Source organism: Phyllobates terribilis, unplaced genomic scaffold (genome assembly GCF_046119375.1).
Source record: "Phyllobates terribilis strain yellow unplaced genomic scaffold, ASM4611937v1 Scaffold_4__5_contigs__length_816908805, whole genome shotgun sequence".
Taxonomy (NCBI): domain Eukaryota; kingdom Metazoa; phylum Chordata; class Amphibia; order Anura; family Dendrobatidae; genus Phyllobates; species Phyllobates terribilis.
The window spans coordinates 627,594,143-627,882,500 of NW_027362764.1; positions in this window are offsets into that span (position 1 = coordinate 627,594,143).

Here is a 288,358-nt window from a genome sequence, read left to right on the forward strand (position 1 = left end):
AATATTGTAAAAAAAAAAAAACACGACATATTAAGAGTAACCAGTCTATAAAGATTGTCTTCCTTTAAAGTCCTACAAATGCATATTATACCTGATGAAGGCCGTTGCTGGCAGAAACGCGCTGTTTGTTCTTAATATAGTGTCCGAATAAATCTGATTTTGAGAAAAGAATTCATCTGTAACGATCCTTATCCGCTGGAAGCGCCGAAAAAGGGAAATCTTCTCTCTACTACAATATCCAACATGCAAGCCTTATACCAGGGCTGACATAGTTCCCGCATTTGTGCTGCAGACCAGAGGATTGCAAAGAGCTGATCCACTATACGGATTATTTGAGTGAAAATACAAGACATCTAAAGGGTGAGTGCAAAAAACAAATATTGTTGTGGCAAATGCACATATTCATCTACACTTAGACTCTGCGCCCCTAGTCTCCCCTTTTATTCTTTTTTTATATCACCGACTATGGTTGTGTGAGAAGATGAGCCAAGTGGTGATAGACCTGTTGAAGACGTTGCCCCTTGAAGAACGTAGCCTGTGGCCAGAGAAGTTACCTGATTTGGTGGACCTATATAACCACATCCCGGTGAACTCCACCAACTGTACACCCGCTTACCTGATGAGAGCAAGACCTGGTAAGGTACCCATCGACTTAGACATGGGAGTCTTAACACCAGAGACGACATCACCAGATGCAGATTGGGATACAGAGCGGCAGCAACGATACTGCAAGGTGCAAGAATGTGTGGAGAGAAGTTTGTCCCAGGCCAGACAGAAGCAGGAGAAAACTTACAATCAGCACGCACCTGCAGTTCCCTTGTCACCTGGAGAACAAGTACTCAAAAGGAAGAGACGAGTCCACAAATTAGATGACCAGTGGGAGGTTGAGCCATACACTGTCTTAACTTCAAATTTCGATAACACCAAGGTGTGCCTCATCAGTAAAGATGGAGGAGAAACTTCAGCGGCGGTCTCAAGAGACCACCTGAAGAAATGCCCTGAACAGTTGAAACACAAAGAAGAAGACCAAGACAGCCCTCAGCCCACAGAAAAAGTGGATGAAACGGTCCAGACAGTCCTTGGAGCATTTCCCCGGTCTTGGACGCAGGTGAACAGAGCAATTGTGGTACTTGTCCTAACCTTTCTCCAAGCAGCCTCACCGGAAGCTGCAGAGGCTCCAGAACATCTGGAAGACCAGTCGGCCCCAGAGACAGATGCTTCATCAGCAGCAGATCAGGAGAATCTACCCTCTGCTAGCAGTGAACCTGTCGTACCCAGGGTGAGTCAAAGAATTCGTAGGAGATTGCCCAGCCTACCGGTGTTACCTCAGACTACCCGTAGTGTAGTTCACACTGTACCCACCACACCAGGGGTAGACAATAGGGACCAGGGTAGGTCAGTGACAACAAATGTACTACGTAGATCAACCCGGAGTACTAAAGGTCAGCTCCCTGCCCGCTGGAGGAACTAAAGTGTAAGAGAACTAAAGAGTATATTATAAATAGTTGTAATCATTAAATAATGCTAGAAATATATATATTCGTTAAATTTATGGACAATTGGACCACAGGACTATGTGTGGTCAGGACAATGTTGGATAAAGTTACTAACTGGCCTAGAAAATAAACCGCAAGCGTGGCTGAAGACCAGTCCCACCGAAAGAGTGCCCTGAAGCCACGCCCAGTGACGATACACAAAGTGGGTTGATGCGGTTCCCACCAGCTAAATTTCAGTTACCCGGATTGTAGTGTAAAGACTAAGCGCTGCAATGACTGCTGTACGTTTTTGATTGGGTTTTTGTAGTTATTGCTTTTTGAGATATTGTAAACTGTTTGTAATGTGAATTGTTATTGTTAATTGTTAATTTTAAAAGGTATCCTCAGTCCGGGATTACAGAAGTTAACTAGGGGGGGGATGTGGCACCCCAGGAGTCCGGTTGCCACAGTGGCATTGCCTCCCTCACAAGGGGGTGATGCCATGCCTGGAAGCAAGGAGGGGTCCCCTAATCAGGTTTTGCTAGCATGCAACACTTTTCTGGCTCCAGACCAGCAAGGGGAGCTCCTCCCCTTAGCAACTGGATCTGGAGGAGGGGTTAGTTAGTGTGAGGAGAACAGACAGGAGTTGAAGTCAGGACGTCGACGAGGAAAGACCTAGGGAGTGGAGCTGCATGGCAGTTCACCCCAGAGGGAAGCGCAGAAGAACCGGACACCGGAGTCCGAGGTTGTGGGGCACCGAAAGCCCAGCAGCAGAAACCGGAGGGCAGAAGACTGCAGGTCTCCTGGCCCAATCAGACGTCCGGAGGCTCAGCAGCACGATAGGGCCCGCACCGCCACGTGGGAGCGATACTCCAGGAAGGCCCGAGCTGCCTGCCATATGGGTGAGCACAAAGATGTTTTACTCAGTGACGAGGGCCGCAGCATAGCTATACGCAGCAGGGCCAAAGAGTTAGCGCAAAAGGAAGGCCTACAACTCCACCTGGCTAGGTGGATCCCCCAACTTGCTTCCAGGCTGCTCGAGCCTCTACTACCAGCTAGTACCCATGCCCCGGTCTGCCTAACCATCGCAAGTAAAGATAAGAGGAAACCGTCATTAAGTTGTGGACTGATTATTAACTGCGCCACCCTCTGCACTACACCATAACAGCAATGTCAACACTGCCCTGGAGCTAAGCTCTACCTGTGGAGAGCTAAACCAACTCTGCTGCATTAACAACAGCTCCAGAGGACCTGCTCCGCAGCGGCGGCTCCTTTTAGCCGCATACCACAGGTGGCTTCACGAACTGTATATAAGAACTTTAATTCCCCTGTAAATATCCCTTTTTTACTGACCGCCCTGGGTCACGGACCAGGTCACCGCCACTGTGACATCTCCCCTAGCAACTACCGGCCCGGCACCGAGTACCCCACGGCCCTGGGGGCGCGTCATGCCCACCAGAGGATTTGATTCTGAGGGATAACCTTTCTCACCTGCTCAAGAGCCCCATATCAGCAGCAAAGTTAGCGCTATCATGAACTCTCCTAAGATAGAACCCAAGGCACACCAGAGGATTCTCTGGTGGGACCGTCCAACCCTGCCAAGAAGAAGTCCTTGCTAAGAAAAGTGTGTGGGAAGGTTCCCGGACACTCTATTTTTACTGAGGAGGAAGCACACGCAAACACGGGGAGAACATACAAAGTCCTTGCAGATGTTGTCCTTGCTGGGATTTGAACCCAGGATCCCAGTGCTGCAAGTCTTCACTGCTAATCACTGATCCAATGTGCTGCAGTTCACCCTATAATATCTAACAGGCTGGAGAAGCTTGCACCAACTGCCACTCTGTCTTCAGTTCCTTTGTGAGAAAATGTATTTGGGCAGCCACTCAGTCTACCAAATAAAATTCCTGAGAAGGAAATTAGGGATGGCTTCACTACTGGTACTGGGGGCAGTGCTAATACCATGGCGTTTTACCATAGTTTGCTGGAAATATTCCAGGCTGGTAGGAGGCAAGCAAATTCCCACAGAAAAGTACCAGCAGTAATGTTCAGGCCACATTTCAAGTGCAAGCAGCTTTAGAGGACTTCCTGGGAGAAATGACAAGCAGGATAGATACGGTTTCCCTCTATGCCAGTCCTTTCACCGAGCTAAATACAACTCTCAGCAAAAAAAGTTTTGGACTGGCTCCGTACCGTCCCTGGCCACATTCACCTGGCCACATTCACCTGTCCACGTGTTTGTGATTAGGCGGTCCTTCCCAGTAAGTGCACTGGGGTGGGCGCGGGTAATGTTGTGGGACCCGTGCCTGTGGAAGGCGGAGGCGATACCGGGAAATATAGTGGCGGCTGGGGACCGAGTATGGACACCCGGCCGACGCCGACATGAGGTTGTGAAAAGCTTCCGCCTCCACGAGTTTAAAAGGCCATATTTCAAGTGCAAAGAGCTGCCCAGAAATCTGGTAGTTTAGTGTTGCGGCCTGTGGGTGGGTGGGTGGCTGCATACTTGCACTTGCATTCCAAGTAACAGAAAACTAAGCAGATGGTGATCTCTTTCATCATCATGGCTTCTCCTCGACACTATGAACTCTCCTGAAGGAGAAGCCAGGGCCCGCCGGAGGAGTCTCCGATTCTCTGGTGGGCCCGTCCAAACCCTGCCGAATAGCAGCTCGGGCTAAGAAAAGTGTGGGGGAAGGTTCCCGGACACTCTATGGCTTCTTTTTTAATGTGGATCGGCCATGCTTATGCATGTTATTTCTCAAAACGCATTACATATCAGGCCATTGTCCAACTCTGTATTCAAGACATTGAATGCGCAAAGAAAGATGTGCGTGTGTCAAAGCACCACCGACAAGTACGAGTTGATGTTGGACGGGCTGCCATTGCTTCTGCAACAAGTTCAATTACAGGACTTCCTGGGAGAAATGACACGCAGGGTAGATACGGTTTCCCTCTATGCCAGTCCTTTCACAAAGCTAAATACAACTCTCAGCAAAAAAAGTTGTGGACTGGCTCCGTATCGTCCCTGGCCACATTCACCTGTCCACGTGTTTGTGGTTAGGCGGTTCTTCCCAGTAAGTGCACTGGGGGGGGGGCACGGGTAATGTTGTGGGACCCGTGCTTGTGGAAGGTGGAGGCGATACCAGGAAATATAGTGGTGGCTGGGGACCGAGTATGGACACCCGGCCGTCGCCGGCATGAGGTTGTGAAAAGTTTCCACCTCCACGAGCCTAAAAGGCCACATTTCAAGTGCAAGCAGCTGTCAAAAATTTGGCAGTATAGTATTGCAGCCTGTGGGTGGGTGGGTGGCTGCCTACATAGGAATGGGGTAGGGACAACTGAACGCTGCACTGGGACAAGGACGTGGACGGTGGTGATTGTTGCAAGTCTGCAATGACAGGTGCATGGCGGGAGGCATCTTCGCATGTGCCAAGGATCACTTTTGATGGGCACACTTTTAAGCAGTGACCTGGGAGTCAGAGATGGTTCCAGAGGTCTTCCCCATGCTGTTTTTCAGCACTGTATGCATGTGTCTGATGATGTGTCACACACCACATGGCCAGATAAGGTTGTAAAATGTTAAAATGACATTTCCTGGTGAATGCATTTGTCTTGGTTGAAAGCAATGCAAAAGTGCAAAAACGCATCAAAAACGCTATGTGTGAACATAGCCCAAGTTGTGGAGGAGTATTTTTGTTTTTGGTTATTTATTTTGCCTTATATACAAGTCATTACCCTGGAAAGGATGTTCCTTAACATATTTCCCAGGAAAATCCATTTAGGTTTCGTTTTTGTATGTTTAATTGTGAGTTCGTAAAAGTGGCGTAATACTCTGACCACAGTGCTGACAGCAGTGATCTGGGAGTCAGAGATGCTTCCAGGGGTCTTCCCCATGCTATTTCCATGTCATTTGAGCACTGTTCCCATCGATTTGGGCAATTTTTAGGCCCTCTGCAGACCGCCAGGAGGAGCCGCCTGAAAAATGCTTGAGTTTCCCATAGACTTACAATGGGCTCGTTGCTCCGGTCGAGCACCCGAGTATTCCAATTTGCTCGACCCGAGCAATGAGTACCTGAGCATTTTAGTGCTCGCTCATCACTATTATTTATGTTTTTAAATATTTCCCCACATTTTTTGCTGCAAAAGTTATTTTCCCCTATTTTCCACCTCTAAAACCAAGGTGCGTCTTATGGTCCGGTGCGTCTTATAATCTGAAAAATACGGTATTATATTCAAAGGTGAATATGGTTAATTTTTTCTTTAAAATAAGTGGTCAGATCATCATTCCTGAGGTTGGTGACGGGGTCCTGTACTTTAGGGCTTAGAAGAGAGTGTAAAACTTTGAGGAGCCTTTTGGATTGTTGGATAGTGATATGATGAGGATGAAGAAGTATACTTCTTTGGCCACATAGAGAGCAGAGTTATAAGTTTTTAGCAAAAACTTATAGTGGATGAAATCTTCTTCTGAAAGTAATTATCTTCACTGACAGTAAGCACACCTAGAGCGCCGCTGGAGAAAATGTGCTTGCAGGGTCTGCTAGGGTTGTCATCATCTGTGTCAGGTTGTTCTTTGTGTAGGTGGTGCTGTTTCATCCAGGATACTTTCCAATGTCTTATTATAATGTGACAATTAGTGATGAGTGAGCATGCTCGCTACTGCTCGATGCTCACCCGAGCATCTCACTGCTCGAGATGCTCAGCGCTCGCCGAGTATTTCCGGGGTTGCTTGGCGGGAGCTCGGGTCTCTTCCTGCATATTTGGCTCTTTTTACAGAGCCAATGAACATGCAGGGATTGCCTGCCACTCACTGTAATGCCGTAGCTATGTTGGTTGTGGTATTAAAGTGATTGACTGGCCCCATAGCATCATCAGGTTTATGTCAGACCTGGCGCCGCCATGCTCGTCACAGTCACTCTGGAATCAGACAGTGTAGGGAGAGGTGCTGCTTAGCTAGGGAGAGATTTGCTTGTTTCTAGTTAGTGTAGGTGTACCAAACTCTATTAGAGACACATATCCATCTCAACAAGCAGTCCTTCTGAGGACTAATCCATCTGCAGATATATCAGACAGACAGTGTATATAGCAGACTGCAGTGCACATAGCACAAGAGGCGCCATTCCAGTTTTGTCTGCTGCTGCTGCTGTTAGATATTTCTAGAAATAGGCCCAGGTCTCAGGGGCCAGGAATAATTTTTTTTTTGGATCTTAATCCTCATTATTTGCTTATAAAGCATTCCAGAGAACACCGTTGTTCTGCGCCATTTGCTTGTTGGCACTGCAGAATACAGCCAGGTCCTTTCCGTATTATAGCACTAAAAATCCAGTTATTTAAAACTGTGGTTTGTCTGTCACACGAATCACATATAATTGCGCTGAAAATACTGCGATCTCTGGCATCCATTAAAAATTTTTTCAGTGTGTCAGTGAAGCAATTGACACCAGTTTGCTGTTCAAAATAGTTACCTACAGGCCAGGTATTTAAAACTGTAGTTTCTCCGTCACACGGATTACATATAACTTAGCTCCAAATTCAGCCATTTGTAGTGAGCGTGGAAGATATTGTCCTCCATTTAAAATGGGCAAGGCGCGTGGCAAGAGACGGGGAACTGGACGTGATGGTGATGGTGCATGCAGAGGCCGAGGCCGTGGGCAAGCTGAAATTGTGCCACAACAAACACCCACATCTTCTCGTCTGACTTTCCTGTCCCAATTCCGAGGGGACAGCAGCACATCACTACTGAACCCAGAGCCGTGTCAAAAGGTTGTTGGTTGGATAGCGGAAAATGCTTCCAGTCACTTTGCCACCACCACCACCACTATCCTGTCTTCCACACGATCAAGTCTCAGTAGCCGTGAGTCTGGACTGCATAATCCTCACCCTGATCCTCCTTCCTCCCACCATGCCGAGTGCCCAGAGACAACTGATTCCACACTTGGACACTCTGAAGAGCTGTTCACTTTTCAATTTATAGATTCGGGCCTCTCGCCCAGTCCACTTGAAACGGTGCAAGAAGAGATGCCAAAATATTTGAGCAGCCACGGTCACACGAAGGCGACAGTGGGAAAGTGTCACAAGAGGTGGACAATGATGGGACACAATTGCCAGAAAGTCAGGAGGAAGACCAGGGTGCGGAAGTGGAAGACGAGGTGGTGGATGATATAGCAACTGACCCAACCTGGCAGGAGGACATGCAGAGCGAGGACAGCAGCACACAGGGGGAGTGAGGCAGAGCACCCCAACAGGCAAGAAGAAGCCATGTGGTGGCCGCAGACAGAAGGCAGGCAACCGTTTCCCATAACACCAAAACGAAGGAAGTTGCCAGTACAACTGTTAGGTCTTTCCGAGTCTGGTTGTTTTTTAAAGACTCTGCCGATAAACCCAAACCCCCTGTCTTGACGCTGGGACACGTGACTGCCGGTCTACAGCCCTCAGGCAGAGTGCGAGCTGTGTCAGCATCTCCCTCTTGTCTTGTCCGAGGTTGTGCAGGGGTGCACAACCTAGTAAGGTGAGCCCCACCAGTTTCTTTTAACCCCTTCACATGCAGGTTTCACCCATTTGCGCCCCTTTGTCCTTTCTTCTTTTCTATATGTTACGACGACGGCGTGGGATCATGTCCACCTAGGAGGCTGCAATTGGACACCTGAACCTCATCCATTCACTGTGACATTTCATAACCTGCCTTCCCCTCTGTTTACAATTTCGCATCAATAGGCCGCAGGTATTTCAGCAAAACAGCTTCTTTACTGCAATCAATGCATCGTCCTCAGGAGTAGGACTTCATTGCAATCAATGCATCGTTCTCGGGACCTATTTTTTTTTTTTTTTTGCTATTGTAATTTTATTTTTCATTAGAATACTAGTAGGACTAATTTCAGAATCCTTGGATTTTTTTATTTTTTATTTATTTATTTATTTATTTTTTGTCTTCATTTTTGCCATTGTTATTTTCACTCCTTCAATTAACATTTTTTCATTACTTATTATTAGGTTACCCTTTGCTAAATAACATGATTTAAATGGAATTTTACACTTTTAATAGAGAACCCCTCAGGTTACATCTGATCCAGTCTGCCTTTGGGAAGGATGACCTTAATAACCAGACGGGATCCCATGCCCATTGTCTCAATGACTAAGACAAAAAACATACCGTATGTCCAAATTATTATTGGATTTTGAATCCAGATGTAAAATTGAAATAACCAATCATTTGGACACTATGTTTTTGAATCAATACTAGTGTTGAGCCAGCATGCTCGACACTGCTCGGTACTCGCCCTAGCATCTCACCTCGAGTATTTAAAACCGGGCGCCGCCATCTTGGACACAGACGCTCCAGATCAGCCAGTGTAGGGTCAGTGCTGCTGTGCTAGGGAGAGATTTATACTCCGAAATAGTTAGTGTAGGATCTCTAAAGCCTGCCAAATCAAACAAACAGTCTTTTTCAGGACTAATATCCATCCCAGATATCAGGCAGGCAGGCAGGCTGCATAGGAGATGCAGTGGTTATACCAGTAAACGCTGCATTACAGTCCTGTGTGCTCCTGTTGATCAAATTGCTAAACTTATCACCCTGGTCTCAGGGGCCAGGAAAACTTATTTATTTTTTCATCTAAATCCTGTATTTTTTTTTCCTCAGTCAGACTGTCCAAATACGCATCCTATTAAGCTTTTGGTATCCCCCCCCCCCCCAAAAAAAATATTGAGTGCGTCTGTGACTGATCAGACACCAATATATCTGTTTAAAAGAGTCTGGTGTACGTCACATAACTATAACTGTGATTTTGCAGTTCCACGGGTCAAATTTCTGTTTTATCCTGTTTTTGGCATTTTTTGCCATAAAAAAAAACTGTAATAGTGTCTCCCTGACTGGTCAGACACCAATATATCTGTTTAAAAGATTCTGTTGTATGCCACATAACTATAACTGTGGTTTTGCAGTTCCACGGTTCAAATCTCTGTATTATCCACTTTTGGGCCTTTTTTTACTTAAAAAGAACAGTTTGAGTGTGTCGCTGACTATTAGGCCCCAAACATATCTATTAAAAAAGTCTGTTATACGCCAGTAAATTAGAAATGTGGTTTTGCAGTTCCACGGTTCAAATCTCTGTATTATCTAGCTTTTGGCCTGTTTTACGTAAAAAAAAAAAATAGTGTCTCCCTGTCTGTTCAGTCACAGATATATCTGTTTAAAAGATTCTGGTGTAGGCCAGACAAATAGAACTGTGGTTTTCCTCTTCCACGGTTCTAATCTCCTTTATATTACCCTTTTTCCATTGATAGTGCGAGTGTAAGCTATTTTACTTCATTTACAATGGGCAAGGCGCGTGGCAAGGGACGTCGAACTGGACATTCTGGTGATGGTGCGTGTAGAGGACGCGGCCGCGGCCAAGGTGAAAATGTGCCACAACCAACAGCCACATCTTCTCGCTCCCACTTCTTGACCAAATTACTAGGGAAGCACACTACAACACCAGTATTGCGAACTGATCAGTGTGAACAGGTTATTAATTGGATAGCAGATAATACTTCCAGTTACCTGGGCACCACCACCTCCGGTCTGTCTTCCACACGGTCAGCTCTTAGTTGCCGTGAGTCTCGACCGCATACTCCTCCTCACCCTGATGCTTCTTCCTCCCACCATGCCGAGTGTCGTCAGACAGCAACTGATCCCACACTTGGACACTCTGAAGAGCTGTTCACTGGTCCATTTCCATATTTGTGCCCCTTGCCTGCTCCGCTTGAAGTGGTGGAAGAGGAGATCCCATGTAGCGATGCCCAAATATTTGAACAGCCACGGCCACAGGAAGTCGACGCTGGCAATTTGTCACAAGAGGTGGACGATGACGAGACACAATTGCCACGAAGTGAGGAAGAGGATCGTGGTGCGCAAGTGGAAGAGGAGGAGGTGGTGGATGATCTAATAACTGACCCAACGTGGCAGGAGGACACGCAGAGCGAGGCCAGCAGCACACAGGGGGAGGGAGGCAGAGTACCCCAACAGGCAGGAAGAAGCAGTGTGGTGGCCGCACACAGAAGGCGGGCAACAGTTCCCCGTAACACCAACACGAGGGACGTTGCCAGTACAACCGGTAGGTCTTCCAGAGTCTGGAATTTTTTTAAAGACTCTGCTGATAACCCCAAAAAGGCCATTTGTACCACCTGCCATGCCAGCATCAGCAGGGATGACAAAACTACCAGCCTGACCACCACCAGCATGATCAGGCACATGGCAGCAGAGCACCCGATTTTGTGGGGCGAAACCCAGGGTCCACGACCAGTGTCAGCGGGTGTCACCACTGCTTCTTCCACTGTTGTGTGTGTAATAGAACCCCCTGTTGTGCGTGCAAGGCAATCCCCTGTCCATACTGCATGCAAAGATACCCCCTCCTCTCAGTCTTTACTTGTTATGGCAGTTTCTCAAGAAACAGCATCAACGTCCACGTCCCACCGCAGCGTTCAATTGTCCATATCCCAGAGCTCTGAAAGAAAGTGCAAATTCGCAGCCAACGCCCCACAGGCCACAGACCTAAATTCGCACATTTCATGACTGCTTGCAGTCGATTTGTTGCCATTGAGGCTCGTGGAGATGGAAGCATTCCGCAACCTGATGGTGGCGGCCATCCCTCGGTACTCGGTCCCCAGCCACCACTATTTCTCCTGGTGTGCCATCCCCGCACTACACAAGCACGTGACCCAAAACATCTGCCGTGCCCTCAACAACGCAGTTACTGGGAGAGTCCACCTGACAATGGACACGTGGACAAGTGCTTGTGGCCTTGGATGGTACATCTCCCTGATGGCACACTGGGTAAACATAGTGGAAGCCGGGACCCAGTCGGACCTTGGGACGGAACACATCCTCCCCACACCGAGGATTGCGGGCCCTTTGTCAGTCAGAGTTGCCCCCACAGTGTTCAGCTCCTGCGCATCATCCTCCTCCTCTTCATGTTCAGCCTCCATCTCAGATATCACCACATCAGTTACAAGCTGGAAGCACTGCAGTACTGCCTCCGCCAAGCGGCAACAGGCTGTGCTGAAACTCATAAGCTTAGGTGATAAACCTCACACTGCTTGCGAGTTGTGGACAGCTGTGAAAGAGCAGGCAGATCTGTGGCTGAGACCGCTGAACCTACATCCAGGCATGGTTGTGTGTGACAATGGCCGTAACCTGGTGGCGGCTCTGAGGCGAGGCGAGATCACACACGTACCATGCCTGGCTCATGTGCTTAACCTCGTGGTTCAGCGGTTTCTTAAATCGTACCCCGAGTTGCCAGATCTGCTCGTCAAAGTACGCCGCCTGTCTGCTCATTTTCGCAAGTCGGCTACAGCTTCCGCCGCCCTTGCTGTGTTGCAGCAGCGTTTGCAGCTTCCGGTACACCGACTGGTGTGTGATGTCCCCACACGTTGGAACTCTACCCTCCACATGTTGCAATGGATTTGTGAGCAGAAGAGAGCAGTTGTGGAGTACCAGCTGCAACAAGGCCGTCGATATTCAGGTCAGACTCCACACATAAGACCTCAGGAGTGGACCTGGATGTCTGACATATGTACCATCCTGACAAACTTTGAGGAGTCCACCAAGATGGTGAGTGGCGATGACGCCATCATTAGCGTCAGCATTCCACTTGTCTGTCTTTTGAAACATTCTCTGCAGAGAATTAAAGAGGAGGCATTGCAGCCAGAATATGATGAGATGGATCAAGAAGCCGTAGCGTGCGATTACACACAGCCCAGCCTCATCTCATCCCAATGTACATTGGGGGACAATGAGGGAGAGGAGGAGGAGGAGGAGGAGGAAGAACAGGAGCTGGAATCATGCGCTGTAGACTGTAGTACCTGTACAAATGTCATACCGTCGGTTCAGCGTGGGTGGCCTGAGGACAAGGGGGAGGAGGAGGAGAAGGAGGAGAGCATGGTCAGTCGTCATCTTGGTGAGGACACGGAAGTTTTGCCCGTTACCAGTCTGGCACGCATGGCTGACTTTATGTTACGCTGCCTTAACCGTGACCCTCGCGTTGTAAAAATGTTGGGTGACAGTCATTACTGGTTGGTGACACTTTTAGACCTCCACTACAAGGAGAACTCTCACTCTCTTATTCCTGAGGTGGAGAGGTCTACAAAAATGGGTCAGTACCAGAAGGCCCTTGCTGCAGAACTGTTAAAAAAATTCCCATCTGAACACGCTGGCGGCAGAGGTCACAGTTCGTTGCCCAACCAAGTTGTACAGGCGAGAGAGACGCAACTCCAATCCAGCAGAGTCAGGGGAACACTGTCAACATTCTGGGACAGTTTTCTGAGACCCGCCCAGCTTACAGGCCCTGAGGCGCAAGGTACTCTCACAAGGAGTGGAAAGTTTAAAAAGATGGTGAGGGAGTACCTTGCCGACCGTACCAGCAACCTCCATGATTCCTCTGTGCGTTTTAATTATTGGGTATCCAAGCTGAACACTTGGAATGAACTCGCTCTGTACACCTTGGAGGTCCTGGCCTGCCCTGCCGCTAGCGTGTTATCGGAGCGTGTTTTTAGTGCCGCTGGGGGAATTATAACAGATAAGCACACTCGCCTGTCAACTGACAATGCTGACAAGCTGACCCTTATCAAAGTGAACGAGGGCTGGATTGGGCCAGACTTCTCATCACCACAAAATGACAGCACAGTATCATAAAGTCAAATCCACTGTGTTATTTCGGGAGGTGTATTCCCATGCACCACTTCACACCCACACTTCCTCATTTCGGCTGTATTTTGCTCTTCTCCTTATCCTCAGCCTCCACCACCACTATACCACCAGGGTGACCTTGGTCCGTGTTGCCAGCATTGCAAGTTCCTCCGTCCTAATTTTTGGCAGCTTTTGCATGGAAGGCATAGGCAAAGACATAGGGAGACCCACTCCCCAATAATGGGAATAATGTTTTTAAGATGCTGTACTGCATGGCTCTTCCAAGGGGCATTAAAACCATCTTGTTAAGCTACTGCGACCTCCACCACATTTTCAAGGGGCATTGATATTGTCTTTTTATCCCACTGCGACCTCCACGTCTCTTCCAAGGGGCATTAAAACCGTCTTGTTAAGCTACTGCGACCTCCACCACTTTTCCAAGGGGCATTGATATTGTCTTTTTTTTTCCACTGCAACCTCCATGTCTCTTCCAAGGGGCATTAAAACTGTCTTGTTAAGCTACTGCGACCTCCACCATATTTTCAAGGGGCATTGATATCGTCTTTTTATTCCACTGCGACCTCCACGTCTCTTCCAAGGGGCATTAAAACCATTTTGTTAAGCTACTGCGACCTCCACCACATTTCCAAGGGGCATTAAAACCATCTGGTTAAGCTACAGCGACCTCCACGTCTCTTCCAAGGGGCATTAAAACTGTCTTGTTAAGCTACTGCGACCTCCACCACTTTTCCAAGGGACATTAAAACCGTCTTTTTAACCAACAGCAACCTCCAAGTCTCTTCCAAGGGGCATTAAAACTGTCTTGTTAAGCTACTGTGACCTCCATGTCTCTTCCAAGGGGCATTAAAACCATCATGTTAAGCTACTGCAACCTCCACCACTTGACCAAGGGGCATTAAAACCATCTTGTTAAGCTACAGCGACCTCCACGTCTCTTCCAAGGGGCATTAAAACCATCTTGTTAAGCTACTGCGACCTCCACCTCTCTTCCAAGGGGCATTAAAACAGTCTTGTTAAGCTACAGCAACCTCCACGTCTCTTCCAAGGGGCATTAAAACTGTCTTGTTAAGCTACTGCAACCTCCACGTCTCTTCCAAGGGGAATTAAAACCATTATGTTAAGCTACTGCAACCTCCACCACTTTTCCAAGGGGCAATAAAACCGTCTTGCTAAGCTACTGCGACCTCCACCACTTTTCCAAGGGGCATTAAAACCATCTTGTTAAGCTACAGCGACCTCCACGTCTCTTCCAAGGGGCATTAAAACCATCTTGCTAAGCTACTGCGACCTCCACCTCTCTTTTAAGGGGCATTAAAACCATCATGTTAAGCTACTGCAACCTCCACCACTTTTCCAAGGGGCATTAAACCTCCTTTGCCACCTCCTCATCCATCATTCATCACTTAAAGCTTTGTTTTAACGGGAGTCATAGAACTGGGATCGTAGCAGTAAAACATCCAGCAATCCTCGGAGGAGTTAGGATATGCGCCAAAACGCTGACCACTTCAGGCCCAGCCGCTACTACATACATACGCTTGCATTCCAAGAAAACAAAGCAGATGCTAACCTCTTTCATCATCATCATCATGCTCCTCATGATGGGAGAATTCTCCTGCGCATGCGGTGAGCGTGAGAGAATTCTCCTGCGCTCACGGCAAGCGCAGGAGAATTTTCCCACGCTGTCAGTGACGTGCATGTGGTGAGCTGAGTTCATTGGACATTATCTCGGCTCATCTGGATGCCGTCACAGCCAGACACTGAGGAGGGCAAGCATGCCTACGCTTCTCAGTGTCTGCGGCATGGCAAGCTGGATGGCAGCTTTCTGCTGTGATCCAGCCTGTCATGTGATTGTAGCAGAGCTGGAGCCATGCTGGGAACCATGGAAAGGTAAGGATGAGGTTGCTTTATTATTTTACTTTTATTGCAGAAGACATTGGCTTCAGTTGGAATGGGCGTGATGGTAAGTATGGTTTAATTTAGAACATTAAAAAATTGTGTGTTTATTTCAATTAAAGGACTTTATTCTGGGTGTTGTGTTTTTTTAAATACTTTACTTGAAATTCATGGCGGTCATGTCTAAAATTGGCATGACCCCATGAATTTCAGGCTTAGGGCCAGCTGATAATGCCAAGCTGGCCCTAACCCCTTTATTACCCAGTGAGCCACCGCACCAGGGCCCTGGCTGAGTTGGGTACAGCGCCACAAGATGGCGCTTCTTTGAACGCGCTATTTTCTGGGGTGGCTGCGGACTGAAATTTGCAGCGGGGGGGGGACCCGGAAAGCTGGGGGACCCGGAAAGCTTGGGCCTCCCTGCGCTTCGGATTCCAGCCCCCAGCTGCCTAGATGTACCTGGCTGGACACAAAAATAGGGCGAAGCCCCACGTGTTTTTTTTTTAAATTATTTCATGAAATAATTAAAAAAAAAAAGGGCTTCTCTATATTGTTGTGTCCGGCCAGGTACAAATAGGCAGCTGGTGGTTGGGGGCAGCCCGTTCCTGCCTGCTGTACCTGGGCAAAATAGGGCAAAGCCCCACCTATTTTTTTTTTAATTATTTCATGAAATTCATGAAATAATTTAAAAAAAATTGACTTGGGGCTTCGCCCTATTTTTGTGTACAGCCAGGTACAGCAGGCAGGAACGGGCTGCCCCCAACCACCAGCTGCCTATTTGTACCTGGCCGGACACAACAATATAGGGAAGCCCTTTTTTTTAAATTATTTCATGAAGTTCATGAAATAATTAAAAAAAAAAAACACGTGGGGCTTCGCCCTATTTTTGTGTCCAGCCAGGTACAACTAGGCAGCTGGGGGCTGGAATCCGCAGCACAGGGAGGCCCAAGCTTTCTGGGCCCCCCCCCCCCGCTGCAAATTGCTGTCCGCAGCCACCCCAGAAAATGGCGCGTTCATAGAAGCGCCATCTTCTGGTGCTGTACCCAACTCATCCAGGGCCCTGGTGCGGTGGCTCACTGGGTAATAAAGGGGTTAGGGCCAGCTTGGTATTATCAGCTGGCCCCAAGCCCGAAATTCATGGGGTCACGCCAATATTAGATATGACCGCCTTGCATTTTTAGTAAAGTATTTAAAAAAACACAACACGCAGAATAAAGTCCTTTAATTGAAATAAACACACAATTTTTTAATGTTCTAAATTAAACCATACTTACCATCACGCCCATTCCAGTTGAAGACAATGTCTTCTGCAATAAAAGTAAAATAATAAAGCAACCTCCTCCTTACCTTTCCATGGTTCCCAGAACGGCTCCAGCTCTGCTACATTCGCAGGAGAATTCTCCCACTCTGTCAGTGACGTGCATGAGGTGAGCTGAGTTCATTGAACATGATCTCGGCTCATCTGGATGCCGTCACAGCCTGACACTGAGGAGCGCAAGCATGCCTACGCTTCTCAGTGTCTGCAGCATGGCAAGCTGGATGGCAGCTTTCGGCTGCTATCCAGACTGTCATGTCCATGTAGAAGAGCTAGAGCCGTCCTGGGAACCATGGAAAGGTAAGGATGATGTTGGTTTATTATTTTATTTTTATTGCAGGAGATCGTTGGCTTCAGCTGGAATGGGCGTGATGGTAAGTATGGTTTAATTTAGAACAATAAAGAATTGTTTGTTTATTTCAATTAAAGGACTTTTTTGCCTGCCATTGGTTTTAAAGGTGTTCGACGTTGTTCGACAGTGTTCTAAGGTGTTCGCCGAACAGTTCCACGAACATCCCGGTGTTCGACGAACCGAACCGAATCCGAACACTACGGGGGTGGCTCAACACTACTTGGCTCTCTCAACTCCCCTGATGGAGAAGCCGGGGCCAACCGGAGGAGTTTGGTTCTCTGGTGGGCTCGTCCAAAGCTGCCCTAAAGCAGGCCAGGCTAAGAAAAGTGCGTGGGAAGTTGACAGGAGAAATAGGGGTGGCTGGGGACCGTCTATTGACACCCGGCTGCCGCCAGGCAGCTGGGGACCGTGTGTGGACACCCGGTCGCGGGGAGGCTGGGCACCGAGTATGGACACCCGGCCGCCCCCTGGCGGCTGGGGACCGAGCGTGGACACCCGGCCGCCGGGCGGCTGGGGACTGAGTATGGATACCAGGCCGCCGACGCAGCCATGACATGGTGGCCGGCATCTGCCTCCACATGCCTAAAAGGCCCAATTTCAAGTGCAAGCAAGCTAGCAGTATGGTATTGCAGCCTGGGGGTGGGTGGGTGGCAGGTTGCACACTTACGCTTGCATTCCAAGAAAACAAAGCAAATGCTAACTTCTATCATCATCATCATGCTCCTCACCTTGGCACAATCAACTCCCCTGATGGAGAAGCCAGGGCCCACCGGAGGAGTCTGGTTCTCTGGTGGGCTCGTCCAATGCTGCCCTAAAGCAGGCCAGGCTAAGAAAAGTGTGGGGGAAGTTGACAGGAGAAATTGAGGTGGCTGGGGACCGTTTGTGGACACCCGGCTGCCCCCAGGCGGCTGAGGACCGTGTGTGGACACCCGGCAGCGGGGCGGCTGTGGACCGTGTGTGGACACCCAGCCGCTGGGCGACTGGGGACTGAGTATGGATACCTTGCTGCCGAAGCAGCCATGGGGTAGTGGCCAGCTTCGGTCTCCTCCAAACTAAAAGGCCCCATTTCAAGTGCAAGCTAGCAGTATGGTATTGCAGCCTGGGGGTGGGTGGCAGGCTGCATACTTGTGCTTGCATTGCAAGGAATAGGGGAGGTACAATTGAACACTGCCCTGGGACAAGGACTTGCACGGGGATAGTTGCAAGTCTACATCTTCTGATGCAGGAAGGATCACTTCTGATGGGCACACTTTTAGGCAGTGACCTGGGTGTCAGAGATGCTTCCAGGGGTCTTCCCCATGCTGTTCCCATGTCTTTTCAGCACTGTATGCATGTGTCACACAGCACATGGCCAGATAAGATTCTAAAATGTTAAAATGACATTTCCCGGTGAATGCATTTGTCACGGTTGAAAGCAATACAAAAGTGCAAAAACGTATAAAAAATGCTACTTGTGAACATAGCCCAAGGTGTGGAGGAGTATTTTTGCTTTTGGTTATTTATTTTACCTTATGCCCAAGTCTTTACCCTGGAAAGGAAGTTCCTTAACATATTTCACAGGAAAACCGTTTCAGTTTCGTTTTTGAACTTTTTATTGTGAGCCCGTAAAAGTGGTTTAGTACCTCTGACCACGTTGTTGACAGCAGTGACCTGGGGATCAGAAATGCTTCCTGGTGTGATCCCCATGTCATTTGAACACTGTCACTATCGTTTTGGGCACTTTTTAGGCTTTCTACAGACTGCCGGGGGTGCCGCTGCAAAAATGCTCGGTTCTCCCATAGACTAACATTGGGCTCGTTGCTTGGGTCAAGCACCCAAGTATCACGGTGATCTCGGCCCGAACTTCGAGCACCCGAGCATTTTAGTGCTCGCTCAACACTAGTAAAAGTCCATAATCAAAACAAGTCTGCAACAAGGGTTTATTTCAAAGATATAGTTGAAAAAAAGCCAGATCAGAACAATAAGGCTATGTGCCCACAATGCATAAATGCTGCGGGATTTTCCTGAGCGTTTCTGCATCTCCCTGGCAGAAAAAACGCATGCGGATTTTACATACGTTTTTTTCTGCCAGGTAGAAGCATAAGTGAAGCGTTTTTAACATGCGATTTTGCATGCGGGTTGTCAAGCGCTTTTCCAAGCGATTTTACAGCAGCATCACTTGGAAAAGTGCTTGACAACTTGGCCACATTAAATAAATCCATGCAACCGGCATGGATTTATATAGTGTGACCAAGTTACAATTCTGCAAATGCAGCATCAATAGTAAAAAAAAGAATAAAAATGGTGAAAAATAAAAAAGAAACATTATACTCACCTTCCGATGGTCGACGGCTTCCTTCTCCGGTGAGTCCGGTGTCTTCGGCGGCTCGAGGTGATGTTAAAGGACCTTCCATGACATCATTTAGGCATGTGACAGGTCACGCAACCGCCGACATCAGTGGTCGCGTGACCTGTGACATGACTAAATGACGTAATGGAAGGTCCTTTTACCACCGCGAGCATCCGAAGACACCGGAGAAGGAGACAGGGGGCCATCAGAAGGTGAGTATATGTTTATTTTTGATTTTAATTCTTTTTTAACTATAGGTACTATGGTACCCGGGTCTGGAGGAGAGTCTCCTCTTCTCCAGACTCGGGTATCGTCCGTGCATCGAACCGCATAATATCCGCATGTGCACGTGTAGTCATGCGGATGTTATGCGGTCCAATACAAGTCAATGGCGGCTAAAGCGCCGTGATTCTGCAAAATTAATGGTAGTGCTGCGGATTTTTCCGCAATGATAATCCGCAGCGGAAATTTCCGCAGCATGTGCACAGTATTGTTGAGCCACCCCCGTAGTGTTCGAGTTCGGTTCGGTTCGTCGAACACCCGTATGTTCGCCGAACTGTTCGTCGAACACCTTCGAACACCGTTAAAACCAATGGCAGGCAAACTAAAACACATAGAAACACATAGAAAACACCTTCAAAGGTGTCCAAAAGCTGACAAACTGCTCAGAAGACACAACTAACACATGGAAAAGTGACAAGTACATATAGTCATGCGAAAAGAAAAGAGGTGGAGGAGTAAAAGGAGGGGGAGACACAGATATAGGCATGTCATGCCCTTCTAAAACCAAAAAAGTGCGAAGCCTGTGCGACCTCCATGTCGCCGGGTTTGTGCCAGAGCTGCGGTGGACCCTGACTGCCAGCCCCCCTCTCCCAATACTGGTGCCTGTCCGCTGGTGGGTCGAGCGAGCCCCCTGTGGTGGAGGCAGGTCTAAGCTTTTTAATTTAAATTGTCTCTTTAATTTGAATGAATATACTTTAAATCCTTTTATAAAGATCTATTGGAGGGCAAGTCTCATGCCAGCAGCCGCGTAATTCAAGCTCCAGTAGCGTCCACTAAAGCTGCTGCAGTTAAAAAGCTTTTATAAGGATCGAGCTCGGCGGTCCACCGCAAGGCGTCCTACCGCAAGTCCCAGCCCCTATGCCTTGGGGTGCCTCCCGATGCTCTTCACCGAGTATCCCGGGGGCCCGAAGCATTTCCTTTGAAAAAATTAAGTGTCCAAACTACAGGTGGTGTAGCTTGCTTAACAACTGGGATAATCCGCTGACTAGCAGACACTGCTACTAGGCACAAAGTATTTCCTGGGCTAGATGCAGTTAAAAATGTGTAATTAGATACTCTCGTTGGATGCTGAGAAAGCATTCCATAGAGTCTCCTGGCACGCCATATATTATTCTCTTAAAAAGCTTGGGGTAGGGGTCTAGGGGACCATTTATAGCCAAAATCACAGCCCTGTATCGCAATACATCACCTAGGCTGAAGATAAATGGAACTGTAGCACCCCGAGGGCTCGGTTGCTACAGAGGTATTGCACCTCACCCAGAGGTGTGATATCTCACTCTCAGGAAAGGATGGAGTGTGGATCAGGACCCCGACACCTGCATGCATTACACCACATTGCCATTGGGCAGGGCGACCAATATGCCCCTGAGATGGGCACGACAGTCCCTGTCCCTGGCTGGAGTGGGGGGGGGGAACACCGAGGAAGGGGAACCCTGTAGTGCAGGAGCAGGGAGGAAGCAGTTCCTGGGTGCATTGAGAAGGGAGTATAAAAGGTGGGCACCATCTTAGTTCAGTGCAGAGAAGTCTGAGCAGAAGTGGCAGGGAGCAGGGGCTCTGCATGAGCTCTGCTCCGGAGGCGGGCCTAGTAACAGAGGCCCAGGCCTGGAAGAGGGAGAAGGAAGGAAGAGGAGCGGAGAAGGCTCCAGGAACAAGGAATGAAGGGATCCCAGGGGTGCGGACGGGCGAGTCGCCACCGCACGCCCGAATCCACCTGCGTGGAGGGGTCAGGCCAAAGGGGGAGACCGGTCCCCGAACTAGTGGAGGCAGGAAACGAACCTCAGCTAGAAACCGGAGGCTCTGACATTTTATGTGGCGCAGCCCCTCGCTACACCCGCTAGGAAGGCACCACATAGGGTCAGGGAAACTGGCGCCAAGTTTACCAAGAGGAGGCCCGAGGCAGCCGGACAGAAGTGTTGGTAAGAAAGGCCAGACAAAGGACACACAAAGGGGGTCCTGTGAAGTGCTCCAAAGTTATCTGGGAGTTGTCTGAGCCCCTCACCTGGTGAGCACAGTACGACGTGGGCAGCCGTTACCTGCAGACGTGGTCTGGATAATAAGAACTGTGAGTAAAGGCCCTGGACTGCATCACTGACTCCGTGTCGTTACTGCTGCTGCCCTGCACCATCACCCCCATCCTCCGCATACACTGCCCTGAGGCTATACTCCTCCCGTGGGGAGTTATGCTACGCTCTGCTGCACCCACAACACCAGCCTCAGCGGTCTGCCCTGTAGCGGCGGTTCACTCTGACCGCAATCCACGGGTGGCGTAGTCGGACATTTAAACATCAAAACCACATAAATAGTTCCGCCACTGGTTTGACCGCCCTGAGCCACGGAACCGGGTCGCCGCCACGAAGACTACAACCACCAGCATCCACCAAAAAGGGTCCGGCTCCGGGTGTCCCAAGGCCCAGGGGGTGCGTCAGAACATTTTCATCACCTTTCACAATCACCAATGGGACAAGGCAGGGATGTCCTCTGTCCCCTCTCTTATACATCCTAGTGACGGAGCACCTGCTCTCATCAATTCGCCATAACCCCAATATTAGGTGGATTGAGGTGGGAGGCACCGAGTACAAGTGCTCTCTATTTGCTGATGATGTCCTAGTATATATCACTCAATCACATATATCCATCCCTGCTGTTATGGCTGAAATAGATCACTTTGTTATATGGTAAAATTTTAAAATCAATGCAGCGAAGTCTGAGGCCCTCGATGTCTCCCTCCCCAAATCCATATAGGATTCCATCCAGTCCAACTTTCCCTTTGCCTGGCCCTCACAGGGTATCAAATACTTAGGAATTCCTATTCATAGAGACCTCTCCCATCTATGTTATCTTAATTTTGGGCCCTTTATTGAACAATTCCATACAGACCACGGTTGGCAAGTTAGAACTGTAAGATTCACTACGTGAACCACTGGTGTTTTGTGGAAAAGCACATGTACACCGCGTTCCAAATTATTATGCAAAAAGTGTTTAGGAGTGATAAGGGAAGAATTTGTTTGTTTGTCAGTTAAACTCATTGATGGTGATGTGTGTCAGGGCTCTTTATATCACTGTAAGCAATTGCAGACACCTGTGCTAATTAGTTTGGCAGGTGTGTCCAATGAAAGGCAAGACTACTTAAGAAGGCTCTCTCACATTATTAAGCAGCCTACATTTTCTGCCAAAATGGGAAAGAAAAAGGATGTGTCGGCTGCTGAGAAGCAACAAATTGTGGAGTGTTTAGGTCAAGGCATGACTACAATCAACATTGTGCGATGATCAGGATGAAGTGTCTTGGCAATCAAGAAGTATGTAGCTGATTCACAGTACACACGTGTGCGTGCTGATAAGGGCAAATTGAGGACTCTTTCCTACAGGCAATTACGTCAGGTTGAAAGAGCAGCGGCAAAAAAGCCTTGTCATAGCAGCAGACAAGTTTTTGAAGCTGCTTGTGCCTCCAACGTCCCCCGAACAACAAGATGCAGGGTCCTTCAGAGGTTTGCAGCTGTGCATACGCCATCCTGCCGACCTCCTCTATCCACTTCACACAAGCAGAAACGGCTCCAGTGGGCCAAACATTACATGAAGACTGATTTCAAAACTGTTTTGTTCACGGATGAGTGCCGTGCAGCGCTCGATGGTCCAGATGGATGGAGTGGAGGATGGCTGGTTGATGGACACCCCACGCAAACACGGCTACAGCGCCAACAAGGAGGAGGTGGAGTAATGTTTTGGGCTGGAATCATGGGGAGAGAGATTGTCGGCCCCTTTAGGATCCCTGAAGGCGCTAAAGATGAACTCCATAATGTATGTGGATTTTCTCAAATAGCACTTCCTGCCATGGTTCAAGAAGAAGAACCGTGTATTTCACAGCAAGATCATTTTTCTGCATGATAATGCACCATCTCATGCTGCACATAAAACATCTGCATCTCTGGCTGATATGGGCATAAAAGGGGACAAACTTATGGTGTGACCCCCATGCTCCCCTGACCTCTACCCCATTCAGAACCTTTGGAGCATCATTAAAAGGAGTGTCTATGATGGCGGGAGGCAGTTCACATCTAAGCAACAGCTCTGGGAGGGTATTCTGTCCTCATGCAAAACAATTGAAGCAGAAACCATCCAAAACCTGACAAATTCAATGGACGAGAGAGTTCAGAATCTCCTTTCGAACAAGGGGTCCTATGTGAAAATGTAACATCACCTAGAATAAAGTTTTGAGTTGAAAACTGTTTGATTTCAGTTTCTAACAACCTGCTAATGCTTATAATTTCAAAAATGACCATTTTTTTTGGTCTTTATTAAAATGAAAAGGTTGATCGAAAAGTTTGGGGGATCTAAGAGTGTGGCAACCCAGTAGTCATGATTACTTCGAATTCTGACAATATGAGGGTCATGCTGCAGGTAGTGCAGCAAGAAGGCACTTATGTGTCTTGCGCATCTCGGAGCCCCAAAATTATTTTCCGGGCTAGATGCAGCTAAAAATTATTTTTAATTTTAAATCTGGTGGAGCTTATTATAGATGGCCTAATAGGATCAGTGCTGCACACTGCTACAAAGCCCAAATTATTTTCCAGTCAAGATACAGATAAACATGATTAGTAATTTGAAAGCTTAAAACGGTTGGTAGGGTGATTTTAACCAATCATCAAGCTTTTACTCTCCCCAGGATGACACAGGGGTAGAAAAGTCGTTTCGGATCCATGATTTGTTCATCTTTATGAACGTGAGTCTGTCTACATTATCAGTGGAGAGCCGCGTGCGCTTATCTGTCAGCACACCACCAGCAGCGCTGAACACACGTTCAGACAGAACGCTGGCTGCGGGGCATGACAAGATCTCCAAGGCGTAAGTGGCTAGCTCCGGCCATTTATCCAGATTGGAAGCCCAAAAAGAGCAAGGGTCCAGTGACACAGTCGTGGCTTCAATGTTTACTTGGAGATACTCCTGTACCATCGTCTCTAGGCGTTGACTATGTGTCAGACTTCTTGTCTCCTGTGGCCTTGCAAAGGATGGGCTAAAAAAGTGGTGAAATGATTCCGCAAAATTGATGTTACCAGCAGATACTGTGGTTCTGTTACGGTTTGAGTGCTGAACACTTGACGGTCCCACGATTGGCAAGTTTCAACTGTGAGATTCACTTCGTGCACCACTGGTGTTTTGTGGAAAAGCACATGTAAGATTCTGCAACAGTCTCTGCTGATACTCCTGCATGCGTGCATCCCTTTCTATGGCAGGAATAATTTCGGCAAATTTACTTTTGTACCGGGGATCTAACAGTGTGGCAACCCAGTAGTCAGGATTATTTCTAATTCTCACAATTCGAGGGTCATGTTGCAGGTAGTGCAGCAAGAAGGCACTCATGTGTGTTGCGCATCCAGGAGCACCAAGTCCCTGTTGTGTTGGTGGCGAGGTAACAATCATGCTTCCTTCCTCTGTCCTCTCCCCCCAACCTCGCACAACAGAAATGTGATCAAGGTCTCCCTCATCTGATGAGTCTTCCATCAGTTCATCCTCCACTTCTTCCTGGGCTCCTGCACCTTCCTCACTAGTTTGGCTGCTACCATGCGCCCTGGTAAAACCATCTCCCCCACCCTCACATGCCTGCCGCCTTGGTGCTGCCGACCGTCTGGACCTTGCAGATGTTAGCCCTTCCGCATACAACTCCTCCTCTACTTCCTCCACCTCCTCTTGTGCCACCACCTGACTCCGAATTCTGTTTAACATGTGCTCCAGCATGTAAATCACCGGAATAGTCATGCTGATAATGGCATCGTCAGCACTAAACATCTTCGTCGCCATTTCAAAACTGTGCAGAAGGGTGCATAGGTCCCTGATCTGAGACCACTCCTCCAGCGTGATTTGCACCACCTCTGGATCTCGTTGGCCCAGGCTATACGTCAGAACGTATTGCACCAGGGCTTGTCGGTGCTGCCACAGTCGCTGCAACATGTGCAGAGTTGAATTCCACCGGGTAGGCACATCGCATTTTAGCCGGTGAAGTGGCAGGCCCAACGACTTCTGTAGAGATGTAAGTCGCTGAGCTGCGGGATGCGAACGGCGGAAGTGAGCACACAGCGACCGTGCCCTCTGCAGAAGGCCATCTAGTCTGGGATAGTGGGCTAAAAATTGCTGGACAGGTTCAACCCGTGAGCCATACAAGGCACGTGTGTGACATTGCCCCGGCAAAGGGCCGCACACAGGTTTGCAGCATTGTCGCACACGGCCTTCCCTGGTTTCAGGTCCAGTGGAGACAGCCATTCATGAAATTGGTTCTCCAGAGCTGACCACAACTCCTCAGCTGTGTGACTCACATTTCCCAGACATTTCAAAGTAAAAACCGCCTGATGACGTTGAGCCCTACTGCCAGCATAGTAAGGAGGTGTGCAGGATCCCTTCTGCGCAGTTAGAAAGCTTGTGGCATGACCAGACAGGCTTTGGGTGCAGGTGGAAGACCGAGAGGAGGTTGAGGAGGCAGAAGCAGTGGAGGAACTTTGACATAAAGAGGATTGACGAACAACTCGTGGGGACGGCAAGACTTGGACAGCAGCCCCTTGTCCTGCTGTCACCATAGTTACCCAGTGCCCAGTCAGCGACATGTAACGCCCCTGTCCATGCCTACTCGTCCAAGTGTCTGTGGTGAAATGCACCCTGTCACACACAGAGTTTCTCAAAGAAGCGGTGATGTTGTGTGCGACATGCTGGTGGAGCGCAGGCACACCTTTCTTTGAGAAGTAGTGCCGACTGGGCATCTGGTACTGGGGCACTGCGACGGACATAAGGTCTCGAAAATCCTCTGTGTCCACCAGGCGGAAAGGCAGCATTTCTGTAGCCAAGAGCTTGCAGATGGTGAAATTCAACCTCTTAGCTTTCTCATGGCTAGGAGGAAATGGTCTTTTACTTGTCCACATCTGAGGGACCGAGGGCTGGCTATTGTGCTTAGACGGGGTTGATAAGGGTGTCCCCGGCAAACTGCCGGTCTGTGAGGAAGATGCAGGCGGACATGTTAGGTTGCCTTGATCCAAAGGTGGTGCTATCGATGTCGGACAGCGCTCAACACCAGCTGGTGTTACCACCTCCAAAGAAAATGATGACCTGCCAATCACGCTGGCTGTTGCGGGTAAAGAGGTGGCAGGTCTGCGCCCCAAAACAGGTGTGACTGCTGTCCCCCCAGTCACAGAGGATGAAGAGGCCGCGGATGCACAAGATATGGCAGACGGTGGTTGGCCCGGCCGGCTAGGCCGCATTGTAGCACACTGAGCTTCCCACTGCAACTTATGCTTCATGTCCATGTGCCGGTTCATGCATGAAGTACTCAAACTATGTATTTTTTGGCCTCTACTTAGCTTTTGCTGACAAATGTTACAGATAACACGAGTTGGGTCATCTTTATCGATCTGAAAAAATGCCCAGGCTATGCAAGGCTTAGCACCCATGCGACCTGAAGAGCCACCACGACTTGTGGTGAGAGGCAGAGTTGTGTTTGAGGATGCAGTTGTTGACGTGCTTCCAGTACTACGTCTCTGTCCAGGAAGGCGCAACCTGACCTCGTCGTCACTAGCATCTTCCTCCACCTCCTCTGCTGACCTCATCTCTTGGCTGACTGTGGGTTGACAGTAAGTGGGATCTCCAACCTCATCATCATCACCCTGTGTGTTATCACACCCGACGTCCTCAGAGCCAACCTGTTCCTGCCCTGACAAAAAACTAAAGTTGTCGCTCCAATCAGGTATTTGAGTCTTATCATCGTCTTCCTCATTGTCTCCACCAACAGGAGATACAGTTTGGGAATGAGGGTCTACATTATGGTCAGAAACTTCTGCGTCTGGTCCTGGATCCGACTCATAAAGATTCTGGGCATCAGTGCAGATCATTTCCTCGTCTGGATTCACAGAAGCGCTGAAGTCGACCTCTGATTCCCAGGCTATAGTATGAGTAAACAGCTCTGCAGACTCAACCATCTGTTCTACCTCATACTCAGACGGGCAGCTGGAGATTTGGGAGCTGTGAGGAAGCAAGTGCGATTTGGGTGACACCTTTGAGGACTGGAGTATTTGTGATGTTGAAGTTGATGTGGAGGAGAGCCCACTTAAAGGAGCACTTGATATCCGTTGAAGCACCTGCTGTTTTTGTGCCTCATCTGGAATTTGTAGCGATTGGCGTGGCCGTAAAAAAGGGATCTTATCACATTGTCCGCTAAAAGAAGTAGACATTTCAGTTTGGCTGGAAGATGGTCTTTCTTCTGCAGATGTTACTGTTGCTTTAACACCTACCCCATGGACACAACCTTTTTTACCTTCCCAACACGCCTATTCCCCTTTCCACCAGCAACAGGTCTTTTTCCACTCATTTTGGTGGTTAACTAATTCACAACTCTGGAGTTGTTTGCACAAAAAAACAATGGATGGTAACCGAGCAGAGCTGAGTGGCCAAACTGTGGTATTGGGCCAAAACTATTGGCTGGGTTAGATGCAGAAAAAAATTATATTCAATTTGCAACCTGATGGAGGTCAGTATAGATGGACTAATACAACAAGTCCCACACACAGCTAGAAGCCCAATATTTTTTCAGAGGTAGATGCAGAAAAAAATATATTCAGTTTGCAACCTGATGGAGGTCAGTATAGATGGACTAATACAACAAGTCCCACATACAGCTAGAAGCCCAATATTTTTTCAGAGGTAGATGCAGAAAAAAATATATTCAGTTTGCAACCTGATGGAGGTCTGTATAGATGGATTAATAGAACAAGTCCCACACACAGCTAGATGCCCAATATTTTTTCAGAGGTAGATGCAGAAAAAAATATATTCAGTTTGCAACCTGATGGAGGTCAGTATAGATGGACTAATACAACAAGTCCCACACACAGCTAGAAGCCCAAATATTTTTTCAGAGGTACTGTAGATGCAGATAAAAATTATTTTTAATTTGCAACCTGATGGAGGTCAGTATAGATGGACTAATAGAGAAAGTCCGACACACTGCTAGAAGGCCAAATATTTTTTCAGAGCTAGATGCAGAAAAAAATTAGATTCAGTTTGCAACCTGATGGAGGTCTGTATAGATGGACTAACAGAGAAAGTCCCAAACACTGCTAGAAGGCCAAATATTTTTTCAGAGCTAGATGCATACAAAAAATTATTTTGAATTTGCAACTTGATGGAGGTCAGTATAGGTGGACTAATAGAACAAGTCCCACACACTGCTAGAAGGCCAAATATTTTTTCAGAGCTAGATGCAGAAAAAAATTATATTCAGTTTGCAACCTGATGGAGGTCTGTATAGATGGATTAATAGAACAAGACCCACACACAGCTAGAAGCCCAATATTTTTTCAGAGGTAGATGCACAAAAAAATATATTCAGTTTGCAACCTGATGGAGGTCAGTATAGATGGACTAATACAACAAGTCCCACACACAGCTAGAAGCCCAATATTTTTTCAGAGGTAGATGCAGAAAAAAATATATTCAGTTTGCAACCTGATGGAGGTCAGTATAGATGGACTAATACAACAAGTCCCACACACAGCTAGAAGCCCAATATTTTTTCAGAGGTAGATGCAGAAAAAAATATATTCAGTTTGCAACCTGATGGAGGTCAGTATAGGTGGACTAATAGAACAAGTCCCACACACTGCTAGAAGGCCAAATATTTTTTCAGAGCTAGATGCAGAAAAAAATTAGATTCAGTTTGCAACCTAATGGAGGTCAGTATAGATGGACTAATAGAATGATGCTATGCCCAAAAGATTTTACTTCACTAGGTGCAGTAAAAAAATTGGTATTCTATACACAGGTGGTATATCTTGCAACACAGATAGGCTACTCCACTGACTAACACACTCTGCAATAGGCCAAAAAGGATTAGCTTTGCTAGATTCAGCCAAATGCTGTGAAAAAAACTTGCACAGACCTGCCTGGCAAAAACTGATAGGAACTGATGTAACCTAGTCCTGAAAAGGACTCCAATTACAATTAGTCTTTACTCCCACAACCTATCTATTTAAGAGCACAGACCTGCCTGATAAAAGTCGTAGGAAATGCTGTAACCTAGTCCTTAAAAGGACTGCAATCACAACTATTCCCTACTCCCAAGCTATCTGTATATTTGTGCGAAAATTGACTTGAAATTAACAAGGTATAGCGCACACAGCAACAGCGGTGCCGTCTAACACGCAGCTGCAGCAGTGAGAAAATGGTGGCGACGGGGAAAATGGCTTGGTCTTATAGGGCAAGGACATGTGACATACACTGCCAATGACACATGCCCTTGCTTGTGTGAAAAAAAGCACTTCGCTCCGTGTGTGCGCTGCTGATAGGCTGACAGATTGCACCTCCCCACTGTAAATGCGGGAAAGAGAAAAAAAAATGGAGATCTTCATTGTTCCTGCAGAGATCCATCCCCTGCCCCTCCCCCCACCCCGCTGTACACTCAAACTGCGTATTAACATTAATTTTCATCATTGCTGAGAAAAAATCCAGTTATGATTTTGGTGCACGAACAGTTATCGAACATAACCTCGAACAGCCGAATTTTTCTCAAATTGTTCGTGTTCGCCGAACGGCTCGAACACCTCCCAAAACAGCTCGAATTTGAGATTGGCGAACAGTTCGAGTAGAACAACGCTCATCTCTAATAAAAATACAAAGACACATTGTTTGAGCAGAGCATAACTCAGTATTTAGTGTTATGAGAACAAATGGCTGTGTGAAGTTTGTTTAAAATCTTAACCGTTGTTACATTATTAATGTGGAAGACATGAAGCAATATATCCTTCCTTTAAGCAAAATGTGCAGCTAAGTAACCACTGGGAACTACAAAAGTCATATCATATTTTATACACCCACTGCATACAGTAAATAGATATACCACAGATCACTTTCTATCAGCACAAATACAGATGGACTAGTTTATATTAAATGTGATAAGGGAGAGGAAAATTGCCAAAAATAGGCTAAGAAAAGTTTCAAGTAAGTATGGTCACAGTCTATACAGTGTTATTTCTTAATGCAGACTATAGTACAATATAGTATACTACTTTGTAGCATAAAAATAAAAGTGCAATACAATGTTTCTTTAGCAGTATAATAAAATAAATAATTAAGATTTATGGTGACTTCAAGCATGGACTATCAGTATATCTAAACCGCTTTCCCTTCAACGATTAAGGTTGATGTGTTACTTTTATATATTTTTTTAATCAAATGAGCTACTCAAGGACTTATTATTTGCATAAACTGTAGTGACTAGTATAATTTTGTTGTTACTGTTACTTTTGATCACTTTTTTATTAGATATGAGCAGGTCAATAAACAGATGATCAAGTTCGAGTCAAGTTTCCTGAAATTTGCAGTTTCACGCATATTCAAACCTTGCATTTCCAGAGTCACTGGGTAAGTCTCTATATTGTTGTTGATAATTTCTTATGGTCTACAGGAATCTTTTTCTCCTGTAAAGTGCAAGCTCTTATGATCACCAGAGTTCTTTTTCTCACATGTATTTTCCAAGCAATTACAGGCTTTCCAGAATTGAGAATTCTGGATATTTATTTTCCACATATCTAATTTTTGGGGAAACAATCGGTGAATTTGAATTTCCAAAGATCCGCTCAACTCTACTTTTTATTCAATTTTTTTTCAGGGGTGAAAAAAAAAAATCTGTATTTCTTCATTTTATTATTTATTTATTTATTTATTTATTTATTTTTATGGCATTCACCTGGTGGGTTAAGTAAATTAAGTGATATGGTAGTTTTAAAGTTTGGGTCACTACAAATAGAGCAATACCAGTTTTGTATAGTGTTTTTTCTTTTCATTCTGTTTCCAATAATAGTGCACTTAAAATGTGAGAAAATGTGATTTACGTTTTTTTTCAAGGATGTTAATTTTCAAAACATTAATTTATTTCTTTTACTTAGTCTCATTACAGGACTTGAACCTTTGACAGTTTGATCATTGGTATGATATATTGCATTATAGCTGTCAAAAAACCTATTAGACCTTTCTGCTAACCGTAGAAACCTACAGTATCCCACAATTGAATTGCAGGGTTTGCAATGCAGCCTCAGAGAAAGCCCCACCTTCTGTCAGCCATCTACATGTTATGGTCTCTATTAAGTACAGCATCTAGAGCAGGGATGTCAAACACCCAGAGGGCAAAAATGAAAAACTTGGACAAAGTCGCAGCCAATCAGTTTACAATATAATGGGCCCCACACAGTCCTCCTTATACAGTAATCTGCCCCACATAGTCCTCCTTATAGAATAATGGCCCCACATAGGTTTCCATACAGTATAATGGTCCCCACATAGTGCTCCATACAGTACAATGGCCCCACATAGGGGTGGTGGTTCTGGTGTCACGGGCCAAATATAATCACCTTACGAGCCAGATTTGGCCCACAGGCCAGCGTTTGACATGTATGATCTAGAGGGTTGAACTCTCAGAATCACTACTAGCACTTGCACCAGCAATTGCTGTAGGTTGTCAGCTGCATGAAACAGCTGACATCCATTCCTGATGGTGCTGGCTCAGCTCCTGTGCCTGCACAATGTAGCTGCTATAATATCATGCAGTTCATAATAGTACAGCAGTTAATAATAGTACAGCACATCACAAGCATATTTTGAGGGTAATAACATTTTAAGAATTATATAAAGTTATTGTAATATTGCACTGAGGATCTTCCACATTGTACTGTTAGCTTAAAGGAGATGTCTAGTTATCAAGCTCATTTTCTTATTCCCTACCAGAGAATTCTAAGTAAATGGAACGATTGACCTGTTCAGGATTCTCAATTACTAGCTAGAGTAGAGAATCTATAAGAAGCACTTTGCACACCCTAGGAGATCTGACCTGGCTTTACTCTGCACGAGCACTGTCTAATTTTTCCTCTGGTTGTGTTGCACTTATGATTAGGATTTCTCACAGATTGCAGCTGATTACTGAGAGTCAAGGCAGGGGAGAACTCTATAACAATATTATTGTAAAGGGACTCTTCTAATAAGTGGGATCTTAAAAAAATTTGAGAGCCCCTTTAAAAGTCCTGACTCCTTACAACTGTGTAGTCAATCAATATTGTTGAAAAATATATTAAGCTATCTCGTTGAGTAAAGCAGCAGTGCATTTATAAAAAATATACTCATTAAATAGAGGATGTTTGCAGGAGTAAGAATAACAGCTTTCCAAATATCATTAATATTGAAGGAGCACAAGACACAGAAAACAATAAGTCATTTTGACAGTTATGTGAAAAATGTTACTAAATAATATGTCTACTTGAACACATCCTTAGAATAACAAAAGTAATAAGAAACATTTAAAGACTAATCAATAGAGATACTCGATTACCCAACAGCTAATGGAGCACTACTTTATTGCTTTGTTAATGATAGTACTGTGACTATACATTTTAAAAAATTAAGCTAATTAGCAATATGTGCAATTTATGTATATTATAAGACCATCCAGTAAGAAATAAACTGAAGTGCTAGGTTTTAATGAGATTGTAAATGTGCTTTCAAAGCTAAATTGAGCCAAAGATGCAGCTCAATCTAAGTATGTGATTACCTTTTTAGTGAAAATTCACAAAGGTATTTGTTTATTATGCTAATAAGAGCTACAATTTTATACTCTCAAGACATAATCACTAATTAAGTTACGCTCTTCTATAAAGTGAAGATTGAATTGTTGTTAAGCACATGTTTTCTTCTCTTCAAGGAGCTTTAAAATATATATTTACTGGCTTCATCATTTTGTTCTAGTGGAGCTGTATCACAGAAGGAGGTTTCTATAGGTATATTAATATTCATATAATGTTAACATGATTCTGATGTTTTAATGAACTACAGCTACATTTTATTGTTCTTTTTACCTTGGGGTTGAAATACTAGGAATTTATGTTTTAAACGTATAAGTTACTCTTTTTGTCTCTCCTACACTTGTTATACCATATATTAAAGTATGAGGGGCTCTTAGCCAAGAGTGTCTGAATGTTTTCAGCTCACTATTTGTGGTGCCTGAGTTGGAAATTTAACCCCTTATTGACCGCCAACACGCATTAAAACAGCAGCCATTAAGGTGCCTTATTTCTCATTGCCGTTTTAAAACGGTGGCGAGAAATAAGTGTACAGCACCCCCCAGGGTTGGTAAATCTCCAGGTTTTCAACTACCGGTTGTAGATAAGACCTTGGAGAACATGATTTGGGACGTTTTTTCTAGTCCCTGATCACGTGCTCGCCACCCGGGACAACCTAAAACTGGTTAGTGTAACATATTATAATAATTTTATGGGTGGCTTTGACCTGTCAGACCAGTTGCTTTAACCATATCCGGTGAAGTGAAAGACCAGGGCCTGGTATGAAAAGATAGCGATCTACCTCAGCCAGATTGCTTTCTCCAACAGCTTCATCATTTACGAGAAGTCTCAAGGAGCACTCTCCTATTTGACTCGAGGGCACAGGAGGCAGTCTTCGAGGATGTCTGGAGACTTTCGGATCACCATTTTATTCACCTCATCCCTGCCACTCCCACCAAAAACCATCCCCAAAAAAGATGCCAGGTTTGTAGTAAGCATGGTAGAAGGAGTGATTCCCAATGTTATTGTTCCATGTGCCCATCTCAGCCAGGCCTTTGTCACTCTCTATTTTGAGAAATACCATACAACTTCTCATTATTAATCAAACTACCATGAATTACACCAAATTGTGTGGTAGGGTCTTTTTTTTCAAATAATTTAAATTTTCTGCTTAGTGGACCCAAGTAGAAATTCTATTTATTACATGTCCCACAAAAATTACTATTTTCATCAGTAAAACACATTTTACCCCATTTCACAATTAAATTCAGGCCACGATCATGTAGAATGTGGACCCCACAAATGTTTTTCAAAAGTCAGATCATCAGACAAGCAATTCCAGGACTTGGTGATCACATACCAAATTATTATTCAGACAAATTCTCTTCCACATACCCACGTCTGTATACTCCAGAATGGTGACCCCACAAATGTCCTTGAAAAGTCAGGTCATCTGACAATTAATTCCAGGACTTGATCACTCACATAAACATGTTTGACCATTTATTTTAGTTTGGCTGTTTATACGACTATGTTTTACTACACAAAACTTTTCGTTGCATTTATACTACTTATATATTTATATTGGTGATACAGGAATGATCATTTTATTGGAGGATCTCTAACAATGAGGCTATGGGCTTTGGGCTTCACTGCATGGTTCTTGCCAAACTTCCTAGAATTCTGTAGGGGATTGGTTGTTTTGTGCAAAAAAACCTTGTAAGCCCTCAGAATCCTCCTGGATGGAGAAAGAAGAATGTTGTGAAGAAAAAACGGAGAGTGGTGGTCATGGGGGATTCCCTGTTAAGAGGAACAGAGGCCGCTATCTGCAGACCAGACATAACCTCAAGAGAAATGTGCTGTCTTCCAGGAGCAAAAATTAAAGATGTGTCTGACAGGGTATCAAGACTCTTCAGACCTACAGATCACTACCCATTCCTGCTAATACATGTGGGGACAAATGACACCGCAAGAAAGGACCTGGAAACCATCTGCAGTGACTTTGAAGACTTAGGCAAGAAAGTGAAAGAATTGGGAGCGCAGGTGGTCTTCTCATCCATCATCCCAGTGGATGGCCATGGAACAATGAGGTGGAATAAGATTCTACAGGTGAACAACTGGCTACGTCGATGGTGCCGTCAACAAGGATTTGGATTTCTGGATCACGGAATGAATTACCTATACGATGGACTACTTGCTAGAGATGGGGTGCACCTTACGAAGACTGGAAAACATGTATTTGGAAGTCGCCTTGCTACACTCAAGCTCAAGCTCAAGTGGATGATATGCAGAAATGGCCAACAAGTGCTAAGCATCTCTGGGAACTCCTTCAAGATTGTTGGAAAACCATTTCCGGTGACTACCTCTTGAAGTTCATCAAGAGAATGCCAAGAGTATGCAAAGCAGTGATCAAAGCAAAAGGTGGCTACTTTGAAGAACCTAGAATATAAGACATATTTTCAATTGTTTCACACTTTTTTTTTAAAGTATATAATTCCACATGTGTTAATTCATAGTTTTGATGTCTTCAGTGTGAATGTACAATTTTCATAGTCAAGAAAATACAGAAAAATCTTTAAATGAGAAGGTGTGTCCAAACTTTTGGTCTGTACTGTATGTCAAATAAATATATATAATAATAATAATCTTTTATTTATATAGCGCCAACATATTCCGCAGCACTTTACAATTCAGACACATTATTGGCACTGTCCCCATTGAGGTTCACAATCTAATTTCCCTATCAGTATGTCTTTGGAGTGTGGGAGGAAACCCACGCAAACACAGAGAGAACAGAACATACAAACTCCTTGCTGATGTTGTCCTTGGTGGGATTTGAACCCAGGACACCAGTGCTGCAAGGCTCCAGAGCTAACCACTGAGCCACCATAAGAGGTGTAGATTGTGATGAAGAATCAGGTGGATGATATGCAGGGATGTAAAATAAAATTAACTAGACTACTTCTTTAACTAGAAAAGTGGTGAGAGACTGAAAAACAAACTTATAAGGATGCAGTTTTTCCACCTATGCTGTACATTTTTTACACAGGTCACATGTTGGACCTGCTCCATACCAATCAGTTGCTGGCTGTGTTACACAGCTGACATCTGCCTGTAACAGCAACAATCAAAGCTAGCTCCCTCCAGTCACTGCAGTTTAATCATTTAAATGCTTTAGTTAATCCATGACTGCCACATTTAAATGACCTGCTTGATGGTGCAATTGTGCACTGACTTCTATTGTTCCCCCACATGACTGCCATCCTTGTCCTATGAACTAAAGCACCTGGCTAGTATTCATAGGAGAATATTAATTACACTATATGTTTATATATATTACTATAATATTGCAGTATACAGCATAAGCTAACAATCACAGATTCAAGTCCACGAGTTGACTAAAATAAATTGAACATGCAAAAAAATAAAAAAAAATATGTAACAGTCCAATTCTCTTTTACACATTCAAAAGTAAAGAAATAAAAATGCTGAAATTAAATCATTTAAACCATACATTAAAGCAGAAAAGAATAAAATTGGAACGCCAGATTTGCAGTTTGCAATCAAAATCTCATATGTACTCCAAAATTGTATGAATAAAAACTACAGGCTAGTACATAAAAAACAGGCCTTTATACATGTCTATTGGCAGAAAAATAAAAAGTTACTGGTCTCAAAAGCTGGTCACACTTTTTTAAACAAAGTTGTGATTTTTTTTATTTACCATTAAAATAAAAAATACCTTTTAAGTTTGGTATCACTGTTAAGTGATGGCAGAATTGCATCTAATCCACAATTTCACCCCACTTGGATTTTTTTCCATTTTTTTTTACTATATTATATGCTAAAATTAATTGTATCATTCAAAACTACAACTCGTTCTGCATAAAACAAGCTCTCATAATGCTATGTCAACAGAAAAATAAAAATGTCTGGCTTGCTAAAGAAGGGGAGGATAAGATGAAGGAGCAAATATAAAAATTCATAAGGTCTTAAAAGATTTAAAGGGATTTTCTGGGCTAGACATTAATTTTTGTAATGCCTCTATCTGACTGCAGATTGCCGAATAGTAACAATGGGTAATATAGAAACTGTCAGCATTTCACTCTGTTGATGCTCGTATGTCATTTACATACTGGCTGGCACAAGCCAACTAGCAACTTTTACTGCTTCTTATTAGAACATTAGAGGCGCAGGAAAAGTTGCCGATCCTCACATAATCACCAGTATGTAAATCACATTTGACCTGTCTCACTATGACGGCTCAAGTTGACAACACGTGAAATCCAAATAGCATGTGTACACTTTTAGTATTTGGAAACCTGCAGAAATGTATGTTTAGCTCTCTCCTTTTATGTAATAGTGAAGAAGGGTGTAACCTTCCTTTGGTGCTAAAGTAGGTAGAATAACATGTTCCCATAGTTAGGTCTCTCTGATCTGCTCTTAGGTCAAGTTAAGGGGTTAGCTTCAGTAGTACAGTCAGTAGAGTAGAGGGGGGAATGCAGGTGTGGCGCCCCTGCGGGTTCAGTCGCCACAGAGGTACTGCATCTCACCCAGAGGTGTGGTATCCCACTCTCAGGTAAGGAGGGAGTACTGCCCGGGACCCACCCACCTGCATCCCACACTACACCATTCCAGACCAGCAGGCAGGGCAAGATGCAATGGCTTATGCTGAGCCCTGTCCCTGGTTGGAAGTGGGGGGAACCGAGAGAAGTGGAACCATGTAGTGGGTGTGGGTGGAGGAAGTAGACCAGGGGAGCACTTCAGTAGGAGTATAACAAGGGGATCCATCTTGGAAGGGAGAGGACAGTCTGAGGAGAAGTAGTGGGAGCAGGAGCTCTGCTCAGAGGAGAGGAGAGGGCCTAGTCTGAGAGGCCCAGGAGGACAGACTGAGAGAGGACGGGAGCATAAGGAAGGCTCTAAGAGGAACAGAGGGGATCACAGGGGCACGGCGAGTGTGGAAGCCACCCGTGCGCCCGAATCAGCAGGAACGTGGAGGGATCAGGCCGCAAAGGGGACCGGCCCCTAACTAGTGAAGAACTACAAGGCTCAGTTAGAAACCGGAGGCTACTGCACTTTCAGGGTGCAGCTGCTCACAACCGCAACTAAATCGCTAAAAAGGTAGCCACATAGGATTCAGGGGACTGCAGGATGCCTGCCAAAATCCGAGGTTACCGGCTTGGGACACTGGTTGCGAGGCGCAGGACAGGAGGGTGAGAGCTAGCGCAGGAAGACGACCGAGGAAGGCACACAGAATGGGGTCCCGTTATGTATTCCTGAAACACCTGGGAGATTGATGAACCCCTGCCTTGGTAAACACAGGACAGCGTGGGAGGTTACCCTGGCGCTGGGAACCAGGAGTCTGACAACTGTGAGTAAACCTGAAGACTGCACCCCACTGTGTTCTAGAATTATTGCTGCGCCATCACCAGCCCTGCACTACAGAGCACAGCAGCATCTACCTCATAACATCACAACATCCTGCCATGGAGCTAAACTCTACCTGTGGAGAGCTGAATCAACTCTGCTGCATCACCACCAGCTCCAGAGGATCTGCACCGCAGTGGCGGCTCCATATAGCCGCATACCACAGGTGGCATCACGAACATTATCTCTAAAAACATAATTCCCCTTTTAATACTTATCCCCTTTAATTGACCGCCCTGGGTTACAGACCGGGTCACTGCCACTGTGACATCCCCCAGCACCGACCGGCCCAGCTACCAAGTACCCCACGGCCCAGGGAGCACATCACAGTGTCTTGGTCAGGCGTGGAGTATATCTGGGGTTTAGCTTGACATATTTCCTTGTGAAGCTGTAGTACTTTTAATCGGCCACAAAATGCCACTGTCGGGCGTAGCTGTTAGTGAGAGCCTGCTACCAGAATGACAGTGATGAATTAACTGCCGCAGGGAGTGGGGCATCCTAGGTAACATCTGGAGAATTTTCTAGAAAGTGTCAGTTGGAGTCCTGTCAAAGTTGTGACAGGAAGCCTTACGGGCAGACATCCAGGGAAATTGGCTGCTAGGGTAGACGGGGGCTCCCTACCCTCAGACAGTGGATAAGAAGTGTAAATATCTCCTCAAGCAGAAGTCCCATTAGCCAGCCGGAAAAACTCAACAGAGGTATTGAGGACCCCGGGGCACTTCTAGTCTGCAGGTAGCAGAGGAAGATAGAACTCCAGGTTAAGCCATGAAGGAGCTATAGGATCCAGACACTCTGTTGCTGGTGAAGAAACATCTCTTGGGATAGAGAATAGAATTAGAGAGATGCTTCACCTAAAGAGGGCACCATGGCTGAAGATGTTTCTAGCACCTGTATGGGAGATGAAAACCTGTTGGGCCTTATCCAGTGTACCTGACTGTAAATACTGAATATACTCCTCTCCCCCAAGTAAAATCCCAGTTATGGTTAAGAACTTTGTGTCCTCTGAATTTATTGCTGCCCTGGTCTCAGAAGAGAAATGCCTGGAGACAGCCGCGATCGGATGGTTTGAAATAAGTGAAGAATGTCACATACCCAGCCACACATCAGAGGGAGGACACAAATTGTCTGTAGGGTGTCAAAGCAAGCAGGGGCTACAGCTCGCCCACGACTACCTTGCTGGGGCACCTTACATTTGGCGTAGTTGGCAGGATGCGAGCTCCTCGCATGAAGAAAACGGAGAAGAGCCGACACAGAACACTGAGGAGAAAGTGTTGGAAGACTTGCGGCACAAGATGGCAGTCAGAAGCATGGATTCTAAGATGGCGACAATGGAGGTAAAGTAAAGGAGAAGAACCGCTTATTGTGGGAGTGGATGGTGCCAGAGAGCACGGAAAGGTGTCCAGTCCCTGCGAGTTCCAGCTCAGAAAAGAATGGGCCCAACAGTAAAGATGCGTCCCAGGATGGGACGTCCAATAAAGAAGAGGGCGGGGCACAGAGCGAAGCCCTGTCCAGTGAGTATCAGTGCGTCAAGAGAAGGGGCGCGGCTGAAGGCGGAGCTGCCGGGAGTGATTTGTGATGCGGCGGTCACTTTGGGAGCCCAGCCTATAAAGAGGAGGAGTCGGACGCGCAGGAAGCGCATCACCGATAAGCGACCAGTGCCATTCCTGTGTAAGCCTGCGACAGAGAAGGAGCAAAGAGAGGAGGCCAGGAAGAATATGGCATGTTGCGAGTCGATTCAGGAGCAGCACACTGTGCTCCGCACCTATCTGAGGGGGAGAGAAGATTCCACAGGCAGCGCGGATGAGGACCAGACAGCCGCGCCATGGACACAGGGTCCATTAAGGAGGAAGTCCTCCAACGGAGGGCCAAAAGAGAGGCTCTGCAGCGGTGGGCTAGGGAGGCCCCTAAAGGATTTCTACCCCCACCAAGGCTGATGTCCCTCAAGAGGAGGAACCCAAGAAATGCCAATGGGCAGAGGTTGATAGCAAAGAGGAGGAAGGCTTTGCAAGCTGCGGGGAAGCTGACTCTTCTGGTAAGGCGCACGCTGTCAGCTCCCCGCCAAAACAACCAGGAGGGGTTGAAGGAGCTGGTCAGGGGACTGCCGGGGATTCTCAAGCTGACGCCAGCAACGTGGTCCACAACTTTAGGGTTACCAGCTGCGGCCGTACCCAAATCGGCTGCGGCAGCGCTATGTCCTTGGATGAGGACCCCGGGACCAGCAGGTACCTTGACCAGCCTTGGAGGTGGAAGAAACCACTGATATAGTGACAGTTAGTTGCTAGTGGTCGTAACCATGAATACCTAAGGTCTTGCAATGCCTGAGCATGAGGAAAGAGAAATAGCAAATCAAAAGAACTATGCTACATTTCTAAGTGTAGGTATTTGCTAATATTATTATTATTACACCGACTACATATTGGGATAGGATCTTGGAGATGGGAATACCCCTTTAACTTTGATTTTTAGCTACAGTCATGGACAAGACTTTTGAAACTGACATAAGCATTTCATAATTGTTTAAACTTTTATTAACATCAAGTTTATGTAAAGACTCAATATTTACAGTGTTGACAAAAGTTTAGAGTTGAGCCACCCCCGTAGTGTTCGGGTTCGGTTCGGTTCGTGGAACACCGGGATGTTCGCGGAACTGTTCGTCGAACACCTTAGAACTCCGTCGAACACCGTTAAAACCAATGGCAGGCAAAGAAAAACACATAGAAACACATAGAAAACACCTTCAAAGGTGTCCAAAAGCTGACAAACTGCTCAGAAGACACTCTCTTTAAAAAAGCAGGCCGGCCGGCAATTCAGCAGCGGCATACACCGGTACCCGACAATTTAGACAAGAAGGAATAGAGCATCACACATAGATTAGATAGATAGAAACATGTCAGTCACATATATAAGATGTACAGTGAAAGTGTTGATTACTGTACTTGTCATTTAGTGTTAAAGGATTTATTAAAAAAAAAAATTAGTGTTTTCATGCACCGTCTCTTTAAAAAAGCCGGCCGGCAATTCAGCATCGGTACCCGACAATTTATAACAGAAAGGATAGAGCATCACACATAGATTAGATATATAGAAACATGTCAGTCACATATATAAGAAGTACAGTGATAGTGTTGATTACTGTACTTGTCATTTAGTGTTAAAATAAAGGATTTATTTAAAAAAGATTGGCGTGGGGTTACCCGTAATTTTAGTCTCTAGCGGAGGTTAAGCAGACAGCTGGGGCAGATGTTTGAAGCCTGGGAAGGGGGTAATACCCACGGAGCTTTCCAGGCTACTAATATCAGCCCCCAGCTGAATACCTAGCCTTTACTTGCTATTAAAATAGGGGACCCCCAAAAAAATGACGTGGGGTCCCCCCTATTTTAATAGCTAGCAAAGGCTAGGCAGACAGCTGGGGCTGATATTAATAGCCCAGGAAGGGTGTCATGAATATTGGCCCCCTCCCAGGCTAGAAACACCAGCCGTCAGCCGCCCAAGAAATGGCGCATCCAAAGGATGTGCCAATTCTGGCACTTAGCCTCGCTCTTCCCACTGCCCTGTAGCGGTGGCAGTGGGGTAATAGGGCTGGGGTTGATGTCAACTTATAATGCCAGCTGACATCAAGCCCAGGTTAGTAATGGAGAGGCATCTATAAGACACCCCCATTACTAACCCCATAGTCAAAGTTACAAAAAAACACAAACACCCAGAATAAAGACCTTTAATTGAAATAAACACACAATTCTTTATTGTTCTAAATTAAGCCATACTTACCTTCACGCCCATTCCAGCTGAAGCCAACGATCTCCTGCAATAAAAGTAAAATAATAAAGCAACATCATCCTTACCTTTCCATGGTTCCCACGACAGCTTCAGCTCTGCTACATTCACATGACAGGCTGGACGGCAGCAGAACGCTGCCATCCAGCATGCCATGCGGCAGACACTGAGAAGCGCAGGCATGCTTGCGCTCCTCAGTGTCTGGCTGTGACGGCATCCAGATGAGCCGAATTCATGTTCAATGAGCTCAGCTCACCTGATGCACGTCACTGACCGCGTGGGAAAATTCTCCTGCGCATGCGGTGAGTGCAGGAGAATTTTTCCATGCTGTCAGTGACGTGCATGAGGTGAGCTCATGTCCAATGAACTCGGCTCACCTCATGCACGTCACTGACAGCGTGGGAAAATGCTCCCACGCTGGGATGGCATTGAGATGACAGGCTGGATCACAGCTGAGCGCTGCCATCCAGCTTGTCATCCTTCAGAGACACTGCAGAGCGCAAGCATGCCTGCGCTCTGCAGTGTCTATGAAGGATGGCATGCTGGATGGCAGCGCTCAGCTGTGATCCAGCCTGTCATCTCAATGTCATCCCAGCATGGGAGAATTCTCCTGCTCAAGCGTTGAGCGCTGAGAATTTTCCCACACTGTCAGTGACGTGCATGAGGTGAGCTGAGTTCATTGGACATGAACTCGGCTCATCTGGATGCCGTCACAGCCAGACACTGAGGAGCGCAAGCATGCCTGCGCTTCTCAGTGTCTGCCGCATGGCAAGCTGGATGGCAGTGTTCTGCTGCGGTCCAGCCTGTCATGTGAATGTAGCAGAGCTGAAGCTGTCGTGGGAACCATGGAAAGGTAAGGATGATGTTGCTTTATTATTTTACTTTTATTGCAGGAGATCATTGGCTTCAGCTGGAATGGGCGTGATGGTAAGTATGATTTAATTTAGAACAATAAAGAATTGTGTGTTTATTTCAATTAAAGGATTTTATTCTGGGTGTTTGTGTATTTTTGGAACTTTGACTATGGGGTTAGTAATGGGGGTGTCTTATAGACGCCTCTCCATTACTAATCTGGGCTTGATGTCAGATGGCATTATAAGCTGACATCAACCCTAACCCTATTACCCCACTGCCACCGCTACAGGGCAGTGGGAAGAGCGAGGCTAAGTGCCAGAATTGGCGCATCCTATGGATGCACCATTTCTGGGGCGGCTGACGGCTGGTGTTTCTAGCCTGGGAGGGGGCCAATATTCATGGCACCCTTCCTGGGCTATTAATATCAGCCCCAGCTGTCTGCCTAGCCTTTGCTAGCTATTAAAATAGGGGAGACCCCACGTCATTTTTTGGGGGGTCCCCCATTTTAATAGCTAGTAAAGGCTAGGTATTCAGCTGGGGGCTGATATTAGTAGCCTGGGAAGCTCTGTGGGTATTACCCCCTTCCCAGGCTTCAAACATCTGCCCCAGCCGTCTGCTTAACCTCCGCTAGAGACTAAAATTACTGGGAACCCCACGCCAATTTGTTTTTAAATAAGTCCTTTATTTTAACACTAAATGACAAGTACAGTAATCAACACTATCACTGTACTTCTTATATATGTGACTGACATGTTTCTATCTATTTAATCTATGTGTGATGCTCTATTCTTTCTGTTATAAATTGTCGAGTACCGATGCTGAATTGCCGGCTGGCTTTTTTAAAGAGACGGTGCATGAAAACACTAATATTTTTTTAAATAAATCCTTTAACACTAAATGACACATACAGTTACCAACACTGTCACTGTACTTCTTATATATGTGACTGACATGTTTCTATCTATCTAATCTATGTGTGATTCGCTATTCCTTCTTGTCTAAATTGTCGGGTACCGGTGTATGCCGCTGCTGAATTGCCGGCCGTTTTTTTTAAAGAGAGTGTCTTCTGAGCAGTTTGTCAGCTTTTGGACACCTTTTGAAGGTGTTTTCTATGTGTTTCTATGTGTTTTTGTTTGCCTGCCATTGGTTTTAACGGTGTTCGACGGTGTTCTAAGGTGTTCGACAAACACTTCCACGAACATCCCGGTGTTCGACGAACCGAACCGAACCCGAACACTACGGGGGTGGCCGAACACTAGTGTTGACCCTAATTTTTCAAGACTTCTGAAATACATCCTGGCAGCTGGATATCATCTTCTAGGCCTAATCTTTAGTGATGACAACTCGTTCTTGCCTAATCAGTGCAGGGAGTTTATGACCATTTTTATGCTTTTGTTTGTCCACCGACTTTTTGACGTTTGACTGCAGGTTCTCAATGGGATTGAGATTTAAGGACTTTCATGGTATTGGTCCTAAATTTTTAATTTTTTGTTCACTAAGGCATGCAGTTATCACTTTTTTCTTTTGACATTGTGCCAAATTTGTGTCAATCTCAACATTTTTGGCCATGTCTATTGATAAAAATCATAGATAATTAAAAGCTATCATAGTTTGCTATTGGGATGAGTACTCATGTCTACAAATATTTTTAGGTAACAATTTAGAAGAAGACAGTTATTGATCATCGGGCCATAGGCTCACAAATAACAAAATAAACAGGGTAGCTTATTTAACTAAAGATTTATCTAAAGATTTGCAATAAAAGCTCTTTTAGTCACGTACTGTAGATGCACGTCTCTTAATTATTTGCGACTTCTGCTTGACAGATTTCTATTCACTTATTGTTTTCACTCCTCGCCCTCAATCCTATGTTACATACTTCAGAACCAGACACGTTTTTGTCTGACTCTTAAGTACCATAAGAATATTTTCTTCTTTGTCTCTTTGCCAGTCAAACCTATACTTTTATAGGTGGGCATAGCTATGTAATGCGGTTTCTGTTGCAGAAGGATCAAAACTTTTAATTCTCATCATTTTGGGCCAAATTTGCTTCATGTGGCTAATCTTACATTTATATACTTTTATTTTGAAAAAAAGTACATTTTTTACACTATATACCGATCATAGTGTCCTTAATGCTTTTCAGTTTTTATAAAATATGAAATATGTGTATTTTTTGTCTGTATCTTATAGTTTTTTTTTAGTCCTTTATTTTTGCCAATTCCTATATAATATATTCTAGTACATGCCTGTCCATAAGCTTGCCATTATATGGATCATTAAATATTCTTATCAAAAGGCAATTTGGTCAGATAACTGAGTCGGTCGACAGGGTAGGGGTACTCGGATACCGGGATGGATGGGTTACTTCTGTGGGGATCAAGGTTGGTCGGTTCCCGGTTCCGTGCCCTGGACCATCAGTAAAGGGATGGGGGTGAGGATGATGGGAGTATTGTGTCCTGACGCCTCCTGTGGTAACTGGTAAAATCGGTTACCAGCGCTGTGTATGGTTGCTGAGGTGATCAGCATAAGGCTTGTACGAACGCTATAGGCAGTAATGTCAAAGTAGGCACACTCACACATTAAGTCTTTGTTTCAGTACCTTTCTTTTACTGATGTCCGGTAACAAGTACAGTTCAGGAGGGTATCCAGGTTTTCGGTGCAGGTAGAGATATTCACTCTGGAGATTTGTGAGGCCTCCTCTAACAATGTGTGCATTGTTTGGGATCAGTCCTGCCTTAAGCTGAACCTGCCACCTTTTACTTTCTTTGGGGTCCTTCTCCACAACTGACAATGAGGACTCTTCCTTGAGGCTACCAATTCTCTTTGTGGGCCCCTGGTCCTATACTTGGTCAAGTTTGGCAACTCTTTCCCCTTCTTCTTCAGGGGGAGTAGATCCTCATCATCTGTCCGGGTTTTCTATGCTATTCCTGAATTAATAGCAATCTCGGACTCCGGTGTCCGGGTGAGCTAAATGGATAATAGTTTTATCTCTTTCTTTCTCCTTCTAGCCTCCGCCCCTCTCTCTAGGGCGCTTCACAACACAGACCTGTTTCCTAGTTCAGGGCTTCACTGGTCCCAGCCAACAGCTCTCTGTCTCTCTCCTCCTTCTAGACTAACTGCCGCTTTGCTGTCTCCCTGGAAACTGACTCCTCCCCTCAGACGAGTGGTGGAAGGTGTTGTGTGTGCCCAAGTGTACATCTCTCCCTGCACCTATGGATCCTGTGGTAATCCCCCGCAGGGCTGCCACATTCCCCCCTAGTTAACTTCAGTCCTCTGGGACTGAAACATTTTTTTTTTAACAAAGACAACATAACATTAACATTTATATTTGTAATTTGAACAGAGTCTCAAAAATAAAATTTACAATAACCAGGGAAAATGGGAAAAACGGATAACCAGTCCATACAACGCTAGTCGATCTGCTGCAAGCTGTTAAAGGGAAAGTGTTTTTGTCACCACCAGTCCTGTGGCTTCGGTCCATTCTTAAAAATTTTTCAAAAAGTTTCAGACGTCCAAACAGGTAAAGTCTCTTTAGGCTTAAAGATTCAAATAGACTTAATAATTCACAATACACAACAAAACATTTACTACATGTGCCTCATCGCAAGGGTCCTAGGTACTGCAGGGGTCTCTCCTGGTCATAAGCACTGTAGGCCCTTTGGCCCTGGGGTCACCTATTGGCCAAGATTTTGCTCTCCCAAGACAGCTTCTTGCGCCAACTCTACTCGCCCCTTTTTTTTATATTGTGTGCCTGGTGTAACCTGTTTTGGTCTACTCGTCACCCTTCTATATACTGACTTTAACTACATATTTACATTTTTGAACCTATTTACATTTCCCACTTGTTATGGTTTACTCTCTGTATCTGAGTGATGGGTGTCCAAAATTAATACGTGATGACCTAAGTAAAACTGGTATCACACTGGTGCGTAAGCCTGGTGTGGAACGAACACTACTTACTGACTCATGTGTTGGTCTACGTAGCACAGGTATGCCGGAGTGTCTTCCCACTCCCCTAGTGGGAATGGTAGGTACACCGATTGCAGGATTCACTAGCTCAGCTGCAGCAGGTGGTTCTTCTGCTCTTGATCCTTCTACTGGTTGTGGGAATGTCAACATGGAAATTAAATATGCTCCTTCTATTTGGGGCCAATCTGCGGGTAACTCTCCTAAGATCGTCTTAATTGTCCTTGGCGTCTCTTCTTCTGGTATGGGACAAGGGATATATTCTTTTTGTTGTAAGGGTTGAGGACACTTCTTTAAGTGGTCTCGGGACACTGTTGCTGTTGTTTTTCCGTTATCCTTGCTGATTAGACAGGTGTATGGTTCTTCTTCCCATTGATTATCTAGCTTATGAAGTCTCTTTTTCCTTTTCAAAACCAATTCTCTGGGGGTTAACGGGATTCCTTGTGCGTTTTTATTGAAATTGGTTTCTTGTCTTTCTCTGGATTTTGCTAGACTTTTCTCAACACACTCCTGTATTTTCTTGTATTGTTCTGTTCTTCTAGTATCCCAATCTGCACTTGAGTGGTCTTCCTCAGGAACTACAATGCCCATTTCAAAGTCCACTGGCAATTTTCCTGGTCTCGCTCTCATCAAGTATGCCGGGGTACAATTAGTTGAGCTTATTGGGATGTTGTTATAGATGTCAATAAGATCTGGTAATTTCTCTGGCCTTCTGTTTCTGTCTTCCAAGGGTAGAGTCTTCAGCAATTCTATTACCACGTGATTCATTTTTTCGCACATTCCGTTAGTTTGGGGATGGTAAGGCGTGGTACGAATTTTCTTGCATCCATACAAGCTACAGAACTCTTGAAATATTTCCGCTTCAAATGCAGGACCCTGATCTGTCAATACCTGTTCTGGATATCCATGTGGCCTGCAGAAATAAGCTTAAAAGGCTCTTGCTGCTGTTTGAGCTGTCAAATCCTTCACAGGAGCTACAACTAGGAATCTGGAATAGTGGTCCACCATGGTAAGAGCATAAGTATAGCCTGATCTACTGGGTCTGAGTTTGACATGATCCAAGGCTACTAGTTCCAAGGGCTGTTTGGTTATGATAGGCTGGAGTGGTGCTTTCTGGTTGTTACGATCTCCTCTTCTTAATGAGCATGGGCCACAATTTTTACACCATTTTTCTATGGAAGACCTCATGCCAATCCAATAAAACCTCTCGCATAACAGTATTTCCAGTTTTCTCCATCCAAAGTGTCCTGCTCCATTATGGTACGCTTCCAATACCATTTGGATGTCTCTCTTTGGAACCACAACTTGCCATACCATTTCATGTGTCCTTGGATTAATATACCGTCTGCACAATTGGTTTTTATAGATAAATAACCTGCTTCTTTCTTTCCACAGGTATTGGGCCTCTGGGGGAGCATTCTTCTCAATTTTGGAATCCGGTTGGGTTACCAGCCTCTTCACTAGGCTCACTGCCGGATCGCTGTCTTGGGTTTATTTCCATCCATAATGAGGCAGCGGGTTTAGTGCAACATCCTGACGGTTCTGGTAGATATGGGTTTCTGTCATTTTCCATTTTATGGAAAGCTGGAAGTTCTATTTCCTCCATGTCATCTGTTTCTTCTTCAAGCCCTTGCAAATGTACTTGAGGGTTTCTGGAGAGGGCATCAGCATTTTCATTTCCACGGCCTGCTCGGTACTTGATGGTAAAGTCGTAATTCGATAGCGGGGCCATCCAGCGCTGCTCCAATGCACCAAGTTTTGCAGTATCCAAGTGTGTTAGCGGATTGTTGTCCGTAAAGATGGTAAATTTTGAAGCTGCTAAGTAGTGTTGAGCCACCCCCGTAGTGTTCGAGTTCGGTTCGGTTCGTCGAACACCCGTGTGTTCGCCGAACTGTTCGTCGAACTGTTCGTCGAACACCTTCGAACACCGTTAAAACCAATGGCAGGCAAACAAAAACACATAGAAACACATAGAAAACACCTTCAAAGGTGTCCAAAAGCTGACAAACTGCTCAGAAGACATAACTAACACATGGAAAAGTGACAAGTACATATAGTCATGCGAAAATAAAAGAGGTGGAGGAGTAAAAGGAGGGGGAGACACAGATATAGGCATGTCATGCCCTTCTAAAATCCAAAAAGTGAGAAGCCGACACGGCCAGTCCGCTCCTGCCCGTGCCACCTCCGTGTCGCCGGGTTTGTGCCAGAGCCGCGGTGAACCCTGACGGCCAGCCCCCCTCTCCCCCAATACTGGTGCCTGTCCGCTGGTGGGTCGAGAGAGCCCCCCTGTGGTGGAGGCAGCTCTAAGCTTTTTAATTTAAATTGTCTCTCTAATTTGAATGAATACACTTTAAATCCATTTACAGGATCTATTGGAGGGCAAGTCTCATGCCAGCAGCCGCGTAATTCCAGCTCCAGTAGCGTCCACTAAAGCTGCTGCAGTTAAAAAGCTTTTATAAGGATCGAGCTCGGCTGTCCACCGCAAGGCATCCTACTGCCAGTCCCAGCCCCTATGCCTTGGGGTGCCTCCTGATGCTCTTCACTAAGTATCCCATGGTCCCGAAGCATTTCCTTTGAAAAAATTAAGTGTCTAAACTACAGGTGGTGTAGCTTGCTTAACAGCCGGGATAATCCGCTGACTAGCAGACACTGCTACTAGGCACAAAGTATTTCCTGGGCTAGATGCAGTTAAAACTTTGTAATTAGATACTCTCGTTGGATGCTGAGAAAGCATTCCATAGAGTCTCCTGGCACGCCATATATGATTCTCTTAAAAAGCTTGGGGTAGGGGTCTAGGGGACCCTTTTATAGCCAAAATCACGGCCCTGTATCGCAATACGTCACCTAGGCTGAAGATAAATGGAACTGTAGCACCCTGAGGGCTCGGTTGCTAAAGACGTATTGCACCTCACCTAGAGGTGTGATATCTCACTCTCAGGTAAGGATGGAGTGTGGATCAGGACCCGACACCTGCATGCATTACACCACATTGCCGTGGGGCAGGGCGACCAATATGCTCCTGAGATGGGCACGACAGTCCCTGTCCCTGGCTGGAGTGGGGGGAGGGAACACTGAGGAAGGGGAACCCTGTAGTGCAGGAGCAGGGAGGAAGCAGTTCCTGGGTGCATTAAGAAGGGAGTATAAAAGGTGGGCACCATCTTAGTTCAGTGCAGAGAAGTCTGAGCAGAAGTGGCAGGGAGCAGGGGCTCTGCATGAGCTCTGCTCCAGAGGCGGGCCGAGTAACAGAGGCCCAGGCCTGGAAGAGGGAGAAGGAAGGAAGAGGAGCGGAGAAGGCTCCAGGAACGAGGAATGAAGGGATCCCAGGGGTGCGGACGGGCGAGTCGCCACCGCACGCCCGAATCCACCTGCGTGGAGGGGTCAGGCCAAAGGGGGAGACCGGTCCCCGAACTAGTGGAGGCAGGATACGACCCTCAGCTAGAAACCGGAGGCTCTGACATTTTATGTGGCGCAGCCCCTCGCTACACCCGCTAGGAAGGCACCACATAGGGTCAGGGAAACTGGCGCCAAGTTTACCAAGAGGAGGCCCGAGGCAGCCGGACAGAAGTGTTGGTAAGAAAGGCCAGACAAAGGACACACAAAGGGGGTCCTGTGAAGTGCTCCAAAGTTATCTGGGAGTTGTCTGAGCCCCTCACCTGGTGAGCACAGTACGACGTGGGCAGCCGTTAACTGCAGACGTGGTCTGGATAATAAGAACTGTGAGTAAAGGCCCTGGACTGCATCACTGACTCCGTGTCGTTACTGCTGCTGCCCTGCACCATCACCCCCATCCTCCGCATACACTGCCCTGAAGCTATACTCATCCCGTGGGGAGTTATGCTACGCTCTGCTGCACCCACAACACCAGCCTCAGCGGTCTGCCCTGTAGCGGCGGTTCACTCTGACCGCAATCCACGGGTGGCGTAGTCGGACATTTAAACATCAAAACCACATAAATAGTTCCGCCACTGGTTTGACCGCCCTGAGCCACGGAACCGGGTCGCCGCCACGAAGACTACAACCACCAGCATCCACCAAAAAGGGTCCGGCTCCGGGTGTCCCAAGGCCCAGGGGGTGCATCAGAACATTTTCATCACCTTTCACAATCACCAATGGGACAAGGCAGGGATGTCCTCTTTCCCCTCTCTTATACATCCTAGTGACGGAGCACCTGCTCTCATCAATTCGCCATAACCCCAATATTAGGTGGATTGAGGTGGGAGGCACCGAGTACAAGTGCTCTCTATTTGCTGATGATGTCCTAGTATATATCACTCAATCACATATATCCATCCCTGCTGTTATGGCTGAAATAGATCACTTTGTTACATGGTAAAATTTTAAAATCAATGCAGCGAAGTCTGAGGCCCTCGATGTCTCCCTCCCCAAATCCATATAGGATTCCATCCAGTCCAACTTTCCCTTTGCCTGGCCCTCACAGGGTATCAAATACTTAGGAATTCCTATTCATAGAGACCTCTACCATCTATGTTATCTTAATTTTGGGCCCTTTATTGAACAATTCCATACAGACCACGGTTGGCAAGTTAGAACTGTAAGATTCACTACGTTAACCACTGGTGTTTTGTGGAATAGCACATGTACACTGCGTTCCAAATTATTATGCAAAAAGTGTTTAGGAGTGATAAGGGAAGAATTTGTTTGTTTGTCAGTTAAACTCATTGATGGTGATGTGTGTCAGGGCTCTTTATATCACTGTAAGCAATTGCAGACACCTGTGCTAATTAGTTTGGCAGGTGTGTCCAATGAAAGGCAAGACTACTTAAGAAGGCTCTCTCACATTATTAAGCAGCCTAAATTTTCTGCCAAAATGGGAAAGAAAAAGGATGTGTCGGCTGCTGAGAAGCAACAAATTGTGGAGTGTTTAGGTCAAGGCATGACTACAATCAACATTGTGCGATGATCAGGATGAAGTGTCTTGGCAATCAAGAAGTATGTAGCTGATTCACAGTACACACGTGTGCGTGCTGATAAGGGCAAATTGAGGACTCTTTCCTACAGGCAATTACGTCAGGTTGAAAGAGCAGCGGCATAAAAGCCTTGTCATAGCAGCAGACAAGTTTTTGAAGCTGCTTGTGCCTCCAACGTCCCCCGAACAACAAGATGCAGGGTCCTTCAGAGGTTTGCAGCTGTGCATACGCCATCCTGTCGACCTCCTCTATCCACTTCACACAAGCAGAAACGGCTCCAGTGGGCCAAACATTACATGAAGACTGATTTCAAAACAGTTTTGTTCACGGATGAGTGCCGTGCAGCGCTCGATGGTCCAGATGGATGGAGTGGAGGATGGCTGGTTGATGGACACCCCACGCAAACACGGCTACAGCGCCAACAAGGAGGAGGTGGAGTAATGTTTTGGGCTGGAATCATGGGGAGAGAGATTGTCGGCCCCTTTAGGATCCCTGAAGGCGCTAAAGATGAACTCCATAATGTATGTGGATTTTCTCAAACAGCACTTCCTGCCATGGTTCAAGAAGAAGAACCGTGTATTTCACAGCAAGATCATTTTTCTGCATGATAATGCACCATCTCATGCTGCACATAAAACATCTGCATCTCTGGCTGATATGGGCATAAAAGGGGACAAACTTATGGTGTGACCCCCATGCTCCCCTGACCTCTACCCCATTCAGAACCTTTGGAGCATCATTAAAAGGAGTGTCTATGATGGCGGGAGGCAGTTCACATCTAAGCAACAGCTCTGGGAGGGTATTCTGTCCTCATGCAAAACAATTGAAGCAGAAACCATCCAAAACCTGACAAATTCAATGGACGAAAGAGTTCAGAAGCTCCTTTCGAACAAGGGGTCCTATGTGAAAATGTAACATCACCTAGAATAAAGTTTTGAGTTGAAAACTGTTTGATTTCAGTTTCTAACAACCTGCTAATGCTTATAATTTCAAAAATGACCATTTTTTTGGTCTTTATTAAAATGAAAAGGTTGATCGAAAAGTTTGGGGGATCTAAGAGTGTGGCAACCCAGTAGTCATGATTACTTCGAATTCTGACAATATGAGGGTCATGCTGCAGGTAGTGCAGCAAGAAGGCACTTATGTGTCTTGCGCATCTCGGAGCCCCAAAATTATTTTCCGGGCTAGATGCAGCTAAAAATTATTTTTAATTTTAAATCTGGTGGAGCTTATTATAGATGGCCTAATAGGATCAGTGCTGCACACTGCTACAAAGCCCAAATTATTTTCCAGTCAAGATACAGATAAACATGATTAGTAATTTGAAAGCTTAAAACGGTTGGTAGGGTGATTTTAACCAATCATCAAGCTTTTACTCTCCCCAGGATGACACAGGGGTAGAAAAGTCGTTTCGGATCAATGATTTGTTCATCTTTATGAACGTGAGTCTGTCTACATTATCAGTGGAGAGCCGCGTGCGCTTATCTGTCAGCACACCACCAGCAGCGCTGAACACACGTTCAGACAGAACGCTGGCTGCGGGGCATGACAAGATCTCCAGGGTGTAAGTGGCTAGCTCCGGCCATTTATCCAGATTGGAAGCCCAAAAAGAGCAAGGGTCCAGTGACACAGTCATGGCTTCAATGTTTACTTGGAGATACTCCTGTACCATCGTCTCTAGGCGTTGACTATGTGTCAGACTTCTTGTCTCCTGTGGCCTTGCAAAGGATGGGCTAAAAAAGTGGTGAAATGATTCCGCAAAATTGATGTTACCAGCAGATACTGTGGTTCTGTTACGGTTTGAGTGCTGAACACTTGACGGTCCCACGGTTGGCAAGTTGGAACTGTGAGATTCACTACGTGCACCACTGGTGTTTTGTGGAAAAGCACATGTAAGATTCTGCAACAGTCTCTACTGATACTCCTGCATGCGTGCATCCCTTTCTATGGCAGGAATAATTTCGGCAAATTTACTTTTGTACCGGGGATCTAACAGTGTGGCAACCCAGTAGTCAGGATTATTTCTAATTCTCACAATTCGAGGGTCATGTTGCAGGTAGTGCAGCAAGAAGGCACTCATGTGTGTTGCGCATCCAGGAGCACCAAGTCCCTGTTGTGTTGGTGGCGAGGTAACAATCATGCTTCCTTCCTCTGTCCTCTCCCCCCAACCTCGCACAACAGAAATGTGATCAAGGTCTCCCTCATCTGATGAGTCTTCCATCAGTTCGTCCTCCACTTATTCCTGGGCTCCTGCACCTTCCTCACTAGTTTGGCTGCTACCATGCGCCCTGGTAAAACCATCTCCCCCACCCTCACATGCCTGCCGCCTTGGTGCTGCCGACCGTCTGGACCTTGCAGATGTTAGCCCTTCCGCATACAACTCCTCCTCCTCTACTTCCTCCACCTCCTCTTGTGCCACCACCTGACTCCGAATTCTGTTTAACATGTGCTCCAGCATGTAAATCACCGGAATAGTCATGCTGATAATGGCATCATCAGCACTAAACATCTTCGTCGCCATTTCAAAACTGTGCAGAAGGGTGCATAGGTCCCTGATCTGAGACCACTCCTCCAGCGTGATTTGCCCCACCTCTGGATCTCGTTGGCCCAGGCTATACGTCAGAACGTATTGCACCAGGGCTTGTCGGTGCTGCCACAGTCGCTGCAACATGTGCAGAGTTGAATTCCACCGGGTAGGCACATCGCATTTTAGCCGGTGAAGTGGCAGGCCCAACGACTTCTGTAGAGATGTAAGTCGCTGAGCTGCGGTATGCGAACGGCGGAAGTGAACACACAGCGACCGTGCCCTCTGCAGAAGGCCATCTAGTCTGGGATAGTGGGCTAAAAATTGCTGGACAACCAGGTTCAACACGTGAGCCATACAAGGCACGTGTGTGACATTGCCCCGGCGAAGGGCGGCACCCAAGTTTGCAGCATTGTCGCACACGGCCTTCCCTGGTTTCAGGTCCAGTGGAGACAGTCATTCATGAAATTGGTTCTCCAGAGCTGACCACAACTCCTCAGCTGTGTGACTCACATTTCCCAGACATTTCAAAGTAAAAACCGCCTGATGACGTTGAGCCCTACTGCCTGCATTGTAAGGAGGTGTGCAGGATCCCTTCTGCGCAGTTAGAAAGCTTGTGGCATGACCAGACAGGCTTTGGGTGCAGGTGGAAGACCGAGAGGAGGTTGAGGAGGCAGAAGCAGTGGAGGAACTTTGACATAAAGAGGATTGACGCACAACTCGTGGGGACGGCAAGACTTGGACAGCAGCCCCTTGTCCTGCTGTCACCATAGTTACCCAGTGCCCAGTCAGCGACATGTAACGCCCCTGTCCATGCCTACTCGTCCAAGTGTCTGTGGTAAAATGCACCCTGTCACACACAGAGTTTCTCAAAGAAGCGGTGATGTTGTGTGCGACATGCTGGTGGAGCACAGGCACACCTTTCTTTGAGAAGTAGTGCCGACTGGGCATCTGGTACTGGGGCACTGCGATGGACATAAGGTCTCGAAAATCCTCTGTGTCCACCAGGCGTAAAGGCAGCATTTCTGTAGCCAAGAGCTTGCAGATGGTGAAATTCAACCTCTTAGCTTTCTCATGGCTAGGAGGAAATGGTCTTTTACTTGTCCACATCTGAGGGACCGAGGGCTGGCTATTGTGCTTAGACGGGGTTGATAAGGGTGTCCCCGGCAAACTGCCGGTCTGTGAGGAAGATGCAGGCGGACATGTTAGGTTGCCTTGATCCAAAGGTGGTGCTATCGATGTCGGACAGCGCTCAACACCAGCTGGTGTTACCACCTCCAAAGAAAATGATGACCTGCCAATCACGCTGGCTGTTGCGGGTAAAGAGGTGGCAGGTCTGCGCCCCAAAACAGGTGTGACTGCTGTCCCCCCAGTCACAGAGGATGAAGAGGCCGCGGATGCACAAGATATGGCAGACGGTGGTTGGCCCGGCCGGCTAGGCCGCATTGTAGCACACTGAGCTTCCCACTGCAACTTATGCTTCATGTCCATGTGCCGGTTCATGCATGAAGTACTCAAACTATGTATTTTTTGGCCTCTACTTAGCTTTTGCTGACAAATGTTACAGATAACACGAGTTGGGTCATCTTTATCGATCTGAAAAAATGCCCAGGCTATGCAAGGTTTAGCACCCATGCGACCTGAAGAGCCACCACGACTTGTGGTGAGAGGCAGAGTTGTGTTTGAGGATGCAGTTGTTGACGTGCTTCCAGTACTACGTCTCTGTCCAGGAAGGCGCAACCTGACCTCGTCGTCACTAGCATCTTCCTCCACCTCCTCTGCTGACCTCATCTCTTGGCTGACTGTGGGTTGACAGTAAGTGGGATCTCCAACATCATCATCATCACCCTGTGCGTTATCACACCCGTCGTCCTCAGAGCCAACCTGTTCCTGCCCTGACAAAAAACTAAAGTTGTCGCTCCAATCAGGTATTTGAGTCTTATCATCGTCTTCCTCATTGTCTCCACCAACAGGAGTTACAGTTTGGGAATGAGGGTCTACATTATGGTCAGAACCTTCTGCGTCTGGTCCTGGATCCGACTCATAAAATTCTGGGCATCAGTGCAGATCATTTCCTCGTCTGGATTCACAGAAGAGCTGGAGTCGACCTCTGATTCCCAGGCTATAGTATGAGTAAACAGCTCTGCAGACTCAACCATCTGTTCTACCTCATACTCAGACGGGCAGCTGGAGATTTGGGCGCTGTGAGGAAGCAAGTGCGATTTGGGTGACACCTTTGAGGACTGGAGTATTTGTGATGTTGAAGTTGATGTGGAGGAGAGCCCACTTAAAGGAGCACTTGATATCCGTTGAAGCACCTGCTGTTTTTGTGCCTCATCTGGAATTTGTAGCGATTGGCGTGGCCGTAAGAAAGGGATCTTATCACATTGTCCGCTAAAAGAAGTAGACATTTTAGTTTGGCTGGAAGATGGTCTTTCTTCTGCAGATGTTACTGTTTCTTTAACACCTACCCCACGGACACAACCTTTTTTCCCCTTCCCAACACGCCTATTCCCCTTTCCACCAGCAGCAGGCCTTTTTCCACTCATTTTGGTGGTTAACTAATTCACAACTCTGGAGTTGTTTGCACAAAAAAACAATGGATGGTAACCGAGCAGAGCTGAGTGGCCAAACTGTGGTATTAGGCAAAAACTATTGGCTGGGTTAGATGCAGAAAAAAATTATATTCAATTTGCAACCTGATGGAGGTCAGTATAGATGGACTAATACAACAAGTCCCACACACAGCTAGAAGCCCAATATTTTTTCAGAGGCAGATGCAGAAAAAAATATATTCAGTTTGCAACCTGATGGAGGTCAGTATAGATGGACTAATACAACAAGTCCCACAAACAGCTAGAAGCCCAATATTTTTTCAGAGGTAGATGCAGAAAAAAATATATTCAGTTTGCAACCTGATGGAGGTCTGTATAGATGGATTAATAGAACAAGTCCCACACACAGCTAGAAGCCCAATATTTTTTCAGAGGTAGATGCAGAAAAAAATATATTCAGTTTGCAACCTGATGGAGGTCAGTATAGATGGACTAATACAACAAGTCCCACACACAGCTAGAAGCCCAAATATTTTTTCAGAGGTACTGTAGATGCAGATAAAAATTATTTTTAATTTGCAACCTGATGGAGGTCAGTATAGATGGACTAATAGAGAAAGTCCGACACACTGCTAGAAGGCCAAATATTTTTTCAGAGCTAGATGCAGAAAAAAATTAGATTCAGTTTGCAACCTGATGGAGGTCAGTATAGATGGACTAACAGAGAAAGTCCTACACACTGCTAGAAGGCCAAATATTTTTTCAGAGCTAGATGCATACAAAAAATTATTTTGAATTTGCAACCTGATGGAGGTCAGTATAGGTGGACTAATAGAACAAGTCCCACACACTGCTAGAAGGCCAAATATTTTTTTAGAGCTAGATGCAGAAAAAAATTATATTCAGTTTGCAACCTGATGGAGGTCTGTATAGATGGATTAATAGAACAAGACCCACACACAGCTAGAAGCCCAATATTTTTTCAGAGGTAGATGCAGAAAAAAATATATTCAGTTTGCAACCTGATGGAGGTCAGTATAGATGGACTAATACAACAAGTCCCACACACAGCTAGAAGCCCAAATATTTTTTCAGAGGTACTGTAGATGCAGATAAAAATTATTTTTAATTTGCAACCTGATGGAGGTCAGTATAGATGGACTAATAGAGGAAGTCCGACACACTGCTAGAAGGCCAAATATTTTTTCAGAACTAGATGCAGAAAAAAATTAGATTCAGTTTGCAACCTGATGGAGGTCAGTATAGATGGACTAACAGAGAAAGTCCTACACACTGCTAGAAGGCCAAATATTTTTTCAGAGCTAGATGCAGAAAAAAATTATATTCAGTTTGCAACCTGATGGAGGTCTGTATAGATGGATTAATAGAACAAGACCCACACACAGCTAAAAGCTCAATATTTTTTCAGAGGTAGATGCAGAAAAAAATATATTCAGTTTGCAACCTGATGGAGGTCAGTATAGATGGACTAATACAACAAGTCCCACACACAGCTAGAAGCCCAATATTTTTTCAGAGGTAGATGCAGAAAAAAATATATTCAGTTTGCAACCTGATGGAGGTCAGTATAGATGGACTAATAGAATGATGCTATGCCCAAAAGATTTTACTTCACTAGGTGCAGTAAAAAAATTGGTATTCTATACACAGGTGGTATATCTTGCAACACAGATAGGCTACTCCACTGACTAACACACTCTGCAATAGGCCAAAAAGGATTAGCTTTGCTAGATTCAGCCAAATGCTGTGAAAAAAACTTGCACAGCACTGGCACAGACCTGCCTGGCAAAAACTGATAGGAACTGATGTAACCTAGTCCTGAAAAGGACTCCAATTACAATTAGTCTTTACTCCCACAACCTATCTATTTAAGAGCACAGACCTGCCTGATAAAAGTCGTAGGAAATGCTGTAACCTAGTCCTTAAAAGGACTGCAATCACAACTATTCCCTACTCCCAAGCTATCTGTATATTTGTGCGAAAATTGGCTTGAAATTAACAAGGTATAGCGCACACAGCAACAGCGGTGCCGTCTAACACGCAGCTGCAGCAGTGAGAAAATGGTGGCGACGGGGAAAATGGCTTGGTCTTATAGGGCAAGGACATGTGACATACACTGCCAATGACACATGCCCTTGCTTGTGTGAAAAAAAGCACTTCGCTCCGTGTGTGCGCTGCTGATAGGCTGACAGATTGCACCTCCCCACTGTAAATGCGGGAAAGAGAAAAAAAAATGGAGATCTTCATTGTTCCTGCAGAGATCCATCCCCTGCCCCTCCCCCCACCCCGCTGTACACTCAAACTGCGTATTAACATTAATTTTCATCATTACTGAGAAAAAATCCAGTTATGATTTTGGTGCACGAACAGTTATCGAACATAACCTCGAACAGCCGAATTTTTCTCAAATTGTTCGTGTTCGCCGAACGGCTCGAACGCCGCCCAAAACAGCTCGAATTTGAGATTGGCGAACAGTTCGAGTAGAACAACGCTCATCTCTACTGCTAAGTAATGCTTGAACCTCTCCGTGACTGCCCAGACCAAGGCCAGGAACTCCAACTTAAAGGAACTGTAATTTTCCGGGTTCCTCTCGGTAGGTCGAAGTCTTCTACTGGCATAGGCAATAGTGTTGAGCCACCCCCGTAGTGTTCGACTTCGGTTCGGTTCGTCGAACACCCGTGTGTTCGCCGAACTGTTCGTCGAACACCTTCAAGCACCGTTAAAACCAATGGCAGGCAAACAAAAACACATAGAAACACATAGAAAACACCTTCAAAGGTGTCCAAAAGCTGACAAACTGCTCAGAAGACACAACTAACACATGGAAAAGTGACAAGTACATATAGTCATGCGAAAAGAAAAGAGGTGGAGGAGTAAAAGGAGGGGGAGACACAAATATAGGCATGTCATGCCCTTCTAAAATCCAAAAAGTGAGAAGCCGCCTCCGCCCGTGCCACCTCCGCGTCGCCGGGTTTGTGCCAGAGCCGCGGTGAACCCTGACGGCCAGCCCCCCTCTCCCAATACTGGTGCCTGTCCGCTGGTGTGTCGAGCGAGCCCCCCTGTGGTGGAGGCAGCTCTAAGCTTTTTAATTTAAATTGTCTCTCTAATTTGAATGAATACACTTTAAATCCATTTACAAGGATCTATTGGAGGGCAAGTCTCATGCCAGCAGCCGCGTAATTCCAGCTCCAGTAGCGTCCACTAAAGCTGCTGCAGTTAAAAAGCTTTTATAAGGATCGAGCTCGGCTGTCCACCGCAAGGCATCCTACTGCCAGTCCCAGCCCCTATGCCTTGGGGTGCCTCCTGATGCTCTTCACTGAGTATCCCGTGGTCCCGAAGCATTTTCTTTGAAAAAATTAAGTGTCCAAACTAGAGGTGGTGTAGCTTGCTTAACAGCCGGGATAATCCGCTGACTAGCAGACACTGCTACTAGGCACAAAGTATTTCCTGGGCTAGATGCAGTTAAAAATTTGTAATTAGATACTCTCGTTGGATGCTGAGAAAGCATTCCATAGAGTCTCCTGGCACGCCATATATGATTCTCTTAAAAAGCTTGGAGTAGGGGTCTAGGGGACCCTTTTATAGCCAAAATCACGGCCCTGTATCGCAATACGTCACCTAGGCTGAAGATAAATGGAACTGTAGCACCCTGAGGGCTCGGTTGCTACAGAGGTATTGCACCTCACCCAGAGGTGTGATATCTCACTCTCAGGTAAGGATGTAGTGTGGATCAGGACCCGACACCTGCATGCATTACACCACATTGCCGTGGGGCAGGGCGACCAATATGCCCCTGAGATGGGCACGACAGTCCCTGTCCCTGGCTGGAGTGGGGGGATGGAACACTGAGGAAGGGGAACCCTGTAGTGCAGGAGCAGGGAGGAAGCAGTTCCTGGGTGCATTGAGAAGGGAGTATAAAAGGTGGGCACCATCTTAGTTCAGTGCAGAGAAGTCTGAGCAGAAGTGGCAGGGAGCAGGGGCTCTGCATGAGCTCTGCTCCGGAGGCGGGCCTAGTAACAGAGGCCCAGGCCTGGAAGAGCTAGAAGGAAGGAAGAGGAGCGGAGAAGGCTCCAGGAACGAGGAACGAAGGGATCCCAGGGGTGCGGGCGGGCGAGTCGCCACCGCACGCCCGAATCCACCTGCGTGGAGTGGTCAGGCCAAAGGGGGAGACCGGTCCCCGAAACTAGTGGAGGCAGGAAACGACCCTCAGCTAGAAACCGGAGGCTGTGACATTTTATGTGGCGCAGCCCCTTGCTCCACCCGCTAGGAAGGCACCACATAGGGTCAGGGAAACTGGCGCCAAGTTTACCAACAGGAGGCCCGAGGCAGCCGGACGGAAGGGTTGGTAAGAAAGGCCAGACAAAGGACACACAAAGGGGGTCCTGTGAAGCGCTCCAAAGTTATCTGGGAGTTGTCTGAGCCCCTCACCTGGTGAGCACAGTACGACGTGGGCAGCAGTTACCTGCAGACGTGGTCTGGATAATAAGAACTGTGAGTAAAGGCCCTGGACTGCATCACTGACTCCGTGACGTTACTGCTGCTGCCCTGCACCATCACCCCCATCCTTCGCATACACTGCCCTGTGGCTATACTCCTCCCGTGGGGAGTTATGCTACGCTCTGCTGCACCCACAACACCAGCCTCAGCGGTCTGCCCTGGAGCGGCGGTTCACTCTGACCGCAATCCACGGGTGGCGTAGTCGGACATTTAAACATCAAAACCACATAAATAGTTCTGCCACTGGTTTGACCGCCCTGAGCCACGGAACCGGGTCGCCGCCACGGAGACTACAACCACCAGCATCCACCAAAAAGGGTCCGGCTCCGGGTGTCCCAAGGCCCAGGGGGCGCGTCAGAACATTTTCATCACCTTTCACAATCACCAATGGGACAAGGCAGGGATGTTCTCTGTCCCCTCTCTTATACATCCTAGTGACGGAGCACCTGCTCTCATCAATTCGCCATAACCCCAATATTAGGTGGATTGAGGTGGGAGGCACCGAGTACAAGTGCTCTCTATTTGCTGATGATGTCCTAGTATATATCACTCAATCACATATATCCATCCCTGCTGTTATGGCTGAAATAGATCACTTTGTTACATGGTAAAATTTTAAAATCAATGCAGCGAAGTCTGAGGCCCTCGATGTCTCCCTCCCCAAATCCATATAGGATTCCATCCAGTCCAACTTTCCCTTTGCCTGGCCCTCACAGGGTATCAAATACTTAGGAATTCCTATTCATAGAGACCTCTCCCATCTATGTTATCTTAATTTTGGGCCCTTTATTGAACAATTCCATACAGACCACGGTTGGCAAGTTAGAACTGTAAGATTCACTATGTGAACCACTGGTGTTTTGTGGAAAAGCACATGTACACTGCGTTCCAAATTATTATGCAAAAAGTGTTTAGGAGTGATAAGGGAAGAATTTGTTTGTTTGTCAGTTAAACTCATTGATGGTGATGTGTGTCAGGGCTCTTTATATCACTGTAAGCAATTGCAGACACCTGTGCTAATTAGTTTGGCAGGTGTGTCCAATGAAAGGCAAGACTACTTAAGAAGGCTCTCTCACATTATTAAACAGCCTACATTTTCTGCCAAAATGGGAAAGAAAAAGGATGTGTCGGCTGCTGAGAAGCAACAAATTGTGGAGTGTTTAGGTCAAGGCATGACTACAATCAACATTGTGCGATGATCAGGATGAAGTGTCTTGGCAATCAAGAAGTATGTAGCTGATTCACAGTACACACGTGTGCGTGCTGATAAGGGCAAATTGAGGACTCTTTCCTACAGGCAATTACGTCAGGTTGAAAGAGCAGCGGCAAAAAAGCCTTGTCATAGCAGCAGACAAGTTTTTGAAGCTGCTTGTGCCTCCAACGTCCCCCGAACAACAAGATGCAGGGTCCTTCAGAGGTTTGCAGCTGTGCATACGCCATCCTGTCGACCTCCTCTATCCACTTCACACAAGCAGAAACGGCTCCAGTGGGCCAAACATTACATGAAGACTGATTTCAAAACTGTTTTGTTCACGGATGAGTGCCGTGCAGCGCTCGATGGTCCAGATGGATGGAGTGGAGGATGGCTGGTTGATGGACACCCCACGCAAACACGGCTACAGCGCCAACAAGGAGGAGGTGGAGTAATGTTTTGGGCTGGAATCATGGGGAGAGAGATTGTCGGCCCCTTTAGGATCCCTGAAGGTGCTAAAGATGAACTCCATAATGTATGTGGATTTTCTCAAACAGCACTTCCTGCCATGGTTCAAGAAGAAGAACCATGTATTTCACAGCAAGATCATTTTTCTGCATGATAATGCACCATCTCATGCTGCACATAAAACATCTGCATCTCTGGCTGATATGGGCATAAAAGGGGACAAACTTATGGTGTGACCCCCATGCTCCCCTGACCTCTACCCCATTCAGAACCTTTGGAGCATCATTAAAAGGAGTGTCTATGATGGCGGGAGGCAGTTCACATCTAAGCAACAGCTCTGGGAGGGTATTCTGTCCTCATGCTAAATAATTGAAGCAGAAACCATCCAAAACCTGACAAATTCAATGGACGAGAGAGTTCAGAAGCTCCTTTCGAACAAGGGGTCCTATGTGAAAATGTAACATCACCTAGAATAAAGTTTTGAGTTGAAAACTGTTTGATTTCAGTTTCTAACAACCTGCTAATGCTTATAATTTCAAAAATGACCATTTTTTTGGTCTTTATTAAAATGAAAAGGTTGATCGAAAAGTTTGGGGGATCTAAGAGTGTGGCAACCCAGTAGTCATGATTACTTCGAATTCTGACAATATGAGGGTCATGCTGCAGGTAGTGCAGCAAGAAGGCACTTATGTGTCTTGCGCATCTCGGAGCCCCAAAATTATTTTCCGGGCTAGATGCAGCTAAAAATTATTATTAATTTTAAATCTGGTGAAGCTTTAGTATAGCTGGCCTAATAGGATCAGTGCTGCACACTGCTACAAAGCCCAAATTATTTTCCAGTCAAGATACAGATAAACATGATTAGTAATTTTAAATCTGGTGGAGCTTATTATAGATGGCCTAATAGAATCAGTGCTGCACACTGCTACAAAGCCCAAATTATTTTCCAGCCAAGATACAGATAAACATGATTAGTAATTTGAAAGCTTAAAACGGTTGGTAGGGTGATTTTAACCAATCATCAAGCTTTTACTCTCCCCAGGATGACACAGGTGTAGAAAAGTCGTTTCGGATCCATGATTTGTTCATCTTTATGAACATGAGTCTGTCTACATTATCAGTGGAGAGCCGCGTGCGCTTATCTGTCAGCACTAGTGTTGAGCCACCCCCGTAGTGTTCGGGTTCGGTTCGGTTCGTCGAACACCGGGATGTTCGAGGAACTGTTCGTCGAACTGTTCGTCGAACACCTTAGAACACCGTCGAACACCGTTAAAACCAATGGCAGGCAAACAAAAACACATAGAAACACATAGAAAACACCTGCAAAGGTGTCCAAAAGCTGACAAACTGCTCAGAAGACACTCTCTTTAAAAAAGCCGGCTGGCAAATTCAGCAGCGGCATACACCGGTACCCGACAATTTAGACAAGAAGGAATAGAGCATCACACATAGATTAGATAGATAGAAACATGTCAGTCACACATATAAGAAGCACAGTGACAGTGTTGGTTACTGCACTTGTCATTTAGTGTAAAGGATTTATTAAAAAAAATATTAGTGTTTTCATGCACCGTCTCTTTAAAAAAGCCGGCCGGCAATTCAGCATCTGTACCCGACAATTTAGAACAGAAAGAATAGAGCTTCACACATAGATTAGATAGATAGAAACATGTCAGTCACATATATAATAAGTACAGTGATAGTGTTGCTTACTGTACTTGTCATTTAGTGTAAAGAATTTATTTAAAAAAATAATAGTGTTTTCATGCACCGTCTCTTTAAAAAAGCCGGCCGGCAATTCAGCAGCGGTACCCGACAATTTAGAACAGAAAGATAGAGCATCACACATAGATTAGATAGATAGAAACATGTCAGTCACATATCTATGAAGTACAGTGATAGTGTTGGTTACTGTACTTGTCATTTAGTATTAAAATAAAGGATTTATTATTAAAAAAATTGGCGTGGGGTTCCCCTTAATTTTAGGCTCTAGCGGAGGTTAAGCAGACGGCTGGGGCAGATGTTTGAAGCCTGGGAAGGGGGTAATACCCACGGAGCTTCCCAGGCTACTAATATCAGCCCCCAGCTGAATACATAGCCTTTACTAGCTATTAAAATGGGGGACCCCCCCCCAAAAATGACGTGGGGTCCCCCCTAATTTAATAGCTAGCAAAGGCTAGGCAGACAGCTGGGGGCTGATATTAATAGCCCAGGAAGGGAGCCATGAATATTGGCCCCCTCCCAGGCTAGAAACACCAGCCGTCAGCCGCCCCAGAAATGGCGCATTCATAGGATGCGCCAATTCTGGCACTTAGCCTCGCTCTTCCACGCTGCCCTGGTGCGGTGGCAGGGGGTAATAGGGTTGGGGTTGATGTCAGCTTATAATGCCAGCTGACATCAAGCCCAGGTTAGTAATGGAGAGGCGTCTATAAGACACCCCCATTACTAACCCCATAGTCAAAGTTAAAAAAAACACAAACACCCAGAATAAAGTCCTTTAATTGAAATAAAGACACAATCCTTTATTGTTCTAAATTAAACCATACTTACCATCACCCTTATTCCAGCTGAAGCCAACGATCTCCTGCAATAAAAGAAAAATAATAAAGCAACCTCATCCTTACCTTTCCATGGTTCCCACGACAGCTTCAGCTCTGCTACATCGAGATGACAGGCTGGACCGCAGCAGAACGCTACCATCCAGCCTGTCATCCCGCAGACACTGAGAAGCGCAGGCTTGCTTGCGCTGCTCAGCGTCTCTCTGTGACGACTAGAGATGAGCGTTGTTCTACTCGAACTGTTCGCCAATCTCAAATTCGAGCTGTTTTGGGCGGTGTTCGAGCCGGTCGGCGAACACGAACAATTTGAGAAAAATTCGGCTGTTCGAGGTTATGTTCGATAACTGTTCGTGCACCAAAATCATAACTGGATTTTTTCTCAGTAATGATGAAAATTAATGTTAATACGCAGTTTGAGTGTACAGCGGGGCGGGGGGAGGGGCAGGGGATGGATCTCTGCAGGAACAATGAAGATCTCCATTTTTTTTTCTCTTTCCCGCATTTGCAGTGGGGAGGTGCAATCTGTCAGCCTATCAGCAGCGCACACACGGAGCGAAGTGCTTTTTTTCACACAAGCAAGGGCATGTGTGATTGGCAGTGTATGTCACATGTCCTTGCCCTATAAGACCAAGCCATTTTCCCCGTCGCCACCATTTTCTCACTGCTGCAGCTGCGTGTTAGACGGCACCGCTGTTGCTGTGTGCGCTATACCTTGTTAATTTCAAGCCAATTTTCGCACAAATATACAGATAGCTTGGGAGTAGGGAATAGTTGTGATTGCAGTCCTTTTAAGGACTAGGTTACAGCATTTCCTACGACTTTTATCAGGCAGGTCTGTGCTCTTAAATAGATAGATTGTGGGAGTAAAGACTAATTGTAATTGGAGTCCTTTTCAGGACTAGGTTACATCAGTTCCTATCAGTTTTTGCCAGGCAGGTCTGTGCCAGTGCTGTGCAAGTTTTTTTCACAGCATTTGGCTGAATCTAGCAAAGCTAATCCTTTTTGGCCTATTGCAGAGTGTGTTAGTCAGTGGAGTAGCCTATCTGTGTTGCAAGATATACCACCTGTGTATAGAATACCAATTTTTTTACTGCACCTAGTGAAGTAAAATCTTTTGGGCATAGCATCATTCTATTAGTCCATCTATACTGACCTCCATCAGGTTGCAAACTGAATATAATTTTTTTCTGCATCTAGCTCTGAAAAAATATTTGGGCTTCTAGCAGTGTGTGGGACTTGGTCTATTAGTCCATCTATACTGACCTCCATCAGGTTGCAAATTAAAAATAATTTTTTTCTTCATTTAGCTCTGAAAAAATATTTGGGCTTCTAGCAGTGTGTGGGACTTGTTCTATTAGTCCTTCTATACTGACCTCCATCAGGTTGCAAATTAAAAATAATTTTTTTCTTCATTTATCTCTGAAAAAATATTTGGGCTTCTAGCAGCGTGTGGGACTTGTTCTATTAGTCCATCTATACTGACCTCCATCAGGTTGCAAATTAAAAATAATTTTTTTCTGCATCTAGCTCTGAAAAAATATTTGGGCTTCTAGCAGTGTGTGGGACTTGTTCTATTAGTCGTTCTATACTGACCTCCATCAGGTTGCAAATTGAATATAATTTTTTTCTGCATCTAGCTCTTAAAAAATATTTGGGCTTCTAGCGGTGTGTGGGACTTGGTCTATTAGTCCATTTATACTGACCTCCATCAGGCTGCAAATTAAAAATAATTTTTTTCTGCATCTAGCTCTGAAAAAATATTTGGGCTTCTAGCAGTGTGTGGGACTTGGTCTATTAGTCCATCTATACTGACCTCCATCAGGTTGCAAATTAAAAATAATTTTTTTCTTCATTTATCTCTGAAAAAATATTTGGGCTTCTAGCAGTGTGTGGGACTTGGTCTATTAGTCCATCTATACTGACCTCCATCAGGTTGCAAATTAAAAATAATTTTTTTCTGCATCTAGCTCTGAAAAAATATTTGGGCTTCTAGCAGTGTGTGGGACTTGGTCTATTAGTCCATCTATACTGACCTCCATCAGGTTGCAAATTGAATAAAAAACATTTCTGCATCTAGCTCTGATAAAATATTTGGGCTTCTAGCGGTGTGTGGGACTTGGTCTATTAGTCCATCTATACTGACCTCCATCAGGTTGCAAATTAAAAATAATTTTTTTCTGCATCTAGCTCTGAAAAAATATTTGGGCTTCTAGCAGTGTGTGGGACTTGGTCTATTAGTCCATCTATACTGACCTCCATCAGGTTGCAAATTAAAAATAATTTTTTTCTTCATTTAGCTCTGAAAAAATATTTGGGCTTCTAGCAGTGTGTGGGACTTGTTCTATTAGTCCTTCTATACTGACGTCCAGCAGGTTGCAAATTGAATATAATTTTTTTCTGCATCTAGCTCTGAAAAAATATTTGGGCTTCTAGCGGTGTGTGGGACTTGGTCTATTAGTCCATCTATACTGACCTCCATCAGGTTGCAAATTAAAAATAATTTTTTTCTGCATCTAACCCAGCCAATAGTTTTGGCCTAATACCACAGTTTGGCCACTCAGCTCTGCTCGGTTACCATCCATTGTTTTTTTGTGCAAACAACTCCAGAGTTGTGAATTAGTTAACCACCAAAATGAGTGGAAAAAGGCCTGCTGCTGGTGGAAAGGGGAATAGGCGTGTTGGGAAGGGGAAAAAAGGTTGTGTCCGTGGGGTAGGTGCAGAAGAAAGACCATCTTCCAGCCAAACTAAAATGTCTACTTCTTTTAGCGGACAATGTGATAAGATCCCTTTCTTACGGCCACGCCAATCGCTACAAATTCCAGATGAGGCACAAAAACAGCAGGTGCTTCAACGGATATCAAGTGCTCCTTTAAGTGGGCTCTCCTCCACATCAACTTCAACATCACAAATACTCCAGTCCTCAAAGGTGTCACCCAAATCGCACTTGCTTCCTCACAGCTCCCAAATCTCCAGCTGCCCGTCTGAGTATGAGGTAGAACAGATGGTTGAGTCTGCAGAGCTGTTTACTCATACTATAGCCTGGGAATCAGAGGTCGACTCCAGCGCTTCTGTGAATCCAGACGAGGAAATGATCTGCACTGATGCCCAGAATCTTTATGAGTCGGATCCAGGACCAGACGCAGAAGGTTCTGACCATAATGTAGACCCTCATTCCCAAACTGTAACTCCTGTTGGTGGAGACAATGAGGAAGACGATGATAAGACTCAAATACCTGATTGGAGCGACAACTTTAGTTTTTTGTCAGGGCAGGAACAGGTTGGCTCTGAGGACGACGGGTGTGATAACGCACAGGGTGATGATGATGAGGTCGGAGATCCCACTTACTGTCAACCCACAGTCAGCCAAGAGATGAGGTCAGCAGAGGAGGTGGAGGAAGATGCTAGTGACGACGAGGTCAGGTTGCGCCTTCCTGGACAGAGACGTAGTACTGGAAGCACGTCAACAACTGCATCCTCAAACACAACTCTGCCTCTCACCACAAGTCGTGGTGGCTCTTCAGGTCGCATGGGTGCTAAGCCTTGCATAGCCTGGGCATTTTTTCAGATCGATAAAGATGACCCAACTCGTGTTATCTGTAACATTTGTCAGCAAAAGCTAAGTAGAGGCCAAAAAATACATAGTTTGAGTACTTCATGCATGAACCGGCACATGGACATGAAGCATAAGTTGCAGTGGGAAGCTCAGTGTGCTACAATGCGGTCTAGCCGGCCGGGCCAACCACCGTCTGCCATATCTTGTGCATCCGCGGCCTCTTCATCCTCTGTGACTGGGGGGACAGCAGTCACACCTGTTTTGGGGCGCAGACCTGCCACCTCTTTACCCGCAACAGCCAGCGTGATTGGCAGGTCATCATTTTCTTTGGAGGTGGTAACACCAGCTGGTCTTGAGCGCTGTCCGACATCGATAGCACCACCTTTGGATCAAGGCAACCTAACATGTCCGCCTGCATCTTCCTCACAGACCGGCAGTTTGCCGGGGACACCCTTATCAACCCCGTCTAAGCACAATAGCCAGCCCTCGGTCCCTCAGATGTGGACAAGTAAAAGACCATTTCCTCCTAGCCATGAGAAAGCTAAGAGGTTGAATTTCACCATCTGCAAGCTCTTGGCTACAGAAATGCTGCCTTTCCGCCTGGTGGACACAGAGGATTTTCGAGACCTTATGTCCGTCGCAGTGCCCCAGTACCAGATGCCCAGTCGGCACTACTTCTCAAAGAAAGGTGTGCCTGCGCTCCACCAGCATGTCGCACACAACATCACCGCTTCTTTGAGAAACTCTGTGTGTGACAGGGTGCATTTCACCACAGACACTTGGACGAGTAGGCATGGACAGGGGCGTTACATGTCGCTGACTGGGCACTGGGTAACTATGGTGACAGCAGGACAAGGGGCTGCTGTCCAAGTCTTGCCGTCCCCACGAGTTGTGCGTCAATCCTCTTTATGTCATTTTTCCTCCACTGCTTCTGCCTCCTCAACCTCCTCTCGGTCTTCCACCTGCACCCAAAGCCTGTCTGGTCATGCCACAAGCTTTCTAACTGCGCAGAAGGGATCCTGCACACCTCCTTACTATGCTGGCAGTAGGGCTCAACGTCATCAGGCGGTTTTTACATTGAAATGTCTGGGAAATGTGAGTCACACAGCTGAGGAGTTGTGGTCAGCTCTGGAGAACCAATTTCATGAATGGTTGTCTCCACTGGACCTGAAACCAGGGAAGGCCGTGTGCGACAATGCTGCAAACCTCGGTGCGGCCCTTCGCCGGGGCAATGTCACACACGTGCCTTGTATGGCTCACGTGTTGAACCTGGTTGTCCAGCAATTTTTAGCCCACTATCCCAGACTAGATGGCCTTCTGCAGAGGGCACGGTCGCTGTGTGCTCACTTCCGCCGTTCGCATCCCGCAGCTCAGCGACTTACATCTCTACAGAAGTCGTTGGGCCTGCCACTTCACCGGCTAAAATGCGATGTGCCTACCCGGTGGAATTCAACTCTGCACATGTTGCAGCGACTGTGGCAGCACCGACAAGCCCTGGTGCAATACGTTCTGACGTATAGCCTGGGCCAACGAGATTCAGAGGTGGGGCAAATCACGCTGGAGGAGTGGTCTCAGATCAGGGACCTATGCACCCTTCTGCACAGTTTTGAAATGGCGACGAAGATGTTTAGTGCTGACGATGCCATTATCAGCATGACTATTCCGGTGATTTACATGCTGGAGCACATGTTAAACAGAATTCGGAGTCAGGTGGTGGCACAAGAGGAGGTGGAGGAAGTAGAGGAGGAGGAGTTGTATGCGGAAGGGCTAACATCTGCAAGGTCCAGACGGTCGGCAGCACCAGGGCGGCAGGCATGTGAGGGTGGGGGAGATGATTTTACCAGGGCGCATGGTAGCAGCCAAACTAGTGAGGAAGGTGCAGGAGCCCAGGAAGAAGTGGAGGACGAACTGATGGAAGACTCATCAGATGAGGGAGACCTTGATCACATTTCTGTTGTGCGAGGTTGGGGGGAGAGGACAGAGGAAGGAAGCATGATTGTTACCTCGCCACCAACACAACAGGGACTTGGTGCTCCTGGATGCGCAACACACATGAGTGCCTTCTTGCTGCACTACCTGCAACATGACCCTCGAATTGTGAGAATTAGAAATAATCCTGACTACTGGGTTGCCACACTGTTAGATCCCCGGTACAAAAGTAAATTTGCAGAAATTATTCCTGCCATAGAAAGGGATGCACGCATGCAGGAGTATCAGCAGAGACTGTTGCAGAATCTTACATGTGCTTTTCCACAAAATACCAGTGGTGCACGTAGTGAATCTCACAGTTCCAACTTGCCAACCGTGGTCTGTATGGAATTGTTCAATAAAGGGCCCAAAATTAAGATAACATAGATGGGAGAGGTCTCTATGAATAGGAATTCCTAAGTATTTGATACCCTGTGAGGGCCAGGCAAAGGGAAAGTTGGACTGGATGGAATCCTATATGGATTTAGGGAGGGAGACATCGAGGGCCTCAGACTTCGCTGCATTGATTTTAAAATTTTACCATGTAACAAAGTGATCTATTTCAGCCATAACAGCAGGGATGGATATATGTGATTGAGTGATATATACTAGGACATCATCAGCAAATAGAGAGCACTTGTACTCGGTGCCTCCCACCTCAATCCACCTAATATTGGGGTTATGGCGAATTGATGAGAGCAGGTGCTCCGTCACTAGGATGTATAAGAGAGGGGACAGAGGACATCCCTGCCTTGTCCCATTGGTGATTGTGAAAGGTGATGAAAATGTTCTGACGCACCCCCTGGGCCTTGGGACACCCGGAGCCGGACCCTTTTTGGTGGATGCTGGTGGTTGTAGTCTTCGTGGCGGCGATCCGGTTCCGTGGCTCAGGGCGGTCAAACCAGTGGCGGAACTATTTATGTGGTTTTGATGTTTAAATGTCCGACTACGCCACCCGTGGATTGCGGTCAGAGTGAACCGCCGCTACAGGGCAGACCGCTAAGGCTGGTGTTGTGGGTGCAGCAGAGCGTAGCATAACTCCCCACGGGAGGAGTATAGCCTCAGGGCAGTGTATGCGGAGGATGGGGGTGATGGTGCAGGGCAGCAGCAGTACCGACACGGAGTCAGTGATGCAGTTCAGGGCCTTTACTCACAGTTCTTATTATGCAGACCACGTCTGCAGGTAACGGCTGCCCACGTCGTACTGTGCTCACCAGGTGAGGGGCTCAGACAACTCCCAGATAACTTTAGAGCGCTTCACAGGACCCCCTTTGTGTGTCCTTTGTCTGGCCTTTCTTACCAACATTTCTGTCCGGCTGCCTCGGGCCTCCTCTTGGTAAACTTGGCGCCAGTTTCCCTGACCCTATGTGGTGCCTTCCTAGCGGGTGGAGCAAGGGGCTGCGCCACATAAAATGTCAGAGCCTCCGGTTTCTAGCTGAGGGTCGTTTCCTGCCTCCACTAGTTCGGGGACCGGTCTCCCCCTTTGGCCTGACCCCTCCACGCAGGTGGATTCGGGCGTGCGGTGGCGACTCGCCCGTCCGCACCCCTGGGATCCCTTCATTCCTCGTTCCTGGAGCCTTCTCCGCTCCTCTTCCTTCCTTCTCCCTCTTGCAGGCCTGGGCCTCTGTTACTAGGCCCGCCTCCGGAGCAGAGCTCATGCAGAGCCCCTGCTCCCTGCCACTTCTGCTCAGACTTCTCTGCACTGAACTAAGATGGTGCCCACCTTTTATACTCCCTTCTCAATGCACCCAGGAACTGCTTCCTCCCTGCTCCTGCACTGCAGGGTTCCCCTTCCTCAGTGTTCCCTCCCCCCACTCCAGCCAGGGACAGGGACTGTCGTGCCCATCTCAGGGGCATATTGGTCGCCCTGCCCCACGGCAATGTGGTGTAATGCATGCAGGTGTCGGGTCCTGATCCACACTCCATCCTTATCTGAGAGTGAGATATCACACCTCTGGGTGAGGTGCAATACGTCTGTAGCAACCGAGCCCTCGGTGCTACAGTTCCATTTATCTTCAGCCTAGGTGACGTATTGTGATACAGGGCCATGATTTTGGCTATAAAAGGGTCCCCTAGACCCCTACCCCAAGCTTTTTAAGAGAATCATATATGGCGTGCCAGGAGACTCTATGGAATGCTTTCTCAGCATCCAACGAGAGTATCTACTTACAAATTTTTAACTGCATCTAGCCCAGGAAATACTTTGTGCCTAGTAGCAGTGTCTGCTAGTCAGCGGATTATCCCGGCTGTTAAGCAAGCTACACCACCTGTAGTTTGGACACTTAATTTTTTCAAAGGAAATGCTTCGGGACCACGGGATACTTAGTGAAGAGCATCAGGAGGCACCCCAAGGCATAGGGGCTGGGACTGGCACTAGAATTCCTTGCGGTGGACAGCCGAGCTCGATCCTTATAAAAGCTTTTTAACTGCAGCAGCTTTAGTGGACGCTACTGGAGCTGGAATTACGCGGCTGCTGGCATGAGACTTGCCCTCCAATAGATCCTTGTAAATGGATTTAAAGTGTATTCATTCAAATTAGAGGGACAATTTAAATTAAAAAGCTTAGAGCTGCCTCCACCACAGGGGGGCTCTCTCGACCCACCAGCGGACAGGCACCAGTATTGGGAGAGGGGGGCTGGCCATCAGGGTTCACCGCGGCTCTGGCACAAACCCGGCGACACGGAGGTGGCACGGGCAGGAGCGGACTGGCCGTCTCGGCTTCTCACTTTTTGGATTTTAGAAGGGCATGACATGCCTATATCTGTGTCTCCCCCTCCTTTTACTCCTCCACCTCTTTTCTTTTCGCATGACTATATGTACTTGTCACTTTTCCATGTGTTAGTTGTGTCTTCTGAGCAGTTTGTCAGCTTTTGGACACCTTTGAAGGTGTTTTCTATGTGTTTCTATGTGTTTTTGTTTGCCTGCCATTGGTTTTAACGGTGTTCGAAGGTGTTCGACGAACAGTTCGACGAACAGTTCGGCGAACACACGGGTGTTCGACGAACCGAACCGAACTCGAACACTACGGGGGTGGCTCAACACTAGTGACGACATCCAGATGAGCCGAGTTCATGTCCAATGAACTCGGCTCACCTCATGCACGTCACTGACAGCGTGGGAAAATTCTCACGCTGAAGCGCTGATTGCAGGAGAATTTTCCCACGCTGTCAGTGACGTGCAGGAGGTGAGCTGAGTTCATTGGACATGAGCTCACCTCATGCACATCACTGACAGCGTGGGAGAATTCTCCTGCACTCAGCACTTCAGCGAGAGAATTTTCCCACGCTGTCAGTGACGTGCATGAGGTGAGCCGAGTTCATTGGACATGACCTCGGCTCATCTGGATGCCGTCACAGCGAGACAGTGAGGAGCGCAAGCATGCCTGCGCTTCTCAGTGTCTGCGGGATGACAGACTGGATGGCAGCGTTCTGCTGCGGTCCAGCCAGTCATCTCGATGTAGCAGAGCTGAAGCTGTCATGGGAACCATGGAAAGGTAAGGATGAGGTTGGTTTATTATTTTTCTTTTATTGCAGGAGATCGTTGGCTTCAGCTGGAATGGGTGTGATGGTAAGTATGGTTTAATTTAGAACAATAAAGAATTGTGTCTTTATTTCAATTAAAGGACTTTATTCTGGGTGTTGTGTTTTTTTTAAATACTTTACTAGAAATTCATGGCGGTCATGTCTAATACTGGCGTGACCCCATGAATTTTGGGCTTGGGGCCAGCTGATAATACCAAGCTGGCCCTAACCCCTTTATTACCCAGTGAGCCACCGCACCAGGGCCCTGGATGAGTTGGGTACAGCGCCAGAAGATGGCGCTTCTATGAACGCGCCATTTTCCGGGGTGGCTGCGGACTGCAATTTGTAGCGGGGGGGGGCCCAGAAAGCTTGGGCCTCCCTGCGCTGCAGATTCCAGCCCCCAGCTGCCTAGTTGTACCTGGCTGGACACAAAAATAGGGCGAAGCCCCACGTACTTTTTTTTTAATTATTTCATGAAATTCATGAAATAATTAAGAAAAAAAGGCCTTCCCTATATTGTTGTGTCCGGCCAGGTACAAATAGGCAGCTGGTGGTTGGGGGCAGCCCGTTCCTGCCTGCTGTACCTGGCTGGACACAAATATAGTGCGAAGCCCCACTTCAATTTTTTTAAATTATTTCAGGAAATTCATGAAATAATTTAAAAAAAATTGACGTGGGGCTTCGCACTATATTTGTGTCCAGCCAGGTACAGCAGGCAGGAACGGGCTGCCCCCAACCACCAGCTGCCTATTTGTACCTGGCCGGACACAACAATATAGGGAAGCCCTTTTTTTCTTAATTATTTCATGAAATAATTTAAAGAAAATTGACGTGGGGCTTCGCCCTGTTTTTGTGTCCAGCCAGGTACAACTAGGCAGCTGGGGGCTGGAATCCGCAGCGCAGGGAGGCCCAAGCTTTCTGGGCCACCCCCGCTGCAAATTGCAGTCCGCAGCCACCCCGGAAAATGGCGCGTTCATAGAAGCGCCATCTTCTGGCGCTGTACCCAACTCATCCAGGGCCCTGATGCGGTGGCTCACTGGGTAATAAAGGGGTTAGGGCCAGCTTGGCATTATCAGCTGGCCCTAAGCCCGAAATTCATGGGGTCACGCCAATATTAGACATGACCACCATGAATTTCTAGTAAAGTATTTAAAAAAAACACAACACCCAGAAAAAAGTCCTTTAATTGAAATAAACACACAATTCTTTATTGTTCTAAATTAAACCATACTTACCATCACGCCCATTCCAGCTGAAGCCAACGATCTCCTGAAATAAAAGAAAAATAATAAAGCAACATCATCCTTACCTTTCCATGGTTCCCATGACAGCTTCAGCTCTGCTACATCGAGATGACAGGCTGGACCGCAGCAGAACGCTGCCATCCAGCCTGTCATCCCGCAGACACTGAGAAGCGCAGGCTTGCTTGCGCTCCACAGTGTCTCTCTGTGAGGGCATCCAGATGAGCCGAGTTAATGTCCAATGAACTCGGCTCACCTCATGCACGTCACTGACAGCGTGGGAAAATTCTCCTGCACTCAGCGCTTCAGCGTGGGAGAATTCTCACACTGAAGCGCTGAGTGCAGGAGAATTCTCCCACGCTGTCAGTGACGTGCAGGAGGTGAGCTGAGTTCATTGGACATGAGCTCACCTTATGCACGTCACTGACAGCGTGGGAGAATTCTCCTGCACTCACCGCTTCAGCGTGAGAATTTTCCCACGCTGTCAGTGACGTGCATGAGGTGAGCCGAGTTCATTGGACATGAACTCGGCTCATCTGGATGTCGTCACAGAGAGACGCTGAGCAGCGCAAGCAAGCCTGCGCTTCTCAGTGTCTGCGGGATGACAGGCTGGATGGCAGCGTTCTGCTGCGGTCCAGCCTGTCATCTCGATGTAGCAGAGCTGAAGCTGTCGTGGGAACCATGGAAAGGTAAGGATGAGGTTGCTTTATTATTTTTCTTTTATTGCAGGAGATCGTTGGCTTCAGCTGGAATGGGCGTGACGGTAAGTATGGTTTAATTTAGAACAATAAAGGATTGTGTCTTTATTTCAATTAAAGGACTTTATTCTGGGTGTTTGTGTTTTTTTTAACTTTGACTATGGGGTTAGTAATGGGGGTGTCTTATAGACGCCTCTCCATTACTAACCTGGGCTTGATTTCAGCTGGCATTATAAGCTGACATCAACCCCAACCCTATTACCCCCTGCCACCGCACCAGGGCAGCGTGGAAGAGTGAGGCTAAGTGCCAGAATTGGCGCATCCTATGAATGCGCCATTTCTGGGGCGGCTGACGGCTGGTGTTTCTAGCCTGGGAGGGGGCCAATATTCATGGCTCCCTTCCTGGGCTATTAATATCAGCCCCCAGCTGTCTGCCTAGCCTTTGCTAGCTATTAAATTAGGGGGGACCCCACGTCATTTTTTTGGGGGGGTCCCCCATTTTAATAGCTAGTAAAGGCTATGTATTCAGCTGGGGGCTGATATTAGTAGCCTGGGAAGCTCCGTGGGTATTACCCCCTTCCCAGGCTTCAAACATCTGCCCCAGCCGTCTGCTTAACCTCCGCTAGAGCCTAAAATTAAGGGGAACCCCACGCCAATTTTTTTAATAATAAATCCTTTATTTTAATACTAAATGACAAGTACAGTAACCAACACTATCACTGTACTTCATATATATGTGACTGACATGTTTCTATCTATCTAATCTATGTGTGAAGCTCTATTCTGTCTGTTATAAATTGTCGGGTACCGCTGCTTAATTGCCGGCCGGCTTTATTAAAGAGACGGTGCATGAAAACACTATTATTTTTTTTGATAAATCCTTTACGCTAAATGACAAGTACAGTAAGCAACACTGTCACTGTACTTCGTATATATGTGGCTGACATGTTTCTATCTATCTAATCTATGTGTGAAGCTCTATTCTGTCTGTTATAAATTGTCGGGTACCGCTGCTGAATTGCCGGCCGGCTTTTTTAAAGAGACGGTGCATGAAAACACTATTATTTTTTTTGATAAATCCTTTACGCTAAATGACAAGTACAGTAAGCAGCACTTTCACTGTACTTCGTATATATGTGGCTGACATGTTTATATCTATCTAATCTATGTGTGAAGCTCTATTCTTTCGGTTCTAAATTGTCGGGTACAGGTGTATGCCGCTGCTGAATTGCCGGCTTTTCATGTTTCACTGTTGGCACTGTTCCCATCGATTTGGGCAATCACTGTAATGCCACAACCACCATGGCTGTGGCATTACAGTGAGTGGCAGACAATCCCTGCATGATTGGTGCTCTAAATAGCGCCAGACATGCAGGACACGCTTTTGGTGCACGAACAGTTATCGAACATAACCTCGAACAGCCGAATTTTTTGCAAATCGTTCGGGTTCGTCGAACAACTCGAACACCGCCCAAAACAGCTCGAATTTGAGATTGGCGAACAGTTCTAGTCGAACACCGCTCATCTCTAGTCAGCACACCACCAGCAGCGCTGAACACACGTTCAGACAGAACGCTGGCTGCGGGGCATGACAAGATCTCCAAGGCGTAAGTGGCTAGCTCCGGCCATTTATCCAGATTGGAAGCCCAAAAAGAGCAAGGGTCCAGTGACACAGTCATGGCTTCAATGTTTACTTGGAGATACTCCTGTACCATCGTCTCTAGGCGTTGACTATTTGTCAGACTTCTTGTCTCCTGTGGCCTTGCAAAGGATGGGCTAAAAAAGTAGTGAAATGATTCTGCAAAATTGATGTTACCAGCAGATACTGTGGTTCTGTTACGGTTTGAGTGCTGAACACTTGACGGTCCCACGGTTGGCAAGTTGGAACTGTGAGATTCACTACGTGCACCACTGGTATTTTGTGGAAAAGCACATGTAAGATTCTGCAACAGTCTCTGCTGATGCTCCTGCATGCGTGCATCCCTTTCTATGGCAGGAATAATTTCTAAAAATTTACTTTTGTACCGGGGATCTAACAGTGTGGCAACCCAGTAGTCAGGATTATTTCTAATTCTCACAATTCGAGGGTCATGTTGCAGGTAGTGCAGCAAGAAGGCACTCATGTGTGTTGCGCATCCAGGAGCACCAAGTCTCTGTTGTGTTGGTGGCGAGGTAACAATCATGCTTCCTTCCTCTGTCCTCTCCCCCCAACCTCGCACAACAGAAATGTGATCAAGGTCTCCCTCATCTGATGAGTCTTCCATCAATTCATCCTCCACTTCTTCCTGGGCTCCTGCACCTTCCTCACTAGTTTGGCTGATACCATGCGCCCTGGTAAAACCATCTCCCCCATCCTCACATGCCTGCCGCCTTGGTGCTGCCGACCGTCTGGACCTTGCAGATGTTAGCCCTTCCGCATACAACTCCTCCTCCTCTACTTCCTCCACCTCCTCTTGTGCCACCACCTGACTCCGAATTCTGTTTAACATGTGCTCCAGCATGTAAATCACCGGAATAGTCATGCTGATAATGGCATCGTCAGCACTAAACATCTTCGTCGCCATTTCAAAACTGTGCAGAAGGGTGCATAGGTCCCTGATCTGAGACCACTCCTCCAGCGTGATTTGCCCCACCTCTGGATCTCGTTGGCCCAGGCTATACGTCAGAACGTATTGCACCAGGGCTTGTCGGTGCTGCCACAGTTGCTGCAACATGTGCAGAGTTGAATTCCACCGGGTAGGCACATCGCATTTTAGCCGGTGAAGTGGCAGGCCCAACGACTTCTGTAGAGATGTAAGTCGCTGAGCTGCGGGATGCGAACGGCGGAAGTGAGCACACAGCGACTGTGCCCTCTGCAGAAGGCCATCTAGTCTGGGATAGTGGGCTAAAAATTACTGAACAACCAGGTTCAACACGTGAGCCATACAAGGCACGTGTGTGACATTGCCCCGGCGAAGGGCCGCACCCAGGTTTGCAGCATTGTCGCACACGGCCTTCCCTGGTTTCAGGTCCAGTGGAGACAACCATTCATGAAATTGGTTCTCCAGAGCTGACCACAACTCCTCAGCTGTGTGACTCACATTTCCCAGACATTTCAATGTAAAAACCGCCTGATGACGTTGAGCCCTACTGCCAGCATAGTAAGGAGGTGTGCAGGATCCCTTCTGCGCAGTTAGAAAGCTTGTGGCATGACCAGACAGGCTTTGGGTGCAGGTGGAAGACCGAGAGGAGGTTGAGGAGGCAGAAGCAGTGGAGGAACTTTGACATAAAGAGGATTGACGCACAACTCGTGGGGACGGCAAGACTTGGACAGCAGCCCCTTGTCCTGCTGTCACCATAGTTACCCAGTGCCCAGTCAGCGACATGTAACGCCCCTGTCCATGCCTACTCGTCCAAGTGTCTGTGGTGAAATGCACCCTGTCACACACAGAGTTTCTCAAAGAAGCGGTCATGTTGTGTGCGACATGCTGGTGGAGCGCAGGCACACCTTTCTTTGAGAAGTAGTGCCGACTGGGCATCTGGTACTGGGGCACTGCGACGGACATAAGGTCTCGAAAATCCTCTGTGTCCACCAGGCGGAAAGGCAGCATTTCTGTAGCAAAGAGCTTGCAGTTGGTGAAATTCAAACTCTTATCTTTCTCATGGCTAGGAGGAAATGGTCTTTTACTTGTCCACATCTGAGGGACCGAGGGCTGGCTATTGTGCTTAGACGGGGTTGATAAGGGTGTCCCCGGCAAACTGCCGGTCTGTGAGGAAGATGCAGGCGGACATGTTAGGTTGCCTTGATCCAAAGGTGGTGCTATCGATGTCGGACAGCGCTCAACACCAGCTGGTGTTACCACCTCCAAAGAAAATGATGACCTGCCAATCACGCTGGCTGTTGCGGGTAAAGAGGTGGCAGGTCTGCGCCCCAAAACAGGTGTGACTGCTGTCCCCCCAGTCACAGAGGATGAAGAGGCCGCGGATGCACAAGATATGGCAGACGGTGGTTAGCCCGGCCGGCTAGGCCGCATTGTAGCACACTGAGCTTCCCACTGCAACTTATGCTTCATGTCCATGTGCCGGTTCATGCATGAAGTACTCAAACTATGTATTTTTTGGCCTCTACTTAGCTTTTGCTGACAAATGTTACAGATAACACGAGTTGGGTCATCTTTATCGATCTGAAAAAATGCCCAGGCTATGCAAGGCTTAGCACCCATGCGACCTGAAGAGCCACCACGACTTGTGGTGAGAGGCAGAGTTGTGTTTGAGGATGCAGTTGTTGACGTGCTTCCAGTACTACGTCTCTGTCCAGGAAGGCGCAACCTGACCTCGTCGTCACTAGCATCTTCCTCCACCTCCTCTGCTGACCTCATCTCTTGGCTGACTGTGGGTTGACAGTGTGTGGGATCTCCAACCTCATCATCATCACCCTGTGCGTTATCACACCCGTCATCCTCAGAGCCAACCTGTTCCTGCCCTGACAAAAAACAAAAGTTGTCGCTCCAATCAGGTATTTGAGTCTTATCATCGTCTTCCTCATTGTCTCCACCAACAGGAGTTACAGTTTGGGAATGAGGGTCTACATTATGGTCAGAACCTTCTGCGTCTGGTCCTGGATCCGACTCATAAAGATTCTGGGCATCAGTGCAGATCATTTCCTCGTCTGGATTCACAGAAGCGCTGGAGTCGACCTCTGATTCCCAGGCTATAGTATGAGTAAGCAGCTCTGCAGACTCAACCATCTGTTCTACCTCATACTCAGACGTGCAGCTGGAGATTTGGGAGCTGTGAGGAAGCAAGTGCGATTAGGGTGACACCTTTGAGGACTGGAGTATTTGTGATGTTGAAGTTGATGTGGAGGAGAGCCCACTTAAAGGAGCACTTGATATCCATTGAAGCACCTGCTGTTTTTGTGCCTCATCTGGAATTTGTAGCGATTGGCGTGGCCGTAAGAAAGGGATCTTATCACATTGTCCGCTAAAAGAAGTAGACATTTTAGTTTGGCTGGAAGATGGTCTTTCTTCTGCAGATGTTACTGTTGCTTTAACACCTACCCCACGGACACAACCTTTTTTCCCCTTCCCAACAAGCCTATTCCCCTTTCCACCAGCAGCAGGCCTTTTTCCACTCATTTTGGTGGTTAACTAATTCACAACTCTGGAGTTGTTTGCACAAAAAAACAATGGATGGGAACCGAGCAGAGCTGAGTGGCCAAACTGTGGTATTAGGCCAAAACTATTGGCTGGGTTAGATGCAAAAAAAAATTATATTCAATTTGCAACCTGATGGAGGTCAGTATAGATGGACTAATAGAACAAGTCCCACACACAGCTAGAAGCCCAAATATTTTTTCAGAGGTAGATGCAGATAAAAATTTTATTCAGTTTGCAACCTGATGGAGGTCTGTATAGATGGATTAATAGAACAAGTCCCACACACAGCTACAAGCCCAATATTTTTTCAGAGGTAGATGCAGAAAAAAAATATATTCAGTTTGCAACCTGATGGAGGTCAGTATAGATGGACTAATAGAGAAAGTCCCACACACAGCTAGAAGGCCAAATATTTTTTCAGAGCTAGATGCAGACAAAAAATTATTTTGAATTTGCAACCTGATGGAGGTCAGTATAGGTGGACTAATAGAACAAGTCCCACACACTGCTAGAAGGCCAAATATTTTTTCAGAGCTAGATGCAGAAAAAAATTATATTCAGTTTGCAACCTGATGGAGGTCTGTATAGATGGATTAATAGAACAAGTCCCACACACAGCTAGAAGCCCAAATATTTTTTCAGAGGTAGATGCAGATAAAAATTATTTTTAATTTGCAACCTGATGGAGGTCAGTATAGATGGACTAATAGAGAAAGTCCCACACACAGATAGAAGCCCAATATTTTTTCAGAGGTAGATGCAGAAAAAATATATATTCAGTTTGCAACCTGATGGAGGTCAGTATAGATGGACTAATAGAGAAAGTCCCACACACTGCTAGAAGGCCAAATATTTTTTCAGAGCTAGATGCAGATAAAAATTATATTCAATTTGCAACCTGATGGAGGTCAGTATAGATGGACTAATAGAACAAGTCCCACACACAGCTAGAAGCCCAAATATTTTTTCAGAGGTACTGTAGATGCAGATAAAAATTATTTTTAATTTACAACCTGATGGAGGTCAGTATAGATGGACTAATAGAGAAAGTCCCACACACTGCTAGAAGGCCAAATATTTTTTCAGAGCTAGATGCAGACAAAAAATTATTTTGAATTTGCAACCTGATGGAGGTCAGTATAGGTGGACTAATAGACCAAGTCCCACACACTGCTAGAAGGCCAAATATTTTTTCAAAGCTAGATGCAGAAAAAAATTATGTTCAGTTTGCAACCTGATGGAGGTCTGTATAGATGGATTAATAGAACAAGTCCCACACACAGCTAGAAGCCCAAATATATTTTCAGAGGTAGATGCAGATAAAGAATATTTTTAATTTGCAACCTGATGGAGGTCAGTATAGATGGACTAATAGAGAAAGTCCCACACACTGCTAGAAGGCCAAATATTTTTTCAGAGCTGGATGCAGATAAAAATTATTTTTAATCTGCAACCTGATGGAGGTCAGTATAGATGGACTAATAGAGAAAGTCCCACACACTGCTAGAAGGCCAAATATTTTTTCAGAGCTAGATGCAGATAAAAATTATATTCAATTTGCAACCTGATGGAGGTCAGTATAGATGGACTAATAGAACAAGTCCCACACACAGCTAGAAGCCCAAATATTTTTTCAGAGGTACTGTAGATGCAGATAAAAATTATTTTTAATTTGCAACCTGATGGAGGTCAGTATAGATGGACTAATACAACAAGTCCCACACACAGCTAGAAGCCCAATATTTTTTCAGAGGTAGATGCAGAAAAAAATATATTCAGTTTGCAACCTGATGGAGGTCTGTATAGATGGATTAATAGAACAAGTCCCACACACAGCTAGAAGCACAATATTTTTTCAGAGGTAGATGCAGAAAAAAAAATATTCAGTTTGCAACCTGATGGAGGTCAGTATAGATGGACTAATACAACAAGTCCCACACACAGCTAGAAGCCCAATATTTTTTCAGAGGTAGATGCAGAAAAAAATATATTCAGTTTGCAACCTGATGGAGGTCTGTATAGATGGATTAATAGAACAAGTCCCACACACAGCTAGAAGCCCAATATTTTTTCAGAGGTAGATGCAGAAAAAAATATATTCAGTTTGCAACCTGATGAAGGTCTTTATAGATGGACTAATACAAGTCCCACACACAGCTAGAAGCCCAATATTTTTTCAGAGCTAGATGCAGAAAAAAATTATATTCAATTTGCAACCTGATGGAGGTCAGTATAGATGGACTAATAGAATGATGCTATGCCCAAAAGATTTTACTTCACTAGGTGCAGTAAAAAAATTGGTATTCTATACACAGGTGATATATCTTGCAACACAGATAGGCTACTCCACTGACTAACACACTCTGCAATAGGCCAAAAAGGATTAGCTTTGCTATATTCCGCCAAATGCTGTGAAAAAAACTTGCACAGCACTGGCACAGACCTGCCTGGCAAAAACTGATAGGAACTGATGTAACCTAGTCCTGAAAAGGACTCCAATTACAATTAGTCTTTACTCCCACAATCTATCTATTTAAGAGCACAGACCTGCCTGATAAAAGTCGTAGGAAATGCTGTAACCTAGTCCTTAAAAGGACTGCAATCACAACTATTCCCTACTCCCAAGCTATCTGTAGATTTGTGCGAAAATTGGCTTGAAATTAACAAGGTATAGCGCACACAGCAACAGCGGTGCCGTCTAACATGCAGCTGCAGCAGTGAGAAAATGGTGGCGACGGGGAAAATGGCTTGGTCTTATAGGGCAAGAACATGTGACATACACTGCCAATGACACATGTCCTTGCTTGTGTGAAAAAAAGCACTTCGCTCCGTGTGTGCGCTGCTGATAGGCTGACAGATTGCACCTCCCCACTGTAAATGCGGGAAAGAGAAAAAAAAAATGGAGATCTTCATTGTTCCTGCAGAGATCCATCCCCTGCCCCTCCCCCCACCCCGCTGTACACTCAAACTGCGTATTAACATTAATTTTCATCATTACTGAGAAAAAATCCAGTTATGATTTTGGTGCACGAACAGTTATCGAACATAACCTCGAACAGCCGAATTTTTCTCAAATTGTTCGTGTTCGCCGAACGGCTCGAACACCGCCCAAAACAGCTCGAATTTGAGATTGGCGAACAGTTCGAGTAGAACAACGCTCATCTCTAATAGGCAATTACTCTTTCCTTGCCTTCTTGTATTTGGGACAGTACTGCTCCCAGGCCTACATTACTTTCATCCGTGTAGAGGACAAATGGTAGGTTATAATCTGGGTACGCCAAGATTTCCTCACCGGTCAGGGCCTGCTTCATTTGTTGGAAGGAGTCTTCCTGTTTCTTTCCCCATTCCAACGGCTTCTCTACGGACCTTCTCTTCTTAGCTTGTCCTACTAGAAGATCTTGTAGGGGTGCTGCCATCTTCGTGTAGCCCATAATAAATCTTCTGTAATACCCAACCAAACCTAAGAACTGACGTACCTCTCTGACGGTGGTCGGCCTCTGGCAGTCCTGAATAGCTGTCACTTTTTCAGGATCTGGTGCTATGCCATCCGCGCTGACCACATGCCCTAGGTATTGGACTTTTGGCTTCAGCAGGTAACATTTAGATGGTTTGAGCTTCATTCCATACTTTGTTAGAGCTGTAAATACCTCCACTAGGTGTTCCAGATGTTCTTCATAGGTTTTGTAATACACTATGACATCATCCAGGTATAAAAGTACCATCTCAAAATTCCGGTGTCCCAGGCAGCACTCCATGAGTCTCTGAAACGTCCCCGGTGCATTGCATAACCCAAATGGCATGCTATTGAATTTGCCTAGGCCCATTGGTGTTGTGAATGCTGTTTTCTCCCGGTCTTCTTCTGCAACGGAGACCTGCCAATACCCACTAGTGAGTAGTGTTGAGCCACCCCCGTAGTGTTCGAGTTCGGTTCGGTTCGTCGAACACCCGTGTGTTCGCCGAACTGTTCGTCGAACTGTTCGTCGAACACCTTCGAACACCGTTAAAACCAATGGCAGGCAAACAAAAACACATAGAAACACATAGAAAACACCTTCAAAGGTGTCCAAAAGCTGACAAACTGCTCAGAAGACACAACTAACACATGGAAAAGTGACAAGTACATAGAATCATAGAATCATAGAATGGTAGAGTTGGAAGGGACCTCCTGGGTCATCTGGTCCAACCCCCTGCTCAAAGCAGGATTCACTAGATCATCTCAGACAGATGTCTGTCCAGCCTCTGTTTGAAGACGTCCATTGAAGGGGAACTCACCACCTCTCGTGGCAGCCTGTTCCACTCATTAATCACCCTAACTGTCAAAAAGTTTTTTCTAATATCTAATCTGTGTCTCCTCCCATTTAGTTTCATCCCATTGCTTCTAGTCTTTCCTTGTGCAAATGAGAATAAAGATGATCCTTCTACAATGTGACAGCCCTTGACATATTTGTAGACAGCTATTAAGTCTCCTCTCAGTCTTCTTTTTTGCAAGCTAAACATTCCCAAATCCTGCAACCGTTCCTCATAGGACATGGTTTGCAGACCAGTCACCATTCTGGTCGCTCTTCTCTGAACTTGCTCCAGTTTGTCTATGTCTTTTTTAAAATGTGGTGCCCAAAACTGTACACAGTATTCCAGATGAGGTCTGACCAAAGAGGAGTAAAGACCGATAATGACTTCACGTGATCTAGACTGTATGCTTCTGTTAATACATCCCAGAATTGTATTTGCCTTTTTTGCTGCTGCATCACACTGTTGACTCATGTTCAGTCTATGATCTATTAGTATACCTAAGTCTTTTTCACATGTACTGTTGCTTAGCTCTATTCCTCCCATTCTGTATATGCTTTTTTCATTTTTATTGCCCAGATGTAGTACTTTGCATTTTTCCCTGTTAAAAACCATTCTGTTGGTTGCTGCCCACTGCTCCAGTTTATTTAGGTCTTTTTGAATCCTCTCTCTCTCTTCTCTAGTATTAGCTATCCCTCCTAGCTTTGTGTCATCAGCAAATTTAATCAGTTTACCCTCAATTCCTTCATCTAAATCATTGATAAAGATGTTGAACAATACAGGTCCCAGGACGGAGCCCTGTGGTACCCCACTTGAGACATTCATCCAGCTGGATGTGAAGCCATTTACAACCACCCTTTGAGTCCGATCACTAAGCCAGTTATGAATCCACCTAACAGTTGCCTGGTCCATTGCATACTTGGTCATTTTTTCAATAAGGATGATGTGAGATACTTTGTCAAATGCTTTGCTGAAGTCAAGATATACTATATCTACAGCATTTCCCTGATCCACCCAGTCAGTGATTCTGTCATAGAAGGAAATTAAGTTAGTCTGACATGACTTGTTAGTTACAAACCCATGCTGACTCTGGTTAATCACTTCATTCTTATCCATGTACTTACATACATGTTGTACATACATACATATAGTCATGCGAAAAGAAAAGAGGTGGAGGAGTAAAAGGAGGGGGAGACACAGATATAGGCATGTCATGCCCTTCTAAAATCCAAAAAGTGAGAAGCCAACACGGCCAGTCCGTTCCTGCCTGTGCCACCTCTGTGTCGCCGGGTTTGTGCCAGAGCCGCGGTGGACCCTGACGACCAGCCCCCTATCCCAATACTGGTGCCTGTCCGCCGGTGGGTCGAGGCCCCCCACGGTGGGGGGGGAGTAACATCTGCAGAAGAAAGACCATCTTCCAGCCAAACTAAGATGTCGACTTCTTTTCGTGGACAATGTGATACGATCCCATTTTTACGGACACGCCCATCGCTACAAATTCTAGATGAGGCACAAAAACAGCAGGTGCTTCAACGGATATCAAGTGCTCCTTCAAGTGGGCTCTCCATCACCTCAATTTCAACATCACAAATACTCCAGTCCTCAGAGGTGTCATCCCAATCGCACTTGCTTCCTCACAGCTCCCAAGTCTCCAGCTGCCCGTCTGAGTATGGGGTAACACAGATGGCTGAGTCTGCCCAGCTGTTTACTCATACTATAGCCTGGGAAACGGAGGTCTGCTCCAGAGCTTCTGTTAATCCAGACGAGGAAATGATCTGATCCGATGCCCAGAATCTTTATAAGTTGGATCCAGGACCAGATGAAGAAGGTTCTGAGCATAATGTAGACCCTTGTTCCCAAACTGTAACTCCTGTTGGTGGAGACAATGATGAAGACGATGATGAGACTCAAATACCTGATTGGAGCGACAACTTGACTTTTCGGTCAGGGCAGAAAGAGGTTGGTTCTGAGGGCGACGGGTGTGATAACACACAGGGTGATGATGACGAGGTTGGAGATCCCACTTACTGTCAACCCACAGTCAGACAGTCGATGAGGTCAGCAGAGGAGGTGGAGGAGGATGTGACTAGCCCTGGGGATGGGGATGACTCGGTACCCAGGCATTTGCCTGGCCTTGGGGATGTCGCGGTGGTCGGCTCCCTGGCCCGTACCCTGGGGTCTCTCTTTAAAAGGGTGGATAATTGTTAATTTTATAAGAGTTCATGACGCCACCTGTGGTATCTGGTGACAAGCACCAGCGCTGCAGCAGTCCACTGAGGCCGGTGATAAGGCAGTTCGATGGTATAGCTCCCCACAGGTGGAGCTAGGTCTCAGGGCAGCGTATGCAGGTGGAATGCAGGACAGGCGAGACCCAGCTGGGTCAGAGCAAGAACGGGAACGGACACGGTAGTCACTTCAATACCTTTGACTGGTGGAAATTCAGGCACATCCCGGAGCACTGTAGGGTGAAGGGTGCATATCAGGATCCTCCCCAATGAGCGGGTGTAGGGCCTCCTGTTTCTTGCCTCTGCGTAGTAAGTTTCTGACCTGCCTGGAGCTAGGCCTAACTTTGTCTCTGTCCTGCACTGGCTGACCTTGTGGTAGGGCCTTCTCTTGGAGTTCACGCTCCCAGTATGCGGGGCCTAAGCGTCTCCTGGCTCTGTTACATATCAGCACCTTAGCGATCCTGGGACTTGTAGTTCTCCAGGGATTCCGGTTATGCCTTACTGGGTCATAGAGATACCGGTAAGCTCGGATCCTGTGTCCGGTAAATGCTTCGGGGTGAGCTGGTTAAGCTCCTCTGCCCCTTATGTACTAACTCGCCACTCGCCTTCAGCCTACTCGGGCCCTCACTAGGCTATACACACTAACGGCAGCTTGCCGCGCTTCACTGATCTATCGGCACCGGCACACCTTAAGTTCTATCTGGGCTCCCTGAATCTAGCAAGCAGGAGCCTTGTGCTCCACTGCTGAACTATTAACTGCGTTCTCTAGACTAGACTGAGCTCCACTGCAGACTGACCTCTCTTAGGCTTCTCTACTGCAGGAACTCTTCAGAGGAAATGAACTGCCTAGCTCCACCTTCCCTATTTATATCCCTAACGGGCTCCCTCTGCTAGTCTGAGGTGGAAGGTGGAGATGTGTGAATGTTTATGGGGGCCTCTTGTGGAGGATTCCGTCAATGCACTCTTGTAGGATCTGTGATACCAAGCGCAGCGGGGCATCACAGATGCTATTGACGACGAGGTTAGGTTGCGCCTTCCTGAACAGAGAGGGAGTACTGGAAGCACGTCAACAACTGCATCCTCAACCACAACTCTGCCTCTGACCACAAGTCGTAGTGGCTCTTCAGGTCACATGGGCTCTAAGCCTTGCATAGCCTGGGCATTTATTCAGATCGATAAGGATGACCCAACTCGTGTTATCTGTAATATTTGTCAGCAAAAGCTAAGTAGAGGCCATAAAATACACAGTTTGAGTACTTCATGCATGTACCGTCACATGAATATGAAGCATAAGTTGCAGTGGGAAGCTCACTGTGCTACAATGCGGCCTAGCCGGCTGGGCCAACCACCGTCTGCCCCATCTTGTGCATCCGCAGCCTCTTCATCCTCTGTGACTGGGGGGACAGCAGTCACACATGTTTTTGGACGCAGACCTGCCACCTCTTTACCCGCAAAAGCCAGTGTGATTGGCAGGTCGTCAGTTCATTGGGAAGAGGAAACACCTGCTAGTGTTGAGCGCTCTCCGACATCGAGAGCACCACCTTTGGATCAAGGCAACCTAATATGTCCGCCTGCATCTTCCTCACAGACCGGCAGTTGCCGGGGACACCCTACTCAACACCGTCTAAGCACAACAGCCAGCCCTCGGTCCCTCAGATGTGGAAAAGTAAAAGACCATTTCCTCCTAGCCATGAGAAAGCTAAGAGGTTGAATTTCACCATCTGCAAGCTGTTGGCTACAGAAATGCTGCCTTTCCACCTGGAGGACACAGAGGATTTTCAAGACCTTATGTCCGTCACAGTGCCCCAGTACCAGATGCCCAGTCGGCACTACTTCTCAAAGAAAGGTGTGCCTGCGCTCCACTAGCATGTCGCACACAACATCACCGCTTCTTTGAGAAACTCTGTGTGTGACAGGGTGCACTTCACCACAGACACTTGGACGAGAAGGCATGGACAGGGGCGTTACATATCGCTGACTGGGCACTGGGTAACTATGGTGACAGCAGGACAAGGGGCTGCTGTCCAAGTCTTACCGTCCCCACGAGTTGTGTGTTAATCCTCTTTATCTCGAACTTCCTCCACTGCTTCTGCCTCCTCAACCTCCTCTCGGTCCTCCACCTGCACCCAAAGCCTGTCTAGTAATGCCACCTGCTTTCTAACTGCGCAGATGGAATCCTGCACACCTCCTTACTATGCTGGCAGCAGGGCTCAACGCATCAGTGTTTACTTTGAAATGTCTGGGAAATGTGAGTCACACAGCTGAGGAGTTTTGGTCAGCTCTGGAGACCCAGTTTCATGAAAGGTTGTCTCCACTGGACCTGCAACCAGGGAAGGCCATGTGCGACAATGCTGCAAACCTGGGTGCGGCACTTCGCCGGGGCAATGTCACACACGTGCCTTGTATGGCTCACGTGTTGAACTTGGTTGTCCAGCAATTTTTAGCCCACTATCCCGGACTAGATGGCCTTCTGCAGAGTGCACGGTCGCTGTGTGCTCACTTCCGCCGTTCGCATCCCGCAGTTCAACGACTTACATCTCTACAGAAGTCGTTGGGCCTGCCAGTTCACCGGCTGAAATGCGATGTGCCGACACGGTGGAATTCAACTCTGCACATGTTGCAGCGACTGTGGCAGCACCGACAAGCCCTGGTGCAATACGTTCTGATGTATTGCCTGGGCCAACAAGATCCAGAGGTGGGGCAAATCACGCTGGAGGAGTGGTCTCAGATCAGGGACCTATGCACCCTTCTGCACAGTCTTGAAATGGCGACGAAGATGTTTAGTGCTGACGATGCCATTATCAGCATGACTATTCCGGTGATTTACATGCTGGAGCACATGTTAAACAGAATTCGGAGTCAGGTGGTGGGACAAGAGGAGGTGGAGGAAGTAGAGGAGGAGTCGTATGTGGAAGGGATAACATCTCCAAGGTCCAGACGGTTGGAAGCACCAAGGCGGCAGGCATGGGAGGGTGGGGGAGAGGGATTAACCAGGGCGCATGGTAGCAGCCAAACTGTTGAGGAAGGTGCAGGAGCCGAGGAAGAAGTGGAGGACGAACTGGCAATGGGCATGGAAGACTCATCAGATGAGGGAGACCTTGATCACATTTCTGTTGTGCGAGGTTGGAGGGAGAGGGCAGAGGAAGGAAGCATGATTCTTACCTCGCTACCAACACAACAAGGACTTGGTCCTTCTGGATGCGCAAGACACATGAGTGCCTTCTTGCTGCACTACCTGCAACATGACCCCCGGATTGTCAGAATTCGAAGTAATCCCGACTACTGGATTGCCACACTCTTAGATCCCCGGTACAAAAGTATATTTGCCGAAATAATTCCTGCCATAAAAAGGTATTGACGAATGCAGGAGTATCTGTTGCAGAATCTTACATGTGCTTTTCCACAAAACACCAGTGGTGCACGTAGTGAATCTCACAGTTCTAACTTGCCAACGGTGGGACTGTCGAGTCTTCATCACTCAAACAGTAACAGAACCACAGTATCTGCTGGTAACAGCAATTTTGTGGAATCGTTTCACCACTTTTTTAGACCATCCTTTGCAAGGCCACAGGAGACAAGAAGTCTGACACATAGTCAATGCCTAGAGAGGATGGTACAGGAGAATCTCCAAGTGAACATCGAAGCCATGACTGTGTCACTGGACCCTTGCTCATTTTGGTATTCCAATCTTGAAAAATCGCCGGAGCTCGCCACTCACGCCTTGGAGATCTTGTCATGCCATGCAGCCAGCGTTCTCTCTGAACGTGTGTTCAGCGCTGCTGGTGGTGTGCTGACAGATAAGCGCACGCGGCTGTCCACTGAGAATGTAGACAGACTCACGTTCATAAAGATGATCAAATCATGGATTCGCAAGGACATTTCTACCCCTGTGTCATCCTTGGGAGACTAAAAGCTTGGGGATTTGGTAAAATCACCTCACCAACCGTTTTAAGCAACAGTGGGGCAATTGATGCCACTTAACCCTAGAACGCATGACCATAAAAATCTACACTTTCACATACCTGGGGCCCTTTAGGCCCGTGTGCAAATAACATGGAATAACTCAAACTCAAATGACAAACAACTATATACATGAAGAATACCTAGAGTTTCAAAATTCTAACTAAAACAATCTTGCAGAAAATAGAAAACAATTAACTGGGCGGGCCTGCAAGGCCACAGGTATGCATTCTAGGGTTAAGTGGTGTCTGTGCCACAATTTTGGGAGTCCCCTTGCTGTGTCTTACGTGACGTTGGCATCGTCAATTCCAGGTGGGTTGGGTCGCACCCCCCCCTTTTAACTGTAAGAAACTACATACACTATGGCTTGGGGTAACACAGATGGTTGAGTCTGAATAGCTGTTTACTCAGAGGTCTGCTCCAAATCTTCAGTGTCTGCTAGTCAGCGTAGAATTTTTAACTGCATCTAGCCTAGGCAATACTTTGGGCGTAGTAGCCCAGCTGCGAAGCAAGCTGCACCGCCTGTGTATCTAATAAGAATTTTTAAATTAATCTAGCCTAGGCAGACTATGGGGACCCCCAACCAAACCCAGATGCTCAGCCCCCCCTACCGCCCCCCTTTCATGGACAACCCAATAATGTAACTCTTACAACTGGATGGGTGAGGATCGGTCACAGCTTTATTAACTCTTTATACTCATTCCATTAGAAAGGCATTTTATTTCTAAAATAATTCAGCTTGTTGCAGCATGCCCTGGGTCCCCACTCCGGCAAGTTGGCCAACAAGTGTAACTCTCCAACATGTCCTTTCTATTTCCAGGCCACGGAGGATCCAGCGTACTCGTATGCAGGACTCTGACCCCCACCCATCACTCTTAACGCTTGTTCCACTCCGTCCTGGAGTCCTGACAGGAATATGTCCAGTCCAATATCTATTAAGTGAACACCGTCGGGCCGTATGAGGCCTGCTTTATCTCCTTCCAGTTGTCGGTGTCGTTTCACTACACCGCCTCTGTCTCTTCTAAATTTTGCCATCCGAATATTTATTACCCGCCTTGTCCATTCGATGGCCGTGATGTCTCGCGCACCTTGCCATACCGCTATCGGCACAATCTCTGACCATACTATAGCTAATTTTGTGAAAAATTCTTTGAAGCGCTCAGTGTCTAGTTTCATTATTGCCATTAGTTATGCGCTCTTGTGATGACCTAGGTTGTTTCCCCCGGCCTGTATAACTAAGATGACCGGACCTCTTGCCTCTTTCCCTACCTTGATTACCTCCATTAGTACCTGTGGCCATAGCAGGCCTCTAATACCTCTCCAGTTAAAATATGTGTTATGAAACTCTAATTTCCTCCCGCCTGGGCGGACTTTCGCCCTTTTTTGTGCCCAATATATATACGAGTGGCCTATCACTCACACTGTTGGCTTAGCGTCACCTGTAAAAGAAACAAACCACGTTAGGATAACAAGTCCGGTCTTATGTATCTTGCCAAACACGTGGATCGCCATCTCCCTATCCTCTGAACTTCCGTTTCTGACAGTCCTGCTCTTGCTGCTTCCGTGGCCGCACCTATGCGGAATGAGTGTGTCCCGTAATCTTTGGGGTGGTTCCCTGCCGATGTTATGCATTTATTAAATATAGCTTGGAACAGGTATCTTGATAATGGCGTTCCATCAATGTGTGATACGAAGAAATTACTTTGTGATCTGATGGTTAGATATGTTTTTACTATTGTTACCCGACTCAGTGTACCGTTTGTGGGTTGTAGAAGTACCCAAGTACCCCTGCCCGCTGGAACCGTTTTCGATTGGTGTATGCGTACACGTATTGCATTATTGGCTATGACTACTTCCTGGTGTAATAAGCATCCACTAGTGGTAATTTTGGATTGAGGGACTAATTCGCTTATACATAGCGCCCCGAAGAAGGCGATCACAAATGCAGTAGACATTAGTGTTGCTTCAAATTGTGAGTGTCATGTTAATGGTGTTAGGGATAAGATGTGGGAAATCAGTTTTAGTGACACGGGACGGGACATCTACATTCCTGACTTGGCTGACCCCTTTTCCACCCTTTTATGGATTGTCTGATGATGAATCTTTGTCACATCTCCCCAATTCAGTAGTTGGAAGTGAAATGCTACTCCGGTCAGACACCGCTGCGCTGACGCCACTGATATGCCCCTCATCATTAGCTGGTGGAGAAATTCTATGGTGACTTGTGATCTGGCTTGTTCACATTGGTCAACCCGTCTGCCTGCTACTAGTCGTGTCCACTCTTCCCATGCCTTACCGTATGCTTGCCACGTTGACTGGGCAACTGACGCTCTGATTAATGGCATCAACTAATCGCCACTAGATCCCATAGGGAGGGTGGGCAACTGTTGCCCGATGGGTGGGCGTTGTGGAAGAGCTCTGTGAAAATCTGCCAATTGAATTGTTATAAAGCGTTAGCAGCAGCTTTATACCCCTCAGCATAGTGGCTAGCGCGGACCCATACATTGTGTTTTAGGCACAGGAATACTAGCCTGCATAGTAGGCCTAGCACTGGGAGAGACGATGATGCCATCTTATTAATGCAGTGCGCTAGGCTGGTGTTTTGTGTTATGAAGCGTATATTTTTGTTAGCCAGGCGCGCGTCCCATATTTCTGTTTATACCACTATTGGGAAAAATTATTTTCAGGGCTAGATGCAGCTAAAAATTATTATTAATTTCAAAGCTGGTGGAGCTTGGCATAGATGGCCTAATACAATGAGTCCCACACACTGCTAGAAGCCCAAATATTTTTTCAGAGGTAGATGCAGATAAAAATTATTTTTAATTTGCAACCTGATGGAGGTCAGTATAGATGGACTAATAGAGAAAGTCCCACACACTGCTAGAAGGCCAAATATTTTTTCAGAGCTAGATGAAGATAAAAATTATATTCAATTTGCAACCTGATGGAGGTCAGTATAGATGGACTAATAGAGAAAGTCCCACACACTGCTAGAAGGCCAAATATTTTTTCAGAGCTAGATGCAGATAAAAATTATATTCAATTTGCAACCTGATGGAGGTCAGTATAGATGGACTAATAGAACAAGTCCCACACACAGCTAGAAGCCCAAATATTTTTTCAGAGGTACTGTAGATGCAGATAAAAATTATTTTTAATTTGCAACCTGATGGAGGTCAGTATAGATGGACTAATACAACAAGTCCCACACACAGCTAGAAGCCCAATATTTTTTCAGAGCTAGATGCAGACAAAAAATTATTTTGAATTTGCAACCTGATGGAGGTCAGTATAGATGGACTAATAGAGAAAGTCCCACACACTGCTAGAAGGCCCAATATTTTTTCAGAGGTAGATGCAGAAAAAAATATATTGTGTTTGCAACCTGATGGAGGTCAGTATAGATGGACTAATACAACAAGTCCCACACACAGCTAGAAGCCCAATATTTTTTCAGAGGTAGATGCAGAAAAAAATATATTCAGTTTGCAACCTGATGGAGGTCTGTATAGATGGATTAATAGAACAAGTCCCACACACAGCTAGAAGCCCAATATTTTTTCAGAGGTAGATGCAGAAAAAAATATATTCAGTTTGCAACCTGATGGAGGTCTGTATAGATTGATTAATAGAAAAAGTCCCACACACAGCTAGCAGCCCAAATATTTTTTCAGAGGTAGATGCAGATAAAAATTATTTTTAATTTGCAACCTGATGGAGGTCAGTATAGATGGACTAATAGAGAAAGTCCCACACACTGCTAGAAGGCCCAATATTTTTTCAGAGGTAGATGCAGAAAAAAATATATTCAGTTTGCAACCTGATGGAGGTCAGTATAGATGGACTAATACAACAAGTCCCACACACAGCTAGAAGCCCAATATTTTTTCAGAGGTAGATGCAGAAAAAAATATATTCAGTTGCAACCTGATGGAGGTCTGTATAGATGGATTAATAGAACAAGTCCCACACACAGCTAGAAGCCCAATATTTTTTCAGAGGTAGATGCAGAAAAAAATATATTCAGTTTGCAACCTGATGGAGGTCTGTATAGATGGATTAATAGAAAAAGTCCCACACACAGCTAGAAGCCCAATATTTTTTCAGAGGTAGATGCAGAAAAAAATATATTCAGTTTGCAACCTGATGGAGGTCTGTATAGATGGATTAATAGAACAAGTCCCACACACAGCTAGAAGCCCAATATTTTTTCAGAGGTAGATGCAGAAAAAAATATATTCAGTTTGCAACCTGATGGAGGTCTGTATAGATGGATTAATAGAACAAGTCCCACACACAGCTAGAAGCCCAATATTTTTTCAGAGGTAGATGCAGAAAAAAATATATTCAGTTTGCAACCTGATGGAGGTCAGTATAGATGGACTAATACAACAAGTCCCACACACAGCTAGAAGCCCAATATTTTTTCAGAGCTAGATGCAGACAAAAAATTATTTTGAATTTGCAACCTGATGGAGGTCAGTATAGATGGACTAATAGAGAAAGTCCCACATACTGCTAGAAGGCCACATATTTTATCAGAGGTAGATGCAGAAAAAAATATATTCAGTTTGCAACCTGATGGAGGTCTGTATAGATGGATTAATAGAACAAGTCCCACACACAGCTAGAAGCCCAATATTTTTTCAGAGGTAGATGCAGAAAAAAATATATTCAGTTTGCAACCTGATGGAGGTCAGTATAGATGGACTAATACAACAAGTCCCACACACAGCTAGAAGCCCAATATTTTTTCAGAGGTAGATGCAGAAAAAAATATATTCAGTTTGCAACCTGATGGAGGTCTGTATAGATGGATTAATAGAACAAGTCCCACACACAGCTAGAAGCCCAAATATTTTTTCAGAGGTAGATGCAGATAAAAATTATTTTTAATTTGCAACCTGATGGAGGTCAGTATAGATGGACTAATAGAGAAAGTCCCACACACTGCTAGAAGGCCAAATATTTTTTCAGAGCTAGATGCAGATAAAAATTATATTCAATTTTCAACCTGATGGAGGTCAGTATAGATGGACTAATAGAACAAGTCCCACACACAGCTAGAAGCCCAATATTTTTTCAGAGGTAGATGCAGAAAAAAATATATTCAGTTTGCAACCTGATGGAGGTCTGTATAGATGGATTAATAGAACAAGTCCCACACACAGCTAGAAGCCCAATATTTTTTCAGAGGTAGATGCAGAAAAAAATATATTCAGTTTGCAACCTGATGGAGGTCTGTATAGATTGATTAATAGAAAAAGTCCCACACACAGCTAGCAGCCCAAATATTTTTTCAGAGGTAGATGCAGATAAAAATTATTTTTAATTTGCAACCTGATGGAGGTCAGTATAGATGGACTAATAGAGAAAGTCCCACACACTGCTAGAAGGCCCAATATTTTTTCAGAGGTAGATGCAGAAAAAAATATATTCAGTTTGCAACCTGATGGAGGTCAGTATAGATGGACTAATACAACAAGTCCCACACACAGCTAGAAGCCCAATATTTTTTCAGAGGTAGATGCAGAAAAAAATATATTCAGTTGCAACCTGATGGAGGTCTGTATAGATGGATTAATAGAACAAGTCCCACACACAGCTAGAAGCCCAATATTTTTTCAGAGGTAGATGCAGAAAAAAATATATTCAGTTTGCAACCTGATGGAGGTCTGTATAGATGGATTAATAGAAAAAGTCCCACACACAGCTAGAAGCCCAATATTTTTTCAGAGGTAGATGCAGAAAAAAATATATTCAGTTTGCAACCTGATGGAGGTCTGTATAGATGGATTAATAGAACAAGTCCCACACACAGCTAGAAGCCCAATATTTTTTCAGAGGTAGATGCAGAAAAAAATATATTCAGTTTGCAACCTGATGGAGGTCTGTATAGATGGATTAATAGAACAAGTCCCACACACAGCTAGAAGCCCAATATTTTTTCAGAGGTAGATGCAGAAAAAAATATATTCAGTTTGCAACCTGATGGAGGTCAGTATAGATGGACTAATACAACAAGTCCCACACACAGCTAGAAGCCCAATATTTTTTCAGAGCTAGATGCAGACAAAAAATTATTTTGAATTTGCAACCTGATGGAGGTCAGTATAGATGGACTAATAGAGAAAGTCCCACATACTGCTAGAAGGCCACATATTTTATCAGAGGTAGATGCAGAAAAAAATATATTCAGTTTGCAACCTGATGGAGGTCTGTATAGATGGATTAATAGAACAAGTCCCACACACAGCTAGAAGCCCAATATTTTTTCAGAGGTAGATGCAGAAAAAAATATATTCAGTTTGCAACCTGATGGAGGTCAGTATAGATGGACTAATACAACAAGTCCCACACACAGCTAGAAGCCCAATATTTTTTCAGAGGTAGATGCAGAAAAAAATATATTCAGTTTGCAACCTGATGGAGGTCTGTATAGATGGATTAATAGAACAAGTCCCACACACAGCTAGAAGCCCAAATATTTTTTCAGAGGTAGATGCAGATAAAAATTATTTTTAATTTGCAACCTGATGGAGGTCAGTATAGATGGACTAATAGAGAAAGTCCCACACACTGCTAGAAGGCCAAATATTTTTTCAGAGCTAGATGCAGATAAAAATTATATTCAATTTTCAACCTGATGGAGGTCAGTATAGATGGACTAATAGAACAAGTCCCACACACAGCTAGAAGCCCAAATATTTTTTTCAGAGGTACTGTAGATGCAGATAAAAATTATTTTTAATTTGCAACTAGTGTTGAGCCACCCCCGTAGTGTTCGAGTTCGGTTCGGTTCGTCGAACACCCGTGTGTTCGCCGAACTGTTCGTCGAACTGTTCGTCGAACACCTTCGAACACCGTTAAAACCAATGGCAGGCAAACAAAAACACATAGAAACACATAGAAAACACCTTCAAAGGTGTCCAAAAGCTGACAAACTGCTCAGAAGACATAACTAACACATGGAAAAGTGACAAGTACATATAGTCATGCGAAAATAAAAGAGGTGGAGGAGTAAAAGGGGGGGGAGACACAGATATAGGCATGTCATGCCCTTCTAAAATCCAAAAAGTGAGAAGCCGACACGGCCAGTCCGCTCCTGCCCGTGCCACCTCCGTGTCGCCGGGTTTGTGCCAGAGCCGCGGTGAACCCTGTCGGCCAGCCCCCCTCTCCCAATACTGGTGCCTGTCCGCTGGTGGGTCGAGCGAGCCCCCCTGTGGTGGAGGCAGCTCTAAGCTTTTTAATTTAAATTGTCTCTCTAATTTGAATGAATACACTTTAAATCCATTTACAAGGATCTATTGGAGGGCAAGTCTCATGCCAGCAGCCGCGGTAATTCCAGCTCCAGTAGCGTCCACTAAAGCTGCTGCAGTTAAAAAGCTTTTATAAGGATCGAGCTCGGCTGTCCACCGCAAGGCATCCTACTGCCAGTCCCAGCCCCTATGCCTTGGGGTGCCTCCTGATGCTCTTCACTAAGTATCCCATGGTCCCGATGCATTTCCTTTGAAAAAATTAAGTGTCTAAACTACAGGTGGTGCAGCTTGCTTAACAGCCGGGATAATCCGCTGACTAGCAGACACTGCTACTAGGCACAAATTATTTCCTGGGCTAGATGCAGTTAAAAATTTGTAATAAGATACTCTCGTTGGATGCTGAGAAAGCATTCCATAGAGTCTCCTGGCACGCCATATATGATTCTCTTAAAAAGCTTGGGGTAGGGGTCTAGGGGACCCTTTTATAGCCAAAATCACGGCCCTGTATCGCAATACGTCACCTAGGCTGAAGATAAATGGAACTGTAGCACCCTGAGGGCTCGGTTGCTACAGACGTATTGCACCTCACCCAGAGGTGTGATATCTCACTCTCAGGTAAGGATGGAGTGTGGATCAGGACCCGACACCTGCATGCATTACACCACATTGCCATGGGGCAGGGCGACCAATATGCCCCTGAGATGGGCACGACAGTCCCTGTCCCTGGCTGGAGTGGGGGGAGGGAACACTGAGGAAGGGGAACCCTGTAGTGCAGGAGCAGGGAGGAAGCAGTTCCTGGGTGCATTGAGAAGGGAGTATAAAAGGTGGGCACCATCTTAGTTCAGTGCAGAGAAGTCTGAGCAGAAGTGGCAGGGAGCAGGGGCTCTGCATGAGCTCTGCTCCGGAGGCGGGCCTTGTAACAGAGGCCCAGGCCTGGAAGAGGGAGAAGGAAGGAAGAGGAGCGGAGAAGGCTCCAGGAACGAGGAATGAAGGGATCCCAGGGGTGCGGACGGGCGAGTCGCCACCGCACGCCCGAATCCACCTGCGTGGAGGGGTCAGGCCAAAGGGGAGACCGGTCCCCGAACTAGTGGAGGCAGGAAACGACCCTCAGCTAGAAACCGGAGGCTCTGACATTTTATGTGGCGCAGCCCCTCGCTACACCCGCTAGGAAGGCACCACATAGGGTCAGGGAAACTGGCGCCAAGTTTACCAAGAGGAGGCCCGAGGCAGCCGGACAGAAGTGTTGGTAAGAAAGGCCAGACAAAGGACACACAAAGGGGGTCCTGTGAAGTGCTCCAAAGTTATCTGGGAGTTGTCTGAGCCCCTCACCTGGTGAGCACAGTACGACGTGGGCAGCCGTTACCTGCAGACGTGGTCTGGATAATAAGAACTGTGAGTAAAGGCCCTGAACTGCATCACTGACTCCGTGTCATTACTGCTGCTGCCCTGCACCATCACCCCCATCCTCCGCATACACTGCCCTGAGGCTATACTCCTCCCGTGGGGAGTTATGCTACGCTCTGCTGCACCCACAACACCAGCCTCAGCGGTCTGCCCTGTAGCGGCGGTTCACTCTGACCGCAATCCACGGGTGGCGTAGTCGGACATTTAAACATCAAAACCACATAAATAGTTCCGCCACTGGTTTGACCGCCCTGAGCCACGGAACCGGGTCGCCGCCACGAAGATTACAACCACCAGCATCCACCAAAAAGGGTCCGGCTCCGGGTGTCCCAAGGCCCAGGGGGTGCGTCAGAACATTTTCATCACCTTTCACAATCACCAATGGGACAAGGCAGTGATGTCCTCTGTCCCCTCTCTTATACATCCTAGTGACGGAGCACCTGCTCTCATCAATTCGCCATAACCCCAATATTAGGTGGATTGAGGTGGGAGGCACCGAGTACAAGTGCTCTCTATTTGCTGATGATGTCCTAGTATATATCACTCAATCACATATATCCATCCATGCTGTTATGGCTGAAATAGATCACTTTGTTACATGGTAAAATTTTAAAATCAATGCAGCGAAGTCTGAGGCCCTCGATGTCTCCCTCCCCAAATCCATATAGGATTCCATCCAGTCCAACTTTCCCTTTGCCTGGCCCTCACAGCGTATCAAATACTTAGGAATTCCTATTCATAGAGACCTCTCCCATCTATGTTATCTTAATTTTGGGCCCTTTATTGAACAACTCCATACAGACCACGGTTGGCAAGTTAGAACTGTAAGATTCACTACGTGAACCACTGGTGTTTTGTGGAAAAGCACATGTACACTGCGTTCCAAATTATTATGCAAAAAATGTTTAGGAGTGATAAGGGAAGAATTTGTTTGTTTGTCAGTTAAACTCATTGATGGTGATGTGTGTCAGGGCTCTTTACATCACTGTAAGCAATTGCAGACACCTGTGCTAATTAGTTTGGCAGGTGTGTCCAATGAAAGGCAAGACTACTTAAGAAGGCTCTCTCACATTATTAAGCAGCCTACATTTTCTGCCAAAATGGGAAAGAAAAAGGATGTGTCGGCTGCTGAGAAGCAACAAATTGTGGAGTGTTTAGGTCAAGGCATGACTACAATCAACATTGTGCGATGATCAGGATGAAGTGTCTTGGCAATCAAGAAGTATGTAGCTGATTCACAGTACACACGTGTGCGTGCTGATAAGGGCAAATTGAGGACTCTTTCCTACAGGCAATTACGTCAGGTTGAAAGAGCAGCGGCAAAAAAGCCTTGTCATAGCAGCAGACAAGTTTTTGAAGCTGCTTGTGCCTCCAACGTCCCCCGAACAACAAGATGCAGGGTCCTTCAGAGGTTTGCAGCTGTGCATGCGCCATCCTGTCGACCTCCTCTATCCACTTCACACAAGCAGAAACGGCTCCAGTGGGCCAAACATTACATGAAGACTGATTTCAAAACTGTTTTGTTCACGGATGAGTGCCGTGCAGCGCTCGATGGTCCAGATGGATGGAGTGGAGGATGGCTGGTTGATGGACACCCCACGCAAACACGGCTACAGCGCCAACAAGGAGGAGGTGGAGTAATGTTTTGGGCTGGAATCATGGGGAGAGAGATTGTCGGCCCCTTTAGGATCCCTGAAGGTGCTAAAGATGAACTCCATAATGTATGTGGATTTTCTCAAACAGCACTTCCTGCCATGGTTCAAGAAGAAGAACCATGTATTTCACAGCAAGATCATTTTTCTGCATGATAAAGCACCATCTCATGCTGCACATAAAACATCTGCATCTCTGGCTGATATGGGCATAAAAGGGGACAAACTTATGGTGTGACCCCCATGCTCCCCTGACCTCTACCCCATTCAGAACCTTTGGAGCATCATTAAAAGGAGTGTCTATGATGGCGGGAGGCAGTTCACATCTAAGCAACAGCTCTGGGAGGGTATTCTGTCCTCATGCAAAACAATTGAAGCAGAAACCATCCAAAACCTGACAAATTCAATGGACGAGAGAGTTCAGAAGCTCCTTTCGAACAAGGGGTCCTATGTGAAAATGTAACATCACCTAGAATAAAGTTTTGAGTTGAAAACTGTTTGATTTCAGTTTCTAACAACCTGCTAATGCTTATAATTTCAAAAATGACCATTTTTTTGGTCTTTATTAAAATGAAAAGGTTGATCGAAAAGTTTGGGGGATCTAAGAGTGTGGCAACCCAGTAGTCATGATTACTTCGAATTCTGACAATATGAGGGTCATGCTGCAGGTAGTGCAGCAAGAAGGCACTTATGTGCCTTGCGCATCTCGGAGCCCCAAAATTATTTTCCGGGCTAGATGCAGCTAAAAATTATTTTTAATTTTAAATCTGGTGAAGCTTTAGTATAGATGGCCTAATAGGATCAGTGCTGCACACTGCTACAAAGCCAAATTATTTTCCAGTCAAGATACAGATAAACATGATTAGTAATTTGAAAGCTTAAAACGGTTGGTAGGGTGATTTTAACCAATCATCAAGCTTTTACTCTCCCCAGGATGACACAGGGGTAGAAAAGTCGTTTCGGATCCATGATTTGTTCATCTTTATGAACGTGAGTCTGTCTACATTATCAGTGGAGAGCCGCGTGCGCTTATCTGTCAGCACACCACCAGCAGCGCTGAACACACGTTCAGACAGAACGCTGGCTGCGGGGCATGACAAGATCTCCAAGGCGTAAGTGGCTAGCTCCGGCCATTTATCCAGATTTTTAAGCCCAAAAAGAGCAAGGGTCCAGTGACACAGTCGTGGCTTCAATGTTTACTTGGAGATACTCCTGTACCTTCGTCTCTAGGCGTTGACTATGTGTCAGACTTCTTGTCTCCTGTGGCCTTGCAAAGGATGGGCTAAAAAAGTGGTGAAATGATTCCGCAAAATTGATGTTACCAGCAGATACTGTGGTTCTGTTACGATTTGAGTGCTGAACACTTGACGGTCCCACGGTTGGCAAGTTGGAACTGTGAGATTCACTACGTGCACCACTGGTATTTTGTGGAAAAGCACATGTAAGATTCTGCAACAGTCTCTGCTGATACTCCTGCATGCGTGCATCCCTTTCTATGGCAGGAATAATTTCTGCAAATTTACTTTTGTACCAGGGATCTAACAGTGTGGCAACCCTGTAAGGATTATTTCTAATTCTCACAATTCGAGGGTCATGTTGCAGGTAGTGCAGCAAGAAGGCACTCATGTGTGTTGCGCATCCAGGAGCACCAAGTCCCTGTTGTGTTGGTGGCGAGGTAACAATCATGCTTCCTTCCTCTGTCCTCTCCCCCCAACCTCGCACAACAGAAATGTGATCAAGGTCTCCCTCATCTGATGAGTCTTCCATCAGTTCGTCCTCCACTTCTTCCTGGGCTCCTGCACCTTCCTCACTAGTTTGGCTGCTACCATGCGCCCTGGTAAAACCATCTCCCCCACCCTCACATGCCTGCCGCCTTGGTGCTGCCGACCGTCTGGACCTTGCAGATGTTAGCCCTTCCGCATACAACTCCTCCTCCTCTACTTCCTCCACCTCCTCTTGTGCCACCACCTGACTCCGAATTCTGTTTAACATGTGCTCCAGCATGTAAATCACCGGAATAGTCATGCTGATAATGGCATCGTCAGCACTAAACATCTTCGTCGCCATTTCAAAACTGTGCAGAAGGGTGCATAGGTCCCTGATCTGAGACCACTCCTCCAGCGTGATTTGCCCCACCTCTGAATCTCGTTGGCCCAGGCTATACGTCAGAACGTATTTCACCAGGGCTTGTCGGTGCTGCCACAGTCGCTGCAACATGTGCAGAGTTGAATTCCACCGGGTAGGCACATCGCATTTTAGCCGGTGATGTGGCAGGCCCAACGACTTCTGTAGAGATGTAAATCGCTGAGCTGCGGGATGCGAACGGCGGAAGTGAGCACACAGCGACCGTGCCCTCTGCAGAAGGCCATCTAGTCTGGGATAGTGGGCTAAAAATTGCTGGACAACCAGGTTCAACACGTGAGCCATACAAGGCACGTGTGTGACATTGCCCCGGCGAAGGGCCGCACCCAGGTTTGCAGCATTGTCGCACACGGCCTTCCCTGGTTTCAGGTCCAGTGGAGACAACCATTCATGAAATTGGTTCTCCAGAGCTGACCACAACTCCTCAGCTGTGTGACTCACATTTCCCAGACATTTCAATGTAAAAACCGCCTGATGACGTTGAGCCCTACTGCCAGCATAGTAAGGAGGTGTGCAGGATCCCTTCTGCGCAGTTAGAAAGCTTGTGGCATGACCAGACAGGCTTTGGGTGCAGGTGGAAGACCGAGAGGAGGTTGAGGAGGCAGAAGCAGTGGAGGAACTTTGACATAAAGAGGATTGACGCACAACTCATGGGGACGGCAAGACTTGGACAGCAGCCCCTTGTCCTGCTGTCACCATAGTTACCCAGTGCCCAGTCAGCGACATGTAACGCACCTGTCCATGCCTACTCGTCCAAGTGTCTGTGGTGAAATGCACCCTGTCACACACAGAGTTTCTCAAAGAAGCGGTGATGTTATGTGCGACATGCTGGTGGAGCGCAGGCACACCTTTCTTTGAGAAGTAGTGCCGACTGGGCATCTGGTACTGGGGCACTGCGACGGACATAAGGTCTCGAAAATCCTCTGTGTCCACCAGGCGGAAAGGCAGCATTTCTGTAGCCAAGAGCTTGCAGATGGTGAAATTCAACCTCTTGGCTTTCTCATGGCTAGGAGGAAATGGTCTTTTACTTGTCCACATCTTAGGGGACCGAGGGCTGGCTATTGTGCTTAGACGGGGTTGATAAGGGTGTCCCCGGCAAACTGCCGGTCTGTGAGGAAGATGCAGGCGGACATGTTAGGTTGCCTTGATCCAAAGGTGCTGCTATCGATGTCGGACAGCGCTCAACACCAGCTGGTGTTACCACCTCCAAAGAAAATGATGACCTGCCAATCACGCTGGCTGTTGCGGGTAAAGAGGTGGCAGGTCTGCGCCCCAAAACAGGTGTGACTGCTGTCCCCCCAGTCACAGAGGATGAAGAGGCCGCGGATGCACAAGATATGGCAGACGGTGGTTGGCCCGGCCGGCTAGGCCGCATTGTAGCACACTGAGCTTCCCACTGCAACTTATGCTTCATGTCCATGTGCCGGTTCATGCATGAAGTACTCAAACTATGTATTTTTTGGCCTCTACTTAGCTTTTGCTGACAAATGTTACAGATAACACGAGTTGGGTCATCTTTATCCATCTGAAAAAATGCCCAGGCTATGCAAGGCTTAGCACCCATGCGACCTGAAGTGCCACCACGACTTGTGGTGAGAGGCAGAGTTGTGTTTGAGGATGCAGTTGTTGACGTGCTTCCAGTACTACGTCTCTGTCAAGGAAGGCGCAACCTGACCTCGTCGTCACTAGCATCTTCCTCCACCTCCTCTGCTGACCTCATCTCTTGGCTGACTGTGGGTTGACAGTAAGTGGGATCTCCGACCTCATCATCATCACCCTGTGCGTTATAACACCCGTCGTCCTCAGAGCCAACCTGTTCCTGCCCTGACAAAAAACTAAAGTTGTCGCTCCAATCAGGTATTTGAATCTTATCATCGTCTTCCTCATTGTCTCCACCAACAGGAGTTACAGTTTGGGAATGAGGGTCTACATTATGGTCAGAACCGTCTGCGTCTGGTCCTGGATCCGACTCATAAAGATTCTGGGCATCAGTGCAGATCATTTCCTCGTCTGGATTCACAGAAGCGCTGGAGTCGACCTCCGATTCCCAGGCTATAGTATGAGTAAACAGCTCTGCAGACTCAACCATCTGTTCTACCTCATACTCAGACGGGCAGCTGGAGATTTGGGAGCTGTGAGGAAGCAAGTGCGATTTGGGTGACACTTTTGAGGACTGGAGTATTTGTGATGTTGAAGTTGATGTGGAGGAGAGCCCACTTAAAGGAGCACTTGATATCCATTGAAGCACCTGCTGTTTTTGTGCCTCATCTGGAATTTGTAGCGATTGGCGTGGCCGTAAGAAAGGGATCTTATCACATTGTCCGCTAAAAGAAGTAGACATTTTAGTTTGCCTGGAAGATGGTCTTTCTTCTGCAGATGTTACTGTTGCTTTAACACCTACCCCACGGACACAACCTTTTTTCCCCTTCCCAACACGCCTATTCCCCTTTCCACCAGCAGCAGGCCTTTTTCCACACATTTTGGTGGTTAACTAATTCACAACTCTGGAGTTGTTTGCACAAACAAAACAATAGATGGTAACCGAGCAGAGCTGAGTGGCCAAACTGTGGTATTAGGCCAAAACTATTGGCTGGGTTAGATGCAGAAAAAAATTATTTTGAATTTGCAACCTGATGGAGGTCAGTATAGATGGATTAATAGAACAAGACCCACACACAGCTAGAAGCCCAATATTTTTTCAGAGGTAGATGCAGGAAAAAAATATATTCAGTTTGCAACCTGATGGAGGTCAGTATAGATGGACTAATACAACAAGTCCCACACACAGCTAGAAGCCCAAATATTTTTTCAGAGGTACTATAGATGCAGATAAAAATTAGTTTTAATTTGCAACCTGATGGAGGTCAGTATAGATGGACTAATAGAGAAAGTCCGACACACTACTAGAAGGCCAAAAATTTTTTCAGAGGTAGATGCAGAAAAAAATATATTCAGTTTGCAACCTGATGGAGGTCAGTATAGATGGACTAATAGAGAAAGTCCGACACACTACTAGAAGGCCAAATATTTTTTCAGAGCTAGATGCAGAAAAAAATTATATTCAGTTTGCAACCTGATGGAGGTCAGTATAGATGGATTAATAGAACAAGACCCACACACAGCTAGAAGCCCAATATTTTTTCAGAGGTAGATGCAGAAAAAAATATATTCAGTTTGCAACCTGATGGAGGTCAGTATAGATGGACTAATACAACAAGTCCCACACACAGCTAGAAGCCCAATATTTTTTCAGAGGTAGATGCAGAAAAAAATATATTCAGTTTGCAACCTGATGGAGGTCAGTATAGATGGACTAATACAACAAGTCCCACACACAGCTAGAAGCCCAAATATTTTTTCAGAGGTACTGTAGATGCAGATAAAAATTAGTTTTAATTTGCAACCTGATGGAGGTCAGTGTAGATGGACTAATAGAGAAAGTCCGACACACTACTAGAAGGCCAAATATTTTTTCAGAGCTAGATGCAGAAAAAAATTATATTCAGTTTGCAACCTGATGGAGGTCAGTATAGATGGATTAATAGAACAAGACCCACACACAGCTAGAAGCCCAATATTTTTTCAGAGGTAGATGCAGAAAAAAATATATTCAGTTTGCAACCTGATGGAGGTCAGTATAGATGGACTAATACAACAAGTCCCACACACAGCTAGAAGCCCAATATTTTTTCAGAGGTAGATGCAGAAAAAAATATATTCAGTTTGCAACCTGATGGAGGTCAGTATAGATGGACTAATACAACAAGTCCCACACACAGCTAGAAGCCCAAATATTTTTTCAGAGGTACTGTAGATGCAGATAAAAATTAGTTTTAATTTGCAACCTGATGGAGGTCAGTATAGATGGACTAATAGAATGATGCTATGCCCAAAAGGTTTTACTTCACTAGGTGCAGTAAAAAAATTGGTATTCTATACACAGGTGGTATATCTTGCAACACAGATAGGCTACTCCACTGACTAACACACTCTGCAATAGGCCAAAAAGGATTAGCTTTGCTAGATTCAGCCAAATGCTGTGAAAAAAACTTGCACAGCACTGGCACAGACCTGCCTGGCAAAAACTGATAGGAACTGATGTAACCTAGTCCTGAAAAGGACTCCAATTACAATTAGTCTTTACTCCCACAACCTATCTATTTAAGAGCACAGACCTCCCTGATAAAAGTCGTAGGAAATGCTGTAACCTAGTCCTTAAAAGGACTGCAATCACAACTATTCCCTACTCCCAAGCTATCTGTATATTTGTGCGAAAATTGGCTTGAAATTAACAAGGTATAGCGCACACAGCAACAGCGGTGCCGTCTAACACGCAGCTGCAGCAGTGAGAAAATGGTGGCAACGGGGAAAATGGCTTGGTCTTATAGGGCAAGGACATGTGACATACACTGCCAATGACACATGCCCTTGCTTGTGTGAAAAAAAGCACTTCGCTCCGTGTGTGCGCTGCTGATAGGCTGACAGATTGCACCTCCCCACTGCAAATGCGGGAAAGAGAAAAAAAAATGGAGATCTTCATTGTTCCTGCAGAGATCCATCCCCTGCCCCTCCCCCCACCCCGCTGTACACTCAAACTGCGTATTAACATTAATTTTCATCATTACTGAGAAAAAATCCAGTTATGATTTTGGTGCATGAACAGTTATCGAACATAACCTCGAACAGCCGAATTTTTCTCAAATTGTTCGTGTTCGCCGAACGGCTCGAACACCGCCCAAAACAGCTCGAATTTGAGATTGGCGAACAGTTCGAGTAGAACAACGCTCATCTCTATTTGCAACCTGATGGAGGTCAGTATAGATGGACTAATACAACAAGTCCCACACACAGCTAGAAGCCCAATATTTTTTCAGAGCTAGATGCAGACGAAAAATTATTTTGAATTTGCAACCTGATGGAGGTCAGTATAGATGGACTAATAGAGAAAGTCCCACACACTGCTAGAAAGCCAAATATTTTTTCAGAGCTAGATGCAGAAAAAAATTATATTCAGTTTGCAACCTGATGGAGGTCAGTATAGATGGACTAATAGAGAAAGTCCCACACACTGCTAGAAGGCCACATATTTTTTCAGAGGTAGATGCAGAAAAAAATATATTCAGTTTGCAACCTGATGGAGGTCTGTATAGATGGATTAATAGAACAAGTCCCACACACAGCTAGAAGCCCAATATTTTTTCAGAGGTAGATGCAGAAAAAAATATATTCAGTTTGCAACCTGATGGAGGTCTGTATAGATGGATTAATAGAACAAGTCCCACACACAGCTAGAAGCCCAAATATTTTTTCAGAGGTAGATGCAGATAAAAATTATTTTTAATTTGCAACCTGATGGAGGTCAGTATAGATGGACTAATAGAGAAAGTCCCACACACTGCTAGAAGGCCAAATATTTTTTCAGAGCTAGATGCAGATAAAAATTATATTCAATTTGCAACCTGATGGAGGTCAGTATAGATGGACTAATAGAACAAGTCCCACACACAGCTAGAAGCCCAAATATTATTTCAGAGGTACTGTAGATGCAGATAAAAATTATTTTTAATTTGCGACCTGATGGAGGTCAGTATAGATGGACTAATACAACAAGTCCCACACACAGCTAGAAGCCCAATATTTTTTCAGAGCTAGATGCAGACAAAAAATTATTTTGAATTTGCAACCTGATGGAGGTCAGTATAGATGGACTAATAGAGAAAGTCCCACACACTGCTAGAAGGCCAAATATTTTTTCAGAGCTAGATGCAGAAAAAAATTATATTCAGTTTGCAACCTGATGGAGGTCAGTATAGATGGACTAATAGAGAAAGTCCCACACACTGCTAGAAGGCCACATATTTTTTCAGAGGTAGATGCAGAAAAAAATATATTCAGCTTGCAACCTGATGGAGGTCTGTATAGATGGATTAATAGAACAAGTCCCACACACAGCTAGAAGCCCAATATTTTTTCAGAGGTAGATGCAGAAAAAAATATATTCAGTTTGCAACCTGATGGAGGTCAGTATAGATGGACTAATACAACAAGTCCCACACACAGCTAGAAGCCCAAATATTTTTTCAGAGGTACTGTACATGCAGATAAAAATTATTTTTAATTTGCAACCTGATGTAGGTCAGTATAGATGGACTAATACAACAAGTCCCACACACAGCTAGAAGCCCAATATTTTTTCAGAGGTAGATGCAGAAAAAAATATATTCAGTTTGCAACCTGATGGAGGTCAGTATAGATGGACTAATACAACAAGTCCCACACACAGCTAGAAGCCCAATATTTTTTCAGAGCTAGATGCAGAAAAAAATTATATTCAATTTGCAACCTGATGGAGGTCAGTATAGATGGACTAATAGAATGATGCTATGCCCAAAAGATTTTACTTCACTAGGTACAGTAAAAAAATTGGTATTCTATACACAGGTGGTATATCTTGCATCACTGATAGGCTACTCCACTGACTAACACACTCTGCAATAGGCCAAAAAGGATTAGCTTTGCTAGATTCAGCCAAATGCTGTGAAAAAAACTTGCACAGCACTGGCACAGACCTGCCTGGCAAAAACTGATAGGAACTGATGTAACCTAGTCCTGAAAAGGACTCCAATTACAATTAGTCTTTACTCCCACAACCTATCTATTTAAGAGCACAGACCTGCCTGATAAAAGTCATAGGAAATGCTGTAACCTAGTCCTTAAAAGGACTGCAATCACAACTATTCCCTACTCCCAAGCTATCTGTAGATTTGTGCGAAAATTGGCTTGAAATTAACAAGGTATAGCGCACACAGCAACAGTGGTGCCGTCTAACACGCAGCTGCAGCAGTGAGAAAATGGTGGCGACGGGGAAAATGGCTTGGTCTTATAGGGCAAGGACATGTGACATACACTGCCAATGACACATGCCCTTGCTTGTGTGAAAAAAAGCACTTCGCTCCGTGTGTGCGCTGCTGATAGGCTGACAGATTGCACCTCCCCACTGTAAATGCGGGAAAGAGAAAAAAAAAATGGAGATCTTCATTGTTCCTGCAGAGATCCATCCCCTGCCCCTCCCCCCACCCCGCTGTACACTCAAACTGCGTATTAACATTAATTTTCATCATTACTGAGAAAAAATCCAGTTATGATTTTGGTGCACGAACAGTTATCGAACATAACCTCGAACAGCCGAATTTTTCTCAAATTGTTCGTGTTCGCCGAACGGCTCGAACACCGCCCAAAACAGCTCGAATTTGAGATTGGCGAACAGTTCGAGTAGAACAACGCTCATCTCTACTAGTGAGATCTAATGTGGAGAAATACTCCATCCACACACATCCTCTTAGTCAGAAAGAAGGATGGCACTAAGACTAAGGGGGCCACCCAGGGACTACAGCTACCTCTTATAACCCCGGTCTCCTTCATGTCCTGCAGCATCTCTTTAGCACACTGGTAGTGGTTTGGTGGGATGGGTCTATGTCTCACTTTAATCGGGGGATGATCTCCTGTGGGTATGTGATGGTGTACCCCTTTTATTCTCCCAAAATCTAATGGATGCTTACTGAATAATTGGCTAAACTCTTGTACTACCCGGTAAACTCCTTGCTTCTGGTGGTCGGGAGTGGCATCAGTCCCTATGTGCAACTGCTGACACCACTCCTCCAGCTGTCCCTTGGGGTTGTTGTCCTCCGCCTGACTTGACGGGGCAAGAGCTCTAATGTCTGTATGTTGTTATTACTGACAGTGTAAAGCTTTGCTACAGTAGCATACCGAGGTAGTTTCACTTCTTCCTCACCACAATTCAACAAACGGATTGGTACTCTTCCCCTGCATACATCCACCACCCCTCTAGCTGTCAGCAGTGTAGGTCTATGCTCTGAATATACCGGTTCTACAATTGCCTGGTATTCCTTTCTTCTGATACCCATAGCTGCTCGAAACCATATCATCATTTCACTGTTTGGTGGTAATACAATGGGAAACGGGTCTGTTACCCGCGCACTGCCAATCCCCCCCCCCCAGACAGATTTACCTGTTGCTTGTGAATTAAGGCACAGATTTCTCTTTGAAGGACTCTCCTCTGCTCAATGCCAGCAGTCTCTGTAATCTGTTGGAGTAAAAACATCACTTCTTCAAGGCAGTTTTCAATCACATTAGTACCAAGCACCATGTAAGGACATTTGTTATTGGGGTCATCTTCTACCACACATAACCCTTGGCCTCTCAACTCCACCCTCCCCAGCTTTATTGTCACCTCTCTAAACCCCACCTGATTCAGTGGTTGACCATTAGCTGCTAAAATGACAAGACTAGAGTCTAAGATCTAAGGGCTAAGATCAGCATCAGACCAAAATTGCTTGTAAAGGATATCTGGGATGGTGGTGACTTGTGACCCAGTGTCCAATAGAGCTGATGTGGGGATTCCTTCTAGCGTAATGTTGAGGTACGGGCGGCCTCCCACATACCGACTACGCCAGTCATATGGGCCCTGCCATTTTATTCCTGAGGGTTGGCCCTGGGACCCAGGAATCTCGGGTTTAAACGACATCTTCTTACAAAGTGGTCCCGGTTTGTTGCAACGAAGGCAAACGGGTTGTCCTGAAGAATCCGTGTGGTTGGTGGCTCTGTGTCGGAAAGGTGCGTTGGTCCATTGAACAGGCGACTTGTTGATCCCCTCCACGGGCGACATGGCTCTGCGTTGGAATGGTGCATTGGTCCCCTGCACAGTCGACATGAGCTTTCTCCTCATCCACGGAACATCCTCAGGTGATTCAGCTAACTGGATTTTGCTTGGTGGTTGTGCCTTGCAAGAGTTTTAGCACGTAGTCCATGTTTTTGGTTAGTTGTAACACTTAATTACATAGGTCATCAGCAGATTCGGGTACGACAGCTTGTCCTACCGCTTTTACAGAGTCTTTAGGGGTAGGCTCTAAGTTCATGTGAGAGGTATTAACCTGCCAGGATGGGATTGCAGGTTTTTGCAGTTAATGGGTCTCATAGTAAAGTTATTGCACGGTCCTTTAAGGTATTAAAATCCACATCTGGATGATCTAGGACCCACATGTGCACCTGCTGACGGTGAAAGTCTTATCTCAACCCATTCATAAACTGTTCTGCAAGCAATTTATCTTCGTCTTGCACACTTGCTGGATCTACCTGTTTTATGGACCGGAGTGCCGCTTGTAAATGTAGGGCAAAGCCTCTGATGGTATCTTGCGGTCTCTGCTTGCATTGGTAGAATAGCATCCTTAGTTCAGAATGTGTGCATTTTTCAAAAGCAGCTTTGAGCTTATCAAACACATTTTCTATAGAGTCTCCATCAGCATCACTCCAAGTCTCAGCTTCTAGCTTCGCAGCACCTATTAATTGTCCCTGCACAACGGAGGCTCGCTACTTTCCTGTCATTACATACATGTCCAGCACCGCACACATTTTACATTTGAAAGCTGCTAAGGTACCGGGTTTACCTTCATACGTCGGTAACCATTTGGCCCCCGGTACATACGCAAGGCAATTGGCATTATCGGGGCCATCGCTCCAGATGCTGCGGCTCCTTCACCAGCTGAGGAACCGGCTGCTGCTGCGTCTTGGACATCCCCTAACTCAAGGTCTCGGATATTGTTTGCTTCACTCATGACGGTGCCCCCCTAGTTAACCGTTGCCAGCCGCTACGATCAGCTCCTTCAGTCACCGGTGACTCTAAAAAAAAAAAAAAAAAACGGCGGGGCTATCCTCGCGCTCCTTTAGCCACGCCCCCGCTACTCTCTCTGCTCTGTGACGCAGCTCAATTTCTCTATGATGCAGTAATGAAGGCCCATTTTACAGTACACAAACTTTCAATGAAGTCCAATTTAAGCACACAGTACCCGGTTCTACCGGGCCCGGTATCCTGTTCGTGACGCAAAACTGAGTCGGTCGACAGGGTAGGGGTACTCGGATACCGGGATGGATGGGATCACGGTTGGTCGGTTCCCGGTTCCGTGCCCTGGACCATCAGTAAAGGGGATGGGGGTGAGGATGATGGGAGTATTGTGTCCTGACGCCTCCTGTGGTAACTGGTAAAATCGGTTACCAGCGCTGTGTATGGTTGCTGAGGTGATCGGCATACGGCTTGTACGAATGCTATAGGCAGTAATGTCAAAGTAGGCACACACACACATTAAGTCTTTGTTTCAGTACCTTTCTTTTACTGATGTCCGGTAACAAGTACAGTTCAGGAGGGTAACCAGGTTTTCGGTGCAGGTAGAGATATTCACTCTGGAGATTTGTGAGGCCTCCTCTAACAATGTGTGCGTTGTTTGGGATCAGTCATGCCTTAAGCTGAACCTGCCACCTTTTACTTTCTTTGGGGTCCTTCTCCACAACTGACAATGAGGACCCTTCCTTGAGGCTACCAATTCTCTTTGTGGGCCCCTGGTCCTATACTTGGTCAAGTTTGGCAACTCTTTCCCCTTCTTCTTCAGGGGGAGTAGATCCTCATCATCTGTCCGGGTTTTCTATGCTATTCCTGAATTAATAGCAATCTCGGACTCCGGTGTCCGGGTGAGCTAAATGGATAATAGTTTTATCGCTTTCTTTCTCCTTCTAGCCTCCGTCCCTCTCTCTAGGGCGCTTCACAACACAGACCTGTTTCCTAGTTCAGGGCTTCACTGGTCCCAGCCAACAGCTCTCTGTCTCTCTCCTCCTTCTAGACTAACTGCCGCTTTGCTGTCTCCCTGGAAACTGACTCCTCCCCTCAGACCTGGGGTGGAAGGTGTTGTGTGTGCCCAAGTGTACATCTCTCCCTGCACCTATGGATCCTGTGGTAATCCCCCGCAGGGGTGCCACATAACCTTAATGGCTTTTAAGAGATTTTGGTTACCCACCATTATGTGATATGACCACTGATTGTGTAATAAGGATTAACTCACCCTTTGTCTCTTATACACGAAAAGACCCAGCCTTGATTGAGGCATACAATGGGTCATGTATCAGAAATAATTTCAGAAATTAAAGAATCTTGCATTTTACAGCAGTTATTTTCTACTTTTCACAATTCAGTTTATGCTTACAATACTTGGCATGTGTAGCATACGTAGCTTGTTAATGCATACCTATTCTTTCAAGTAAAACCTGTACAAATGTGCTTTTGCTGCCCTCATTTCTCACAAGTTGAAACTACCTATGAAGCAAATAAAAATATTACATATCTAGGAACTGTCCTGATGTCTGTTCATGTTCTATAACTTGCCATTTATTCTTTGTGTAGACATTCCTCACCACCAGAATTCTGCCAGCACTATAGATGCTGGAAATTCCTTTCCCTCACTTTCCAGGATACATTGTGTTGCATTTGTCCATTGTCCAAACTTAACTTGCTTATGTATGTATGCACCTTTACAAAAAGAAGAGCAGGAGAAGAGAAACAAAGACCTACCTCACTTCTGTAATCCATTTTGGTATCTCTGCTACTAGAGACTGATAATACTTAACAACAAAAGAGACATCAAGTGACAGGGAGTGTACAAGTTATGACATTTTTTGGGGGGTGGCAAGAATATTTTTAAATGCAGTGATCTGTATCTATTTTGCACAGATGAGATAAATTTTAAAGAATATTGACTATTAAGTTTTATATGTAGCAAATGGTGAAAGTTTTAAATTAAATAGTTTTCAAGGGAACATGGCATCTGATTCATGCTGCCCAATCCACGGGCAGCATGAACCAGAGTCTGGCTGCATTTTTTCAGCCATTATCTGTTCAATCTGAAACACTGAGATGATTCAGAGAAAAAGTTTCTGCTTACTAGCTTAAGGCAAGTCCTGGGTGGCTTCTGCCTGCTCCCATCCTTTAGACCAGCATGTGTCTTAATACACAAGAAGAGATTTTTCAGTCTAGGGGAGTAGAGTGGGGGGATAACCTACTCGGAACCTAACTTGGACTAGTCATTCAAGATATAGTCCCCAGCTGATTTTTTTTTAAATATGTATGTTCTGAAACGCGGCATTGTTTCAGAGTAAAACATACATGGCTGCAATAGCACAGCCAGAAAGATTAATGCAGCTCGTTGTTCGCATAGCCTAAATCAAATGACAGGTCCTCTTTCATTTTGATGCTTGGTCATTTATATTATACTATACTTGAAAATCATATTAGGATAATTTAGATAATAAATTATCTCTAATTCTATCTCAATTATGTAGGTATTAAATAAAAAAGAAACTTTCTATTTTATTAAACCATTTGAGAACTTATCATGATTATGCAGAGAAATAGTTTTTTTCTTTGGCTCAGAATAAAAGATTTTTCTTGATTGATAAAAACATTAAAATCAACTGTTTCCCTTCATAAATAATGTTCTCATACTTTTCTTCAAAGACATGTAAACTTTGAGAAACTGACCTTTTTCTTTGTTATAAATTATATCACAAAACAGATGAAAATGTTACAGAAAATACTAAGACAAAATAGGATGAAAGATTTTAACCACACAAAGGCGATTGTTTTATTAATGGATTTTTGTCAGATACATGAAAAATGGGTTTCTTTTTAAAAATGAGTATGGAGACCCTTTCATATAACACAATGTCTGTCTGGTCTATAATGCATTAGGATTATCAGATGAATTCAACATTTTAAATACACATTTTCTGTATTTTATTATTACTATAAACCATATCTAACTTTGAAGTTGAAGTTTCCCATTTTCATTCATTTATAAATTGAAAATACAAAAAACAGTACATATATGCGTAACCCCTTCTGATCCTGTTAACAAAGCATATTGAAAGACTGAAAATAAACTGTTTACAGTTACTTTACCAGACTATGTATAATAAATTATTTTTAAAAAATATCAGTCTAGAAAAACTTTTTAGATGTTACATATTCTAAACTACTGTTTTTTAAATCATTAACTAAGCTAAACGATTGCATGTTTTGGTGTTATTTGAGGATGCACAACTATAGATAATTCCAAAAATTAACACCTTTATTGTATAAAATCATTAAAAGTATATCAACAATACATAAAAGGTAGTAAATGGTATTTGTAAATTAAATAATATATCATATTGATAATAAAGACTACCAGTAAAGAAACCTAATAGAACCAAAGTAAGCAGTAAGCCAGGTGAGCCACAAGAGGAAGATCTGAAATATGCCTCGCAACAAAATCAGATGCAGTAAATTATCCTGGAGAGGTACTAGAGGCTTTGCCTGTTTTCAGTATGTGTTCTATATAAGCAGTATATTCAGTACAATGCTTTTTATGTGACTTCCACTCTATCACAAAGATCCTTTATAACTTGTGCCCACTCAAGTAGCCCTTTGCCTCAGTTTTATGCCACTATAGAGCCCCTACTATATCATGTATAGGCTGGGACCCTAGGAGGCAGCGATCATGCTATTATAGAATTTTGGATAACTAGAGGAGGAAGACATGTGAAGACTCAGACTTCAAGGTTAGATTTTAGAAAGGCAGATTTTAAGAGACTCAGAAAGAGAATAGGAGGGATCCAATGGCTGGATGTCCTTAAGGACAAAAATGTCCAGGAAGGATGGGAAATTTTTAAAAATGAGATTCTCAAAGCACAATCGTTAACAATCCCGAAAAGTAGGAAGAATGGGAAGCATTTAAGGAAACCAGGATGGATGAACACAGAACTTAAACACATGCTAAAAAGAAAGAAAGAAATGTTTATTAAATGGAAAGAGGGAGGCATATCTAAAGAAGATTATAATGCAGTCTGCAGATCCTGCAGGGCACGTATCAGGTTAGCTAAAGCTGACAATGAATTAAGGCTTGCAAGAGATGTTAAAAGCAATAAAAAAGGATTTTGGGGGTATGTCAAAAGTAAAAGAAAAGTCAAAGATGCTATAGGATTTTTACAGGATGAAAATGGAGAAATGGTAAGAGAGGATATTGAGAAGGCCGAACTTTTTAATTCCTATTTTGCATCTGTTTTCTCTCAGAAAGAAAATGTAACATCAACTGATCTTCACTGTCCTTTTAAAGGAATAGAGGAATCCAAGTTATCTGTAAACAGAAAGATTGTGAGGGAATATTTAGCTAACATAAATGAGTTCAAGTCTCCAGGTCCAGATGAATTACACCCCAGAGTACTGAAGGAGATCGTAGAAGAAATTTTAGAACCACTCTCCATAATCTTTGAAAATTCTTGGAGAACAGGAGAAGTCCCAGAAGACTGGAGAAGAGCAAATGTTGTTCCTATCTTCAAAAAGGGGAAGAAGGTGGACCCAGGGAACTATAGGCCGGTGAGTCTGACTTCTATACCAGGAAAGAACTTTGAACAAATTATTAAACAACATGTATGTAAGTACCTGGATAAGAATGAAGTGATTAACCAGAGTCAGCATGGGTTTATAACTAACAAGTCATGTCAGACTAACTTAATTTCCTTCTATGACAGAATCACTGACTGGGTGGATCAGGGAAATGCTGTAGATATAGTATATCTTGACTTCAGCAAAGCATTTGACAAAGTATCTCACACCATCCTTATTGAAAAAATGACCAAGTATGCAATGGACCAGGCAACTGTTAGGTGGATTCATAACTGGCTTAGTGATCGGACTCAAAGGGTGGTTGTAAATGGCTTCACATCCAGCTGGATGAATGTCTCAAGTGGGGTACCACAGGGCTCCGTCCTGGGACCTGTATTGTTCAACATCTTTATCAATGATTTAGATGAAGGAATTGAGGGTAAACTGATTAAATTTGCTGATGACACAAAGCTAGGAGGGATAGCTAATACTAGAGAAGAGAGAGAGAGGATTCAAAAAGACCTAAATAAACTGGAGCAGTGGGCAGCAACCAACAGAATGGTTTTTAACAGGGAAAAATGCAAAGTACTACATCTGGGCAATAAAAATGAAAAAAGCATATACAGAATGGGAGGAATAGAGCTAAGCAACAGTACATGTGAAAAAGACCTAGGTATACTAATAGATCATAGACTGAACATGAGTCAACAGTGTGATGCAGCAGCAAAAAAGGCAAATACAATTCTGGGATGTATTAACAGAAGCATACAGTCTAGATCACGTGAAGTCATTATCGGTCTTTACTCCTCTTTGGTCAGACCTCATCTGGAATACTGTGTACAGTTATGGGCACCACATTTTAAAAAAGACATAGACAAACTGGAGCAAGTTCAGAGAAGAGCGACCAGAATGGTGACTGGTCTGCAAACCATGTCCTATGAGGAACGGTTGCAGGATTTGGGAATGTTTAGCTTGCAAAAAAGAAGACTGAGAGGAGACTTAATAGCTGTCTACAAATATGTCAAGGGCTGTCACATTGTAGAAGGATCATCTTTATTCTCATTTGCACAAGGAAAGACTAGAAGCAATGGGATGAAACTAAATGGGAGGAGACACAGATTAGATATTAGAAAAAACTTTTTGACAGTTAGGGTGATTAATGAGTGGAACAGGCTGCCACGAGAGGTGGTGAGTTCTCCTTCAATGGACGTCTTCAAACAGAGGCTGGACAGACATCTGTCTGAGATGATCTAGTGAATCCTGCTTTGAGCAGGGGGTTGGACCAGATGACCCAGGAGGTCCCTTCCAACTCTACCATTCTATGATTCTATGATTCTATGATTCTATGTCTTGATGCTCCCCCCACTAATGCAAATTTCCTTTACAGAGCCTGTGCCTTCACAGTTTTTCCCCTTACCCGTCATTTTCCTTCATCTGGTTGCGTCTCACCATTGACCTCTTGTCACAGCTAATAATGTATTTCCCCTTTTTCCTTCTCCCACTGAGCCTTTATGCCCAAAGTTTTCTTCTTTCCCCTGACAAAACTCTTACACATTTACCATCTGCCTTGTTCCCCTCCACAGAGATATTAGAAGGCTCCCTCCCCATGCTATCCTTCTTGTCCATGCCATTATTTTTTAAATCAGAAGACTTTATCCAATATAAGTTAACGCTCAAAACCTATAACACTGCTCTCCATTTTGTCAAACAAGCCTAATTCACCATCCTCATCACATAATTATTAGTGATGAGCGAGCACTAAAATGGTCGGGTACTCGTTGCTCAGGTCAAGTAAATAGAAATGCTTGAGTGCTCGGTCCGAGAAACGAGCCCAATGAGTGCTCGGTCAGAGTAACGAGTCTATGGGAAACTCAAGCATTTTTCCGGTGGCACCCCCGGCGGTCTGCAGAGGGCCTAAAAGTTGTACAAATTGATGGGAACTATGCTCAAATGACATGGGAACAGCATGGGGAAGACCCCTGGAAGCATTTCTGACTCCGAGGTCACTGCTGTCAACAATGTTGTCAGAGGTATTACGCCACTTTTACGGACTCACAATAAAACATACAAAAACGAAACAAAAATGGATTTTCCTGGGAAATATGTTAAGTAACATCCTTTCCAGGGTAATGACTTTTATATAAGGCAAAATAAATAAACAAAAACAAAAATGCTCCTCCACACTTCGTGCTATGTGCACACGCAGCGTTTTTGATGTGTTTTTGCACTTTTGCATTGCATTCAACCAAGACAAATGCATTTACCAGGAAATGTCATTTTAACATTTTCCAACCTTATCTGGCCATGTGGTGTGTGAAACATCATCAGACACATCCTGTTTCATTTATGAAGGAGGGATTGTGAAAGTCACAAACACTATTTTTACAACCTCACTATTCTTAAAGGGCTAGCAGTTGGCTATGCTTTGTTGTTCCCATTATTAAAGAGTATGTCTCCTATACTGTTATTGCGTATGCAGTGACAGCAAGGGCTGCCAAAAATTTGGATGCACTCCAATACACCTTTGAAGAGACATAGAGGAGGGTCTCAGTAAAAAAAATGTTCCCATTATAAAGGAGCGGGGCTCCTATATTGGTAATGTCCATGCTGTGACTGCAAGGGCTGACAAAATTTGGGAAAAACCCCACTAACAATTTAAAGACACATAGAGCTGGGCCACATTAACGAGTATGACATGTTCCTATTAGAAAAGAGAGGGTCTGCTATACAGTTATAGGGTATGCAGTGAGTCCAACGGCTGCCAAAATTTAGGAAAAACCCCACTAAGAATTTAAACACACATAAAGCTGGGTGTAGCGCTGGCGTCCCTGCCCTCTGCTAGGCAGGGACGCTGCTCCCCTCACCGCTCTGCTCCGTGCCCGGCGTCCTCTCCCCGCTCTGCTGTCAGCGCGCGCTCCTTCCCGGCGTCCTCCTCCCGCTCTGCTCTCAGCGCGCGCTCCTTCCCGGCCCCTGTGCTTAGGGCGCGTGCGCGCGCGCTCCCCTCCTCTTAAAGGGGCCGCGCGCGCCGTCCTAAGGAGTCCCTGGCCAATGGCCGGAGGACTTCATCATATATAAGGCACCTCCTCCAAAATGGAGGTGCCCGAGCAATGTTGTTTGCACCTGTGTCTCACCTGTGCTTCAGCCCTCAGGTCCCGTTGCCAGTTACCTGCCAGTTTCCTGCCAGTTTCCTGCTAGTTACCTGCCTGATTCCTGCCTGAATACTTGTTACCTGTCTGCCAGTCTGAGGTCCGACGGTCTGCCTTACTACTCCTGTCAGTCTGTCTAAAGGACCAGCCTGCCCGCTCACCTGGGAGCGCATATCAGCTACCTGCCTGCTTGCCTGAGGTCCGACGGTCTGCCTTACTACTCCGGTCAGTCTGTCTATGGACCAGCTTGCCCGCTCACCTGGGAGCGCTTCTCCGTTATCTGCCTGCTTGCCAGCCCGGAGGCTCCGTTGTCACGTGCTGTGACCACCAGCTATCTCAGTGACTCTTGCCCGCTCACCTGGGAGCGCATCTCCGTTACCTGCCTGCTTGCCAGCCCGGAGGTCCCGTTGTCACGTGCGGTGACCACCAGCTATTCCAGAGACTCTTGCCCGCTCACCTGGGAGCGCTTCTCCGTTACCTACCTGCCTGCCAGCCCGGAGGTTCCGCCGTCACGTGCCGTGACCACCTGCTATTCCAGAGACTCTCGCTTGCTCACCTGGGAGCACACTTCTACCATCTGCCTGCTAGCCTACCCGGAGGCTCTGCCATCACAGGTCGTACCTACCCCTTACCTAGAGACTGCCACCCGCTCCCTTACAAGGGCCGCCCCCTTGTATAGTAGCTCAGAGGTTCCGCCTCCCGGACCCGTTACAGTTTGCTCGGGCCATGGAACCCGGTGGCACCCAAGCTCCCTCGCTCTCGGACCTCTGTCTTGAACTGTCCCGTCAGAGGTCCCAACAGGAGGCCATCCTGGGTCACCTGCGGAATGTTAATACTCGCCTGAACACTCTGTCTGATCCACCAACAACCTCCGCCAGTGTCATATCTTGCAATCCGGCAGCTCCGCTGCCCACTAATACTATGGTATCCTACCCCGGACCCCGGCTTTCTGCACCTCCTCGCTTCGGAGGCGACCCCGTCCAGGCTCGGGGCTTCATAAATCAGTGCACCCTGCACTTTGAACTTTTGTCCCATCAGTTTAATTCCGACCGGGCCAAAATTGCCTTTATCATGTCCCATCTCACCGGGGAGGCCCTGGCCTGGCTAAATCCTCTATGGGAGAGAGGAGACCCCCTGGTGTCCAACTTGCCTGCTTTTCTCTCGGCTTTCCGGAAAGTCTTCGACGAACCCGGACGGAAGACCTCATCCGCATCCTCTCTGCTACGCCTCCGTCAGGAGGGTCTCACCGTGGGCCAATATGCCATACGGTTCCGCACCCTTGCCTCGGAGCTGGCCTGGGATAACGACGCTCTGGTATCCGTCTTCTGGGAGGGTCTGTCCGGTCGTATTAAAGATGAACTTGCTGGTCGGGACATTCCTACCTCTCTCGATGATCTAATAACCCTTGCCACCCGGATTGACCTACGGTTCCAGGAGCGTGCCAAAGAGGTCACCCGTGAGAGAAGGATTCCACGTTTAGCTCCTACTTTCCAGAAACCCGTCATTCCCTCCATCTCTCCCCAGGTACACTCTCCTGAGCCTATGCAGGTCGACCAGACCAAGATGGTCAAAACCCGTCAGGACTCACGCCGTGCCGAGGGGAGCTGCTTCTACTGTGGCAGTAAGGAGCACCGGATCCGTGCCTGCCCGGAGAGGTCGGGAAACGCCTGTGTCTAGGTTCGCTCAGAGAGGTCCACCTAGACAAGAATAAATCCTCTCCATCCCTGCTGTTGTCAGTTTCGATCATCTACGGGGAGAACCGTTATTTCGAACTAGCCCAACTTGACTCTGGAGCAGCCGGGAACCTTATTTCACAGTCCCTGGTTGAGAAATACCGCATCCCCACCAAACCTCTGGCTGTACCCTTGTCTGTCGCTGCCGTGGATGGGGGCCTCTTACCTCGCCCCATTCAACTCATCACCGAATCCATTACCCTGCAGGTGGGAATGCTGCATTCTGAAAGTATCTCCTTTCATGTTCTGCCTGGACTCTCTCACGCCCTCTTGCTAGGTCTGCCCTGGCTCCAGAGACATGCACCCGTGCTAGACTGGCAAACCGGAGAGGTCCTTCGCTGGGGACAAGACTGTCATAAAACCTGCCTGGTTCCCGTCCATCCCGTCCGTCCCTCTCCTACCCCAGCTAATCTACCTGGACTTCCGATTCCTTATTGGTCTTATGCAGATGTCTTTAATAAAAAGGAGGCAGAGACATTACCACCACATAGACCATACGACTGTCCCATCGATCTGCTACCCGGTACTACTCCTCCCCGTGGGCGTATCTATCCTTTATCCGCTGCTGAGACCCGGACAATGTCCGAATATATTGAGGAGAATCTGGCCAGAGGATTCATCCGGAAATCTACCTCCCCGGTGGGAGCAGGCTTCTTTTTCGTCAAAAAGAAGGACGGCTCTCTCCGTCCCTGTATAGACTATAGAGGCCTAAACCTGATCACGGTGAAGAATAAGTACCCCCTTCCGCTCATTCCAGAATTATTTGATCGCCTGAGGGGGGCTAGGATCTTCACCAAACTGGACCTTCGTGGGGCGTACAACCTGGTTCGTATTCGTCAGGGGGATGAATGGAAGACGGCATTCAACACCCGGGACGGCCACTATGAATACCTGGTAATGCCCTTTGGTCTCTGTAACGCTCCTGCCGTCTTTCAAGAGTTGGTCAATGACATCTTCCGGGACCTTCTCTACTCCTGCGTAGTGGTGTACCTGGACGACATCTTGGTCTTCTCTCCGGATCTCCAGACTCACCGGAGGGACGTTCGTCAGGTCCTGCTCAGGCTAAGGCAGAACCATCTCTACGCTAAATTTGAGAAGTGCCTCTTTGAGCAGACCTCGCTTCCGTTTCTGGGCTACATTATCTCTCAGACCGGCCTACAAATGGATCCTGAGAAACTGTCTGCCATCGAGAAATGGCCCCGACCGGAGGGGTTGAAGGCCATTCAGCGATTCCTGGGCTTCGCCAACTACTACCGCCTCTTCATACCACACTTCTCTTCCCGGACGGCCCCAATTTCTGCGCTCACCCGTAAAGGTACTAATCCCAAAGAGTGGCCACCCGAAGCAGAGGAGGCCTTTCTTTCCCTTAAACAGGCCTTCTCTTCCGCCCCGGTGCTGCATCGCCCAGATGGCAACAAACAGTTCTTCCTGGAAGTTGACGCCTCCTCCTCTGGAGCCGGAGCGGTACTTACTCAAAAATCTTCTTCCGGGAGGATGGTAACTTGTGGCTTCTTCTCTAAACTCTTCTCCTCCTCTGAGCGCAACTATTCCATAGGAGACCGAGAGTTATTGGCCATCAAACTGGCATTGGAGGAGTGGCGTTACCTGCTCGAGGGGGCTCTTCACCCGGTAATAATTTACACTGACCACAAGAACTTGGCTTACCTCCAGCATGCCCAGAGACTTAACCCGCGCCAAGCCCGGTGGTCCTTGTTTTTTGCTCGTTTTGATTTTGTCCTTCATTTTCGCCCGGCTGACAAAAACGTCAAGGCGGACGCCTTGTCTCGGTCCTTTCTGGTGTCTGATCTCGAGGAGGATCCGAAACATATCATCGATCCCGCCAGAGTAATGCAGGTGGCTCCCGTGAGTCTAAATCGTCTTCCTCCTGGTAAGACGTTCGTACCAGTACCTGATCGGGAGAAGATCCTACACTGGGGTCATTCGTCTAAACTAGCTGGCCACGCCGGTCAGAAAAAGACCCTCCAACTTATTACCCGGCACTACTGGTGGCCTAACCTGCACAAGGATGTAATAGACTTTGTTTCTGCCTGTGTGTCCTGCGCCCGCAACAAAGTTCCGAGACACCTGCCGGCCGGCCGCCTCCTACCTCTGCCAGTACCTGCTGCCCCCTGGCAGCATATAGCGATGGACTTCATTACTGATCTACCCGTCTCTGCCGGTTGTACGGTCATTTGGGTGGTCGCTGACCGCTTCTCCAAGATGGCTCACTTCATTCCACTGCCAGGTCTTCCGTCTGCACCCGAGCTGGCTAAAGACTTTATCCGCCACATCTTCCGTCTTCATGGCCTGCCCCGTCACATCGTGTCGGATCGTGGGGTACAGTTCACTTCCCGTTTCTGGAGAGCCACTTGTAAATTGCTGGACGTCACCCTGGACTTCTCCTCCGCTTACCACCCACAGTCTAATGGTCAAGTGGAGCGGATCAATCAGAACCTGACCAGTTACCTTCGGCACTTCGTTAATGCCCACCATTCTGACTGGGTGGATCTCCTGCCATGGGCCGAATTCTCGTACAACAATCACGAGAGCGAGTCTTCCTCCAAATCCCCGTTTTTTGTAGTCTATGGTCAGCATCCTCGGATCCCGTTTCCCGTCTCCACCTCGGCGGACAATCCGGCTGCGGAATCTCTTGTTAACAAATTTTCCTCCATATGGGAGAGTACCCGGTCCGCACTCCTTCTGTCATCCGAGCGTATGAAAAGACACGCTGACAAAAAACGTCTGGACCCTCCTCAATTCCGCCCTGGGGATAAAGTCTGGCTCTCGTCCAAATATGTCCGGCTCAAGATCCCTTCCTATAAGTTAGGGCCTCGGTTCATCGGCCCACTGGAGGTCATCAGTCAGATCAACCCGGTGGCCTATAAATTGAAACTCCCGGCCAACTTACGGATCCCTAACTCCTTCCATGTGTCTCTCCTCAAACCTGTGGTGCTTAACTCTTTTTCCAAGTCTACAGGTACGCCTCCTGCTCCGGTTTCTGCTGAGGACGAGTTTGAGGTAGAGAACATTCTTGCCACCAAAAGGGTAAGAGGAAAGACCTTTTTTCTGGTAGATTGGAAGGGGTTTGGTCCTGAGGAGAGAACGTGGGAGCCCCGGGAGAACATCCATGCCCCTCTCATCCTAGCTAAATTTCTGTCTGGCCTAAAAAAGGGGGGGCCTAAAGGGGGGGGTACTGTAGCGCTGGCGTCCCTGCCCTCTGCTAGGCAGGGACGCTGCTCCCCTCACCGCTCTGCTCCGTGCCCGGCGTCCTCTCCCCGCTCTGCTGTCAGCGCGCGCTCCTTCCCGGCGTCCTCCTCCCGCTCTGCTCTCAGCGCGCGCTCCTTCCCGGCCCCTGTGCTTAGGGCGCGCGCGCGCGCGCTCCCCTCCTCTTAAAGGGGCCGCGCGCGCCGTCCTAAGGAGTCCCCGGCCAATGGCCGGAGGACTTCATCATATATAAGGCACCTCCTCCAAAATGGAGGTGCCCGAGCAATGTTGTTTGCACCTGTGTCTCACCTGTGCTTCAGCCCTCAGGTCCCGTTGCCAGTTACCTGCCAGTTTCCTGCCAGTTTCCTGCTAGTTACCTGCCTGATTCCTGCCTGAATACTTGTTACCTGTCTGCCAGTCTGAGGTCCGACGGTCTGCCTTACTACTCCTGTCAGTCTGTCTAAAGGACCAGCCTGCCCGCTCACCTGGGAGCGCATATCAGCTACCTGCCTGCTTGCCTGAGGTCCGACGGTCTGCCTTACTACTCCGGTCAGTCTGTCTATGGACCAGCTTGCCCGCTCACCTGGGAGCGCTTCTCCGTTATCTGCCTGCTTGCCAGCCCGGAGGCTCCGTTGTCACGTGCTGTGACCACCAGCTATCTCAGTGACTCTTGCCCGCTCACCTGGGAGCGCATCTCCGTTACCTGCCTGCTTGCCAGCCCGGAGGTCCCGTTGTCACGTGCGGTGACCACCAGCTATTCCAGAGACTCTTGCCCGCTCACCTGGGAGCGCTTCTCCGTTACCTACCTGCCTGCCAGCCCGGAGGTTCCGCCGTCACGTGCCGTGACCACCTGCTATTCCAGAGACTCTCGCTTGCTCACCTGGGAGCACACTTCTACCATCTGCCTGCTAGCCTACCCGGAGGCTCTGCCATCACAGGTCGTACCTACCCCTTACCTAGAGACTGCCACCCGCTCCCTTACAAGGGCCGCCCCCTTGTATAGTAGCTCAGAGGTTCCGCCTCCCGGACCCGTTACACTGGGCCACAGTAATAACATGTTAGCAGTAGAAAGGAGAGGGTCTGCTATCCTGTTATAGGTTATGCAATGAGTTCAACGGCTGCAAAAATTTAGGAAAAACTCCACTAAGAATTTAAACACACATAGAGCTGGGCCACAGAAATGGCATGTTCCCATTAGAAAGGAGAGGGTCTGCTATCCAGTTATAGGTTATGCAATGAGTTCAACGGCTGCCAAAATTTAGGAAAAACCCTACTAAGAATTTAAACACACATAGAGCTGGGCCACAGTAATGACATGTTCCCATTAGAAAGGAGAGGGTCTGCTATCCAGTTATAGGGTATGAAGTGAGTCCAACTGCTGCCAAAATTTAGAAAAACCCCACTAGAGCTGGGCCACAGTAACGACATGTTCCTATTAGAAATGAGAGGGTCTGCTATCCAATTATATGGTATGCAGTGAGTCCAACGGCTGCCAAAATTTAAGAAAAACCCCACTAACAATTTAAACACACATAGTGCTGGGCCACAGTAACAACATGTTCCTATTAGAAAGGAGAGGGTCTGCTATACAGTTATAGGGTATGCAGTGAGTCCAACAGCTGCCAAAAATTAGAAAAAACTATACTAACAATTTAAAGAAACATAGAGCTGGGCTACAGTGATGAGTACAACATGTTCCTATTAAAAAGGAATGGGTCTCACAAACTGTTTGCCTATGAGTGAATGCAACGGCTGCCAAAAATTTGGAAGAACTCCAATGTCCCTTGCAAGAGACATAGATGTCGGAGGGCCTCCTGGAAACAATGTTCCCATTATTAGAAAGTGGGTCTCCCATACTGTTTGTCTATGCAGTGAATTCAATGGCTGCCAAAAATTTTGAGGAACTCCAATGCCCCTTTCAAGGTATGGTGATATGGTAGATATGGTGCTGATATGGAGGAGGATGTGGAGGATGAGGATGAGGAGGAGTAGGAGGACAAGAGAAAATAGACAAAATCAGGAAGCGTATACCCATGTCTGGGTGTGAAGACAGAGTTGCATGGAAATAGAGTTAGACCTCCCAAAAAAAGACACTGTATTTGAGTTTATGTTACGCTGCTGTCATTCAGTTGTGTCGAGAAGTCTGGCCCAATCCAACCCTTGTTAATTTTTATAAAAGTCAGCCTATCAGCATTTTTGACAGTTATAATTCCACAAGCGGCACTAAAACCCGCTCTGACAAAACGCTTGCAGCTGGGCAGGACAGGATCTCCAAGGCATAGAAAGCCAGTTCACGCCACTTGTTCAGCTTGGATACTCAATAATTATAAGGCACAGAGGAATCATGAAGGACATTAGTACAGTCAGCAAGGTACACTCTCACCATCTTCTGAAACTTTTCCCTCCTTGGGAGATTACTCGCGCCTCAGGGCCTGTGCAATGGGAGGGTTTGAGAAAACTGTCCCAGTACTTTGACAGTGTTCCCCTGCCTCTGCTGGATTGAATTTGTGTCTCTCTCACCTGTACTCCTTGGTTGTCCAACGAAATGTGACCTCTGACTTCAGTGTTTTCAGATGATAATTTTTTCACTAATTCCGCAACAAGGGCCTTCTCGTAGTGCCCCATTTTATTAGGCCTGTCCTGCAAGGGAATAAGAGGCAGAAAGTTCTCCATGTAGCGTGGGTCTAGAAGTGTCACCAACCAGTAATGACTGTTACCCAAAATTTGGACAACGTGAGAGTCACGGGAAAGGCAGCATAATATAAACTCAGCCATGTGTGCCAGACTGCTAACAGGCAAGACTTCCATGTCCTCAACAAGAGGATGACTGACCATGCTCTCCTCCTCATCTTCCCTGTCTTCAGGCCATCCACGCTGAACAGATGGTATGACTGTCGTGCAGGTTGTACCATCTATAGCGCAGGAAACTAGCTCCTGTTTTTCCTCTTCTTCCTGATTGTCACCCAATCCACATTGGGATGAGATGAGGCTGGGCTGTGTGTTATCACCCTGTATGGTTCCTTGCTCCATCTCATTGTTCTCCGCCTGCAATGCATCCTCTTTAATTATGAGCAGAAAGCGTTTCAGAATACAGAGAAGCAGGATGGTGATGCTAATTATGGCGTCATTGCTGCTCACCATCTTGGTGGAGTCCTCAAAGTTTTGGAGGATGGTACATATGTCTGACATCCATGTCCATGCCTGATGTTTTATATGTGGAGTCTGACATGAATACCGACGGCCTTGTTGATACTGGTAGTCAACAACTGCCCTCTTCTGGTCAAAAATCCATCCCAACATCTGCAATGTAGCATTCCAATGTGTGGGGACATCTCAGATCAGTCAGTGAGCTGGAAGCTTCCAACGCTGCTGAAGCACGGCAAGGGCGGTGGAAGCTGTATCTGACTTTCTAAAATGGGTACACACGCAGCATACTTTGACAAGCAGATCAGGCAGATCCGGGTAGGTTTTGAGAAACCGCTGAACCACAAGCTAGGTTAAGCACATGGGCCAGGCATGGTACGTGTGTGAGCTCGCCTCGCTTCAGAGCCGCCACCAGATTCCGGCCGTTGTCACACACGACCATGCCTGGCTGTAGAGTCAGTGGTGTCAGCCACAGATATGCCTGCTCTTTCAGAGCTGTCCACAACTCTTCAACATTATGCGGTTTGTCACCTAAGCATATTAGCTTCAGCACAGCCTGTTTTGCCGCTTAGCCGAGACTGTGCTGCAGTACTTCCAGCTTGCGACTGATGTGGTCTTTTCAGAGATGGAGGCTGAAGAGGAGAAGGAGGAGGAGATACAGGAGCTGTACAATGTGAGGGCAACCCTGATTGACCCAGGGCCCACAATCCTCAAGGTCGGGAGGACGTGTTCCATCCCAAGGTCCGACTGGATCCAAGCTTCCACTATATTAATCCAGTATGCCGTCAGCGAGATGTACCGTCCCTGCCCACAAGTACTTTTCCAAGTGTCCGTGGTTAGGTGTATTTTCCCAATAACTGCTTTGTTGAGGGCACGGCTAATGTTGTGGGACACGTGCTCGTGTAATGCGGGGACGGCACACCAGGAGAAATAATGGCGGCTGGGGACCAAGTACGAAGGGACGGCCACCGCCTTCAGGTTGCGGAAAGATTCCATCTCCATTAGCCTAAAAGGCAACATTTTGAGCACAAGCATTCACAAAATGTGTAAATTTAGTAGTGTAGCCTGTGGGGCGTTGGCTGCGTATTTGCGCTTGCGTTCAAATGACTGGGGTGGGGACAACTCAATGCTGCGCTGGGACCAAGACTTGGAAGTGCTTGCCGATGGTGCTAGTTGAGAGTGTGCAACGACATGTGCAGGGCGGGAGGCATTTTGACATGCGTCATAGACAGGGATTGGTTTGCAACAGCAAAAGAAGCAGTGGTATCACCTGCAGACACTGTTTCTCGACCCTGGTGTTCGGCCCACTTAGTTGAGTGCTTTGCTGCCATGTGCCTGATCATGTTGGTAGTGGTCAGGCTGCTAGTTTTGTTACCCTTCCTGATGCTGGCCTGTCAGGTGGTGCAAATAGCCTTTTTGGTGTTATCTGCAGAGTCTTTTTTAAAAACAACCAGACTCGGGAAGACCTAATAGTTGTACTGGCAACTTCCTTCATGTTGAGGAACGCTTTCCTGCCTTGTTTCTGTGGCCACCACACTGCTTCTTCCTGCCTGTTGTGATGCTACGTCTCCCTCCCCCTGTGTGGTGATGTCCTCGCTCTGTATGTCCCGCTGCCAGGTTGGGGCAGTTACTATATCATCCACCACCTCATTTTCCACTTCAGCACCCTGGTCCTCCTCCTGAATTTCTGGCAATTGTGTCTCATCATCATCATCCACCTCTTGCGACAGTAATTGCACTTTCCTACCATTACCTTCATGTGACCGTGGCTGCTCTAATATTTAGGCATCGCTACACGCGTTCCACTCTTGATTTGCTTGAAGCTGGCTGGGCAAGAGGCCTGAATCTACAAACGGAAAAGTGAACAGCTCTTCTGAGTGTCCAAGTGTGGGATCAGTTGTCTCCGGGCACTCAGCATGGTGGGAGGAAGGAGGATCAGGGTGAGGAATATGCGGTCCAAACTCGTGGCTACTGAGACTTGACCATGTGGAAGACAGGGTGGTGCTGGTGCTGGCAAAGTGACTGGAAGCAATATCTGCTATACAACCAACAACCTTTTGACACTGCTCTGGGTTCAATAGTGGTATACTGCGGTCCCTCTATACTTGGGACAAGAAAGTCGAGCGACAACATGTGGGTGTTTGTTGTGGCACAATTTCAGCTTGCCCACAGCCACGTTCTTGGCCTCAGCCTCTGTATGCACCATCACCATCACGTCCACTTCCCCGTCCCTTGCCACGCATCTTGCCCATTTTAAATGGAGGACAATATTTTCCACGTTCACGAGAAATCACTGATTTTGGATCGTAAATATATGTGATATGTCTGACAGATAACCACGGTTTTAAATAGCAGGCCTGAAATTTACTAATATTATTCTACACAGAGATCTAGTGTGAATAGCTTCACCGACACACTGCAACGAAATGGAAGGCAGAAATGGCTGATTTTGGAACACTGTTGTATGTGATATATATGACAGAGAACCATGATTTTAAATAGCAGGCCTGTAATTTACTAATATTATTCAACACAGAGACCTAGTGTTTCTCGCTTGACCGACAAACTGCAACAAAATGGAAGGCAGAAAAGGCTGATTTTGGGAGGCTGTTATATGTGTTTTGCCTGACAGAAAACCACGGTTTTAAATGGTGTACTCCGGATTGCTTTTTAAGCAAATAACCAGGATTAAAATAAAAAAAAAATTGCCCTGGCCCCTAATATCTGGGGCTATGTCTACAAATATCTGTAATTATTACAGCAGCAGCAGACAAGACCCTCTTGTGCTATATGCACTGCAGTCTGCCACATACACTGCCTGCCTGCCTAACACTGATTATATGGAGCTGGATTAGTCCTCAGAAGGACTGTTAGTTGAGATGGATATATATATATACATATATACAGTACAGACCAAAAGTTTGGACACACCTTCTCATTTAAAGATTTTTCTGTATTTTCATGCCTATTAAAATTGTACATTCACACTGAAGGCATCAAAACTATGAATTAACACATGTGGAATTATATACTTAACAAAAAAGTGTGAAACAACTGAAAATATGTCTTATATACTAGGTTCTTCAAAGTAGCCACCTTTTGCTTTGATGACTGCTTTGCACACTCTTGGCATTCTCTTGATGAGCTTCAAGAGGTAGTCACCGGAAATAGTCTTCCAACAATTTTGAAGGAGATCCCAGAGATGCTTAGCACTTGTTGACCCTTTTGCCTTCACTCTGCGATCCAGCTCACCCCAAACCACCTCGATTGGGTTCAGGTCTGGTGACTGTGGAGGCTAGGTCATCTGGCGTAGCACCCCATCACTCTCCTCCTTGGACAAATAGCCCTGTTTGGGGTCATTGTCCTGTTGAAAAATAAATGATAGTCCAACTAAACGCAAACCGGATGGAATAGCATGCCGCTGCAAGATGCTGTGGTAGCCATGCTGGTTCAGTATACCTTCTATTTTGAATAAATCCCCAACAGTGTCACCAGCAAAGCACGGACACACCATCAGACCTCCTCCTCCATGCTTCACGGTGGGAACCAGGCATGTAGAGTCCATCCGTTCACCTTTTCTGCGTCGCACAAAGACACAGTGGTTGGAACCAAAGATCTCAAATTTGGACTCATCAGACCAAAGCACAGATTTCCACTGGTCTAATGTCCATTCCTTGTGTTCTTTAGCCCAAACAAGTCTCTTCTGCTTGTTGCCTGTCCTTAGCAGTGGTTTCCTAGCAGCTATTTTACCATGAAGGCCTGCTGCACAAAGTCTCCTCTTAACAGTTGTTGAAGAGATGTGTCTGCTGCTAGAACTCTGTGTGGCATTGACCTGGTCTCTAATCTGAGCTGCTGTTAACTAGAGATGAGCGTTGTTCTACTCGAACTGTTCGCCAATCTCAAATTCGAGCTGTTTTGGGCGGTGTTCGAGCCGTTCGGCGAACACGAACAATTTGAGAAAAATTCGGCTGTTCGAGGTTATGTTCGATAACTGTTCGTGCACCAAAATCATAACTGGATTTTTTCTCAGTAATGATGAAAATTAATGTTAATACGCAGTTTGAGTGTACAGCGGGGTGGGGGGAGGGGCAGGGGATGGATCTCTGCAGGAACAATGAAGATCTCCATTTTTTTTTCTCTTTCCCGCATTTACAGTGGGGAGGTGCAATCTGTCAGCCTATCAGCAGCGCACACACGGAGCGAAGTGCTTTTTTTCACACAAGCAAGGGCATGTGTCATTGGCAGTGTATGTCACATGTCCTTGCCCTATAAGACCAAGCCATTTTCCCCGTCGCCACCATTTTCTCACTGCTGCAGCTGCGTGTTAGACGGCACCGCTGTTGCTGTGTGCGCTATACCTTGTTAATTTCAAGCCAATTTTCGCACAAATATACAGATAGCTTGGGAGTAGGGAATAGTTGTGATTGCAGTCCTTTTAAGGACTAGGTTACAGCATTTCCTACGACTTTTATCAGGCAGGTCTGTGCTCTTAAATAGATAGGTTGTGGGAGTAAAGACTAATTGTAATTGGAGTCCTTTTCAGGACTAGGTTACATCAGTTCCTATCAGTTTTTGCCAGGCAGGTCTGTGCCAGTGCTGTGCAAGTTTTTTTCACAGCAATTGGCTGAATCTAGCAAAGCTAATCCTTTTTGGCCTATTGCAGAGTGTGTTAGTCAGTGGAGTAGCCTATCTGTGTTGCAAGATATAGCACCTGTGTATAGAATACCAATTTTTTTACTGCACCTAGTGAAGTAAAATCTTTTGGGCATAGCATCATTCTATTAGTCCATCTATACTGACCTCCATCAGGTTGCAAACTGAATCTAATTTTTTTCTGCATCTAGCTCTGAAAAAATATTGGGCTTCTAGCTGTGTGTGGGTCTTGTTCTATTAATCCATCTATACTGACCTCCATCAGGTTGCAAACTGAATATAATTTTTTTCTGCATCTAGCTCTGAAAAAATATTGGGCTTCTAGCTGTGTGTGGGTCTTGTTCTATTAATCCATCTATACTGACCTCCATCAGGTTGCAAACTGAATATAATTTTTTTCTGCATCTAGCTCTGAAAAAATATTTGGCCTTCTAGCAGTGTGTGGGACTTGTTCTATTAGTCCACCTATACTGAGCTCCATCGGGTTGCAAACTGAATATATTTTTTTCTGCATCTACCTCTGAAAAAATATTGGGCTTCTAGCTGTGTGTGGGACTTGTTGTATTAGTCCATCTGTACTGACCTCCATCAGGTTGCAAACTGAATATATTTTTTTCTGCATCTACCTCTGAAAAAATATTGGGCTTCTAGCTGTGTGTGGGTCTTGTTCTATTAATCCATCTATACAGACCTCCATCAGGTTGCAAACTGAATATAATTTTTTTCTGCATCTAGCTCTGAAAAAATATTTGGCCTTCTAGTAGTGTGTGGGACTTTCTCTGTTAGTCCATCTATACTGACCTCCATCAGGTTGCAAACTGAATATATTTTTTTCTGCATCTACCTCTGAAAAAATATTGGGCTTCTAGCTGTGTGTGGGTCTTGTTCTATTAATCCATCTATACTGACCTCCATCAGGTTGCAAACTGAATATAATTTTTTTCTGCATCTAGCTCTGAAAAAATATTTGGCCTTCTAGTAGTGTGTGGGACTTTCTCTGTTAGTTCATCTATACTGCCCTCCATCAGGTTGCAAACTGAATATATTTTTTTCTGCATCTACCTCTGAAAAAATATTGGGCTTCTAGCTGTGTGTGGGTCTTGTTCTATTAATCCATCTATACTGACCTCCATCAGGTTGCAAACTGAATATAATTTTTTTCTGCATCTAGCTCTGAAAAAATATTTGGCCTTCTAGTAGTGTGTCGGACTTTCTCTATTAGTCCATCTATACTGACCTCCATCAGGTTGCAAATTAAAAATAATTTTTATCTGCATCTACAGTACCTCTGAAAAAATATTTGGGCTTCTAGCTGTGTGTGGGACTTGTTGTATTAGTCCATCTATACTGACCTCCATCAGGTTGCAAACTGAATATATTTTTTTCTGCATCTACCTCTGAAAAAATATTGGGCTTCTAGCTGTGTGTGGGTCTTGTTCTATTAATCCATCTATACAGACCTCCGTCAGGTTGCAATCTGAAGATAATTTTTTTCTGCATCTAGCTCTGAAAAAATATTTGGCCTTCTAGTAGTGTGTGGGACTTTCTCTGTTTGTCCATCTATACTGACCTCCATCAGGTTGCAAACTGAATATATTTTTTTCTGCATCTACCTCTGAAAAAATATTGGGCTTCTAGCTGTGTGTGGGACTTGTTGTATTAGTCCATCTATACTGACCTCCATCAGGTTGCAAATTGAATATAATTTTTTTCTGCATCTAACCCAGCCAATAGTTTTGGCCTAATACCACAGTTTGGCCACTCAGCTCTGCTCTGTTACCATCCATTGTTTTTTTGTGCAAACAACTCCAGAGTTGTGAATTAGTTAACCACCAAAATGAGTGGAAAAAGGCCTGCTGCTGGTGGAAAGGGGAATAGGCGTGTTGGGAAGGGGAAAAAAGGTTGTGTCCGTGGGGTAGGTGTTAAAGCAACAGTAACATCTGCAGAAGAAAGACCATCTTCCAGCCAAACTAAAATGTCTACTTCTTTTAGCGGACAATGTGATAAGATCCCTTTCTTACGGCCACGCCAATCGCTACAAATTCCAGATGAGGCGCAAAAACAGCAGGTGCTTCAACAGATATCAAGTGCTCCTTTAAGTGGGCTCTCCTCCACATCAACTTCAACATCACAAATACTCCAGTCCTCAAAGGTGTCACCCAAATCGCACTTGCTTCCTCACAGCTCCCAAATCTCCAGCTGCCCGTCTGAGTATGAGGTAGAACAGATGGTTGAGTCTGCAGAGCTGTTTACTCATACTATAGCCTTGGAATCAGAGGTCGACTCCAGCGCTTCTGTGAATCCAGACGAGGAAATGATCTGCACTGATGCCCAGAATCTTTATGAGTCGGATCCAGGACCAGACGCAGAAGGTTCTGACCATAATGTAGACCCTCATTCCCAAACTGTAACTCCTGTTGGTGGAGACAATGAGGAAGACGATGATAAGACTCAAATACCTGATTGGAGCGACAACTTTAGTTTTTTGTCAGGGCAGGAACAGGTTGGCTCTGAGGACGACGGGTGTGATAACACACAGGGTGATGATGATGAGGTTGGAGATCCCACTTACTGTCAACCCACAGTCAGCCAAGAGATGAGGTCAGCAGAGGAGGTGGAGGAAGATGCTAGTGACGACGAGGTCAGGTTGCGCCTTCCTGGACAGAGACGTAGTACTGGAAGCACGTCAACAACTGCATCCTCAAACACAACTCTGCCTCTCACCACAAGTCGTGGTGGCTCTTCAGGTCGCATGGGTGCTAAGCCTTGCATAGCCTGGGCATTTTTTCAGATCGATAAAGATGACCCAACTCGTGTTATCTGTAACATTTGTCAGCAAAAGCTAAGTAGAGGCCAAAAAATACATAGTTTGAGTACTTCATGCATGAACCGGCACATGGACATGAAGCATAAGTTGCAGTGGGAAGCTCAGTGTGCTACAATGCGGCCTAGCCGGCCGGGCCAACCACCGTCTGCCATATCTTGTGCATCCGCGGCCTCTTCATCCTCTGTGACTGGGGGGACAGCAGTCACACCTGTTTTGGGGCGCAGACCTGCCACCTCTTTACCCGCAACAGCCAGCGTGATTGGCAGGTCATCATTTTCTTTGGAGGTGGTAACACCAGCTGGTGTTGAGCGCTGTCCGACATCGATAGCACCACCTTTGGATCAAGGCAACCTAACATGTCCGCCTGCATCTTCCTCACAGACCGGCAGTTTGCCGGGGACACCCTTGTGAACCCCGTCTAAGCACAATAGCCAGCCCTCGGTCCCTCAGATGTGGACAAGTAAAAGACCATTTCCTCCTAGCCATGAGAAAGCTAAGAGGTTGAAGTTCACCATCTGCAAGCTCTTGGCTACAGAAATGCTGCCTTTCCGCCTGGTGGACACAGAGGATTTTCGAGACCTTATGTCCGTCGCAGTGCCCCAGTACCAGATGCCCAGTCGGCACTACTTCTCAAAGAAAGGTGTGCCTACGCTCCACCAGCATGTTGCACACAACATCACCGCTTCTTTGAGAAACTCTGTGTGTGACAGGGTGCATTTCACCACAGACACTTGGACGAGTAGGCATGGACAGGGGCGTTACATGTCGCTGACTGGGCACTGGGTAACTATGGTGACAGCAGGACAAGGGGCTGCTGTCCAAGTCTTGCCGTCCCCACGAGTTGTGCGTCAATCCTCTTTATGTCAAAGTTCCTCCACTGCTTCTGCCTCCTCAACCTCCTCTCGGTCTTCCACCTGCACCCAAAGCCTGTCTGGTCATGCCACAAGCTTTCTAACTGCGCAGAAGGGATCCTGCACACCTCCTTACTATGCTGGCAGTAGGGCTCAACGTCATCAGTCGGTTTTTACTTTGAAATGTCTGGGAAATGTGAGTCACACAGCTGAGGAGTTGTGGTCAGCTCTGGAGAACCAATTTCATGAATGGCTGTCTCCACTGGACCTGAAACCAGGGAAGGCCGTGTGCGACAATGCTGCAAACCTGGGTGCGGCCCTTCGCCGGGGCAATGTCACACACGTGCCTTGTATGGCTCACGTGTTGAACCTGGTTGTCCAGCAATTTTTAGCCCACTATCCCAGACTAGATGGCCTTCTGCAGAGGGCACGGTCGCTGTGTGCTCACTTCTGCCGTTCGCATCCCGCAGCTCAGCGACTTGCATCTCTACAGAAGTCGTTGGGCCTGCCACTTCACCGGCTAAAATGCGATGTGCCTACCCGGTGGAATTCAACTCTGCACATGTTGCAGCGACTGTGGCAGCACCGACAAGCCCGGGTGCAATATATTCTGACGTATAGCCTGGGCCAACGAGATCCAGAGGTGGGGCAAATCACGCTGGAGGAGTGGTCTCAGATCAGGGACCTATGCACCCTTCTGCACAGTTTTGAAATGGCGACGAAGATGTTTAGTGCTGATGATGCCATTATCAGCATGACTATTTCGCTGATTTACATGCTGGAGCACATGTTAAACAGAATTCGGAGTCAGGTGGTGGCACAAGAGGAGGTGGAGGAAGTAGAGGAGGAGGAGTTGTATGCGGAAGGGCTAACATCTGCAAGGTCCAGACGGTCGGCAGCACCAAGGCGGCAGGCATGTGAGGGTGGGGGAGATGGTTTTACCAGGGCGCATGGTAGCAGCCAAACTAGTGAGGAAGGTGCAGGAGCCCAGGAAGAAGTGGAGGACGAACTGATGGAAGACTCATCAGATGAGGGAGACCTTGATCACATTTCTGTTGTGCGAGGTTGGGGGGAGAGGACAGAGGAAGGAAGCATGATTGTTACCTCGCCACCAACACAACAGGGACTTGGTGCTCCTGGATGCGCAACACACATGAGTGCCTTCTTGCTGCACTACCTGCAACATGACCCTCAAATTGTGAGAATTAGAAATAATTCTGACTACTGGGTTGCCACACTGTTAGATCCCCGGTACAAAAGTAAATTTGCCGAAATTATTCCTGCCATAGAAAGGGATGCACGCATGCAGGAGTATCAGCAGAGACTGTTGCAGAATCTTACATGTGCTTTTCCACAAAACACCAGTGGTGCACGTAGTGAATCTCACAGTTCCAACTTGCCAACCGTGGGACCGTCAAGTGTTCAGCACTCAAACCGTAACAGAACCACAGTATCTGCTGGTAACATCAATTTTGCGGAATCATTTCACCACTTTTTTAGCCCATCCTTTGCAAGGCCACAGGAGACAAGAAGTCTGACACATAGTCAACGCCTAGAAACGATGGTACAGGAGTATCTCCAAGTAAACATTGAAGCCACGACTGTGTCACTGGACCCTTGCTCTTTTTGGGCTTCCAATCTGGATAAATGGCCGGAGCTAGCCACTTACGCCTTGGAGATCTTGTCATGCCCCGCAGCCAGCATTCCGTCTGAACGTGTGTTTAGCGCTGCTGGTGGTGTGCTGACAGATAAGCGCACGCGGCTCTCCACTGATAATGTAGACAGACTCACGTTCATAAAGATGAACAAATCATGGATCCGAAACGACTTTTCTACCCCTGTGTCATCCTGGGGAGAGTAAAAGCTTGATGATTGGTTAAAATCACCCTACCAACCGTTTTAAGCTTTCAAATTACTAATCATGTTTATCTGTATCTTGACTGGAAAATAATTTGGGCTTTGTAGCAGTGTGCAGCACTGATCCTATTAGGCCATCTATAATAAGCTCCACCAGATTTAAAATTAAAAATAATTTTTAGCTGCATCTAGCCTGGAAAATAATTTTGGGGCTCCGAGATGCGCAAGACACATAAGTGCCTTCTTGCTGCACTACCTGCAGCATGACCCTCATATTGTCAGAATTCGAAGTAATCATGACTACTGGGTTGCCACACTCTTAGATCCCCCAAACTTTTCGATCAACCTTTTCATTTTAATAAAGACCAAAAAAATGGTCATTTTTGAAATTATAAGCATTAGCAGGTTGTTAGAAACTGAAATCAAACAGTTTTCAACTCAAAACTTTATTCTAGGTGATGTTACATTTTCACATAGGACCCGTTGTTCGAAAGGAGCTTCTGAACTCTCTCGTCCATTGAATTTGTCAGGTTTTGGATGGTTTCTGCTTCAATTGTTTTGCATGAGGACAGAATACCCTCCCAGAGCTGTTGCTTAGATGTGAACTGCCTCCCGCCATCATAGACACTCCTTTTAATGATGCTCCAAAGGTTCTGAATGGGGTAGAGGTCAGGGGAGCATGGGGGTCACACCATAAGTTTGTCCCCTTTTATGCCCATATCAGCCAGAGATGCAGATGTTTTATGTGCAGCATGAGATGGTGCATTATCATGCAGAAAAATGATCTTGCTGTGAAATACACGGTTCTTCTTCTTGAACCATGGCAGGAAGTGCTGTTTGAGAAAATCCACATACATTATGGAGTTCATCTTTAGCGCCTTCAGGGATCCTAAAGGGGCCGACAATCTCTCTCCCCATGATTCCAGCCCAAAACATTACTCCACCTCCTCCTTGTTGGCGCTGTAGCCGTGTTTGCGTGGGGTGTCCATCAACCAGCCATCCTCCACTCCATCCATCTGGACCATCGAGCGCTGCACGGCACTCATCCGTGAACAAAACAGTTTTGAAATCAGTCTTCATGTAATGTTTGGCCCACTGGAGCCGTTTCTGCTTGTGTGAAGTGGATAGAGGAGGTCGACAGGATGGCGTATGCACAGCTGCAAACCTCTGAAGGACCCTGCATCTTGTTGTTCGGGGGACGTTGGAGGCACAAGCAGCTTCAAAAACTTGTCTGCTGCTATGACAAGGCTTTTTTGCCGCTGCTCTTTCAACCTGACGTAATTGCCTGTAGGAAAGAGTCCTCAATTTGCCCTTATCAGCACGCACACGTGTGTACTGTGAATCAGCTACATACTTCTTGATTGCCAAGACACTTCATCCTGATCATCGCACAATGTTGATTGTAGTCATGCCTTGACCTAAACACTCCACAATTTGTTGCTTCTCAGCAGCCGACACATCCTTTTTCTTTCCCATTTTGGCAGAAAATGTAGGCTGCTTAATAATGTGAGAGAGCCTTCTTAAGTAGTCTTGCCTTTCATTGGACACACCTGCCAAACTAATTAGCACAGGTGTCTGCAATTGCTTACAGTGATATAAAGAGCCCTGACACACATCACCATCAATGAGTTTAACTGACAAACAAACAAATTCTTCCCTTATCACTCCTAAACACTTTTTGTATAATAATTTGGAACGCAGTGTACATGTGCTTTTCCACAAAACACCAGTGGTTCACGTAGTGAATCTTACAGTTCTAACTTGCCAACCGTGGTCTGTATGGAATTGTTCAATAAAGGGCCCAAAATTAAGATAACATAGATGGGAGAGGTCTCTATGAATAGGAATTCCTAAGTATTTGATACCCTGTGAGGGCCAGGCAAAGGGAAAGTTGGACTGGATGGAATCCTATATGGATTTGGGGAGGGAGACATGGAGGGCCTCAGACTTCGCTGCATTGATTTTAAAATTTTACCATGTAAAAAAGTGATCTATTTCAGCCATAACAGCAGGGATGGATATATGTGATTGAGTGATATATACTAGGACATCATCAGCAAATAGAGAGCACTTGTACTCGGTGCCTCCCACCTCAATCCACCTAATATTGGGGTTATGGCGAATTGATGAGAGCAGGTGCTCCATCACTAGGATGTATAAGAGAGGGGACAGAGGACATCCCTGCCTTGTCCCATTGGTGATTGTGAAAGGTGATGAAAATGTTCTGACGCACCCCCTGGGCCTTGGGACACCCGGAGCCGGACCCTTTTTGGTGGATGCTGGTGGTTGTAGTCTTCGTGGCGGCGACCCGGTTCCGTGGCTCAGGGCGGTCAAACCAGTGGCGGAACTATTTATGTGGTTTTGATGTTTAAATGTCCGACTAGGCCACCCGTGGATTGCGGTCAGAGTGAACCGCCGCTACAGGGCAGACCGCTGAGGCTGGTGTTGTGGGTGCAGCAGAGCGTAGCATAACTCCCCACGGGAGGAGTATAGCCTCAGGGCAGTGTATGCGGAGGATGGGGGTGATGGTGCAGGGCAGCAGCAGTAACGACACGGAGTCAGTGATGCAGTCCAGGGCCTTTACTCACAGTTCTTATTATCCAGACCACGTCTGCAGGTAACGGCTGCCCACGTCGTACTGTGCTCACCAGGTGAGGGGCTCAGACAACTCCCAGATATCTTTGGAGCACTTCACAGGACCCCCTTTGTGTGTCCTTTGTCTGGCCTTTCTTACCAACACTTCTGTCCGGCTGCCTCGGGCCTCCTCTTGGTAAACTTGGCGCCAGTTTCCCTGACCCTATGTGGTGCCTTCCTAGCGGGTGTAGCGAGGGGCTACGCCACATAAAATGTCAGAGCCTCCGGTTTCTAGCTGAGGGTCGTTTCCTGCCTCCACTAGTTCGGGGACCGGTCTCCCCCTTTGGCCTGACCCCTCCACGCAGGTGGATTTGGGCGTGCGGTGGCGACTCGCCCGTCCGCACCCCTGGGATCCCTTCATTCCTCTTTCCTGGAGCCTTCTCCGCTCCTCTTCCTTCCTTCTCCCTCTTCCAGGCCTGGGCCTCTGTTACTAGGCCCGCCTCCGGAGCAGAGCTCATGCAGAGCCCCTGCTCCCTGCCACTTCTGCTCAGACTTCTCTGCACTGAACTAAGATGGTGCCCACCTTTTATACTCCCTTCTCAATGCACCCAGGAACTGCTTCCTCCCTGCTCCTGCACTACAGGGTTCCCCTTCCTCAGTGTTCCCTCCCCCCACTCCAGCCAGGGACAGGGACTGTCGTGCCCATCTCAGGGGCATATTGGTCGCCCTGCCCCACGGCAATGTGGTGTAATGCATGCAGGTGTCGGGTCCTGATCCACACTCCATCCTTACCTGAGAGTGAGATATCACACCTCTGGGTGAGGTGCAATACGTCTGTAGCAACCGAGCCCTCAGGGTGCTACAGTTCCATTTATCTTCAGCCTAGGTGACGTATTGCGATACAGGGCCGTGATTTTGGCTATAAAAGGGTCCCCTAGACCCCTACCCCAAGCTTTTTAAGAGAATCATATATGGTGTGCCAGGAGACTCTATGGAATGCTTTCTCAGCATCCAACGAGAGTATCTAATTACAAGTTTTTAACTGCATCTAGCCCAGGAAATACTTTGTGCCTAGTAGCAGTGTCTGCTAGTCAGCGGATTATCCCGGCTGTTAAGCAAGCTACACCACCTGTAGTTTAGACACTTAATTTTTTCAAAGGAAATGCTTCGGGACCATGGGATACTTAGTGAAGAGCATCAGGAGGCACCCCAAGGCATAGGGGCTGGGACTGGCAGTAGGATGCCTTGCGGTGGACAGCCGAGCTCGATCCTTATAAAAGCTTTTTAACTGCAGCAGCTTTAGTGGACGCTACTGGAGCTGGAATTACGCCGCTGCTGGCATGAGACTTGCCCTCCAATACATCCTTGTAAATGGATTTAAAGTGTATTCATTCAAATTAGAGAGACAATTTAAATTAAAAAGCTTAGAGCTGCCTCCACCACAGGGGGGCTCGCTCGACCCACCAGCGGACAGGCACCAGTATTGGGAGAGGGGGGCTGGCCGTCAGGGTTCACCGCGGCTCTGGCACAAACCCGGCGACACGGAGGTGGCACGGGCAGGAGCGGACTGGCCGTGTCGGCTTCTCACTTTTTGGATTTTAGAAGGGCATGACATGCCTATATCTGTGTCTCCCCCTCCTTTTACTCCTCCACCTCTTTTATTTTCGCATGACTATATGTACTTGTCACTTTTCCATGTGTTAGTTATGTCTTCTGAGCAGTTTGTCAGCTTTTGGACACCTTTGAAGGTGTTTTCTATGTGTTTCTATGTGTTTTTGTTTGCCTGCCATTGGTTTTAACGGTGTTCGAAGGTGTTCGACGAACAGTTCGACGAACAGTTCGGCGAACACACGGGTGTTCGACGAACCGAACCGAACTCGAACACTACGGGGGTGGCTCAACACTACTGTTAACCTGCGATTTCTGAGGATGGTGACTCGGATAAACTTATCCTCAGAAGCAGAGGTGACTCGTGGTCTTCCTTTCCTGGGGCTGTCCTCATGTGGAGTAGTAATAAGGTAACACCAGCTCACCTGAGCAATGATGTCCTGAAGCATAGGTGCGATGAACCATTCGCAGTAGTTCCACAGCATAAGGAGAAAGGATTACCAGCTTCATGAATAGTTCAAAAAATAGGTTTCTTTATTGTGAAAAAAGCTCTTTAAAAACAGATTCCATAGTCGCATAGCATAGCCAGGGCAACGCGTTTCAAACGCTAAAGATGCGTTCTTTGTCAAGACTGGCTTGCAAATGGCATACCCATGGTATCTAAACCATTGTTCACCAATCGCATACAAAATGGAAGTCACATGATACATAGATATGCATACAAAAATGTAAAATCAATTTGCAGAGTATATGCATAATAAAAACAATCACATGACAAAGAAGAAATCATATATGCATAGAAAAATTACTCGCTATAATGGAACAGTAGTTCCCTCCGTAAATTTAGTCCATTTGGTTGGCAAGTGTTCAGATGATACATCCAAAATGCTTCTCGATCAAGTAGGCGTCTCCTATTATCCCCTTCCCGAGGATCAAAGGTAAGTTTTTCAATGCCAAAGACCTGAAATGAGGATGTCTCTCTATTATGCTGCTCAATAAAATGTCTGGAGGCACAAGAAATGTTATGATTAGTGACATTAAGAATATCAGAAAGATGTTCTGCAACTCGCTGTTTTAATTTTCTTATAGTGCATGCCACATATAACAGATCGCAACTGGCACATCTTATGATGTAAACCACATAATTACTGTTGCAATTCAGATAACTTTTTATATTGTGTGTTTCACCAGAATCAGCATTAGTGAAATTTTTAGTGATTTTTACATAGCGACAGATGCCGCATCTGGTGTAACCACACTTGTAAAACCCTTTACAATTAAGCCAGGTATGCCGTTTTTGTCGATTATTTGGGCGACTAGATGCCAATAGCCCCCCTATTGTTTGCGCTTTTTTTGCCTCCACCAAAACTCCAGAATCAAGAATTTTAGATAATAATACAGTATCTTCATATAAAATAGGAAGATGTTTCAGTATTATATTTTTAATCAGTTGAAATTGTGAACTATATCTAAAGGAAATAACATTTAGATTTTTATGTGCTGTAATATCATTGCGATTAATCCTTGCCCTAGACAGATCAATTAGATCCAGTCTATTTTTACTGTCCACAATTTTTTCTGCTCTCTTTAAAGACCAATCTGGATAACCCCTTGATTTCAATTTATTTTTAAACCTGATGAATTCTTCATCCAATTTATTTGCATTGTTACAATTACGTTTGATTCTTGTCAGTTCCCCCACAGGTATAGCTTTTATAGTATGGCGCGGATGTCCGCTTTTGGCATGTAAAATGGTATTCCCAGATATGGGTTTGGAAAATGTGGAAGTAGTGATGGAACCATCAAGAATCTCCAATTTTAGATAAAGAAATGATATACACTTAGCATCAAAGGTGTAAGTGAAAGAAAGATTGAATTCATTGTTATTTAAATACTTGATGAATTCTGGTATGGCAGAAACATCCCCACTCCAAATGAAGATCAAATCATCGATGTATCTACCATACCAGAAAACATCACGAGCCCATGAATTGGCAAAGGTGTACAATGCAACATATTCCCAATGGGACATTATCATATTTGCCAATGATGAAGAATAGCTAGATCCCATGGATACTCCTCTACATTGGAGATAAAATTCCTGATTGTACATAAAAAAAATTATTGGTCATAAGATATTGTGTACAAGACAAAAGATAATTAATTAAATCCAAGGTATAGTTACTATACCTATTAAGATGGAAATCCAATGCTTGCAGAGCGACATCATATGGTATACTTGTGTACAAAGACACTACATCACACCTCAACCATGTATATCCCTCCTGCCATGTGATATTTGTTAATTGGTCCAGAACATCTCTTGAATCTTTAAGAAAACCTGCAGATCTCTGCACTAACGGTTGAAATTGTTAGAACCCTCCTGTTAGTTTTTGCTATCTTGTGTTTTGCGGTCACGTGATCAGCTGCCTATGTATTCCAGCTCCGCCCTTCTGGCTTTGCTGGACTTCAGTGTTTTTTGCCTGTCTCTCTAGCCAGGTGCTTCGGTGCCTATCTCTGTCTAGTTTGCTTGGTCCTCTGGGACCTCTAGTACTTTTTGTCAGTTTGTCTTTTTGCTCTGCAACAACTTCTTTTAGGAGGTGTCCCATTTTTGTCCCAGTCCTCAGTTCTTTTAGGGACCCCTCCCTTTATTCTATAGGTCTCCGTTCAGACTAGCCGAGGATGAAGGCGGGTCTGTTCACAAGCAACAGGTTGCCGCTTCATCGTGGGGATTCAGCTTAGTCTTACTGTAGGAACAGCTTTTCCCATTCTTTCCTTAGTTTATGTTGCAGATCATAACAGAAATAATGTATCCATCCAATTACCAAGATGCTCTGTAACAGAATTAATATTAGAAATGATTGGCCTCATTGGGGGGGGGGGATTGATGCCCTTATGTGTCTTGGGTAGACCATATAAAAGTGGTAACATGGGATGCTCAACAATGAGAAAGTCTTTTTGTTTAGCTGCAATGACCCCCAAAACAAAACCTTCGTTTATTATAGCATGGGTTGTTATTTTGTAATCTGTGGAGGGATTTGATGGAATTTTTTTGTAAGTAGTTGTATCAGACAAAAGCTCCAACATTTGGTTGTGATACATGTCTGCATCCATAACTACTACTAGTCCGCCTTTATCTGACATCTTAATAATAACATCCTCCATCCGTTTTAGTTCCTGTAATGCCTTCATTTGTTTTTTGTTCAAATTACTTTTTGAGCTGTTATTTTCCACCTGCATATGGAGATTTTTTAGTTCACGATGAATAGTTTCCTGAAATTTATCCATTGCTCCCGTTCTCGATTGTATAGGATAAAAAAAGGATTCCGCCCTGAAAAAAACTCTGCTGAATTGATGCTAGGTTGTGAGGAGCAATTTTCCTTTTCCAAATCTTGAAGGTGTAGTAATGCTGATTGTTCCTGGAAATTTAGAGTCCGAAATTCATTAGTTATTTTGTCATGATCTATATTGTTAGGTGCAGATTCAGTCTCATCCAAAAAATGTCTTTTTAAAGTCAGGTTTCTTACAAATTTATTGATATCATTCAAGGTCCCAAAGAGATCAAATTTTCTATCAGGTGCAAAATTCAGTCCATAGGATAGAACTTGTATTTGTTCACTTGTGAGCTGGTGTTTGGATAAATTCAGGACATTCTTTATAGGGGATGAATCACATGTTACTTTCTGTAGCGAGTTGTCATTCTTGAGGTGCTTGGAATGTTTCCGTCCACCTCGTTTGCGTTTCTTCTGCGTTTTTTTATATTCTGGTAATAGGAAAAATCCTTAGTTAAGTGACTGGAATCTGAGTCATTAGTGTTACTATCCGATATATCTGGATCGGATGAACTAAAACTGACATGTGATTTCTGTGGAGTTTTTTTATTATTATAGGAAGGTGTACGTTTTAGTATTGATCTGGGTGTGTGGACTTTTTCCAACCTTCCCCATTCATACACCTGATCCAGCTGGTAGTCATTATTGTCTCTGATGAATTTAGATTTTTTTCTCAAAGTAATAACTTCTTCTAACTTCGAGACATTGACATATATGTTTTACATTTTGTTCTCAAAAATAGTTTTATCAAAGCGCTCTTTGAGTGAATTTTTAAGGGATTCAATATCAGTGTTTAATTTTGACAATTTTAATTCTTCCTCTGCAATAATCAGTTTGATCAGCACTATAGAACAGTCTGAAAGTGCTTGATTCCACTTGTTGACAAAAGCAGGGGAGTAAACTGTAGTTGGTACTTTTTTTAAACAAAGTCCTCTAGGTATCATGTTTTTAGAAACATAATTTTCGAGGGTTTTATGATCCCACCATATTTTTGTTTCACTCATAATTAATTTTTCTATGTCATGAAATTCATCAGATAATTTTGTTGGTAAACTACTGCTGGAATTTGTGTCCAACGAAAATACTTCCACTGCTTTGCGAGCTCTATTTTCTTTTATATCAGTCATACTTGGACTATTACAAGACTTCTTTGTGAAGAAAAAAGAGAAAAAAAAAAAAGAAACTCTATTCTTTTGAAATGTCCAAAAAATATAAGCTTAAATAAGCATAATTTCTTTCAACTTAGAATTAGTTCTCAGGAGTGCACGGTGATAAAGTTCAACAGTGGAGTAGTAATAAGGTAACACCAGCTCATGTGAGCCAGTTTCTTTGTAGCGCTTGATGGTTTTTGCAACTGCACTTGGGGACACTTTCAAAGTTTTCCCAATTTTTCGAACTGACTGACCTTCATTTCTTAAAGTAATGATGGCCACTCGTTTTTCTTTACTTAGCTGCTTTTTTCTTGCCATAATACAAATTCTAAGAGTCTATTCAGTAGGACTATCATCTGTGTATCCACCAGACTTCTGTACAACACAACTGATGGTCCCAACCCCATTTATAAGGCAAGAAATCCCACTTATTAAACCTGACAGGGCACACCTGTAAAGTGAAAACCATTTCCGGTGACTACCTCTTGAAGCTCATCAAGAGTATGCCAAGAGTGTGCAAAGCAGTCATCAAAGCAAAAGGTGGCTACTTTGAAGAACCAAGAATATAAGACATATTTTCAGTTGTTTCACACTTTTTTGTTAAGTATATAATTCCACATGTGTTAATTCAAAGTTTTGATGCCTTCAGTGTGAATGTACATAGTCATGAAAATACAGAAAATCTTTAAATGAGAAGGTGTGTCCAAACTTTTGGTCAGTACTGTATATATATATATATATATATATATATATATATATATATATATATATATGTATATGTGTTGTGGTATACCTATACTAACAGGATGTTCAGTTGACTCTCTTGCGCCATATGCACTGCAGTCTGACACATACCCTGCCTGCCCAACTCCTGCTATCACCACTGAATATATGCTTCTGGATTAGTCCTCAAAAGGACTGTTAGTTCAGATGTGAAAAGTAAAAAAAAAAAAAAAAGGACGTTGAAGCTGGTAGTAGGAAGCGCTAGGATGTCAAAATGAGGGGAAAACAGTCCATGAGCTAAAATTAAAAAGTAAGCCAAAGCAGCTCACCAGTAACCCCAAAAGGGGTGTGGAAAATGCAACAGGTAGAAGCTGGTGATAGAAAGCGCTAAGGCATATAAAATTCAGCAATTGCTACTGTTAGTTCAGATGGATATATATACAGTATATACAGTGGGGAAAAAAAGTATTTAGTCAGCCACCAATTGCGCAAGTTCTCCCACTTAAAAAATTGACATCATAGGTAGACCTTAATTATGAGAGACAAAATGAGAAAACAAATCCTAAAAGTCACATTGTCTGATTTCTAAAGAAATTTTTCTCAAATTTTGGTGGAAAATAAGTATTTGTTCAATTATAAACAAGCAAGATTTCTGTCTCTCAGAGACCTGTAACTTCTTCTTTAAGAGGCTCCTCTGTCCTCCACTCATTACCTGTAGTACTGGCACCTGTTTGAACTTGTTATCAGTATAAAAGACACCTGTCCGCAACCTCACACAGTCACACTCCAAACTCCACTATGGTGAAGACCAAAGAGCTGTCAAAGAGCACCAGAAGCAGAATTGTAGCCATGCACCTGGATGGGAAGACTGAATCTGCAATAGGCAATCAGCTTGGTGTGAAGAAATCAACTGTGGGAGCAATAATTAGAAAATGGAAGACATACAAGACCACTGATAATCTCCCTCGATTTGGGGCTCCACACAAGGTCTCACCTCGTGGGGTCAACATGAACTCAAGAACAGTGAGCAAAAATCCCAGAACCACAAGGGGGGACCTAGTGAATGACCTGCAGAGAGCTGTGACCAACGTTACACAGGCTACCGTCAGTAACACACTACACCGCCAGGGACTCAGATCCTGCAGTGCCAGACTTATCCCCCTGCTTAAGCCATTACATGTCCGGGCCCATCTGAAGTTTGCTAGAGAGCATTTGGATGATCCAGAAGAGTATTGGGAGAATGTCATATGGTCAGATGAAACCAAAGTAGAACTGTTTGGTAGAAACACAACTCGGCGCGTTTGGAGGACAAAGAATGCCGAGTTGCATCCAAAGAACACCATACCTACTGTGAAGCATGGGGGTGGCAACATCATGCTTTGGGGCTGTTTCTCTACCAAGGGACCAGGACGACTGATCCGTGTACATGAAAGAATGAATGGGGCCATATATCGTGAGATTTTGAGTGAAAAATCAGCAAGGGCATTGAAGATGAAACGTGACTGAGTCTTTCAGCATGACAATGATCCCAAGCACACCGCCAGGGCAACGAAGGAGTGGCTTCGTAAGAAGCATTTCAAGGTCCTGGAGTGGCCTAGCCAGTCTCCAAATCTAAACCCTAAAGAAAAGCTTTGGAGGGAGTTGAAAGTCCGTGTTGCCCAGCGACAGCCCCAAAACATCACTGCTCTAGAGGAGATCTGCATGGAGGAATGGGCCAACATACCAGCAACAGTGTGTGCCAACCTTATCAAAACTTACAGAAAACGTTTGACCTCTGTCATTGCCAACAAAGGATATATAACAAATTATTGAGATGAACTTTTGTAATTGACCAAATACTTATTTTACACCAAAATTTGAAAAAAAATTCTTTCCAATTCAGACAATGTGATTTTCAGGATTTGTTTTCTCATTTTGTATCTCATAGATGAGGTCTACTTATGATGTCAATTACAGGGCTCTTTCATCTTTTTAAGTGGGAGAACTTGCACAATTGGTGGCTGACTAAATACTTTTTTTCCCCACTGTATATACTGTATATGTTGAGGAATACCTTTACTAACTATGAACAAGCAAATCTCTCCCTGACTCAGCAGCACCTCTCCCTACTCTGCCTGTTTCTGGTTTAGACTGTGACGAGCATAACGGCGCCAGGTCTTATATAGACTTGATGTCACTGTGCAACCAGCCAATCACTGTAATGCCACAACCAACATGGCTGCGGCATTACAGTGGGTGGCAGGCAATCCCTGCAATACTCGCCAAGTGCCAATCTGGTCAAACACCGTGATGCTCGGGCGAGTATCGAGCAGTGGCGAGCACGTTCGCTCATCACTAATCATTATCTGAGAATCCAAAACAACTCTTCAAAACTTTCCACTCACACATGACCCCTAAAGTACAGGCCCCCGTCATCAACCTCAGCGATTACTATCTGGCCACTTCCAAGAAAAAATCAACCAGATCCATCAGGACATTTTCTCCCAATTCCCTTACAGTTGAATCTCCTTTCCTGTCACACCTTAAGTTCACTTTCCACCTTTGAACCAGTAACAGAAAAGGAAGCCACCTGGCTCCTCACTTCTTCTCGCCCTAGTACCTGTACCAGTGATCCCATTCCCTCACATCTCCTTCTGTCTCTCTCCCCGGTTGTCACTAACCACTAAACTAAAATATTTAGTCTCTCTCTTCCTTCTGATATATTTCCCTCCTCATTTAAACATGCTGTCATAACCCCTGTAATAAAAAAACTATTCCTGGACCATCACTCTTTTGCCAACTACAGACCTGTCTATAATCACCCCTTCATGTCAAAAATCCTGGAGCGCTTGATCTACCCTCTGTGACAGAGTCACTGGTATGATATACGAGGGGAGGTATGTGTCACTCAGGCTGCTCTCCTGTATGAACTGAAACCTACTAAATTTCTGCCAGCATGTTATATGCTGGGGGTTAACACTCTTAAAGTGTGTGGTTTTATGGGAATGGCAAAGAGGGTGGGAGGCCATTCCCCAACCCCTGCTCAGGGTGTGGCTGAGCAGGGTTAAATACCTAGTGAGTAGTTTGTTCTGTGTAGTGTGTGGACTGGAGAGGTAAGTCTCCAGGCTGTGTTGGGCTGAATCCAGAGAGCAACACCGGAGGGCTGGTGTTGCTGAGTCTTCACTGTGCTACCTGGAGCAGGCCGAGCCTTGCTTGCTGATAGACTCTGTTATACTTTCTCTTTTGTTTTCCCGTTAACCCCAAGAGGGCCTGTTTATTTTTTATGAAATGATGCTGGGGTTTATGCCGCACAATAAACCAGCAGGAGGTTTACCCAAACCGTGTGTCCTATGTCTGCCTCCGGAGAGCCGAGCAAGTCGTTTTACCACACCTCAGATAATCCTCTATCTCTCAGATAACTCTTTTCTTCACCCTTTGCAATCCAGTTTCCGCTCTTTACACTCTACTGGAACTGCCCTCACTAAAGTCTCTAACAATCTACTAAGAGCTAAATCTAATGGTCACTGCTCCCTGTTGATTCTCCTGAATCTCTCTTCAGCATTTGACAATGTGGATCATCAGCATCTTCTCACTATGCTCTGCTCTATAGGCCTCAAAGAAACTGCTCTTTCTTGGTTCTCCCACTACCTCTCTCACTGCTCCTTCATTTTGAAGCAAAAGGTAAAACTAGAGAGAGAAAAAGCACAAGTAGGGTGTTAACTGGTAACAAAGTGGTGTAAAATATTATAGGTATGCTCACCTGATAGGGTTGTGAAAGTCACAACTCCTAAAGAATCATGAACCACCGTATTACTCATTCATTGCATCGTGCTCCTTCGCTTTATCATTTGCCGACCCATTTTCCTCTCCTCTTCCACTTATTGGAGGGGAATCTTCAACACTCTTCTCATTATATGCTGCCCCTAATAGATACTGGCCGATGACCCGCTCATGCAGCTTTATTTCATAACCCCTCTTTATTATAATGATGGCTGGACCATAAATGACAAGAACATTCTACCTATTGTGCCCCCCATCTCCTTATAGATTGTAATGTTGCAAGCAGAGCCCTCACTTCTCTTGAACTACAGTGGTGTGAAAAAGTATTTGTTCGCTTCCTGATTTCTTATTCTTTTGAATGTTTGTCACACTTAAATGTTTAAAATTACAAAGCAAATTTAAATATTAGACAAAGATAACACAAGTAAACAAAAAATGCAGTTTTTAAATGAAGGTCTTTATTATTAAGGGAAAAAGAAATCCAAACCTACAGGGCCCTGTGTGAAAAAGTGATTGCTCCCCCTCCCCTTAAAACATAAATTAACTGTTGTTTATCACATCTTTGGGAATATGAGTTCAATTTCCTTAGCCACACACGGGCCTGATTACTTCCACACCTGTTCTCAATCAAAAAATTGCTTAAATAGGACCTGCCTGAAAAAAGTGAAGAAGACCAAAAGATCCTCAAAGGCTAGACATCATGCTGCGATACAAAGAAATTCAATAAGAAATGAGAAACAAAGTAATTGAGATCTATCATACTGGAAAAGGTTATAAAGCCATTTCTAAAGCTTTGGGACTCCAGTGCACCACAGTGAAAGCCATTATCCACAAATGGTGAAAACATGGAACAGTGGTGAACCTTCCCAAGAGTGGCTGGCAGACCAAAATTACCCCAAGAGAGCAGCAACGACTCATGCAAGAGGTCACAAAAGACCCCACAACAACATCCAAAGAACTGCAGGCCTCACTTGCCTCTGTTAAGGTCAGCGTTCATTACGCCATCGTAAGACAGAGACTGGGCAAAAATGGCATGCATGGCAGAGTTCCAAGACAAAAAACACTGCTGAGCAAAAAGAACATAAAAACTCATCTCAGTTTTGCCAGAAAACATCTTGATGATCGCCAACACTTTTGAGCGAATACTCTGTGGGCTGATGAGACAAAAGTTGAACTTTTTGGAAGGTGTATGTCCCATTATATCTGGCGTAAAAGTAACACAGCATTTCAGAAAAGGAACATCATACCAACAGTAAAATATGGTGGTGGTAGCGTGATGGCCTGCTGCTGTTTTGCTGCTTCAGGACCTGGAAGACTTGCTGTGGTAAATGAAACCATGAATGCTGCTCTCTACCAAAAAATCCTGAAGGAGAATGTCTGACCATCTTTTTGTGACCTCAAGATGAAGCACACTTGTGTTATGCAGCAGGACAATGATCCAAAACACACCAGCAACTCCACCTCTTAATGGCTTAAGAAAAACAAAATTAGGACCTTGGAGTGGCCTAGTGAAAGTCCTGATCTTAATCCAATTGAGATGCTGTGGCATGACCTTTAAAAGGTGGTTCATGCTCCGAAACCCTCCAATGTGGATGAATTACAACAATTTTGCAAAGTTGAGTTTGCCAAAATTCCTCCAGAGTGTTGTAAAAGACTCATTGCCAGTTATCACAAATACTTGATTGCAGCTGTTGCAATAATGATGGCCCAACCAGTTATTAGATTTAGGGGGCAATCACTTTTTTTACACAGTGACTTGTACGTTTTGATTCCTTTTTTCCCTTAATAATAAAGACCTTAATTTAAAAACTGCATTCTTTGTTTACTTGTGTTATCTTTGTCTAATTTTTAAATTTGTTTTGTGATCTGAAACTTTTAAGTATGACAAAAATCTGAAAGAATAAGAAATCAGGAAGGGGGCAAACACTTTTTCACACCAATGTATGTGTTACTTTTTATTGTCTTTATTGTCTGTACATGTTCCCACTCAATGGTAAAGTGCTGTGTAATATGTTGGCACCATATTAAAAAAAATACTAGAATTTTTAGTCCTCCCACAAAGCTTTCCTACTTGCCCACCACAGAGCCCTTGCCTGTTTACTGTGTTGACAAAATCCACAGCATTGTAATGAAAATGTAAAACGAAAACCCTAACTAGCTCATCAATTGTTTACAGTGTCAAGCTATTGTTGCTAGCAATCTAATGCAACATTGTTATTAAACATGGTAGCAAACTTAGTCCTAAATAGAAAATTTAGAAATAGGTTCATATTAAATCAGTATAGTTTGATTTGTCTTCTCATAGACATAGAGCATATTTAGTTAGTCTTAAGGGCCACAATGCAACACTAAGACCTAGCTTTCAGCTGGTAAATCATTTGACAGAGGTAACAAATAATCATTCATTATCATTATTTTTATTATTAAACTTGGAAGTAAAAAAGTTGTTTAGGAAAATATATTTACAGACATAAAGCTTTATACTTTGCATATGTGTAGAACAGATAATGCAATATTATTGCCAGTTGAGCTTTTATTACTTTAGTGTGTCTTTACTGAATTCTAATAGGTTATTTTCTTTATATTCATACAACAAACAACATCTAATATAATCATGCAGAGTTTTTTTTCCAATATAAAACGACAAAAGACATAATGAAACATATTGTATGCTAACAATAGAGATAACAAAATCAATTCTAATAAGAACAATGCATGTATTTTTTGGATTATCCCAAGACATTTTACAAATGATAAATTATTTGCAGGTGCTCATAAAACAGAAATCTATATTGTGCTGATGATTTAAATATATCAAACTATCCCATTTAAAAATACACTACGAATTCAAAGCAAAGTTTTAGACTCTAATTCTGCCACAAAAACAACAATTTACGAATTTAACAAAACTCTTCTATGTAAAGAGAAGAATAATTTGGCCAAGAAATACCTATACACAAATAAATGAATAGATTCTGTTTCTACTGTTTCTTAATGGTACACTGTATAACTATATGCAGTATTAAATAGATCTCTTAGACCTGCTGAGGCTAATTTGTTGGCATTTTTTGTCACAGGTCACATGCAGGTCATATAGAGAAGGGTGCAAGAGCTGAGCCCACTGTTTGCTGTGCAGACATTGGCTGTGTTGCACGTCCCATTGGCTGTCCTCATAGTCCTCCTGTGAAACATAGCCTCAGGTTGGGCTTTATAGGAAAATATAATTTCTACTAAATACTACAATACTGTTGAATTTGCAAAAAAAATGAAAAAAAAATTGTTCAGCTGACCTCCCATGTTTAAAGGGAACCTGTCACGTCCTAGCTACCCTCTACACTGCCCCCACAGTGTTGTTAGTGATGCAATGTGCATCACTAACAAGCTTTTTTAAAATTAAAATTGGTGCAGTTATAATGATTTTTTAACCTTTAATATACTTAGATCCTATGTGCTCGTTCAGTCATAGGGGTGTGATTGTTTTATTCAGTCATGGGCGAGCGCAGCATTTACTCACTGCTGGTGCCGCCCGTGTATTTGAATCCTGCTCCCGGCTAGCGCTGATATTGTGGGGTGCATGCGCAATTGTACATGTCTGACTGCCTGCGGAATGAGACTGTGTGATCACCAACCAGTGATCACTGTGTAGTTTGCAGCTTCACTGTCCATGCGCTATGACACTCTGTTCCACGCGCGTGTGCAGTGAAGCTGCGAACTACACAGCCTCACTGCGCACTTTCGGGAAGATAGCGCATGCGCAGTGAAGCTGGTAATCACACAGCCTCACTGTGCAGGTGGCCGGACAAGTACAAATGCGCATGCACGCCACAATAATACCGCTTACCGGGAGCAATAGTCAAATACATGGGCGGCGCCAGCAGTGACTGAATGCTGCGCCAGCCCATGACTGAATATGACAAGCACACCCCTATGACTGAACGAACAGGTAGGATCTAAGTATATTAAAGCTTATAAAATCATTATAGCTGTACCAATTTTAATGAAAAAAGCTTATTCTTGATGCACATTGCATCACTAACAATGCTATGGTGGCAGTGTAGAGGGTAGCTAGGACGTGACAGGTTCCTTTTAAGTAAATTTAGATCCATGACATGTCCATGGTCAATGAATCTCAGTTGAACAGGTATGAGCGTGAACTCAAGAAAAAGTAGAGTGGAAAAAGTAGTGCTAGGCAATGTGTTTCAAACAAGTATACAGTATGTTGACAATCACATTTGAGAAGAATTAGCATAATCACAAGGCTAAATCACAAGGAAAACCAGAAGGAAAGAAAAAAAATAAAAATAAAAAATAAAAATAAACCAAAAAAAAACCCTGCATTCAAATCCCTAAGATTTAGTATAGGTAAAGAGTATCATTCCTATGGATCATGCCATTGGGGTATTTTGTATCAAGTTTAATGATCCAAAATAATTCTCTTAGGAGGATTTTTTTCCTCCAATCCCCTCCTCTAATAGGCATATCCACTTTTTCTAGCCCACAGAATGAAAAATTGTTTAATTCCCCTTTATGTCTCTCTACAACATGCTTGTATGCTCCTGAATAGGATGCGTTTTTTTTTTGATGTTGGTAACATGTTCTGCCATCCTTTTCTTTAATTTACATATTGTGCAGCCAATGTATTTTATTTTACATTCTTTGCAAAATATGCAATACACAAAATAATTTGTATTGCAATTAATAAATCTTTTAATATCATTGGCTGCATCAATTTTTTGCGTTTGCAATGTATACTGACACATCGTACAATTGGAACATGCACTTTTAAAAAACCTTGACAACTTAGCCAGTTTTTTTTATCACTTTTTTGTGCCATGTATAGACTTGGGGAAAGAGTAGCACCTATTGATCTCCCTTTTCTCGGCACACATACGAATCCATTTTTCAGGATTTTATTTAAGTCCCGATCTTAGAATAATATAGGGACATATCTGTTTATAATATTTTTTATTTCCTGAAATTGGCAACTATATGGGGTAATGAAGATGGCTTTTTTGTCCATATTATTTGATTTTATTGTTATTGGTTTCTGGTTGTTATTAGTGTTGAGTGAGCACTAAAATGCTCGGGTGCTCGAAGCTTGGGCCGAGCTCGCCGTGATACTCGGGTGCTCGACCCGAGCAACGAGCCCAATGTTAGTCTATGGGAGACCGGAGCATTTTTGTGGCGGCACCCCCGACAGTCTTTTAAAAGCCTAACAAGTGCCCAAAAAGATAGTGACAGTGCTCAAATGACATGGGGACAGCATGGGGATCGCCCCAGGAAGCATTTCTGACCCCCAGGTCACTGCTGTCAACAACGTGGTCAGATGTATTAAGCCACTTTTAAGGGCTCACAATAAAACGTTCAAAAACGAAACTGAAACTGCTTTCCTGTGAAATATGTTAAGGAAGTTCCTTTCCAGGGTAAAGACTTGTGTATAAGGTAAAATAAATAAAAAAAAAATACTCCTCCACACCTTGGGCTATGTTCACAAGTAGCATTTTTTATGCATTTTTGCACTTTTGTATTGCTTTCAACCGTGACAAATGCATTCACTGGGAAATGTAATTTTAACATTTTACAACCTTATCTGGCCATGTGCTGTGTGACACATGCATACAGTGCTGAAAAGACATGGGAACAGCATGGGTAAGACCCCTGGAAGCATCTCTGACACCCAGGTCAGTGTCTAAAAGTGTGCCCATCAGAAGTCATCCTTGCCGCATCTGAAGATGCAGACTTGCAAGCGCAAATATGCAGCCAACCACCCCGGGTGTCCACACTCGGTCCCCAGCTGCTGGGGGGCGGCTGGGTGTCCATACTCGGTCCCCAGTCACCCCGCGGCCGGGTGTCCACACACGGTCCCCAGCCGCCTGGGGGCAGCCGGGTGTCCATAAACGGTCCCCAGCCGCCCCTATTTCTCCTGTCAACTTCCCCCCACACACTTTTCTTAGCCCGGCCTGCTTTAGGGCAGCATTGGACGAGCTCACCAGAGAACCAGACTCCTCCAGTGGGCCCTGGCTTCTCGATCAGGGGAGTTGAGAGTGCCAAAGTGAGGAGCATGATGATGATGATAGAAGTTAGCATCTGCTTTGTTTACTTTTAATGCAAGCGTAAGTGTGCAGCCTGCCACCCACCCACCCCCAGGCTGCAATACCATACTGCTTGCTTGCTTGCACTTGAAATTGGGCCTTTTAGGCATGGGGAGGCGGAATCTGGCCACAACGTCATGGCTGCGCTGGCGGCCTGGAATCCATAGTCAGTCCGCAGACGCCCTGCGGCCAGGTGTCCACACACGGTCCCCAGCTGCCTGGGGGCAGCCGGGTGTCCATAAACAGTCACCAGCCGCCCCTATTTCTCCTTGGAACATCCCCCCACACACTTTTCTTAGCCCGGCCTGCTTTAGGGCAGCATTGGATGAGCACACCAGAGAACCAGACTCCTCCGGTGGGCCCTGGCTTTTCCATCAGGGGAGTTGAGAGTGCCAAGGTGAGGAGCATGATGATGATGATAGAAGTTAGCATCTGCTTTGTTTTCTTTTAATGCAAGCGTAAGTGTGCAGCCTGCCACCCACCCACCCCCAGGCTGCAATGCCATACTGCTAGCTTGCACTTGAAATGGGGCCTTTTAGTTTGGAGGAGGCCGAAGCTAGCCACTACCTCATGGCTGCTTCGGCAGCAAGGTATCCATACTCAGTCCCCAGCAGCCCCTATTTGTCCCGGTGTGCCTTATACATAAGATTAAGAGCGCATACCAGAACATTACCTGTGCCCTCCCCTGTGCATTTAGTGGGAAGGACAGCCTATTCCGCTATAGTGTGTGCATGCCAAACCCCTGTTCATGGTACATGCGAAGATGCCTCCCACCGTACACCTGTCATTGCAGACTTGCAACTATCCACGTTCAAGTCCTTGTCCCAGGGCAGTGTTCAATTGTAAAACTAGACAACCAACAGAAGATTAGACCCCAAAAATATAACTTTTATTCGAATATGCTAAAAAGGACTCAGTAGTCACCATAACAACAAACACAAAAACAAGACAAAGTGCCAGGGAACAGGGATAAGTCACACATCAGTCAGGAAGGATTACGGGCTCTATCTGTCCCTATTTTGTCCCTAAATTCTCTCCCTTCCTGACAACGGAGGTTGGCACCCTAATTTTTGCTCTGTGGCGCCCCCGCTCAACGTCGGTGTCCCTAATATCCCTGGTAAATATCTATCTTTATATTTAAAAAACCACAATCGTGAATAAAAGATAGAGAAAAGTGAACGCACAGATTAAGAAGCCGACAATTCATCATAGATATGCATTTAAGGAGACCCAAGTCTATATATTGGGACAATAATAATAGCCCTGGGAATTTTTAGAAGGTAAAATTTGTCTCAAGATAGCTGGTTTATTACATTCATACACAAACCAGCATATACTAAATAACCAAAGCTAATAAAGCAGGTTCTGTTATATATGAGACTAATCCCCAGAAGTAATGCCCACAGACCGGTATCACATGTGCATCCTGCTCTATGTCGTTCTAAGTTGTCAGAGCCAGAATGTGATAGAGACTGTAACACATACAAGCAAAACAAATGACCAATTCTAACTGCATTATAACAATCTCAATATCATTTAGTAAGGAATAGCATTTATCATTGGTAATGCATTATGTCACATCTCATAGATATCAAAGAAATAGCACAAATCATTAGTGATTCCTAATATCCTATGTCAGAAAATACAGGGACTTAGCACTTATCATAGATAGTCCCTTATATCATGTCCCAAATGCAAACACAGTCTGATATCATATAAATAGACAGGGAGCAACACTTATCATTGATGATCCCTCATATCTCGTTCCAACCCGTTTCTCCCTGGTACTCTCCAGGGTTCATCAGGGGAACTGGAGAGGCAATCAATCCTTCTCTCCAGACGCTCAGTCAGTGCTGCATATGAAGAAATGGGAACATCTCCCACATATATAGACACCCACACTCATCTCCCAATGTTCACTAATTGTACCTGTGATTAGACGCCCCCTTTTTCCACCATGTCACGCACCCTGGCAGTCCAGCGCACGCCATTAAGCTCTCACCACGTGAGTAGTGTACATAAAGCACACACCCACAGTCTGGAAATGTGAGCCCCTGTCTCCGCCAGCAGCACATACCGGAAATGATGTCACTGGAACGCACGCCATGCTGCGTGGAACATAAACCGGAAGTTCCGCCCCCTAGTGATGTAAACCGGAAGTGAGGTCGCTGGAACGCATACCAGAGTCAGTGGAACACACAGCATGAAAGCACATACATAAATGGTTCTGGCAGCAGCACCAGAAGGTGCCCATAATCGTTTTGCAGTACCAATCTGCAGATAACCACCTCAAATAATCATAAACTCATAGATGGTTAGCAAAAGGTACACATATAGTCAAACTAAGGGTATGGTATATTGGATTCACCACTGTGGAAAGCACAAATCTATAAAAGGGATACAGTAAAATTTATTATTGTGTCTCCATTGAAAAATAATGGAAGGCAGGAAAAAATCCCATTTCTATTGTAGGTAAGTCTCAGTGTTATTCACACATTCTAACTCATCTGCCCTTAAATATTTGTTTATTGTTAAGATAGGGATAAAAATAAAAAAATTCCCATCGTAATAGTGGGTGTAAACAAGTGATAGCCCTCACGGGCGATTGTCACCAAAGCTGATTTCTTCTTGCCCCCTAATATCCTACTCTGGATTAAATGAAACTCGAGAAGCTCAACTGCTCATTAAGACCCCCTGGGGCCATCGACTCCATCCAAAAAATCCAACGGGCTTCCCGCTGGAGAATTCTCTTATTCCAATCTCCCCTCCTGATAGATTGTTCCACAACCTCCAAAGCTCTAAATGAGATACATTCAACATCACCCCCATGCTTTGAATTCACATGCCTGGCAAGTGGTGTGTCCCTGCCGTGTCTTATATCTCCAAGATGTTCACCAATTCGAACACGTAGTTCACGTTTGGTTTTCCCAATGTAATCCATTGGACATGTACACGTACAGAGATATACCACTCCTGACGTTCTGCAGTTGGCAAAACCTCTCATGTCGTACACCCGGTTTGTCACTGCACTTTTAAAGCTCTTTGATGGTGTAACAAATTTACAGAAAGAGCAGTGCCCACACCTAAACGTTCCATTAGACCTGTTTTGTAGCCAAGTATCCCCCTTTTTTGCCTTGGAGTAAAGTGGCTATGTACAACGGCATCCCTAACCGATCTCCCTCTCCTATACGTCACCGAGGGTGTTTTGGAGACAAGGCTCGCCACATCTGGATCGACCTGCAAAATACTCCAATGTCTTTTAAGGATATCCATGACTCATCTCGACTGATCATCATAGGTACCGATCAGGCGTGTAATGGATTCAGAGTCAGGCCTATCCCTTGGGGTAAGAAGGGATGATCTATCTATTTCCTTTACTTGCTGATACGCCCTGTTAATTACTCATTCAGGGTACCCCCTCTCATGGAATCTCCCTGATAATTTACATGACTCAGACTGGAAATCATTCCGCGTGGAGCAGTTCCTCCGTATTCGAAGGAACTGTCCCTTGGGTATGCCCCTCTTGAGTGGGGGAGGATGAAAGCTCCCCCACTCAAGGAGGCTATTTGTTGCCATTGGTTTCCGATATAGTGACGTTTTCAAGGTGCCATCTCTACTCTTTGATATCTTTAAGTCAAGGAAGGAGATATCCTCCAACCCTACCTCACACAGTGTTCAATTGTACCTCTCCCATTCTTTGCAATGCAAGCGCAAGTATGCAGCCTGCCACCCACCCACCCACCCCCCAGGCTGCAATACCATACTGCTTGCTTGCTTGCACTTGAAATTGGGCCTTTTAGGCATGTGGAGGCAGAATCTAGCCACCACGTCATGGCTGCGTTGGCGGCCAGGAATCCATACTCAGTCCACAGCCGCCCGGGGGCCGGGTGTCCATACTCGCTCCCCAGCCACCCCGCTGCCGGGTGTCCACACACGGTCCCCAGCCGCCTGGGGGCAGCCGGGTGTCCATAAACGGTCCCCAGCCGCCCCTATTTCTCCTTGGAACATCCCCCCACACACTTTTCTTAGCCTGGCCAGCTTTAGGGCTGCATTGGAGGAGCCCACCAGAGAACCAGACTCCTCCAGTGGGCCCTGGCTTCTCCATCAGGGGAGTTGAGAGTGCCAAGGTGAGGACCATGATGATGATGATACAAGTTAGCATCTGCTTTGTTTTCTTGGAATGCAAGCGCATGTATATAGTAGCGGCTAGGCCTGAGGTGGTCAGCGTTTTGGCACATATCCTACCTCCTCCGAGGATTGCTGGATGTTTTCCTGCTACTATCCCAGTTCTATGACTCCCGTTAAAACAAAGCTTCAGGTGATAAATGATGGATGAGGTAGTGGCAAAGGAGAAAGAGCAGGAGGAACAGGGACCCTTCACATCAATATCAGGCCAGTCAACCACATATGTCTTGTAGGATATGTTTCTGTAACAAAAGGAGGTGGTTCGGCTACACAGTTATAGGGCATACAGTGAGTGCAATGCCTACCAAAAATTTTGAGGCACTCCAATGCCCCTTGGAAATGACATGGAGGTCAGAGGGCCTTAACTAAACCGTTTTTTCCATTTATAGCAACTGGGTCTCCTGTACACTGTTGGCCTAAGCAGTGAATGGAAGGCTTTCCAAATATTATGAGGAACTGCAATGCCCCTTGAAACAGACGTGGATTACAGTGTACTAAAAACCTTCTACCCATTATTGGGGAGTGTGTCTCCCTTAGTTTTCACCATTGCATTGAAAAGCAAAAGCTGAATAAAATTAGGAGGAAATGCAATGCCCGTTGGAAGAGTCGTGGAGTTCAGAGTGGCTTAAGAAGACGCTTTTAATGCACCTTGGAAGAGACGTGGAGGTCACAGTAGCTTCAAAAGACGGTTTTAATGCCCCTCGGAAAAGTGGTGGAGGTCGTAGTAGCTTAACAAGGCGCTTTTAATGCCCCTTCTAAGAGCCATACAGTACAGCATATTACAAACATTAGTCCCATTATTGGGGAGTGGGTCTCCCAAAGCATTTCCTTATGCCTTCCAAGCAAAAGCTGCCAAAAATTAGAACGGAGGAACTTGCAATGCCCCTTACAAGAGCCATGCAGTACAGCATATTACAAACATTATTCCCATTATTGGGGAGTGTGTCTCCCATAGTCTTTGCTTATGCCTTCCAAGCAAACGCTGCCAAAAATTAGGACGGAGGAACTTACAATGCCCCTTACAAGAGCCATGCAGTACAGCATATTACAAACATTATTCCCAATATTGGGGAGTGTGTCTCCCATAGTATTTGCTTATGCCTTCCAAGCAAAAGCTGCCAAAAATTAGGACGGAGGAACTTGCAATGCCCCTTACAAGAGTCATGCAGTACAGCATATTACAAACATTATTCCCATTATTGGGCAGTGTGTCTCCCATAGTCTTTGCTTATGCATTCCAAGCAAAAGCTGCCAAAAATTAGGATGGAGGAACTTGCAATGCCCCTTACAAGAGCCATGCAGTACAGCATATTACAAACTTTATTCCCATTATTGGGGAGTGAGTCTCTCAAAGTCTTTGCTTATGCATTCCAAGCGAAAGCTGCCAAAAATTAGGACGGAGGAACTTGCAATGCCCCTTGAGCCATGCAGTACAGCATATTACAAACATTATTCCCATTATTGGAGAGTGTGTCTCCCATAGTCTTTGCTTATGCCTTCCAAGCAAAAGCTGCCAAAAATTAGGACGGAGTAACTTGCAATGACCCTTACAAGAGCCATGCAGCACAGCATATTACAAACATTATTCCCATTATTGGGGAGTGTGTCTCACATAGTCTTTGCTTATGCCTTCCAAGCAAAAGCTGCCAAAAATTAGGATGGAGGAACTTGCAATGCCCCTTACAAGAGCCATGTAGTACAGCGTATTACAAACATTATTCCCATTATTGGGGAGTGTGTCTACTATAGTCTTTGCTTATGCCTTCCAAGCAAAAGCTGCCAAAAATAAGGATGGAGGAACTTGCAATGCCCCTTACAAGAGCCATGCAGTACAGCATATTACAAACATTATTCCCATTATTGGGGAGTGTGTCTCCCATAGTCTTTGCTTATGCCTTCCAAGCAAAAGCTGCCAAAAATTAGGATGGAGGAACTTGCAATGCCCCTTACAAGAGCCATGCAGTACAGCATATTACAAACATTATTCCCATTATTGGGGAGTGTGTCTCCCATAGTATTTGCTTATGCCTTCCAAGCAAAAGCTGCCAAAAATTAGGACGGAGGAACTTGCAATGCCCCTTACAAGAGCCATGCAGTACAGCATATTACAAACATTTTTCCCATTATTGGGGAGTGTGTCTCCCATAGTCTTTGCTTATGCATTCCAAGCAAAAGCTGCCAAAAATTAGGATGGAGGAACTTGCAATGCCCCTTACAAGAGCCATGCAGTACAGCATATTACAAACTTTATTCCCATTATTGGGGAGTGAGTCTCTCAAAGTCTTTGCTTATGCATTCCAAGCAAAAGCTGCCAAAAATTAGGACGGAGGAACTTGCAATGCCCCTTGAGCCATGCAGTACAGCATATTACAAACATTATTCCCATTATTGGGGAGTGTGTCTCCCATAGTCTTTGCTTATGCCTTCCAAGCAAAAGCTGCCAAAAATTAGGACGGAGTAACTTGCAATGCCCCTTACAAGAGCCATGCAGCACAGCATATTACAAACATTATTCCCATTATTGGGGAGTGTGTCTCCCATAGTCTTTGCTTATGCCTTCCAAGCAAAAGCTGCCAAAAATTAGGACGGAGGAACTTGCAATGCCCCTTACAAGAGCCATGTAGTACAGCGTATTACAAACATTATTCCCATTATTGGGGAGTGTGTCTCCTATAGTCTTTGCTTATGCCTTCCAAGCAAAAGCTGCCAAAAATTAGGACGGAGGAACTTGCAATGCCCCTTACAAGAGCCATGCAGTACAGCATATTACAAACATTATTCCCATTATTGGGGAGTGTGTCTCCCATAGTATTTGCTTATGCCTTCCAAGCAAAAGCTGCCAAAAATTAGGACGGAGGAACTTGCAATGCCCCTTACAAGAGCCATGCAGTACAGCATATTACAAACATTTTTCCCATTATTGTGGATTGTGTCTCCCATAGTCTTTGCTTATGCATTCCAAGCAAAAGCTGCCAAAAATTAGGATGGAGGAACTTGCAATGCCCCTTACAAGAGCCATGCAGTACAGCATATTACAAACATTATTCCCATTATTGGGGAGTGAGTCTCTCATAGTCTTTGCTTATGCATTCCAAGCAAAAGCTGCCAAAAATTAGGACGGAGGAACTTGCAATGCCCCTTGAGCCATGCAGTACAGCATATTACAAACATTATTCCCATTATTGGGGAGTGTGTCTCCCATAGTCTTTGCTTATGCCTTCCAAGCAAAAGCTGCCAAAAATTAGGACGGAGGAACTTGCAATGCCCCTTACAAGAGCCATGCAGTACAGCATATTACAAACATTATTCCCATTATTGGGGAGTGTGTCTCCCACAGTCTTTGCTTATGCCTTCCAAGCAAAAGCTGCCAAAAATTAGGATGGAGGAACTTGCAATGCCCCTTACAAGAGCCATGCAGTACAGCATATTACAAACATTATTCCCATTATTGGGGAGTGAGTCTCTCAAAGTCTTTGCTTATGCATTCCAAGCAAAAGCTGCCAAAAATTAGGACGGAGGAACTTGCAATGCCCCTTGAGCCATGCAGTACAGCATATTACAAACATTATTCCCATTATTGGGGAGTGTGTCTCCCATAGTCTTTGCTTATGCCTTCCAAGCAAAAGCTGCCAAAAATTAGGACGGAGTAACTTGCAATGCCCCTTACAAGAGCCATGCAGTACAGCATATTACAAACATTATTCCCATTATTGGGGAGTGAGTCTCTCAAAGTCTTTGCTTATGCATTCCAAGAAAAAGCTGCCAAAAATTAGGACGGAGGAACTTGCAATGCCCCTTGAGCCATGCAGTACAGCATATTACAAACATTATTCCCATTATTGGGGAGTGTGTCTCCCATAGTCTTTGCTTATGCCTTCCAAGCAAAAGCTGCCAAAAATTAGGACGGAGTAACTTGCAATGCCCCTTACAAGAGCCATGCAGTACAGCATATTACAAACATTATTCCCATTATTGGGGAGTGTGTCTCCCATAGTCTTTGCTTAGGCCTTCCAAGCAAAAGCTGCCAAAAATTAGGACGGAGGAACTTGCAATGCCCCTTACAAGAGCCATGTAGTACAGCGTATTACAAACATTATTCCCATTATTGGGGAGTGTGTCTCCTATAGTCTTTGCTTATGCCTTCCAAGCAAAAGCTGCCAAAAATTAGGACGGAGGAACTTGCAATGCCCCTTACAAGAGCCATGCAGTACAGCATATTACAAACATTTTTCCCATTATTGGGGAGTGTGTCTCCCATAGTCTTTGCTTATGCATTCCAAGCAAAAGCTGCCAAAAATTAGGATGGAGGAACTTGCAATGCCCCTTACAAGAGCCATGCAGTACAGCATATTACAAACGTTATTTCCATTATTGGGGAGTGAGTCTCTCATAGTCTTTGCCTATGCATTCCAAGCAAAAGCTGCCAAAAATTAGGACGGAGGAACTTGCAATGCCCCTTGAGCCATGCAGTACAGCATATTACAAACATTATTCCCATTATTGGGGAGTGTGTCTCCCATAGTCTTTGCTTATGCCTTCCAAGCAAAAGCTGCCAAAAATTAGGACGGAGGAACTTGCAATGCCCCTTACAAGAGCCATGCAGTACAGCATATTACAAACATTATTCCCATTATTGGGGAGTGTGTCTCCCATAGTCTTTGCTTATGCCTTCCAAGCAAAAGCTGCCAAAAATTAGGACGGAGGAACTTGCAATGCCCCTTACAAGAGCCATGCAGTACAGCGTATTACAAACATTATTCCCATTATTGGGGAGTGTGTCTCCTATATTCTTTGCTTATGCCTTCCAAGCAAAAGCTGCCAAAAATTAGAACGGAGGAACTTGCAATGCCCCTTACAAGAGCCATGCAGTACAGCATATTACAAACATTATTCAAATTATTGGGTAGTGTGTCTCCCATAGTCTTTGCTTATGCCTTCCAAGCAAAAGCTGCCAAAAATTAGGATGGAGGAACTTGCAATGCCCCTTACAAGAGCCATGCAGTACAGCATATTGCAAACATTATTCCCATTATTGGGGAGTGTGTCTCCCATAGTCTTTGCTTATGCCTTCCATGCAAAAGCTGCCAAAAATTAGGACGGAGTAACTTGCAATGCCCCTTACAAGAGCCATGCAGTACAGCATATTACAAACATTATTCCCATTATTGGGGAGTGGGTCTCCCACAGTCTTTGCTTATGCCTTCCAAGCAAAAGCTGACAAAAATAAGGATGGAGGAACTTTCAATAATGGCAAAATGGACCATGGTCACCCTGGTGTTATAGTGGTGGTGGAGGCTGAGGATAAGGAGAAGAACATAAAACAGCCGAAATGAGGAAGCGTATACCCATGTGTGGGTGTGAAGCTTTGCATGTGAATACACCTCCCGAATTAATACAGTGGATTTGACTTTATGTTACTCTGCTGTCATTTGGTGGTGATGAGAAGTCTGGCCCAATCCAGCTCTTGTTCATTTTGATAAGGGTCAGCTTGTCAGCATTGTCAGTTGACAGGCGAGTGCGCTTATCAGTTATAATTCCCCCAGCAGCACTAAAAATATGCTCCGATAACACGCTAGCGGCAGGGCAGGCCAGGACCTCCAAGGCGTACAGAGCGAGTTCATTCCAAGTGTCCAGCTTGGATTCCCAATAATTAAAAGGCACAGAGTAATCACAGAGGACGCTGGTACGGTCAGCAAGGTACTCCCACACCATATTTTGAAACTTTCCACGCGCCTCAGGGCCTGTAAGCTGGGCGGGTCTCAGAAAACTGTCCCAGAACGTTGACAGTGTTCCCCTGCCTCTGCTGGATTGGAGTTGCCTCTCTCTCACTTGTACGCCTTGGTTGGTCAATGAACTGTGACCTCTGCCGCTAGCATGTTCAGATGGGAATTTTTTTAACAGTTCTGCAGCAAAGGCCTTCTGGTACTGCCCCATTTTTGCAGACCTCTCCACCTCAGGAATAAGACAGTGAAAATTCTCCTAGTAGCGGGGGTCTAAAAGTGTCACCAACCAGTAATGACTGTCATCCAACATTTTGACAACGCGAGGGTCATGGTTAAGGCAGCGTAACATAAAGTCAGCCCTGCATGCCAGACTGGTAACGGGCAAGACTTCCGTGTCCTCACCAAGATGACGACTGACCATGCTCTCCTCCTCCTCCTCCCCCCTGTCCTCAGGCCACACACGCTGAACCAATGGTATGACAGTTGTACAGGTACTACCGTCTACAGCGCATGATACAAGCTCCAGTTCTTCCTCCTTCTCCTCCTTCTCTCCCTCATTGTCCCCCAATGCACGTTGGGATGAGATGAGGCTGGGCTGTGTGTAATCGACCGCTACGGCTTCTTCATCCATCTCATCATACTCTGGCTGCAATGCCTCCTCTTTAATTCTCTGCAGAGCGTTGCAAAAGACAGACAAGTGGAATGCTGACGCTAATGATGGCGTCATCGCCACTCACCATCTTGGTGGACTCCTCAAAGTTTGTCAAGATGGTACATATGTCAGACATCCAGGTCCACTCCTGAGGTCTTATGTGTGGAGTCTGACCTGAATATCGACGGCTTTGTTGCAGCTGGTACTCCACAACTGCTCTCTTCTGCTCACAAATCCTTTGCAACATGTGGAGGGTAGAGTTCCAACGTGTGGGGACATCACACACCAGTCGGTGTGACTGAAGATGCAAACGCTGCTGCAACACAGCAAGGGCAGTGGAAGCTGTAGCCGACTTGCGAAAATGAGCTGACCAGCGGCGTACTTTGACGAGCAGATCTGGCAACTCGGGGTACGATTTAAGAAACCGCTGAACCACGAGGTTAAGCACATGAGCCAGGCATGGTATGTGTGTGATCTCGCCTCGCCTTAGAGCCACCACCAGGTTACAGCCATTGTCACACACGACCATGCCTGGATGTAGGTTCAGCGGTCTCAGCCACAGATCTGCCTGCTCTTTCACAGCTGTCCACAACTCACAAGCAGTGTGAGGTTTCTCACCTAAGCTTATGAGTTTCAGAAGATGTGGGTGTTTGTTGTGGCACAATTTCAACTTGCCCACGGCGTCTGCATGCACGATCATCATCATCATCACGTCCAGTTCCCCGTCCCTTGCCATGTGCTTTACCCATTTTAAATGGAGGACAATATCTTCCACGCTCACTACAAATGACTGAATTTGGAGCGAACTTATATGTGATCCGTGTGACGGAGAAACCACAGTTTTAAATACCTGGCCTGTAGGTAACTATTTTGAACAGCAAACTGGTGTCAATTGCTTCACTGACACACTGAAACAAATTTTTAATGGAGGCCAGAAATGGCAGTATTTTCTGAAAACGTATATGTGATCCATGTGACGAAGAAAGCACAGTTTTTGATAGCTGAATTTTTAGCGCTGTAATATGGAAAGGACCTGGCTGTATTCTGCAGTGCCAACAAGCAAATGGCGCAGAAAAACTGTGTTCTCTGGATTGCTTTTTAAGCAAATAATGAGGATTAAGATACAAAAAAAAATTATTCCTGGCCCCTGAGACCTGGGCCTATTTCTAGAAATATCTAACAGCAGCAGCAGACAGAACTTTAATGGAGCCTCTTGTGCTATATGCACTGCAGTCTGCTATATACACTGACTGTCTGCCTATATAGACTGCCTGCCTGATATCTCTGCAGATGGATTAGTCCTGAGAAGGACTGTTTGTTGAGATGGATATGTGTCTCTAGTATAGTTTGGTACACATACACTAACTAGAAACAAGAAAATCTCTCCATAGCTCAGCAGCAGCTTTCCCCATACAGTCTAATTCCGGAGTGACTGTAACGAGCATGCAACTGATATAGACCTGATGACGCTGTGCGGCCAGCCAATTACTGTAATGCCACAACCAACAAGGCTACAGCATTACAGTGAGTGGCAGGCAATCCCTGCATGTTCGTTGGCACTCTAAGGAGCACCAAACATGCAGGGAGGAGACCCGAGCTCCCGCCGAACAACCCTGGAAATACTCGGCGAGCGCCAAACATCACGAGCAGTGGAATGCTCGGGCGAGCACTGAGCAGTATCGAGCATGCTCGCTAATCACTAGTGATGAGCGAGCACTAAAATGTTTGGGTACTCGTTACTCGTTGCTCGGGTCGAGCAAATTGGAATACTCGGGTGCTAAACCCGAGCAACGAGCCCAATGTAAGTCTATGGGAAACTCGAGCATTTTTCAGGCGTCACCCCCCCGGCGGTCTGCAGAGGGCCTAAAAATTGCCCAAATCGATGGGAACAGTGCTCAAATGACATGGGAACAGCATGGAGAAGACCCCTGGAAGCATCTCTGACTCCCAGATCACTTCTGTCAACAACGTGGTCAGAGTATTACGCCACTTTTACAAACTCACAATAAAACATACAAAAACGAAACCAAAATTGATTTTCCTGGGAAATATGTTAAGGAACATCCTTTCCAGGGTAATGACATTTATATAAAGCAAAATAAATAAACAAAAACAAAAATACTCCTCCACACCATGGGCTATGTTCACAAATAGCGTTTTTGATGCGTTTTTGCACTTTTGCATTGCTTTCAACCAAGACAAATGCATTCACTAGGAAATGTCATTTTAACATTTTACAACCTTATCCGACCATGTGGTGTGTGACACATCATCAGACACATGCATACAGTGCTGAAAAGACATGGGAACAGCATGGGGAAGACCTCTGGAAGCATCCCTGACTCCCAGGTCACTGCCTAAAAGTGTGCCCATCAAAAGTGATCCTTGGCGCATGTGAAGATGCCTCCCGCCATGCACCTGTCATTGCAGACTTGTAACAATCACCGTCCACATCCTTGTCCCACTGCAGCGTTCAGTTGTCCCTACCCCATTCCTTGGAATGCAAGCGCAAGTATGCACGCAGCCACCCACCCACCCTCAGGCTGTAATACTATACTGCCAAATTTTTGACAGCTGCTTGCACTTGAAATGTGGCCTTTTAGGCTCATGGAGGCGGAAGCTTTTCACAACCTCATGCCGGCGGCGGCTGGGTGTCCATACTCTGTCCCCAGCCGCGACTATATTTCCCACTATCGCCTCCGCCTTCCACAAGCACGGGTCCAACAACATTACCCGTGCCTTCCCCATTGCACTTACTGGGAAGGACCACCTAACCACAAACACGTGGACAGGAGAATGTGGCCAGGGACAGTACGGAGCCAGTCCACAACTTTTTTTGCTAAGAGTCGTATTTAGCTTGGTGAAAGGACTGGCATAGAGGGAAATTGTATGTGCCCTGCGTGTCATTTCTCCCAGGAAGTCCTGTAATTGAGCTTGTTGCAGAAGCAATGGCAGCCCATCTAACATCAACTCACAATTGTCGGTGGTGCTTTGACACACTCACATCTTTCTTTGCGCATTTAATTTCTTGATTACAGAGTGGCCTGATCTGTAATGCATTTTGAGAAATAACATGCATAAGCATGGCTGATCCACATTAAATAAGCAGCCATAGAGTGTCCGGGAACCTTCCCCCACACTTTTGTTAGCCAGGGCTGCTTTTCGGCAGGGTTGGACGGGCCCACCAGAGAACAGGAGACTCCTCCGGCAGGCCCTGGCTTCTACTTCAGGAGAGTTCATAGTGCCGAGGTGAGGCCATGATGATGATAGAGGCCACCATATGCTTAGTTTTCTGTTACTTGGAATGCAAGTGCAAGTATGCAGCCAGCCATCCACTCACCCACAGGCTGCAACACTAAACTGCCAGATTTCTGGGCAGCTCTTTGCACTTGAAATATGGCCTTTTAAGCTCATGGAGGCGGAAGCTTTTCACAACTTCATGCCGGCGGCGACCAGACATCCATACTCGGTCCCCAGCCGCCATTATTTTTCCCCGTATCGTCTCCGCCTTCCACAAGCACGGGTCCCACAACATTACCCGTGCCTTCCCCAGTGCACTTACTGGGAAGGACCGCCTAACCCCAAACACGTGGACAGGTGTATGTGGCCAGGGATGGTACGGACGCAGTCCACAACTTTTTTTGCTGAGAGTTGTATTTAGCTCGGTGAAAGGACTGGCATAGAGGGAAACCGTATCTACCCTGCATGTCATTTCTCCCAGGAAGTTCTCTAAAGCTGCTTGCACTTGAAATGTGGCCTGAGCATTATTGCTGGTACTTTTCTGTGGGAATTTGCTTGCCTCCTACCAGCCTGGAATATTTCCAGTAAACTATGGTACGACACCATGATATTAGCACTGCCCCCAGTACCAGTAGCGAAGCCATCCCCAATTTCCTTCTCAGGAATTTTATTTGGTAGACTGAGTGGCTGCCCAAATACATTTTCTCACAAAGGAGCTGAAGATAGTGTGGCAGTAGGTGCAAGTTTCTCCAGCTTGTTAGATATTAGAGGGTGAACGGCAGCACATTGGATCAGTGGTTAGCACTGAAGCCTTGCAGCACTGAGATCCTGGGTTCAAATCCCAGCAAGGACAACATCTGCAAGCACTTTGTATGTTCTCCCAGTGTTTGCATGTGATTCCTCCTCAGTAAAAAAGCAGCCATAGAGTGTCCGGGAACCTTCCCACACACTTTTCTTAGCCTGGACTGCTTCTCGGCAGTGTTGGACGGTCCCACCAGAGAATCCTCTGTTGTGCCTTGGCTTCGACCTCAGGAGAGTTCATGATAGCGCTAACTTTGCAGCTGCTATGGGGCTCTTGAGCGGGTGAGAAAGGTTAGCCCTTAGAAACAAATGCTCTGGTGGGCAAAATGTTTTTCAATCTGAAACAGCTTCTCAGTGGGAGTTGTATTTCACCACAGCCATATTCTTTAGCTCGGTGAAAGGACTGGCATAGAGGGAAACCGTATCTACCACGGCTGTCATTTCTCCGTCACCAGGTTCCGCCCATTGTCACATATGACCATGCCTGGCTGTATGTTCAGTGGTGAGAGCCACAGATCAGGCTGCTGTGTTACAGCTTTCAACAACTCTGCAGCACTGGGTGGTTTGTCAATTAAGCATTAAGTATGTTTTCTTCAGCAGAGCCTGTTGCCGCTTGGCCAAGGCAGTGCTGCAATGCTGTCAGCTTGTGACTGATCTGGTCATTTCGTAGATGGAGGAGAAGGTGCATGAGCTGAACATTGTGATTACATTGAGGTTAAATTGGTGAGGCTGTTTTTTTATACTAAAGAAATATCCTATTGTTTTGTTTTTTTTTACGTTATTTTTTAAGACAAATGCATTCACCTGGAAATGTCATTTTAACATTTTACAACCTTATCTGGCAATGTGGTGTGTGACACATCATCAGACGTATCCTGTTTTATTTATGATAGAGGGACTCTGAAATTCATAAAGCCTATTTTTATAGGGACATCAGACGGCCCTTGCTATTCTTAAAAGGCCAGCAGTCGGCCCTAACTATTGTTAGAGAGCCATCAGCCGGCTATGCTTTGTTGTTCCCATTATTAACAAATGGGTCTCCTATAATGGTATTGCGTATCCATTGACTGCAAGGGCTGCCAAAAATTTGGATGCATCCCAATACCCCTTTGAAGAGACATAGAGGAGGGTCTCAGTAAAGAAAATGTTCCCATTATAAAGGAGCGGGTCTCCTATAGTGGTAATGCCCATATTGTGACTGCAAGGGCTGCCAAAATTTGGTAAAAACCCCACTAAGAAATTAAAGACACAAAGAGCAGGGCCACAGTAACAAGGTACGACATGTTCCCATTAGAAAGGAGATGGTCTGCTATACAGTTATAGAGTATGCAGTGAGTCCAACGTCTGACCAATTTTAGGAAAAACCCCATTAAGTATTTAAAGACACACAGAGCAGGGCCACAGTAACAAGTATGACATGTTTCCATTAGAAAGGAGAGAGTCTGCTATACAGTTATAAGGTATGCAGTGAGTCCAACAGCTGAACAATTTTATGAAAAACCGCATTAAGAATTTAAAGTCACACAGAGCAGGGCCACAGTAACAAGGCACGACATGTTCCCATTAGAAAGGAGAGGGTCTGCTATACAGTTATAGGATATGCAGTGAGTCCAACGGCTGACCAATTTTAGGAAAAACCCCACTAAAAATGTAAAGACACACAGAGCAGGGCCACAGTAACAATACACGACATGTTCCCATTAGAAAGGAGAGGGTCTGCTATTCAGTGATAGGGTATGCAATGAGTCCAACGGCTGACCAACTTTAGGAAAAACACTAACAATTTAAAGACACCTAGAGCAGGGCCACAGTAACAACAAATTCCCATTAAAAGGAGAGAGTCTCCCATAGTGTTGGCCTATGCAGTGTATGCAAGGGCTGACAAAAATTTGGATGCACTTCAATACCCCTTGGAAGAGACGTGGAGCAGGGCCTCATAAAAAAATGTTCCCATTAGAAAGGAGCGGGCCTCCTATACTTGTAATGGCCATGCACTAAGTGTATGGGCTGAAAACATTTACCCCTGGGGGGTATACAAGAACATATTGTATGAAAAATATTTTTACGGGCATCATAAACACCCTATAAAAAAATTATGTGGGTATTGCATCACGGACCACGGTCACCCTGGTGATATGGTGGTGGAGAATGAGGAGAATGAGGAGGACAAGAGCAAATAGACAAACTCAGGAAGCGTATACCCATGTGTGGGTGTGAAAAGGTGCATGGGAATACACCTCCCAAGAAAAGACACTGGATTTGAGTTTATGTTACACTGCTATAATTCAGTGGTATTGAGAAGTCTAGCACAATCTAGCCCTTGTTCATTTTTATAAGTCAGCCTGTCAGCATTTTCAGTTGACAGGCAGATGCGCTAATCAGTTATAATTCCACCAGCAGCACTAAAAACCCGCTCTGATAAAACGCTGGTGCCAGGGCAGGCCAGGACCTCCAAGGCAAAGAGAGCCAGTTCATTCCACGTATCCAGCTTGCATACCCAATTAATATAAGGCACAGAGGAATCACGGAGGACATTGGTACGGTCGGCAAGGTACTCCCTCAGCATCTTCCCAAACTTTGCACTCCTTGTGAGAGTACCCCGCGCCTCAAAGCCTGTGCGATGGGAGGGTCTGAGAAAACTCTCCCAGAACTTTGACAGTGTTACCCTGCCTCTGCTGGATTGAAGTTGTGTCTCTCTCGACTGTACTCCTTGGTTGTCCAACTAAATGTGCCCTCAGCCGCCAGCGTTTTCAGATGGGAATTTTTTTAATAGTTCCTCAACAAGGACAAAAGGAGGCAGTGCTCCAGTGCTTCCAGCTTGTGACTGATGTGGTCATTTCGGAGATGGAGGCTGAAGAGGAGGAGGATTCTGAAGAGGATGAGGTGCAGTAGCTGTCGACCGTGGGGGCAACCATAATTGACCTAGGGCCCGCAATCCTTGGCGTCAGGAGGACGTGTTCCGTCCCAAGGTCCGACTGGGTCCCGACTTCCACTATGTTAACCCAGTGTGCCGTCAGCGAGATGTACCGTCCCTGCCTGCAAGCACTTGTCCACGTGTCCGTGGTTAGGTTGACTATACCGGTAACTGCATTGTTGAGGGCACGGCTAATGTTTCGGGACACGTGCTTGTGTAATGCGGGGACGGCACACCGGGATAAATAGTGGCGGCTGGGGACCGAGTACCAAGGGACGGCCACTGCCATCAGGTTGCGGAATGCTTCCGTCTCCATGAGCCTAAAAGGCAACATTTCGAGCGCAAGCTGTCGTGAAATGTGAGAATTTAGTAGTGTGGCCTGTGGGGCGTAGGCTGCATATTTCCGCTTGCATTCCAAGGACTGGGGTATGGACAACTGAACGCTGCGCTGGGACAAGGACATGGATGTGCTTCTTGATGCTGCTACTTGAGAGTGTGCAACGACAGGTGCAGGGCAGGGGGCATCTTCGCATGCAACATGGACAGGGTATTGGCTTGCATGCACAACAGCGAAAGAAGCAATGGTGCCACCCGCAGACACTGTTCCTGGAGCCTGGGGTTCGGCCCACAAAGTTGGGTGCTTTGCTGCCATGTGCCTGATCATGCTGGTGGTGGTCAGGCTGGTCATTTTGCCACCTCTGCTGATGTTGGCCTGGCAGGTGGTGCAAATGGCCTTTTTGGGGTTATCGGCAGAGTCTTTAAAAAACAACCCGACTCGGGAAAGCCTAACAGTTGTACTGGCAACTTTCTTTGTGTTGGTGTTACGGGGAACGGTTGCCTGCCTTCTGTCTGCGGCCATCACACTGCTTCTTCCTGCCTATTGGGGTGCTCTGCCTCACTTTCCCTGTGTTCTGCTGTCCTCGCTCTGCATCTCTTACTGCTAGGTTGGGTCAGTTACTATATCATCCACCACCTCGTCTTCCACTTCCGCACCCTGGTCCTCCTCCTGACTTTCTGGTAATTGTGTCTCATCATCATCCACCTCTTGTGACACTTTCCCTCCTTCGCCTTCGTGTGACTGTGGCTGCTCAAATATTTGGGGATTGCTACACGCGATTTCCTCTTGCCCCGCTTCAAGTGGACCAGGCGAGAGGTCCGAATCTATAAATGGAAAAGTGAACAGCTCTTCGGAGTGTCCAAGTGTGGGATCAGTTGTCTCTGGGTACTCGGCATGGTGGGAGGAAGGAGGATCAGGGTGAGGAATATGCGGTCTAGACTCACGGCTACTGAGACTTGACAGTGTGCAAGACAGGGTGTTGTTGGTGGTGGCTAAGTGACTGGAAGCATTATCCGCCATCCAACCAACAACCTTTTGACACTGCTCTCGGTTCAATTGTGGTGTGCTGTGGTCCCCTAGAAATTGGGACAGGAAGGTCAGGCGAGAAGATGTGGGTGTTTGTTGTGGCAAAATTTCGGCTTGCCTTGTCCTCGGCCTCTGCATGCACCATTGCCATCACGTCCAGTTCCCCGCCCCTTTACACTTGCCTTGCCCATTTTAAATGGAGGACAGTATCTTCCACGCTCACTAGAAATGACTGAGTTTGGAGCGAACTTACATGTGATCCGTGTTATGGAGAAAACAGAGTTTTAAATACCTGGCCTGTAGGTAACTGGTTTGACCAGCAAACTGGTGTGAATTGCTTCACTGACACACTGAAAGAAATTTTTAATAGAGGCCAGAAATTGTTAGAACTCTCCTGTTAGGTTTTTTCTATCTTGCTGGTCACATGACCTTTTTTGCCTATTTAATCCTGCTCCGCCCTCCTGGCCTTGCTGGACTTCATTGTAATTTCTACTCTTAAGCTAGCCTGGTGCTTAGTTACCTTTCTCAGTCAGTTTAGCTAGGTCTTCGGACCTTTATGTTCTACGTTGTGTGTTTGTCTTTTACTGCTACAATTTCTGCTAGGAGGTGTCCAACTTTATCCCAGTCCCTAGTTCTTGTAGGGTTCCCTCCCTTGCATCTATAGGTCTTCGTACAGACTAGCCGAGGACTTTAGCGGGTCTGATCGCAGGATCAGGTTCCCCGTTACATCGTAGGGATCTAGCTTAGTTCTATTGTAGGGACAGATCTCCTTTCTTTCCTTAGTGCTTGTAGCAGATCATAACAGTAAGTCCAGCCCAAAAATATCTCTAAGGAAAGACCTCCAGTTTCCATCATGGTGTCGGTTCAGGATTTGGCTCAAGGTCAGCAGGGACTCTCTCTGGAGGTGGCCGAGCTCCAACAACACGTGAGTAGCTGTTCTGGAGCACATTTTGTGGAGCCAAAGGTACGTTTGCCTGATTTATTTTTTGGTGATCAACAAGAATTTTTTTGCTTGTTTGTTGTATTTTTGTTTGAGACCCAGATCCTCTGGTGATGAATCACAGCTCATAGGGTTCATAATGTCACTTTTGCGCAAAGAACCTCAGGGATGGGCCTTTTCTCTCCAACCTAGTGATCCATGCTTTAGATCAGTGGATAGTTTTTTTCTGCTTTGGGTTTGTTGTATGATGATCCTGATCGTGTCTCATCAGCTGAGACTGAATTGAGACGTTTGAGGCAGGGATCAGGTAATGTGGAAAAATATTGTTCTCACTTCCGTCGGTGGTCTGCCCAGGTGGGGTGGAACGATTCAGCTTTGAAAAGTTTGTTTCTTGCGGAGCTAGGTGAAAGGGTTAAGAATTTGCTGATTGCTTATCCCACACCTGGAAACTTGCAGGAGGCAATGCAATTAGCTATACGGGTGGACAGGAGACTGCGTGCAAGGGTTAATGAGAGTAAATCCTCTGCCATGTCAGCTCCGAGTCTTGAGAGGGTCTGTACTGACATTGGAGAGCCGATGGAGATTGGGGCGATGGTACCCCGCTCTCAGGAAAAAGACCGCAGGTCTTCTGAAGGTTTGTGCTTTTATTGCGGGAAATCTGACCATTTTATTAAGAACTGTGTGCTTCGTATGAACAAAGAAAAAAAAAAGGTCAGTTACGCCCGTATAGCCTGTTTAAATACTAAAGGGGTATTTCTTTCTGCTACTACTGCTGCTCAGGAAGAATTAATTGAATTTCGGGTATTTGTGGATTGTGGTTCTACTCTGAATGTGATTGATGGGGGATTCTTGGAAAAACTTAAATTAAAACCCAAAACCTTTGTCATCCCCTATTGCTGTGGTTTCTGTTGATGGCTCCCCCTTGAAGAGTGTTACTCACAAGGTCTGTGAATTTCCCCTCACTATTAATGGTATTCACCAAGAAAATTTGGATTTGGTAGTTTTAAATAATTTGCCTTCTCTAGTAGTTTTGGGGTTACCCTGGTTAAAATTGCACAATCCTGTACTGGATTGGTCTACCAATGAAATTAAGTCCTGGTGCCCTAAGTGTTATGACAAGTGTTGTAACAGACGTATTGCTGCGGTGGAAAAAGGGGAATTACCAGTACCTATTCAGGATTTTTGGAGAGTTTTTTCTGAGGAGGAGTCACAAATTTTGCCTCCCCATAGAGACTATGATTGTACCATTGAATTTGTCCCTGGAGCGACTCTTCCTAAAAGTCGTTTATTTAATCTTACTATTCCTGAGAGAAAGGCCTTGGAGGAATACATACAGACAAGCTTGGCCGCCGGTCACATTAGGCCTTCCAAGTCTCCTGTGGCTGTTGGATTTTTTTTGGTTAAAAAAAAGGACGGCGGTTTATGTCCTTGTCTGGATTTTCGTGAGATTAATAAAATTACTGTACGCAATCCTTACCCACTGCCATTGATTCCTGATTCGTTTAACCAGTTAGTGGTGGCCAAGTGGTTCTCTAAAATTGATCTCCGGGGGGCATACAATTTGTTGCGCATGAAGGAGGGTGATGAATGGAAGACTGCTTTTAAAACTCCTGTGGGTCATTTTGAGAATCTGGTTATGCCTTTTGGTCTTACCAATGCTCCAGCATTTTTTCAGAATCTTATTAATGACATCCTTAGACCTTTAATCGGCAAAAATGTGGTTGTGTATTTGGATGACATTTTGATTTATTCACCGGATCTGGAGTCTCATTGGCAGAGCGTACATGAGGTATTACAGTTATTAATTGACAATTCGCTGTTTGCTAAGCTGGAGAAATGTGAGTTCGGTGTACAGAGAATTTGTTTTTTGGGCTACATTATCTCCAGCGAGGGCTTTGAGATGGACCCGGTGAAAGTTCAAGCTGTGCAGGAATGGCCTAGGCCTATTGGTTTGAAATCAATACAGAGGTTTTTGGGTTTCGGCAATTATTACAGAAAATTCATTAAAAAATGTTCTATTATTGTCAAACCACTGACCGATCTCACCAGGAAAGGTGTGCTAATGCAGTTCAGTGGACTACTGAGGCCATTGAAGCTTTTGTGTTTCTAAAGGAGAGGTTCAGCACTGCTCCCATCCTTATGCAGCCTGATGTGACTAAGCCGTTTTTGGTTGAGGTTGATGCTTCTTCGGTGGGGGTCGGTGCAGTGTTGTCTCAGAAAAACAAGGATGGAGTACATCTCTGTGCTTTTTTTTCAAAAAAATTTTCTGAGACTGAACTTAATTACGATATTGGTAATCGGGAATTGCTGGCTATTAAACTCGCATTTGAACACTGGCATCATCTCTTGGAAGGTGCTGAATTTCCCATTCAGGTTTTCACTGATCATAAAAATCTGATCTATCTTGATGCTGCCAAGCGCTTGAATGCCGGTCAGGCTAGGTGGGCACTTTTTTTCTCGCGGTTTAATTTTTCTGTTACTTACATCCCGGGTACCAAGAATGTTAAAGCTGGTGCTTTGTCTCGCAGCTTTTCTCCCATGGTTGGTGCTGAGGAGGAGGGGAGCATTTTACAAGAAGGTGTTGTGATTGCTGCATTGGACTCCGTTTTGGAAGATGAGATTCTTAAAGCACCGGAGAATGCACCATCTAACACTCCCCATGGGAGGTTGTTTGTGCCTAGGACCTTTAGGAGAGATCTGTTTGTTGAGTGTCATGAGTCTCGGTTGGCAGGTCATCCAGGAATTTCTGAGACCAAGAGACTTGTGGGTCGCAGTTTTCGGTGGCCTGGATGGCAGAAGGAAGTCATTAAGTGGGTGCGTCAATGTACGGTGTGTGCTAGATCTAAGTCTTCACATACTCCTGCAGCGGGGTTGCTTTGCCCTCTGGAGGTTCCTAGTGCACCTTGGACACATCTAGCTATGGACTTTATTACTGACCTTCCCCCCTCTGAGGGTTTCACAGTCATCTGGGTGGTTGTGGACCGTTTTAGCAAGATGTGTCACTTGGTTCCTTTCATCAAACTGCCCTGTGCTAAGACACTCGCTACGGCCTTTGTCAAGGAGATTGTCAGACTACATGGCGTTCCTACTGACATTTTTTTGGATAGGGGACCTCAGTTCGTGGCTCGTTTTTGGCGTGCTTTTTGTGACAGGTTGGGAGTTCATTTGTCGTATTCATCCGGATATCATCCTGGGTCTAATGGCCAGACAGAAAGGAAGAATCAGGATGTTGAGCAGTTCTTGCGTTGTTTTGTGGCAGACAATGAGGAGGGGTGGTCTGAGTTTCTGCCACTTGCTGAGTTTGCTCTTAACAACCATACATCCTCTTCTGCTGGTTGTTCGCCTTTTTTTTGTTGTTCTGGGAGACTTCCGTCTTTTGGGTCATTCTCCAAATTGATATCGGCTGTGCCTAAGGAGGAGAGTTTTTCTGGTGATTTGGAGAGAGTTGGATGGATGTGCGTGGTAATCTTCAGGAGGCTAACAAAAAATCTAAGAGGTACTTTGATAGGAAACGGCAAGAGGTTTAGTTTGCTATTGGTGACATGGTTTGGTTGTCCTCTAAGAATCTGCGATTGAGGATTCCTTCTAAAAAATTGGGTCCCAAGTTTGTAGGGCCCTTTAAGGTGCTTCAGGTAATTAACCAATCTGCTGTTAGGTTGGAGGTTCCTACCTCCTGGAAGATTAATCCGGTGTTTCATGTTTCTCTGTTGAAAAGAGCTTATGTGTCCGATGGAGATGCCTCTGCCACTGTTCCTCCGGTGGTGGAGGACAGGGAATACGAAATTTCCCGCATCCTAAATTCTAGACGGTATAGAGGGAGTTTGCAGTATCTCGTCGCTTGGAAGGGTTTCGAACCCGAGGATAACTCATGGGTGAGGGCGGATGATGTTTCTGCTTCCAGACTTGTCAGAGCGTTTCACAAGAGGTTTCCTGATAAGCCTGCGCCTAGGGGATCCAGAGGATCCTCATAGAAGAGGGGGTACTGTTAGAACTCTCCTGTTAGGTTTTTTCTATCTTGCTGGTCACATGACCTTTTTTGCCTATTTAATCCTGCTCCGCCCTCCTGGCCTTGCTGGACTTCATTGTAATTTCTACTCTTAAGCTAGCCTGGTGCTTAGTTACCTTTCTCAGTCAGTTTAGCTAGGTCTTCGGACCTTTATGTTCAATGTTGTGTGTTTGTCTTTTACTGCTACAATTTCTGCTAGGAGGTGTCCAACTTTATCCCAGTCCCTAGTTCTTGTAGGGATCCCTCCCTTGCATCTATAGGTCTTCGTACAGACTAGCCGAGGACTTTAGCGGGTCTGATCGCAGGATCAGGTTCCCCGTTACATCGTAGGGATCTAGCTTAGTTCTATTGTAGGGACAGATCTCCTTTCTTTCCTTAGTGCTTGTAGCAGATCATAACAGAAATGGCAGTATTTTCTGACAACGTATATGTAATCCGTGTGATGGAGAAAACATAATTTTCAATACCTGGCCTGTAGGTAAGTAGTTTTAACAGCAAACTGCTGTGAATTGCTTCACTGACACACTGAAGGAAATTTTTAATGAGGCCAGAAATGGCAGTATTTTCTGACAACGTATATGTGATCCGTGTGATGGAGAAAACAGGGTTTTAAATACCTGGCCTGTAGGTAAGCAGTTTGAACAGCAAACTGCAGTGAATTGCTTCGCTGACACACTAAAGGAAATTTTTAATGGAGGCCAGAAATGGCAGTATTTTCTGACAACGTATATGTGATCCGTTTGGTATATGTGATCCGTTTGACTGAGAAAACACAGTTTTAAATAGCTGGATTTCTAGCGCTCTAATATGGAAAGGACCTGGCTGTATTCTGCAGTGCCAACAAGCAAATGGCGCAGAAAAAACGCTGTTCTCTGGATTGCTTTTTTAGCAAATAATGAGGATTAGGATCCAAAGAAAAGTATTCCTGGCCCCTGAGACCTGGGCCTTTGTATAGAAATATCTAACAGCAGCAGAAGGCAGAATTGGAATGGAGCCTCTTGTGCTATATGCACTGCAGTCTGCTATATACACTGCCTGCCTATACACCCTGCCTGCCTGATATCTCTGCAGATGTATTAGTCCTCTGAAGGACTGTTTGTTAAGACGGATATGTGTAATGTACGGTTTTTCTCCCTACACTACCTAATTCACAATTAAATCTCTCCCTAACGCAGCAGCATCTCTCCCTACACTGTCTGATCCGGAGTGACTGTCACCAGCATGGCGGCGCCAGGTCTGATATAGACCTGATGACGCTGTGCGGCCAGCCAATCACTGTAATGCCCACAACCAACATGGCTAAGGCATTACAGTGCATGGCAGGCAACCCAATTATATAACATAGGTCAGTACTTGGACCAACAATATGGTCATGTGATGAATGAATATGACCTAACAGTGTTTGGGGACTTGACAAATGCCCATTGAGAACCTGTCACAAGGTTGAAAATGGCCAGTTTTTGCTTATTCCTTCTGCTCCCCTGAATATTGCATTTTTTGTTTTCCTGAGATATGGATCTGTTAATTTAGCGCAAAATTTTATGGTCTTTACCAAGGGAGTGTTGCTCACAGGATTCTCTGACTTTAGGCTCTTTTCATTATAATCCTTGCTCCTTGTGCCATCTGGTGCTCTAAAGCAATTCATCATTTTCTAGAGACATGGATACAAATCTGAGTTTCATGACTGTAAAATTAAAACAAATGTAAAATATTAAGTAGGGAAATATTAATTTCTAAATCTGCCTCATTGTTATGATTTACAAAAAATAATATTTAACTATCTGTAATTTTGTTACAATGTGAAAAAATTGGTATCCTTTTTGGAAAGAATGAAATGCATTTTGTCTATAAATTCCCTGAAGTAGTGAAAATATACTGTGATTTCATCCATAGAATGCTATAGTCATACTTTCCTTAACAGAAAACATGACCTATTTTGCTTCTTATGTCCAATTACTTTGAATGAATACCTATTCATCGTCGTGTTGAACTATTTGTAGCTATAGGACAATTGCCAAAAACACACTTTCACTGCTATTCAGAGACATAATTCAAGCCTTGTTCAAGCCTTGTTTGCAAAAAAATAGCTTGAAAAAACATTAAGCTGAAATAGAGCTTGACTCCATTCAAACCGTTAGGGTTAAATTTTATTTTTATCTACAATTAATGTTAAACTAAAGCCATCAATCATTTTAATACAAGTTATAATCAAACTCACATGGGGAAAATCTTAAAGACAAATAACTGGGTTATATAAAGTTGAGCACAAGGTCAGTCAAAATAATCCACAGGAAACATTTACAAGTAGTTACAATCGCTTGTAATTTGTCAGTGTGTCTTGTAAGTGCTGTGCTGTTTGTAATTTATACCTTGGATATAATTAAGTGCAAAATAGTGTTTGATTCAAATGGACAAGCTATGAGTGATCTAATTGAAAAATAATAACCGTATGTATTATTAAGCCTCTTAGCGTACTGGACTAAGCCTCTGCTTTTCATTTATCCTCTGGGTATATCAATCCAATAGGTTAATATTAGTGATGAGCGAGCACTAAAATGCTTGGGTACTCGCTGCTCGGGTCGAGCAAATTGGAATGCTCGAGTGCTTGGTCCAAGTAATGAGCCAAATGTAAGTCTATGGGAAACTCAACCATTTTTCCAGCGGCTCCCCCAAACAGTCTGAAGAGGGCCTAAAAATTGCCCAAATCGATGGGAACAGTGCTCAAATGACATGGGAACAGCATGCGGAAGACCCCTGGAAGAATTTCTGACTCTCAGGTCACTGCTGTCAACAATGTTGTCAGAGCTATTATGCCACTTTTACGGACTCAAAATAAAACATGCAAAAACTAAACCAAAGTGATTTTTCTGGGAAATATTTTAAAGAACATCCTTTCCAGGGTAATGATTTGTATATAAGGCAAAATAAATAACCAAAGCCAAAAATGCTCCTCCACTGCTTTTGTTATGTTCACACGTAGTGTTTTTGATGCGTTTTTGCACTTTTGCATTGCTTTCAACCAAGACAAATGCATTCACCAGGAAATGACATTTTAACATTTTACAACCTTATCTGGCCATGTGGTGTGTGACACATCATCAGACATATGCATACAGTGCTGAAAAGACATGTGAACAGCATGGGGAAGACCCCTGGAAGCATCTCTGACTCCCAGGTCAATGCCTAATTGTGCCCATCATAAGTGATCATTGGCGTATGCAAAGATCCCTCTCGCAATGCACCTGTCATTACAGACTTGCAACAATCACCGTCCATGTCCTTGTCCCAGCGCAGCGTTCAGTTGTCCCTACCCTATTCCTTGGAATGCAAGCGCAAGTATGCAGCCAGCCACTCACCCACCCACAGGCTGCAATACTATAATGCCAAATTTTTGACAGCTGATTTCACTTGAAATGTTGCCTTTTAGGCTCGTGGAGGCGTAAGCTGTCCACAACCTCAAGGCGGCGGCCGTGTGTCCATACTCGGGCCCCAGCCACCAATATTTGTTCCCGTGTCATCTCTGCCTTCCACAAGCATGGGTCCCACAACATTACCCGGGCCCTACACAGTGCACTTATTGGGATGGACCGCCTAACCACAAACACGTGGACAAGTGAATGTGGCCAGGGACGTTACGAAGCCAGTCCACAGCTTGTCGGTGATTTGTATTTCACCACAGCCATATTTTTTAGCTCGGTGAAAGGAGTGACCTGGGAAACTGTATCTACTGCAGCTGTCATTTCTCCCTGGAAGATCTCTAATGCAGCTTGTCGCATAAGCAATGGCAGCCCATCCAACATGAGCTCGCACTTGTCGGTGGTGTTTCAACACACAAACATCTTTCTTTGGCCTTTAATTTCATGACTAGAGAGGTGGGCAATGGCCTGATCTGCAATGCGGTTTCAGAAATAACATGCATAACCACCTCCAATCCACATTAAAAAACAGCCATAGAGTGTCCAGGAACCTTCCCACATCCACACACTTTTCTTAGGCAGGGCTGCTTCTCGGCATAATTGGATGGGCCCACCAGAGAACCGGAGACTCCTCCGATGGAGACCTGGCTTCTCCATCGGGAGAGTTTATAGTGCCGAGGTGAGGCCATGATGATGATAGAGGCCACCATCTGCTTAGTTTTCTGTTACTTGGAATGCAAGCGCAAGTATGCAGCCAGCCACTCACCCACAGGCCGTAATAGTAATCTGCCTGATTTCTGGGCAGCAGCTTGCACTTGAAATGTGGCCTTTAAGACTTGTGGAAGCGGAAGCTTTTCACAACCTCAAGCCGTCGGCGGTCGGGTGTCCATACTCGGTCTCCAGCCGCCACTATTTATCCCGGTGTCGTCTCCGCCTTCCACAAGCACGCATCCCACAACATTACCCGTGCCCTCCCCAGTGCACTCACAGGACCACCAAACCACAAACACGTGGACAAGTAAATGTGGCCAGGGATGGTACGGAGCCAGTCCACAGCTTGTCGGTGAGTTGTATTTCACCACAGCCATATTTTTTAGCTCGGTGAAAGAACTGACTTTTGGGAAACTGTATCTACTCCGGCTGACATTTCTCCCTCACCAGGTTTCGCCCATTGTGACACACGACCATACCTGGCTGTATGTTCAGCAGTGAGAGCCACAGATCAGGCTGCTGTGTTACAGCTTTCAACAATTCTGCAGCGGTGGGCGGTTTATCACCTAAGCATTAAGCATGTTATGTTCAGCACAGCCTGTTGCCGCTTGGCCAAGGCAGTGCTGCAGTGCTCTCAGCTTGTAACTGATGTGGTCTTTCGGAGATGGAGGCCGAACTGGAGGAGGAGGTGCAGGAGCTGAACAATGTGATTCAATTGAGATTAAATTGGTGACTCTGATCCTACTGTGTTTTCTTTTTCTTATTTTTTAAGACAAATGCATTCACCGGGAAATATCATTTTAACAGTTTACTACCTTATCTGGCCATGTGGTGTGTGACACATCATCAGACACATCCTGTTTCATTTATGATGGAGAGACTCTTGAGTCCCTTTCTACAGATGGCCCTTACTATTCTTAAAGGGTCAGCAATCGGCCCTCGCTATTGTTAGAGAGCCATCAGCCAGCTATGCTTTCTTGTTCCCATTATTAAAGAGTGGGTCTCCTATACTGTTATTGCGTATGCAGTGACTGTATGGGCTGTCAACAATTTGGTGGCACTCGAATGCCCCTTTCAAGAGATGTAGAGGTCAGAAAGTCTCCTAAAAACAATGTTCCCATTATTAGGAAGTGGGTCACCCGTAGTGATTGCCTATGCAGTGAAGCAACGGCTGCCAAAAATTTGGAGGCACTCCAATGCCCCTTGTAAGAGACGTAGAGGTCAGAGAGCCTCCTAAAAACAATGTTCCCATTATTAGGAAGTGGGTTTCCCATAGTGTTTGCCTATGCAGTGAAGCAACGTCTGCCAAAAATTTGGAGGAACTCCAATGCCCCTTGCAAGAGACGTAGATGTCAGAGAGTCTCCAAAAAACAATGTTCCCATTATTAGGAAGTGGGTCTCCTATAGTATTTGCCTATACATTGAAGCAATGGCTGACAAAATTTTGGAGGAACTCCAATGCCCCTTGCAAGAGACGTAGAGGTCAGAGAGCCTCCTAAAAACAATGTTCCCATTATTAGGAAGTGGGTCTCCCATAGTGTTTGCCTATGCAGTGAAGCAATGGCTGCCAAAAGTTTGGAGGAACTCCAATGCCATATGGTGGTGATATGGTGGTGGAGGATGAGGATGCGGAGAAGGAGGAGGACAAGAGCAAATAGACAAAATCAGGAAGCGTATACCCATGTCTGGGTATGAAGAAAGAGGTGCATGGGAATATAGTTAGACCTCCCCAAAAAAAGACACTGTATTTGAGTTTATGTTACGCTGCTGTCATTCGGTGGTGTTGAGAAGTTTGGCCCAATCCAGCCCTTGGTCATTTTTAAAAGAGTCAGCCTGTCAGCATTTTCAGTTGACAGGCGAAAGCGCCTATAGGTTATAATTCCACAGGCGGCACTAAAAACCCGCTCTGAAAAATGCTAGTAGCAGGGCAGGCCAGGACCTCCAAGGCGTAGAGAGCCAGTTTATGCCACGTGTCCAGCTTGGATACCCAATAATTATAAGGCACAGAGGAATCATGGAGGATGTTGGTACGGTCGGCAAGGTACTCCCTCACCATCTCCCACAACTTTGCACTCCTTGTGAGAGTACCCCCGCCTCATGGCCTGTGCGATGGGAGGGTCTGAGAAAACTGTCACAGGGCTTTGACAGTGTTTCCCTGCCTCTGCTGGATTGCATTTGTGGCTCTCTTGCCTGTACTCCTTGGTTGTCCAACGAACTGCGACCTCTGCTGCCAGCATTTTCAGATGGGAAGTTTTTCACTAATTCTAAAACAAGGGCCTTCTTGTAGTGCCCCATTTTATTAGGCCTGCCCTGAAAAGGAATAAGAGCCACAAAGTTCTCAGTGTAGCGTGGGTCTAGAAGCATCACCAACCAGTAATGATTGTCACCCAAAATTTGGACAACGCGATGGTCACGGGAAAGGCAGCGTAACATAAACTCAGCCATGTGGGCCAGACTGCAAATAGACAAGACTTCCGTGTCCGCACTATGAGGATGACTGACCATGCTCTCATCCTCCTCCTCTTTCTCCTCCTCCCTGTCCCCAGGCCATCCACGCTGAACAGACGGTATGGCAGTTGTGCAGGTAGTACTGTCTATAGCACAGGAAACTAGATCCTGTTCTTACTCCTGCTCTTCCTCATTGTCACTCAATCCATGTTGGGATGAGATGAGGCTGGGTAATCACCCTGTATGGTTCCTTGCGCCATCTCATAGTGCTCCTCCTGCAATGCATCCTCTTTAATTGAGAGCAGAGAGCGTTTCAGAAGACAGAGAAGTGGGATGGTGACGATAATTATGGTGTCATCGCCGCTCACCATCTTGGTGAAGTCCTCAAAGTTTTGGAGAATGGTAAAGATGTTTGACATCCATGTCCACTCCTTAGGTTTTGTGTGTGGAGTCTGACCTGAATACCGACGGCATTGTTGATGCAGGTAGTCAACAACTGCCCTCTTCTGCTCACAAATACTTCCCATTATCTGTAATGTAGAGTTCCATCGCGTGGGCACATCACACACCAGTGGGTGAGCCGGAAGCTGCAAACGCTGCTGAAGCACGGCAAGAGCTGCGGAAGCTGTAGCTGACTTTCTAAAATGGGCACTGTATCATCCCTGGCGGCATGCTGGCATGGCTTACCATCTCCCACCATGCAAGACCGCCAACTTACCTATCAGTCCAGGCTGCATACTTTGCTCCAGTACTTGCTGTGTGCATGTCTCTGGTCTGATTGCTTAGGGCGGTTGCGTTGTTACTGCCTGATTCTTAAAGTTACAGTGTGCGCACTCCTGATGCGTCCCCAGCCTATTGCTGTGAGTCACTGGATACTTAAAACCCCTCCACCCAGTAGGAGGTGCCTGAGCAACGCTTTCTTTCAGTGTGTTCTGTGCAACTGAGTTGCCAGGTCCTGTCCTGTTTTTTGTCTGTTTCTGCCACCCTGGGGGCTGTATACCCAGGCCTGTTACCTGTATCTGTGACTTCTAGTCTGTTTCCGCCACCGTGGGGGCTAAGTTCCCAGGCTCGTTCCTGTATCTTGTTCCGGGTTCAGTTCCTGTCTGTGTCCTAGCCCGTTACCTGTTTGTCTCTATGTCCGTACCTTCCCTTTTCCTGCATTGTCTGAACCTGCACCTAACACCAACTCGTTTCCCTGTACTTCTGTTTGTGAGTTTTGTGTCCACTTGCTACTTCATTGTAAGTACCTTGCATGTATCTGGTTCTGCTTGTCCTGTTTCCCTGCCTCCGTATCTACCTTCTGTGTTCTAACTATCTTCCTGTGCTTCCCAGTCTGTTCCATGTGAACAGAGCCCTGTCCTGTCTGCCTGCACCTTCTGCTCTGCGGTTTCGCTCCTGCTCGGTTCTGCTCCACTTGTTCCTCCGCACTTGCAGTTTCGCTCTGCTCTATTCTGCCTCGCTTGTCATCCGCACCTGCGGTTTCGCTCTGCTTTGTTCTGCCTCGCTTGTCCTCCGCACCTGCGGTTTCGCTCTGCTTTGTTCTGCCTCGCTTGTCCTTCGCACCTGCGGTTTCTCTCTGCTTTGTTCTGCCTCGCTTGTCCTCCGCTCCTACGGTTTCACTCTGCTCTGTTCTGCCTCGCTTGTCTTCCGCACCTGCGGTTTTGCTCTGCTGTGTTCTGCCTTGCTTGTCCTCCTCCCCTGCGGTTTCACTCTGCCTTGCTTGTCCTCCGCACCTGCAGTTTCGCTCTGCCCTGCTTGTCCTCCACACCTGCGGTTTCGCTTTGCTTTGTTCTGCCTCGCTTGTCCTCCGCACCTGCGGTTTTGCTCTGCTCTGTTCTGCCCTGCTTGTCCTCCGCACCTGCGCTTTCACTCTGCTCTGTTCTGCCCTGCTTGTCCTCCGCACCTGCGCTTTCGCTCTGTTCTGTTCTGCCCTGCTTGTCCTCTGCACCTGCCGTTTAGCTCTGCTCTGCTTGTCTTCCGCACCTGCGGTTTTGCTCTGCTCTGCTTGTCCTCCGCACCTGTGGTTTCGTTCTGCTCTGCTTGTCCTCCGCACCTGCGGTTTGTTCCTGTATCCCAGTCTGTACTGGTCCCTATCCAGCCTGCTTTCCTACCTGCCAGTACCCGCCTGTCTGCATACCTGCCAGTACCCGCCTGTCTGCATACCTGCCGTGCCTGCCTGTTCCTGCATTCCCCTGAATAGGTCAACAGCTGTGAACGGGATCTGACCTGGAGTAGCACCTGGGCCACCTCCCACGTCCCTCCTCAGACCACGCAGTTGATTAAGCCACTGTGTGTTCGTGGTCGGATTTGGTGAGGCCCCTAGTCACACCCCTCCAGGCACTCCTCGGTTCGTGGCCCAGTGGGACCACTAACCACGCTCACGCCAGTCAGTCTGGGCGTGAGCGTAACAGTTTGCTCAGGCCATGGTCCCCGTTGAGTCCCACGGCCCTTTTTTTTCCCCAAGCTGGGGTGCAGGCGACTTACGCACCAGCCCAAATGGAGCTATCAGCACTCGTTCCTTCGAATCCACCACGGTACTATGGGGATCCAAAACAAAGCCGTGCATTTATGGAGCAATGCATTCTGCATTTTAAATTCTATGCTCACTATTTTCCCACCGATCGGGTTAAAGTAGCATTTCTGATGTCCTACCTAGCGGGTGATGCCTTGAATTGGATCACCCCCCCATTGGGAAGCAAGGGATCCTATCGTCTCTGACCTGCAGGCCTTCCTGGAGGCCTTTCTAATGGTCTGCGATGACCCTAACCCTGAAGCTTCTGCTAAAGCTTCCCTTCCCAATATCCTGGAGCAGTCCAGATGGGAGAAGCGTGTAGGTAGCCCACCAGTTCCCCAGCCTGAAGAGGCTGCTGCCCACGCAGAATCCACACAGGATGACAATGCTCCACAGAATACTTCCCTTCCCAACCTCAAGAGGCAGTCCAGACAAGCAAGGAGTAGAGGTAAACCACCACGTCAGGTTCTGTCCTCCCGAAGACCTCCTGTTCCCCAGCCTGTAGAGGCAGCAACCGGCACAGAATCCATCAAGGTTGACCATGTTCGTCAGGCAAAGCAGAGGCCGGAACTAAGTCATAAAATCGGATTGTGGACCCGCTGCGGTTGTTTGGAACACCCTGATGGTCTTTGTCCAGCGAAGGTTGGAGAGTCCCAAGACATTAAGCCCATAGGAGAGGCTGCCCTTGGTGTTAGTGTTTCCTCTCCACAGATGACCGTGACTGTCTCTGTGGCAAGTGAAGGCCTCGCATTAACCGGAAGTTTCGGGCTGAAAGCCGTGAAGAGTCGGTGTCCGACTTCTTCAGAATCCGGTTTGGGCATTGTCAGCGGAAGGACGAGCCCTGCTCAGAAACAGTCAAAATATGTCTGTACAAATTAAGCTCCAGATTGGAGCAATACACATGAAGAAGTTCACATTCCAGGTGCTGTCTGGTTTACCCACAGGTCGTCCAGAGCCGAGAGATCTAGAGCCCGCTCTTGTCTGGAGATCCTGCATGGTGTTTACTGGGGGACTGCTGAGGTACAAGGAGTGTCCAGTCCCCATACCTTCAGGACAGTCAGCAATGTCTTCTTCTTCTTCACCAGATCTGCCAGTCACTGACTCGCTGTGCGCTGAAGTCTCTGAAGGAAGGAAAGCATAGGCAATGTCCCCACACAGTCTCGACGATTGTACCAATGATCTGGCTTCAGGTACTGCCCCGCCTCGCAGACGTGTCATCTCAGAAACCAGACTGAAGTTGGTCCCAAAGTAAGGATCCACCATCTCTAATAAATCTGGCAATAAGTCCATCAAGGCGGTGGCTACCTCCAAGTCTCTGCACCCCTCCAACCAGGCGGAGGACCTCTAGTTGTCTCCTGAATCCTCCGGGGTGCCACCTGATAATAAATGGAGAGAAACTTTTCTACACCCTGTACCTGGTACTTCACCCACTTCGTCTAGTAAGCTTGGCAAAGTGTACGTCAAGGCGGTGGTTACCCCCGAGTCTCTGCACCCCTCCAGCCCGGTGGAGGATCTCCAGTTGTCCCGTGAATCCTTTGGGGTGCTACCCAATATTAACAAATGGAGAAAGACTTTCCTGTGTCCTGTTCCTGGTACTTCACCCACTTCATCTGTTGCTGAGGATGGCTCGATGGGAGGAAGCATCCTAGTCAACAAGATGGTGAGACCAGTTTCGTTCCCTCTAGTGGACAGAAAAGGTAAACTTCTTGAGGAGTAGGATCGGCCTCCAAATTCTCTGCAGAAAATCCTTGCAGGCTTGAAGAAGAGGTGGTGTAAAGGGTAAGTACTGTAACATCCCTTGCAGCGTGCTGGCTTGGCTTACCATCTCCCACCATGCAAGACCGCCAACTTACCTTTAAGTCCAGGCTGCACACTTTGCTACAGTACTTGCTGTGTGCATGTCTCTTGTCTGATTGCTTAGGGCGGCGGCGCGGTTACTGCCTGATTCTTAAAGTTACAGTGTGCGCACTCCTAATGCGTCCCCAGCCTATTGCTGTGAGTCATTGGATACTTAAACCCCCTCCACCCAGAAGGAGGTGCCTGAGCAACACTTTCTTTCAGTGTGTTCTGTGCAACTGAGTTGCCAGGTCCTGTCCTATATTTTGTCTGTTTACACCACCCTGGGGGCTGTATACCCAGGCCTGTTACCTGTATCTGTGACTTCTAGTCTGTTTCCGCCACCCTGGGGGCTGTATACCCAGGCCTGTTACCTGTATCTGTGACTTCTAGTCTGTTTACGCCACCTTGGGTCTGAGTTCCCAGGCTCGTTCCTGTATCTTGTTCCGGGTTCAGTTCCTGTCTGAACTGTGTCCTAGCCCATTACCTGTATGTCTCTATGTCCGTACTTTCCCTTTTTCTACAGTGTCTGAACCTGCAACTAACTCCAACTCGTTGTTCCTGTACTTCTGTTTGTGAGTTTTGTGTCCACTCGCTACTTCATTGTAAGTACCTTGTGTGTATCTGGTTCTGCTTGTCCCGTTTCCCTGCCTCCGTATCTACCTCCTGTGTTCTAACTATCTTCCTGTGTTTCCCAGTCTATTCCATGTGAACAGAGCCTATTCCTGTCTGCCTGCACCTATTGCTCTGCTGTTTCGCTCTGCACTGTTCTGCCTCGCTTGTCCTCTGCACTTGCGGTTTCGCTCTGCTCTATTCTGCCTCGCTTGTCCTCCGCACCTGCGGTTTCGCTCTGCTTTGTTCTGCCATGCTTGTCCTCTGCACCTGCGATTTTGCTCTGCTTTGTTCTGCCATGCTTGTTCTCTGCACCTGCGGTTTCGCTCTGCTTTGTTCTGTCTCGCTTGTCCTCCGCACCTGCGGTTTCGCTCTGCTTTGTTCTGCCTCGTTTGTCCTCCGCACTTGCAGTTTTGCTCTGCCTTGCTTGTCCTCCGCACCTGCGGTTTCGCTCTGCTCTGCTTGTCCTCTGCACCTGCGGTTTGTTCTTTTATCCCAGTCTGTACTGGTACCTATCCAGCCTGCTTTCCTACCTGCCAGTACCCGCCTGTCTGCATATCTGCCAGTACCCGCCTGTCTGCATACCAGCCGTGCCTGCCAGTACCCGCCTGTCTGCATACCAGCCGTTCCTGCCTGTTCCTGCTTTCCCCGGTGTGGGTCAACAGCTGTGACCAGGGTCTGACCTGGAGCAGCACCTGGGCCACCTCCCACATCCCTCCTCAGACCGAGGAGACAATTAAGTCACCGTGTGTTTGTGGTTGGATCTGGCGAGGCCCCTAGTCACGCCCCTCCACTACCCACGCTCACGCCAGTCAGTCCGGGTGTGAGCGTAACAGGCACACAGGCGGCATACTTTGACAAGCAGATTCAACATATCCAGGTAGGTTTTGAGAAACCTCTGAACCACGAGGTTAAACACATGGGCCAGGCATGACACATGTGTGAGCCCGCCTCGCCTCAGAGCCGCCACCAGGTTGCGGCCATTGTCACACACGACCATGCCTGGCTGTAGGTACAGCAGTGTGAACCACAGATCTGCCTGCTCTTTCAGAGCTGTCCACAACTCTTCAGCTTTGTGTGATTTGTCACCTAAGCATATTAGCTTCAGCACAGCCTGTTGCTGCTTGGCTGAGGCAGTGCTGCAGTGCTTTCAGCTTGCAACTAATGTGGTCATTTCGGAGATGGATGCTAAATAGGAGGAGGAGGTGCAGAATCTGTACATTGTGGGGGCAACCCTGATTGACCAAGGGCCCGCAATCCTCTGTGTCAGGAAGACTTGTAACGTCCCAAGGTCCGACTGGGTCCCGGCTTCCACTATGTTAACCCAGTGTGCCATCAGGGGGTTGTACCGTCCCTACCCACAAGCACTTGTCCACGTGTTCGTGCTTAGGTGGACTTTCCCAGTAACTGCGTTGTTGAGGGCACAGCTAATGTTATGGGACTTGTGCTTGTGTAATGCGGGGACGGCACACCGGGAGAAATAGTGGCGGCTGGGGTCGGAGTACCGAGGGACGGCCGCCACCATGAGTTTGCGGAAAGCTTTCGTCTCCACGAGCCTTAAAAGCAACATTTCGAGCGCAAGTGACTCACCCAGGGGGATATGGGAGAAACTCGGTACCCGGGCCTTGACCTTCTTGGGATGTCACGGCAGTCGGCTACCGGGCCCGTACCCTGGGGTCACTCTTTAAAAGGAGTTTGTTACTTGAAGGGATGAATAACAGTTTTGTCTCGTGACGCCACCTGTGGCTCCTGATAACGGGTACCAGCGCTGCTGCAGACCTCTGGGGGTGATGGGATGGCAGCTGGGATGTTTCTGCTCCCCATAGGCGGAGCGAGCCCCTGGGGCAGGGTTGATGGAAGGGATGCAGGTGAGAGGTGGCCCGGTCGGGTCAGGGGGAATGACGGACACGCACACAGGGGATTCGCTTCAGTACCTTTACTGGTGTAAACGGCAGGTATGGTCCAGGGTACTTAGCAGGAAGGGTGCACTTCTGGACTCTCCTCAGTGAGTAGGTAGTAGGCCTCCTGGTCCGTTTCTTCCTCTCTCTCTCTGAAGCTGCTGACCAGCCTGGAACTAGGCCTAGCTTCTGTACTGTTTCACTCTCTCACCTGTCTGCTTGGTAGTAGAACTTTTCTTTGGCTACCACTATCCCTGGACGCTGGGGCCTTCGTGGTTCCTAGTTCTGTAAATGATTATAGCTTCAGGTTGACCAGGGGTCTGGCATCCTCCTGGTATGCCGGTTGTCCCTACTGGGTGTAGAGGACCCTGTAGGCGCGGACCCGGTTTCCGGCTTGTGTTCTGGGGTGAGCTTAAGATGCTCCTCTGCCCCCTTAACTCCTCTCTCCTCTCCTTGCCTCCGGCCACACTCTAGGCTCTCAGCACAGCAGCTCAACAGGTGCTGCCTCTTCACTGATCTCAAGTGCCAGCACACTCTGTCTACCTAACTCCACCCTCCAGTATATATATCCCTAATAGGGCTCCTTCTGGTGGTATGAGGTGGAAGGGTGGAGGTGTCTGTGTGTAGTGAGGGCCTCCTGTGAAGAAGTCCGTCCATGCACCCTTTTGGGTCCTGTGGTACCTGTGGGTAGCAGGGTGCCACATTCCCCCCTAGTACAACTCAGTACTCCTGGACAGAAACATTTGTTTTGTAAACAGGTCACAACAACAATTACGATAACAATAACACATATCAAAGTTACAGTGAGTCCCATAACCAGGTGTCCATCTCACTGGTGAAGGTGCAACATGAGTAGCATGAGGGACCCGTCTGAAAACCCTCAACGTAAACCCTGGGTGTGGTTACAGGGCATAAGTGATCCAGGTGTTGGACCACGTCTTCAGCCACGCCAAACGGGTTTTTGTTCACTGGTCTCTTAATATAAAACCAATAGGGGGCACTTTAATACGTTTTTGGCTGCTCACAGTCCTCAGCCTGCAAGTCTTTATACCCTCACGGGTAACTAAATGCACACATTTAACTTTTTCAGTTCGCACACAAGCAAATTTTCCTCTGTACCCTTAAGGGTAACTATTTACACTGTAGGCATTTTGTACCTTATTCCCTATACCTGGTAGGGATTTGGCCTTGTGTGCTGCGTGTGGATCTACGTAGCACTGGGGTGATACTGGTGTCTGTGCATGCCCTATCCGCTAACCTATCAGGTCTACGTGCGGGTAAGTTATAGAACTGCCTCAACATCTCTATAGGACTGGCAAGTGCACTGTTTACTGGACCCTCAGGTTCTGCTTCAACTGGTGATCCTTCTCTTACTGGGGACTCTTCCTTTTCCTGAGCAGGTTCTTCCAGGGTGCTCACAGGTTCTTCTTGTGGTGGAGGTTCTTCTGGTGGCTGACAGAAGTGTATCACTGGTATGATAACTGCTCCATCGAGTTGAGGCCAGTCCGCGGGGAAGTCTCCTAGAACTGTATGAACTACATCTTCCTTGGGTTTTTCCGGTATTATAAGAGGTACTTCTTCCTCCTGTGTCTTCAGAAGACCTGGGCACAATTTCAAGTGGTCTCTTGAGACTGTTGTGGTTGTCTTACCTTCATCCTTGCTGATCAGTCAGGTTTTGGTGTTGTCAAATCTGGAATTTAACACGGTGTAGAGCTCTCTTTCCCACTGGTCATCGAGCTTGTGACCTCTTCTTTTCCGCCTTAGCACTATTTCTCCGGGTGCCAAGGGTTCTGCTGGTGCATGCTTGTTATATTGGTCTTCTTGTCTTTCCCTGACTTTTTTTGGGCTGTCTTCAACACAGGCCTGTACTTTCCTGTACTGCTCTTGCCGATTCGTGTCCCAGTCTTCAGTGTACATATCTGCAGCAGGTTCTACCACTCCAAGTTCCAGGTCCATAGGCAATTTTCCGGGTCTTGCTCTCATGAGGTACGCTGGGGTACAATTAGTAGAACTCACAGGTATGAGGTAATACAGGTCCACCAGGTCAGGTAGTTTGTCTGGCCACTGGTTCCTCTCTTCCAAAGGTAGGGTTTTTAACAGGTCAATGACGATGTTATTCATTTGTGTAAGTGGAAACTGTTTGGGTAAGAATACAAGGAGAGAACAACGGAAAGGACACCATTGTAGGCATTTACTACAGGCCACCTGGGCAAGCTGAAGATATGGATGAACTCTTTATGTATCAAATGACCAAGTTCTCCAAAAAATATGACGTAGTGGTCATGGGAGATTTCAACTATCCAGACATTTGTTGGAAATCTCTCTCAAGTAAAACTAACAGGTCAAGCAAATTCTTATCCTCTCTTGCTGACAACTTTATCTTCCAAAAGGTAGGGGAGAAAACAAGGGGATCTGCTACTTTGGATCTAATCCTTATAAACAGGGAGGAAATGGTTGAGGAGGTAAAGGTGGCTGGGACCCTAGGAGGCAGCGATCATGCTATTATAGAATTTTGGATAACTAGAGGAGGAAGACATGTGAAGACTCAAACTTCAAGGTTAGATTTTAGAAAGGCAGGTTTTAAGAGACTCAGAAAGAGAATAGGAGGGATCCAATGGCTGGATGTCCTTAAGGACAAAAATGTCCAGGAAGGATGGGAAATTTTTAAAAATGAGATTCTCAAAGCACAATCGTTAACAATCCCGAAAAGTAGGAAGAATGGGAAGCATTTAAGGAAACCAGGATGGATGAACACAGAACTTAAACACATGCTAAAAAGAAAGAAAGAAATGTTTATTAAATGGAAAGAGGGAGGCATATCTAAAGAAGATTATAATGCAGTCTGAAGATCCTGTAGGGCACGTATCAGGGTAGCTAAAGCTGACAATGAATTAAGGCTTGCAAGAGATGTCAAAAGCAATAAAAAAGGATTTGGGGGGTATGTCAAAAGTAAAAGAAAAGTCAAAGATGATATAGGATTTTTACAGGATGAAAATGGAGAAATGGTAAGAGAGGATGTTGAGAAGGCCGAACTTTTTAATTCCTATTTTGCATCTGTTTTCTCTCAGAAAGAAAATGTAACATCAACTGATCTTCACTGTCCTTTTAAAGGAATAGAGGAATCCAAGTTATCTGTAAACAGAAAGATTGTGAGGGAATATTTAGCTAACATAAATGAGTTCAAGTCTCCAGGTCCAGATGAATTACACCCCAGAGTACTGAAGGAGATCGTAGAAGAAATTTTAGAACCACTCTCCATAATCTTTGAAAATTCTTGGAGAACAGGAGAAGTCCCAGAAGACTGGAGAAGAGCAAATGTTGTTCCTATCTTCAAAAAGGGGAAGAAGGTGGACCCAGGGAACTATAGGCCGGTGAGTCTGACTTCTATACCAGGAAAGATCTTTGAACAAATTATTAAACAACATGTATGTAAGTACATGGATAAGAAAGAAGTGATTAACCAGAGTCAGCATGGGTTTGTAACTAACAAGTCATGTCAGACTAACTTAATTTCCTTCTATGACAGAATCACTGACTGGGTGGATCAGGGAAATGCTGTAGATATAGTTTATCTTGACTTCAGCAAAGCATTTGACAAAGTATCTCACACCATCCTTATTGAAAAAATGACCAAGTATGCAATGGACCAGGCAACTGTTAGGTGGATTCATAACTGGCTTAGTGATCGGACTCAAAGGGTGGTTGTAAATGGCTTCACATCCAGCTGGATGAATGTCTCAAGTGGGGTACCACAGGGCTCCGTCCTGGGACCTGTATTGTTCAACATCTTTATCGATGATTTAGATGAAGGAATTGAGGGTAAACTGATTAAATTTGCTGATGACACAAAGCTAGGAGGGATAGCTAATACTAGAGAAGAGAGAGAGAGGATTCAAAAAGACCTAAATAAACTGGAGCAGTGGGCAGCAACCAACAGAATGGTTTTTAACAGGGAAAAATGCAAAGTACTACATGTGGGCAATAAAAATGAAAAAAGCATATACAGAATGGGAGGAATAGAGCTAAGCAACAGTACATGTGAAAAAGACTTAGGTATACTAATAGATCATAGACTGAACATGAGTCAACAGTGTGATGCAGCAGCAAAAAAGGCAAATACAATTCTGGGATGTATTAACAGAAGCATACAGTCTAGATCACGTGAAGTCATTATCGGTCTTTACTCCTCTTTGGTCAGACCTCATCTGGAACACTGTGTACAGTTTTGGGCACCACATTTTAAAAAAGACATAGACAAACTGGAGCAAGTTCAGAGAAGAGCGACCAGAATGGTGACTGGTCTGCAAACCATGTCCTATGAGGAACAGTTGCAGGATTTGGGAATGTTTAGCTTGCAAAAAAGAAGACTGAGAGGAGACTTAATAGCTGTCTACAAATATGTCAAGGGCTGTCACATTGTAGAAGGATCATCTTTATTCTCATTTGCACAAGGAAAGACTAGAAGCAATGGGATGAAACTAAATGGGAGGAGACACAGATTAGATATTAGAAAAAACTTTTTGACAGTTAGGGTGATTAATGAGTGGAACAGGCTGCCACGAGAGGTGGTGAGTTCCCCTTCAATGGACGTCTTCAAACAGAGGCTGGACAGACATCTGTCTGAGATGATCTAGTGAATCCTGCTTTGAGCAGGGGATTGGACCAGATGACCCAGGAGGTCCCTTCCAACTCTACCATTCTATGATTCTATGATTCTATGATTTTCTCGCACATACTGTTGGTTTGAGGATGATATGGTGTAGTCCGGATCTTCTTACATCCTTACAGGTGACAGAATTCTTTAAACAGCTCAGCTTCAAAGGCAGGTTACCACCTTGTCCAGGTATCCATGGGGCCTGCATAAGTAGGTTTGGAATGTTCTTGCTGCAGTTTCTGCTGTCAGATCCTTTACAGGGGCTACCACCAGGAACCGGGAATAGTGATCCACCATGGTCAGGGCATAGAAATAGCCTGATCTTTACAGTTTGACGTGACCCAGAGCGACAATCTCCAGGGGTTGGGTTGTTTTGATGGACTGCAAGGGTGCTTTCTGACTTCTGTAGTCTTTCCTTCTAAGGCTACAGGGCCCACAATTCCGGCACCACCTTTCTATGGAACTCCGCATTCCAACCCAATAGAACCGGTCCTTCAGCAGGGTTTCAAGCTTCTTCCAGCCAAAATGACCTGCTTGGTCATGGTAGGCCTCTAGCACCATTTGGATATCCGTCCTGGGCACTACAATCTGCCACACCATTTCATGGGTTCTAGGGTTGACATACCTCCTGCACAGCTTTTCTCTGTAGATGAACAGCCGGCTTCTCTCATTCCACAGGTTTTGTCTGGTGGAGGAGCATCCTTCTCCAGGCGAGAACCTTCTTGGGTTATCAGTCCTTTGATGTGGCTGACAACCGGGTCACTGTCCTGGGTCTCCTTCCAGCTGTGATGAGGTAAAGGGTTTAGCGTCTTACCATGACGTCTTCTGGAGGTGTGTTGCTCGTGGACCATTCCATTTCTGTGGAAAGCAGGTAATTAAATTTTTTCTACGTCATCCACTTCATCCTCGGTGTCCGACTGATGGGGAATTCTTGACAGAGCATCAGCATTGGTGTTCTTGAGACCTGCCCGGTACTTGATTATGAACTGGTAATTCGACAATCTGGCCACCCAACGCTGTTCTATGGCTCCTAACCTGGCTGTCTCCAGGTGTGTCAAGGGGTTATTGTCGGTAAAGGCTGTAAATTTAGTTGAGGCTAGGTAATGTTTGAATCTTTCAGTGATAGCCCAGACCAAGGCCAGGAACTCCAGCTTGAAGGAACTGTAATTCTCCAAGTTCCTCTCAGTAGGGCAAAGCTTCCTACTGGCATAGGCGATCACCTTTTCTCTGCCGTTTTGCTTCTGGGACAACACAGCTCCCAGTCCCTCGTTGCTGGCATCTGTGTATAACAGGAAAGGTTGGCTGTAGTCGGGGTAAGCCAGGATTTCCTCACCGGTTAGGGCTTCCTTCATTAATGCAAAGGACTCAGTCTGTTCTTTGCCCCACTGGAATGGGGGACTTTTACCTCTTTTGGACTGTCCTACTAGGAGATCTTGTAAAGGTGCTGCCTTTTTGGTGTAGTCCTTAATGAACCTCCTGTAGTACCCGACCAGTCCCAGAAATTGACGTACTTCTTTGATGTTCCTTTGTTCAGGCCACTTCTGGATGGCAGTGACCTTCTCCGAGTCTGGTGCTACCCCTTCTGAGCTGACCACGTGTCCCAGGTACTGAACCTTCTGTTTTAGCGGGTGGCACTTGGAAGGTTTTAGTTTCATCCCATACCGGGACAATGCCTCAAATACCTCCGCCAGGTGCTTTAGATGGTCTTCATACGTCCTTGAGTACACGATAACGTCATCCAGGTAGAGCAGCACTGTCTCAAAGTTCCGGAGTCCCAAGCAACACTCCATCAACATCTAGAACGTTCCGGGTGCGTTGCAGAGTCCAAATGGCATGCTGTTGAATTCGCATAATCCCATCGGGGTGGTGAAGGCTGTCTTCTCCCGGTCTTCCTCAGCAACAGAGACTTGCCAGTTCCCGCTAGTGAGATCCAATGTGGAGAAATAATTGGCAGATTTTAGTGCAGCGAGGGATTCCTCTATACGGGGCAAAGGGTATGCATCTTTATGTGTTATTCAATTAATTTGTCTATAATCTACACACATCCTCATGCTATCGTCCTTCTTTCTGACCAGGACCCGGGGAGCTGACCAGGGGCTACAAGTATCTCTTACTACCCCTGTCTTTTTCATGTCATGCAACATTTCTTTTGCTTTTTGGTAATGTGCTGGTGGTATGGGTCTGTAGCGCTCCTTAATGGGTGGATGGTTACCTGTGAGTATGTGGTGTTGCACCCATTTGACCCTTCCAAGTGAGTGTTTACTAAACACCTGTTCATATTCCTGAACCACTCTGTCAACACCGTGTTTTTGATGGACAGGAGTGGCGTCAGTTCCAACATGGAGCTGTTGACACCATTCCTCCAGCTGGGTTTTGGAGTCATTGTCTTCCACTGTATCTGGTGGGGTCAAGGATTCCACTGTGTGTATGGCATTATTATTCACAGCATACAGTCTGGCAACAGTGGCGTATCTTGGCAATTTGACTTCCTCCTCCCCACAATTTAGGAGGCATACAGGTACCCTCCCATTGCGCACATCAACTACCCCTCTAGCAGTTAGGAGTGTAGGTCTGTGCTCTGAGTTAACGGGCTCTACTACCGCCTGGTAGTTCTGTCCCTTGAGACCTATTTCTGCCCTACACCAAATCAGCATTTCACTTAGTGGGGGAATCACAATGGGTATCGGGTCTGTCACCCGTACATTACCAATCTCACCACCTGTTAGTTTTACCTGTTGCTGGTACAGGAGGGCGCAAATTTCCTTCTGGAGCACCTTCCTCTGCCCTGGTCTGGCAGTGTCAGCAATCTGTCGGAGTAAGAACAACACTTCTCCCAAACAGTTACCAACAACATTTGTACCAAGTATCATATATGGGTTTGTATCACCAGGGTTAGACTCTATTACAATCAGTCCTTGGTCCTTTAGTTCCACTCTTCCCACCTTCACTGTCACGTCCTTAACCCTGACTAAGTTAAGAGGAAGGCCATTGGAGGCATACACAGAGAGGTTTGGGTCTGGCGGGTGGAGTTCATCTATGGACCAGTACCTTTTGTAGAGGACATCAGGTATGATGGTTACCTGTGACCCGGTGTCCAGTAGTGCAGGGGTTGCTATGCTGTCCAGCACGATGGACAGGAAAGGCCTTCCTCCTACAAACCAGTCGTACCAGCACGATGGGCTTGGTTGATATACTCCTGGTTGTCAGCCCTTGGCCCCAGGGTTTGACCGTTTAAAGGACAGGTCCGTGTGGTGTGGCCTGCCTTGTGGCAATGGTAGCAAATGAGTTCATCTGGAGGGGGAGGTCGGTAGTTGGTCCTTCCACGGGGTGGCGTTGTCCTCTTTCTTCTCCTCATCCAGGGGACACCCTCAGGACTGTCGGCAAGTAGGATCCTTCCATCCGGCTCGGGCTCCGTCTGTAGCTGCAGGGCGCTCAGGACAGTGGTCAGGGTTTTACCTAGCTGATGCACTTCAGAGCGCAGGCTGTCCAGCTCGCTAGGGGACGCTGTTTGCACTTTTGCCTCAGCCTCTAATGAAGGGGCAGTGCTGTGGGCATTGGGGTGGCCCCACCCTGGTAACGCTGGATAGCAGTAGCTAATGTTTCCAGGGGCTGAAGGCCCTTAATAGCCATGTCCTTCAGGGCATCAAAGGTGGCATTTGGATGATCTAAGGCCCACCACCGTACAGTTCTGCTCTCCTCCTGGGACCTTAACCCCCGGATGAATTGTTCTATCAGCATTTTGTCTTCATCATGTATGCTGGCTGAACTAACCTTTTTCTGGGCCCGCAGGGCCTCTTGTAAATGCCAGACATAGTCCCGGATACTGTCCTCAGGCTTCTGGGTACAGTGGACAGTGGTCCAATACACCACATATTTTTCTTTTGAACCCAGACAGGGTGTCTGGTTTGCCGTCATACTGGGGAATCCATTTCGCTCCGGGGATGTACCGCAGGGCCATGGGTATCACTGGAGTCACGACCCCTGCTGGTGGGGCGGCCGCTCCGGCCTGAGCAGCGCCGGGCACGAGATGAGCATCGGGAGCGTTAACCGATGCTCCGGCGTTTTGATGGTCGTTGGCCATGGTTGCACCCCCCCAGTAAACCATAGCCTACCTTCTTTCCTTTTATTGAGTAGGCCGCAGCTCCGCAGATCGCGGTCTCCTTACAGGACCTGACACTTCCTGGTGTGGCGTGAGAGCGCGAGGCGGGGCTTGGGCGTCGCGCGCTACCAACTGTCACGCATCTCTGGTTCCCGCGGTTACGCCCCTCTTCTTCCTGCGCGGCGACGCGGTTATGGTGGCGATGTTCACCACTGTTCAAACACAGCTCAAATAAGGCACACAGTACCCGGTGGCAATGGGAACGAAATCCTGTTCGTGACGCCAGGAAGAGATGACTCGCCCAGTGGGATATGGGAGAAAGTCGGTACCCGGGCCTTGACCTTCTTGGGATGTCACGGCAGTCGGCTCCCGGGCCCGTACCCTGGGATCACTCTTTAAAAGTGGTTTGTTATTTGACGGAATGAATAACAGTTTTGTCTCATGACGCCACCTGTGGCTCCTGATAATGGGTACCAGAGCTGCTGCAGACCTCCGGGGGTGTTGGGATGGCAGCTGGGATGTTTCTGCTCCCCACAGGCGGAGTGGGCCCCGGGGCAGGGTTGATGGAAGGGATGCAGGTGAGAGGTGGCCCGGTCGGGTCAGGGGGAATGACGGACACGCTCACAGGGTAATTCGCTTTAGTACCTTTACTTGTGTAAATGGCAGGTATGGTCCAGGGTACTTAGCAGGAAGGGTGCACTTCTGGACTCTCCCCAGTGAGCGGGTAGTAGGCCTCCTAGTCCGTTTCTTCCTCTCTCTCTCTGAAGCTCCTGGCCAGCCTGGAACTAGGCCTAGCTTCTGTACTGTTTCACTCTCTCATCTGTCTGCTTGGTAGTAGAACTTTTCTCTGGCTACCACTATCCCTGGATGCTGGGGCCTTCATGGTTCCTAGTTCTGTAAATGATTATAGCTTCAGGTTGACCAGGGGTTTGGAATCCTCCTGGTATGCCGGTTGTCCCTACTGCGCGGAGAGGACCCTGTAGGCGCGGACCCAGTGTCCGGCTTGTGTTCTGGGGTGAGCTTAAGATGCTCCTCTGCCCCCTTAACTCTTCTCTCCTCTCCTTGCCTCTGGCCACGCTCTAGGCCCTCAGCACAGCAGCTCAACAGGTGCTGCCTCTTCACTGATCTCAAGTGCCAGCACACTCTGTCTACCTAACTCCACCCTCCAGTATTATATATATCACTAACAGGGCTCCCTCTGGTGGTATGAGGTTGAAGGGTGGAGGTGTCTGTGTGTAGTGAGGGCCTCTTGTGGAGAAGTCCGTCCATGCACCCTTTTGGGTCCTGTGATACCAGTGGGTAGCAGGGTGCCACACAAGCATTCGCCAAATGTGTGAATTTAGTAGTGTGGCCTGTGGGTCGTTAGTTGCGTATTTGCGCTTGCTTTTCAAGGACTTGGGTAGGGACAACTGAACGCTGCGCTGGGACAAGGACATGAACATGCTTGCTGATGGTGCTAGTTGAAAGTGTTCAATGACAAGTACAGGACGGGAGGCATCTTGACATGCGCCATGGACAGGGGACGCACAACAGCGGAACAAGCAGTTGTGTCACCCGCAGACACTTGCTGGACCCTGGGGTTTGGCCCACTTAGTCGGGTGCTTTGCTGCCATGTGCCTGATCATGCTGGTGGTGGTCAGGCTGGTTGTTTTGCTACCCCTGCTGATGCTGGCCTGACAGGTGGTGCAAATGGCCTTTTTGGGGTTATCGGTAGAGTCTTTAAAAAACAACCAGACTTGCTAAGACCTAACAGTTGTCCCGGCAACTTCTGTCATGTTGATGTTACGGGGAATGGTTGCCTGCCTTCTGTCTGTGGCTACCGCACTGCTTGATCTTCAATGTTGTAGTGCTACGCCTCCCTCCCCCTGTGTGCTGCTGTCCTCGCTCTGCATGTCACCTTGCCAGGTTAGGTCAGTGACTTCATCGTCCACCACCTCATTTCCAATTCTTCACCCTGGTCCTCCTCCTGACTTTCTGGCAATTTTGTCTCATCATCATCCACCTCTTCTGACAGTTTCCCACCGCCCCCTTCGTGTGACCGTGGCTGCTCAAATATTTGGGCATTGCTACATGCGATCTCTTCTTGCCCCGCTTCAAGTGGACCGGGCTAGAGGCCCGAATCTATAAATGGAAAAGTGAACAGCTCTTCAGAGTGTCCAACTGTGGGATCAGTTGTCTCTGGGCACTCGGTATGGTGGGAGGAAGGAGGATCAGGGTGAGGAATATGCAGTCCAGACTCACGGCTACTGAGACTTGACCGTGTGGAAGACAGGGTGGTGGTGGTGGAAAAATGGTGGCTAAGTGACTAGAAGCATTATCTGCTATCCAACTAATAACCTTTTCACATAGCTCTGTGTTCAATAGTGGTGTTCTGTGGCCCCCTATTAATTAGGACATGAAGGTCGAGCGAGAAGATATGGGCATTTGTTGTGGCACAATTTCAGCTTGCCCAAGGCCTCCGCCTCATCCTCTGCATTCACCATCACCATCACGTCCAGTTCCTTGCCACGCGCCTTGCCCATTTTAAATGGAGGACAATATTTTCCACATTCACTACAAATGGCTGGATTTGAACCACAGTGATATATGATACACTATCATTCAAAAGTTTGGGGTCATTTAGAAATGTCATTATTCTTGAAAGAAAAGCACATTTTTTTTCAATGAAGCTAACATTAAATGAATCCGAAATACACTCTATACATTGTTAATGTGGTAAATGACTGTTCTAGCTGCAAACTGATCAAAAATAGTTCACTAAGTACCCTATATTTATTATGCAACTTTGCTTTACATTTATATATAATGATGGTAGGGTATGAGATATATTTTTGTCTTTTGTAGGTTTTGCTTCTTTTTGCTAGTGTGAACATGCTCCTATTTCTTGCATGTCTACCATCTTAGACCTCAGTTCACATTGCTTGGTTTTTTGTCTTGTTTGCATTCTGTGCAATTTAAGGGTGTGGCATCCCCTTTGTTGAGCTGATTAGTATATATGTAGCTTACCACGGGCCTAGGTGGTCTGGAGTTGGGACCCGGTCCTATTTGTCTACCCTTTTATATGCATTACTTCAACTTTGATATACAGTAAGGTTTTTAATATAGACAATATAGGTACCGTCCCAATTTAGGGTCACCTTGCCTCTGGTGGGACGGCTTGTATACTTTTTTTGATCAAAAATAGTTCACTAAGTACCCTATATTTATTATGCAACTTTGCTTTACATTTATATATAATGATGGTAGGGTATGAGATATATTTTTGTCTTTTGTAGGTTTTGCTTCTTTTTGCTAGTGTGAACATGCTCCTATTTCTTGCATGTCTACCATCTTAGACCTCAGTTCACATTGCTTGGTTTTTTATTCACTACAAATGGCTGGATTTGAACCACAGTGATATATGATACACTATCATTCAAAAGTTTGGGGTCATTTAGAAATGTCATTATTCTTGAAAGAAAAGCACATTTTTTTTCAATGAAGCTAACATTAAATGAATCCGAAATACACTCTATACATTGTTAATGTGGTAAATGACTGTTCTAGCTGCAAACTTCTTATTTTTAATGCAATATCTACATAGGTGTATAGAGGCCCATTTCCAACAACCACCACTCCAGTGTTTTAATGGTACATTGTGTTTGCTAACTGTGTAAGAAGGCTAATGTATGTTTAGAAAACCCTAGAAAACCCTTGCACAAGTATGTTAGCCCAGCTGAAAACGGTTTGGCTGATTTGAGAAGCTATAAAATTGACTTTCCTTTGAGCTAGTTGAGAATCTGGAGCATTAGATTTGTTTGTTCTATGAAACTCTCAAAATGGCCAGAAAAAGAGAACTTTCATGTGAAACTCGACAGTCTATTCTTGTTCTTAGAAATGAAGGCTATTCCATGCGAGAAATTGCCAACAAACTGAAGATGGTGTGTATTACTCCCTTCAGAGGAGAGCACAACAGGCTCTAACCAGAGTAGAAAGAGAAGTGGGAGGCCCCGCTGCACAACTGAGCAACAAGACAAGTACATTAGAGTCTCTAGTTTGAGAAACCGACACCTCACAGCTCCTCAACTGGCAGCTTCATTAAATAGTACACGCAAAACGCCAGTGTCAACGTCTACAGTAAAGAGGCTACTCCGGGATGCTGGCCTTCAGGGCAAAGTGGCAAAGAAAAAGCCATATCTGAGACTGGCTAATAAAAAGAAAAGATTAATATGGCAAAAGAACACAGACATTGGACAGAGGAAGATTGGAAAAAAAGTTTTATGGACAGACAAAGCAAAGTTTGAGGTGTTTGGATTACTCAGAAGAACATTTGTGAGACGCAGAACAACTGAAAAGATGCTGGAAGAATGCCTGACGCCATCTGTCAAGCATGGTGGAGGTAATGTGAAGGTCTGGGGTTCCTTTGGTGCTGGTAAAGTGGGAGATTTGTACAAGATAAAAGGGATTTTGAATAAGGAAGTCTATCACTCCATTTTGCAACACCATGCTATACCCTGTGGACAGCTCTTGATTGGAGCCAATTTCATCCTGCAACAGGACAATGACCCAAAGCACACCTCGAAATTATGCATGAACTATTTAGGGAAGAAGCAGGCAGCTGGTATTCTATCTGTAATGGAGTGGACAGTGCAGTCACCAGATCTCAACCCCATTGAGCTGTTGTGGGAGCAGCTTGACCGTATGGTACGCAAAAAGTGCCCATCGAGCCAATCCAACTTGTGGGAGGAGCTTCAGGAAGCAAGGGGTGAAATTTTTCAAGATTACATCAGCAAATTAACAGCTAGAATACCAAAGGTCTGCAATGCTGGAATTGCTTCAAAGTAAGCATTCTTTGATGAAAGCAAAGTTTGAAGGAGAAAATTATTCTTTCAAATAAAAATCATTATTTATAACCTTGTCAATGTCTGGACTATATTTTCTAATCATTTTGCAGCTCATTTGATAAATAAAAGTATGAGTTTTCATGGAAAACACAAAATTGTCTGAGTGACCCCAAACTTTTGAACGGTAGTGTACGTGTGATGGAAAACCACAGTTTTAAAAAGCTGGCCTTTAGGTTACTATTTTTCACGGTGACCTCGTGTCAATAACTTCACTGACACACTACAACACAATTTAAATAGAGGCCAGAAATGCCTGAATTTGGAGCACACTTATATGTGATACGTGTGACGAAAAACCCCAGCTGTAAATAGCTGGCCTGTAGGTTACTATTTTTCACAGCGACCTCATGTCAATAACTTCACTGACACACTACAACAAAATTTAAATGGAGGCCAATATTTTCCACATTCGTCAAATATTCGCCGAACATAGCCCAACGCCATTGGATTCAATGGGGGGGGGGGGGCAAAACCAAATGCATACATAACACCTTCAAACGGGCCCAAAAGCTGCCAAAACGCATCAAATTAGGGACAGACACCAGGAAAGTGACCTCAATTGACCCACAGTACAAATTTTATAATGGCACAGCAGCAATCAGCCTTGGGCCATTCAGGAGGTATCAGGGGCCGGGCCAGCATTTACAGCTTTGAATTGAACTTCAAATTAAGATGAGGTGGGTAAGGGATCGGTGTAGTTCTGTTGTGCTGGGATCCTTGATACCACATGCAACAGCTCAGCCTGCTTTTATACCCAGCCACACTCAGATGGCAGAAAAATCAGCTTTATAGATTAGTATAGGTACAAAAATGTAAGGATAGTAACACAGGTAGTTGACTGAAAGTAAGTGGAGGTCTGCCAGTCTGGGAGGCCTGCTGCTACAGGCAACACACATGAAGGAGACCCAACCAGGAGTCTCCCATTTCCAAAATTAAAGACTGACACCACCAAAGTGGCATCAGTTTCACCATAGTAGAAATATTACAATTAGGACTATAATAATAATAAAATAACAAAGACCAAATCTGTTCTCCCTCTGATATCTAACACACATGTCTATGATGTAATCCTGGAATGTTGTTCTACTGCATGTAAGCACTAAGAGGATTGTTTGGAGCATCTAGGCCCAGGTTATACGGGTAGCGGGAGAGATGGTCGGGTCTGGCTACCCACATACTTCACCTCTGGGTGTGGTTAACAAGGTAAAATGGAGTCCGTTGTTTGACACATGGTCTCTGTGTGAGGAGGAAGGAAATTTCCCACTGTCCGTAAAAGTGGAGTAATACTCTGACAACATTGTTCACAGATATGGTATATCAGCAACCAACTGTGAATAGGTTTGAACACACAACTGCCATACTTTAAATGGAGTAAAATATTTTGACACGCTTACAAAAATTTCAGGATTATTACCATAGTAATATGGGATCACGTCTGATGGCCACGGTTTTAGAAAGTGGCCTTATAGATGTGGTATTGGTCAGCGACTAAGTGTGAATAGGATGAACAACACCCAAGTGGCAGACTTTAAATGGAGGGTAAAATTTGGCACGCTCCACAAAATGTCTGTATTATTACCGCAGTAATATGGGGTCACATCTGATGATGGAAAATTTTCTCTGCTTACACAATACAGCAATTTGAATATAATAAAAAAAAATCTGGCTGTATTCTGTTAACAATCAAATGGAGCAGGAAAATGGTGTACTGTATTCCTTTTTAAGGAAATAATCAGGATTAGGAGTAAAAAAAAATATTAGCCTTGATATCTAAGGTTATGGAAATCTGTAACAGCAGCAGCAGACAGAACGTGCAATGGACCCTATTCTGCTATATGCAGTGTCCACAAACTCTGCCTGCCTAACTTCTGCTATCACCAGGATTTATATATGCAGCTGAATTAGTCCTCAGAAGAACTGTTAGTTCAAATGGATATATATATCTTGCTGTGGAATACCTATACCTAACTATTAAACCACCAATTTTATCCCTCACTCAGCAACACCTCTCCCTACTCTACCTGTTTCCGGTGTAGACTGTGACAAGCATAGGGTCACGGGGTCTTATGTAAACCCGATGATGCTATGCCGCCAGCCAATTCATGTAATACCACAACCAACATGGCTACGGCATTACAGTGCATGGCAGGCAATCCGTGCATGTAAATTGGCTGTCTAAAGAGCGCCAAACATGCGGAGTAAGGAGCAGTGGTGAGCACGCTCACTCATCACTATTGGAGAATTAAAAAAATTAAAAGCAAATACCACTGAAGTAGCATCAATTTCACTACAGTAGAAATAGTATAATTAGGACCGACATCTCTAAAACTACAGCCAACCTAGCAGAGGGAGACCCAATCAGGAGTGTTAACATTTAAAAAAATTAGGGTCCGAAACCACCAAAGTGGCATCAATTTCACTAGAGTAGAAGTAGTATAATGGGGACCAACAACTCTTCCACTACAGTCAACCTAGCAGATGGAGACCCAATCAGCAGTCTCCACAATTCCAAAAATTAGTGGCAGACACCACTGAAGTAGCATCAATTTCACTACAGTAAAAATAGTATAATTAGGACTGACACCTCTACCACGACAGCCAACCGAGCAGATGGAGACACAAGCAGAAGTGTTCACTAGTGATGACACTAAAATGCCTAGGCACTCGTTGTTCGAGTCAAGCAAATTGGAATGGTCAAGTGCTCGATCCGAGTAACGAGCCCAATGTAAGTCTATGGGAAACTCAAGGATTTTTCTGGTGCCCCCCCCTGTACCCCGGATGTCTGCAAAGGGCCAAAAAATTGCAGAAATCAATGGGAACGGTGCTCAAATGACATGGGAACAGCATTGGGAAGACCCCTGGAAGCATCTCTGACTTCCAGGTTACTGCTGTGAACAATGTTGTCAGAGTATTACACGACTTTTACGAACTCACAATAAAACATACAAAAACAAAATGGATTTTCCTGGAAAAAATGTTAAGGAACATCCTTTCCAGGGTAATGACTTGTATATGAGGCAAAATAAATAGCCAAAAACAAAAATGCTCCTCTACACCTTGGGCTATGTTCACACATAGCGTTTTTGATGCGTTTTTGCACTTTTGCATTGCTTTCAACGGTGAAAAATACATTCACCAGTAAATGTCATTTTAACATTTTACTACCTTATCTGGCTATGTTGTGTGTGAGACATGATCAGACACATCCTGTTTCATTTATGAAGGAGGGACTCTGAAAGTCACAAAGTCTATTTTTATAGGGCCAGCAGTCGGCCCTCACTATTGTTAGAGAGCCATCAGCCTGCTATGCTTTGTTGTTCCCATTATTAAAGAGTTGGTCTCCTATAATGTTATAGAGTATGCAGTGATTGCAAGGGCAGCCAAAAATTTGGACTCACCCCAATACCTCTTTGAAGAGACATAGAGGAGGGTCTCAGTGAAAAAATTGCCCATTACGAAGGAGTAGGTCTCCTATAGTGGAAATGCTCATGTAGTGACTGCAAGGGCTGCCTAAATTTGGGAAAAAACCCAATATCGATTTAAAGACACATAGAGGTGGGCCTCAGTAACAACAGGTTACCATTAGAAAGGAGCGGTTCTGCTATACAGTTATTGCATATGCAGTCTGTACAACGGTTGCCTTAATATGGTAAAAAATCAAATACCAATTTAAAGACAAGTAGAGGTGGGCCTCAGTAGCGACATGTTCCCATTAGAAAGGAGTGGTTCTGCTATACAGTTATTGCATTTGCAGTGAGTACAATGGCTGCCTAAATTTGGGAAAAACCCTAATACCAATTAAAGACACATAGAGGTGGGAATCAGTAACGACATGTTCCCATTAGAAAGGAGCGGGTCTCCCATACTGTTGTTGCCTATGCAGTGAATGCAAGGGCTGCCAAAAATTTGGAGACACTCCAATTCCCCTTGCAAGAGATGTAGAGGAAGGCCTTATGATTTTTTTTTTACCATTATTAGGAAGTGGGTCTCCCATACTGTTATTGCCTATGCAGTAAATGCATGGGTTGCCAAAAATTTGGACGCACTCCAATGCCCCTTAGAAGAGAGACGCAGAGGAGGGCCTTATGAATTTTTTTTTCCCATTATTAGTAAGTGGGTCTTCCATACTGTTATTGCCTATGCTGTGAATGCAAGGGCTACCAAAAATTTGGAGGCACTCCAATGCCCCTTGGAAGAGACGTAGAGGAGGGCCTCATGAAAAAAATGTTCCCATTATTAGGAAATGGGTCTCTCATACTGTTATTGATTATGCAGTGAATGCAAGGGCTGCCAAAAATTTGGACTCACTCCAATGCCCCTTGCAAGAGATGTAGATATGGTGATATGGTAGATATGGTGGTGATATGGTGGTGGAGGATGAGGAGAAGGAGGAGGACAAGAGCAAATAGACAAAATTAGGAAGCATATACCCATGTCTGGGTGTGAGGAGATGCATGGGAATACACCTCCCAAAAAAAGACACGGGATTTCAGTTTATGTTACGCTGCTATCATTTGGTGGTGTTGAGAAGTCTGGCCCAATCCAGCCCTTGTTCATTTTATAAGAGTCAGCCTGTCAGCATTTTCATTTTACAGGCGGGTGCACTTATCAGTTATAATTAGTGATGAGTGAGCATGCTTGCTACTGCTCGGTGCTTACCCGAGCATCTCACTGCTCGAGATGCTCGGCGCTTGCCGAGTATTTCTGGGTTGCTCGGGCGGGAACTCGGGTCCCCTCCCTGCATGTTTGGCGCTCTTTAGAGAGCAAATGAACATGCAGGGATTGCCTGCCATGCACTGTAATGCCGTAGCCATGTTGATTGTGGGCATTACAGTGATTGGCTGGCTGCACAGCGTCATCAGGTCTATATCATACCTGGCGCCGCCATGCTCGTCACAGACACTCCAGATCAGACAGTGTAGGGAGAGACGCTTTTGTGTCAGGGAGAGATGTGATCGTGTATTAGGTAGTGTAGGGAGAAAAACCGTACATTACACATATCCATCTTAACAAACAGTCCTTCTGAGGACTAATCCATCTGCAGACATATCAGGCAGACAGGGTGTATAGGTAGCCAGTGTATATAGCAGACTGCAGTGCATATAGCACGGGAGGCTCCATTCCAATTTTGCCTTCTGCTGCTGTTAGATATTTCTATACAAAGGCCCAGGTCTCAGGGGTCAGGAATACTTTTCTTTGGATCTTAATCCTCATTATTTGCTTAAAAAGCAATCCAGAGAACACCGTTTTTTCTGCGCCATTTGCTTGTTGGTAATGCAGAATACAGCCAGGTCCTTTCCATATTAGAGCACTAGAAATCCAGCTATTTAAAACCGTGTTTTCTCCGTCAAACGGATCACATATACGTTGTCAGAAAATACTGCCATTTCTGGCCTCCATTAAAAATTCCCTTTAGTGTGTCAGTGAAGCAATTCACAGCAGTTTGCTGTTCAAACTACTTACCTACAGGCCAGGTATTTAAAACTCTGTTTTCTCCGTCAAACGGATCACATATACGTTGTCTGAAAATACTGCCATTTCTGGCCTCCATTAAAAATTCCCTTTAGTGTGATAGTGAAGCAATTCACAGCATTTTGCTGTTCAAACTACTTACCTACAGGCCAGGTATTGAAAACTCTGTTTTATCCACCACATAGATCACATATACGTTGTCTGAAAATACTGCCATTTCTGGCCTCCAATAAAAATTTCCTTTAGTGTGTCAGTGAAGCAATTCACTGCAGTTTGCTGGTCAAACTACTTACCTACACGCTAGATATTTAAAACTCTGTTTTCTTCGTCACACGGATTACATATACGTTGTCAGAAAATACTGTCATTTCTGGTCTCCATTAAAAATTTCTTTCAGTGTGTCAGTGAAGCAATTCACACCAGTTTGCCGGTCAAACTACTTACCTACAGGCCAGGTATTTAAAACTCTGTTTTCTCCTTCACACGGATCACATATAAGTTCGCTCCAAACTCAGCCATTTGTAGTGAGCGTGGAAGATACTGTCCTCCATTTAAAATTGGCTAGGCACGTGGCAAGGGACGGGGAACTAGACTTGATGGTAATGGTGCATGCAGAGGCCAAGGACAAGGCCGTGGGCAAGCCAAAATTGTGCCACAGCAAACACCCACATCTTCTCGCCTGACCATCCTGTCCCAATTTCTAGGGGACCGCAGCATTGAACCCAGAGCAGTGTCAAAAGGTTGTTGGTTGTTTACCGGATAATCTTTCCAGTCACTTAGCCACCACCACCCTGTCTTCCACACGGTCAAGTCTCAGTAGCCGTGAGTCTGGACCGCATATTCCTCACCCTGATCCTCCTTTCTCCCACCATGCCGAGTACCCAGAGACAACTGATCCACACTTGGACACTCTAAAGAGCTGTTCACTTTTCCATTTATAGATTCGGGCCTCTCGCCTGGTCCACTTGAAGCGGGGCAAGAGAAGATCGCGTGTAGCGATGCCCAAATATTTGAGCAGCCACGGTCACACGAAGGCGATGGTGCGAAAGTGTCACAAGAGGTGGATGACAATGAGACACAATTGCCAGAAAGTCAGGAGGAGGACCAGGGTGCGGAAGTGGAAGACGAGGTTGTGGATGATATAGTAACTGACCCAACCTGGCAGGAGGACATGCAGAGCGAGGACAGCTGCACACAGGAGGAGGGAGGCAGAGCACCCAAAAAGGTAGGAAGAAGCAGTGTGGTGGCCGCAGACAAAAGGCAGGCAACCGTTCCCCGTAATACCAACACGAAGGAAGTTGCCAGTACAACTGATAGGTCTTCCCGAGTCTGGTTGTTTTAAAGACTCTGCAGATAACCCCAAAAAGGCCATTAGCAACACCTGCCAGGCCAGCATCAGCAGGGGTGGCAAAACGACCAGACTGACCACCACCAGTATGATCAGGTACATGGCAGCAAAGCACCCGACTTTGTGGGCCGAACCCCAGGGTCCAGGAACAGTGTCTGCGGGTGGCACCATTGCTTCTTCCGCTGTTGTGCATGCAAGCCAATCCCCTGTCCATGGTGCATGCGAAGATGCCTCCTGCCCTGCACCTGTCGTTGCGCACTCTCAAGTAGAAGCATCAGGAAGCACGTCCATGTCCTTGTCCCAGCGCAGTGTTCAGTTGTCCATACGCCAGTCCTTGGAACGCAAGCGCAAATATGCAGCCAACGCCCCACAGGCCACATTACTAAATTCTCACATTTCACGACTGCTTGCGCTCGAAATATTGCATTTTTGGCTCGTGGAGACGGAAGCATTCCGCAACCTGATGGCGGCGGTCGTCCCTCGGTAATCGGTCCCCAGCCACCACTCTTTGTCCCTATGTGCTGTCCCGGCATTACACAAGCACGTGTCCCAAAATATTAGCCGTGCCCTCAACAATGCAGTTACCTGTAAAGTCCACCTAACCACGAACACGTGGATAAGTGCTTGTGGGCAGGGACGGTACATCTCATTGATGGCACATTGGGTTAACATAGTGGAAGCCGAGACCCAGTCGGACCTTGGGACAGAACACGTCCTCACAACGCCAAGGATTGCTGGCCCTAGGTCAATCAGGGTTGCCCCCACAGTCTACAGCTCCTGCACCTCATCCTCCTCAGCCTCCTCCTCCTCTTCAGCTTCCATCTATCAAATGACCACATCAGTCACGAGCTGGAAGCACTGCAGCACTGCCTCGGCCAAGCGGAAACTGGCTGTGCTGAAGCTAATATGCTTAGGTGAAAAACCGCACAATGCTGAAGAGTTGTGAACAGCTCTGAAAGAGCAGGCAGATCTGTGGTTCACACCGCTGAACCTAAAGCCAGGCATGGTCGTGTGTGACAATGGCCGGAACATGGTGGCGGCTCTGAGGCGAGGCGAGCTCACACACGTACCATGCCTGGCCTATGTGCTGAAACTTGTGGTTTAGCGGTTTCTTAAATCCTACCCAGAGCTGCCGGATCTGCTTGTTAAAGTGCGCCGCCTGTGTGCCCATTTTAGAAATTCAGCTACAGATTCCGCCGCCCTTGCTGTGTTTCAGCAGTGTTTGCAGCTTCAGGCTCACAGACTGGTGTGTGATGTCCCCACACATTGGAACTCTACACTGCAGATGTTGGGAAGGATTTGTGAGCAGAAGAGGGCAGTTAGTGAGTACCAGCATCAACAAGGCCGTCGGTATTCAGTTCAGACTCCACACATAAGACCTCAGGAGTGGACATGGATGTCAGACATATGTACCATCCTCCAAAACTTTGAGGACTCCACCAAGATGGTGAGCAATGATGACGCCATAATTATCGTCACCATCCCGCTTCTCTGTCTTCTGAAATGCTCTCTGCTCACAATCAAAGAGGATGCATTGCAGGTGGAGCACGATAAGATGGAGCAATTAACCGTACAGGGTGATTACACACAGCCAAGCCTCATGTCATCCCAGCATGAATTGGGTGACTGAGGAAGAGGAGGAGGAGGAAAGACAGGAGCTAAATTCATGCTCTATAGACGGTACTACCTGCACCGCTGTCATATCGTCTGTTCAACGTGGATGGCCACAGAACAGAGAGGAGGAGGAGGAGGAAAGCATGGTCAGTCATTCTCTTGGTGAGGATATGGAAGTCTTGCCTGTTAGTAGTCTGGCACGCATGGCTGAGTTTATGTTACATTGCCTTTCCCATGACCCTCGCGTTCTCAAAATTTTGGGTGACAGTCATTACTGGTTGGTGACAATTCTAGACCCATGCTACAAGGAGAACTTTATATCTCTTATTCCTGAAGCGGACAGGTCTACAAAAATGGGGCAGTACCAGAAGGCCATTGTTGCGGAACTATTAAAAAAATTCCCATCAGAAAACGTTGGCGGCAGAGGGCACATTTGCGTTGGACAACAGGCAACAGGCTGTGCTGAAGATAACATGCTCAATGCTTAATTGACAAACCGTCCAGCGCTGCAGAGTTGTTGAAAGCTATAACACAGCAGCCTGATCTGTAGCTCTCACCGCTGAACATACAGCCAGGCATGGTCGTGTGTGACAATCGGCGGAACCTGGTGACAGAGAAATGACAGCCGGTGTAGATATGGTTTCCCGCTATGCCAGTCCTTTCACCGAGCTAAAGAATATGGCTGTGGTGAAATACAACTCCCACTGAGAAGCTGTTTCAGATTGAAAAACTTTGTGCCCACCAGAGGATATGATTATGAGGGCTAAGCTTTCTCACCCGCTCAAGAGCCCCATAGCAGCTGAAAAGTTAGCGCTATCATGATCTCTCCTGAGGTTGAAGCCAAGGCACACCAGAGGATTCTCTGGTGGAACCGTCCAACCCTGCTGAGAAGCAGTCCTGGCTAAGAAAAGTATGTGGGAAGGTTCCCGGACACTCTATGGCTGCTTTTTTACTGAGGAGGAAACACACGCAAACACGGGGAGAATATACAAAGTCCTTGCAGATGTTGTCCTTGCTGGGATTTTAACCCTGGATCCCAGCACTGCAAGGCTTCACTGCTAACCACTGATCCAATGTGCTGCCATTCCCCATCTAACAGGCAGGAGAAACTTGCACCTACTGCCACACTATCTTCAGCTCCTTTGTGAGAAAATGTATTTGGGCAGCCACTCAGTCTACCAAATAAAATTCCTGAGAAGGAAATTGGGGATGGCTTCGCTACTGGTACTGGGGGCAGTGCTAATACCATGGCGTCGTACCATAGTTTGCTAGAAATATTCCAGGCTGGTAGGAGGCAAGCAAATTCCCACAGAAAGGTACCAGCAGTAATGTTCAGGTCACATTTCAAGTGCAAGCAGCTTTAGAGGACTTCCTGGGAGAAATGATACGCAGGGTAGATACGGTTTCCCTCTATGCCAGTCCTTTCACCGACCTAAATACAACTCTTAGCAAAAAAAAGTTGTGGACTGGCTCCGTACCATCCCTGGCCACATTCACCTGTCCACGTGTTTGTGGTTAGGCGGTCCTTCACAGTAAGTGCACTGCGGAGGGCACGGGTAATTTTGTGGGACCCGTTCTTGTGGGAGGCGGAGGCGATACCAGGTAATATAGTGGTGGCTGGGGACCGAGAATGGACACCCGGCAGCCGCCGGCATGAGGTTGTGAAAAGCTTCCACCTCCACGAGCTTAAATGGCCATATTTCAAGTGCAAAGAGCTGCCCAGAAATCTGGCAGTTTAGTGTTGCAGCCTGTGGGTGGGTGGCTGTCTGCATACTTGCACTTGCATTCCAATAAACAGAAAACTAAGCAGATGGTGGCCTCTATCATCATCATGGCCTCACCTCGGCACTATGAACTCTCCTGAAGGAGAAGCCAGGGCCCACCGGAGGAGTCTCTGGTTCTCTGGTGGGCCCGTTCAACTCTGCTGATAAGCAGCTCTGGCTAAGAAAAGTGTGGGGGAAGGTTCCCAGACACTCTATGGCTGCTTTTTTTAATGTGGATCGGCCATGCTTATGCATGTTATTTCTCAAAACGCATTACAGATCAGGCCATTGTCCAACTCTGCATTCAAGAAATTAAATGCGCACAGAAAGATGTGTGTGTGTCAAAGCACCACTGACAAGTGCGAGTTGATGTTGGACGGGCTGCCATTGCTTCTGCAACAAGCTCAATTACAGGACTTCCTGGGAGAAATGACACGCAGGGCAGATACGGTTTCCCTCTATGCCAGTCCTTTCACCAAAGTAAATACAACTATTAGCAATAAAAAGTTGTGGACTGGCCACATTCACCTGTCCACGTGTTTGTGGTTAAGCGGTCCTTCCCAGTAAGTGCACTGGGGAGGGCACGGGAAATGTTGTGGGACCCATGCATGTGGAAGGCGGAGGCGATACCGGGAAATATAGTGGCGGCTGGTGACCGAGTATGGACACCCGGCCGCTGCCGGCATGAGGTTATGAAAAGCTTCCGCCTCCACGAGCCTAAAAGGCCACATTTCAAGTGCAGGCAGCTGTCAAAAATTTGGCAGTATAGTATTGCAGCCTGTTTGGCTGGCTGCATACTTGCGCTTGTATTCCAAGGAATGGGGTAGGGACAACTGAACGCTGCACTGGGACAAGGACGTGGACGGTGATTGTTGTAAGTCTGCAACGACAGGTTCATGGTGGGAGGCATCTTCGCATGCGCCAAGGATCACTTATGATGGGCACACTTTTAGGCAGTGACCTAGGAGTCAGAGATGCTTCCAGAGGTCTCCCCCATGCTGTTCCCATGTCTTTTCAGCACTGTATGCATGTGTCTGATGATGTGTCACACACCACATGGCCAGATTAGGTTGTAAAATGTTAAATTGACATTTCCTGGTGAATGCATTTGTCTTGGTTGAAAGCAATGCAAAAGTGCAAAAACGAATCAAAAACGCTACGTGTGAATATAGCCCAAGGTGTGGAGGAGTATTTTTGTTTTTGTTTTTTTATTTTGCCTTATATACAAGTCATTTCCCTGGAAAGGATGGTCCTTAACATATTTCCCAGGAAAATCCATTTTGGTTTCGTTTTTGTATGTTTTATTGTGAGTCTGTAAAAGTGGCGTAGTACTCTGACAACGTTGTTGACAGCAGTGATCTGGGAGTCAGAGATGCTTCCAGGGGTCTTCCCCATGCTGTTCCCATGTCATTTGAGCACTGTTCCCATCGATTTGGGCAATTTTTAGGCCCTCTGCAGACCACCGGGGGGAGCCGCCTGAAAAATGCTCGCGTTTTCCATAGACTTACAGTGGGCTCGTTGCTCGGGTCGAGCACCCGAGTATTCCAATTTGCTCGACCCGAGCAAAGAGTACCTGAGCATTTTAGTGCTCGCTCATCACTAGTTATAATTCCACCAACGGCACTAAAAACCTGCTCTGATAAAATGCTAGCAGCAGGGCAGGCCAGGACCTCCAAGGTGTAGAGAGCCAGTTCATGCCACGTATCCAGCTTGGATACCCAATAATTATAAGGCACAGAGGAATCACAGAGGACATTGGTATGGTCGGCAAGGTACTCCTTCAGCATATTCCTAAACTTTTCCCTCCTTGTGAGACTAGCCCACACGTCAGGGCTTATGCGATGGTAGAGTCTGAGAAAACTGTCCCAGAACTTTGACAGTGTTCCCCTACCTCTGCTGGATTAGATTTATGTCTCTTTCGCCTGTACTCCTTGGTTGTCCAACGAACTGTGACCTCTGCCGCCAGCGTTATCGGATGGGAACTTTTTTAATAATTCTGCAACAAGGGTCTTCTGGTACTGCCCCATTTCAGCAGACTTGTCCACCGTGGGAATAAGAGATATAAAGTTCTCCTTGTAGCATGGGTCTAGTAGTATCACCAACCAGTAATGACTGTCACCCAAAATTTGGAGAATGCGAGGGACACGGGAAAGGCAGAGTAACATAAACTCAGCCATTTGTGCCAGACTGCTAGAAAGCAAGACGTCCATGTCATCACCAAGAGGACGTTCGACCATGCTCTCCTCCTCATCCTCCTCCTCCTCCCTCTCCTCAGGCCTTCCCTGCTGAACAGACGGTATGACAGTTGTGCAGGATGGTACTGTCTATAGCGCAGGAAACTAGCTCCTGTTCTTCCTCCTCCTCCTCTTCCTATTACTCACTATCACCCAATCCACATTGGGATGAGATAGGGCTGGGCTATATGGAATCACCCTGTATGGTTCCTTGCTCCATCTCATCATGCTTCGCCTGCAATGCCTTCTCTTTAATTGTGAGCAGCGAGCATTTCAGAAGACAGAGAAGCAGGATGGTGATGCTAATTATGGAGTCATCGCCGCTCACCATCTTGGTGGAGTTCTCAAAGTTTTGGAGAATGGCACAGATGTCTGACATCCATGCCCACTCCTGAGATCTAATGTGTTGAGGCTGATCTGAATACTGATGGCCATGTTGATGCAGGTTGTAAATAACTGCACTCTGATGCTCACAAATCCTTCCCAACACCTGCAACGTTGAGTTCCATCGTGTGGGGATATCGCACACCAGTTGGTGAGCCGGTAGCTGCAAACGCTGCTGAAACACAGCAAGGATTGCAGAAGCTGTAGATGACTTTCTAAAATGGGCACACCTGTGGCATACTTTGACAAGCAGATCCGGCAGATCTGGTGCGTTTTGAGAAATCGCTGAACCATTAGGTTAAGCACATGGGCCAGACATGGTACGTGTGTGATCTCGCCTCTCTTCAGAGCCACCTGCAGTTTCCGGCCATTGTCACACATGACCATGCCTAGCTGTAGGTTCAGTGGTGTCAGCCACAGATCTGCCTGCTCTTTCAGAGCTGTCCACAACTCATCAGCTGTGTGTGGTTTGTCACCTAAGCATATTATCTTCAGCAAAGCCTGTTGCAGCCTGGCCGAGGCAGTGCATCCAGCTTGTGACTGATGTGGTCATTTCAGACATGGAGGCTGAAGAGGAAGAGCAGGTGCAGGAGCTGTAGAATGTGGGGGCAACCCTGATTGACCAAGGACCCGCAATCCTCAGCGTCGGGAGGACGTGTTCCGTCCCAAGTTCCAACTTGGTCCCGGATTCCACTATATTAACCCAGTGTGCCGTCAGCGAGATGTACCGTCCCTGCCCACAAGCACTTCTCCACGTGTCCGTGGTTAGGTGGACCTTCCCAGTAACTGCATTGTTGAGGGCACAGCTAATGTTCTGGGACACGTGCTTGTGTAATACGGGGACGGCACACCGGGAGAAATAGTGGCGGCTGGGGACCGCGTACCGTTGGAAGACCGCCGCCTTTTGCTGCGGAAAGCTTCCATCTCCACGAGCCTAAAAGGAAACATTTTGAAAGCAAGCATTCGTGAAATGTGTGAGTTTAGTAGTGTGGTCTGTTGGATGTTGGCTACGCCTTTGCGCTTGCGTTTCAAGGTCTGGAGTAAGGACAAATGAACGCTGCGCAGGGATAAGGACGCGGACATACTTGCTGATCTTGCTAGTTGAGAGTGTGCAACGACAGGTGCAGGGTGGGAGACATCTTCGCATGAGCCATATACAGTGGATCGGAGTGCACTCACAACAGCGTAACAAGCAGTGATGTCAACCGCAGACACTGTTTCTCGACTCTGGCACTTGGCCCACTTAGTCGGGTGTTTTGCTTTCATGTGCCTGAGCATGTTGGTGGTGATCAGGTAGCTAGTTTTGCTAGTCCTGCTGATTCTGGCCTGGCAGGTGGTGCAAATGACCTTTTTGGGGTTATCTGCAGAGTCTTTAAAAAACAACTTGACTCAGGAAGACCTAACAGGAAGACTTATGGCCACAACCCAGGTTCTTCCTACCTGTTGTGGTGCTACACCTCCCTCCCCTTGTGTGCTGCTGTCCTCGCGCTGCATGTCACCTTGCCAGGTTCGGTCAGTGACTTCATCGTCCACCAGCTCATCTTCCACTTCACCTTGATCCTCCTCCTGACTTTCTGGCAATTGTGTCTCATCATCATCCACCTCTTGCGACAGTAATTGCAAATTCCCACCATTGCCTTCATGTGACCATGGCTGCTCAAATATTTGGACATCGCTACACGCGTTCTCCTCTTGCCCCATTTGAAGCTGGCTGGGCGAGAGGCCCGAATCTATAAATGGACAAGTGAACAGCTCTTCGCAGTGTTCAAGTGTGGGATCAGTTGTCTCTGGGCCCTCAGCATGGTGGGAAGAAGGAGGATCAGGGCGAGGAATATGCGGTCCACACTCACGGCTACTGAGACTTGACCGTATGAAGACAGGCTGGTGGTGGTGGCAAAATGACTGGAATCATTATCTGCTATCCAATCAACAACCGTTTGACACTGCTCTGGGTTCAATAGTGGTGTGCTGTGGTCCCCCAGCAATTGGGACAGGAAGGTCGAGTGACAAGATGTGGGTGTTTGTTGCACAATATCAGCTAGCCCATGGCCTCGGCCTCTGCATGCACCATCACCATCACGTCCATTTCCCTGTCCCTTGCCAGTCACCTTGCCTATTTTAAATGGAGGATAATATTTTCCACATTCACTACAAATTCCTGGATTTGAACCACAGTTATATGTGATATGTCTGACGGACACCCATGGTTTTAAATAGCGGTCCTGTAGTTTTCTATTCTTGGCAACGACCTCTTGTGAATAGCTTCACTGACACACTGCTACAAACTCTAAACAGGACAATATTTTCCACGGTCACTACAAATGGCTGGATTTGAACGGCAGTTATATGTGATACGTCTGATGGACACCCATGGTTTTAAATAGCGGGCCTGTAGGTTACCATTCTTGGCAGCGACTTTGTGTGAATAGCTTCACTGACACACAGCTACATACTCTAAATGGAGGACAATATTTTCCACGTTCACTACAAATGCCTGGATTTGAACCGCAGTTATGTGTGATACGTCTGACGAACACACATGGTTTTAAATAGCGGCCCTGTAGTTTACTATTCTTGGTAGCGACTTCATGTGAATAGCTTCACTGACACACTACTACAAACTCTAATTGGAGGACAATATTTTCCACGTTCACTACAAATGACTGGATTTGTGCCGCAGTTATATGTGATACATCTGACAGACACCCACGGTTTTAAATAGCGGCCCTGTAGTTTACTATTCTTCACAGCGACCATGTGTGAAAAGCTTTACTGACACACTGATTCAAAACTCAATATGGAGGACAATATTTTCCACGTTAACTAAAAATTTGTGGATTTTTATCGCTGTAATATGGGATCACATCTGATGATGGAAAAGATCTGGCTGTATTCTGCAGTGTTAACAAGCAAATGGAGCACTAAAATGGTGCACTCTGTATTGCTTTTTAAGCAAATAATTAGGATTAAGAAAAAAAATAATTAACCCTGACCCCTGATATCTGGAGCTATGCCTACAGATATCTGTAACAGCAGGAGCCGACAGAACTTGCAATAGACCCTCTTGTGCTATATACACTGCAACAAACCCTGCTGGCCTGCCTAACTCCTGCTATCCCCACTGATTAAATGCAGCTGGATTAGTCCTCAGAAGGACTGTTAGTTCAGATGGTTATATAGATATGTTGTGGAATACCTATACTACCTAATAAACAAGCAAATCTCTCCCTTACTCAGCAGTAGCTCTCCCTACTCTGCCTGTTTTAGGGTTAGACTGTGACGAGAATAGGGTCACCAGGTCTTTTATAGACCCAATGACGCTATGTGGCCAGCGAATCACTGTAATGCCACAACCAACATGGCTACAGCATTACAGTGCATGGCAGGCAATCCCTGCATGTTCACTGGCTTTCTATAGAGTGCCAAACTTTCAGGGTGGGGACCCAAGCTCCTGCCCGAGCATCCCAGAAATACTTGCCGAGTGTTGAGCATGTCGAACACAGCGATGCTCGGTCGAGTACTGAGCAGTGGCGAGCAGGCTCACTCATCACTGGTGTTCACATTTCCAAAAATCTGTGTTAAGACCTGCAGCAGCAGTAGCAATAGCACACACAGAAGCCACGCTAAAGATATCACAGGCTGCTATTACGCAAGATCAATGCAGCACGCTAAAAACTACAACATCGCCTAGTATGTATAGTCTGAGACTGGGGTGAAAAAGTCCTTGGAGATCCATAACTTGTTCATTTTGATGAAAGTTAGGCAGTCAACACTTTCAGGGAACAGCCAGCTGCGCTAATCCATCAGGACACCACCAGCAGCGCTGAAGACACGTTCTGAGAGAACGCTGGATGCCAGGCATGATAAAACCTCCAAGCCATGACAGGCGAGCTCAGGCCATTCATCTATTTTGGAAGACCAAAATGTAAAAGGGTCCAAATCCTCCCTCATGGTATTGATATTGAGCTCTAGATACTCCTGCACCATCCTCTCCAGTCGTTCACCACATGTCAGACTTGTACTCTGTTGTGCTGGTGCTTCTGTCACTTACGCTGCTACTGTCGCTAATGTTTTGGAATTGATGAATTGACATGACGGAGGTTGAAAGTCTACAGCTATGATGCACACTATGTTGTGTGCCTCACTGCTATCTTGGGGAAAACCCCTCTTAAGGTTGCTTAAAAGCTTGTTTTGATCCTCCAGCATTAGCGGGTCCCTTTCCAGGGCGGGAAGCATCTGGCAAAATTACTCTTATACAGTGGTGGCCAAAAGTATTGGCACCCCTGCAATTCTGTCAGATAATACTCAGTGTCTTCCTGAAAATGATTGCAATCACAAATTCTTTGGCATTATTATCTTCATTTAATTTGTCTTCAATGAAAAAACACAAAAAGAATTGTCCTAAAGCCAAATTGGATATAATTCCACACCAAACCTAAAAAAGGGGGTGGACAAAAGTATTGGCACTGTTTGAAAAATCATGTGATGCTTCTCTAATTCATGTAATTAGCAGCACCTGTAACTTACCTGTGGCATCTAACAGGTGTTGGCAATAACTAAATCACACTTTCAGCCAGTTAACATGGATTAAAGTTGACTCAACCTCTGTCCTGTGTCCTTGTGTGTACCACATTGAGCATGGAGAAAAGAAAGAAGACCAAAGAACTGTCTGAGGACTTGAGAAACCAAATTGTGAGGAAGCATGAGCAATCTCAAGGCTTCAAGTCCATCTCCAAAGACCTGAATGTTCCTGTGTCTTCCGTGCGCAGTGTCATCAAGAAGTTTAAAGCCCATGGCACTATGGCTAACCTCCCTAGATGTGGACCGAAAAGAAAAATTGATGAGAGATTTCAACGCAAGATTATGCGGATGGTGGATAAAGAACCTCAACTAACATCCAAACAAGTTGAAGCTGCCCTGCAGTCCGAGGGTTCAACAGTGTCAACCCGTACTATCCGTCGGCGTCTGAATGAAAAGGGACTGTATGGTAGGATACCCAGTAAGACCCCACTTCTTACCCCGAGACATAAAAAAGCCAGGCTGGAGTTTGCCAAAACTTACCTGAGAAAGCCTAAAACGTTTTGGAAGAATGTTCTCTGGTCAGATGAGACAAAAGTAGAGCTTTTTGGGAAAAAGCATCAACATACAGTGTGCTGGAAAAAAAAAGAGGCATTCAAAGAGAAGAACACGGTCCCTACAGTCAAACATGGCGGAGGTTCCCTGATGTTTTGGGGTTGCTTTGCTGCCTCTGGCACTGGACTGCTTGACCGTGTGCATGGCATTATGAAGTCTGAAGACTACCAACAAATTTTGCAGCATAATGTAGGGCCCAGTGTGAGAAAGCTGGGTCTCCCTCAGAGGTCATGGGTCTTCCAGCAGGACAATGACCCAAAACACACTTCCAAAAGTACTATAAAATGGATAGAGAGAAAGCACTGGAGACTTCTAAGGTGGCCAGCAATGAGTCCAGACCTGAATCCCATAGAACACCTGTGGAGAGATCTCAAAATGGCAGTTTGGAGAAGGCACCCTTCAAATATCAGGGACCTGGAGCAGTTTGCCAAAGAAGAATGGTCTACAATTCCAGCAGAGCATTGTAAGAAACTCATTGATGGTTACCGGAAGCGGTTTTTCGCAGTTATTTTAGCTAAAGGTTGTGCAACCAAGTATTAGGCTGAGGGTGCCAATACTTTTGTCTGGCCCATTTTTGGAGTTTTGTGTGAAATGATCAATGATTTGATTTTTGCTTCATTCTCTTTTGTGTTTTTTCCTTGCAAGCAAATTAAATGAAGATAATAAGACCAAAGAATTTGTGATTGCAATCATTTTCAGGAAGAAACTGAGTATTATCTGACAGAATTGCAGGGGTGCCAATACTTTTGGCCACCACTTTAAAGTGAATCTAACAGAATGGCAACCCAGTAGTAATCATTATTTTGAATCATAACTATACGGGGATCATGTATTGTATATCTGGGTAACACTGATGCTTGTTTCCTCCGTCCCCTCCCGCCAACCACGATCAACCGATAGGGGATGATTATCCTCTTCATCTTCTGACTGTTGCTCTCCCTTCACCTCTTCCTCTTACATTTGTTCCTCGGCTCTTGCACCTTCACTAACAGTTTGTCTGGTATCAACAACCCCCCTCGATCGCAGTAATCCACCCTCACTTGGCATCTGCCTGTGTGATGACAGTCTTGAACTTTGAGACAATCTTATCCCTTCCTCATCCTCCTCTTCTTTTGTTACTATTACATTCTGCCAAAGGCTATTCAAAGTCTGCTCCATCATGTAGATGACCAGAATAGTGATGCTGATGACGGCATCATCAGCATTAACCATTTTAGTAGCCATTTCCAAACTGTGCTAAAGGATGCACAGGTCCTGAATCTGTGCCCACTTCGTAAACATGATTGCCCCACGTCCATACTGTGTTGGCCCAGGCTATATGACATGAGGCCATGCATCAGGGCTCGTTTCTGCTGCCACAGTCGCTGCAACATGTGCAGAGTGGAATTCCACCATGTTGGCACATTGCATATCAACCTGTTAACTGGCATGGACAAAGACCTCTGTATTGATGCAAGTCGATGATCTTAGGGGTGCGAACGGCGGAATTGAGCACATAGCTTCCCTGCATTCTGAAGCAGCTCATCCAGACCAGGATAGTGGCGGAGAAATCGCTGTACCACCAGTTTGAAGACGTGAACCATGCAAGGCACATATGTGAGGTTGCCTCAGCGTAGGGACGCCACCAGTTTCGCACCGTTATCACACACGGCAGCTTCAGCGGAGATATCCATTGCTCAAACTAAGCGTGGAGAGCTGTCCACAACTCTTCAGCTGTATGACTGCGATCTCCAAGGCATATTAATTTTAAGACTGCCTCATGTGGTGAGCCCTGGCTATGCAGTATGGAGGTGGTGTGGATTCGCTCTGCACTGTTGAAACGCGTGTCTCTTTAAGGCAAGGGATGCGTGCGCAGGTGGAGGCCCTAGAGAAGATGGAGGAGGCAGAAGCAGTGGGGGAAGTGTGAAATAGAGAGGTTTGTTCTGCAAGCCTTTGGGATTCAAAGATTTATGGAGCAGCCCCTTCCTCATCTGCCCCCACAGCCACAAGGGTCAACCAGTGCCCAGTCAGTGAGATGTAACGCCCTTGGCCATGCTTACTCGTACAGGTGTCTGTGGTGAAATGCATCCTGTCAGACATAGATTTAGTCAAGAAACCGGCGACGTTGTTTGTGACATGCTGGTGTAGCACAGGCACAGCTTTCTTAGAGAAGTAATGGCGACTGGGCTATTGGTACTGGGGAACTGCGAGGGCCATCAGCTTTCAGAAATCATTTGTATCTACAAGGCAGAAAGGCAGTCAACGGATTGGAGATGGTGGAGTTCTACCTCTTAGCTTTCTCATTTGTAGGAAGAAACAATCGTTTACATGACCACAACTGCGGGACCAAGGGCTGGCTGCAGTGCTGAGAGAGGATGGAGTAAGGTGAACCGAACAAACTGGTGGACCATGAGTAAGATGCAGACGGAGATGTTATGATGGATTAAGAAACATGTGATGTGCTTGGTGAAACAAACACAGCAGGCATGTCGCTTCCATTACAGCTGATGGGCTCTCACTCAGCCTGACTGGAGCGGGTAAAAAAACAGAGGTTCTGCGGTGGGAGACCTGCGTGACAATACTTGGTATGGTAACAGAGGAGGAGGAAGAAGCAGTGGATGCAGTTGATCAGGCAGTTGATGGCAACAGAGCACCAAGCTAGCTCAACAGTAGTAAATACAAATGAAGTCCAGCAATGCCAGGAGGGCAGAGCCGGAATAAATAGGCAAAACTGGTCATGTGACCAGCAAACTAAAAAAAACCTAACAGGAGAGTTGTAACAGAAGTTGTCAGTTGTCTTTGCATAGGACGTGACGGTGTTGGTTCACTAATGCTTTCATTAACATTACCACGTACCCCAAGTATAGCTTGAACAACAAGCCTATTCCCCCTTCCACCATGACCTCTCTTTTTCCCACTCATGTTGCTCAGATAATGTGGTAGGAGCCCGCTATTAGCAAATAAAAATAAGATTTTTTTCCTCTGCAACAGCTCTGCACACAGCTGAATTTCAGCAGCACTAAATGACAAGGTAAGATATGGCTTGCTGTATAATGTTAGGAACAGAAAAAAGTATTTTTTTAGTGTGGATGAGGTCTGTATAAAATACAAGATATTGTTAGTAGAGATGAGCGGTGTTCGACTTGAACTGTTCGCCAATCTCAAATTCGAGCTGTTTTGGGCGATGTTCGAGCCGTTCAGCGAACACGAACGATTTAAAAAAAATTCGGCTGTTCGAGGTTATGTTCGATAACTGTTCGTGCACCAAAATCATAACTGGATTTTTTCTCAGTAAAGATGAAAATTAATGTTAATACGGAGTTTGAGTGTACAGCGGGGCGGGGGGAGGGGCAGGGGATGAATCTCTGCAGGAATAATGAAGATCTCCATTTTTTTTTTCTCTTTCCCGCATTCACAGCGGGGAGGTGCAATCTGTCAGCCTATCAGCAGCGCACACACGGAGCGAAGTGCTTTTTTTCACACAAGCAAGGGCATGTGTCATTGGCAGTGTATGTCACATGTCCTTGCCCTATAAGACCCAGCCATTTTACCCGTCGCCACCATTTTCTCACTGCTGCAGCTGCGTGTTAGACGGCACCGCTGTTGCAGTGTGCGCTATACCTTGTTAATTTCAAGCCAATTTTCGCACAAATCTACAGATAGCTTGGGAGTAGGGAATAGTTGTAATTGCAGTCCTTTTAAGGACTAGGTTACAGCATTTCCTACGACTTTAATCAGGCAGGTCTGTGCTCTTAAATAGATAGGTTGGGAGTAAAGACTAATTGTAATTGCAGTCCTTTTCAGGACTAAGTTACATCAGTTCCTATCAGTTTTTGCCAGGCAGGTCTGTGCCAGTGCTGTGCAAGTTTTTTTCACAGCATTTGGCTAAATCTAGCAAAGCTAATCCTTTTTGGCCTATTGAAGAGTGTGTTAGTCAGTGGAGTAGCCTATCTGTGTTGCAAGCTACACCACCTGTGTATAGAATACCAATTTTTTTACTGCACCTAGTGAAGTAAAACCTTTTGGGCATAGCATCATTCTATTAGTCCATCTATACTGACCTCCATAAGGTTGCAAATTGAATATAATTTTTTTCTGCATCTACCTCTGAAAAAATATTTGGACTTCTAGCTGTGTGTGGGACTTGTTCTATTAGTCCATCTATACTGACCTCCATCAGGCTGCAAATTGAATATAATATCTTTCTGCATCTAGCTCTGAAAAAATATTTGGCCTTTTAGCAGTGTGTGGGACTTGTTCTATTAGTCCATCTATACTGACCTCCATCACGTTGCAAATTGAATATAATTTTTTTCTGCATCTAGCTCTGAAAAAATATTTGGGCTTCTAGCTGTGTGTGGGACTTGTTCTATTAGTCCATCTATACTGACCTCAATCAGGTTGCAAACTGAATATAATTTTTTTCTGCATCTACCTCTGAAAAAATATTTGGGCTTCTAGCTGTGTGTGGGACTTGTTCTATTAGTCCATCTATACTGACCTCCATCAGGTTGCAAATTGAATATAATATTTTTCTGCATCTAGCTCTGAAAAAATATTTGGCCTTCTAGCAGTGTGTGGGACTTGTTCTATTAGTCCATCTATACTGACCTCCATCAGGTTGCAAATTGAATATAATATTTTTTGCATCCAGCTCTGAAAAAATATTTGGCCTTCTAGCAGTGTGTGGGACTTGTTCTTTTAGTCCATCTATACTGACCTCCATCAGGTTGCAAATTGAATATAATATTTTTCTGCATCTAGCTCTGAAAAAAATATTTGGGCTTCTAGCAGTGTGTGGGACTTGTTCTATTTGTCCATCTATACTGACCTCCATCAGGTTGCAAATTGAATATAATTTTTTTCTGCATCAAGCTCTGAAAAAATATTTGGCCTTCTAGCAGAGTGTGGGACTTGTTCTATTAGTCCATCTATACTGACCTCCATCAGGTTGAAAATTGAATATAATTTTTTTCTGCATCTAGCTCTGAAAAAATATTTGGCCTTCTAGCAGTGTGTGGGACTTGTTCTATTAGTCCATCTATGCTGACCTCCATCACGTTGCAAATTGAATATAATTTTTTTCTGCATCTAGCTCTGAAAAAATATTTGGGCTTCTAGCTGTGTGTGGGACTTGTTCTATTAGTCCATCTATACTGACCTCCATCAGGTTGCAAACTGAATATAATTTTTTTCTGCATCTACCTCTGAAAAAATATTTGGGCTTCTAGCAGTGTGTGGGACTTGGTCTATTAGTCCATCTATACTGACCTCCATCAGGTTGCAAATTGAATATAATATTTTTCTGCATCTAGCTCTGAAAAAATATTTGGGCTTCTAGCAGTGTGTGGGACTTGTTCTATAAGTCCATGTATACTGACCTCCATCAGGTTGCAAATTGAATATAATATTTTTCTGCATCTAGCTCTGAAAAAATATTTGGCCTTCTATCAGTGCGTGGGACTTGTTCTACTAGTCAATCTATACTGACCTCCATCAGGTTGCAAATTGAATATAATTTTTTTCTGCATCTACCTCTGAAAAAATATTTGGGCTTCTAGCTGTGTGTGGGACTTGTTCTATTAGTCCATCTATACTGACCTCCATCAGGTTGCAAATTGAACATAATATTTTTCTGCATCTAGCTCTGAAAAAATATTTGGCCTTCTAGCAGTGTGTGGGACTTGTTCTATTAGTCCATCTATACTGACCTCTATCAGGTTGCAAATTGAATATATTTTTCTGCATCTAGCTCTGAAAAAATATTTGGGCTTCTAGCAGTGTGTGGGACTTGATCTAGAAGTCCATCTACAGTACAGACCAAAAGTTTGGACACACCTTCTCATTTAAAGATTTTTCTGTATTTTCATGACTATGAAAATTGTACATTCACACTGAAGGCATCAAAACTATGAATTAACACATGTGGAAATATATACTTAACAAAAAAGTGTGAAACAGCTGAAAATATGTCTTATATTTTAGGTTCTTCAAAGTAGCCACCTTTTGCTTTGATGACTGCTTTGCACACTCTTGGCATTCTGTTGATGAGCTTCAAGAGGTAGTCACCGGAAATGGTCTTCCAACAATCTTGAAGGGGTTCCCAGAGATGCTTAGCACTTGTTGGCCCTTTTGCCTTCACTCTGCGGTCCAGCTCACCCCAAACCATCTCGATTGGGTTCAGGTCTGGTGACTGTGGAGGCCAGGTCATCTGGCGTAGCACCCCTTCACTCTCCTTCTTGGTCAGCTAGACCTTACACAGCCTGGAGGTGTGTTTGGGGTCATTGTCCTGTTGAAAAATAAATGATGGTCCAACTAAACGCAAACCGGATGAAATAGCATGCCGCTGCAAGATGCTGTGGTAGCCATGCTGGATCAGTATGCCTTCAATTTTGAATAAATCCCCAACAGTGTCACCAGCAAAGCACCCCCACACCATCACACCTCCTCCTCCATGCTTCACGGTGGGAACCAGGCATGTAGAGTCCATGCGTTCACCTTTTCTGCGTTGCACAAAGACACGGTGGTTGGAACCAAAGATCTAAAATTTGGACTCATCAGACGAAAGCACAGATTTCCACTGGTCTAATGTCTATTTCTTGTGTTCTTTAGCCCAAACAAGTCTCTTCTGCTTGTTGCCTGTCCTTAGCAGTGGTTTCCTAGCAGCTATTTTACCATGAAGGCCTGCTTCACAAAGTCTCCTCTTAACAGTTGTTGAAGAAATGTGTCTGCTACTAGAACTCTGTGTGGCATTGACCTGGTCTCTAATCTGAGCTGCTGTTAACCTGCGATTTCTGAGGCTGGTGACTCGGATAAACTTATCCTCAGAAGCAGAGGTGACTCTTGGTCTCCCTTTCCTGGGGCGGTCCTCATGTGAGCCAGTTTCTTTGTAGCACTTGATGGTTTTTACAACTGCACTTGGGGACACTTTCAAAGTTTGCCCAATTTTTCGGACTGACTGACCTTCATTTCTTAAAGTAATGATGGCCACTCGTTTTTCTTTACTTAGCTGCTTTTTTCTTGCCATAATACAAATTCTAACAGTCTATTCAGTAGGACTATCAGCTGTGTATCCACCAGACTTCTGCACAACACAGCTGATGGTCCCAACCCCATTTATAAGGCAAGAAATCCCACTTACTAAACCTGACAGGGCACACCTGTGAAGTGAAAACCATTTCCGGTGACTACCACTTGAAGCTCATCAAGAGAATGCCAAAAGTGTGCAAAGCAGTCATCAATGCAAAAGGTGGCTACTTTGAAGAACCTAGAATATAAGACATATTTTCAGTTGTTTCACACTTTTTTGTTAAGTATATAATTCCACATGTGTTAATTCATAGTTTTGATGCCTTCAGTGTGAATGTACAATTTTCATAGTCATGAAAATACAGAAAAATCTTTAATTGAGAAGGTGTGTCCAAACTTTTGGTCTGTACTGTATACTGACCTCCATCAGGTTGCAAATTGAACATAATATTTTTCTGCATCTAGCTCTGAAAAAATGTTTGGCCTTCTAGCAGTGTGTGGGACTTGTTCTATTAGTCCATCTATACTGACCTCCATCAGGTTGCAAATTGAATATAAATTTTTTCTGCATCTACCTCTGAAAAAATATTTGGGCTTCTAGCTGTGTGTGGGACTTGTTCTTTTAGTCCATCTATACTGACCTCCATCACGTTGCAAATTGAATATAATTTTTTTCTGCATCTACCTCTGAAAAAATATTTGGGCTTCTAGCTGTGTGTGGGACTTGTTCTATTAGTCCATCTATACTGACCTCCATCAGGTTGCAAATTGAACATAATATTTTTCTGCATCTAGCTCTGAAAAAATATTTGGCCTTCTTGCAGTGTGTGGGACTTGTTCTATTAGTCCATCTATACTGACCTCTATCAGGTTGCAAATTGAATATAATATTTTTCTGCATCTAGCTCTGAAAAAATATTTGGGCTTCTAGCAGTGTGTGGGACTTGATCTAGAAGTCCATCTATACTGACCTCCATCAGGTTGCAAATGGAATATAATATTTTTCTGCATCTAGCTCTGAAAAAATATTTGGCCTTCTAGCAGTGTGTGGGACTTGTTCTATTAGTCCATCTATACTGACATCCATCAGGTTGCAAATTGAATATAATTTTTTTCTGCATCTACCTCTGAAAAAATATTTGGGCTTCTAGCTGTGTGTGAGACTTGTTCTATTAGTCCATCTATACTGACCTCCATCACGTTGCAAATTGAATATAATTTTTTTCTGCATCTAGCTCTGAAAAAATATTTGGCCTTCTAGCAGTGTGTGGGACTTGTTCTATTAGTCCATCTATACTGACCTCCATCAGGTTGCAAACTGAATATAATTTTTTTCTGCATCTAACCCAGACAATAGTTTTGGCCAAATACCACAGTTTGGCCACTCAGCACTGCTCGGTTACCATCCATTGTTTTTTTGTGCAAACAACTCCAGAGTTGTGAATTAGTTAATAGTGTTGAGCCACCCCTGTAGTGTTCGAGTTCGGTTCGGTTCGTCGAACACCCGTGTGTTCGCCGAACTGTTCGTCGAACTGTTCGTCGAACACCTTCGAACACCGTTAAAACCAATGGCAGGCAAACAAAAACACATAGAAACACATAGAAAACACCTTCAAAGGTGTCCAAAAGCTGACAAACTGCTCAGAAGACATAACTAACACATGGAAAAGTGACAAGTACATATAGTCATGCGAAAATAAAAGAGGTGGAGGAGTAAAAGGAGGGGGAGACACAGATATAGGCATGTCATGCCCTTCTAAAATCCAAAAAGTGAGAAGCCGACACGGCCAGTCCGCTCCTGCCCGTGCCACCTCCGTGTCGCCGGGTTTGTGCCAGAGCCGCGGTGAACCCTGACGGCCAGCCCCCCTCTCCCAATACTGGTGCCTGTCCGCTGGTGGGTCGAGCGAGCCCCCCTGTGGTGGAGGCAGCTCTAAGCTTTTTAATTTAAATTGTCTCTCTAATTTGAATGAATACACTTTAAATCCATTTACAAGAATCTATTGGAGGGCAAGTCTCATGCCAGCAGCCGCGGTAATTCCAGCTCCAGTAGCGTCCACTAAAGCTGCTGCAGTTAAAAAGCTTTTATAAGGATCGAGCTCGGCTGTCCACCGCAAGGCATCCTACTGCCAGTCCCAGCCCCTATGCCTTGGGGTGCCTCCTGATGCTCTTCACTAAGTATCCCATGGTCCCGAAGCATTTCCTTTGAAAAAATTAAGTGTCTAAACTACAGGTGGTGCTGCTTGCTTAACAGCCGGGATAATCCGCTGACTAGCAGACACTGCTACTAGGCACAAAGTATTTCCTGGGCTAGATGCAGTTAAAAATTTGTAATTAGATACTCTCGTTGGATGCTGAGAAAGCATTCCATAGAGTCTCCTGGCACGCCATATATGATTCTCTTAAAAAGCTTGGGGTAGGGGTCTAGGGGACCCTTTTATAGCCAAAATCACGGCCCTGTATCGCAATACGTCACCTAGGCTGAAGATAAATGGAACTGTAGCACCCTGAGGGCTCGGTTGCTACAGACGTATTGCACCTCACCCAGAGGTGTGATATCTCACTCTCAGGTAAGGATGGAGTGTGGATCAGGACCCGACACCTGCATGCATTACACCACATTGCCGTGGGGCAGGGCAACCAATATGCCCCTGAGATGGGCACGACAGTCCCTGTCCCTGGCTGGAGTGGGGGGAGGGAACACTGAGGAAGGGGAACCCTGTAGTGCAGGAGCAGGGAGGAAGCAGTTCCTGGGTGCATTGAGAAGGGAGTATAAAAGGTGGGCACCATCTTAGTTCAGTGCAGAGAAGTCTGAGCAGAAGTGGCAGGGAGCAGGGGCTCTGCATCAGCTCTGCTCCGGAGGCGGGCCTAGTAACAGAGGCCCAGGCCTGGAAGAGGGAGAAGGAAGGAAGAGGAGCGGAGAAGGCTCCAGGAACGAGGAATGAAGGGATCCCAGGGGTGCAGACGGGCGAGTCGCCACCGCACGCCCGAATCCACCTGCGTGGAGGGTTCAGGCCAAAGGGGGAGACCGGTCCCCGAACTAGTGGAGGCAGGAAACGACCCTCAGCTAGAAACCGGAGGCTCTGACATTTTATGTGGCGCAGCCCCTCGCTACACCCGCTAGGAAGGCACCACATAGGGTCAGGGAAACTGGCGCCAAGTTTACCAAGAGGAGGCCCGAGGCAGCCGGACAGAAGTGTTGGTAAGAAAGGCCAGACAAACGACACACAAAGGGGGTCCTGTGAAGTGCTCCAAAGTTATCTGGGAGTTGTCTGAGCCCCTCACCTGGTGAGCACAGTACGACGTGGGCAGCCGTTACCTGCAGACGTGGTCTGGATAATAAGAACTGTGAGTAAAGGCCCTGAACTGCATCACTGACTCCGTGTCATTACTGCTGCTGCCCTGCACCATCACCCCCATCCTCCGCATACACTGCCCTGGGGCTATACTCCTCCCGTGGGGAGTTATGCTACGCTCTGCTGCACCCACAACACCAGCCTCAGCGGTCTGCCCTGTAGCGGCGGTTCACTCTGACCGCAATCCACGGGTGGCGTAGTCGGACATTTAAACATCAAAACCACATAAATAGTTCCGCCACTGGTTTGACCGCCCTGAGCCACGGAACCGGGTCGCCGCCACGAAGACTACAACCACCAGCATCCACCAAAAAGGGTCCGGCTCCGGGTGTCCCAAGGCCCAGGGGGTGCGTAAGAACATTTTCATCACCTTTCACAATCACCAATGGGACAAGGCAGTGATGTCCTCTGTCCCCTCTCTTATACATCCTAGTGACGGAGCACCTGCTCTCATCAATTCGCCATAACCCCAATATTAGGTGGATTGAGGTGGGAGGCACCGAGTACAAGTGCTCTCTATTTGCTGATGATGTCCTAGTATATATCACTCAATCACATATATCCATCCATGCTGTTATGGCTGAAATTGATCACTTTGTTACATGGTAAAATTTTAAAATCAATGCAGCGAAGTCTGAGGCCCTCGATGTCTCCCTCCCCAAATCCATATAGGATTCCATCCAGTCCAACTTTCCCTTTGCCTGGCCCTCACAGGGTATCAAATACTTAGGAATTCCTATTCATAGAGACCTCTCCCATCTATGTTATCTTAATTTTGGGCCCTTTATTGAACAACTCCATACAGACCACGGTGGGCAAGTTAGAACTGTAAGATTCACTACGTGAACCACTGGTGTTTTGTGGAAAAGCACATGTACACTGCGTTCCAAATTATTATGCAAAAATTGTTTAGGAGTGATAAGGGAAGAATTTGTTTGTTTGTCAGTTAAACTCATTGATGGTGATGTATGTCAGGGCTCTTTATATCACTGTAAGCAATTGCAGACACCTGTGCTAATTAGTTTGGCAGGTGTGTCCAATGAAAGGCAAGACTACTTAAGAAGGCTCTCTCACATTATTAAGCAGCCTACATTTTCTGCCAAAATGGGAAAGAAAAAGGATGTGTCGGCTGCTGAGAAGCAACAAATTGTGGAGTGTTTAGGTCAAGGCATGACTACAATCAACATTGTGCGATGATCAGGATGAAGTGTCTTGGCAATCAAGAAGTATGTAGCTGATTCACAGTACACACGTGTGCGTGCTGATAAGGGCAAATTGAGGACTCTTTCCTACAGGCAATTACGTCAGGTTGAAAGAGCAGCGGCAAAAAAGCCTTGCATAGCAGCAGACAAGTTTTTGAAGCTGCTTGTGCCTCCAACGTCCCCCGAACAACAAGATGCAGGGTCCTTCAGAGGTTTGCAGCTGTGCATACGCCATCCTGTCGACCTCCTCTATCCACTTCACACAAGCAGAAACGGCTCCAGTGGGCCAAACATTACATGAAGACTGATTTCAAAACTGTTTTGTTCACGGATGAGTGCCGTGCAGCGCTCGATGGTCCAGATGGATGGAGTGGAGGATGGCTGGTTGATGGACACCCCACGCAAACACGGCTACAGCGCCAACAAGGAGGAGGTGGAGTATGTTTTGGGCTGGAATCATGGGGAGAGAGATTGTCGGCCCCTTTAGGATCCCTGAAGGCGCTAAAGATGAACTCCATAATGTATGTGGATTTTCTCAAACAGCACTTCCTGCCATGGTTCAAGAAGAAGAACTGTGTATTTCACAGCAAGATCATTTTTCTGCATGATAATGCACCATCTCATGCTGCACATAAAACATCTGCATCTCTGGCTGATATGGGCATAAAAGGGGACAAACTTATGGTGTGAACCCCATGCTCCCCTGACCTCTACCCCATTCAGAACCTTTGGAGCATCATTAAAAGGAGTGTCTATGATGGCGGGAGGCAGTTCACATCTAAGCAACAGCTCTGGGAGGGTATTCTATCCTCATGCAAAACAATTGAAGCAGAAACCATCCAAAACCTGACAAATTCAATGGACGAGAGAGTTCAGAAGCTCCTTTCGAACAAGGGGTCCTATGTGAAAATGTAACATCACCTAGAATAAAGTTTTGAGTTGAAAACTGTTTGATTTCAGTTTCTAACAACCTGCTAATGCTTATAATTTCAAAAATGACCATTTTTTTGGTCTTTATTAAAATGAAAAGGTTGATCGAAAAGTTTGGGGGATCTAAGAGTGTGGCAACCCAGTAGTCATGATTACTTCGAATTCTGACAATATGAGGGTCATGCTGCAGGTAGTGCAGCAAGAAGGCACTTATGTGCCTTGCGCATCTCGGAGCCCCAAAATTATTTTCCGGGCTAGATGCAGCTAAAAATTATTTTTAATTTTAAATCTGGTGAAGCTTTAGTATAGATGGCCTAATAGGATCAGTGCTGCACACTGCTACAAAGCCCAAATTATTTTCCAGTCAAGATACAGATAAACATGATTAGTAATTTGAAAGCTTAAAATGGTTGGTAGGGTGATTTTAACCAATCATCAAGCTTTTACTCTCCCCAGGATGACACAGGGGTAGAAAAGTCATTTCGGATCCATGATTTGTTCATCTTTATGAACGTGAGTCTGTCTACATTATCAGTGGAGAGCCGCGTGCGCTTATCTGTCAGCACACCACCAGCAGCGCTGAACACACGTTCAGACAGAACGCTGGCTGCGGGGCATGACAAGATCTCCAAGGCATAAGTGGCTAGCTCCGGCCATTTATCCAGATTGGAAGCCCAAAAAGAGCAAGGGTCCAGTGACACAGTCGTGGCTTCAATGTTTACTTGGAGATACTCCTGTACCATCGTCTCTAGGCGTTGACTATGTGTCAGACTTCTTGTCTCCTGTGGGCTTGCAAAGGATGGGCTAAAAAAGTGGTGAAATGATTCCGCAAAATTGATGTTACCAGCAGATACTGTGGTTCTGTTACGGTTTGAGTGCTGAACACTTGACGGTCCCACGGTTGCAAGTTGGAACTGTGAGATTCACTACGTGCACCACTGGTATTTTGTGGAAAAGCACATGTAAGATTCTGCAACAGTCTCTGCTGATACTCCTGCATGCGTGCATCCCTTTCTATGGCAGGAATAATTTCTGCAAATTTACTTTTGTACCAGGGATCTAACAGTGTGGCAACCCAGTAGTCAGGATTATTTCTAATTCTCACAATTCGAGGGTCATGTTGCAGGTAGTGCAGCAAGAAGGCACTCATGTGTGTTGCGCATCCAGGAGCACCAAGTCCCTGTTGTGTTGGTGGCGAGGTAACAATCATGCTTCCTTCCTCTGTCCTCTCCCCCCAACCTCGCACAACAGAAATGTGATCAAGGTCTCCCTCATCTGATGAGTCTTCCATCAGTTCGTCCTCCACTTATTCCTGGGCTCCTGCACCTTCCTCACTAGTTTGGCTGCTACCATGCGCCCTGGTAAAACCATCTCCCCCACCCGCACATGCCTGCCGCCTTGGTGCTGCCGACCGTCTGGACCTTGCAGATGTTAGCCCTTCCGCATACAACTCCTCCTCCTCTACTTCCTCCACCTCCTCTTGTGCCACCACCTGACTCCAAATTCTGTTTAACATGTGCTCCAGCATGTAAATCACCGGAATAGTCATGCTGATAATGGCATCGTCAGCACTAAACATCTTCGTCGCCATTTCAAAACTGTGCAGAAGGGTGCATAGGTCCCTGATCTGAGACCACTCCTCCAGCGTGATTTGCCCCACCTCTGAATCTCGTTGGCCCAGGTTATACGTCAGAACGTATTGCACCAGGGCTTGTCGGTGCTGCCACAGTCGCTGCAACATGTGCAGAGTTGAATTCCACCGGGTAGGCACATCGCATTTTAGCCGGTGAAGTGGCAGGCCCAACAACTTCTGTAGAGATGTAAGTCGCTGAGCTGCGGGATGCGAACGGCGGAAGTGAGCACACAGCGACCGTGCCCTCTGCAGAAGGCCATCTAGTCTGGGATAGTGGGCTAAAAATTGCTGGACAACCAGGTTCAACACATGAGCCATACAAGGCACGTGTGTGACATTGCCCCGGCGAAGGGCCGCACCCAGGTTTGCAGCATTGTCGCACACGACCTTCCCTGGTTTCAGGTCCAGTGGAGACAACCATTCATGAAATTGGTTCTCCAGAGCTGACCACAACTCCTCAGCTGTGTGACTCACATTTCCCAGACATTTCAATGTAAAAACCGCCTGATGACGTTGAGCCCTACTGCCAGCATAGTAAGGAGGTGTGCAGGATCCCTTCTGCGCAGTTAGAAAGCTTGTGGCATGACCAGACAGGCTTTGGGTGCGGGTGGAAGACCGAGAGGAGGTTGAGGAGGCAGAAGCAGTGGAGGAACTTTGACATAAAGAGGATTGACGCACAACTCGTGGGGACGGCAAGACTTGGACAGCAGCCCCTTGTCCTGCTGTCACCATAGTTACCCAGTGCCCAGTCAGCGACATGTAACGCCCCTGTCCATGCCTACTCGTCCAAGTGTCTGTGGTGAAATGCACCCTGTCACACACAGAGTTTCTCAAAGAAGCGGTGATGTTATGTGCGACATGCTGGTGGAGCGCAGGCACACCTTTCTTTGAGAAGTAGTGCCGACTGGGCATCTGGTACTGGGGCACTGCGACGGACATAAGGTCTCGAAAATCCTCTGTGTCCACCAGGCGGAAAGGCAGCATTTCTGTAGCCAAGAGCTTGCAGATGGTGAAATTCAACCTCTTAGCTTTCTCATGGCTAGGAGGAAATGGTCTTTTACTTGTCCACATCTGAGGGACCGAGGGCTGGATATTGTGCTTAGACGGGGTTGATAAGGGTGTCCCCGGCAAACTGCCGGTCTGTGAGGAAGATGCAGGCGGACATGTTAGGTTGCCTTGATCCAAAGGTGGTGCTATCGATGTCGGACAGCGCTCAACACCAGCTGGTGTTACCACCTCCAAAGAAAATGATGACCTGCCAATCACGCTGGCTGTTGCGGGTAAAGAGGTGGCAGGTCTGCGTCCCAAAACAGGTGTGACTGCTGTCCCCCCAGTCACAGAGGATGAAGAGGCCGCAGATGCACAAGATGGGGCAGACGGTGGTTGGCCCGGCCGGCAAGGCCGCATTGTAGCACAGTGAGCTTCCCACTGCAACTTATGCTTCATGTCCATGTGCCGGTTCATGCATGAAGTACTCAAACTATGTATTTTTTGGCCTCTACTTAGCTTTTGCTGACAAATGTTACAGATAACACGAGTTGGGTCATCTTTATCGATCTGAAAAAATGCCCAGGCTATGCAAGGCTTAGCACCCATGCGACCTGAAGAGCCACCACGACTTGTGGTGAGAGGCAGAGTTGTGTTTGAGGATGCAGTTGTTGACGTGCTTCCAGTACTACGTCTCTGTCCAGGAAGGCGCAACCTGACCTCGTCGTCACTAGCATCTTCCTCCACCTCCTCTGCTGACCTCATCTCTTGGCTGACTGTGGGTTGACAGTAAGTGGGATCTCCGACCTCATCATCATCACCCTGTGCGTTATCACACCCGTCGTCCTCAGAGCCAACCTGTTCCTGCCCTGACAAAAAACTAAAGTTGTCGCTCCAATCAGGTATTTGAGTCTTATCATCGTCTTCCTCATTGTCTCCACCAACAGGAGTTACAGTTTGGGAATGAGGGTCTACATTATGGTCAGAACCTTCTGCGTCTGGTCCTGGATCCGACTCATAAAGATTCTGGGCATCAGTGCAGATCATTTCCTCGTCTGGATTCACAGAAGCGCTGGAGTCAACCTCTGATTCCCAGGCTATAGTATGAGTAAACAGCTCTGCAGACTCAACCATCTCTTCTACCTCATACTCAGACGGGCAGCTGGAGATTTGGGAGCTGTGAGGAAGCAAGTGCGATTTGGGTGACACCTTTGAGGACTGGAGTATTTGTGATGTTGAAGTTGATGTGGACGAGAGCCCACTTAAAGGAGCACTTGATATCCGTTGAAGCACCTGCTGTTTTTGTGCCTCATCTGGAATTTGTAGCGATTGGCGTGGCCGTAAGAAAGGGATCTTATCACATTGTCCGCTAAAAGAAGTAGATATTTTAGTTTGGCTGGAAGATGGTCTTTCTTCTGCAGATGTTACTGTTGCTTTAACACCTACCCCACGGACACCACCTTTTTTCCCCTTCCCAACACGCCTATTCCCCTTTCCACCAGCAGCAGGCCTTTTTCCACTCATTTTGGTGGTTAACTAATTCACAACTCTGGAGTTGTTTGCACAAAAAAACAATGGATGGTAACCGAGCAGAGCTGAGTGGCCAAACTGTGGTATTAGGCCAAAACTATTGGCTGGGTTAGATGCAGAAAAAAATTATTTTGAATTTGCAACCTGATGGAGGTCAGTATAGATGGATTAATAGAACAAGACCCACACACAGCTAGAAGCCCAATATTTTTCAGAGGTAGATGCAGGAAAAAAATATATTCAGTTTGCAACCTGATGGAGGTCAGTATAGATGGACTAATACAACAAGTTCCACACACAGCTAGAAGCCCAAATATATTTTCAGAGGTACTGTAGATGCAGATAAAAATTAGTTTTAATTTGCAACCTGATGGAGGTCAGTATAGATGGACTAATAGAGAAAGTCCGACACACTACTAGAAAGCCAAATATTTTTTCAGAGCTAGATGCAGAAAAAAATTATATTCAGTTTGCAACCTGATGGAGGTCAGTATAGATGGACTAATAGAGAAAGTCCGACACACTACTAGAAGGCCAAATATTTTTTCAGAGCTAGATGCAGAAAAAAATTATATTCAGTTTGCAACCTGATGGAGGTCAGTATAGATGGATTAATAGAACAAGACCCACACACAGCTAGAAGCCCAATATTTTTTCAGAGGTAGATGCAGAAAAAAATATATTCAGTTGCAACCTGATGGAGGTCAGTATAGATGATCTAATACAACAAGTCCCACACACAGCTAGAAGCCCAATATTTTTTCAGAGGTAGATGCAGAAAAAAATATATTCAGTTTGCAACCTGATGGAGGTCAGTATAGATGGACTAATACAACAAGTCCCACACACAGCTAGAAGCCCAAATATTTTTTCAGAGGTACTGTAGATGCAGATAAAAATTAGTTTTAATTTGCAACCTGATGGAGGTCAGTATAGATGGACTAATAGAGAAAGTCCGACACACTACTAGAAGGCCAAATATTTTTTCAGAGCTAGATGCAGAAAAAAATTATATTCAGTTTGCAACCTGATGGAGGTCAGTATAGATGGATTAATAGAACAAGACCCACACACAGCTAGAAGCCCAATATTTTTTCAGAGGTAGATGCAGAAAAAAATATATTCAGTTTGCAACCTGATGGAGGTCAGTATAGATGGACTAATACAACAAGTCCCACACACAGCTAGAAGCCCAATATTTTTTCAGAGGTAGATGCAGAAAAAATTATATTCAGTTTGCAACCTGATGGAGGTCAGTATAGATGGACTAATAGAGAAAGTCCGACACACTACTAGAAGGCCAAATATTTTTTCAGAGCTAGATGCAGAAAAAAATTATATTCAGTTTGCAACCTGATGGAGGTCAGTATAGATGGATTAATAGAACAAGACCCACACACAGCTAGAAGCCCAATATTTTTTCAGAGGTAGATGCAGAAAAAAATATATTCAGTTTGCAACCTGATTGAGGTCAGTATAGATGGACTAATACAACAAGTCCCACACACAGCTAGAAGCCCAATATTTTTTCAGAGGTAGATGCAGAAAAAAATATATTCAGTTTGCAACCTGATGGAGGTCAGTATAGATGGACTAATACAACAAGTCCCACACACAGCTAGAAGCCCAAATATTTTTTCAGAGGTACTGTAGATGCAGATAAAAATTAGTTTTAATTTGCAACCTGATGGAGGTCAGTATAGATGGACTAATAGAGAAAGTCCGACACACTACTAGAAGGCCAAATATTTTTTCAGAGCTAGATGCAGAAAAAAATTATATTCAGTTTGCAACCTGATGGAGGTCAGTATAGATGGATTAATAGAACAAGACCCACACACAGCTAGAAGCCCAATATTTTTTCAGAGGTAGATGCAGAAAAAAATATATTCAGTTTGCAACCTGATGGAGGTCAGTATAGATGGACTAATACAACAAGTTCCACACACAGCTAGAAGCCCAATATTTTTTCAGAGGTAGATGCAGAAAAAAATATATTCAGTTTGCAACCTGATGGAGGTCAGTATAGATGGACCAATACAACAAGTCCCACACACAGCTAGAAGCCCAAATATTTTTTCAGAGGTACTGTAGATGCAGATAAAAATTAGTTTTAATTTGCAACCTGATGGAGGTCAGTATAGATGGACTAATAGAGAAAGTCCGACACACTACTATAAGGCCAAATATTTTTTCAGAGCTAGATGCAGAAAAAAATTATATTCAGTTTGCAACCTGATGGAGGTCAGTATAGATGGACTAATAGAGAAAGTCCGACACACTACTAGAAGGCCAAATATTTTTTTCAGAGCTAGATGCAGAAAAAAATTATATTCAGTTTGCAACCTGATGGAGGTCAGTATAGATGGATTAATAGAACAAGACCCACACACAGCTAGAAGCCCAATATTTTTTCAGAGGTAGATGCAGAAAAAAATATATTCAGTTTGCAACCTGATGGAGGTCAGTATAGATGATCTAATACAACAAGTCCCACACACAGCTAGAAGCCCAATATTTTTTCAGAGGTAGATGCAGAAAAAAATATATTCAGTTTGCAACCTGATGGAGGTCAGTATAGATGGACTAATACAACAAGTCCCACACACAGCTAGAAGCCCAAATATTTTTTCAGAGGTACTGTAGATGCAGATAAAAATTAGTTTTAATTTGCAACCTGATGGAGGTCAGTATAGATGGACTAATAGAGAAAGTCCGACACACTACTAGAAGGCCAAATATTTTTTCAGAGCTAGATGCAGAAAAAAATTATATTCAGTTTGCAACCTGATGGAGGTCAGTATAGATGGATTAATAGAACAAGACCCACACACAGCTAGAAGCCCAATATTTTTTCAGAGGTAGATGCAGAAAAAAATATATTCAGTTTGCAACCTGATGGAGGTCAGTATAGATGGACTAATACAACAAGTCCCACACACAGCTAGAAGCCCAATATTTTTTCAGAGGTAGATGCAGAAAAAATTATATTCAGTTTGCAACCTGATGGAGGTCAGTATAGATGGACTAATAGAGAAAGTCCGACACACTACTAGAAGGCCAAATATTTTTTCAGAGCTAGATGCAGAAAAAAATTATATTCAGTTTGCAACCTGATGGAGGTCAGTATAGATGGATTAATAGAACAAGACCCACACACAGCTAGAAGCCCAATATTTTTTCAGAGGTAGATGCAGAAAAAAATATATTCAGTTTGCAACCTGATTGAGGTCAGTATAGATGGACTAATACAACAAGTCCCACACACAGCTAGAAGCCCAATATTTTTTCAGAGGTAGATGCAGAAAAAAATATATTCAGTTTGCAACCTGATGGAGGTCAGTATAGATGGACTAATACAACAAGTCCCACACACAGCTAGAAGCTCACATATTTTTTCAGAGGTACTGTAGATGCAGATAAAAATTAGTTTTAATTTGCAACCTGATGGAGGTCAGTATAGATGGACTAATAGAGAAAGTCCGACACACTACTAGAAGGCCAAATATTTTTTCAGAGCTAGATGCAGAAAAAAATTATATTCAGTTTGCAACCTGATGGAGGTCAGTATAGATGGATTAATAGAACAAGACCCACACACAGCTAGAAGCCCAATATTTTTTCAGAGGTAGATGCAGAAAAAAATATATTCAGTTTGCAACCTGATGGAGGTCAGTATAGATGGACTAATACAACAAGTCCCACACACAGCTAGAAGCCCAATATTTTTTCAGAGGTAGATGCAGAAAGAAATATATTCAGTTTGCAACCTGATGGAGGTCAGTATAGATGGACCAATACAACAAGTCCCACACACAGCTAGAAGCCCAAATATTTTTTCAGAGGTACTGTAGATGCAGATAAAAATTAGATTTAATTTGCAACCTGATGGAGGTCAGTATAGATGGACTAATAGAGAAAGTCCGACACACTACTATAAGGCCAAATATTTTTTCAGAGCTAGATGCAGAAAAAAATTATATTCAGTTTGCAACCTGATGGAGGTCAGTATAGATGGACTAATAGAGAAAGTCCGACACACTACTAGAAGGCCAAATATTTTTTCAGAGCTAGATGCAGAAAAAAATTATATTCAGTTTGCAACCTGATGGAGGTCAGTATAGATGGACTAATAGAGAAAGTCCGACACACTACTAGAAGGCCAAATATTTTTTCAGAGCTAGATGCAGAAAAAAATTATATTCAGTTTGCAACCTGATGGAGGTCAGTATAGATGGATTAATAGAACAAGACCCACACACAGCTAGAAGCCCAATATTTTTTCAGAGGTAGATGCAGGAAAAAAATATATTCAGTTTGCAACCTGATGGAGGTCAGTATAGATGGACTAATACAACAAGTCCCACACACAGGTAGAAGCCCAAATATTTTTTCAGAGGTACTGTAGATGCAGATAAAAATTAGTTTTAATTTGCAACCTGATGGAGGTCAGTATAGATAGACTAATAGAATGATGCTATGCCCAAAAGATTTTACTTCACTAGGTGCAGTAAAAAAATTGGTATTCTATACACAGGTGGTATATTTTGCAACACAGATAGGCTACTCCACTGACTAACACACTCTGCAATAGGCCAAAAAGGATTAGCTTTGCTAGATTCAGCCAAATGCTGTGAAAAAAACTTGCACAGCACTGGCACAGACCTGCCTGGCAAAAACTGATAGGAACTGATGTAACCTAGTCCTGAAAAGGACTCCAATTACAATTAGTCTTTACTCCCACAACCTATCTATTTAAGAGCACAGACCTCCCTGATAAAAGTCGTAGGAAATGCTGTAACCTAGTCCTTAAAAGGACTGCAATCACAACTATTCCCTACTCCCAAGCTATCTGTATATTTGTGCGAAAATTGGCTTGAAATTAACAAGGTATAGCGCACACAGCAACAGCGGTGCCGTCTAACACGCAGCTGCAGCAGTGAGAAAATGGTGGCGACGGGGAAAATGGCTTGGTCTTATAGGGCAAGGACATGTGACATACACTGCCAATGACACATGCCCTTGCTTGTGTGAAAAAAAGCACTTCGCTCCGTGTGTGCGCTGCTGATAGGCTGACAGATTGCACCTCCCCACTGCAAATGCGGGAAAGAGAAAAAAAATGGAGATCTTCATTGTTCCTGCAGAGATCCATCCCCTGCCCCTCCCCCCACCCCGCTGTACACTCAAACTGCGTATTAACATTAATTTTCATCATTACTGAGAAAAAATCCAGTTATGATTTTGGTGCACGAACAGTTATCGAACATAACCTCGAACAGCCGAATTTTTCTCAAATTGTTCGTGTTCGCCGAACGGCTGGAACACCGCCCAAAACAGCTCGAATTTGAGATTAGCGAACAGTTCGAGTAGAACAATGCTCATCTCTATTAGTTAACCACCAAAATGAGTGGAAAAAGGCCTGCTGCTGGTGGAAAGGGGAATAGGCGTGTTGGGAAGGGGAAAAAAGGTTGTGTCCGTGGAGTAGGTGTTAAAGCAACAGTAACATCTGCAGAAGAAAGACCATCTTCCAGCCAAACTAAAATGTCTACTTCTTTTAGCGGACAATGTGATAAGATCCCTTTCTTATGGCCACGCCAATCGCTACAAATTCCAGATGAGGCACAAAAACAGTAGGTACTTCAACAAATATCAAGTGCTCCTTTAAGTGGGCTCTCCTCCACATCAACTTCAACATCACAAATACTCCAGTCCTCAGAGGTGTCACCCCAATCACACTAGCTTCCTCACAGCTCCCAAATCTCCAGCTGCCCGTCTGAGTATGAGGTAGAACAGATGGTTGAGTCTGCAGAGATGTTTACTCATACTATAGCCTGGGAATCAGAGGTCGGCTCCAGCGCTTCTGTGAATCCAGACGAGGAAATGATCTGCACTGATGCCCAGAATCTTTATGAGTCGGATCCAGGACCCGACGCAGAAGTTTCTGACCATAATGTAGACCCTCATTCCCAAACTGTAACTCCTGTTGGTGGAGACAATGAGGAAGACGATGATAAGACTCAAATACCTGATTGGAGCGACAACTTTAGTTTTTGTCAGGGCAGGAACAGGTTGGCTCTGAGGACGACGGGTGTGATAACACACAGGGTGATGATGATGAGGTTGGAGATCCCACTTACTGTCAACCCACAGTCAGCCAAGAGATGAGGTCAGCAGAGAAGGTGGAGGAGGATGCTAGTGACGACGAGGTCAGGTTGATCCTTCCTGGACAGAGACGTAGTACTGGAAGCACGTCAACAACTGCATCCTCAAACACAACTCTGCCTCTGACCACAAGTCGTGGTGGCTCTTCAGGTCGCATGGGTGCTAAGCCTTGCATAGCCTGGGCATTTTTTCAGATCGATAAAGATAACCCAACTCGTGTTATCTGTAACATTTGTCAAAAAAAGCTAAGTAGAGGCCAAAAAATACATAGTTTGAGTACTGCATGCATGAACCGGCACATGGACATGAAGCATAAGTTGCAGTGGGAAGCTCACTGTGCTACAATGCGGCCTTGCCGGCCGGGCCAACCACCGTCTGCCCCATCTTGTGCATCTGCGGCCTCTTCATCCTCTGTGACTGGGGGGACAGCAGTCACACCTGTTTTGGGACGCAGACCTGCCACCTCTTTACCCGCAACAGCCAGCGTGATTGGCAGGTCATCATTTTCTTTGGAGGTGGTAACACCAGCTGGTGTTGAGCGCTGTCCGACATCGATAGCACCACCTTTGGATCAAGGCAACCTAACATGTCCGCCTGCATATTCCTCACAGACCGGCAGTTTGCCGGGGACACCCTTATCAACCCCGTCTAAGCACAACAGCCAGCCCTCAGTCCCTCAGATGTGGACAAGTAAAAGACCATTTCCTCCTAGCCATGAGAAAGCTAAGAGGTTGAATTTCACCATCTGCAAGCTCTTGGCTACAAAAATGCTGCTTTTCCGCCTGGTGGACACAGAGGATTTTCGAGACCTTATGTCCGTCGCAGTGCCCCAGTACCAGATGCCCAGTCGGCACTACTTCTCAAAGAAAGGTGTGCCTGCGCTCCACCAGCATGTCACACACAACATCACCGCTTCTTTGAGAAACTCTGTGTGTGACAGGGTGCATTTCACCACAGACACTTGGACGAGTAGGCATGGACAGGGGCGTTACATGTCGCTGACTGGGCACTGGGTAACTATGGTGACAGCAGGACAAGGGGCTGCTGTCCAAGTCTTGCCGTCCCCACGAATTGTGCGTCAATCCTCTTTATGTCAAAGTTCCTCTACTGCTTCTGCCTCCTCAATCTCCTCTCGGTCCTCCACCTGCACCCAAAGCCTGTCTGGTCATGCCACAAGCTTTCTAACTGCGCACAAGGGATCCTGCACACCTCCTTACTATGCTGGCAGTAGGGCTCAACGTCATCAGGCGGTTTTTACTTTGAAATGTCTGGGAAATGTGAGTCACACAGCTGAGGAGTTGTGGTCAGCTCTGGAGAACCAATTTCATGAATGGTTGTCTCCACTGGACCTGAAACCAGGGAAGGCCGTGTGCGACAATGCTGCAAACCTGGGTGCGGCCCTTCGCTGGGGCAATGTCACACACGTGCCTTGTATGGCTCACATGTTGAACCTGGTTGTCCAGCAATTTTTAGCCCACTATCCCAGACTAGATGGCCTTCTGCAGAGGGCACGGTCGCTGTGTGCTCACTTCCGCCGTTCGCATCCCGCAGCTCAGCGACTTACATCTCTACAGAAGTCGTTGGGCCTGCCACTTCACCGGCTAAAATGCAATGTGCCTACCCGGTGGAATTCAACTCTGCACATGCTGCAGCGACTGTGGCAGCACCGATAAGCCCTGGTGCAATACGTTCTGACGTATAGCCTGGGTCAATGGGATCCAGAGGTGGGGCAATTCACGCTGGAGGAGTGGTCTCAGATCAGGGACCTATGCACCCTTCTGCACAGTTTTGAAATGGCGACGAAGATGTTTAGTGGTGACGATGCCATTATCAGCATGACTATTCCGGTGATTTACATGCTGGAGCACATGTTAAACAGAATTCGGAGCCAGGTGGTGGCACAAGAGGAGGTGGAGGAAGTAGAGGAGGAGGAGTTGTATGCAGAAGGGCTAACATCTGCAAGGTCCAGACGGTCGGCAGCACCAAGGCAGCAGGCATGTGAGGGTGGGGAAGATGGTTTTACCAGGGCGCATGGTAGCAGCTAAACTAGTGAGGAAGGTGCAGGAGCCCAGGAAGAAGTGTAGGACGAACTGATGGAAGACTCATCAGATGAGGGAGACCTTGATCACATTTCTGTTGTGCGAGGTTGGGGGTAGAGGACAGAGGAAGGAAGCATGGTTGTTACCTCGCCACCAACACAACAGGGACTTGGTGCTCCTGGATGTGCAAGACACATGAGTGCCTTCTTGCTGCACTACCTGCAACATGACCCTCGAATTGGGAGAATTAGAAATAATCCTGACTACTGGGTTGCCACACTGTAAGATCCCCGGTACAAAAGTAAGTTTGCAGAAATTATTCCTGCCATAGAAAGGGATGCACGCATGCAGGAGTATCAGCAGAGACTGTTGCAGAATCTTACATGTGCTTTTCCACAAAACACCAGTGGTGCACGTAGTGAATCTCACAGTTCCAACTTGCAACCGTGGGACCGTCGAGTGTTCAGCACTCAAACTGTAACAGAAACACAGTATCTGCTGGTAACATCAATTTTGCGGAATCATTTCACCACTTTTTTAGCTCATCCTTTGCAAGGCCACAGGAGACAAGAAGTCTGACACATACTCAACGCCTAGAGACGATGGTACAGGAGTATCTCCAAGTAAACATTGAAGCCATGACTGTGTCACTGGACCCTTGCTCTTTTTGAGCTTCCAATCTGGATAAATGGCCAGAGCTCGCCACTTACGCCTTGGAGATCTTGTCATGCCCCCAGCCAGCGTTCTGTCTGAACGTGTGTTCAGCGCTGCTGGTGGTGTGCTGACAGATAAGCGCACGCGGCTCTCCACTGATAATGTAGACAGACTCACGTTCATAAACATGAACAAATCATGGATCCGAAACGACTTTTCTACCCCTGTGTCATCCTGGGGAGAGTAAAAGCTTGATGATTGGTTAAAATCACCTCACCAACCGTTGTAAGCTTTCAAATTACTAATCATGTTTATCTGTATCTTGGCTGGAAAATAATTTGGGCTTTGTAGCAGTGTGCAGTACTGATTCTATTAGGCCATCTATACTAAGCTCCACCAGATTTAAAATTAATAATAATTTTTAGCTGCATCTAGCCCGGAAAATAATTTTGGGGCTCCGAGATGCGCAAGACACATAAGTGCCTTCTTGCTGCACTACCTGCAACATGACCCTCAGATTGTCAGAATTCGAAGTAATCCTGACTACTGGGTTGCCACACTCTTATATCCCCCACACTCTTCGATCAACCTTTTCATTTTAATAAAGACCAAAAAATGGTCATTTTTGAAACTATAAGCATTAGCAGGTTATTACAAACTTAAATCAAACAGTTTTCAACTCAAAACTTTGTTCTAGGTGATGTTACATTTGCACATAGGACCCCTTGTTCGAAAGGAGCCTCTGAACTCTCTCGTTCATTGAATTTGTCAGGTTTTGGATGGTTTCTGCTTCAATTGTTTTGCATGAGGACAGAATATCCTCCCAGAGCTGTTGCTTAGATGTGAACTGCCTCCCGCCATCATAGACACTCCTTTTGATGATGCTCCAGAGGTTCTGAATGGGGTAGAGGTCAGGGGAGCATGGGGGTCACACCATAAGTTTGTCCCCTTTTATGCCCATATCAGCCAGAGATGCAGATGTGTTATGTGCAGCATGAGACGGTGCATTATCATGCATGAAAATGATCTTGCTGTGGAATACACGGTTCTTCTTCTTGAACCATGGCAGGAAGTGCTGTTTGAGAAACTCCACATACATTATGGAGTTCATCTTTACCCCTTCAGGGATCCTAAAGGGGCTGACAATCTCTCTCCCCATGATTCCAGCCCAAAACATTACTCCACCTCCTCCTTGTTGGCGCTGTAGCCGTGTTTGTGTGGGGTGTCCATCAACCAGCCATCCTCCACTCCATCCATCTGGACCATCGAGCGCTGCATGGCACTCATCCGTGAACAAAACAGTTTTGAAATCAGTCTTCATGTAATGTTTGGCCCACTGGAGCCGTTTCTGCTTGTGTGCAGTGGATAGAGGAGGTCGACAGGATGGCGTATGCACAGCTGCAAACCTCTGAAGGACCCTGCATCTTGTTGTTCGGGGGACGTTGGAGGCACCAGCAGCTTCAAAAACTTGTCTGCTGCTATGACAAGGCTTTTTTGCCGCTGCTCTTTTAACCTGACGTAATTGCCTGTAGGAAAGAGTCCTCAATTTGCCCTTATCAGCACGCACACGTGTGTACTGTGAATCAGCTACATACTTCTTAATTGCCAAGACACTTCATCCTGATCATCGCACAATGTTAATTGTAGTCATGCCTTGACCAAAACACTCCACAATTTGTTGATTCTCAGCAGCCGACACATCCTTTTTCCTTCCCATTTTGGCAGAAAATGTAGGCTGCTTAATGATGTGGGACAGCCTTCTTAAGTAGTCTTGCCGTTCATTGGACACACCTGCCAAACTAATTAGCACAGGTGTCTGCAATTGCTTACAGTGATATAAAGAGCCCTGACACACATCACCATCAATGAGTTTAACTGACAAACAAATTCTTCCCTTATCACTCCTAAACACTTTTTGCATAATAATTTGGGACACAGTGTTAGTGTTGAGCCACCCTCGTAGTGTTCGGGTTCGGTTCGGTTCGTCGAACACCGGGATGTTCGAGGAACTGTTCGTCGAACTGTTCGTGGAACACCTTAGAACACCGTCGAACACCGTTAAAACCAATGGCAGGCAAACAAAAACACATAGAAACACATAGAAAACACCTTCAAAGGTGTCCAAAAGCTGACAAACTGCTCAGAAGACGCTTTCTTTAAAAAAGTCGGCCGGCAATTCAGCAGCGGCATACACCGGTACCCGACAATTTAGACATGAAGGAATAGAGCATCACACATAGATTAGATAGATAGAAACATGTCAGTCACATATATATGAAGTACATTGACAGTGTTGCTTACTGTACTTGTCATTTAGTGTAAAGGATTTATTAAAAAATATAATAGTGTTTTCGTGCACCGTCTCTTTAAAAAAGCCGGCCGGCAATTCAGCATCTGTACCCGACAATTTATAACAGACAGAATAGAGCTTCACACATAGATTAGATAGATAGAAACATGTCAGCCACATATATACGAAGTACAGTGACAGTGTTGCTTACTGTACTTGTCATTTAGTGTAAAGGATTTATTAAAAAATATAATAGTGTTTTCGTGCACCGTCTCTTTAAAAAAGCCGGCCGGCAATTCAGCATCTGTACCCGACAATTTATAACAGACAGAATAGAGCTTCACACATAGATTAGATAGATAGAAACATGTCAGTCACATATATATGAAGTACTGCGACAGTGTTGCTTACTGTACTTGTCATTTACTGCAAAGGATTTATTAAAAAATATAATAGTGTTTTCATGCACCATCTCTTTAAAAAAGCCGGCCGGCAATTCAGCATCTGTACCCGACAATTTATAACAGACAGAATAGAGCTTCACACATAGATTAGATAGATAGAAACATGTCAGTCACATATATAATAAGTACAGTGACAGTGTTGGTTACTGTACTTGTCATTTAGTATTAAAATAAAGGATTTATTATTAAAAAAAATTGGCGTGGGGTTCCCCGTAATTTTAGTCTCTAGCGGAGGTTAAGCAGACAGCTGGGGCAGATGTTTGAAGCCTGGGAAGGGGGTAATACCCACGGAGCTTCCCAGGCTACTAATATCAGCCCCCAGCTGAATACCTAGCCTTTACTAGCTATTAAAATGGAGGACCCCCCAAAAAAATGACGTGGGGTCCCCCCTAATTTAATAGCTAGCAAAGGCTAGGCAGACAGCTGGGGGCTGATATTAATAGCCCAGGAAGGGAGCCATGAATATTGGCCCCCTCCCAGGCTAGAAACACCAGCCCTCAGCCGCCCCAGAAATGGCGCATCCATAGGATGCACCAATTCTGGCACTTAGCCTCGCTCTTCCACGCTGCCCTGGTGCGGTGGCAGGGGGTAATAGGGTTGGGGTTGATGTCAGCTTATAATGCCAGCTGACATCAAGCCCAGGTTAGTAATGGAGAGGCGTCTATAAGACACCCCCATTACTAACCCCATAGTCAAAGTTAAAAAAAAAACACAAACACCCAGAATAAAGTCCTTTAATTGAAATAAAGACACAATTCTTTATTGTTCTAAATTAAACCATACTTACCATCACGCCCATTCCAGCTGAAGCCAACGATCTCCTGCAATAAAAGAAAAATAATAAAGCAACCTCATCCTTACCTTTCCATGGTTCCCAGGACAGCTCAAGCTCTGCTACATCGAGATGACAGGCTGGACCGCAGCAGAACGCTGCCATCCAGCTTGCCATGCCGCACACACTGAGAAGCGCAGGCATGCTTGCGCTTCTCAGTGTCTGACTGTGACGGCATCCAGATGAGCCGACAATGAACTCGGCTCACCTCATGTACGTCACTGACAGCGTGGGAAAATTCTCCTGCACTCAGCGCTTCAGCGTGAGAATTTTCCCACGCTGTCAGTGACGTGCATGAGGTGAGCCGAGTTCATTGGACATGACCTCGGCTCATCTGGATGCCGTCACAGCCAGACACTGGCGCTTCTATGAACGCGCCATTTTCCGGGGCGGCTGCGGACTGCAATTTGCAGCGGGTGGGGCTCAGAAAGCTTGGGCCTCCCTGCGCTGCAGATTCCAGCCCCCAGCTGCCTAGTTGTACCTGGCTGGACACAAAAATAGGGCAAAGCTCCACGTATTTTTTTTTTAAATTCATGAAATTCATGGAAAAATTAAGAAAAAAAGGGCTTCCCTATATTGTTGTGTCCGGCTAGGTACAAATAGGCAGCTGGTGGTTGGGAGCAGCCCGTTCCTGCCTGCTGTACCTGACTGGACACAAATATAGGGCGAAGCCCCACATCAATTTTTTTTTCATTATTTCATGAATTTCCTGAAATAATTTAAAAAAAATTGACGTGGGGCTTCGCCCTATATTTGTGTCCAGTCAGGTACAGCAGGCAGGAACGGGCTGCCCCCAACCACCAGCTGCCTATTTGTACCTGGCCAGACACAACAATATAGGGAAGCCCTTTTTTAAAAAAATTATTTCATGAAATAATTAAAAAAAAATTGACGTGGGGCTTCGCACTATATTTGTGTCCAGCCAGGTACAGCAGGCAGGGACGGGCTGCTCCCAACCACCAGCTGCCTATTTGTACCTGGTTGGACACAACAATATAGGGAAGCCCTTTTTTTCTTAATTTTCATGAAATAATTTTAAAAAAAAATGCGTGGGGCTTCGCCCTATTTTTGTGCCCAGCCAGGTACAACTAGGCAGCTGGGGGCTGGAATCTGCAGCGCAGGGAGGCCCAAGCTTTCTGGACCCCACCCGCTGCATATTGCAGTCCGCAGCCGCCCCAGAAAATGGCGCGTTCATAGAAGCGCCATCTTCTGGCGCTGTACCCAACTCATCCAGGGCCCTGGTGCGGTGGCTCACTGGGTAATAAAGGGGTTAAGGCCAGCTTGGCATTATCAGCTGGCCCTAAGCCCGAAATTCATGGGGTCACGCCAATATTAGACATGACCACCATGAATTTCTAGTAAAGTATTTAAAAAAACACAACACCCAGAATAAAGTCCTTTAATTGAAATAAACACACAATTCTTTATTGTTCTAAATTAAACCATACTTACCGTCACGCCCATTCCAGCTGAAGCCAATGTCTTCTGCAATAAAAGTAAAATAATAAAGCAACCTCATCCTTACCTTTCCATGGTTCCCACGATAGCTTCAGCTCTGCTACATCGAGATGACAGGCTGGACCGCAGCAGAACGCTGCCATCCAGCCTGTCATCCCGCGGACACTCAGAAGCGCAGGCATGCTTGCGCTCCTCAGTGTCTCGCTGTGATGGCATAAAGATGAGACAAGCTCATGTTCAATGAACTCGGCGCACCTCATGCACGTCACTGACAGCGTGGGAGAATTCTCCTGCACTCAGCACTTCAGCGTGAAAATTCTCCCACGCTGTCAGTGACGTACATGAGGTCAGCTGAGTTCATTGGACATGAATGAGCTCACCTCATGCACGTCACTGACAGCGTGGGAAAATTCTCACGCTGAAGCGCTGAGTGCAGGAGAATTTTCCCACGCTGTCAGTGACGTGCATGAGGTGAGCTCATTCATGTCCAATGATCTCAGCTCACCTCATGCACGTCACTGACAGCGTGGGAAAATTCTCCTGCACTCAGCGCTACAGCGTGAGAATTCTCCCACGCTGTCAGTGACGTGCATGAGGTGAGCTCATTCATGTCCAATGAACTCAGCTGACCTCATGCACGTCACTGACAGCGTGGGAGAATTCTCACGCTGAAGTGCTGAGTGCAGGAGAATTCTCCCACGCTGTCAGTGACGTGCATGAGGTGCGCCGAGTTCATTGGACATGAACTCGTCTCATCTTTATGCCGTCACAGCCAGACACTGCAGAGCGCAAGCATGCCTGCGCTTCTCAGTGTCTGCGGGATGACAGGCTGGATGGCAGCGTTCTGCTGCGGTCCAGCCTGTTATCTCGATGTAGCAGAGCTGAAGCTGTCGTGGGAACCATGGAAAGGTAAGGATGAGGTTGCTTTATTATTTTTCTTTTATTGCAGGAGATCGTTGGCTTCAGCTGGAATGGGCGTGACGGTAAGTATGGTTTAATTTAGAACAATAAAGGAATGTGTCTTTATTTCAATTAAAGGACTTTATTCTGGGTGTTTGTGTTTTCTTTTAACTTTGACTATGGGGTTAGTAATGGGGGTGTCTTATAGACGCCTCTCCATTACTAACCTGGGCTTGATGTCAGCTGGCATTATAAGCTGACATCAACCCCAACCCTATTACCCCCTGCCACCGCACCAGGGCAGCGTGGAAGAGCGAGGCTAAGTGCCAGAATTGGCGCATCCTATGGATGCGCCATTTCTGGGGCGGCTGACGGCTGGTGTATCTAGCCTGGGAGGGGGCCAATATTCATGGTTCCCTTCCTGGGCTATTAATATCAGCCCCCAGCTGTCTGCCTAGCCTTTGCTAGCTATTAAATTAGGGGGGACCCCCACGTCAGTTTTTGGGGGGGGGTCCTCCATTTTAATAGCTAGTAAAGGCTAGGTATTCAGCTGGGGGCTGATATTAGTAGCCTGGGAAGCTCCGTGGGTATTACCCCCTTCCCAGGCTTCAAACATCTACCCCAGCTGTCTGCTTAACCTCCGCTAGAGACTAAAATTATGGGGAACCCCACGCCAATTTTTTTTAATAATAAATCCTTTATTTTAATACTAAATGACAAGTACAGTAACCAACACTGTCACTGTACTTATTATATATGTGACTGACATGTTTCTATCTATCTAATCTATGTGTGAAGCTCTATTCTGTCTGTTATAAATTGTCGGGTACAGATGCTGAATTGCCGGCCGGCTTTTTTAAAGAGACGGTGCATGAAAACACTATAATTTTTTTTAATAAATCCTTTGCAGTAAATGACAAGTACAGTAAGCAACACTGTCACAGTACTTCATATATATGTGACTGACATGTTTCTATCTATCTAATCTATGTGTGAAGCTCTATTCTGTCTGTTATAAATTGTCGGGTACCGCTGCTGAATTGCCGGCCGGCTTTTTTAAAGAGACGGTGCACGAAAACACTATTATATTTTTTAATAAATCCTTTACACTAAATGACAAGTACAGTAAGCAACACTGTCACTGTACTTCGTATATATGTGGCTGACTTGTTTCTATCTATCTAATCTATGTGTGATTCTCTATTCCTTCTATTCTAAATTGTCGGGTACAGATGCTGAATTGCCGGCCGGCTTTTTTAAAGAGACGGTGCATGAAAACACTATTATTTTTTTTGATAAATCCTTTACACTAAATGACAAGTACAGTAAGCAACACTGTCACTGTGCTTCTTATATGTGTGACTGACATGTTTCTATCTATCTAATCTATGTGTGATTCTCTATTCATTCTGTTCTAAATTGTCGGGTACCGGTGTATGCCGCTGCTGAATTGCCGGCTTTTCATGTTTCACTGTGAGCACTGTTCCCATCGATTTGGGCAATCACTGTAATGCCACAACCACCATGGCTGTGGCATTACAGTGAGTGGCAGACAATCCCTGCATGATTGGTGCTCTAAATAGCGCCAGACATGCAGGACACGCTTTTGGTGCACGAACAGTTATCGAACATAACCTCGAACAGCCGAATTTTTTGCAAATCGTTCGGGTTCGTCGAACAACTCGAACACCGCCCAAAACAGCTCGAATTTGAGATTGGCGAACAGTTCTAGTCGAACACCGCTCATCTCTACACAGTGTACATGTGCTTTTCCACAAAACACCAGTGGTTCACGTAGTGAATCTTACAGTTCTAACTTGCCAACCGTGGTCTGTATGGAGTTGTTCAATAAAGGGCCCAAAATTAAGATAACATAGACGGGAGAGGTCTCTATGAATAGGAATTCCTAAGAATTTGATACCCTGTGAGGGCCAGGCAAAGGGAAAGTTGGACTAGATGGAATCCTGTATGGATTTGGGGAGGGAGACATCGAGGGCCTCAGACTTCGCTGTATTGATTTTAAAATTTGACCATGTAACAAAGTGATCTATTTCAGCCATAACAGCAGGGATGGATATATGTGGTTGAGTGATATATACTAGTACATCATCAGCAAATAGAGAGCACTTGTACTCGGTGCCTCCCACCTCAATCCACCTAATATTGGAGTTATGGCGAATTGATGAGAGCAGGTGCTCCGTCACTAGGATGTATAAGAGAGGGGACAGAGGACATCCCTGCCTTGTCCCATTGGTGATTATGAAAGGTGATGAAAATGTTCTGACGCGCCCCCTGGGCCTTGGGACTTGCGGAGCCGGACCCTTTTTGGTGGATGGTGGTGGTTGTAGTCTCCGTGGCAGCGACCCGGTTCCGTGGCTCAGGGCGGTCAAACCAGTGGCGGAACTATTTATGTGGTTTTGATGTTTAAATGTCCGACTATGCCACCCGTGGATTGCGGTCAGAGTGAACCGCCGCTGCAGGGCAGACCGCTGAGGTTGGTGTTGTGGGTGCAGCAGAGCGTAGCGTAACTCCCTTCTGGAGGAGTATAGCCTCAGGGCAGTGTATGCAGAGGATGGGGGTGATGGTGCAGGGCAGCAGCAGTAACGACACGGAGTCAGTGATGCAGTCCAGGGCCTTTACTCAGTTCTTATTATCCAGACCACTTCTGCAGGTAACGGCTGCCCGCGTCGTACTGTGCTCACCAGGTGAGGGGCTCAGACAACTCCCAGATAACTTTGGAGCGCTTCACAGGACCCCCTTTGTGTGTCCTTTGTCTGGCCTTTCTTACCAACACTTCTGTTCGGCTGCCTCAGGCCTCCTCTTGGTAAACTTGGCGCCAGTTTCCCTGACCCTATGTGCTGCCCTCCAAGCAGGTGTAGCGAGGGGCTGTGCCACATAAAATGTCACAGCCTCCGGTTTCTAGCTGAGGGTCATTTCCCGCCTCCACTAGTTTGGCCTGACCCCTCCACGCAGGTGGATTCGGGCGTGCGGTGGCGACTCGCCCGTCCACACCCCTGGGATCCCTTCGTTCATCGTTCCTGGAGCCTTCTCCGCTCCTCTTCCTTCCTTCTCCCTCTTCCAGGCCTGGGCCTCTGTTACTAGGCCCGCCTCTGGAGCAGAGCTCATGCAGAGACCCTGCTCCCTGTCACTTCTGCTCAGACTTCTCTGCACTGAACTAAGATGGTGCCCACCTTTTATACTCCCTTCTCAATGCACCCAGGAACTGCTTCCTCCCTGCTCCTGCACTACAGGGTTCCCCTTCCTCAGTGTTCCCTCCCCCCACTCCTGCCAGGGACAGGGACTGTCGTGCCCATCTCATGGGCATATTGGTCGCCCTGCCCCACGGCAATGTGGTGTAATGCATGCAGGTGTCGGGGTCCTGATCCACACTCCATCCTTACCTGAGAGTGAGATATCACACCTCTGGGTGAGGTGCAATACTTCTGCAGCAACCGAGCCCTCGGGGTGCTACAGTTCCATTTATCTTCAGCCTAGGTGACGCATTGCGATACAGGGCCGTGATTTTGGCTATAAAAGGGTTCCCTAGACCCCTACCCCAAGCTTTTTAAGAGAATAATATATGGCGTGCCAGGAGACTCTATGGAATGCTTTCTCAGCATCCAACGAAAGTATCTAATTACAAATTTTTAACTGCATCTAGCCCAGGAAATACTTTGTGCCTAGTAGCAGTGTCTGCTAGTCAGCGGATTATCCCGGCTGTTAAGCAAGCTACACCACCTGTAGTTTGGACACTTAATTTTTTCAAAGGAAATGCTTCGGGACCACGGGATACTCAGTGAAGAGCATCAGGAGGCACCCCAAGGCATAGGGGCTGGGACTGGCGGTAGGACGCCTTGCGGTGGACAGCCGAGCTCGATCCTTATAAAAGCTTTTTAACTGCAGCAGCTTTAGTGGACGCTACTGGAGCTGGAATTACGCGGCTGCTGGCATGAGACTTGCCCTTCAATAGATCCTTGTAAAAAGATTTAAAGTGTATTCATTCAAATTAGAGAGACAATTTAAATTAAAAAGCTTAGAGCTACCTCCACCACAGGGGGGCTTGCTCGACCCACCAGCGGACAGGCACCAGTATTGGGAGAGGGGGGCTGGCCGTCAGGGTCCACCGCGGCTCTGGCACAAACGGAGGTGGCACGGGCTGGAACGGACTGGCCGTGTCGGCTTCTCACTTTTTGGATTTTAGAAGGGCATTACATGCCTATATCTGTGTCTCCCCCTCCTTTTACTCCTCCACCTCTTTTCTTTTCGCATGACTATATGTACTTGTCACTTTTCCATGTGTTAGTTATGTCTTCTGAGCAGTTTGTCAGCTTTTGGACACCTTTGAAGGTGTTTTTTATGTGTTTCTATGTGTTTTTGTTTGCCTGCCATTGGTTTTAACGGTGTTCGAAGGTGTTCAACGACCAGTTCGACGAACAGTTTGGCGAACACAAGGGTGTTCGACGAACCGAACTCGAACACTACGGGGGTGGCTCAACACTAATTGTTAGTACCCTCCTGTTTGTTTGATCCATCTTGTGTTTTGTGGTCACGTGACCATCTGCCTTTATTTTCCAGCTCCACCCTTTTGGCTGTGCTGGACTTCAGTGTTTGACTGTTTCTCTAGACACGTGCTTCGGTGCCTTTCTCTGTCAGTTCGCTTGGTCCTTTTGGGACCTATAGTACCTTTTTGTCAGTTTGTCTTTATGTGTTCTGCAACAACTTCTCTGTTTAGGAGGTGTCCCATTTTAGTCCCAGTCCTTAGTTCTTTTAGGGAGCTCTCCCCTTATGCTATAGGTCTTCGTTCTGACTAGCCGAGGACTAAGGCGGGTCTGTTCGCTAGGAACAGTCAGCCCGCTACATCTTAGGGATTCAGCTTAGTCTTACTGTAGGGACAGCTTTCCCCTATCTTACCTTAGTACTTGTTGCAGATCATAACAGATATTCTCCAAACTATTTCAAACTGAGGGGTCCCAAACTGAGATATATTTAAGATAATTAGTTTCCATTGGTGATTCCATAATTTTTTCCCTCTGCTTGGTCTAAAAAAAATCACCCTTACTGAGTACCACATTTTTAATCTTGATTTCTTTTAGTGTTTCTTAAAGCCCTAAAGTTGCCATTTGAAATTACTAAGTTTTGTGCCATGTCTGTGATCTGCTTTTTTTCAACAACATTAAACAACTGAATGAACATCCTCCGAGCCCTGTGATTCCATAATTTTTGCCAGGGGTTGTATGAGATATGCGCAAAACTATTTCAAACTGAGATGTCCCCTGCTGTATAACGTTAGAAATAGTGATGAGCGAGCACTAAAATGCTCGGGTACTCGTTCCTCGGGTCAAGCAAATTGGAATACTTGTGTGCTCGACCCGAGCAACGAGTCAAATGTAAGTCTATGGGAAACTCGAGCATTTTTCAAGCGGCTCCCCCCGGCGGTCTGCAGAGGGCTTAAATATTGCCGAGAGGAACAGTGCTCAAATGACATGGGAACAGCATGGGGAAGACCCCTGGAAGCATTTCTGACTCCCAGGTCACTGCTGTCAACAACGTTGTCAGAGTATTACGCCACTTTTACGGACTCACAATAAAACATACAAAATCAAAACCAAAATGGATTTTCCTGGGAAATATGTTAAGGAACATCCTCCACACCTTGGGCTATGTTCACACGTAGAGTTTTTGATGCGTTTTTGCACTTTTGCATTACTTTCAACCAAGACAAATGCACTCACTGAGAAATGGCATTTTAACATTTTACAACCTTATCCGGCCATGTGGTGTGTGACACATCATCAGACATATGCATACAGTGCTGAAAAGACATTGGAACAGCTTGGGGAAGACCACTGGAAGCATCTCTGACTCCCAGGTCACTGCCTAAAAGTGTGCCCATCATAAGTGATCCTTGGCGCATGCAAAGAAGCCTCCCGCCATGCACCTGTCATTGCAGACTTGCAACAATCACCGTCCACGTCCTTGTCCCAGTGCAGCGTTCAGTTGTCCCTACCCCATTCCTTGGAATGCAAGCGCAAGTATGCAGCCAGCCAACCACCGATCCACAGGCTGAAATACTATGCTACCAAATTTTTGACAGCTGCTTGCACTTGAAATGTGGCCTTTTAGGCTCGTGAAGGCAGAAGCTGTCCAGAATCTTATGGCGGCAGTGACCGAGTATCCATACTCGGTCCTCAGCCGCCACTATTAGTCCCGGTATCGTCTCCGCCTTCCACAAGCATGGGTCCCACAACATTACCCGTGCCCTCCCCAGTGCACTTACTGGGAAGGACCGCCTAACCACAAACACATGGACAGGTGAATGTGGCCAGGGACGGTACGGAGCCAGTTCACAGCTTTTTTGCTGAGTTGTATTTCACCACAGCCATATTCTTTAGCTTGGTGAAAGGATTTGGGAAACCATATCTACCCAGCTGTCATTTCTCCTAGGAAGTACTCTAAAGCTGCTTTCACTTGAAATGTGGCCTTTTAGGCTCGTGGAGGCGGAAGCTTTTCATAACTTCATGCCGGCAGCGGCCAGGTGTCCATACTCGGTCCCCAGCCGCCACTATTTGTCCCGGTGTCGTCTCCGCCTTCCACAAGCACAGGTCCCACAACATTACCCGTGCCCTCCCCAGTGCACTTACTGGGAAGGACTGCCTAACCACAAACACGTGGGCAGATGAATGTGGCCAGGGATGGTACAGTGCCAGTCCACAGCTTTTTTTGCTGAGTTGTATTTCACCCCAGCCATATTCTTTAGCTTGGTGAAAGGACTTGGGAAACCATGTCTACCCAGCTGTCATATCTCCCAGGAAGTCCTCTAAAGCTGCTTTCACTTGAAATGTGGCCTTTTAGGCTCATGAAGGAGGAAGTTTTTCATAACCAGATGCCGGCGGCGGTCGGGTGTCCATACTCGGTCCCCAGCCGCCACTATTTCTCCCGGTATTGTCTCCACCTTCCACAAGCAAGGGTCCCACAACATTACCCATGTGTTACAACTCTCCTGTTAGTTTTTTTTTAGTTTGCTGGTCACATGACCATTTTGCCTATTTAATCCAGCTCTGCCCTCCTGGCTTTGCTGGACTTCATTTGTATTTTCTACTGTTGAGCTAGCTTGTTGCTCTGTTGCCGTTCTCTGTTAGTTTTGCTAGGTCTTCTGACCCCTATGCCTTTTTGTTGTGTGTTTGTCTTTGACTGCTACTATTTCTCCTAGGAGGTGTCCAACTTTTCCCAGTCCCTAGATCTTGTAGGGATCCCTCCCTCACATCTATAGGTCTGCATTCAAACTAGCCGAGGACTTTAGCGGGTCTGATCGCAAGATCAGGTTCCCCGTTACATCGTAGGGATCTAGTTTAGTTCTATTGTAGGGACAGATCTCCTCTCTTTCCTTAGTCTCTGTAGCAGATCATAACAGTAAGTCCAGCCATAAAAAAAAAAAAAATTTCTCTAAGGAAAGACCTCCAGTTTTCCATCATGGTCTCGGTGCAAGATTTGGCTCAACGCTTGCAGGGACTCTCTCTGGAGGTGACCAAGCTCCAACAACACGTGAGTAGCTGTTCTGGAGCGCATTTTGTGGAACCTAAGGTACGTCTGCCTGATCTATTTTTTGGTGAACAACAAGATTTTTTTTCTTTTAAAAATGCTTGTCTATTATATTTTCGTTTGAGACCCGGATCCTCTGGTGATGAATCACAGCGCATAGGGATCATAACGTCACTTTTGCGCAAAGATCCTCCGGGATGGGCCTTCTCTCTCCAACCTAGTGATCCGTGCTTTAGATCAGTGGATAGTTTTTTTTCTGCTTTGGGTTTGTTGTACGCTGATCCTGATCGTGTCTCATCTGCTGAGTCTGAATTAAGACGTTTGAGGCAGGGATCAGGTAATGTGGAAAAATATTGTTCTCACTTCCGTCGGTGGTCTGCCCAGGTGGGGTGGAGCGATTCTGCTTTGAAAAGCTTGTTTCTTGCAGGGCTATGTGAAAGGGTAAAGGATTTACTGATTGCTTATCCCACACCTGGAAACTTGCAGGAGGCAATGCAATTAGCTATACGGGTGGACAGGAGACTGCGTGAAAGGGTTAATGAGAGCAAATCCTCTGCTATGTCAGCTCCGAGTCCTGAGAGGTTCTGTGCTGACAATGGAGAGCCGATGGAAATTGGGGCGATGGCACCCCGCTCTCAGGAAAAAGACCGCCGACTTTCTGAAGGCTTGTGTTTCTATTGCGGAAATTCTGGTCATTTTATTAAGAGCTGTGTGCTTCGTAAGAAGAAAGGAAAAAAAAATGGTCAGTCATGCTCGTATTGCCTGTTTAAATTCTAAGGGAGTATTCCTATCTGCCACTACTGCTGCTCAGGATGAATTAATTGAATTTCGGGTATTTGTGGATTGTGGATCTACTCTGAATGTGATTGATGGGGGATTCTTGGAAAAACTTCGATTAGAACCTAAAACTTTGTCATCCCCTATTGCTGTGGTTTCTGTCGATGGCTCTCCCTTGAAGAGTGTTACTCATAAGGTCTGTGAATTTCCCCTCACTATTAATGGTATTCATCAAGAGAATTTGGATTTGGTGGTATTGGATAATTTGCCTTCTCCAGTAATATTGGGGTTACCCTGGTTAAAATTGCACAATCCTGTACTGGATTGGTCTACCAATGAAATTAAGTCCTGGAGCCCTAAGTGTTATGGCAAGTGTTGTAACGGACGTATTGCTGCTGTGGATAAAGGGGAATTACCTGTACCTATTCAGGATTTTTGGAGAGTTTTTTCTGAGGAGGAGTCGCAGGTTTTGCCTCCCCATAGAGACTATGATTGTACCATTGAATTTGTCCCTGGCGCGACTCTTCCTAAGAGTCGTTTATTTAATCTTACTATTCCTGAGAGAAAGGCTTTGGAGGAATACATACAGACAAGCTTGGCCGCCGGTCACATTAGGCCTTCCAAGTCTCCTGTGGCTGTTGGATTTTTTTTTGTAAAAAAAAAGATGGCGGTTTACGTCCTTGTCTGGACTTTCGTGAGATTAATAAAATTACTGTACGCAATCCTTACCCACTGCCATTGATTCCTGATTTATTTAACCAGTTAGTGGGGGCCAAGTGGTTCTCTAAAATTGATCTCCGGGGGGCATACAATTTGTTGCGCATGAAGGAGGGTGATGAATGGAAGACTGCTTTTAACACTCCTGTGGGTCATTTTGAGAATCTGGTTATGCCTTTCGGTCTTACCAATGCTCCAGCATTTTTTCAGAATCTTATTAATGATATCCTTAGACCTTTAATCGGCAAAAATGTGGTTGTGTATTTGGATGACATTTTGATTTATTCGCCAGATCTGGAGTCTCATTGGCGGAGCGTACGTGAGGTATTACAGTTATTAATGGACAATTCGCTTTTTGCTAAGCTGGAGAAATGTGAGTTCGCTGTACAGAGAATTAGTTTTTTGGGCTACATTATCTCCAGTGAAGGTTTTGAGATGGACCCGGTTAAAGTTCAAGCTGTGCAGGAATGGCCTAGGCCTATTGGTTTGAAATCGATACAGAGGTTTTTGGGTTTCGCCAATTATTACAGAAAATTCATAAAAAAAATTTCTATCATTGTCAAACCTCTGACCGATCTCACCAGGAAAGGTGCTAATGCGGTTCAGTGGACTTCTGAGGCCATTGAAGCTTTTGTGTTTCTAAAGGAGAGGTTCACCTCTGCTCCCATCCTTATGCAGCCTGATGTGACTAAGCCATTTTTGGTTGAGGTTGATGCTTCTTCGGTGGGGGTTGGTGCGGTGTTGTCTCAGGAAAACAAGGATGGAGTACATCCCTGTGCCTTTTTTTCAAAAAAATTTTCCGAGACTGAACTTAATTACGATATTGGTAATCGGGAATTGCTGGCGATTAAACTCGCATTTGAACACTGGCGTCATCTCTTGGAAGGTGCTGAATTTCCCATTCAGGTTTTCACTGATCATAAAAATCTGATCTATCTTGATGCTGCCAAGCGCTTGAATGCCCGTCAGGCTAGGTGGGCACTTTTTTCCTCGCGGTTTAATTTTTCCGTTACTTACATCCCGGGTACCAAGAATGTTAAAGCGGATGCTTTGTCTCGCAGCTTTTCTCCCATGGTCGGTGTTGAGGAGGAAGAGGAGACCATTTTACAAGAAGGTGTTGTGATTACTGCTTTGGACTCCGTTTTGGAGGATGAGATTCTTAAAGCACAGGAGAATGCCCCATCTAACACTCCCCATGGGAGGTTGTTTGTGCCTAGGACCTTTAGGAGAGATTTGTTTGTTGAGTGTCATGAGTCTCGTTTGGCAGGTCATCCAGGAATTTCTGAGACCAAGAGACTTGTGGGTCGCAGTTTTTGGTGGCCTGGATGGCAGAAGGAAGTCATTAAGTGGGTGCGCCAATGTACTGTGTATGCTAGATCCAAGTCGTCGCATGCTCCTGCTGCGGGGTTGCTTTGCCCTCTGGAGGTTCCTAGTGCACCTTGGACACATCTGGCTATGGACTTTATTACTGACCTTCTTCCCTCTGAAGGTTTCATGGTCATCTGGGTGGTCATGGACCGTTTTAGCAAGATGTGTCACTTGGTTCCCTTCATCAAACTGCCTTGCGCTAAGACACTCGCCAAGGCCTTTGTCAAGGAAATTGTCAGACTACATGGCGTTCCTACTGACATTGTTTCTGATAGAGGACCTCAGTTTGTGGCTCGTTTTTGGCGTGCCTTTTATGACAGGGTGGGAGTTCATTTGTCGTTTTCATCCGGATATCATCCTGATTCTAATGGCCAGACAGAAAGGAAGAACCAGGATGTTGAGCAGTTCTTGCATTGTTTTGTGGCAGACAATCAAGAGGGGTGGTCTGAGTTTCTGCCACTTGCTGAATTTGCTCTTAACAACCATACATCCTCTTCTGCTGGGTGTTCGCCTTTTTTTTGTTGTTCTGGGAGACATCCGTCTTTTGGGTCATTTTCCAAATTGGTTTCGGCTGTTCCTGAGGAGGAGAGTTTTTCCGGTGATTTGGAGAGTTTGGACGGATGTGCGTGGTAATCTTCAGGAGGCTAACAAGAAATCTAAGAGGTACTTTGATAGGAAACGGCAAGAGGTTTTGTTTGCTGTTGGTGACATGGTTTGGTTGTCCTCTAAGAATCTGCGATTGAGGATTCCTTCTAAAAAATTGGGTCCCAAGTTCGTAGGGCCCTTTAAGGTACTTCAGATAGTTAACCAATCTGCTGTTAGGCTAGAGGTTCCTACGTCCTGGAGGATTAATCCGGTGTTTCATGCTTCTCTGTTGAAAAAAGCTGATGTGTCGGATGGTGACGCCTCTGTCACTGTTCCTCCGGTGGTGGAGGACGGGGAATATGAAATTTCCCGCATCCTAAATTCTAGACGGTATAGAGGGAGTTTGCAGTATCTCGTCGCTTGGAAGGGTTTCGGACCTGAGGATAACTCATGGGTGAGGGCGGAAGATGTTTCTGCTCCCAGACTTGTCCGAGCGTTTCACAGGAGGTTTCCTGGTAAGCCTGGGCCTAGGGGATCCGGAGGATCCTCTTAGAAGAGGGGGTAGTGTTACAACTCTCCTGTTAGGTTTTTTTTAGTTTGCTGGTCACATGACCATTTTGCCTATTTAATCCGGCTCCTCCCTCCTGGCTTTGCTGGACTTCATTTGTATTTTCTACTGTTGAGCTAGCTTGTTGCTCTGTTGCCGTTCTCTGTTAGTTTTGCTAGGTCTTCTGACCCCTATGCCTTTTTGTTGTGTGTTTGTCTTTGACTGCTACTATTTCTGCTAGGAGGTGTCCAACTTTTCCCAGTCCCTAGATCTTGTAGGGATCCCTCCCTCACATCTATAGGTCTGCGTTCAGACTAGCCGAGGACTTTAGCGGGTCTGATCGCAGGATCAGGTTCCCCGTTACATCGTAGGGATCTAGTTTAGTTCTATTGTAGGGACAGATCTCCTCTCTTTCCTTAGTCTCTGTAGCAGATCATAACACCATGCCCTCCCCAGTTCACTTACTGTGAAGGACCGCCTAACCACAAACACGTGGACAGGTGAATGTGGCCAGGGACGGTACGGAGCCAGTCCACAGCTTTTTTTACTGCGACTAATATTTCACCAGAGCCATAATCTTTAGCTCAGTGAAAGGACTGGCATAGAGGGAAATCGCATCTACTCTGGGTGTAATTTCTCCCAGGAAGTCCTCTAATGCAGCTTGTTTCAGAAGCAATGGCAGCCCGTCCAACATCAACTCGCACTTGTCGGTGGTGCTTTGATACACAAACATCTTTCTTTGCGCATTTATTTCATGACTGCAGAGTTGGGCAATGGCCTGATCTGCAATGCGGTTTGAGAAATGACATGCATAAGCACGTCCGATCCACATTAAAAAGCAGCCATAGAGTGTCCAGGAACCTTCCCCCACACTTTTGTTAGCCAGAGCTGCTTCTCAGCAGGGTTGGACGGACCCACCAGAAAACCGGAGACTCCTCCGGTGGGCCCTGGCTTCTCCTTCAGGAGAGTTCATAGTGCCGAGGTGAAGCCATGATGATAATAGAGGCCACCATCTGCTTAGTTTTCTCTTACTTGGAATGCAAGCGCAAGTATGCAGCCAGACACCCACCCACCCACTTACCCACAGGCCGCAATACTAAACTGCCAGATTTCTGGGCAGCTGCTTGCACTTGAATTGTAGCCTTTTAGGCTCTTGGAGGCGGAAGTTTTTCACAACCTCATGCCTCTTGTCCATACTCGGTCACCAGCTTCACTATTTCTCCTGGTGTTGTCTCCGCCTTCTACAAGCGCGGGTCCCTGAACATTACTGCTGGTACTTTTCTGTGGGAATTTGCTTGCCTTCTACCAGCCTGGAATATTTCCAGTAAACTATGGTACGACGCCATGGTATTAGCACTGCCCCCAGTACCAGTAGTGAAGTCATCCCCAATTTCCTTCTCAGGAATTTTATTTGGTAGACTGAGTGGCTGCCCAAATACATTAGATTCTCACAAAGGAGCTGAAGATAAAGTGGCAGTAGGAGCAAGTTTCTCCAGTCTGTCAGATATTAGAGGGTGAACGGCAGCAGATTGGATCAGTGGTTAGCACTGAAGCCTTGCAGTGCTGGGATCCTTGGTTTAAATCCCAGCAAGGACAACATCTGCAAGGATTTTGTATGTTCTACCTGTGTTTGCGTGGGTTTCCAGCTGAGTAAAAAAGCAGCCATAGAGAGTCCGGGAACCTTCCCACTCCCTTTTCTTAGCCAGGACTACTTCTCGGCAGGATTGGACGGACCGGCCAGAGAATCCTCTGGTGTGCCCTGGCTTCTACATCAGGAGAGTTCATGATAGCGCTAACTTTGCAGCTGCTATGGGGCTCTTGAGCGGGGGAGAAAGGTGAGCCCTCAGAATCAAATCCTATGGTGGGCACAATGATTTTCAATCTGAAACAGCTTCTCAGTGGGAGTTGTATTTCACCACAGCCATATTCTTTAGCTCGGTGAAAGGACTGGCACAGAGGGAAACTATATTTACTCTGGCTGTCATTTCTCCGTCACCAGGTTCCGCCCATTGTCACACACGACCATGCCTGGCTGTATGTTTAGCGGTGAGAGCCACAGATCAGGCTGCTGTGTTACAGCTTTCAACAACTCTGCAGCGCTGGGCGGTTTGTCACCTAAGCATTAAGCATGTTATCTTCAGCACAGCCTGTTGCCGCTTGGCCAAGACAGTGCTGCAGTGCTTTCAGCTTGTGACTAATGTGGTCATTTCGGAGATGGAGGAGGAGGTGCAGGAGCTGAACAATGTGATTACATTGAGGTTACATTGGCGACTCTGTTTTTTATACTAAAGAAAGATCCTACTGTTTTTTTTTTAAAGTTATTTTTTAAGAGAAATGCATTCACCAGGAAATTTAATTTCAACATTTTACAACCTTATCTGGCAATGTGGTGTGTGACACATCATCAGACACATCCTGTTTCATTTATGATGTAGGGACTCTGAAAGTCCCAAAGCCTATTTTTATAGGGCCATCAGCCGGCCCTTACCATTCTTGAAAGGCCAGCAGTCGGCCCTAGCTATTGCTAGAGAGCCATCAGCCGGCTATGCTTTGTTGTTCCCATTATTAACGAGTGGGTCTCCTATACTGTTATTGTGTATGCAGTGACTGCAAGGGCTGCCAAAAATTTGGACGCAACCCAATACCCCTTTGAAGAGACATAGAGGAGGATCTCAGTAAAAGAAATATTCCCATTATAAAGGAGCAGGTCCCCTATAGTGGTAATGCCCATGCTGTGACTGCAAGGGCTGCCAAAATTTGGGAAAAACCACACTAACAATTTAAAGACACGCAGAGCAGGGCCACAGTAACGATTATGACATGTTTCTATTAGAAAGGATAGGGTCTGCTATACAGTTATAGAGTATGCAGTGAGTCCAACGGCTGACCAAATTTAGGAAAAACCCCACTAAAAATTCAAAGACACATAGAGCAGGGCCACAGTAACTACAAATTACCATTATAGAATCATAGTCTCATAGAATGGTAGTGTTGGACGGGACCTCCTGGGTCATCTGGTCAAACCCCCTGCTCAAAGCAGGATTCACTAAGTCATCCCAGAGAGATATCTGTCCAGCCTCTGTTTGAAGATGTCCATTAAAGGGGAACTCACCACCTCTCGTGGCAGCCTGTTCCACTCATTGATCACCCTAACTGTCAAAAAGTTTTTTCTAATATCTAATCTGTGTCTCCTCCCATTCAGTTTCATCCCATTGCTTCTAGTCTTTCCTTGTGCAAATGAGAATAAAGATGATCTTTCCACTATGTGACAGCCCTTGAGATATTTGTAGACAGCTATTAACTCTCCTCTCAGTCTTCTTTTTCGCAAGCTAAACATTCCCAAATCCTGTAACCTTTCCTCATAGAACATGGTTTGCAGACCAGTCACCATTCTGGTCGCTCTTCTCTGAACTTGCTCCAGTTTGTCAATGTCTTTTTTAAAATGTGGTGCTCAAAACTGGACACAGTATTCCAGATGAGGTCTGACCAAAGAGGAGTAAAGTGCAATAATGACTTCACGTGATCTAGACTGTATGCTTCTGTTAATACATCCCAGAATTGTATTTGCCTTTTTTGCTGCTGCATCACACTGTTGACTCATGTTCAGTCTATGATCTATTAGTATACCGAAGTCTTTTTCACATGTACTGTTGCTTAGCTCTATTCCTCCCATTCTGTATATGCTTTTTTCATTTTTATTGCCAAGATGTAGTACTTTGCATTTTTCCCTGTTAAAAACCATTCTGTTAGTTGCTGCCCACTGCTCCAGTTTATTTAGGTCTTTTGAAATCCTCTCTCTCTCTTCTCTAGTATTAGCTATCCCTCCTAGCTTTGTGTCATCAGCAAATGTAATCAGTTTACCCTCAATTCCTTCATATAAATCATTGATAAAGATGTTGAACAATACAGGTCCCAAAACAGAGCCCTGTGGTACCCCACTTGAGACATTCATCCAACTGGATGTAAAGCCATTTACGACCACTGTTTACTAAGCCAGTTATGAATCCACCTAACAGTTGCCTTGTCCATTCCATACTTGGTCATTTTTTCAATAAGGAAGGTGAGAGATACTTTGTCAAATGCTTTGCTGAAGTCAAGATATACTATATCTACAGCAATTCCCTGATCCACCAAGTCAGTGATTCTGTCATAGAAGGAAATTAAGTTAGTCTGACATGACTTGTTAGTTACAAACCCTTGCTGACACTGGTTAATCACTTCATTCTTATCCAGGTACTTACATACATTCTTCCCCTTTTTGAAGATAGGAACAACATTTGCTCTTCTCCAGTCTTTCTTCATTAGAAAGGAGAGGGTCTGCTATACAGTTATAGGGTATGCAGTGAGTCCAACGGCTGACCAAATTTAGGAAAAACCCCACTAAAAATTCAAAGACACATAGAGCAGAGCCACAGTAACGACAAATTCCCATTAGAAAGTAGAGGGTCTGCTATACAGTTATAGGGTATGCAGTGAGTCCAACGGCTGACCAAATTTAGAAAAAAAAACATTAAGAATTTAAAGATACATAGAGCAGGGCCACAGTATCGACAAATTCCCATTAGAAAGGAAAGGGTTTCCCATAGTGTTGGCCTATGCAGTGAATGCAAGGGCTGCCAAAAAATGGGAGGCACTCCAATACCCCTTGGAAGAGATTTAGAGGGCCTCATAAAAAAATGTTCCCATTAGAAAGGAAGGGGTCTCCTATACTTGTAATACCCATGCACTAAGTGTATGAGCTGACAAACATTTACCCCTGGGGGGTATACATGAACATACTGTATAATTTTTTTTTTTTTTTTTACGGTCATCATTAGCACCCTTTAAAAAAATTATGTGGGTGTTGCAGCACGGACCACTGTCACCCTGGTGATATGGTGGTGGAGGATGAGGATGAGGAGAAGGAGGAGGACAAGAGCAAATAGCCAAAATCAGGAAGCGTATACCCATGTGTGGGTTTTAAGAGGTGCATGGGAATACACCTCCCAAAAAAAGACACTGGATTTGAGTTTATGTTACGCTGCTATCATTCGGTGGTGTTGAGAAGTCAGGCCCAATCCAGCCCTTGTTCATTTTTATAAGAGTCAGCCTGTCAGCATTTTCAGTTGACAGGCAGATGCGCTTAACAGTTATAATTCCACCAGAAGCACTAAAAACCCGCTCTGATAAAAAGATAGAGTCAGGTCAGCCCAGGACCTTCAAAGCATAGAGATCCAGTTCATTCTACATATCCAGCTTGGATACCCAATAATTAAAAGGCACAGAGGAATCACGGAGGACGTTGGTACGGTCAGCAAGGTACTCTCTCAGCGTTTTCCCAAACTTTGCACTCCTTGTGAGAGTACCCCGAACCTCAGGGCCTGTGCGATGGGAGGGTCGGAGAAAACTGTCCCAGAATTTTGACTGTGTTCCCCTGCCTCTGTTGGATTGCATTTGTGTCTCTCTCGTCTGTACTCCTTGGTTGTCCAACGAACTGTGACCTCTGCCGACAGCGTTATCAGATGGGAATTTTTTTAATAGTTCCGCAACAAAGGCCTTCTGGTACTGCCCCATTTTTGTAGACCTGTCCGCCTCAGGAATAAGAGATATAAAGTTCTCCTTGTAGCGTGGGTCTAGAAGTGTCACCAACCAGTAATGACTGTCACCCAAAATTTTGAGAACGCCAGGGTCATGGGTAAGGCAGCGCAAAATAAACTCAGCCATGTGTGCCAGACTGCTAACAAGCAAGACTTCCGTGTCCTCACCAAGAGGATGACTGATCATGCTCTCCTCCTCCTCCTCCTCCTCTCTGTCCTCTGGCCATCCACACTGAACAGACGGTATGACAGTTGTGCAGGTACTACAGTCTATAGCGCATGAAACTAGCTCCTGTTCTTCTCCTCCTCCTCCTCTTCCTCATTGTCACCCAATCCACGTTGGGATGAGATGAGGCTGGGCTGTGTGTAATCACCCAGTATGGTTACTTGCTCCATCTCATCATGCTCTGCCTGCAATGCATCCTCTTTGATTGTGAGCAGAGAGCATTTCAGAAGACAGAGAAGCAGGATGGTGATGCTAATTATGGCGTCATCGCCGCTCACCATCTTGGTGGAGTCCTCAAAGCTTTGGAGGATGGTACATATGTCTGACATCCATGTCCACTCCTGAGGTCTTATGTGTGGAGTCTGAACTGAATACCGACGGCCTTGTTGATGCTGGTACTCAACAACTGCCCTCTTCTGCTCACAAATCCTTCCCAACATCTGCAGTGTAGAGTTCCAATGCGTGGGTACATCACATACCAGTTTGTTAGCCGGAAGCTGCAAACGTTAATGAAACACGGCAAGGGCGGCGGAAGCTGTAGGTGACTTTCTAAAATGGGCACACAGGCAAGCAGATCCAGCAGCTCTGGGTAGAATTTGAGAAACAGCTGACCCACAAGGTTAAGCACATGGGCCAGGCATGGTACGTGTGTGAGCTCGCCTCGCCTCAGAGCCGCCACCAGGTTCCGCCCATTGTCACACATGACCATGCCTGGCTGTAGGTTCAGTTGAAACGATAAAGGCTAGCACTCAACAAAGTCTAAAGGCATGGTGCTAGTGAAGGGAGCCAGTGATTCCGTCAGTAATAAAACATAAAAATCACTGCACACGTAGAGAGGTATGGTATGCTTTAGGTGAAACTTTATTTGAAGGGTGATGCTTGAGGTGACTAGTGGGATGTTTCGGCCAACACTGTGGAATTGATCACAATGTCGCAAGTGGATAGACGCATCCGGGAAACAAAGGAGTAAGAATTACCAGTCAAGTAGAAGTGAGGAAACCAATCCTGTAGGAGGCGTCTGGGTATAGACACGGATGGAGTATGCCCGTCAGTTAGAAAAGTGCTGGGTTCAGGGTGTCCTGGAGACAAGGACCACGTCTGTTGGAAAATTATAAATGGCGGACAGGCAAATATGGTCTGGTGCCGTGCTGCAGTTGGCTCGGTACTGTGTGCCACGTGTATGGGATATATGTTGCGAGATAATGTGGGAGGCGATAATGGCCAGCCCCATAGATTAAGGTCTCGGCAGGTGCGGTGCTCCAGAGAAGCCTGTACAGGGATACATGTGGATTTAAACGTGATTCCTTAATGTTATGATCTGCAACATAAACTAGGGAAAGAAGGGGAGAGTTGTCCCTACAGTAAGACTAAGCTGAGTCCCTACGTTGTAGCGGGCGACCTGTTCCTTGTGAACAGACCTGCCTTCGTCCTCGGCTAGTCTGAACGGAAACCTATAGAGAAAGAGAGGGGTACCAAAAAATGGGACACCTCCTAACAGAAGTTGCTGCAGAGCAAAATATAAACTGACAAAAGTACTAGAGGTCCAGAGGACCAAGCAAACTAGAGATAGATAGGCACAAAAGCACCTGGCTAGAGAGACAGTCAAAACAACACTGAAGTCCAGCAAGGCCAGAAGGGCGGAGCTGGAATATATAGGAAGATGGTCATGTGACCGCAAAACACAAGATAGAAACAAAAACAAACAGGAGGGTTCTAACAGTACCCCCTCTTTTATGAGGATCCTGCGGATCCTCCAGGCCCAGGCCTATCCAGAAATCTCCAGTAGAAAGCTCTGACAAGTCTAGGGGCAGAGACATCATCCGCCTTTACCCAGGAGTTATCCTCGGGACCGAAACCTTTCCAAGCGATGAGATACTGCAATCTCATTCTATGCTCTCTGGAATTCAGCATACGAGAAATTTCATATTCGCCGTCTTCCACCACTGTGACAGTGGCCTCCCTATCCGATACATCAGCCTTTTTTAACAAGGAAACATGAAACACAGGATTAATCTTCCAGGAGGAGGGAACCTCCAACCTAACAGCAGACTGGTTAACCACCTGAAGCACCTGAAGCACCTTAAATGGCCCCACAAACTTCGGACCCAATTTTTTAGAGGGAATCCTCAACCGCAGATTCTTTGAGGACAACCAATCCATGTCACCCACAGTAAACAAAACCTCTTTACGTTTCCTGTTAAAATACTTCTTGGACTTTTTGTTAGCCTCTTGAAGGTTACAATGTACATTAGTCAAAACTCTCTCCAAATCACCGGAAAAATTCTCCTCCTCCGGCACCGCAGACCCCAATTTGGAGAACGAACCAAAAGACGGATGTCTCCCAGTACATCAAAAAAAAAAGAGAACACCCAGCAGAGCAGGATGTATGGTTGTTAAGAGCAAATTCTGCGAGTGGCAGAAACTCAGACCACCCCTCTTGATTGTCTGCCACAAAACAACGCAAAAACTGTTCAACATCCTGGTTCTTTCTTTCAGTCTGTCCATTAGACTCAGGATGATAACCAGATGAAAATAACAAATGGACTCCCAAATTGTCACAAAAAGCACGCCAAAAGTGAGCCACAAACTGAGGTCCCCTATCAGAAACAATGTCGGTGGGAACGCCATGGAGCCTGACAATTTCCATAACAAACGCCTTAGCGAGTGTCTTAGCGCAGGGTAGCTTAATGAATGGAACCAAATGACACATCTTGCTAAAACGGTCCACGACCACCCAGATGACAGTGAAACCCTCGAACACAGGAAGGTCAGTAATAAAATCTATTGCCAGATGCGTCCAAGGTGCACTAGGAACCTCCAGAGGGCAAAGCAACCCCGCAGCAGGGGTATGTGAAGCCTTTGACCTAGCACACACCGCACATTGACGCACCCACTTGATGACTTCCTTCTGCCACCCAGGCCACCAAAAACTGCGACTGATAAGTCTCTTAGTCTCAGAAATTCCTGGATGACCTGCCAACCGAGACTCATGATTAGTGTTGAGCCACCCCCGTAGTGTTCGAGTTCGGTTCGGTTCGTCGAACACCCATGTGTTCGCCGAACTGTTCGTCGAACTGTTCGTCGAACACCTTCGAACACCGTTAAAACCAATGGCAGGCAAACAAAAACACATAGAAACACATAGAAAACACCTTCAAAGGTGTCCAAAAGCTGACAAACTGCTCAGAAGACATAACTAACACATGGAAAAGTGACAAGTACATATAGTCATGCGAAAATAAAAGAGGTGGAGGAGTAAAAGGAGGGGGAGACACAGATATAGGCATGTCATGCCCTTCTAAAATCCAAAAAGTGGGAAGCCGACACGGCCAGTCCGCTCCTGCCCGTGCCACCTCCGTGTCGCCGGGTTTGTGCCAGAGCCGCGGTGAACCCTGACGGCCAGCCCCCCTCTCCCAATACTGGTGCCTGTCCGCTGGTGGGTCGAGCGAGCCCCCCTGTGGTGGAGGCAGCTCTAAGCTTTTTAATTTAAATTGTCTCTCTAATTTGAATGAATACACTTTAAATCCATTTACAAGGATCTATTGGAGGGCAAGTCTCATGCCAGCAGCCGCGGTAATTCCAGCTCCAGTAGCGTCCACTAAAGCTGCTGCAGTTAAAAAGCTTTTATAAGGATCGAGCTCGGCTGTCCACCGCAAGGCATCCTACTGCCAGTCCCAGCCCCTATGCCTTGGGGTGCCTCCTGATGCTTTTCACTAAGTATCCCATGGTCCCGAAGCATTTCCTTTGAAAAAATTAAGTGTCTAAACTACAGGTGGTGCAGCTTGCTTAATAGCCGGGATAATCCGCTCACTAGCAGACACTGCTACTAGGCACAAAGTATTTCCTGGGCTAGATGCAGTTAAAAATTTGTAATTAGATACTCTCGTTGGATGCTGAGAAAGCATTCCATAGAGTCTCCTGGCACGCCATATATGATTCTCTTAAAAAGCTTGGGGTAGGGGTCTAGGGGACCCTTTTATAGCCAAAATCACGGCCCTGTATCGCAATACGTCACCTAGGCTGAAGATAAATGGAACTGTAGCACCCTGAGGGCTCGGTTGCTACAGACGTATTGCACCTCACCCAGAGGTATGATATCTCACTCTCAGGTAAGGATGGAGTGTGGATCAGGACCCGACACCTGCATGCATTACACCACATTGCCGTGGGGCAGGGCGACCAATATGCCCCTGAGATGGGCACGACAGTCCCTGTCCCTGGCTGGAGTGGGGGGAGGGAACACTGAGGAAGGGGAACCCTGTAGTGCAGGAGCAGGGAGGAAGCAGTTCCTGGGTGCATTGAGAAGGGAGTATAAAAGGTGGGCACCATCTTAGTTCAGTGCAGAGAAGTCTGAGCAGAAGTGGCAGGGAGCAGGGGCTCTGCATGAGCTCTGCTCCGGAGGCGGGCCTAGTAACAGAGGCCCAGGCCTGGAAGAGGGAGAAGGAAGGAAGAGGAGCGGAGAAGGCTCCAGGAACGAGGAATGAAGGGATCCCAGGGGTGCGGACGGGCGAGTCGCCACCGCACGCCCGAATCCACCTGCGTGGAGGGGTCAGGCCAAAGGGGGAGACCGGTCCCCGAACTAGTGGAGGCAGGAAATGACCCTCAGCTAGAAACCGGAGGCTCTGACATATTATGTGGCGTAGCCCCTCGCTACACCCGCTAGGAAGGCACCACATAGGGTCAGGGAAACTGGCGCCAAGTTTACCAAGAGGAGGCCCGAGGCAGCCGGACAGAAGTGTTGGTAAGAAAGGCCAGACAAAGGACACACAAAGGGGGTCCTGTGAAGTGCTCCAAAGTTATCTGGGAGTTGTCTGAGCCCCTCACCTGGTGAGCACAGTACGACGTGGGCAGCCGTTACCTGCAGACGTGGTCTGGATAATAAGAACTGTGAGTAAAGGCCCTGAACTGCATCACTGACTCCGTGTCGTTACTGCTGCTGCCCTGCACCATCACCCTCATCCTCCGCATACACTGCCCTGAGGCTATACTCCTCCCGTGGGGAGTTATGCTACGCTCTGCTGCACCCACAACACCAGCCTCAGTGGTCTGCCCTGTAGCGGCGGTTCACTCTGACCGCAATCCACGGGTGGCGTAGTCGGACATTTAAACATGAAAACCACATAAATAGTTCCGCCACTGGTTTGACCGCCCTGAGCCACGGAACTGGGTCGCCGCCACGAAGACTACAACCACCAGCATCCACCAAAAAGGGTCCGGCTCCGGGTGTCCCAAGGCCCAGGGGGTGCGTCAGAACATTTTCATCACCTTTCACAATCACCAATGGGACAAGGCAGTGATGTCCTCTGTCCCCTCTCTTATACATCCTAGTGACGGAGCACCTGCTCTCATCAATTCGCCATAACCCCAATATTAGGTGGATTGAGGTGGGAGGCACCGAGTACAAGTGCTCTCTATTTGCTGATGATGTCCTAGTATATATCATTCAATCACATATATCCATCCATGCTGTTATGGCTGAAATAGATCACTTTGTTACATGGTAAAATTTTAAAATCAATGCAGCGAAGTCTGAGGCCCTCGATGTCTCCCTCCCCAAATCCATATAGGATTCCATCCAGTCCAACTTTCCCTTTGCCTGGCCCTCACAGGGTATCAAATACTTAGGAATTCCTATTCATAGAGACCTCTCCCATCTATGTTATCTTAATTTTTGGCCCTTTATTGAACAACTCCATACAGACCACGGTTGGCAAGTTAGAACTGTAAGATTCACTACGTGAACCACTGGTGTTTTGTGGAAAAGCACATGTACACTGCGTTCCAAATTATTATACAAAAAGTGTTTAGGAGTGATAAGGGAAGAATTTGTTTGTTTGTCAGTTAAACTCATTGATGGTGATGTGTGTCAGGGCTCTTTATATCACTGTAAGCAATTGCAGACACCTGTGCTAATTAGTTTGGCAGGTGTGTCCAATGAAAGGCAAGACTACTTAAGAAGGCTCTCTCACATTATTAATCAGCCTACATTTTCTGCCAAAATGGGAAAGAAAAAGGATGTGTCGGCTGCTGAGAAGCAACAAATTGTGGAGTGTTTAGGTCAAGGCATGACTACAATCAACATTGTGCGATGATCAGGATGAAGTGTCTTGGCAATCAAGAAGTATGTAGCTGATTCACAGTACACACGTGTGCGTGCTGATAAGGGCAAATTGAGGACTCTTTCCTACAGGCAATTACGTCAGGTTGAAAGAGCAGCGGCAAAAAAGCCTTGTCATAGCAGCAGACAAGTTTTTGAAGCTGCTTGTGCCTCCAACGTCCCCCGAACAACAAGATGCAGGGTCCTTCAGAGGTTTGCAGCTGTGCATGCGCCATCCTGTCGACCTCCTCTATCCACTTCACACAAGCAGAAACGGCTCCAGTGGGCCAAACATTACATGAAGACTGATTTCAAAACTGTTTTGTTCACGGATGAGTGCCGTGCAGCGCTCGATGGTCCAGATGGATGGAGTGGAGGATGGCTGGTTGATGGACACCCCACGCAAACACGGCTACAGCGCCAACAAGGAGGAGGTGGAGTAATGTTTTGGGCTGGAATCATGGGGAGAGAGATTGTCGGCCCCTTTAGGATCCCTGAAGGCGCTAAAGATGAACTCCATAATGTATGTGGATTTTCTCAAACAGCACTTCCTGCCATGGTTCAAGAAGAAGAACTGTGTATTTCACAGCAAGATCATTTTTCTGCATGATAATGCACCATCTCATGCTGCACATAAAACATCTGCATCTCTGGCTGATATGGGCATAAAAGGGGACAAACTTATGGTGTGAACCCCATGCTCCCCTGACCTCTACCCCATTCAGAACCTTTGGAGCATCATTAAAAGGAGTGTCTATGATGGCGGGAGGCAGTTCACATCTAAGCAACAGCTCTGGGAGGGTATTCTGTCCTCATGCAAAACAATTGAAGCAGAAACCATCCAAAACCTGACAAATTCAATGGACGAGAGAGTTCAGAAGCTCCTTTCGAACAAGGGGTCCTATGTGAAAATGTAACATCACCTAGAATAAAGTTTTGAGTTGAAAACTGTTTGATTTCAGTTTCTAACAACCTACTAATGCTTATAATTTCAAAAATGACCATTTTTTTGGTCTTTATTAAAATGAAAAGGTTGATCGAAAAGTTTGGGGGATCTAAGAGTGTGGCAACCCAGTAGTCATGATTACTTCGAATTCTGACAATATGAGGGTCATGCTGCAGGTAGTGCAGCAAGAAGGCACTTATGTGCCTTGCGCATCTCGGAGCCCCAAAATTATTTTCCGGGCTAGATGCAGCTAAAAATTATTTTTAATTTTAAATCTCGTGAAGCTTTAGTATAGATGGCCTAATAGGATCAGTGCTGCACACTGCTACAAAGCCCAAATTATTTTCCAGTCAAGATACAGATAAACATGATTAGTAATTTGAAAGCTTAAAACGGTTGGTAGGGTGATTTTAACCAATCATCAAGCTTTTACTCTCCCCAGGATGACACAGGGGTAGAAAAGTCGTTTCGGATCCATGATTTGTTCATCTTTATGAACGTGAGTCTGTCTACATTATCAGTGGAGAGCCGCGTGCGCTTATCTGTCAGCACACCACCAGCAGCGCTGAACACACGTTCAGACAGAACGCTGGCTGCGGGGCATGACAAGATCTCCAAGGCGTAAGTGGCTAGCTCCGGCCATTTATCCAGATTGGAAGCCCAAAAAGAGCAAGGGTCCAGTGACACAGTCGTGGCTTCAATGTTTACTTGGAGATACTCCTGTACCATTGTCTCTAGGCGTTGACTATGTGTCAGACTTCTTGTCTCCTGTGGCCTTGCAAAGGATGGGCTAAAAAAGTGGTGAAATGATTCCGCAAAATTGATGTTACCAGCAGATACTGTGGTTCTGTTACGGTTTGAGTGCTGAACACTTGACGGTCCCACGGTTGGCAAGTTGGAACTGTGAGATTCACTACGTGCACCACTGGTATTTTGTGGAAAAGCACATGTAAGATTCTGCAACAGTCTCTGCTGATACTCCTGCATGCGTGCATCCCTTTCTATGGCAGGAATAATTTCTGCAAATTTACTTTTGTACCGGGGATCTAACAGTGTGGCAACCCAGTAGTCAGGATTATTTCTAATTCTCACAATTCGAGGGTCATGTTGCAGGTAGTGCAGCAAGAAGGCACTCATGTGTGTTGCGCATCCAGGAGCACCAAGTCCCTGTTGTGTTGGTGGCGAGGTAACAATCATGCTTCCTTCCTCTGTCCTCTCCCCCCAACCTCGCACAACAGAAATGTGATCAAGGTCTCCCTCATCTGATGAGTCTTCCATCAGTTCGTCCTCCACTTCTTCCTGGGCTCCTGCACCTTCCTCACTAGTTTGGCTGCTACCATGCGCCCTGGTAAAACCATCTCCCCCACCGTCACATGCCTGCCGCCTTGGTGCTGCCGACCGTCTGGACCTTGCAGATGTTAGCCCTTCCGCATACAACTCCTCCTCCTCTACTTCCTCCACCTCCTCTTGTGCCACCACCTGACTCCGAATTCTGTTTAACATGTGCTCCAGCATGTAAATCACCGGAATAGTCATGCTGATAATGGCATCGTCAGCACTAAACATCTTCGTCGCCATTTCAAAACTGTGCAGAAGGGTGCATAGGTCCCTGATCTGAGACCACTCCTCCAGCGTGATTTGCCCCACCTCTGAATCTCGTTGGCCCAGGCTATACGTCAGAACGTATTGCACCAGGGCTTGTCGGTGCTGCCACAGTCGCTGCAACATGTGCAGAGTTGAATTCCACCGGGTAGGCACATCGCATTTTAGCCGGTGAAGTGGCAGGCCCAACGACTTCTGTAGAGATGTAAGTCGCTGAGCTGCGGGATGCGAACGGCGGAAGTGAGCACACAGCGACCGTGCCCTCTGCAGAAGGCCATCTAGTCTGGGATAGTGGGCTAAAAATTGCTGGACAACCAGGTTCAACACGTGAGCCATACAAGGCACGTGTGTGACATTGCCCCGGCGAAGGGCCGCACCCAGGTTTGCAGCATTGTCGCACACGGCCTTCCCTGGTTTCAGGTCCAGTGGAGACAACCATTCATGAAATTGGTTCTCCAGAGCTGACCACAACTCCTCAGCTGTGTGACTCACATTTCCCAGACATTTCAATGTAAAAACCGCCTGATGACGTTGAGCCCTACTGCCAGCATAGTAAGGAGGTGTGCAGGATCCCTTCTGCGCAGTTAGAAAGCTTGTGGCATGACCAGACAGGCTTTGGGTGCAGGTGGAAGACCGAGAGGAGGTTGAGGAGGCAGAAGCAGTGGAGGAACTTTGAAATAAAGAGGATTGACGCACAACTCGTGGGGACGGCAAGACTTGGACAGCAGCCCCTTGTCCTGCTGTCACCATAGTTACCCAGTGCCCAGTCAGCGACATGTAACGCCCCTGTCCATGCCTACTCGTCCAAGTGTCTGTGGTGAAATGCACCCTGTCACACACAGAGTTTCTCAAAGAAGCTGTGATGTTGTGTGCGACATGCTGGTGGAGCGCAGGCACACCTTTCTTTGAGAAGTAGTGCCGACTGGGCATCTGGTACTGGGGCACTGCGACGGACATAAGGTCTCGAAAATCCTCTGTGTCCACCAGGCGGAAAGGCAGCATTTCTGTAGCCAAGAGCTTGCAGATGGTGAAATTCAACCTCTTAGCTTTCTCATGGCTAGGAGGAAATGGTCTTTTACTTGTCCACATCTGAGGGACCGAGGGCTGGCTATTGTGCTTAGACGGGGTTGATAAGGGTGTCCCCGGCAAACTGCCGGTCTGTGAGGAAGATGCAGGCGGACATGTTAGGTTGCCTTGATCCAAAGGTGGTGCTATCGATGTCGGACAGCGCTCAACACCAGCTGGTGTTACCACCTCCAAAGAAAATGATGACCTGCCAATCACGCTGGCTGTTGCGGGTAAAGAGGTGGCAGGTCTGCGCCCCAAAACAGGTGTGACTGCTGTCCCCCCAGTCACAGAGGATGAAGAGGCCGCGGATGCACAAGATATGGCAGACGGTGATTGGCCCGGCCGGCTAGGCCGCATTGTAGCACACTGAGCTTCCCACTGCAACTTATGCTTCATGTCCATGTGCCGGTTCATGCATGAAGTACTCAAACTATGTATTTTTTGGCCTCTACTTAGCTTTTGCTGACAAATGTTACAGATAACACGAGTTGGGTCATCTTTATCGATCTGAAAAAATGCCCAGGCTATGCAAGGCTTAGCACCCATGCGACCTGAAGAGCCACCACGACTTGTGGTGAGAGGCAGAGTTGTGTTTGAGGATGCAGTTGTTGACGTGCTTCCAGTACTACGTCTCTGTCCAGGAAGGCGCAACCTGACCTCGTCGTCACTAGCATCTTCCTCCACCTCCTCTGCTGACCTCATCTCTTGGCTGACTGTGGGTTGACAGTAAGTGGGATCTCCGACCTCATCATCATCACCCTGTGCTTTATCACACCCGTCGTCCTCAGAGCCAACCTGTTCCTGCCCTGACAAAAAACTAAAGTTGTCGCTCCAATCAGGTATTTGAGTCTTATCATCGTCTTCCTCATTGTCTCCACCAACAGGAGTTACAGTTTGGGAATGAGGGTCTACATTATGGTCAGAACCTTCTGCGTCTGGTCCTGGATCCGACTCATAAAGATTCTGGGCATCAGTGCAGATCATTTCCTCGTCTGGATTCACAGAAGCGCTGGAGTCGACCTCTGATTCCCAGGCTATAGTATGAGTAAACAGCTCTGCAGACTCAACCATCTGTTCTACCTCATACTCAGACGGGCAGCTGGAGATTTGGGAGCTGTGAGGAAGCAAGTGCGATTTGGGTGACACCTTTGAGGACTGGAGTATTTGTGATGTTGAAGTTGATGTGGAGGAGAGCCCACTTAAAGGAGCACTTGATATCCGTTGAAGCACCTGCTGTTTTTGTGCCTCATCTGGAATTTGTAGCGATTGGCGTGGCCGTAAGAAAGGGATCTTATCACATTGTCCGCTAAAAGAAGTAGACATTTTAGTTTGGCTGGAAGATGGTCTTTCTTCTGCAGATGTTACTGTTGCTTTAACACCTACCCCACGGACACAACCTT